We start from the raw sequence: 205,312 nt of genomic DNA, 5'->3' as shown, positions 1-205,312 counted from the left end.
TCGCGCTCCTATTCTACGTAAATAATTATTATTTAATAGTGAAAAGATACGCGTACTGAAAATTAACGTTCAAAATTAAATTAAATATTGACAAGAGTCGCACAGCAATTATTCATCTGTTAAAGAAAAACAAACGTTGATATCGGTAGCCTGTGATATATTCTGTTCTAACGCCGTTGACTCTAAACGGCACTTCTGTCGTCTGCGAGTTTCTCTGGTGTATGTTATTGTGTTCTGGTAAACTGAGGTTATGTTGTGACTTTAAATAAATACAGAAATGAAATATTAAACAAAAGATATCCCTTCTTTGTACTTACATTACTAGCGTTACTGAGTTAAGTCTAACATCTAAGCAAATTGTCTAGGGCGAGTCTCGAGTTAAGTTCTTTATCCAAGAAACTCCTAGGTTCTTCTAAATGAACTTTACATCATTTAATACAATTATCCTATCTCTGCGGTACTCTTCGTAGGCTTATTGTATTATATCTATTCCTCTCATTTAGCTTGAAAACCTTGCTGTAGCTTATAACCTAAGTTCACTTCAGAATATAATTTTAAGGATAGAAATGTAAGTTTATAATGCTTATAGGATGCAAAATATACATTTGCAAACTAGAAAAGGTAGTGAATGGTATGTGGGACCTATAGGCTTATCTAATTGTGCCACTATCACTAACCAAGATAACCTATTTACAACTCCTAACCTATATCCTTGTATCGAATAATTAACTTAGGAATGGGATAAAAAGCTTAAATAGGGCACAAACAAGGCAAAGTAAATTTACACACCATGCAAAAACCAAAGTATTTCTACACTGACATATTATAAAGTGCAGCTCCGGAAATTCTAATTCAAAATTGTTAGGTTAGCGAGACAACTTAGGCATACAACCTACTATAACAAAAACGTAATGTTGTCTAAATTTAGCAAATTATGAAAATTCCAAAATAAATTAGACAGTAAGAATTTTAACATTTAACCTTATAAACTTTTAGTTAGAATTCCATCAAATTCTGTTGATTATTATAAATCATAGGTAACTCACCAAGGGAGCATTGTACCGGCAGCATAACTCTCCAAGAATTGTCAGCGATGAAATTGTAAACCATACTTTGTCTCGTGTTGGGTCAGCTGTATAAGGCTGTAGCGGCCACATCGGTGCTCCAGCTAGCTGCACTGCTCCAAGCAGAGAAGTTTCCCAACCTCAACTAAACTCTTACTAATGGAATAACGACAACAACTGATGATAATAAACTAAAGCCTTTGGTTGTCGAAAAATGATGGTAACAAAATAAACAACAAACTCAAAATAATACATCTCATAAAATAAAACAATTATTCATGTAAAAAAAAATTGGGTTAAAATTTAACTTTTATAAATGTTGTATGTTTTATATATTTAGAGAAGTTAAAGTACTATGAATTTAACGTAAAGATTATTTTTCAAACCCAACATGTTTGTACCACCTTAAATCGAAACTGATAATATTAACTTGTTGTTTGTATACGTGAGTTGAAGAGGCAAGCTTTATCATGATTGACTGGATTTTGGTTAACCAATGACCAATTATGTCAATATCACTTTTTTCACAGGCTGTCATCTTTTAAACAGTTATCCACTTTAAAAAAAGTTAATTTCTTTCTTAATAATTTCCAAGGTTTATCTTATTATTAGGACTGGATAACGATATGGTCGGATAAATCTGTTTGCTCTAAAACTAGATCAAGTTTTGTGAACACTAAATTTATATATCTACATGAGCTAATAATTATAAAAGACATAATTTAATTTTTTTGATGTACTGTAGATGTTTTATAGATATGTATGTACTTTTATGTCTATAGAACACTCAGTTCATCTTACAATCACATGTAGGAAAAACATGAATAACCTGCAACTGTATTTGTAAAAACAACAAATGTCAACACACCGCAAAAACTATAGAGGAGCTAAAAAGAAAATTCAATACTTTACAAGAATCAAGCAAAAGAATTCATGTTGTAATAGGTCTGTTTGAGGCATAGTTTAGTTGAAACATCACCGTTGTTCCAGCTGATCACAACCAATTAAGAGTGAGGCTACTTTAATTGGAAATATTCACAACGCAAATACTTTTATTTTGTAAAATTCTATTGCATGTTTGGTTTTAAAACTGTTCTGCTATGGCCGATTTTTCTTTACTTTAAATTTTGTTTATCTAATGTGGTCACTCGTGTAGACATTAAACATTTGATCTTTCCGATGTGGAATGTAGACTCCTGGCGTACACAGTGATGTCCTTCATTAGTTTCAAACAATTCTTCAATTTTTGCTGTCTTGAATACAGTTTTGATATTGTCTCCTTAATATCCTCCCTAGTTTATCTGTCATTCTTCGAATGTAAGGATTTAACGTCAGATTTAGATTATTACATAAAGCTTTATCAGCTGTTTTATTGAAATTCCTCTTAATCTTATTGAAATAAAATCAAATTACCAATAGGAAATCATACAATTATTATTAGAAAATTTCCCCTGCAGGCACAGTCTGTTAGTACTTATCTTAGAAAAAAGTACTTATCTAATCAGAAACATAATAAAAAACACTTGATGGAGACAGGTAAAAAAAGATTCTGTAAGGATAAATATATTTTGTTTTAATTGCTGAAGGAAAAAAGAAATAATTAATAAACAAAGAAAATAATTATTAATTACTTTTTTAATAGTAAACAAATAATAAATAATAAAAAACTAACTTTTTTAATTATTTTACATATTTAATTAAACCACTTCAATACAAAACACAAAATTTGGAACTGAAATGGAGAATGGCCAACCTATTCTTACATTCATGCTGCATTTATAAATTTTTTCATTACATCTAGTACTACAAAATTGCTCCACAAATTGAAACTAAAATACATGCATTTTACACACAAGTTTCCAAAAAAAAAATTCTAAACTATATGGCAAGCCTTCCATTCTACTAGTTTAAAACAAAATGAGAGCGTTTCTTATATCAACTTTACTGATTGTGCTACACTAGAGACTAAATTATCCGGAATGTGGTTATTAGAAGTACATTATAAGTTTTTTTATTTATTTTTTTTGTAATCCAATTGTAATGAGTATAAGTTAATTTTAAAACAAAAAGTTTGTTACTAGAACTTTGTATGAATTGCTTTATACGGTCCATTTCAACAGCATGAAAATCATAGAACTGATTACAAAATGGTTTTCTTGAGTGTATTAGCATTAAAAAAGTCATGTGATTGCTGCTCAATGGTAGACTGTGTCGTCGGTCGTAATGATTTTTCTGTGCGATTGTTGGAATAATGTTATAATAAATAAATTTTGTTCTTACTTTTCATACATAACAAAGTTAAACTTAGTGCTGTATATATTATTATGCTATTACCTAGCTTTCCATTGGGAATTCATCACATTCTAAGGATATAAATAGCGAATGCGGACCCTTGCTGTGTAGACAAGTACGCATGTGGTGAAGCCATTATTAAGATTTTAGATATCTACAAACTACCAATTTGTGTGGGGGGACAAGTTTTTAATGGAAATCCGCTACATCCGAAGTTTTGATAATCCAAAATAGCATTTGTCTCATCAACTTAGGATAATCAAGGTCCTAGTATATATCCGTTCTATTATCCCTTTTTCTGATATTAAAAACAAATTGAACTATTAGGTTTAAGTTTTTAATTAACTTTATTTAAAAAAATGTTACATAGTTAAATTTTTACAGTAGATTATACCTATTTACCAACATTTTTGGAGTTATTTTCATTATAACATTTCCCTTAAGGTTGAACTTGCAACAGTATAGCAAACTCTGACTACTAGATTGCATGAGCATCTTCGCTTCCTGTTTTCTGCGATAAGCAGCCCGCTGGCCCATTCCACCTCCACTCCAAGTACCGGGAATCAGATATCTGTCCCATCTGTTATTATCTTCCTGAACCCTAGATCTGGCAGTTTCTAAAGTAGCAGTGTACTATTTGATGTTTAGCATTCTTTCTCTTAGAAATTTGTAACAAATATTTTTATACTCAAATAATCGCTATTGCTGACTTCATACAATTCTGAAGTTTACTAAAGCGTAAGAGTTGTCGAAAAGTGTAAGTAAAAAAAAACTTGTCAATTATTACGTAATATTAATGTGTTTAAAAAAAACTTTAATATTGTGCCTTTATCGGTCAATAATTGAATTAAAATGGTACAGTGTTAAATTATATACAGTACTATTGCAGAAATAGTGGTGAAATGTCATAATTTCTAGCCAATTCAAACTAAAATTTGAAGTAAGACAATACACATGGATAAGTTACAATATATTACTCTCATTAGTTCTCTACCAATAAAAGTCTCGTTACCAGTAGACAGTTTCAAAATGGTTTGTATCCACATTGTAAAAATTCACAACATAATGCAATTTTATGAACATGCATTCTATAAAACATTAAAAAAGTTTAAATTAGTGTCTAGACAAATGAATACTTAAACCATTGAAATCCTGTTGTACTTTCAAATCTTCCATCGACCATAGTCAATAATCAATATAAAACGAACAATTGATATGCTTATTTTAATCTTTGTATGTTTCAAGATCATTATGTAATAGCTGTGAATTATTTTACCAGATTAATCCAATATACTGGGAATTGTTATAACGACAGCCATAATAAAATCTACGTCAAGAGGTCAAATTGCCCTTCTGGCTTAGTTGGAAAAAAGATAGATTTCACATGTGCTGTTATCTCGAATTATAATAAAGACTTAATTTTGTTCTAAACTTCTAAAACTTTTGAATGACCGATTTATGAAAAAAATATGAAGAATAACATTAGCTTTAAATTACTTAAAAATGTTGTCTCAATTCTAATTTATGTTGTAAAATATCCCAGACCAAAATTTTGACCGCTATTCTGAAACTTTCTGTTGGTTGAGATTACCCAAACATTGTATAACTTTAGTTTGAAATGGCTATAAATTATGGTAATCATGTGTTTACTATTATTCCCTTAATGATACAGTATTGTATTCAAAGTTAAAGGTTTGTACTGCCATTGTCTGAAAAACTTTACAACAGAATTATCATGTAACAAACGTTGTGAGTGACCTCAGAATTCTAAGTCTTTTTTGTGTCTTTTTATGATGAAAAAAAACTGAAATATAACAATTCCTTTGGAAGCATACAAATTATTTATTTGATTGTTATAAGTAAATGTGTTAACAAGCATAATTTCTGGTTGATTGAAACAAAATTTAAAACATTAAGACATTAAAAAAAAAACAAATTTATGTTTTTAAGATTTTTGTTTCTAAGGTTTCAAGACAATAGAGTTCAGCATATATTTTAAGCAGATCGTACTCATAATGCAGATATGTCATACCCGTACTACTCTTTTTTTATGTAGTAAGGATAAATCGAAATAATTATAGAATGTGAGGTCCTGGTTCCCATTATAAATTATAAAAGGACTAGATAGGAATATAATTTGCCTTATACTAATACTATTCTAATAGACATGATAAAAATTGTGTATTAATGTATAGTTTTTAAATTTTTAACGACCGGACATGATGTTCGGATATCACGTAAGCTAGGAAGTACGTTCTTACTGATATTAGGCTAATCCATATTACTTTGTTACTTTCTGTCCGTGTTAATTATATTTATTTTGTTTAGATGAGCTTTGTGGGTTTACTCCCTCCAAGGGTGCACCGACAGGGGGGGGGGGATCAAACAGGACGAATAAAAGTTAAGATATTATTTTGATACAACTTTATTTCCATACTATTCTTATTTTCATATATATACAAAAGTTTTAATCTTATTTTCATATCGTATATATACAAAAATTATTTACAAAATAACAACTACTTTAAAATTCTGAGGATAAAAAGTCTTAAATTTTGTCTTCTATTATAAACAAGTATTATACCTTAAGGGAATTGATACTTTTACAATTATTTATGACTGGAGGAATCGTATTTTTTATAATCATAATTTTAGAAAACAAAATATTTGTTAATACAGTTATTCTTTAAGAAATTATTTTAAAATAAAACACATCCATTCCTTGTCTGAATCTGCATACACCGTGTAAAAATCTCATCCTTATCTTCAACCGTTTTACTTTGTACCAAATTATAAGATAATATTACATTCTGCATCAAATGCATAGCCTCGTCGATTGATCAATTTATAAAGTTTTTTTTTTCTAATTTTCCTAGCTATACATTTATAGATAGCTAATCTATTAATTATACGGTTAGACTATTTATTCAAACCTGACTAATTCCAATTGAGGTAGTGTATTTTTCTTTTATGTAGCCTAGGTCGCGTAAAGCATCCTTGTTGTCAAGCGTTTAAGTTCATTCAATCTACTGTAATTTTCCATCTAATGATGTTTTTAATGGTTGAGTTACTTGAAACGTACTAGTATAACATTATATACATATATCTTCCTTCAGAATGTAATTAAATAAGTGTGCTCAGCTTAACACAAGCAAGACTCGGTGAGATTACCCTTCTAAAACTATTTGTTTTAGAAACATGTTGTTATGACAGAGCTTAGAACGGAGACATCAAGAGCAGAGTGAAGGAAGAGAGGAACTAATTGAAGGGCTGGAGGTGTAAGACTGGGTAAGGGGACTGCTTTTGGGTGGGGGAAGTGCAAGTGCGCTTCTGCTCGTGCATCCACAAGCAGCGCGGCAGGAAGCAGACTGAAAATCCTAAGGCGCGCAGTGTCTTTTAAGAATCAACACAGATCCCATATGAATGTGTTTTTTTACAATTTAAAACTCAAAATTTTATACACCATTCTCCCAGAGGGAGTAACATATTTTTAATTTCAAAATATAATAAAATATACTTTTGCGTACAATTTTAAACATAACATAAAAATTAACTCATACTTTTTATTTTGAAAAACACTCCCTCCGATTATATTTCACATACTTACTGTAAAAATTTGAAATCCTTATCATGAGACGTTTTCCATTGGGCCTGATTATAAAAAGACCCAAAATCAGTACATCACATGTATAATTTCTTGTGAAGTGACCCAAAAATTTTGTTTTTCTTTTTCTGGTTTCAGGAAGATTATCTTGAAGTATTGTGACTATTATATTGAAAACATTTTACAAAATCGATTGCACCACCTTCACGTTATGTTGTTGAATTTTAGTGGAAAGTAATTGATTAGGAACTCCCAATTATTGAGTGGAATTACAAAAGTGCTAACATTTGTTGTATTGATTTTGATAAATCTAAACAATGTTGATAGTATTACTATATTGATAATAGGCAAAACACAAAGTATTTGACACATAACATAGTAATGGGTAGAATAAAAGGAAAATGACACAAATATAAATAAATGCATTTATTAAAACATGACTGTTTATTTACACAAAATATATTAACTTTCACAGTACCATAACATAATAGGTAGTTTATTTACACCTATGTACTTTAATCACAGTCTCAAAATACAATTTTAGAGTTTTTTTATAATAACAATTGACTTAACACTAGGAATCACATTGATATCTTTAGAATGATCACAGCTCACAATACGAGTTCTATACATCAATATTTTCTTGTCTATTTCCATTTCGTCTTTAATAAATGTGAAATAATAAGTACAATAACTAAGACGAGTCTCAACTATAAATTATGAGGTATTGGTACATATATTATAAAGTACTGATGGAGAAATGAACTGTAATAGTTAGGGAATACACACCTACATAAAACGGTAAAATAATAACAAAAAAATGGCTTTTCCATGAAGAATCTCAATTTTCAATTCTCTTAAAACTGCAATAAGAGTTTAAACAGGACTATGTTTTTCTGTATGTTTTAATCCACAGAAATATTATAATAATACTATAGTCACTGAGATACATTTACAAAAATGCATTTTATCAATAATAAAATATTGATTTTGTATGGAATGGAGACAAGTGAGCCAATATAAAGTTCTAAAAGTCAAATTGATATTTTATTTAAAATACTATATGTAAAAATGAAACTGATTTTAGTTTTTAGAAAACTATAATTCTCAATATTTAAACATTTTTATGGAATGTATGAAAGTCTTTTAAAGGGCAATTAATCCTGAAAGCCTGGCATATAGAAATATGTCTATTAATGGAATCACTCTAATCGTAACATATCCATATTTTATTTATTGTGTTCATTACAATTCATAAAAATGCAGCAAATGAGCAGGAATGCATATAGGTATTAATTTATGACTGTCAGTAAGCAAACTGGAATACGTGTCACACAGACAATAACTCAATAACCAGTGTTATATACAATTCGTAGTTTCGTCAATTGGTGAGTGTTGCGTTATGCAGATGTTTAACACGCCTACACTACCAGTTGGCAGTCATAGCTGAACATTTTTCAAAAAAATGTTTCTTTATTATTATAAATTAGATGATCCAAGAAAAAATTTAAATTCAACTTTGTCAAAAAATTAAAGAATAAAATGTAAATGCACATTAATTGTATCCCCACCAAATTGTTTTCAGTACTTTAAGGGTTGAAATACATCATATCTGATGACAAAATTAATTTAGTATTAATACTGTTATTTTAATGACATAATTTACAAAAAAAATGAGTTTTGTAACTAAATGTATATTGTTAGGCCGGTATTACACTATCATACGGACTACGTAACAAAGAACTTTGAAAAATATATTTAATTAAATTGGTTTTGTGTATGGTTCAACTTCTAAAACATATGGATAATACTGATAACTAAATCTGAACAAAATAAAATGAGGTCTTGAAACCATAACACTTTGGTACTTATTAATGTAAATTATTAACGAAATATAACATTAAAGTTTTTGATACTAATGTTCACAAAACAAATTTTATGCACACCTTATACTTTTTCTAAATGTAAATTATGTATCTCAAGTTTAAAATAAAAATTAAAACATAATTGATACGGTATGTGTTTATGGCTTAATAGTTTAGTTTATTGAGAAATGTTAAGTAAAAAACAAATAAAGTAGATATTCAGCCTTAAATTCATAACAATTTTGCTTGCTGAATGAATATTTTCTGTTTGGATTGGATAAAACTGCATTTAACGTTTTAGACATAATACAACAGTTTTATACTCATGTTATGTTTTCTAATTAGATAAGGAACCAAGCAGAGTAAATTAAAACAAACATTAAAAACTACATAAGTATACCTAGAAGTATTCTGATCAGTCTATAATAAATCAAGGATTTTGAGATTACTATGTTTCGTTGTGTTTATTTACTAGAAAATCTAAGTCATACATCTGATAAGACTTTAAGATCCTGGATCTTATGATTCACATTATTTCTATTTGTTTCTGAGTTATCTGGCTTACCTATATCAAATTATAAAAAATAAGGTAAAACAGTAACAATAATTTAATAACACATCCAAACAAAGCAGAAAAACACAGCACTGATATGTATGGAGATAAATACTATACAGTACCTGATACAGCAGTTCAGTTATAGGTTTTTACCTTATTTATGCACACATAGACTTTTTATCCCACTGCAAAGATCATATTTGTAGTTCCATTAGCTATATATTATTTTTCTAGGGAAGCTTTTTTGTGTTGAAAATTTGTAAGTGAAAAATCTTTACCTAATGAGAACAATAAAATTATATATGATTCAAGTAAATTTTATAAGTTTTGGAATTATTCAATATCTACTGATTGTACTCGTATAATATTGTTTGGAGATAGTCAGTAGCTATATTTTACATTATGGCACTTTAAATATTACATGAAACTTAGTTAGATTATTTAGATCTTTTCAAACCCGACTTGGTTGTCAATACATCATATCTGATAATTGGGACTTCATTGTACGAGAATGTAGTTTGTAAGAAGTCAGCATATATAAAACCTTGGTGCCAAAATTTGGAAGATTCTGGACAAATAATGTAACATCTCTGATTTATAATTAAACTTTAAGCTTGTAGCAACACGATAATGAAAGTAGTCTAATGATACTGTTCATATTTTACTGACAAAAAAATGTATTAAGCATAAGAAAACTTAACAATGTTCACTTGCAGGCAATCCTAAACCTTTTAGAGATGATGAGTGAAACTGTGAACATCACTAATTGTGCTCTTTGGTTTTCGGACTAAGCCTTCTGAGGTGTGCTCATAAAGCACTTCTGATTTTGTTGATCTAATTCCTTTCAATGCTGAACAGTGGTCCTAAAATGAAGATATTTGCTTCTAGTCACTATATGTAACTGCCTCTAGTCATTCCTGTCTTTAATATAGAAGGAGCTTCAATTTGCCTCTATGCCCAGATATATATACTTCAGATACTTTGCAAATTCAGTGAATAAAACTGTTCTAAATGTTGTTGATGGCCTAATGTGTGTTGGGAAACCAGTTTTTCATCCTGCTTTTTAGACATACAATGATGGTTATTCATTGTTATGTGCATTGGATTTTTTGTCAATCCAACATACTTCATATATATATATATATATATATATATATATATATATATATATATATATATATTTGACAGTTTGGTGTAGGTAGGTATGTGTTTCGGTTGTATTGTGATAAGCTCAAATTTAGAAAAACGTATCCTCATATTTTTAAATTGCAAATTTATGTTTTAATGTTAATAAATATAGTAACTCCAATTTGAAAAAAAAACAAAATAGACAACATTTATTTATTTATGATAGAAATATGGAAGATATAACCATAAGTGAATTAATGCACATTTATGGTCAGGTTTGGCCTGGCAGTCTTGGAACATACCATATGAAAATAGTGTAATAAGAAACATCATTTTCTGAAAATAATCAGCTAGTATTAAAATGCTTAATAAAGAAATTCATTTTCCTCAGTTCAGTTGTACCAAAACTTAAAGAAAAATTACAACTATTTGAATGCAACTGTTCCAATTTAATTCATATTCATAAAACCTATACATTATAAACAAAATGAACTATTTTTAGGACTATTTTAAAAATCCATTATTATTTATGTATACATACAGGAAAATTAAAGTACTTAATCTATGCAAATAGTAACCTGAGATAAGAACAAAAAATCAATGTTATAAAACTAAAATAGTAAAATTTCAAGTACAGAATGATGACATAAAACATTGCTTTTTAACTACACTAATGCACCTGAATTCTTATTTACATACTTTAGACATTATTTGAAGCAGTAGCTTTAAAATTGTTTTGATAGGATATGAAATTGATATGAAAATTAAAAAACTTTAACATTATATAGGACATTCTCTTACTGAAAAGTGAGCTCAGGAACTATTTAATTTATGAACCATATGAGGAAATATATAAATTTCTTTACGTCAGTACACATTTTAAACCACTGTTACTTTAAGGCTTTGAGGTATATTACATATCTTAATTCAACTAATTATATTAGCATTTTACAACACTTAATAAAAACCTATGAAGAACTTTAAACAAGTATAAAAAACACAAGAGAAATCAAAACTGAACACGTAACATAACATATGCTTAGAACAAATATAACACAAGAAAACAAGGGAGAACAGTAAAAAACAAACAATAACACATGATCCATTGGGTTGGGGAATCTGTAATTGCAGCATAAGCAACTACTTCTTCACTGGAGATTGTACTACATTGTCAGAGGTTTCGACGGGTTGCCCCTGTGGCCTCTTGAAAATAGTCATGTCGATCTCCGAGCGAGGAGGTGGTAGGTTGGTAGGAGTAGGAGTGGTGGAGGGAGTGAGCTGCACCTCCCCCACCTCATAGGCTGGTTCCACATCAAAACTTGAGGGAGAGGGTGAGGGGCTTGGTCGATGAGGGTCCAGAAGCGAACATAACTGCAAATATTTTTAATGATCAGATTGAACAACAAGTTTGCACATAATTTATTACACTATTAAAATAAGTTTCTCCAAATAATTCAACTAAAATAAAATTGTTATGAACTCAATTAGTAAAAATTTAACTGGAACAATTAAGATCCCACTATTTGCCACACTATGCCACAACCACATCTTGTCAGGTTCAAAGTGGATTAGAATCATACTGGCTTCACCAGTAACCATGTTTCACCAGTCTCAGCAGCACGGGATATACTAGCATAGTTTAAAGTTGTATTCCATCAGCCGTATCAGTGAAAACTTTGACACCTCAGTGTTATTATTTCATATATATATATATATATATATATATATATAAAACTCTGTTCGCTTACAGCACTGGTATTAGTGGGGTGGCACTCTCTCTCACACACTGCAGCAGGTTGGTCCACATCTAGCTGTGGCAGTTAGAAGGATGTACAAGTGCTCATCCATTTTCTATAGCTTTGTGAAATGTGTGCCGCAGTTGAGTTTCTCGCCAAATGCGAAGTGCACGCTGTAGTCTTTTTACAGCAAAACAATATTCAGCAGCAGCTATTCATAAAGAACTTTGTGCCGTTTATGAGCGAAACGTTATGGGTGAAGGGAGTGAACATGAATAGGTTCATTTGTTTAAAAATAGGCAAACTAACATACACGATGATGAAAGGATGCTAGGCTATCAGTGGTGAGTGATGAACTTGTAGACAAGATCAATTAAACAGTTAGAGAAGATCAACGTTTCAAAGTCTCTGAGCTTTCGTATAAATTACCACAAATGTCCAGGACTAGTTTGTTTGGTTCTCAACATTTTGATGATGAAAATGAACTCTAAGACAATATCACTAGCTGGCTAAAGATGTAAGCAGCAGAATGTTTTGAGCTACTGACAGTGAGAGGTATGTTTCTGTACATGGTATATTTCTGGTTATTATAACAACATGGTGTAGATACTAATCTGCAGTGCCCATGAAATGAGATATGGATTCTGTGCTGCATTTGAATTCCACATGTGATTGTAATGAATTACATATTTCCAAGTCTGATTAGAATAAGAGATATAATTTTTCAATGAGAACGAATTCACAATATGGATAAAGAAATATACAATTCAGAATCAAGCAATTACAATAGCTCTGTTAATGACAAAAAATAAAAAATTCTTACTTTTTATTATGATTATAATTTATTGTTTATTGGCTAACAGTGATTACTTAAAGTATTAACAAACTAGTATAATGATATTGTGTATGGGACACGGGGGATCGGTAATTGAAATGAAAGACTTTTCGGTCACATCATTGACTGTGCGTGGTTCACGGTTAGGGGGTAAGAAGGTAAGTGTCAAGGCTATTGCTGGATAGTGGACGTGGTGGTGGAATGAGGACAGTGGCGTGATGGAAGCAGCCAAAGCGGTTTATTGAACTCAAATCACCCCATATGACGTCACATCATCATACGTCATACATAGATGTATCCAGCGACCTTTGGTAAATCATTACAGAGCCAGTAAACATAATCATGTGTTACTATATAAAATAATGATAATTATAATATTTAATACGTTACAAATGTCTTGATTTTCATTTTTGGTGAAGGTTCACAAAACAATTTAAACTATGGCTAATGTACGACTAATTATGTATTTAGATTTATAAGATGAATTAAACAGTGTTAAAAAGTAAAATTAAACTAAGGAATTAGTAACGTTCTATGACTGTTTTCTATGCTTGGAGGGCCCTAATGAGTGGTCATGGCACTTTTTTAGTTGCAAAGAAGGATGTTTATTACGTCTGTTTTCTCAACTTGGCGGACTATACTTAGTGTTTGAAAAGTATTTTCATACCTACCATTTTGTGTGAAAAATCAGACAGTAAATGCACTTTTTGTAATTCCAAATAAAATAACACACCCGGTAGTGTATCTTACTTTATTTTTTATAATTGTAGTAGGACTCAGAATGCAGTATTTCATAAAATCTGTAAAAAAAATGTAAAATAAAATGGCCTTGACATATTACCTCAAAACTGTCCAACCCTTTGATTTAGATTACTCTGTCCAAAATGCAAATTAACACAATAAAAAACGTCCTGACTTTAAATTAGGCCCATAAGAATGCTGCAGACTAGAACCTAATCAAAATAGCCACTAGCTGCTTAATAACTCTGGATTATCTTCTAATGACTTCAGGTGTTGGGCAAGTGAGTTTGACGCAGCTGCTAACTTATTCAAACCTTTCAATAATATATCACAAGACAGAAGTTTTAGTCAAATATTACGTTAACCCAACTCTTAAGAATCTTAAAACAGGATAAAAGACACTGAAACCTTTTAATACATCATTTCAACACTCCTAAGCATACTTTGGAGTTCTCAATATTTTGAAGAATAAGGCCACACCAGTAAATTAGATGTTCTAGGACATTTTGGAATTTAATATAAAGTATATGAAGAAATAGCTGACCTACCTCATGTATACCGGTGAGGGCTTGCTGGGCAGCAATGTTGGTGTGAGGCACACACTGCTCCAGCACAGTGTGGTATTGCGCCAGCTTCAACTGCACCAGCGACATCACAGCGCGGCAATGTTTCAGCTCACCGCGCACTACGGCTGGGTCCTAAACACATTCCACCACACTAGGATTTAGGAGAGACTGACTTGCAAAGCTCAAACATTATTATTAATATATCTGCAGGTCATTTCTAAATTTACAGTTGGAAACAGCCCAAGTCCACGATGACAAAAGTTTTGTAGATGCAATTTTTTGTTATCTTTCACAATCGTGGGGTCACACAAGTATTCCTCTATCCAACACAGGTAGGGCATTTTGGTGAATTAAAAAAGGTTATTATTGTGGGTAACAGTGCCTTTATCATCATTCCATTCCTGTCATACTTCCATCAATCTCCCAACTCTGTCTTGGTTTGTGTTGTTGGCAATTTAAAACAAATTGTAACAGTACCTTCATGTACAACTTGCAGCAGCTTTCAAGTCAGGCATGGTTATGTACTTAATGATATAAAAGATTGAGTACTTTCAAATGTGATGCTAACTTGAAGTTTATTAGAATGGCAAAATTTGGAGTGCAAATAACAGGAAATATTTGAAATCTCAATGTTTAAAGTCTGGTTCATTTGGGTACAAAGTGCCCTAAATCTCTCATAATAAATAAATGAATGTTCAAACTGCTATAAAACCAATATATAAAACACAAAATATGATATATGTTTTATTTTGGTTTTCTAATGATACAAGTGATGGTTATTATTCTGAAACAAGACATCCGCTATGAAGGACATTCATGTTTGGACTTTACTGGGTCCGAAGTGGTTTCTCTGAATAATGGCACAATTCAATTCCTGCCTCTCGACTTTAATTTGCAAGATTCACTGACCACAGGACACACCAGTTTTGGAACTGTGGGATTTCCTTGATTACCAGTAGTCTGAATCTTTTTGTCCAATGCACTTCCTCTTTAACATCAAAGCGTTACAAAACCGCATAATAAATTCCAATGTAACCTAGACTACATCAGTGGTACCTCCCGTTGTTCCCAGGACAGCAAACATTTTGACATTAGAATGTCTTTTCTATCTCTGAAAACATTCCTACCCTAAGACAGGAATGACAGGATTGCATGGAGATAGCACAAGAAGCCCTCATTTCTTGCTATGAGATTGAGAGTGATATACTGATGATCAGAACCGATGTGGACTTCTATCATCCACTGGTTTGTCATAATGCAAGATAGATTTTGAGCTACAAAAATAGATATACGGAATTATCTGTGCATATCTTAAAGGTGAGGATATTCCTGACATTCATGACGTCTAGTCTCACTCTTGCTGAAATCTCCAGAATGTGACAACACCTTACATCCATCGTCTGCATTCTTTATTTGTTGCTTAGCATTTATATCATTGGTGATGACCAGATCTCCGTTATATACAAAATTAAATAGCAACCAATCAAGATTCCTTATTGGTGCACATATACAAAGCTTCTGCTGATACCAAGATTTTTGAAGAACATAATGTGTCTGAAAATCAATTTGTGTAGATCCCCAATCTGCCTGTGTGTTTTTAAAGAGCAATCTTGAACATTTACATAATCTTAATGACCCTATTTGACTGGCCTAATATAAAAGCTTTGTTGGCAGGTAGAGGCACATTTTGAAGATCAGGTTTATTGCTAAGCATAGAAACTGTCATTCAAATGTGTGAAACAAAAAATCTCCTAGAAGGTATGCCTCACATCAACAATGTGCAGTTGATTGTGCATTCCACCTACATCCTAAATTCAGTTTATAAAATAAACAAGAAAATTTCCTTTAATTTGTAAATTTTGTGTGTGAAAAGGTCAGATTTAATAGAAGTGAGACAGAAAATAGAAGAAAAGATTACATCAAAGAAGAAATATCTCTGGTAAAATATGCAGGTCAACAAAAGACAAAGTCTGGAGCCTCTTTAATATCGCTTCTTATACCAAACAGGGGTTTTATCGAAAGAACCTAAATATTCTGCTCCGCTCCTACAAATGAACCTGTATTTAACTGTTGTATAATTTAAAACACTCTAGTACATATTCAAATACTATAATTAAAAATAATTTATGTTAATTCAGAAAAATAATAAACTGTCAACCAAAGTTTATAGTAATTTTACTATAGTTTAATCTGATCTTCCTTCTTTTTTTCTACAAACCAGGCAATAAAATGATTTCCGCCTCTGACGCTTTGTTCGTTCATCATGACTATATATGACATAAATTTAAATTACTTTAAATTTGTATATTAACTTACATCAAGCATGAAACCTTCAATGATACTGGAAGAATTATCATTGTTGACACTTATGCTATCTGATTGACTGCTTCTTCTCAAAGACAATCTCTTAAATCTGCAAAACAAAAATAAAGCCTAAAATATCTTTTAAACAAAAAAATACAAATTTACAAACAAACTAAAAATAAAAACTCATTCCAGGATACACCATTTTAATACTACATGTACAATTGTAAAATGATTTTTAGGAGAGCTATTTTCCTAATATTACAATGTTAGTAAAAGATTTGTTTCAGGTAAGAAAAAGGTAATGCAATTGACAGCCTTGTTAAATTTGCGCTAAATGCTTTTAAAAACAAGGATTTTACTCAGGCCACTCTCTGTGACTTGAGCAAGGCATTTGATTATGTAAATCACAATGACATCACTATGAAATGAAAATATTATGGTTTAAGCAAGATTGTCATTTAGTTTTATAATCTTACTTAAGTTATTGTAGATAGAAAGTATTTGTCGAGAGAGAATGGTCAGGAGAACTCTTGGTTGAGTATGGCCTAGTTCCTCAAGGCTCTGTTCTCGCACCACTATTGTTTCTGGTAGCAACCAATGACTAACCTGTCTTAGTCAATTCCAAAACAATATTATATGCTGAAGACACAAGAATTTTAAATAGTAATAATTACCTGAATAAATTCAAACAAATTTAAATGGATACATTCATCAACAAGCATCATTGTGGTTTCATTCCAATGGATTTTTGTTGGATGAAGATAAGACACAGCCTGAGACCAGTAAATTACAATATTTAATCTGATATTGAGTTTTTGGGTGTTTGTGTGGATGATCATTTGACATGGGGGCTCCAGATTGATCACCTATCAACCAAACTCTCAACGATTGTTTATCGCCTAAGATGTCTCACTTGTTGTGTGGACACTGATTATCTCAGAACGGCCTATTTTACATTCTTTCAATCAGTGCTCAGATATGGCCTAATTCTATGGGGAAACTACAGCAGGTTAGCAGAAATTTGTAAAGCCATCAGAATGATAGCACGTGAACCATTAACTTACTACAGACCAATTATTATAGAAAAGAAAATTCAAAATACTTAATTGATATTATATTCTACATTCTAAACCTCTGAAGACATACAGTGACAGACATATGTATAACACTATAAATAGAGAAAATGTATTCATAGATTTTTTATAGACTTAGATTTTAATCGCTTTGAAGGACTATAACTTTTTAAGACCACTTATATCTAAATATAGTCATAATGAATGTAAACAAAAATTATACTCCTGACATTTAGTCAATCTATTTTATACTTTAAAAGAAATTTTTGACAGTGGAACTGTTAGGTTCTAGATATAACCTATTTAGTATAATGATTAGATTTTAAATGTTAATGTCATTTTTTTTATACAGACTATATTTTTAAATGTATCAATGTTATATAATTCTGTTATTGTAATTGTTGAGGCTGTTGTTGTTTATTTTATTTATAATTTAAAGTAATATTTAAATTGTGGTGTGACTGCTTGGCAACTTTATGTTTTGGGTACCAAATTTTTCTTATCTAGACTTCTGCTAGTTTTTATTATACAAGACTTGTGTTGATGGTTGTATGAGCTTCATGGCAATAAACTTATTCTTTTCTCAAAAACAATTAGCTGAATAATTTGTCTGTTTTTACTGTTCATGTTATGCCTTATTCTATAACTAGAAATCAAATGCTATCATATTATAACTTTTAAATTAATGGTATACTTTTTCAATAATATATTTTCAGTAAGACATTTTTATTTATTAATTTACATAGGTTTTATCGCAAAAAAACTTCAGTTCATAAATAAAAAGTTTAAAAAAATTGTTTAGTTATCTTTCCCTCTCCTAAAACTTACATAATGTGTTGTAAAGCCATACTTTCAATACACAGGAAATAATCTAAAATTATTCATTTGCGATTTGTCAAACTTGAGATAGAAACACAATTAAGCTTTTTAAAGTTTTTCTGAAAAGTTAACACCTTTAAAAAAAGAATTTAGCATTATTAATAAAATAAAATTAATTGAAGTAATAACATAAACTATATATTAATAATAATTTGTTTTATAAAATGTGATGAAGGTTTATACTGAAACATTGAGCAAAAAAGTTATTCTGGAATATGGAAATACTTAAGAACTAATCAAAACTTATAACCCAGTCTGGTTGTGAAGGAAACAGGATTTTTCCGGACATTTGCCATCGTTCAGTGAAACAAGAAAACAGTAACACTACGTTTCGAGATCTGCAATCTGGTTGTAAAAGATAATTCAAACCTAATCTCATATTTTGAATGTTAAAATTAAACTGTAATGTTTTTTAAACAATACAAATTTTAAACTACACTGAATAGAGTTTCAAATGTAGTTTATGGAAAATGAACAACATTTTATTGAATTTTACTTCTGGATTTGAGTAGAACATAGTAGTAGACTAATTAATCACTTTAAAAAATACTTAATGATAATGAGGGAACAATACAAGTGACAAAACACAATTTACATGACCAGCATCTCTCCCTCTTATTATATATAAATTTTACATAGTATAATTTATATAAAAAACTATGTAACTAAACAGTAAGGAGTGAAAGTTTTTTAAAATTAATGTACGGATTGCAAATTATACCTGTTAATACCTGGAAAAAACCACTCTGTACAAAAACATGAATCCTTATACTTGGACGTTGTTCGACATTGTGATTTTGCTGTTTCACTCATATGTCAGACAGCATATATGCACAGCACTTTTCCTTGCACACTATTAGGAATATGTGTTAGGTCATATAATTTTATTATTATTCATTCATAGGTCATTTTCCTTACACCTGACAATGTGTAAAGAAAATGAGGAAAATCAGATCTTAAACAGATCACTGTCTGTTACGTTTTCCAGTGTTGGAAGAACATCATCACCATCGCTTTGTATATTTTCATAAATACTAGAATTATTGTAACTTAGCAATAACTTTGAAATCAGAAATACAAGATGTACTCTGTAACGACATAGTGAGTAACTGATGTGAATGCACCTAAAAATAGGTTACAAAACTGGCTTCAACAACAAAAGAAACAAGAATTGGTCTCCAACTCATCACCACCTGTGACAGTTGCTAGTGTGTCAACTCGGACTGGGAGCAGTAACCCGCTGCTGCTGAGTCTGCAGTCCCACAACTGACCTCACACACTAGTCAACACTCCTGTATACTACCATCTCACTCTCACTGCTTGTCTAGATGATTCTACTTTGACACTTCTACTTTGAAGAAGCTGACTCTGTTATATGATATAATATAAGAGACTGAATCACTGTTAAATTATTTCCCTCACTCTAAATTTATATAAGATGACCAAAGACTAGCTTGCCCAATATCTCTCAACAGCACCGACACCATTCAAGAACTCCAGAATAGTCTTATTGAAAATAACTGTTTAGAGAACTCAGATAGTAAAGAGGAAAAATTGGAAATGGCTGCCAAGATAGAATCAGCACTAGTAGAAGAAGAAAACAGGTTTTTAAAAGAAGAAACACTCAGGCTAAAAACCAAAGATAGCATTATGGAGGAAAAATTGGAGGAAATGGAAAACTCAGAAAAGGCACACATCAACAAAATAGAAAACTTGCTACAGTTAAACTCAGATATTCAAGGTCAACTCACTAAAGAGAAGAAACTTTACTTAGAAGCACAAACTATTTATGGGGAAAATGACTCAAAACTCGGTCTACTCATTGATAGTTATGTAAAAAAGGTAGCAGAACTAGAAAAAAACTGTTTCAATGCTTAAAAGAAAAACTGAAAACCTTGGTCAAAAACAAGCATTCTGAAGCACACTATGACTTAAACTTCCTTCTCTACTCAAGATAATCAGGCAACTAGAGACAGTTCTATTTTTTCAAAGTTGAAATGTCTGATATAAAAACAAAACTTGAATTTATTGAGCTAGCTATTAATACTTTGGCCTCAAGATCAAGTCTAACATTTAGTGAAAAACTAGAAAACACCCTGACACTACTGATGACAAAGCCAATCCAAACATTGACTTCAGGTGAAAGTCAACCCAGTAATAAAAAACTGAACAATTTGACAGGGAGTAACGCATCCCCGACTTCAGGAACCAGCCTAACCTGTAAACAAAAACTGCAAAACACTTTGACAGATTGCAACCAACGCCCGAATTCAGGAACCAGCCAAACCTGTAAACAAAAACTGCAAACCACTTTGACAGATTGCAACCAACCCCTGACTTCAGGAACCAGCCAAACCTGTAAACAAAAACTGCAAACCACTTTGACAGATTGCAACAAAGTTAGAGATGGACAAATCAGTTATAAACTATATGACCACTCAGATCTTCAAAACCTGACAGCAGATAGAGACACAAACACTACCCCAGGAATCAGCCAAACCTGTAGACAAAAACTGAATACTTCTGTAACAAATACCATGGCAAAAATAACAGATCAACCCCAGGAAGCAGCTAAACCTGTAGACAAAAACTGAAGAAAACTAACACATCATTGGTTAGGAACAAAACCAATTACTTTAACATCTCTTTACAGGCTGCTAAATATGCTGCGGGTAATAATACCTCTCAAACTATGTCCAATCTAACACCGCTAATATTAGAAAAGAAACCACCAATGATTGTAATGATTCGCCCAGACAACGAAAATTTTGAGGAATTCTTCATGAAAATCATAGATTTCTATAAAATAGTCAATCAAAATTTCCTGAACAAGCCAACCACACTGCACAGTACACATGACATGGCCTCTGCTACTTCACCAGCTACATCAGTGAAGACTCCCCTTACCGTCCTTGAACACTACCAAACAATAGCTGAGGCAGAAATACATCAGTCTGACCCTTTTCTAGACCATGTAAGCTCAATAAACCACCATCCGTAACAACACTCAAACCAAAATCAGGACAACTTTTCTTTCACAAAATATGGATAGAATGACAAGAAAAATTGAGCAGCTAGAACACCTGCTGCACAATACAAATCCAGATTTTATAATACTGACAAAACATGGTCTAAAAAAAAGGCACAATAGATCAAGCCAGAATAGCTGACTCCACACTAACCAGTGCTTATGGCAGAAGTGAACACATTAAAGGAGAAGTTGCTTTATATAAACATAAACAAGTTTCCCATAAAACTGAAAGCTTAGGGTTAGAACAATATAGTATTGAAATGACTTGTGAAGTATCAGCTATAAAAATAAGAAAGACCAAGAAAAAGTGCTTATACTTACTTGGAGTGTACCGACCACCAGGATCAAATTTTGACAGTGTACTTCAAGTTATGTCTGAAGTTCTGGACAAACTACCGCTGTGTGCTAAAAAACTTATTATGGGGATGTAAATACTGATTGAGAACGCAGTGCATTAAACGAACTACTAAGGGGATATAACATCCAGATATTAGACCTCCCACCTACCAGAATCATCGAAATCTCTAAATCCTCAATAAACATAGTATGCTTAGATCTGGATCAATACATCATAAGCGTAGAAGTGACTAACACTGGGCTATCAGACCACATTGGACAATACTGTACACTTGATATGCCAAAAGAGACCATACGAAACATATATAATTCACAAAGAAGGCTTACACATAATAATCTCCTTAACTTAAAGAACCGACTGTCTATGGAAACTTAGGACTCCGTTATTAAGTCAAATGAGGTAGACGAAGCATATTTCCACTTTGGCGCATCTCTCCAGTTTGCACTTGACTGGACATGCCCCAAGGTAAGATCTCGTGCTAAGCAAAAAAAAGGGAAAAATGATTACTTATAGTAGAGAAAGTTTATCCTTCAAGAAGAATTCCTGAAAACACAAGATAAGTTTTTCTTAACTGGAAATGCAAATGACAAACGGGCTGCCAGCGAACTTAAAAAAACATATATGACCAAACACTTAAACAGTCAAGACAAGAGGCCAATGCTACATATATATATACCAATCAGATAATATATCCAAAGCTATCTGGAACACCACAAACAATGAGAGGCAAAAGAAAATAGGATATGAAACTACTAAAATAGAAATACATCATGAAGGAGAACTGTTCACAGATATTGGAAGAATAGATAATTGTTTTAACGAATATTTTGTAAACATAGCTGAAGAAACGCTTAAAATAAATAACATAAACAATGACTCAGCCCCAGCTACTCAACATGTCCAAGGAGTTCTAAGAGAAACTCTAACAACTTTGGAACCAACTACAGCTGATGAAAAGTACAAAATTGTAAGGTCTCCAAGAAGTTCAACTTTTTCTAGAGTAGATGAAATTTCATAAAAAATCCTCAAATGTTGTGCTCATAAACTCATAACACCCCTTGTAAAAATTAAAAATTTGCCCATTCAGAAAGGCATTTTTCCATCCAAATTTAAAATAGCCAAAATCTATCCAAAATTTAAACAAGGTGACCCTCAAAACATTGCTAATGACAGGCCAATCTCTCTTCTCCCATCAGTCTCGTCTCAAAACTTATTGAAAAAGTAATTCTTATTAGACTCTTACAGTATCTAAGACAGAACCAAATACTAACTGACAAGCAGCATGGACTCATCTCTGAAAAATCTACCACATCTGTAATTATCGACCTAGCTGAATATATAACTGACAATATCGAGATCAGCAACAAAATCACCAGCTTATACCTTGATCTCAGTGAAGCCTTTGATTGCCTTGGACATAAACTCATATTGACTAAACTTCAAAACGTTGGTATCCGACAAACAGCACTCAGTTGGTTCGAAAGCTATCTCAAAGGATGAAAGCAAATAGTGGAACTGAGAGAAACAACCAATTGACTCACACAATCAGTACAATCTCATCCCCTACCCGTAAGAAGAGGAGTTCCACAAGGCTCGGTCCTTGGACCAGTTTTGTTTATTTTATTTATAAATGCCTTTCCAGAACACTTGAGAGAAATTGTCAAATGATCATGTACGCAGATTACACAGTTCTGCTTGCAGGAAATAGAAATACTGAACAAATGGAATTTGACACATACATCGCTTTCAACATGGCTCAAGAATATACAATGAAAAACGACCTCATTCTCAATGAGAATAAAACAAAACAAATGACTCTAGACAGTAAAAAGGTACTTGTAACCGAAATACCCAATATCCAAGCAGCTGATGAAGTTAAACATCTTGGCATAATACTTGACAAGAAGATGTGCTGGAAAAACCATATAGATAGTCTCTGCCTGAAGCTTAACTGAGCGTTGTTTGCATTAAAGAGAACCAAGACAACTAGTAGTCATGAAGCCACGAGAATAGAGTATCACGCATTATTCAAAAGCCACCTCCGTAATGGAATAGCTGTCTGGGGTGCTTCTTCAGGTGGCAATCTCCTCAGAGTTCTGGAGACAAAGACAACCCAGGATCTATAAAGAGAAACCTACGGTGTTGGCTGCAAGACCATGCATACTACACACTCGATGAGTTCTTCTTATGGAATGATGAATATTAATTAGACCTGTCATTTAATAATGAAATTCACTTGTAAAAACCGTTTGACTCTGTAACATGTCTTGATGATATTGTTAATAAAGCATATTGTCTATTGTCAAAAAAACCTAATTTATGACAATGATTCTCCAGATGTCATTATTAGTTCCTGATACATCAGTCACAGCATCAATCAGAACATCGAAAACCGGCTGAAAAGAAAATAAAAATTACGTCATTGCAATGTCAGATGCCATCCAAACCAACACAATATTGAAATAGCAAAGTCACGATGTTGGTCAATCTTAAAAAATTGTCATGGGGAAAAATTGTACTACTGCAAAAACCTTCTGAAAAACCCTAGTTTTCAACGGGCAAAATGTTTTGCAAGATATCATACCATGTTAAAATACAAAACCTGTTAGTGTGTCATATTCTACAACAGATGCAAGAAATTAAAAATATAGTACACTGTTATAAAATACAATAATGCACATGCTTTTATAACAAATATTTTGCTAAAGATTAGGTTTTCACAGAAAATATGTTAAAATATGTATCCCTGTTAAAAATGAGTCCCTTCAGAAAACAGGTGAAAAAGTTAAAGTGAAAAGAGTTAATGTAATTATGATGCAACAATACATTATTATTTGATGATGATTTACCTGTTGCTAAGAAAGCTGGCCTCACTTTTTTCTTTCTTATCCAGTTTATGTGGCCTCTTTTTGTTGGCTATAGGATTCATATTTGATTGCACTCCTGCAGAAGCAGAGGGATGGAAGTAACTTACAGTCTGATAAGGTTGATGATAAGCCTGCCAACAAGTGCAATTCTCAATCTTAAATCATTAAAGTTACTATCATAACATTAATATTAGTACTCAATATGAATTGTTAATAGCAGATGCCTTAAACTTTTTACTTTAAACTTGTGCAAATTGGCTTAGTTCAGGAAAAACAAATCTTAATTTAATTAGCATTTAAAAGAGGTAAAACAGGACATTTCTATGTTTATTTCTATAAAAACATTAGATGTGATAAAATTATTTGGTTTGATAGATATAAATACTCACCATTGGATTCTTAAGGAACAAGGCATGGTCTATGATCTTGGATACTTCCATAGATGGATACCTCATTAAGATAGTAAGGCACGAAGTGTGGTCAGATGTGAGCACTGAAAAAATATTGAGTTCTACACTTAAGCAACTAAATAGGTACAATAATTGAAGGTAGTTCCAATGGAAAAGGAAATACACAAAAAAGTCCTTGAAATGCAATTCACTTGGACCATCTTTATAACTGACTGGACCAAGTCCTTGGATCATCTGTTGCTTTGGGTCATTCTTAATCAAATTAACTTGTGAGATAATTGGAAGTTGTCTCTATCATAATCTGGACAATTCTCTTGACATGATTCCAGGTGCCATAGTCCCTTTGTCTTTGTATGTACAACCATACAGCTAGTAGTGGTTAATTTTAGGTCAACTGATTGTCAAATTTTATTTCCCTTTCTTCCTATATACTAAAACAACAAAATGGTGTACTGTTATTGGAATTGTTTTACAGGAAAGTGTTAACTTCTTTTCGAGGGATCATGCAGATTTTGTTTTAGCTCAGTTATTTCTTTCATATCAATTCAAATCGAATCCACTTGTATTGACTCCTGAAAGTTCATCACAAAACATTATATAATAAAGATTATGTCATGTAATATTATACATTGAGAGGCATACCCAAGTTTACATGAAAATTTTTACCCATGAGTGCACCATTGTTTTAAACTTAGTAAATTTTTAGTTATGTTGTAATAATTTTGAAAAGCAAAGAAATCTTGTCTTTTATTAGAGTGGTTACACATGCCATTGTTAAAATCTGAAACAGCAAAAGGGGATCTTATAAGGATTCTTTAATAAGTCTGACAAATTTTTATGAATCTCCAAAAAGGACCACTTCCAATTGGTTTATATCTGGCAAAACCTATACTGTGTATAGCAAATATCAATGTGGAAAATTTTATCTGGGTAACCCAAAATGTAGCCACGGTGGCACATAAAAAACTACAATTTTGAGATATTGGGATATAGAATAACTTGATCGATTGATCTAGTTTACGATGGAGGAAGATTAATGGAGTGGGTAGAGCTCCCATAGTGTTAATGGTTTTACCAAGTCTAAACATGAGTGAAAACCCTTCACTGTCTGCTTTGACTGGTAGAGGATGAAACAAAGAAAGCCTTCCCTTCTTTAAGTGAGGTGAGATAGTACCCACCATACTTCCCCATGGTGACTGTAGCATAAAATCTTGACAGGAGGCATTCATAATTATCCATTCTTAACCATCCTAAGTAACCTGCCACTACAGAAATCCCATGAAAATTGTTATAGGTTTAAGTGTGGTTGAGGTTTCCTCAGCATGTTTTCCTAGTAAATAATACTAAATGCTGAATGAGTGGGAAATTTTTTACACTTGCAGTTGGTAAACATGATCCTTTTAAAGCAAGTCCTGAAAGTTTCAAACATTCCCCACTTTTAATTGATTATTGGCAGCAGCTTGCTATATTGTACAGAGTATTGGTAATAGAGATTCTTGTAGACCTTTATTTTATAAACCTGGGTATACTTACATCTTGCAAAGCTTAATTTTGTATCAAATTTTTAACCTTAATCGTTATAAATTTAGAAGCTGAGTTCATAATTACGACAAAGAATCTCAACAAACAATAGATCTCAAACGTCTTAGACTAAGCAAAACTCAGAACAGTTATACACACATAGGTGTAAAACTTTTTCAAAGACTATACCACCTGATACTGTTACCACTACCTTAAGTAGTCTAATTTAAAAAAAATGGTAACTGAAAGCATTTTATTCAGTGGGGAAATGCTCTTACATGATGTTAGTGACCTTGCATTTCAATAAGCCTGGGTAGAATATAGGCCTAGAATTTTGTTTTATGTAAGATGTGTATTGAATGTATTGTAAATGTATATTTTAATTATTATTTTCAATTAAGTATACTGTATATAAATGTAAAAAAGTAAATTATCTTAATTTTAATATTGTTTAAACCAGACTTTGTTAATGCACATCACGTGTGGGACGACAATAAAAGATTTTTTATTCTTGTTTCGTTATATGTGTAGTCAAGTTGTGAAAATGAAAGAAATGAATTTAATGCTAAACTACACATTTCCAATTGAAAGATTGAATAAGTGCACAGGAAGAAAACAAATTGGATTTAGTTTACTAGCACTCAAGACCACTTACTTCTTGACTTCTTGAATTAATGACAGTAAACGTTGTTATAAGGAACAGAGGATGAAACTCACTCAATTGAAATTATTTTAAGAAAACCATCGAAAAGATTCATGATACGATACTGGAAGAACACAGAGTAAAGACACACATACCCGCACCGCACCCGACACGTGAATCAGTCGAGTGTCGGTGCGGGCCCGTCTCAGTTACTGTGAGGCCACACATGTCCATATGCTGTCCGAGCGCAAAAATCTCACTGTTAGTACTAGAACATATTTCTTTTGGATTTAAAGTGACAGATAATTTTTTTTTAAATGTTCAGCAAGTAAAAAGTAGTGACTTATTAATTTTGCAAGTCTTTTATTACAACTGGTAAAACATAGTAAATATTTGTAAAATATATACTAGAGTGAAATTTTTTTTTCTTACTCTCAAACCTTATGACTTGCAAATAAAATATTTTTATTTTAAGACTGTACTGTAGTTGTATGAATACAATAAATATGAAACATCATAAATCTAAGCCCTACAAAATACAGGAAAGATTTTTGACAAGTAATTTCAATACATCCTAAATAAATATAGTTTTGTGCAAAATAAATAATTCTTGTTGTTTTTAAATAAAAAAAAAATGTTTTACATTACTTTAATTTAGTTGCTCTAAAATCACTAAATATACAACAATTTTATAATTTTTTACTAGTAAACAAATTTTAAATGCCACCTAATTTGTTCTATAGTGATTTTAGCACAGTAAGAAATCATTACTAGTTTACTGTAAAACCACCTCCTCATCACTTCTTCAATAAATGTCTCTACAAGTATATCCATGATAGATGCCGCTCTTAGACCGCACCGTGCCTGTCAAAATTCAAACTTCACTAATCAGTGATGGTGCGGCCACGACAGTCTGGTGTCGGTGCAGACATGTGTGGACTTGCAGGTTGATAACTGCGCTGCAATTCTTTCACCGTATGACGGCCAACACACGTGTCGGGCGCAGTGCGAGTATATGTGGCCCGGCCTTAAAAGTCTGTACAGTAATTGATGAATTAGGCAATTCAAAGAGTGCATTTCACCCTTCCCAAGAAAATTACTTGTGGTGAATGTTGCAATTATGATATTGGACCAAAAACAGATGGAAACAAATTTAAAAGCAAAATTTAGCATTGTTTAGGCACAACACACAAAACCTTTTGTGCAGGTTCAATGAAACTTGGATGAATCACTACACTCCACGCAACAAAGAATAATCATAAAAATGGACAAAGTTGATGGAGGTCATTCAAACAAGCGAAAACCGTTTTGTCAGCTACACAGTTGATAGCTACTGTCCTTTGTCTTTGTCAGTTGATGAATACTCAAGTAAAATATCCTGATAATTATTTTAATGTAGGCAGAATCATTACAGGACTCTACTATAATGATCTGTTAGATCAAGGGTCAGCAACCTTTTTGTACTTGTGGGAGGCATCTTCAACATGTCATGGCTAAAAGGGCCGCCAATATGCACGTTCGGGCCGCCAATATGCACGTTCGTCTGAAGGTGGGTGGGGAGGAAGGAGAAAGTTTAGCGAGCAGAGTAAAAGTCATGCTGTTTTAAGAACATAGGCAACTCAGCCTGTCTGCTACCTGCCCTCTGGACTAGTGCAAGTTGAGGAACTTAGGCTTGTAGCCTTGACTAATACAACTTTGACCACGAGCACAGCTACACGTCGCTTACTATATACACAAGTATCTTTTATTCGTTATTATTCTGCTATAGGGCTAAGCCTACTACTTTTTAATAAATAAAATTTAATTTGAAAAAGTATGAAATTCACAAAACCACACATGAAACTCGTTTTCTTCGCATTCAATTGCTTCAGCACATTTACGGTTAGGAGATTCTTCGCCCTTCTCTCTAAGTTCTTCCGTAAGACTCTTACAAGCTGGAAAGTGAGCAAAGTTTTTGCTCTTTACGTCCATTTTGAAGAGTTTTAATTTGTTTTCAAATGCTTTCACAAAGGAATACATATCACTTACAAATTTTCCTGCACCTTGTAGCTTTAAATTAAGATCGTTTAAATGACGATTCATGTTGAGAAAAAATGCATATACATTGTAAATTAGAAATTTCTTTCTATGTCTTACTTTTAATACCTAAAAATGTCTCAATTTCGGAAGGCAAGTAAAAAAAACCTTTCCAGGACTCTTTTTTGCTATTATTTCGGCAACACAGTAACTAACTCGCACAGCAGCATAGCTCTCACTTGCCTTCTTTTTAAAAATAGTGTATTGTAACGTCAAATTCTTCTTCAGTAACAACACCACTTTGGCCTCACGAGCTTCATCAGTTAGAAGAGAATACTCCTCCCGATGTTGACAATCATAATGTTTCTTTAAATACTGAGACACTTTCCCTACAAATCAAAGAGGTTTTCCTCAATCTCAATAAAAATATTTTGCAGTCCACTGTTGGTTTAAAACTATGCACTCGTCTTCTATTTTCATCTTTTTAATTAGTTTTGAAAACGACACAATGATAATAAATATGAAAATAAAAGAAATATCCTAATGTTGAACACAAATAAAAAAAACAACTGCAATTACACGACATGATGTGAACTCAAGCAAAGTAGATATCAGACTGGTGCTGACAGAGAGCTGAAACTGACCGACTGCAGTGCTGAAATGCATCCTAAGGAGATCCATATGTGCCATGTGTACAAGAGCCTTTTTAGACAGTGTGGGGGTACAGATGGTTCTCTAGACTTATGTGGGGCGCTGCACTAGTCCATGTCAAAGACTTGTCGAGCTGTATTGAGAGTGAGTCACCCTCACGTTGCTCTATTGCTAGATCAGGGCTCTTTGTTGTAATGTGCTGTAGCTGATTGGATAATAAATGTCTTAATGAGGTCCGCATGAACCTAGGAGTTTATACAAATTACTGTAAAAGTTTATATTTCACCAGTTGTGGTGCAGGCTGCATTACATTGGCTCTTTCTCGGGTCGCTGACCCTGTGTTAGATCATCTAGAATGGAAGCTGACTGAGAAACAAGCAAAATTGGCATGTAAGAAAAAAGTGTTTTTTCACAAGGACAGTTCTTCACCATACACAGCAGCAATCTCAGTGGCAAATTATCCCAGAACTTAAAATTTGGCTTGATGGAAAGAAATTTTTATTAAATGAGGTAGTCATTATGGCTAGATAGAGTATTTTACAGTTCATAAAAAAATGTTAAAGGGTAAAAAAACTGGAATATTGGTCTGCGCCAAGTATGTATAGCCATCGAAAGACACAATGTTGAGTGCTCTTTTGAAATATGAATGGCTACATTTGACCATTGCTAATGGATTCTCCATAACATGCCAACTTTTGTACACAAAAAGTTATAAAAATAAACATAATGTATAGACTAACTTATTACTGAGTTTGGAGGCTGTGATAGTGTTATTGTTGTTGATGATTAAGGTTGGGAAGGTCAAGGGATTATATGATTGTCTCTAATGGGCAAATTATATCCTTCTTAAATAGAAAGGGAGGGTACAGACTATTTAGTGATTGTAATAAAAGACACTATAGGTTTGAATTTGACACGTCAGCGATCAGTTCCCGTGGACACAATAGTTAGCTGGGTCAACCATTTAGTTGTGTTTTCATAAAAGGGAGCATGAAACAGCCTGGAATAAGCGGAGGTAAGGTTGTATACAGCAGTCTGAAGAGTGACAAGGTAATGGTGTGAATCATCTAGGCCTCAATTTGTATTGCTACAGAACCTTGCCATAGCACTATATCTATATTATTAATTAAAAATAACTCATCAAAGCTGTTTAGATTTCGATGGAGGAAATATAGTGGCAATCCACGTAATTAACTGACTGGAAACATCCCTTACTACAGTTGTGACACCACATGGTTTCATGGTTAAAACATTATCAATGTTTTGGTTGAGAAAAATATGGACAAAAACAGTTATCTAAGGATTTTGGACCATGCTGTGTTGTTTATGATAAGACATGCGTTTAAGAGAACTTAAAGGTTAGGTCTATGGATTGTGCAGGTTAATGCTAGCACTGTAACTGATAAATCGCATTGCATTGTCTTATGTTACTAAGGATTTACATGTATCCTGAATTGTAGAACAAGGTATTCTGTATTGTTACTATACATAATCAATATTATTTACTATAGTACTTGCTGGTTTGATTATTACATATTTCAACATTCAGTGAGTTAGATTTGATATGAGACAAATTACTACCAGTTAGTAAAACAAATAAAACCTTCAGTATTTATAATAACCCTTTCTCAGAAAAATTAGTGTGACAAGATAGTGGCACTACTGTGCTGAATTAACCCTTGGGATAGGCATTAGTTTTATATGATTGCCCTCTTATATCGCCTGGCCACAACAGCGGCTAAGGATGTTTTTTGCGTCAAGTCAGTCAGGTCATTGATTTATAACCACATCCGTCCCTCAGCATAGCGGCCAAACTTAGTGGTCCTCACTGTTTTGCTGTTCAGCTCATCAGGACACTATGTGTGGCCCATTTTATTGTGAAGTTATAGAATTCAATCCTTATCAGTTGTGGCTGGAAAGTGCTGCTATCTCTCGGCCAAATAAATAACTAAATTAATATTTCTCTGTTTGCAGTATTTACCTCAGTTAACATTGATCAGAATTGTTTTTTATCTAAGAGTCTATGTCACTGTAGCTGCTATAGTACATTTGTTGGAGACGAAACTGAAAATATGGCTGACTTTATATTCTGTTGATACTAGAGAGATACTTGGAACTGATTGTATTTTTATTCTGCACATAAAAATACTTTTAAAACAGATCAGCCTATAACTTAAATGCAAATAATAAATAACCAATCGATAAAATTTCACCCATAAAGCTAATAAACTTTGTAAAATATTTGAGTTTCATCAAAATCTCAGTAATTTAAAGAGCCGAAGGTCAAATAAAGTAATTTAAATCTGAGTGATATTGGCATATACGATGACAAAAGTGCTGAGTGTTGACGCAGAACGCAGCTGGTCACTATGCGTGGCCTGGCAAGCTGGGAGGACAACCAACTGAGACTCCAATCGAGCTGAGCGAGAGATAACTTTTGGCCACATTAGTGGCCTCCAAATTGCAAAAGGCTAATGCAGCCCTTCTTCAAATTTAAAATTTTAATATTCAATCAATTTAATTTATACATTTCATTTTCCCAAATATGCATATTTAAAAAATATATCAATCTAATAAAGTACACTTTTAATTGTTTGATTATATTTACTACCAAAAGAAACTATACATTTTATTCTGAACTCTCAGTATATTCTATGCTGTAGGGGTTTTGTTTCTGATAATACCTGCATTGGTATGACTGATGAAAAATGTGCTTAGCACAAATAAACAACATAACAAATTTAAGAGCAAAGCTACAACAATGGTTCAACTTACATTGATGCCTGATGGCCATGAGCATTGCAACTACAATATAATTGACAAGCTGGAACATATTGCCTTCTGCAAACACAGCGTCCCACAGCACAAGCAAGTCTTGCAGAGGAAACTCCCGCCCAAACAGTAGTCTCAACCATCGACTGTTGACAAAGTATGTCCATTTAGCTACATAAGTCCTAATCCTATTAATTGATATAATTGGTGTTTAAATTTAATCCTTCAATGCAGAAATTTTCATGAGCCTGCCTACTGCCAGGCGTGGGAGATATTCTGATTAACATTATTGGCATTGTGAGTCAACTACCCGGTCACTGTTATTTGCCATTTCCTTAGATAATTTTTTAAATACAGTAAAATCTATATGACATATTATGAAAACTTATTACATTATTATTGTATTAAAATTGTTGTAAATACTTAAAATAAAAACATAGTTTTTATAATTAGGATAGGTCTACAAAGCCCACCAAACTATGACACTTGGCTTGCTATTTTGCATTTCTTGTACATTAAAAAGAATGTAAAGCTAAGCCATTCTATATAGTAATGGACATCATGTTCTATAATGGTGAAACAATCAGCTGAAATAAACCATCTGTTTGGTTAAAAAAAAAACCAGCTGAATATAAAAAACAAAACATTGTAGTAAAAAAAAGAGAATGATTTGTCCTCTACATAGTGAGACAAATATTAGCTTGAAATAGTTCTGACTGTGTTGACAAATTGCATAGGAAAACTACTCTGCACAAAACATTTCACAAACACGTTCACGTGAAACCACTGAAGCATGGTAAGTTGCTGACCAAGACTGACATATGAAACTACGATGAAAAGTTAAATAGCATACAAGTTTAAAATACATGTCATGTATCAATGAGATATGAAATAATATAGTTGAGGCTAAATAAATAATTAATTATTTTGTTAAACTTAACCCATAATTATGAGTTATGACTTTAGACTTTCCTTAAATTCGATTTGAGTGCTCAAACAGCACATTAGATAGTGAAATTCAATAAGAGGTTCTACGAAAGCACTTGTAGATATTTAAATTTTAAGGTAAAAGAATAATCCTTAAATCCAAATTTGGAAAATCAAACAAAGACCAAACTAGCAACTTTATTTTTATTCATTTAAAACGTGAGTAGAATAATAATGGAAATATGGATAAGCCGCTGAATAAGCCATTTAATGGATTTAAACTTTAGGCTTAAAAATAATGTACTAATATATTAGAAAGAATGAAAACATCCTTTATTATCTGTGGCATGAAAGTACCATTTTAAATATTTGAAATAGTATTAATTGAAGGAGTTGATATTACATATTTATATAAAAAGTACATTTGGTTTATCTTGAACAGATTGAACATTATATGCTACATGATTATTTTTAAAAACCAAAAAGTCAGAACTTTTCCTACAGATAAATAATGAAAAAGCAATTATCATTTATAACTTAACACTACAACCATAATAAATATTTTTCTGATTTTTCTACATGAGCTACACACAGTTTGAAACTATTACTGTGTGACACATGTAGGAGAAGGTCGCCCAAAGTAAACTGCAAGAATAGAGCTCAAACAATTAAATGTGTTTACAGCTTAATCAGATACATTTTTTCATCTCCTTAATTACCACGAAAAAACAAAAAAAGTTTTAACTAAAAGAACATTAAACTCAGATAGTTTTTTACTGTATTGTATGTGAGAAACCTGCTTATCAAGAAGCAATTTATTTACATTGATACAGTTACAAAAGTATTGCAACCCGTAGGCACAGTTACAAAAGTATTGCAACCCGTAGGCACAGTTACAAAAGTATTGCAACCCGTAGGCACAGTTACAAAAGTATTGCAACCCGTAGGCACAGTTACAAAAGTATTGCAACCCGTAGGCACAGTTACAAAAGTATTGCAACCGTAGACACAGTTACAAAAGAATTACAACTGTAGGCACAGTTACAAAAATATTACAACTTGCAGGTGCAGTTAAAAGGCATACTTTAGACAAGAATAGCATATTAAATGATAAAATACATAACACAAACAGACATTCATAATAACAGAATAAACTGATAAAAATGCAAAGACAGACAAACACAGCACTCAGGCAATACAATTATTGGCTAAGCATCTCTAGCAGCCAGTGAAAGATGTAGCTCCAAAGTATAGTAACATTATCTTAGTGCCGTGGGACTGTAATTATAAATGTATTTTTGCATTTTATTCATATACGGAGAATAATTCTCAATATTACGTAAATCTCAAAGGGGATCTAAAACCGTACATAACAACTAGAACAGTAAATGCAACTGTAAAAAGTTAAGGTAATTATGAAAATGTGTAAAACACTCAATTGCTACATGAGTGTATTGAGGAATCAATTGCATTTGGTATCACATGTAAGTAATTTTAGCCAGGTGGACATTCCCTTACACTCAACTTGGAGATGAGCATCACATTGATGGTAACATTCAGAGATACATCAAGGCTACTTGTAAAGACAGTTATTAACACTCCAGTCGCCCATCTAGAGTAACTACACTTGTTACTTGACAGATGTTGCTTCAAGCACGGTAACAGGCTCCAACCACCTATACTACAGTAAAACAGGCAGTGTGTAGTACTCACATGCCGAACAAAGCCAGGGTGACATCCATCTGCTGAAGGTGCTGATGCAACTCAGGATCTAAAGGAGCCAAAAGATGTTCCTTGATCCAGTCTAGCTGATTCAACACCTCACTCACGGGACTCTGTCAATCACATTTACCCTTATTAAATCTTGATTAATATTATTCATTCTTTACGTACCTTTCCAAAACAGCTTTTGCCTTTCATAGGTTGATTCAATTAGAAAAAGTATGGGATTGCAGGCTTAAATAATAGTGATGTAAATGTTTGCAATAAAATGCAGGATTGTTTAATAACCCCAAATGAAGATCATTCTTAATCCTTCCCACGTGTGTTATGGGAAATCCCAATCAGTAAAAAACACCACACATGTATGATGGCAAATGTTGCAATCAAAGTTTTTTTGTCCTCTGTCATGAACTGATGTTATTAACTGTTATAGTATTAACTGAACTTCAGAAAACAGCTGCATTCTATTCATTGTTCTTGGTTGCATGTTATCTGATACGAAACTGGGTGTCACAGCAACCAAACATTATTTTTTGCTGTACGTTGACACGTGTTTGACGGCTTTATCCACAATGGGAGGATGACAGTATAAGTTCTTGAGATCTGTGCAAAGTAATATGTGGTCATGTAGTGGTTCAACATGTGGCAATTGTGTACAGTTATTTAATTTTGTAATAAGTTTTTTTAAATATTTTAATATGCTTAATGATACTCTACTCAAATTCAAGACTGACATGGTGGCGGAGTTCTCAGTAATCAGGTTTTAAGTTTTAGACTAACTAAATTTTATTAAACAGACTTTAATATTTTGCAACAAAAAGTAACCTATAAAAAAGGTTCAAGCACTGGTCTTGTTTTATAAAATATATTTAATAAATAGAACCACACTAAAACAATTGTTTTCAAAAAGAAGAAAGTTTGTAAACAGACATTAGACAGCTATCAGTGATGTTTTCCTTTTTGACATAGGGACTGGGCATAAATGAGGTTTTCCACTGATAACAGGTTTTTTTCACTAGCTAATCAATGGAATGAGGCAGTATGCAGTTTTACTGATCAATATAAACATAGCAAGATAGCTCAGCAGTAGAGCTCTGATTTGTCACCTGGAAGGTTCCTGGATCAAATCCAGTTGATGGCACAATATTTTTGCTTCATTCCAAAAATAGATTATAAAGCGGAAAATATTTAATTACTAAAATTACATGCTTAGGTTCTTTTTTCCTCCCACAACTTGACTGTGTCAAATAATGTCTCTATGTCTGTGTTTCAATACTATGCATTTAGGCAGTCAAGAACAACATTTACAAAACTGATCTATTGACAACCTGGCTAAGTTTTTCAATTGACCAGAGAAGTTTGAAAAATCCTTAAAATCACAGTGGACTACCAAGAAATCAAGTCCATTCCATAATTATATTAATTGAAACCAAACAAACTCAAAATTACTTCAGAAAATATCTCCTTATCAGGGGAAGTGGTCTCTGCCAAAGTAAAGGGTCATGTACACTGGCCGGCAGTCATGAAGTAAGTAGTCTTTAATGAAATGAAAAAACCTATAAAACACCACATCAAATTCTTCGGGAATAAAACAACAGCAAAAATTGCAGCAAAACACAATATACTCGTAATATATATATATATATATATATATATATATATATATATATATATATATATATATATATAAAACAATATAATAATAATAATAATATATAATATACTAATATATAATAAATCAATACATGTAGTACCAAAGACCAACAATATTAAAAACGAAAAATTCAACTCTGCCTTAAAAGAAACTGAAGAATTCATTAAGGAAAATATGACCGAAACCCCCACAGCTGATCCTTCTAAGAAAGAAACTTTCTTTTCAACTAGCAGAACCTGTTATAATAATAAAAAAAACCATTATCAGCACCTGATAATAAAGACATTGCTAAGCAGTCATCAACCCTACCGCCTAAAAGAAATGCTCACCAGAACTCTCCTAATCTAGAAGGAAATGCTGCTAGTAACAGTCCAAAAAACCAGGGCAACATTTATGGGACCCCACTAATATACAATCCTACAAAAAATGAAACCAACACGATCTTGATTTGAGATCAAATCATCTCAACTGGATCTTGAAGAACTAGTAAAAGAAAAACTTGGCAATTTGGAAACTGCAGAAAAACCCGACCCTGACATTTCTCTGACTTTTGAAGGGAACAGGATTTTTCCGGACATTTGCCATCGTTCAGTGAAACAAGAAATCAGTAATACTACGTTTCGAGATCTGCAATCTGATCTCTTCTTCAGGTAAAGAACTAACCTAATACATAATTAAAAACTAGGTTAAAATAAACAAATCTTACCAAAGCGTTGTGGCACGCCTAAGTCAGGAATCACAACCACCATGTTGTTTGTCAACTTCACTAACTCTATAAACATGCACTTAATAAAAACTATACACAACACTAATCATTAAAACTGAACTACGGAATACAGGTCACAATACGTCTTCATTCGTCTACTAACCACCTATGACTGACCAGAAGGCACTAACCAATGGTAATCGTCACGGCAGACAAAAACAAGATGGCGGAAATAAAAAGGAAGGGGGACAGAAATGGGCCCTTTCGTTATTATTGGTTCATGCGAGATGAACTTCTTAAAACCATATTGTGACTCCGCATTGGTTTATTACAAATATCTGATCCATTTGATACTTTTGGTTTTCTCTTTAGTTCACTTTTTAGAATTTGCAACCAATGCAGCCTAATCTCGACTGATGGTTGATTGATTGGTTGGTCTGCCAATTTAATGTATGTTGCCTCAATTAATTTCCTTTTGAAGAAATGTGGTTCCCGATGTATTATGTTGGCTTCATCCTAATTCATATGATGGTCTTCGGACCAACAATGTTGTGCAATTTTTGACTTTTCTGTAAGACCCTTTCTCGTGTTTTCTTTGTGCTCTTTTATCCTTACGTTTAGTGGTCTTTTTGTCTCACCTATGTATTCCCTACTGCAACTACATTTTATACTGTAAACACAGTTTTTGGAATCCTGTGTGCCATTTTTTGGTTTAGTTTTTACGAGACTTTGTCTTAGAGTGTTGTGTGTTTTAAACGCGGTTCTAATGTTGTACTTTCTACCTACTCTTCTAAGTTTCTCTGATAATCCCGGCACATAAGGGATTGACATAAACGCAAATTTATCACAATTCTGTTTTTCTGACTCAGGAATGATTCTTCTGGTTCGTTTGCACTTATTTATTACTAATTGAGGGTATCCATTGCTTCTAAGATCCGATTTTACTTTCTTATATTCCTCTTTATATCTGAGCACAAGCTCTTTGCTCTATCAAACAACGAGTAGGTTACTCCTTCTTTGACAGATTTTTTATGGTTGGATTGATAATTTAAATATTTTCTTGTGTGTGTTATCTTTCGAAAAACAGTTGTATTAAGGACATCCCTATCTCTTAATACACACACATCCAAAAAGGGAATCTTGTTTTGGACTTCCACTTCCATTGTGAGACGGATGGAAGGAGAAATACTATTAATGTGATTCAAAAATTTATTTAATTCAATGTCTCCATGAGAAAAAATAACAAAGGTATCATCCACATACCTCCACCAAATCTTCGGTTTGAACTGAGCTGAAGCCAAAGCTTTTCACTCAAATTCCTCCATAAAGATATTGGCGAAAATAGGAGACAGTGGAGAACCCATTGCCATCCCCTCATCTTAACGGTAAATTTTACCCTCTAACTCAAAATAATTACATTGAGTGCATAGTTCTAACAGTTCCATAATTACTGACACGGGAAGTTTAGTTCTATCCTTTAATGTTTGGTCTTCTTTGAGGCGTAATTTAATAATTCCGAGAGTTTCTGGAACTGGTACATTTGTCAATAGACTTTCAACATCAAAACTTACTAGTTTGTCAGTTTCAGTCAACTTTAGGGATTTTGACTTCTCTACAAAATCCCTGGAATTTTTGATGAGTCAGTTTTTCCTACCAATGGCGTTAAGATGTCCAAGAGGACTTAAGACAATTCCCTGCAAGGTGAATCACGAGAACTAATGATGGGCTGGAGAGGGATGGTAGGTTTGTGGATTTTGGGAAGGCCATACATATGGGGGATTTTGGAGTGGTAAGGAGTTAATTTAGATCTAAATTTATCTGAAAAAAATTCTTTGTGTTTTCTTAAAGTGTTTGCTACTTTGCATTCAAATGAATCACTCGGGTCTTCATTTAAAACTGTATATTTGCCAGTATTTAAAGTTTCTGCAATCTTTTCTTTATACGCTACTGAGCTTCTTTATACGCTCTCTGACTTTGGCAGCAGAGCTCGGTAATGCTGTATTGGTGGAAAATATCACTTTAAACCAGGAATTGCTTAAAATTAAAGTAATCAATTCTAAACTATTGAAGGAAGACGCAGATCTAAAAAATACTAATTCTACAAGTTATGAAGAGCAAACTGAAAATCTAGAGGCTAATAACGAAGAAATTCTTTATAAATATAACATTTTGGTAGGGCCAGATAAATGAAATGGAATACCAACTTAAAAAAGAAAAACAGTTAATAAATGAACTTGAAAAAACCTTTGAAAGATTTATGAAGAAAAAGAAGGAACCATAAAAAAATAAAATATAATTAAACACTTACAGAAAGAAAATAAACATCTTAAACAAAACTATTTTCACTCTCAAGCCAAAAAACAAAGAAAGATTAGTGAATAAAACCTATACAAAATTTGAATCAAAGGACACTTCAACTCAAACATCAATATGAAATCAAAGTTCTTTGAGTCCAATCACATTATCATAGATCCTACTTGAAATCTCTACATTTAAAACCAGACTGGACAATATAGAAAATGTAATGAAAAACCTTGTAACTAAATATTCATCAAATAAAAAATATAGGAAGACAGTTGTAAACCATTATCCCCTAAAGTACTTATTGCAACTGGAACTCAGACCAAGCACAAAGTAAACCCATTTCTCAGCACACCTGGGAAGAAATACTGGGAAAACTGCAAAGGCAGATGGAAAGACTCTGACCTCTGTGCACAAAGCTATCCCTGCCACCAGCCTAAACATCCCCATTCACAACATGCCTCGAAAAGGTAGCACAAGCCAGAACAAACAAAAAAGCACAGGTATAAAAAGAAAACGTTTTCAGCGTCTCTTTACAAGCAAAACATTTTTGAAACCTCTACTCAATCGTATTGAATTCATCATCCAAGAGCTCTGAAACCAACATAAATGCCTGATCTACAGGAAAAGAATCCAAACCTATCCCACAACCTGATCATCATCAACAGTGTAATAAAAGGTATCCACCAATAACTGCCAAGATAAGCAATCCGGAAGAAAGCATTGAGGCTTTTAATCAACAATCTCACAAAGTATCAAAAGATGATGCCTACCCACAACACAGTGCAGATCAACTTGTCTCATACACCACATTTTCCTCCTTCCCACACTAACTATCAAACCAGCACCAACATACCAAACTCATTTTTTAGATGTGGCAGAACCAAAATAATCAAAGTACAAAACAATAACAACAAGTCAAATGATTCTAAACCCAACCTTCAAAAAGATGAAATGAATATCAGCCCTAAAGCAAACACCAAAAACACATTAACACAACTAAAAATTGCTCATAAAAATATAAACACCCTGCAAAATAAAATAGAAATGCTCTTCCACTTTCTCTCTGAACAAAACCCAGACATAATAATTAGTTGTCACTGAACATGGACTGTCCAAAGAGAACCTAGAAAGTACCTGCATACCCGGCTACTCCCCCATTGGTGACTAATGTAGAAGAAAACCACAAAAAGGGAGGAGTGGCAGCCTATGTAAAACTAGGCCTACAAGATCTGGTAAGACTTCTACACATAAGTGGTGAGACCTCTGAGCTCCTCTGTGAAGTAATATTAGCTGAAATAAAACTGAAACCCTGCTGATACTAGGTGTTTACAGACCACCACATGCCAACCTAGACATCACAATTGACACTCTTACAGGTATTATTGACCAGCCTCTCCAAAAAAAACAAATCCATAGTACTCATGGGTGATATAAACATCAACAACCTCCTGGCAAATGACGAGAATACAAAATTGGAAAACTTTTTATCATACTACAACATATCAAGACAAAAGCTCATGCCAACCCGAATAACCCACTTAACCTCAACATCAATAGACTGGATTTGTACGAACATAGAACCCCCAACAGGATCCACACAACAGTTATAACGATAGGTCTCTCAGACCACACTGCACAACTAGCTGTATTGAACTTGACTAAAAACAAACAAACAAAATAAATAAAACAAAGATAACTTCATTAAAATGCTACTGAACTATTCAAATCATTGTTAAACAACCAAAACTGGGAAAAGGTCTTCTTAGCAGAGGATGTCAATCTAGCCTACAATGTATTTCACACTACAATACAAACTTGTCTTGACATTGCCTGTCCATTCACAAAATCATTACAGAAACGCTGTTCAACAAGACAGTGCTGGGATGGTGAATGTAGCAAACTGGAAGGTGTGTATCTAACAGCTCTGGAACACAAACTCTGCACAGGACGAGATGAAGATAAAAAAGCCACGGCGACAAAGAAAAGGATTACGATCTTAAACTAAAAACATAGCAAAATCAACAAAATTATAACCATATAAACACATCAGATAATAAATCAAAAGCACTTTGGCAAGTGATAAATGCTGCAAAGGGAGCTGCGGCTAAGTCAATTAACCAACTTAAACTGAAAGTCAATGGAAATACCGTAGAAGACCCAGTAGAAATAGCAAATTATTTTAACAATCACTTAACAACAAAAAAGCAAACATAGCAGAAAAGACACTTCAAAACAACAACATTAACCAAAGCAATAATACCAATTACATAGCACCAATAACAAATAGTAAATTTCAATTTCAACCAATAGCAGCAAACCGAGTCCAAAAAGTTATAGACAATTTGAAACCAAAAACCTCCTCAGGCATAGATGACATATCCGCCAATCTAACAAAAAACTGCAAAAAAGAACTAACTGTGCCACTGACAAACATTGTAAATAAATCACTTCAGCAAGGAATCTTCCCTGACCTACTTAAAATCTCAATGTTTATCGCAAATACAAGAAAGGACCAACAACAGAAATTAATAATTAAATAGCTATCGCCCCATCTCCCTCATACCAAATTTTTCAAAATAATTGAAAAAATTGTAATGGAACAACTCCTGCACTATCTCAACCGCAAGAAACTGCTTACACACCAACAGCACGGATTCCTTAAGAGCAAATCGACGACCACTGCCCTGATACAGCTTGTCGAGTACATCCTGGACAGGCTGGAGGAGGGCTGTGCAGTTACTAGTCTTTTTCTGAACTTCACCAAGGCTTTTGATTGCCTAAGTCATGACTGTCTAATCAGAATAATGAAAGCCCTGGGCATAGCTGGAAAATCAGCAAACTGGTTCATCTGCTATCTGAGTGACAGAAAACAACTCATTGAGCTGCGGCACACTGTTGGTGATACAACAGAAAGGGCCCACTCTAAACTAAAGTAAAGCAAGGGGTACCGCAAGACTCAGTCTTGGGACCAGTATTATTTCTTCTACTAACAAACTACCTGCCAACTCATCTGCAAGGACCCTGTAAAATAGAAAAGTTTTGAATTGAATTGAATCATAATTTATTTCCAAACAATATTTACATGCGTGCAAATTTACTATTAAATTTATATTGTCTTGTTACTATACTAGTTAAATGTTTACATAACAACATTATACATAAAAATATTATACACATCAAATTTAAAGTGGCCTAGGAAATGAACCTACATGGGCGGAAAAGCCTGTGTGTAGGCTCGAGTTGCTTCCCTGGAGATTTTGGACGAATTTAATCTGGTGATTAATTATCATATTATAACATCAATACACACACACACGTGCACGCTCGTGTATCTACATAATACGGCATTGAAATTTATCAGCGTAAGTACTACAAATAGTTTAAAGGAAATATTTAAAGAGAAGGAAAACAAAATTAAGGAGTGGTGTATTTTAAGGATCAAAAAGTCTACCTGCAGAGCAACCTAACACATTACTAGCAGATTTCTTTACGAACTGTTATGAAAAAAAAAAAAATAAAAGTATAAAATAGGAAAAGTCCATCTAAAGGCATCAGTGCTGTTGAAGGGACATCAAGAGGGGGGAAGGCAGGGTCAAAAGTCAGGTCCTTCTGTAGTCAGCAGTGATAACTGCCTCGGCCTCCTCCGCGCTGATAAGATACAGCCATTCATTCGAACGTTTCTTACATGTAAGTATTGAAGGTGAGGTGAATATTTGGTTGTCTGGAAAGTATTTACAGATATTTCTATACACAAGATGGGATATATAAAGAGAATTTGTAGATGAGAAGGATTTACTGATTTGCATTGATGCGACACCAATATTCCGTGAATATCGTGTGTTATGAGAATGTGAAGTTGTAGAGAAAATTGTATAAAAATGTTTATAAATGTGAACAAGAAGTGTTTTAATGAAGATTTTTTCGAATTGATAGAATGGCAGTTTCTTGATATAAAGTGTCAGTTGGGTATCTCCTAGATTTTTTGAAACCGGCTTTTAAGATTGCCTTCTGAACCACTTGCAGTGGCTATAAAAGAGTTTTATATGCTCCACCCCAGGCTATTATTCCAAACGAGAACAACGATTGGGCATAGGCAAAGTAAGCAAGTTTGATTTCTTTTTCATTTAAAATTTCACTTAAATGTTTAAACGCAAATATATATTTCCTTGCTCTCTTTTTTACATATTCAACATGTGCAGACCATTTTAAACGCTTGTCAAAGAATACACCCAAATATTTATAAGACGATACATTTTCAATAGTTTCACACGAACAAAGATCATTATTGTAACTGCCACAATTATGAACCACGAGGTCGCCGAGGGCATAGTCTGTGGTCTCTCGGAGAGAGATGGGCATAAACTTAATCTTTGATGTATTTAATGAAAGAATGTTTTGGTTAAACCATTTTTTTAAGACCATGAGGTCATGTAGAGCGTTAGAACGGGCATCACCCCAATCGCTACCTTTTATTAAAATTAAGCTATCATCAGCAAATAAAAAAGGATTGCCATATAAATTCAATTTAGAGATATTGTTAATATAAATCAAAAACAGAATTGGGCCGAGCGTACTGCCCTGAACCACCCCGTAGTCCACCGGAAGTACCCCGAACTCCAGTGGCCTCCAATTTAAGGAGCAGCCTATTTCTATCAATGCTGTCAAAGGCCTTCCTCAAATCAAGAAATATTAAAATAATGCACAAGTTGTCAGATATAGCATCATTGATTTGTCTGTTGACATCAAAAAGAGCATCAGAAATGTTCCTGTCCTCTCTGAACCCATACTGACACTCGCACAAGATTTGATTGCTAGAAAGATAGGAAACTAATTGTTCTTTAACTATACGCTCAAGGATCTTGGAGAATACACTCAAAAGGCTGATGGGGCGGAAATTATTTTTATCTAAGAAGCTATCTCCTTTATGCAAGGGAATGACCTTAGCGATTTTAAAGATATCCGGGAAAATGCCAGAAGAAATACTTAAATTTATTAAATGCAGAAGGGGCTTAGAGAAGATATAAATATTGTCTTTTAACATATCAGCCGAGACACCGTCACGTCCAGGGGCGGATCCCCCACGCAGTCCAGTCGCGTGCCGTATTACATCAAGTTCAGTAACAGTGGTCAATGTGAACACGGTGTTCTGTCTGTAATCCGCATCACTCAAAACCGGGTCCCCACTTGAATCGATGGCACTAGCCAGATTGTGTCCAACCACGGAGAAAAAGGAGTTAAAATCATTAGCTACTTCTTTACACAAACCATGAGATATATACGGAGTATCCGGTAAAACTTTATGGATCGGAAAAGAATCTCTCTTCTTAATTTTACCAGCAAGCTCATTTACGATAGACCAGAACATTTTGGGGTTGTTTTGATAATTTTCAGTTTAGTTTTGTAATATAGTTTTTTGGATTGTTTAAGAGATTTACTTAAATTGTGTCTGAATGTACGAAAAAAGTGATAGAGATCATTATTAAAGGGTTGTTTTTAAAATTTGTTACTTATTTTGTCTCTAATGCGAATCAATTTGACCAAATCGGGTGTAATCCATGGTTTTAATTTTTTTGAGCGTGTGGAATAGTTATTTAAAGGTTTTGAGGAAGTTTTAATAAGATCAGATATTGTATTTTCAAATTGTTTAGCGCATATTGTGATATCCTGGCAACTCAAAACAGGTTCCCAGTTCAAGTGAGCGAGATTACGGCCGAGCAGATGCTTATCAGTGTAGTATTGTGTAGTAGAGTCGTCAGTAAGGTTGTCATTGTGAGGCGATGTGGCAGTGGCAGTGATAGTCAGACCAGTACTGTAGTGGTCACTCACGCTAGTCTGGAGCACAGCTGATTGTACATGTCATAGTAACGTAGAAATATGTGATCCAGACATGATGAGCAGTTATTAATCACTCTAGTTGGTTTATCTATACATTGAACAAATCCCGATCCCAGTAAGCAGTTTAAGTATCTGTCGCATGTTGAAGTATTCTTAAGTAAATCGATGTTAATGTCACCCAAAATAATTCCCATCTTGCTCTTATCTAAACGATTACAATAATTTTCTAGTTCAGTTAAGAAACATTCCAAGTCACTGTCAAAGGTACGGTATAGGGCAAGTATGTAAAAGGTTTTGTTGCAGTAATTGAATTCTAAGTTAATGTCGTAGACGTCACCAAGTGTTACTTGTGAGGCAGTAGCTGATAAACGTTTATTGAAGTAAATGATAACACCATCATTTCTGTTACGTTGTTTGTTCGTCAGTACAATGTCAAACCCCTCCAAAACCTCTCCCTCCTCACCCTCTCTTAACCAACATTCAGTCAGAACAACTATGTCCAAGCGTGGAATATTATTCAGATATACTAAAAGTTCGTTAAAATTTTTACAATAACTTTGGATATTACCAAAAAATATTTTTAGGCTTTCATAGCATTCCTGACTAAGAAAAAAATTACTAATTTGTTGCATATTATATAATTCTAAACAATGGTTTACATTTGAACAGTCGTCATCTTCCCCATTCATGAGCAGGACCCTCGGCATAGACCACCCACCCAGTTGAGGACTCATTAACCTTTACAGAGTATTATACGTAATAAAAATTAAGAGATATAAAAAATAATAATAATAATAAACAGTTATGATATGAATGTGCGATCAATAAAATAGTAGTGAGGTTACAAATAGCACAAAATTCTAAAATTAAAAGTATAATTAAACTAACACCTTGTACATTAAATTCTTAGCGTGCTAACAAATCTATTTAGGTAGGCACATAATTTCATTTTACTAAAACTAGACAAAAATGATTATTTAACTGTATAGATATTTAAGGGCTAGAACAACATACAGGAATTCTTAAACAATGTTTATAATATTATTATCAAACTACTTCATGATAGATAATTACATTTATACTTAAATTAAATTAAGATAACTGATTTGATTACTTCTGTTGCGAAAAAACGATTTTATACAATGAAAGAAACAACACTAAATAACTGTGCAAACTTTATAATTTTCTGACAAAAGGAGAAATATGTAATACAAAACACACACACACACACACATTATAACAATTGATTGTCGTATGCATTATATAGACATGCATTAAGAACAAAAACAAAAATTATACTTATATCGATAAAATTATAAATTAAGCCTCCTTTACATATATGTAATTGACACACATATACGCATACACTCGTACACACATACATCCACATGCACACACATACGCGGACACACATACATCCACATGCACACACATACGCGGACACACATACATCCACATGCACACACATATGCCTACATACACATACATATACACCCACATTTTATAATGAGGTATAACTAAAACATAGATTATAACGAAAGTTGCTTGACTACTTTATCTGTAATAAACGTAAATGTACATTGGAAGAAAAAAATACTTATGAAATAATGTAATTGATTGCATTCAAGCTTTTGTAAAAAAAATCTGTAATATATATCGTTAAGACTAACGTATTAATGTGTATATTATGTAAACATGTATTATGTACAGTATTTCTGTCAATACACTTTATAAAAATAAAATTGAACATTGAGAATTCATTAAAATATTGGTATAATAGCTGTTCATAGTGGAAAACAATTCAAACTTCTGCTGATCTCGAAAAAATAAAAAACTAAAATAATATCCTATTTGTGTGCCATATTAATAAACATATTTAATAAACTAAAACGGTTGACTAAAATTTATATTAATACAATTTGTTACAGTGAGGCTTTTAAACAACAAGCTAGTAAACATAATTTGATTATTTGATGAATGTAACATATGAACAATATGAACATTATTTGATGAATATAATAAAGAATACGTTTTTAAATTAGGTAGACACGTATTATATGTAAGTAGTATAAGTGTTACTGTTGTACCCAAATAAATAATTTAAACATAACAAAAATTTTCTCTCAACGACTTATTTCAATAAACCATAGTAATACATTAAACAGTGTACCTTGTGCCTGAATAGTGTTCATTTATCAAATTTGTCTAGATCAGCAAGCGCAGTGATTCGTTTGGTCTCAGCACCCTCAGCCACCTTGACAAGGATCTTCCCGTTAAAGAAACCGGCAAAACTAATCTTCTTCTCTCGCTGTAGTCTCCGTGCTCGCCCGAGAATTGCCTTGTTATGCGCAGTTAAATGTTCGTTGATGAACACTGGGCTGTTGTTCAGCGCTGAGTCAATGTCAGAAGCGTTTAGATTTCTCGTTCTTTTTGCAGCCGTCAACCATTCTTCCCTCATCTTCCTAGAGACGAACTGCGCGATTATCGGCGGGTGGACATGCTTTTTAGAGTACAGGCGCAGCCGGTGGGCAATAGAGAAGTCTTCTCTCTTGAAGGGGACATTAATGGCGTGAGCGATCTTTTGTAGGCAATAATATATATCTTCCCCGTGTGTTCCTGGAAGCCCGATAATCTCTATGTTGGCTGAGCGTGAATGCTGCTCGATGTCTTGCAGCTGAAGGTGTAAATCTCGCACCTCCTCTTTCAATTTGTTGTTCGTTGTTTCGAGGTCGTCACAGCGATCTTCCATCTTCTGGTGAGAATTCTGTAACTCAGTAACACTACACTGCAAGTTTTTCAGCTCAGCCGATAAACAGTTAACGGATTCTAAAACAGTTTTGATTTTATCATCTGTGTTTTTATTAATGTCTTTTTTTAGAGACTGAAGGAGATCGGCCATGTATTTCTTAATATCCATTTATTCGTTGCTACGAATAGAAGACAAAGAGGCGTTTTCTTCAAAAAATGTGTCACACTTCCAAGACTTATGTTTGCCTTTCGTGAAATTTTGCGACGAACCAGCACGCGAACACGCGGGGTGAAATGAACGTTTGCACTCAACGCACTTGGCTATAACGTCATTAGCAAGAAAAACGGTTTCACACTTATCACACCTTTCCGACATTGTAATAAAAAAAAGGTTTATAAAGATAACAATATGAAAAATAAATTAACGACAGGTATAACCTCAACTAGGCAGGCTGAATCGTGTAATCAGATAAGACGGGATGTTGTAGATAAGCGGTCCGGACTCATCGGCGATTAGATAGCAACTATCAAGTACGCAGATGATACAGTTGTCACACTTGCAGAAAAAGAAAATGAGTTACTGACTACTAACACTGAAGCAGCTATCAATTTGAGGAAAGAATACTGTGCTCCCAATGACTTAATCCCCAATGACAATAATAGTTCAAATAGTCTTTAACACTAAAAATAAAAATACAACTGGAAGAATAAATGTACTGGAGTATAAAACTAACACCAAGCACCTTGGCATCATAATCGACTCCAGCATCTCATGGAAACCACACACAGACCAGCTGCAAGATCAGTGCAGGTGCTTACCTGATTCGCAGACTCAAGCAAATAAGCACCCCAGAGTCAACAAGAACTGCATAGTTTGCTTTTCTTGAATCCCACCTAAGATACAGCATAGCTACATGGGATGGAACCACCACAGCAAATCTTGAAATAGTCCTTACTCAACAAAAGAGAGTTATAGGGTGCCTTGCAGGGCTTGAGCAAAGAGAAAGCTGCCGAATAGCATTTGTCGAGTTAAAGATCCTCACAGTAGTGGCACTCTACATACAAGAGGTCATTATACACACAGTCTCCACACAACAACTGAGACATAGACACATCCATCAATACTACACTAGACATGCCTCAGACTTTGCCCTGCCTCCTCATCACCTCAGCATGTACAGCAAAAAACCATCATACATTGGAGCAAAAATTTTCAACCTGCTACCAGAGGGCCTGAAGAAAACCCCACCCCAGAAGCTGAAATATAAAAATCTTATGAAATTTGTATTTGTTTAATTCCAATAATAAATTCAGACATCTTAATTCAAATAGAATTTTAAGCAAGTTAACAATAATGTTTAAGCTAATTGCAACGCTAGGGAGAAATAAAGAAATACTTTTTTAGTTTTGCTGGAAACTGAATTTATTCTATTAACAAATCTTAAAGTGTTGATTGACCTTAAAAATGGAATGATGAAAACTGCTCAAAGCCTAAATTAAATTTGTCATGATGTCACAATTTTAAGAATTATTTTCTATGGAAATTTGGACATTTTATAATTTCTTTAAGAATAGAATTGTTGTGAATATTGTTTTTGTGAAGCTTTGACTGATTGCTTTGGTCTGTTGTTGAGATTTAAGTAAATTAAAAAATACACAGTTTATTCTAGCATTGCCTGATTAGTGTTGTCTTGATGGATAAAGTGGTATAAGAATTTTATTCTAGTTTTGCCTGATTGCTGTAGTCAGTGTAGATAAAAGCTGCTTCTTTATTTCAATGATGTTTACATGAGAATGATTATGAGAATTTATTTATTTGTCAATTTGTAATAAGTAGTAGCTAGAGTAATACAGTGTATGTCACAAGAGAAATAATATCAAATACACTAATAAACAGTACTGCTTTGAGTGACAGTGTCAAAGGTCAGTTCACTGTGTGTATGTCCACAGCTCTTGAGTCAACACTCCCAGACAATGACACACTTGTCTGCCTGGCTGCTGTGCTGTGCTGGAGTGATATAGGTGTAAACTGTGACTTGGTTCTGACTTCACTATCCAGGTTGTCAATGTATTAATTACTTTTATAAACTAAATATTACTTTTGAGAGTTTTGGGGCCTTCTAGGCAGTTATTCTTGAATAAATGAATATGTTGATGTATGTATTTGCTGGTTTAATAAACATCAATATTAATTGGATATACCGATGTCCTGGTGTTGTCTAGAATGAAGTCACCCAGTCAGTATCTTCTTTGTTGAATAATTTTAATCTTGGGATGTTTCTTGTATTATTTTATATTTAAATAGACTCAAGGTTGTTAGATAAAGATGGTATTTGTTGGTGATCTTCATCTTCGCTCTATACAGTGCAACCTCGTTAAGTCGGTCTAGCCGGGTCTGTAGCCGATCCGACATAACGAAAATCCCGGTTAAACGGAAAATGTTGAAATGGTAAAGCACAACATGTACAAACAATACAACAAGGCAACAAGATAAATTTCCAAATATTTTAAAAGTTGCAAAGGTGATTCTGTTCTTAAAAAAGGCAAAAAAGATCAACTTAACAACTATAACCTATTGTAATTGTTCCTGTTTTATCTAGGGTATTGGAAATTATAATCGTAAAAAGCTTATGCACTACATGGAGTCTAACAGTTGATCTGTTAGTCACAATTTGGTTTTAGAACAGGTATTTCTACAACCAATGCCTTAATAAAATTGGTTGAACAGATTCCAGGCTGCTTTGAGGAAAAGGAACTTGCTGCTGTCACTTTTTTCTACCTAAGCAATGCCTTTGACTGTGTCACATGATCTTTTAGTAGATAAACTTCAGCATTATAAAATTGAAGGACCTGCCATAAAAATATTCCAAAGTTACCTGAAAATTCACAAACTGTATGTGGTAAGTAACAATATAGAATCAAGCAGCCTAGATATAAATTGTTGTGTCTCTCAGGGCTCAGTACTTGGCCCTCTACTTTTATCTTCATGATAAATGATTTGAGTAAGTCTGTACCTGTGGATGTTGTCCTCTATGCCAATTACACTACAATCATTAATAGGCAACCCAATAGCAATCTAGCATTAGCACGTTAATGATCCTTCCTTAACTCATAATAGTGCATGCTGCAACATTGGCTACTAGAGCAAACAAGCTTCAATACAGCTACCTGCAGTTTAGTATTGACCCACAGGTGACAAAACACTCTCCGTAAATGAAGCCATCACCATTATTAATATTATTATTATAATTATTGGTCTTGCGGCTAGAGTAGTGTATACCTAGCTCCAATTCCTGTTGCCATAAATCCCATGCAATTGAATAACACATTCCAATACCTATATATTATTATGAAACAAGTGTTAATTCCACTAATATCTTTGACATTAATTTTGTTACTGCATACCACGCAGCCATGGAAATAAGTAGAACACGTGGTTTCGAATAGAATAGAATATTTATTCACCAAAGAGACATTTCATTACAAATATATAAGGCAAGTCACAAGAATAGGTAACATTGGGATTTATGACAAGACGTCTTCTTCAGTCCATTATTCAGATACAAACACACTAATTGAGTAAAATGCTTGTTTAAGACAAATTGACTAATCTTGTTCTTAAACTTAAAGTAGCTTAACTGCCTTACAGTGTTAGAGGAATTTTATTGAATAACTTGCAGGACATGATCAAATGACTTTTAACACTTTTGTTTGACCTATGGGATGGTACATTAACAAGACAACTAAACCTAGTTAATCTAGTATAGTACATAAGAATGTATTTTATTTCTTAATTAAACTTTCTCAAGGAACTTAAATATAACAAACATTCAATAATGTCGAGAGAAAACAAAGTATTAATTCTGAGGTTTCTAAATAATTCTCTACAATGTTCAAGTTTGGTACCTTCTGCTATGACTCTTACAGCTTTTTTTGTATTACAAATATTTCCTGTGATAGTGATGCACCACCCCAGACAATTAGACCATAATTAATATGGGTCTGAAACAGCCCAAATTAAGCCTGTCATAGACTGTCCTTATGTAATTCACCACTAAGGCGCTTCAGAGCAAAAATACTCTGACAGAGTTTCTTTATGAGGCCAATAATATGTTGATTCCAACAAAGACTTTGACCAAGGGTTAAACCCAGAAATGTTGGAAAATTGGTATTAGATTTGTTTTGTGCCAAATATAAAAGTACTTGTTTTTCTTCATTTAAGACCAATTGATTTGCAGCCAACCAATTTTATGCTAATTTTTTAAATTTAATTTTGAGTTTTCCAATGCTTGGCTGCAACTTAAATGCTTGTTTATGATAATGGTGTCATCAGCATACAAGTTTTGATGGCACATTCTCACCTAGGTCATTAATCATAACCAGGTCCAAGTCCAAGGACAGAACCCTGTGGCACACCACAAGAGACACCCAGACAAGTGGAATAAAGTTTGTTAAAAGTGGCATTCTGTTCACGATCATGTAGATAGGATTTGAAAATTTGCAAAGATTGCTTTTTTACATGATAGTACTACAACTTGTTTAGAAGTATCTCATGAGAAACACAACCATAGGCCTTGCTGAGATCACAGAAGTTGACCGCAGCAAGGTTCCTTCCTTCAAAGCAATCTAAAACCTCACCAATAAACTTAATCAACGCATGTGTGGTTTACAATCCTTTCCACATAGTTGTGGACGGGGCAGAATGCCCTTTAGTACAAATGTAAAATTTTAAAAAGGTTCAAATTTAAATCTATTCTGGTTTCCTGATACTAATACATTTATGTAATTTTAGATGCAAAGAGTATTGTTGACAGTACTCACAGTGGGTGTAGAGTTAGTAGGAAAGTAGCCAGTATTGGAAGGCTCTACATTTGAGATCTGGTATGATCCTTGAATAGCAAACATCACTTTTGCAAATACTGCACTGCAAATAAAAACAAATAGTATTTAAATAACATATGAGTGTGTATCATTACTTTATCTAGATTAATAAACCTAGAAAATAAATATTTATTAAGTTACACTTATTATAAACTAAACAATAATTTTTTCTTAAATTTGAAGGTTAGTCTAGGAACACATTTTTAGCATACATTTATTATATGTATATGTCTGGGCAAGTAATATAATTGATTTGGTGTCTGAACTTTGATCAAAAAATTGTAAATATTACTGTAAAACTTACTATTAGAATTTAATTAATAAGAATTATTGGAAATGTTTTGAAATTAAAGATTAGAAGTTCTATTTTCTATTTCTCTATTCTAGTGTACTAATAGGCTTTCTTTTATGGTTTATACGTTTTAATATAAATCAATCAATCTTACCCAAAAAGTATACACACACACATGTGTGTGCGCATGCATGTGAGTGTGCTTTATGTTTATAATTTAAATACAATTTGAAAATTAAAATAAAATTAAAAGAATGTTTTTTGCTAAACAAGGCCAGTTGGTAGCTTGTTGTATGTTGTATTGATGAATGTTTGTGAATCTCTGTACTCCTAGAGACTGCATAAAAATGACTTCTGAAATATACAATGGCACTACTGTCAAGATTTTTAATTCTCGGAATGCTGCATCAGTTAGCAAAATACCCCAGACTTTCCAACACTTGTTGTTTGCTGTACTAAGACTCGTCGAAAGGCTCTTTGTCTTTAATATATAGTTTGATGCTTCTAGTAACATGTATTGGTACTAAAGTGATTTTAATTTTAATTTTATTTGAGGTAATTGAAGAGGCTGGTATTTTAGCCCTCTTGTCTGAACTACCAAATTAATTCATTCTTAAAATAAACTCTTAGTCTAACATAACAATGACATGCACATTAATTTTGTTCAATAAGTTTTTGTATTCTTTTCTTTCAAGAAGAATTGAGAGTTTTAATTGTCTTTAAACACAAACAGAGTAATTGACAAAGTCGCAGGCTTATAATTAATTTTTCATATTTACTAACAATTATATATTGTTTAACAGACAATATAATCATAAATTAACAATAAAGTCAAATTAACAAATAAAAATGGCCTAATTAAAATATATTATGAACTTTGTTCTACAGATAACACATTTGGAAAAGACAACATTGTGATTTCAGATTAAAATACTAATACTACAATAAAATGTATGCCTACAATAAAAACATATAACAGTTATTAAAATGAGACAAACACATAATTGAAATTCAAACGTTAAAAACTTAATGTACTAATATCACAGGCCAAAAATTTGTCAATGGAGTAAAATATTATCATTGAACTATATAGCTATTACTCTTTGAACTGTTTCAAGGGCACACATCCCATGCATTCTTAGGCAGTTTATTGAATAATTCAATTTTCATATATATATATATATATATATATATATATATATATATATATATATATATATATATATATAAAAGTACCACCAATTAGTCATATATTATTAACAATTACTACCAATTACTACCAATTAGTCATATATATATGACTAATTCTGTTTTTTTTTCTAGTAAAATAATCATGAATTTGTTCTCTTATAGGAAGGGTATTTAAAGATTCCTTAACATCGATGAAACCTTAACCTCTATGAAAAGTGATAATATGCATCTTATAAAAACCTTGTTTACTTCATTGCTTTTGGGTTTGTATGTTTATACAGCAGTGTATAGACATAATTATCAACAGTGTAATTTTAAAGATCTTTTTATGCTCAGTGTAAAGGGAATATTTTTAATTCAACTTTTAAAAATATATTCAGCCAACAAGTAAAAACATATTATTTTAAGTTTTAGAAGATTTAACTAAATATCCTGAAACAAAATTTTTAAACCAAAATGTTTGGTTCCAACTCCTCTTTAAAATAATGTCAATCACCCTATACTGACTTTTAAATATTTGAAGGTACAGACCTCTGCTCCAAAATTGATCATTTAGGTGTGTCTCCAATCTTGAGCGTAAATGTGACTATGTAACTATTTCAAGGGAGACTTTAACAATATATAATAAAATATTTTCATTATGGTACGGAATTGATGAACTTTGACCTTATGTACTTAAACAGGTTTTCAACTGCCGGTGGTGCAGTCATCCTTGGGTAGCAGAGTGGTTATATATAATATATTAAAACTCAATAGTTCATTATTCACAAGCTTAGTGCTTGGAGCAGATCAGAAAATGGGTTTGATATAATTAGAGTGCTCAGAACTTATTTATTCTAATTGTAAAAAAAAACAATATATTCCTAGAGCACAAATTCATACTTACTAAGTATCTTCTTCAACATATGTAGGATCAAGTATTGTCTGCATAGGGTCACTACTGAAAACAAATTATATTTGACAGGTTTTACATTAATAAAACATAAACATAAACATGTGAGAGGATGTCCAAAGTCCCAAGAATAGTATGCTATGTAGAGTTTTTATTAGTACAAAGTTCTCTCACTAGGTCAATCGCCAGAGGAGGTTATGTCAGATCATAGTGTATCTTTTGGTAAAAAATATTACTTGCTCTTTTTTTGTCATGCTGGATGTATATATAGTTCTTTATTCTTAAATGGTATTAAAACATTACCCTTTCATGTTAATTTTCATTAACAGAAAAAAAAATCATATAGAGATTTGTTGAATATGGCTCATGAAGGGAGGGCGTAACTTTTTTTCTAAAAACTGACGCATTGACATGGTGGAAAATTTCAAGTCAAAATTTCAATGTGACTTACCCATCCCAAAATATTCAGACAAAATTAGATGAATCAAATTTCAAGTTATCAAAGTTTACTTTTAAATCCCTTCAATTGTCTACTGTTACTTTTCAATCACAAATGCAAAGGTGTACAACATAATAACAGTAAGTTGTTTTCAACATCAAAATTGTTTCTATTGCATACCTCCAAGCACGAAGAAAATTTTCAAATTGTTCATTTCACCTACTATACGATGTCACAATAATCTACAATTAATTTTTTCCTCTTAGCTATCTTAATGCGTTCGGTTGAAAACATGTTTCATTGACATAGGCAATGGCATGTTCAGGTCTTCCATCATTTAACACCTCATCATTGTGTTAAACACAGAACACAAAAAAAACTGTGTTAATTAATGAAATTAACGCTAAGAACATATTTACAGTTAAAAACTAGTGCACTAACAGTCTAAACTATTCTGGCCGAGACACACTAGTCAAAACTGATGTCACTGTTGTGTACTCTGCCCTGGATCAGGTGTATTCCTGGTATCTCCAATCATTACTGTTTTATACAGGGAGTTGGCCTCGCTATTTATTTAATTGTTCAAGATGTTGGGTTCCGTTTTTCTGCCTTGTAAATAATTTGTAGTAGAGATATGTCAATACTTGTTTATTCATTTACGTAACATATATACAACACCTTGATTTTGGTACAACTATGTCTGAACAGGATTAAATGTTAAGCATAGTTGGATTTTGCTGAGTTAAGCTTTTTGCAGATATCTTTATATGACAGTACAGACACCAGGAACAAACCTAATCCAGAATAGAGTCCACAGATAAAATGATGATGATTTATCCATCCTCCAGTACACTTGTTTTTAACTGAAAATATGTGTTTTGTCTCAATTTTATTAGTTGTTCTTACATGTTCTGTGATTTAATTTTAAGTGTTATAAATAAACAGAGGGTAAAAAACTCTTTTTAAAATTTTACAGCAGTATGCTTTTTACTTAAATTTATCATGACAAAACACTAGGAGTTTGCACAAAACTGCTTTAAAACAAGATTTATTATGATCCTACAAAACATTCTTAGCCAACGCCACTGTCTACACCAAACTTGGAAATATTGCATGATGCCTTCTTAGCAGAAGAAATGTGCAATACATAAGCTAGGTTCAGTGGAATGCTATTTCAGGAACTTATGATTACCACACATTACGAGGGCTATCCAGAGAGTGGCAAATGTTTCATCATATTGTGAGGAGAAGAGGGCTAGAGCTCGTAGAGCTTGGTGTCAAAACATTCCTACACTCAGTATTTATTCAATTATGGTAGCATTTGTACTTTGCTCTCTGTAACATACTAAAATGTGTACTGTAACAGAAAATTCTACCACTTGTTAGGTGCATTCTATGATTAATTAAAATTTACAGCTATTTTTGCTATGCATACAGAAAAGGAATAATAAGTGAAAGGTTAGTGAGATTATGGTGTACTGATTTCAAAAATGGCTCTACCAGTGTTCACGGAGATATCCACACAGATAGACCTAGAATTTTTACTGATGAACTGGAGATGAATATCAAAGAAAAAATATGTGAAAATTGTTTCACAATTACAAAACTTCAGAAAAATTTTCCCACGTTTCATGAAGTTGGGAGTACAAAATTGTGTTCCAAGTAGTTTGATTATTATAAATTTTGTGCTCGGTGGGCAGCACTAATCGATTTTCCAAGAAGATTACAACAAAAAAAGGTATAAAGATTATTGATCTTATTGTATTAGGTGAGATGAAGAAGCATGTCAAAAGTGGAGCAAAAAGGCAGTTGATGGAAAGGGAAGACACAAATTATCCAACTACTCTGTATCCTGGTGTAAACCAGTTGGTGGAAGTCACCAGCAGCAGATTTCTACAGAATTGGAATTGACAACTTGTGTCACCATATGATAAGTATCTTGACTTGAATGGTAACTATGTAGAAAAAGCGTGTAAGAATGTATTTTTTCATATGCATATAATAAAACTTGCTTTTTTAATTTTGTTAATTTTCATTTCAAAACATTTGTTACCTTCTAGACAGTCCTTTATATTGACTTCTGATAGTGATTTATTACTTGAGCCCCTACCAAGACCAAATACCAAGAGTAATAAGAAAATTCACAATGAACAATTTCATAACAATTAAATAACCATTACAGAATAAATTAAATATGAAATAAAGTACTGTTCAGCTCAACTTTCAGAAGACATTCAATGAGAAAGTTATGACTAACACATGCTAAATATTGTTTAGTTAGGTAGTGTAAAATATATAGAACTGTATTTTAAAATTGTATTAGTTATTAAAATTTCACCTGTTCACTTGAGGCTAATGCTACAAAATGTAAACCAACCTGTAAGCTACAGCTGGATAAATTAATAAGCTACTGTATTGCTTCCCTTTGAAAGATTTTTTGTATGCATTACTTATTACCTGTATTAAATCTCTTTTAGGCACCTCACCAGAACAGAACAACTTTCTAAATAAAATATAATGCGGCTTGATTATTAATGAGGCATTCTTTGTATTCAGCCCAGTCAATGAGTCACAACGCTCTTTTTCATAATTTATTACATATGCTTGAGTCGCACTTAACTATGACTGAACGCCTTGAGCAGAGAATTTGCATTCAGTTTTGCCAGAAACAAAGCCATTCTACTTCAGAGACAATCTCTTTGATACACAAAGCTTTTAGTGACGAGTCTACGGTGATACTCAGATAAAATAGTAGGTTATGTGATTCAAAGATGGCCATATTTCATAGGAGAGTAACCCGCGATCTGGTAGGCCAGCGACAGCCAGATATCCTGCAAACATTGGATGTGTTTAAGTGGTACAACTATTGTTTGACATTAAGGGAGTTCAGACAGTCAACAAGGAATATTATCTTTATGTCATAAGATGGCTACAAGATCTAGTGTAAGATACAGGAAATAATCTGTGGGAAGGTCGTAATTAGATTCTATACTACGACAATGTGCCAGCTCATTCATGAAATCTTATGCAGCACTTTTTAGTGAAACAGCTTTGAGAGCCCTCTTACAGTCCAGAAATCCATACGATTTCTGTCTCTCCCAAATTTTAAAACCCCTCTGAAAAGGTAAGGATTTGATAATGTAAAAAATTTAGTTTAAGGAATGAGCGTCCAAAAGTGGAAGGGGCCTTGGATAATGGTGGTGGCTTGTGGAGGGGAATAATTAGAAGGGGACCAGTCCACAGTTGCCGCAGAGTGATTCAAACTCTTACAAAACGTCAAGGTCGGATATTTTTCAGATAAACCTTGTATACAATTTAAAGAACAAGAAAAAGCGTATTTGGAAGCACCTATCTATATAGCCTACACCACTACTTTTTAGTCAAACTCATAATGGTATCAAATATTTGTCTGCAAAGCATGTTGATCGTACAAAATAGGTACTTTAAGATATAAGCTGAGCTGAAGTCAAGAGATAAGTAAACACTAATATAATGAACAATGCTAGAGTGTTATGAATATACTGTCATCAATCAGTATTGTAAAATACCAAGACCAGGGACTTCAACCAATTTTGTGAATCGATATGAACTCTTTTAGGGAAGAAAGTACCGTGATGAAGCAAAATACTTCAATGCCTTGATTGCACTCTTCGAGAGACCAAACAACTTCTGTAAAGAAAAACCTCATAGACCAAATTTAGGTCAATCTTCAGTTCAGCTACTACTGCAAAAATTTGCAAAATAATTTGAGACATGAACTAAATATTAATAAATCATATTGTATAAAAATACTTCCTCATTATATCAAACTTGTATATAATACATTTAATTAGAACGTTCTTCTAAGCTATATGTTTATAAAACACAGATGTGTTAAAACTAGGATCAATATCATTCATACTTTAATGCTTTCTTGACAGTATATAGTGAGTGTGTGACAATACCGGGAATAGTAACGGACAAAATGATGTATCTCTATAGGTATACACTATATAAAGATTTAAGAGATAAAATTACCTGGATTTGTTAACTCCTACTGTGTTAACATAGGTTTGGTAATCACAGTGGACTACAAACAACAGTGGAGCCAGAATCTCATGCATTCCCTGGAAAATTAAAAAAATCTAAATTGTATGTAAGGGAATGTGACTATAGTGATATTGTGGTAGTGACAGTGTTTAACCCTTTGAATGCCAAGAAATTTTGAGGGGTGGCTCTGTCAGTGCCAAGCATTTATGACACGGCACCTGTCTCAGTGCCAAGCACTCTTTGGTGTTTGTGTAGTTCAGCCAAATAATTCATGAATTTTTTAAAACAAACGTAATGAGATTATTTGTCTTTTATCGTGTAGGTGAAAGTAGGCTATAACTTTTAATATTTATTTTAATGAAAAAACATGTTAAAATTTTTTAACAAAAAAAATTACAAAAACAATTCAATTTTTAATTTTTTTAAACATTGAAATCCAGAAATTGTAATTTTAGGATATTTATTTAATTGTATGCATCTTTTTTATTGTTCCTTATGTACATAGGAAGAAACATATCAAATCAAAATTTAGGTAGATGTATAACTGAGTTTAGATTTGTTATATTAGGTATTTTTGTGGTGATCCACAAAATAATTCACAACTTTTCCAAGCATAAACATAATAGGATGATTTTTGTTTTATTGTGTTGAGGGAAGAGTAAGATATGACTTATAATACTTATTAAGATGATAACATCTGTTTAAATTTTTTAAAACTAAAATTTTATACAAACAATTTTAAATTTTTTTACATATTGATACAGAAAAATAAAATATTCTTTATCTTAATCCATTTGTATGCAACTTTCTTATTGTTTATATATAATTAACAACAAGTATAACTTGCCAAGTTTAAAAAGTAAGTATCTGTAATAATAAGTATGACTTTTCTTATACGGGTGTACATAAAGTCCTGCACGGGTATAATATTTTCTGAACGATAACAGATAAAGAAACAAGATTTGGTACATCAATACTACACCTAAAAATCTACTTTTTGAAGAAACTATCAGTTTTCTGTAATATCATGGGGACGTCCCGCAAGGAGTCAGAAGGAAATCTTAAATAGGAGCATAGGTCAATATGGACATCATTTTAAAGGGCTTATCTAGCAGAGTTTAATGCCGCAAACCGCACTCAAAAAGATTGATCCAGTACAAAATGGCGGCTGTTCAAAGATTTTACTTGGTTACATTTTATTAGTAGCCATAACCCCAGTAAAGCAAAACTGCAACCAAACGAATACTGCAGCTAACTACTACATTATGCTTGTCAGTTGTACAGAAGTGAATTATGACATTAGTTATCCTCAAGGGTTACAAATTTGGTCCTAATATATTGATAACGGGGAAAACCTGATAACAGTAACAATTAGAAATCTCTTATCTTTGGGTCGCAGTTAGGACTTTCCTATTAGCCAGTCTATTCATAGTAGGCTATTCTAGTTTTCTTGTTTTAGTAGTGCTGTCCATCCATTTTATCAGTGCGCTTTAGTACAAAAAAGTTTGTCGTATTGCTTGTAGTTTCTTCAACTACACTATGTCGCTTGACGAACGTGAACGTATAACACTTCTTATGATGGTTGGGGAAATAACAGACGATCACACGAGGAAGCATGCTATTTATTTAATGACTACTTTCACGAGAGGCAGCCAATTTCTAGAACAAATGTAGGGAGAACTGTTCAACACTTTATTAAAACAGGAAGTGTTTCCGATCGTCATAGTTCGCTGAGATTTCTAACTGTTACTGTTATCAGGTTTTCCCCGTTATCAATATATTAGGACCAAATTTTGTAACCCTTGAGGATAACTAATGTCATAATTCACTTCTGTACAACTGACAAGCATAATGTAGTAGTTAGCTGCAGTATTCGTTTGGTTGCAGTTTTGCTTTACTGGGGTTATGGCTACTAATAAAATGTAACCAAGTAAAATCTTTGAACAGCCGCCATTTTGTACTGGATCAATCTTTTTGAGTGCGGTTTGCGGCATTAAACTCTGCTAGATAAGCCCTTTAAAATGATGTCCATATTGACCTATGCTCCTATTTAAGATTTCCTTCTGACTCCTTGCGGGACGTCCCCATGATATTACAGAAAACTGATAGTTTCTTCTTCAAAAAGTAGATTTTTAGGTGTAGTATTGATGTACCAAATCTTGTTTCTTTATCTGTTATCGTTCAGAACATATTATACCCGTGCAGGACTTTATGTACACCCTGTATATTAGTGCCATATAATGAAAATCTGCATTTGCATAAAAGTTGTCCCTCATATTTGGCAAACAGCTTTTTACCAGCTGTAACAAATGAAATCAAGATAGATAATCTATGTTTATTTGATTTACTATGTATAAAATGAGACTAAGTGAAATGCCATATGTCAACATTTAGTAACAGAATAATAAATATGTGAAAAGCCGATCTAGTAGGCCCTCAGCACTTTACAGAAATACCTGAGGGCCGATCACATTGGCTCTTGGCACTCAAGGGGTTAAAACTATTTGTCCTAAAATTACAAAGTTGGATGGAATAATGTTCAAAGATTTACAGATAAAATTTTTATTTTTTTAGGATAAGATTAAACAGTTAATAAAGAAGAACTCAAATAAGTGACACCAAGTTCTATCTCAATAAGGTATGTATCAAAACTCAAACTTCACTGTTTAACTTGTATTTCCATGACACAAGTGTATAATTACTGAAAGTGCATTCCTTATGAAAGTCAATTTTAAGGAGAGTTATAATTTCTTTTTTACAATCTATTAGTTATTTAAATATACAATATAGACATTATAAATTCCCCAAGTTGTATAGAGGTTGTAAACTATAATATTTCAACTAGCAATTTTAAGAAATAAGACATTCCAAAGTATTACAAATAAGACTTGTAGTCAAAATACCTGTCTATAACACATGGACGGATGATCACGAGCATAACAAAACAAAATGTTAACCATCGCCTGCTGTATTTTCTCATCTCGAAAGAATTCCACTCCAGGAAACGTACGGACGACATCCATTTTGATAACGTTCTGCAGTTCTTGATCACAGAAATACTGATGCCATGGACTCTGATAACAATAAGTATTACTTGTGAATTGCAGAACATAAGAACAATTTTGAGCCTCATGCACTTTTACCTTCTTATTTTTTGAGTGAGGATTATGGAAGATGCCATTTTAAAGATGTAATTAATATGCATCCATTTTTTTTAAATTTTAGTTTTTTTTAAGTATATACTTTTTAAATACATCAAACATTAAGTGACAATGTCTCAAGCTACTTTATACTATGCACAGATGTTCTTCACAGTCTACAAGAGACTCTGGTATTGTAGGGTTAAACAATAAAGTAAAAACAGTTTGAGATATTTTCTGAATAATCTAAAAAAACTTTGAAAAAACCATAAGGCGTTTGAATGCGTATTAATTATATCTTAAAATAAGCAATCTCCCATAATACTCTATGATTAAAAATAAATTTTTAAGGTTTTCTATATAAATGTATGAGGTTTAATAGTGGTCCTTTTGAGGCTACAATGAAGATGGCTGGGTCATTCATTCAATGTCAAATCAAGAAATGGTCTGGACTTTGATCTCTCAGATTTTGATGATTTTTTATGGAAGTTTTATCTACCAAGAGTAGTTAAAATGCTAAATTTTAAAATTTTCTGCCTCTGGTTTTTTGAGTTACAGGCTTTTAAAAACCAATAAAAAGGCAGTTTTGGTCTTGTAGCAGCACTGCTAGAACAAGCTGCTCTTAACCATGAAGAATATTATATTCTAACAAATAAAAACCCAAAGAAGGATAAAAATGCTGAGTTACAGTTATTTAAGATAATATCAAGCTTGGGTTTGGATACCTAATAATTGGTACCATATAAAATATAGATCAAAACCTTTAAATCAAATGAATTAAATTTCCAATTTAGGACATTTTCATTTGATCCCATCACTTTTACTTGCCACAAAACTGTACATCATTGACAAAGTCATAAATACAGCTCATTATTACATCCATCTTAAAACTATCAATAATTAAGCTTATACAGCACAACAGTGATTGTAACTGAATACTAAAACACAATAATCATTAAAAATCTATATTTTTAATTTTTTTAAATTCATCTAAGCTATAAAATGGATTCTCAAACAGCCAGGAATAGACATTATTTTTAAATCTGTCAAAGGAATATGAGTTAATTTGTCTTTCAACAAAATTATAAACCTTCAACAATACCACAACAGTATTGTTAAGCGTTTTGCTTAACCGACATTGTTCAATTTCAGCATAATTTTTATTATGTGTGTTATGGCTATGAATTTCATGTTTAAATTTAAGTAAATTTGGATTTTTATGTATATAGATAACTAAATCATGTATATACACCTGTATAAATTTATAACAGTTTAGAATCAGAAGTTCTTGAAGCGTGTGAAATGCCATATGTCAACATTTAGTAACAGAATAATAAATATGTGAAAAGCCGATCTAGTAGGCCCTCGGCGCTTTACAGAAATACCTGAGGGCCGATCACATTGACTAAAAATAAACTTAAGTTGTAAGTATTTTTGGAGTGGTCTGAACATTAATTTTGAGAAATCAGAAATATTTTATTGTCATTAAGCTTAAGTACAGCGATAGACAAAGTCAACTTATTCATTTATGTACATACAGATAAATTAATAAATGAAACACATACAATATCACTAATAAATAAAACAAAAACAAACTATAAAAAAAAAACAATTACGGTTTATAATGTAACAAGTCAATGGGACACACAACGAAAATTAATTTTAAAAGCATAAACATGTAATATCGCTGCTTAAGAAATCTGAGACTGAGTAATAAACATTATTCTTGAACCAGTTCTCTAATACTCTCTTAAAATTGCTTAAAGGTACAATCCATGCATTTTGTGGTAATTTGTTAAACAGTTTAATTTTCATAAATATATGGCTACCTCTAGTTTTTTCTAATCTTACTTGAGGAAAATCTAAAAAATACTTCCTCCTCGTATCATACCCATGTACTTGTTCCCTAATTGTAAAGCTGCGGAGGACTTCTTTTACACTTACTAAACAACAGTAAATATAAAGATTTGGCAGTGTCATAATTTTATACTCTCTAAATAGAGGAACACAAGTTTCTCTGTCTGATACATTTTTTTATTGACCTAACCACTTTTTTTTGCCATATGAATGCTCTTTGTGCACTAGTACTGTTTCCCCATAAGGTTACACCATATCTTAATTGCGATTGAAAAAAGGCATTATAAACAATGTTGCAATAGATACATAATTTCTTAACTTTCTTAGAAGATAAACTATTCTAGATAGTTTTTTACAGAGATAATCAACATGATAGGCCCAATCCAACTTATTGTCCAAACAAATACCTTAATTTGTAGAACTGTTTATACTGAAAAATATTTCAAATATAAAAGAAATTAATTTAAGAACCTGTAAAAAACTAAGTAACAAGATGAGAATTATATTCTAAGCTTTTTGATTCTCTCTACACGTACATTTTTCATGAGTGTTTTACAGGATCATTTGATTTGTAATGAAATTTATAATCAATATGAATATTATAATTATAAACATTTTAGAACAAGCTGAGTTTTGAGTTTGGTGGAAAAATTGCAATATAGCATTCATAATGATAAACAGAAAGAATGGAAATGAAACACATAACCCTGATCTGCAGCAAGCTGCGTTCTAGTAACAAACTGAATAATTTCAAGACCATTCTTCACAGATAAGTGATAGCTCACTGGAAATTAATGCGTTGGATGAATCATATATTTGTACAGTCTGGCAATAATTTTTCTGTTTGTTACCATTGTTACCATTTAAAAAAATGTAACTCCTCATCTTTCATGAGGAGTGCCTAAAAAGTGCCTAGTTTAGATACTTTTCTAGTCAAGCAACATAAGTACAAAAGAACAACACAGGATAGTCCATTTATTACAATAATTTGTGAATGGTTCTTCTTATATTTGAGAGAATATCTGAGAATATTTGACAGTAATTAACACTTTAAAAATTGTAAATAATTTTTATGTGTACATGATAATTCCAACATTTTATTTTAATCAACAGCACCATCTAAATATTGTAATAAATTGAACCAATTGAACCTTGACCTCTTTATCACAGCTGTCATGTCAACAACTTCTCACTGTTATCTCTCACCCAACATGTTCTCAAAATATCATCAGAGTAAAACTTCCATCATAAAGAAAATTTTATCAAATATTGTGAAGCTATTTATATTTAATATTTTATATAGTTGATCAAGTAACCCTCATATAAGAAGTTAATAATGTTATTTTCAATTCTTGCATAATTGGTAGTTTTTTTCATTTACCAAACTAAACAGATACTAATTTCTTTAGTTAGTGACCTAAAAAGTGTATTTTTCTTCCCACAAAACACTGAAAAAGTAAATCCTTTTTTTTGTAAAGAGGTTCATTCTGGATAGCTTATACTTAGCAGTAGAACCTAAACTAGATATAGCAAATTTGAACTGAGCACACAAATGAATTTCAGAGTGGTGCTTATTGGCCTCAAATGTTGAGATCTGTTGGGGAATAACTTGATTGACAGAACTAGTTCACTATGGAGGGTGACAGTTTGAGTAGGAAGTGGGATTCCCTCAGTATCACTAAGTCTAGACCACTCTTCCCTGCATCCTTTGACCGGCAGAGCCTTGTCTCCGCTTCGTGGTGGCATGGCTATCCCACTACACATTCCTCTCCCTCTAGCTACTGTTTCATGGGATCTCTTTAAGGACAGCCTTCATCCTTCCTGAATATCCTGTCAATTCATCTGTAGATTTTTAAGCTTATATTCGGTGTAGGGTTTTTTACTTTCTTCAAACACAATTAATTTGACTACATAATACTAAAAGTATGTAACATTTCTGGGCCACAAAGGTTAAGAATACTGGACAGGAACTCAGGAAGACTTTGAAAACTTCACTGCTAACAGTCATAATGAATATCAGCACAAGGAAGGCAAACTAGGCTTAAAAAAAACAAACAGCAGCAGCATAAAACAGTATATGGCTCATAAACTGGAAGAACCTATATTGGAGAAAGCAACATATCTTGTTACCCCAGAAAAAAAACTACAGTATTCTACAAAACAGAAGAAACACGTAGTAATAATTCTACAAAAATGAATTGGGAACTGTTGAAAAGAAAGATACCATATATTTGTCTAAAGCGTTCTAATTGAACTTTATTTCCATGACTGTAATTTTAACAGCATATTAATAAGTAAAAATACTTTCAGTTGTTTATTTATATACGGGTGTACATAAAGTCCTGCACGGGTATAATATTTTCTGAACGATAACAGATAAATCAACAAGATTTGGTACATCAATACTACACCTAAAAATCTACTTTTTGAAGGAACTATCAGTTTTCTGTAATATCATGGGGACGTCCCGCAAGGAGTCAGAAGGAAATCTTAAATAGGTGCATAGGTCAATATGCACATCATTTTAAAGGGCTCATCTAGCAGAGTTTAATGCCGCAAACCGCACTCAAAAAGATTGATTCAGTACAAAATGGCGGCTGTTCAAAGGTTTTACTTGGTTACATTTTTATTAGTAGCCATAACCCCAGTAAAACAAAACTGCAACCAAACGAATACTGCAGCTAACTAATACATTATGCTTGTCAGTTTGTACAGAAGTGAATTATGACGTTGGTTATCCTCAAGGGTTACAAATTTTGGTCCTAATATATTATTGATAACGGGAAAAACCCTGATAACAGTAACAATTAGAAATCTCTTATCTTTGGGTCGCAGTTAGGACTTTCCTATTAGCCAGTCTATTCATAGTAGGCTATTCTAGTTTTCTTTTTTTAGTAGTGCTGTCCATCCCGCATAGGTCAATATGATTTTAAAGGGCTTATCTAGCAGAGTTTAATGCTGCAAAAACCGCACTCAAAAAGATTGATCCAGTACGAAATGGCGGCTGTTCAAATGTTTTATTTAAAAAAATATGTTTACTTACCAAATGTTTTCAGAGTAAATGTTCGAATTGTTCAACCTTCGGTTATTTGACAGTTGGAAAGACGCACATAAAAACTATTAACAGAATTTTGCAGATCAAATTGAGGAATCGTCTGACATTCTTGAAGTATTCTTTGTCTCAGTTCATTTAGATTTTGAGGCTTAGTTTTGTAGACGTTGTCCTTAAGGAAACCCCAAACAAAATAGTCTAATGGAGACAGATCTGGTGAACGTGCTGGCCATTCTACAGTCCCCCGCCGCCTTCCGATCCACCTGTGCCAAAAAACAGTGGTTAAATAGGCTCTTACGTCGATGCCGTAGTGTGTGGGGGTGCTCCGTCCTGTTGAAAACCAGATATTCTGGAAATGTTCTCCAAACATGTTTCAAAGTGCTGGTGTAATTTCATTTTCCAGCAAACGTTGGTATGATATTGCATTAAAATTTCCTTCAATAAAGAAAGGACCCAACAACTGGTTACCTATCACACCAAGCCAGACATTCACCTTTAGTGGATACTACGTATGTGCCTCCCGTATCCAGTGAGGATTTTCGCTACTCCAGTAACGGCAATTGTGCCTGTTTACGCTTCCATTCAGCATAAATGAACACTCGTCCGAAAACACAATATTGATTAGATCAATTTCGTTGCGATCTATTTTGGCCATCATAGTTTCACAAAATTTCTATACCTCGATCAAAAATCACCTTCGTTGAGTTCGTGCACCAAATGAACTTTATAAGGCTTAAAATTAGACCCTTTCAGTTTTTTAATAGACGTAACAGAGATGTCATGAGTTTGTGCCGCTGAGCGTAGGGACTCTTGCGGATTCTCAATAAATGACTGCAATACATCTAAACAGTTTGTCTTCGGTTGTCGCAGTAGCGGGCCTTCCTGACCTATGACGATCGGAAACACTTCCTGTTTCCATAAAGCTTTGAACAGTTCTCCCTACAGTTGTTCTAGAAATTGGCTGCCCTCGTAGTCATTAAATAAATTGGCATGCTTCCTCGTGTGATCGTCTGTTATTTCCCCAAAAAAACCATCATAAGAATTGTTATACGTTCACGTTCGTCAAGCGACATAGTGTAGTTGAAGAACTACAAGCAATACGACAAAACTCTTTTGTACTAAAGCGCACTGATAGAAAGGATGGACAGCACTACTAAAACAAGAAAACTAGAATAGCCTACTATGAATAGACTGGTTAATAGGAAAGTCCTAACTGCGACCCAAAGATAAAAAGATTTCTAATTGTTACTGTTATCAGGTTTTCGCCGTTATCAATATATTAGGACCAAATTTGTAACCCTTGAGGATAAACTAACGTTCATAATTCACTTCTGTACAACTGACAAGCATAATGTAGTAGTTAGCTGCAGTATTCGTTTGGTTGCAGTTTTGCTTTACTGGGGTTATGGCTACTAATAAAATGTAACCAAGTAAAACCTTTGAACAGCCGCCATTTTGTATTGGATCAATCTTTTTGAGTGCGGTTTGCGGCATTAAACTCTGCTAGATAAACCCTTTAAAATGATGTGCATATTGACCTATGCTCCTATTTAAGATTTCCTTCTGACTCCTTGCGGGACGTCCCCATGATATTACAGAAAACTGATAGTTCCTTCAAAAAGTAGATTTTTAGGTGTAGTATTGATGTACCAAATCTTTGTTGATTTATCTGTTATCGTTCAGAAAATATTATACCCGTGCAGGACTTTATGTACACCCTGTATATATACTTTTGAGGTTATTTATATTTAGTAAATTATAGCCTAGCAAAAATCAGAGGGGTACACCATTACATAACTATAGTGCATTTATACTTAAACATAACATACTATGAACAGAAATTGAACTATAAGGGTCAAAGATTGATGAAATTAAGACAAATATTGTGCTGTTCTCGTAATCCTGACCCTTTGCTATTTACTTGACACTCACTTACATAATTTTCAGGTAACTAAATGACCCCACATAGCCCCTGTAATTCTAGCGACCAACAGCTTATTCCTTATTTAGTTAATTATAGTTTCCCAAGGGAAATTTGGTACTGATTATAATAAACAGGTGTGTGAGATTCACAATTAAAATAACATATACACATCAAGTGATGACTAACACTCACATGAATTTGAAATGAAAACAAGTCTAAAATAGTAATTTTTTAGTTGCCTTATATACAATAAGCCACAATGTTAACTTTTTACTACCAACATGTCTGATATATTGGACCTCATCATTTGTGGAACAAATGTCAACATCACATAAATTAGATATCTGCCTTTTATATTGTTACTGACTACTATCACACCCAAATATTGAATATTCAGTATTTCTGGTCAAATTTGGGGTTTAAATTTGAGTATAATATTAAAAATATATTATCATGTGCTAAACACTTTTTATGTACATTGATATTTGCAATATCTGTTGTAGCATACAAAAAAACAGCCCTTGCATTATTGTTTAATTTTAATAAAAGATCTCCTGCAGAAAATCAGTTAAACATTGTACAATTTCAAATAGGCTGCTAAAAGAGGACAAATGAGTCGGATGGATTTACTTAGAAGAATTCTTACACATGGTTTAAATTGTTAACAAAGTTGAAAAACAATTTGTCAATTAAAGTTACCGTTTACAAATTTGTATAAAATTATTAATTATTTTAATGTATTCACTTATTTTTCTAACAGCTAAAACAAATTATTTCCTTAATTATTTAATTGATACCAGAATGTAAAGTATATAGTAAATAGATGCTCTGTAGAGTGTAAATCTCAAAAGTAAATGAAACTAAGGTGTTGAGCGGTGTAAAAGAAATCTAAGTATTAAACCTGAATTGATATGACAAGTTGACCTGTAATAATAGAATCATCATGAAAAATACCTCATGTCAATTTTAATATCATTATTACAGTAAAGATAAGTATACTGTACAAACTAAAGAAGAGCAGCCCTACCTCGGCATCTTGAGACAGAGGGTTATCCAAATCTGTATCCATATCCAACCAAGGGTTGATTTTGACTTTATCGAACAGGTCTACATAGTTGTTGCGTATCTGTTTTATCTGCTGGACCCACTGTTGTGGGTTTCCACCTGTCAGTATACCCAGTAGCAGCTTCCAGCACACACTTCGCAGCCGACAGCCACGCAAGCCACCACTCAATGCACGTTGCCTCAGTGTTGTCAGGGCCTCATCCTGGTTCTGAAGAAAGAGCCACTCTTCCCTAAAAAAATAGCAAATTTGTTAGATTTCTTTCCATTAAGAGACATTTCCAATATACCTCTGTTTTCCTACTACACTAATGGCTCTAATTCACCTTGCATTTTATTTTCACAACATTCCAAATTTTGAAGACACTGTCACAGACACACATAGGAAAATTATATACTACTATTGTGTGTAGTTTAAACTATTTTCTGAAACTTTTCTTTGTTTTAGATGGGTATTGTATTAGTTCATTTAGTGAATGCCATCGCCAGATTAGAAGAAAAATCAGCTCTGGCATATACAGAACACTGGTGCCTCCACCTTCCCTCCACACAACATTCCTTCTAATAATAATCTCTCGATTACCCCCAAAACATGCAAATCAGTTACTCATTTCCAATCTTGCTTTTTGACTTCTAAAAACTAAAAAAAAATAGGTAGAGTGTTTCATGTATTAAAGTATTATGAATCTAGTATCATTTTACTTCATACATTGTAAATACTGTCCAAAATGATCATTAACACTGAGTGTTTTAATGCCAATGTTCTAGATTCTTTTTAATTGCATTTAAAGTACATCTAAAACATGTTTCATCAACTTGCCCTTTATGGCCCCAAGTACCATGAAGTTAATTTAAAAAATTGAAATTCAATAATAATATCAAAATGTAAAAATATGCACTTGTCACAATAATAAGTGACACAACTGGTGTAACTTCATGGTCCAAAACGACACTTGTATAAGACCTCTTTCTTATTCATAACGCTCGTCACATACAAAAAATGGAATTCAAATACAATTGCAATACATTTTTAATTACTCATGAAAAACACTAAAAAGTACACAATTGTTATCTAATGAATTGCAAGATTCTTCCTGAGAGAGTGTTTATGAACGTCAACATTAGATAGCTCAGCTTAACCATCTGTAGGTTGGGTTAGGTCAAAATGAGGCCTTTCGAAAACAAAACTTAGCAGAGTAAACTCATCAAGACATAAAACTATTACTATGACTATTAGCCAACATCCTTATCAAAACCACATATCAAAATGAATATGGTATAGGAAAAAAGAAAAACTACAAATATCAATTTGCATATCAGTGAGCCAGTTGAGTGACACCGGGTCAGGTGAAGTATTATGTAACTCCAGCAATTCAACTTCTCTTTTAACTATTAGTGATCAACTTCTTGCTGAAAAGTTTCTTTAAGTTTTCTGCTTTACTTCATAAATATTTTTTAAATAGCACTTACTGAAACTTAAGGACAGAGAACCGCTGAGGACTCTCCTGACTGGAGGTGGATTCAGAGTTAGTCTCTGAGTCATCAGCAACCATCACCTCCTCCACTGATGAGTCACGATTAAGGACCAGATTTGCATCACCCCCAACTACAAAAATTGATTATGTGTGACAAAACTGTTACAAGATCGTTAACTACACTACCTAAATGCTATAAAGACTTGATATAACCATTATTGTTTACTCCTTGAATTAAGTAGGATGAAAAATCTTTAGAAAACTACAATTTATATTAGAAAACATATTGATAAAAAGAACTGGATATCAGCACAGTTAAAAAAGAAAAAGTGTACATTGCTTGCAGTTGCAAGAATTTAGAGTTAATGGTTGTTCTGAACAATGAAACATTTTGAAGGACAACATTTTAAATTATAAAAACAAGCGAAATAACTCAAAAAACTTATTTTGACAAAAAATTTAAAACTAAAAATATACACGATACATTCTGGGATTTAATTAATTTGGAAGTGGGAAATAAAATCAGTAACAGAATAAAAAATCAATTATATAATGAGGGTGGTACAGATTACTCTAACCCAAAAGAAGTGTCTTAATTTATTTAACTATTTTGTTGACATAGTAAAACATACACCTAGCAAATCAGTATATATAATAGTGTAGAAGACAATAGTATTTTATTACGTCCTTATACAAATCTCTAATACTAATATTTAGATTAAGGGATATTAATAGGATAGAAATAGTGAATATTATTAGTTTGTTTAAAAATAAGTATTCTAACAGATAAAGTTTAGTAAAAAATTTCTAAACTTATTCCCATAAATAAGAGAAACAATGAAACAAATTTTTTAAACTGTCTTCCTGTATCGTTAACAACTATCTCCAAAATTTATGGCAAGGCACATTACAATCAATCTATGATTTTTTAAAGAGGAATAATTTTATAGATAGCATTCAGCTCGGTTTCTGTACTGGAAAATCAGTAACGTCAGCAGGTGTCTATTTCATACAATACATAATTGATTTAATAGAACTAGAGCACCCTGTGTAGGAGTTTTTGTGGAAATTTGCAAGGCATTTGACAGTGTCAACCATACAACAGTTCTTCAAAAATTGAATTCATTCGTTATAAGAGAAGTTTCGTTGAATTGTTTAGATTATATTTATAAAACAGGTTAGTCTTTTGATGCAATTGATTTAAAAAGATGTAAATTCCTGAAAGAATTCAAAATTAAATTTGTCAATACATCCGTTCAATAGAAGATAAAAAGTGGAAATAATACCCGATTAACACAGACTTAAATTCTGTACAAAAAAACTGTTGTATGCAGATGCAAAATTTTATGAATTTCTCTCAACAGAAATAAAAAATTAAAATCACCTAAGTAAATGAAAAAAGAAACTAAAACATTATTTGATTTACAGAGTAATTTTCACCACAGAGGAATATTTTGATTGGAAATAACTGTATAAATAATGTATACAGTATAATATAATCAATGTTATAGTAATAAATAAAATGTAATAATATAATATATAAATAAGAAAAAAGTAGATTGAGGTAAACTTAGTATTTTATCAAATCTTGAAAATGTTCAGTATACATTGTACTTTTAAGAATAAGGAGAATTTTTACTTTATATGTAACTTCAATTTAGGCCTACATTACTTATTATTGTAATCCTATATAACTAGTATGAACATCACTTGGCATCCTGTTGGGCATATCCTAAAAGGTATGAAAATCCTTAAAAATTACCACAATGACTAAATAATAAAAAGGTTGTGTTTTATCTGTCAACATATGTTTGTATTCAAAATGCAATTATTGTACATAGAAATGTGTACGATATCTCAAACAATAGGGTGCAACAAGCTAACAGTTCTACAAGTTTTATATTTGGATATCCAAATGTACTGCCTGATGATTGAGTAAGGAGCCAAATACTATAATTCATAAATAGACTAATTTATGTCAAAGAATGATCTACTTATTAGAAAACATGGTGCTGATATATTATACTTACCACACTTAGTTTAAGTGTTTGTACAATGTAAAATGAGGAAAATTGTGTTTTCAGTATAAAATTAAAGAAACATATATACTGATATGATTAAACACAAAATAATAAACATTGTTTAATGACACAATTTCAAATTATTACCACATGTAATGATTCTCAGAACACAAAAAAATTAGCTACCAACGTTGGTTGTACTTTATGTAAGGTATGAAATTATAAGGAAGTTGTGGTTAGAGAGGTTTGTCTTAAGTTTACAATTATGTTTCTTTGAATGTATTTAGTACCCAAAATCCTAGAGGGTCTCATCATAAATACCTAGGAAAAATTATATATGCAGGCCTCGGAAAACCAACTTCAGAGAGTAAACAAATATTGTAAATACACCCAACCATAATTTCTACAATTGTAATAAATAATGTTTTAAACAAACGTAACTATAACTTTCATTAATGTTAATGTTAGAAATCAGCAAAACTAACCTTATTATAACTTTCAACTAATTTAATATCTACATGCCACATCTACAATGGGGTTGTTATAATATATAAATACTGCAAACACTCATGACAATTATGAATATGATATTGAAAGAAAAAAAAACATGACAACCTAAATTTTTAATATAATTTTAATGGATTCTATGTATGTTTCATCAACCCAGCAGGGATCACTTCTGGCTGGTTTATACCTTCCAGTCGAACCTACCACTGGGCACAGCAAAAACCGTATCCATCATCCCTGAGCCTGGCCACTTGTAGGTTAATTATCTCACTGTTATCTGTGGAAAACTATTTAACAGTTGAAATAAGATCTACTCCATGATATTCAGTTTATCTGAATTGTGGTGGAAGTCAAAAAGTATTTAATAAAAAGTACTTATGTTAAAACACTGTTATAGTCTCCAAATAGTCTGAAAATAAACACACTCTGATCATAAAATAAAACAAAAAATATACAACAAAAATTACTTAATGTTCAAAAGATTTTTCAAAAATTGTGAATAAACATATCTCAAAGGCGTTTAATAAATCAATACCTCTTCATTTAAATGGTTAGCTACTTCACACCTATGATTAGTATTTGCTTTGTGATATTTTTGAGAATGAACATCAGGACGAGTCAAGAAATTGTGAAGAGAGATGTGGAGTATTATGAATCAGCTGATGTGAATGTGATGTTTTGTCACCCTGAACTATTTGTTCATTGTGTATTGGCCACTCTAAAAACAAATCTGTGGTTATAGTCAACATAGAATAGTGATGGCCTACACAGCTTATATAAAAATATTAAAGCCTACATAATTTTAAAGGATAGTTTAAGAGTTCTCCGTTGATGAGTATTTCCAGTTTCTCTACTCAGTTTCCAAATATGAGTAAAGTATACTAATTTAAAAATTTTATCAGTAGTTTTATACTGTGAATGATTGTGTACGGAATAAGTATTCTATGAAACAATACAGAATTCTAACTGGAGATTATACTACATTTTTATTTTCTTCTTATTTATACCACGTATAAATTGTTTACTTGAAAAAATTATATATTCCTCAACAAATGGTGTAGTAATTTAAAGTTTAAATAACTGTTTTGTATGTACCTTTAACTGTGTCCTCATTATAAATATCCGAAATCCCAGTATCCTTTCAACCTCATAAGCTTCTCTCCTGTGCAAGGGTCACACAGAATAGAAGGGAAAGCCAGTACATGCGTGATTTGAACCTATGTTATCTCTTAACTCAGACCCAAGGTCCGATTAAAAACATCAAACTAAAAGTCGGAAACACAAAGAAAACCAAAATTGAGCATTGAGAGTGTTGTTACGTAGGGCATACTAGTTATGTGAGTTTGTGTTATTTTTTTGCTCTCACACATTAGGGTTCGTAACCAGACCCTCTAAAGTCTTGATATTTTTCTGATAGTTACTAACTATGCGCATTGTGGCAAGACAAAATTAGTTCAAAGCTAAAAGATAATACAATATCCTTTAAGAATATACATGAGATGAGTGTTTGAAATTAGCAGCACACAGACAAAATTATACTTTAAATAGAGATGGGTCGACGCTTATTTACAAAATTTTTATTCTAAATTCAATAATTATGTCTTAAGTCTTTATTATGAATTTTATTCAGATCCAGTTAGTACTAATGAATAGAAATTATAAGCTAACCAAACAAATTTTATATCCTGATTCCAAATGTTTGCCTATACTTGTGAGTACAGATCTATTACCACTTATTTGTTGGTAATAACCTGATTATAACCTAGCGATAAGACTTTTTATCATCGGTTAAGTTACGGTTAAATTTGTTTGCATGATTTTCAAATATTTTTATCCACACCAATAATGAGGTTGGTGATATTAAGCTATTGCAATCATTCTTCGGAGCAAAACAATTCTAGGTTCAATAGGGTGAATATAAACATTGTTTGGATCTCTTGGATAAATTAAACTAAATTCAAAAGAATAAACCCTTCCTATCATAGCTACGTTATGTGTAGCTTAGTACATCAAAAACAACCGTTCCATGTAATAGTGTCTTCACTGTCTTGTGGATAACCATGGTGTCCATTACTAAACCACTGCGGCAAACTCTAATATTGTCATTTAGTTTAGGATATTATGTACATCATCTTTTACAACGGATTACGTGACCAAATATTAAAAAGTTAAATGTTAAGAAATTAATTTATACCCTTTTAACTGGACATCTTGTTTCTTCAGAGTATGTATGTAATCATGTGTTATTTTTAAATCAAGAAATGCTATGTTTATGTCATTAAAAGTTACCAAGAGGTATGTAAGTACGTAGAACGTAAATACTAAGTTATGGTTACTTTAGTTTTCCTTATTTATCAAACTTATGTTTGTTTTTTACACTATTTAACTTATGGGTTTTTTCAAATTTTCAATCAGTTTGTATTTACTATTTTAAAATTATTTTGATCCACATTAAGAAAAACTTCTTTTATTTGGGTCAAATTTCCCTGATTTCAGCATTGTTATTTTATATATCCAAAGATCGCGTAATGGCTGACGTCAGCAGCAACCATCAGGAGGTTGACTTACGATCATAACAAGACTACGTTACGTCCGTAGAACAATGAAATATTATTCCGCATGAGAAAAATAATTCCACTTTTAGTGCTCTATAACTTCTTTATTTGTCATTCACATCCATTGAAACCTTATATTTTTTGGTCATGAAGTCGATATGAATAGGTTAATAATGTGAAACTTGTATTTTGTTACTCCGCCCATTAAGTTCACAATTACGTTGTTTCAATAAGTAGAACGCTAGCAATGGGTTAATAATTTGAAACACGTATTTTGCCACTCTGCCTGTTAATTTTGTATTTATCTAAACTATAAATGTGCAATTCACATACCAGGCTTAACTGGGATCCATCTTAACTACTTAGGCCTATACTTTAAATCGATTTAAAGTTAAGATATGGCTGGTATGTTAGGCTATATAAACTATATCAATCGGTTCACACAATTTCATATGAAAATCCTTGTTACAGTTTGTAAACAATAAGAACAACCTAATGATTACCTTACACTTGTCAATAGCTAAACATCAAGTCTTGTTTAAGTAACGACTGAATTTGAAAATTATTTATCCATAATCAAATGTCTCAGCATGCAATTCACATCGCATGTAGAAGTTAGCATTAATATTATCTAAGTAGACTACAAAAGCATCACTTACTAATAAGCTAAGATGTAGTAAAAATTTACGTACCAGGCAATCCTAACTGTGGTCTATCCATAATTATAACTACACTTTCATTCACGAGTTAAGATAAAAATAACAAGTTTATTTTATTTCAAGTGTATTGATCCTTTGAAATAAATTCATCTAAACATTCGCGTTACAGTTTAGTTTATAACCAATAATAATTTTACACAATTCCTACTCTACACTAGTTTCACAAAATATAAAAACTCTGAATATTACATAAATAACTAAATACTAGTGACTTATGGAAGCAATTTCTGCTACCCGTGCACTGTCCTTAAGTACACTTAACACGAACTCATTTCATTTAAGTTTACAACTCTGAATTTGAAGAGTATTCCTAATCAAATTTTCACACCTCTCACAGCTGATCTCCGGCACGCAATTCATTCATATCGAGTAGAATTAATTGGCATACGTGAAGTTAGCGTAAGTTCACAGTTTAAACCGTAAAGTATGCGACTTTTATACTCTACATGTAAAAATCATATTTCTTACTATATTGGTTCTTTTCATTAAAATTAAAGATGATCAGTTTTATAATTTACCATTGATAAATTACCAATGGAAAGTTTTCTGAATATTCTGAGGTTAAGTATGGGGTACCACAGGGGTCGGTGCTGGGTCCTTTTCTATTCATAGTTATGGTAAACGACTTGGTTTCTTGTGTAAGCTCGAAATCTGTAATGTTTGCTGATGATGCAACTTTTGCCACATCACGCTTATCAATCGCTTCCTTGCAGACAGAGACTGATAGTTTACTTATACAAGCGAATAACTGGTACAGAGCCAACATGTTTCTGATGAATGTTGAGAAAACAAAAAAAAATTATTTTTCTTTTAGTAACCATAGAAATAATGACAGTAGCCAAACGGTGAAGCTTTTGGGAATTATACTTGATCCAAAGCTATCCTGGAATCCTCATGTTGACTATGTGTGTAAAAAGTTGCATAGAGTGATTTACCTTCTAAGACACCTTAAACTATGCATACCAAATGATAGCTTAAGAATGGTTTATTTTGCATCTTTTCATAGCACGATAGCTTATGGTTTGCTTTTTTGGGGCAACTCCAGTGGCATAAACAGTGTTTTGATCACGCAGAAGAGGGCCATGAGAAATGGGAGTGATCCCAGAGCTCACTGCAGACCTATATTTGTAAAATTAAAAATATTAACAGTGGTAAATCTTTACATACTTTTTGCTTTGTTGCATGTTAAGAAACATTTTAGCAGCTTCACGCTTAACAAGCATGTACATAATTATATTACTAGAAATAGAGATTTAATTAATAGACCATACACAAGATTGAGTAAGGTCTTGTTTTCCTATGAGTTTGTTGGTATATCGCTTTTTAATAAATTACATTTAAGTGCTCAGAATGTCAGTGTAAAACGATTTAAGAAAGTCATGCATGACTGGCTTATTGAAAAACCTTTTTACAAACTTGATGAATTTTACAGTTCTGACATTAGCATGTTAATGTTTGAGTAGATATAAGTTACATGGGTATTTTAATTTTTACCTAAACTGTAGCTTATTTTGATTATCCTTTTGCCTATGTTACAATTTTAAAAGTATCATTTTTCCATGTTACGTTCACATGTTAAGTTAAATTAATTTCTTGCACTGGGTTGCACGTTTTGTTTGTTTTTTACATTGCTATTAGTCTACTTAACTTTTTAACTTAATATTATTAAAAACCACTTTTTAACTTATTAACTATTGCTTTTAGCTATCGCTTTGATTCAATGGTATTATGCCCGTGATTTAACTATGAATTTACTGCACGATTGATTACCATTGTTTATATGTAATGTATATTTATTTGAATGTAATTCTTGATCTGTTTTAACTTGCAAGTTGTAATTGCATCATATTGTGACGAGATCCATTGCATGTAAATGTTCAAAGATCAATAAAGATATCTATCTATCTATCTATCTATTATGTGTCTATTTCGTATTGTGACTACTAATTAAACGTACAGTGATTAAACATTATATGTTCCGTTTATTTCAATTCAATTATTAATTTACGTACGCTAGATCTTTATAATCGCCATTGATTAATATAAACTGATTATTATAAATGACATCTCAACAATTAATTTGCCATCATGTCTGCTAATTCTAAAATTTGTGTAAATTTGGTTCTGGATAAAGAGTAGGGTGTCCAGTGTGATGGAGCCTAGATCGTTCAGTAGGATCTACAATCAAGGGATATTGTTAGCCAATACCGGTTTCACAGAGTGTGTTAAAATTGCGAAGGCAAAATATTAACGTATTAGTGGAATTACAATCACAAATATAATCGTAGAAGAACTGAATGCCATGCTCCTAACTTACAGTCAATTCCATTGGTTTCTCTCTAGATTACGTCTGTGTTGTCAAAGCTTGATGAGTTGCTTGTCAAAATAATAAAATTGAGGGAACATATATACCGATCAAATAAAAGATAAAAAGATTGGAATATCTTATCGTTATACCTTACCGTGTGTTTTGAAACTGAAGATAAAATAAATGCGTTAGAAAACCAACGGTCTTTTCAATATATTGGATAAGCGCTTTTCAAATAATAAAACCTCAACAAACAGTATACCTAAGATTATAATTGGTAAGATAACTGGCCGTCCAAAGCGTACAACGAATATTATAATTTATAATCTTAATAAAAACCAAGTATAAGTGTAAGAAAAACAGGAGTACGACCCAAATCTGATAATAACCTATCCGTAGGTTATTTGCGAATAGGTTTTCTAAATAGTCGGTTGTCGAAATGGATACTACATTGTAAAATATCTCCATCTCACGATACAGGGCCCCTAAAGAAAGAAAATACCTATCTCAGGTCAGAAGCGAGCTAGAAGAGCGTGCTAAGAACGGCGAAAAGGGCTTGTATATAAAGTATGTAAATAGTGTTCTCTCCATTGTCAGGTCCAATCTAAAAAACGAGCTGTACAGAGGGGTTCCAAAAGGAAGCCGCACGTAATCAGAAACTCCCTCTCTCTACATAATTTTGATTCAGTTGTTCTGATGGACACTAACTTGATGGCGGACCATTTATGATGCGGAACTTGGATTTGATAATTACAAGGTATATTGCTGTGATCATTTTGAGCTATCATCTTCAAAATGGAGTGGTGGTGGTGTGATCGAAGTTATAAAATAAATAATAAACTCTCCTTGCAGCACAACATGATTACACTATCACATAATAGGGAGTTTATAATATGTAACTTCAGTGAAACAATCAATTTCTACACATTTTATGTGGTGTTTATTTGCCTTAAAACAAGCCTGTAAGCCAATAGTTGGATTTCTGTGAAGTTCAGGACGAATATTTAATGGCTAACGTAACTATGAATCCTATTTTGCTTTTGCAGAACTTTAATTTACATAACACAGACTAATCTGGTGATACTATTGGTAATGTTGCTTATCATGTCATAAGTGAGATTATACTTCAACTTCTATCTAACTCATCTCAGTAGTACAATATATTATCGTGGGGTTATACTCGAACTTGTATTCTCATCCGCCAACGTTACAAGCGCTGGTAAAGCAAATGGTTCTCTTCTGCCTATGAAAAATCACAACAGAGAACTGGGAATTGCCCCGAACTGTTTAATTGCTATGGCTTCCAGCGTTTCTCCCAATATAACTTTAGGTAAACTTTTTCTTGTTACCTTCAATACGAGGAAAAACGAAAATGAACCGGGTCTACTAGAAAACAATATCTTTGTCAGAATGTATAAGTTCCAAACATACTTAAAACTTAGGTCAGTTGGATGTTTGCTATATTGCATATTTTCGATTTTTAACGTTCCTAACTGAGAATCACACCACAATAGATATGTATTCTAAATTATTAACAAATTGAATATTGCATACAGTTCTGCTGTGAAGGTGGAAAATACATAGCGTAGTTTGAACATACGAGGCAAAGCTAACTTTGGGATTAAGAAGGCTGTGTCGGTCTTTTGACAGTTCTTGGAGAGAACAGTGTCAATACCAATATGGTTTTTGTAGGTTATGTTAATGTAATTATTGCATTAAAATTCAAATAATATTCCCTTTCTATTCATTACTATTATCCATGGCATTGCCAAATGAAGCTAATTTTCCTGATAATCTCCTAGGTTTAGGTATGTTATAAACAGTATTAACTTTTAAATATTAGATATAATATATATGGATTGCTACTTCTACCTTACTAATTCAGTCAAGACATATTGGTTTAAATTTCTTTATACCAATGCTCCAGATATGTAGTATTAAGGTTAAAATACAATAAAGTGTAGTAGGTTGGGATTACTTATGATCTTATACACTAACCTGTCATTGATCATTTCCTAAACCCTACAGCTGGCATGAAAAGAATATTCGTCAAAGTAGACATGGACAGTTATTTAAATTTTAGGCATTTAAGGTGATATAAATGATTTTTGTTTGATATATTCCAGAGCATTAACTGTAGTGTCGATTTATTGTTCTTACTCTGATAATCGTACAACATTGGACATCATTCTAAACGAACAACTGATGTGAACGTCAGTAGTGTTGAACCATAATAAATTTGGCTGGTAAACTTTTGATATGCATTTTGTTCATTAATAAAAGTATCTAACTTATCGTATGTTTTAACGATATCCAAAGTAACATAGAAATAATTCAATTGGCAAAGTCTTGCAATTACATGTTATAACTGTTGTTGGAGTTTGATAACAATAACCCATGTATAGGTTGTTTGGAGTTTGACTACTAAGCAAGCTTCTCGTTTAGAAAAGAAAATGTTCTTTGTTTTCCGTTTTTAAACAAGATTTTTACCATCTTATCTCCATTATATAATAATATTTTTAATGGGAAGAGACAACAATCTTTGTCCTATTCCTTCTACTTCTCTGACTAGCCCAGCTTCTACAACTCTTGCCAATGCTTTCACTGCCACAACTTCATTTCAGAAAAACAACTCAGCATAACAACATTGGATTAGCTCAGTTAAACTTGGCCTCAGCAAATAATATGATGGGTAGATTCAAAAGAAATATTACTTGATACAGTAATTCTTTGTTTATTCTCAGTTATTGCTATCTTGATTTTTGTCAATGGTGGTGACTAGGCTCCTGTAAACCACTACCATACAAAGGAAGGGGGCCAAATAGACTGCTCCAGATTGTTTCCTGACCGCCACAGACCATTAATAATCCTAAGAAGTGATTTAGCCACCTGCTTAAATGCAAGTCATTTAAAGTTGATTTTAGAATAATTAAACACAAGATTAAACGCTGAAATGAGCAATTTTTATGTTTTTTCATGCACAGATTTACAAAACACATTGTAAATATGGAAAAATATATCTGAATACAATGAGAATATGAGTGTCAATAATAGTGCATAATTAAAAAAACTTGGTCTACTCACAAATCTCTATTTGAATTCTGTTTTAAGCATTTGAAATAGCAAATCAAGTTTGTTCTTGATAGTAGTTATGTTTTTAGCAGCTTGAAATATACAAAAATGAAGAGATAGCATTTGTTACAGACTGTCTCAACAAGATGCTAGAAAATGTCTGTGCTGTACAGGAGCAGCACTCGCCAATCCTTCATAAATTATTGAATAGTTCAAAAACATCAATGGGTGCAATCTGCAGCATCGACAACTGCCCTGAGGCATGTCGAATCTGTCTCTCTCTTCGATGGAGGCCATGGAAATAGAAAGGCTGCTGCAGTATTGCAGAGAAATAGATGTGGCCCTCATCCTCAGCTACCCTCTGGGGTTCTGGGGCAGCACCAGTATAACTCAACTCTAGAGGTGAGGAGCTACTCCAATTTTTCTTTTGTAATTATTTCATACTAGAAAATAAGGGATCTGAACCCGTGTTTATTACAAATGTAAGGCAAGAGTTGTTGGACATCACCTTCTCTAAAGGTCTAAAAGGTGTCAACATAGGTGGTATATTTCACAGGAAGCCTTACTTTCGGACCATTGTTTCATTAGGTTCAACCTAAAGGTGGGATTAGACATGAACATGATATATAGTAGCCCTAAATCTATGGTGAGCACTAACTGGATGAGATTAGTGTCCCTAGCAGAAGAGTTGGTGGAAATAGAACCCTATCAGAAAAACGAGTTTGAACTGGAAAGGTCTGCCCAATTAGTAGAAACACTTAATAACAAAACTATAAAACTCTTTAAATGGGCAAGAATAGCGGATGAATGGTTCCTATATCATAATGCCTTAAATGAATATAAGAAAGAAATTGGACAAAAAAAAAACCGGAGAAACTTCTGATGAAACATTAACAGTTTATCAGAGGCTGCCAAGCTTAAAAAAACTCTCCAAACTGACCACCCTAACCCTCTAGGGTCTTTGCTAAAGACTAATGGCAGCCTAACGGTGAGCAAGAGGGAGACATTGGAATTGTTAATGGAGATGCACTTTCCGGGTGGACTCTCGACATGAGATAAGAATTTCTATTCTCTGGCGGGGGAGAGATCCGGTCATGAGGTTGCAAATCCAGACAACAATAAAAAAGAGTATTTACAGCAGAAAGGATTAAATGGGCAATAGCATCCTTCAAGCCCTTCAAATCACCAGGAACAGATGGTGTCTCTCTGGCCTTTCTACAAGAGGGGTGGGATATTCTCTTAAATAACTTTATAACCCTGTTCAGAAGCAGCTATGCCTTTGGATTTATTCCAATGAACTGGAGGACGGCACTTGTGTTTGTGCGGAAAAAAGGTCTGCACCTAATTCGTTTAGGGCAATTAGCTTAACTAATCTCTTTTATGGTGAAAACTATGGAAAAAATAATAAATAGACATACAAGGGATAAAAACTTACTAGCACACCCACTCAGCCTATATCACTATATCAACATGTATACGTTGAAGGAAAGTCAACTATACATATATATTTATATATATATATATATATATATATATATATACATTAAAGCTGGTTTGATATTTCATCTATTGAATATCTTTATTATTTGACCAGAAACTATTTTTATGTATAAAACTCAATGTTCAGAACTCACAATCTTCTAATTTTGTCTGTTGTAAGACTATAATGTTTAAAATTTGAAATACTAAATATAACTTGCTAATATTCTTAACTGCCTGTTTTAAATGTAATTGTATTGTAATAATATGGATCTGTATTAATGCATCATACTGAAGTAAAAATACATAATACATTATAATTATAATGTTTAAGTGTTACTTAAATTCCTGTGTATGTCAGGGTATGTATACGTAGTTAAAAAATATACTTTTTTTATATCAAATATATAAATAGTTGAGAATGATGACAACTCTTTGTTTTTCCACAAAGGTTGTTTAGAATTAAAATCATAGTTTGAATACAAAGATTTTTTCCGAAGTAATAATTCTGTTGATAAAACTTAAAATATTCCATTACAATATTAGAAGCATTTGAAAAATCTGATGAACTTTTGATTGATTTAAATGATTTTCCTTCGCTAGATATAATAATATTGACAGAGTGTTGGTTGGGGGGGGGGGGGTAGAGGGGTGGACCATTGACGGGTTTGACTTTGTACTTACTGATAAGCAGCGAACAAGGCTGATGGTGTTGTTGTTTACTACAATGACCAGTTGTCAGTTACTGCATCACAGATTTGTATGGGTCACACTTATGGCATAAAACTCTACTTTAATTTTTGTTATCAAACTTTTTGTCTCATGGCTCTCTACCATGACTGCGGCGTTCAACATTTTTTTAATTCTTTAGAACATTATCTTGACAGTTTGAATAAGGACAAAATAATAATTATCTTAGGTAGAGATTTCAACTTTGACTTGCTTGAAACAAGCTCCCCTTATACTAACAGATACTTGAACTGTATAGTAGGTGCTGGTCTCATTCATTCTATAGATAAACCAACAAGGGTACAACAAACTAAAAAAGTCATGCCTGGATAATTTTTTTATGTGATATAACAACATGAACAACTTACAGACATCTGTGTTACAGACTGAGATAACTGATCACTATAGCACTGGTCTTATCATTCCTTTTCCCGTTACAACACCATCGATAATGACAAATACAGCTTCACAAATTATAGACTCTGCACTCCTGTCCCATAATCTTGCTCATATTGACTGGAATGCGATTTTTCAGAACGAAAATGTAAACGATTCTGCATAAGACTTTTGTAAAATGCTAGGTGAAGCAATTGATAATTCTAGGAAAACAATTAAAAAGTCATCTTGATTCAAGAGCCTTGGATTACAAATGGTCTAATTAAATTAATTCGTAATAGAGATAAATTTAGCAAAAAAACAGCCTTTTAATGTAATTCTTAAAAATAATGATCGTACTTTAAGGCAATTTATTACCAATTCTATCAAAACTTCTAAGCGTATTTACTACAGGTCTAAATTAAATGAATACCAAAATAATCCTAAATTGTTTTGGGCTGTAATTAATGAATTGGCAGGTAAAAATAATAACAAGGGTTTGTTAGTGCTGGTCATAACTTGACAAGTTCAATTAACACCAGGGGTGCATTGATTATCGATGATGCACATTACTTGCGGGACTCACTGTTCACACTTCGGACTGTCACTGAACTGGATGTTTTCAGACATATTACTGCACTACGTGGCGGTCTGCTCCCGGTTATGACGGTGTCCCAGCTTCTGCACTCAAAGACAATATTCATATTTTCTCCAAACCTTTTCTACGTATTATAAACTTTATAGCTTGGCATATGGTATATTTCCTGATAGTTTTAATTTAGCTAAAGTATTCTCACTTCATAAAGCTAGCACATTTACAGAGAAAAATACTATTATCCCATTTCATTGTTAAGCATGTTTTCTAAGGTGCTAGGGAGAATTGTCAAAGAACAGCTTGTAAATTACTTTCAACACAACCATATTTTAGCGGAGTGTCCATAGATGTTTAGGACTGATAAAAACATTTCAGACATTCTTTATTTATGTAAACAAAGAAATTTATCACACTTTATCAGATGGTATGAGAACCTTTTTAATTTTGTTTGACCTAAAGAAAGCGTTTGATAGTATAGATAGAAATAAATATATTCATAAATTATCAGCTATACGGATAATGCTCTTGCATGGTCTAGGAGTTACTTTGTGGACAAACGGTAGATTGTGTCTGTCTGCGGTGTGAATGGCGATGAGCTTCCTGTGGAGTATGGTGTAGTTCAAGGAAGTACGCTGGGTCCTATATTATTTTTTACACACGTCAACAACATTTCAAAACTGCAGATTCATGGCAAACTATTTCTTTTTGCTGATGACATTATAATTGTTATCAAAGGTAAATCTTGGCAGGATGTTCAAAATAAATCTTTAAGTGATCTCATAACAATTAAAAAATGGATGAACCAGAATGTTTTATTTCTTAACGTTTAAAAACTAAATTTATGCCTATTTCTCTTACATTAAATTCAGATTACATCTTACACGATTTAATTATTCATAATTGTAATATCACTATAGCAATGTTTGTGCCTGTAATAAAATCGAGAAAGTGTCGCCATACAAATATTTGGGTATTTGGTTTCGAATGAAATGGATAGATCACATAATTTTTTTTTAATAAGGCAAGAAAATATATATATTTGCTTTTAGGTAGTTAAATTGCATTTTGAGTTTTTAAGAAACTAAAATCACTTATTATGTTTATATGCAATCCCTTTTTTGTTATGGCATTCTAGCTTGGGAGGGGAGAGGGAGGGTGCTTTTTCTTCACATATTAAAAGTTTAGTTATAGTTCAGAAATATATTCTAAAAAAGCAGGTTTTGCAAAGTGTAGAAGACACCCCTCTGATTTATGGTTTCACAAAAACTGGAATTCTGCCAATTAACAAATGTTTTTATTAAAGTCTTATTTATTCATATTTACAAACATTGTGGCTCAATGTTTTTATATAATCCTACATTTTTATAACACAAGATATGCAAATATAGTCGGAATTAACACTATTCACCAACAAAAATCATTTACGACAAACAGACAGTTTTTATCTAGCACATACGAGTATGTTATATAAAAATTATTCTAATCGTTTTAGAAATTTGAGCCGTTTTATTCTCCCTCTCTTGAGGTTTGATTCTCATCAGCAGTGAGGAGGCCGAGTCACTTATCTCTGTTGACTACAGACAGACATAGACTAACTGATAACTGACTGATGGATCGGTCCCTCTCCTCTCCTCTCCAAACTAAAAATAGAAAAATCCATTTCACTAATTATGCTATTTTTGTTCACTCATTATTTTTATTTGGTTTGTTTATTTTCTCTCCAATGTTGCTAATTATCATAATTCTTAAGTAATATCCATAAGTTATTCCACTTCAGAACTTCTTTCAATTAAAATTTCATAAAGTTAATATACACACTGCTCAAGATAAAAATCCTAATCCTAAAATTTTTAACTTGGGTCTACGCACAGGCCAATAAGGCTGATGTAGGCTCTTTTCCCATGCTGCTTTTTTTAATTATACAGAAATTAAGTAGCAAATTAATTCAATCATAAATGCTGTTTTCATTAGGTATTCATTTAATTTCTCTCTATATTTTGATATATGGGTTTATTTTCTTGTGATATAAGGTTTTTTAATATTATTTTGCATTAAATTATTTTATGTTAACCCTTTTACTGCCGGCCATTTTTTTATCGTACCAGTCAAAATTGCCAAGGGGGAAAATCGCTGTTGTGCATTCATTTACAAAAAATGCTGTATCTTTTTTATTTTTGATTAGATTTGCATTAATTTTTACTTTATTTACTCGTATTTAAATGCTGTTTTTCAAGTAATAAAAAGAAATTTTAATTTGAAACAAACTCATTATTTAATTTTAAAAATTATGTAAATAAAAAATAAATAAAAAAATAAAAATTGTGTTTGGCATCTGATAATTTATTTTAAAAATTATACTAAAATTTTGAGCATGATATCATTATAAACTAGAGCAATTGCTTAGAACATATACCAAATTTGAAGGTGCTACCTTGAAACATAGCTGCACTATGAGGATTTTCCCAAAACTGGTAGGCCTCCTCTAGGCCTACCAGTGGAAGTTGAAGGTAAACTTATCTGTGCCACATCCCCCTCACTATCTAATAACTCCTCATTATCTGATGGTAAGATAAAGTCAGGATCGTCATCAGTGTCATCCACATCACTTTGATTGTCATCAATAGCCCTAACACTAATATCAGAATCGTTCTCGGCATCTGAATCTGACAAATTCTGAAGGAAATTGTCACTCAGTTCGTCTTTGCACTTGTACACCACCATCGATTAGACTGTTAATTATTGTTCCCTCACTCACAGGAGAGTTAGATGTAACTCTTTTACTCATTTTATCCTTGATCAACAAAAGTAACACTTCAAAAAACTTTCGATAACATTGTAAACAACAACAATGAACGAAGATTTCAGTAATCTAACCCGATCATCTGGTTTTGACAGCTGTCTAGGTAGTTCGTCAATTCTAGTCAAAGACGACGAAAATAGAAAGCCAAAGTTCTTCAAATGGCTTCTTTCATTATCCTTTCCTCCTAAACAACCAAAATACCGAATATTTCGGCATTTGAACATAACAGTAGCCAGTAACAATAACAAAAACAGACGTCCGACATATCGGACGTTGGCGTTTTCGGCAAAAATGCCGACGTCCGAAATGTCGGACGTCGGCAGTAAAAGGGTTAACTATTTAGAATTGTATTACTTGAATATTATTGTTTATTGTATTACCATTTGATATATAAATGATACATTTTTTTCTTTTTTCGTTATAAAATATTTACTTCTGTTTTTTCAGTAATTCGTGGAAATAAATAAGATTTTGAATTTAAATCAGGAGTTAATAAAAACAATCCAAAATTTCCAGGAAACATGCAGCATTAAAAACCACTCTAACCTAGACGACAAAAATCAGTTACAAACAAAGCATTGTCACTTGATGTTTTAGTCTGTTGTAGAAGATCCTCATGCCTCAACAAGAAATGTTTCTCAAATACTAGGTATATCTCAAACATCAGTTTATAAAGCTTTACTTGACAGTGGTTATCGTACAAAATTCACTAGCTAAGTGAAGACAATTTTGATTGTCAAGTAAAATTTTGCGAAATAATGATTTGGAACATTGATAATAATACAATTAGATTAAACAACATTGCTTTCTCAGATGAAGTAACTTTCATGTAAAAACGATAACATTAACAGACACAATGCTCATAATTGGGCTGATCTAAGAGATAGAAAGCTCTGTTTCCACTGTTCCTCTTCTCTTATCAAGACCTTTCAAATGAGGTGTCACTTAATGGGTCTTTACATTTACAAATTTTGAATCCCCCCCAAATCGCATTTTGGGGAAATGGGCAAAGTTGTAATAGTGACTAAAAAGTTCTCTTCTGTTTTGTAGAAAGGTGTCCCAAGTTCGATCCCTTCATCTGTACCCATCAAAGAATGAAAAGACTTTATCCATACTTGTATCTCACACTGTATATTTTATATAATTTAAAAATATATTTTTTATTTTTATGTAAAAATGTTGAAACTTATTTAGTTATGCCCAACTTAAAAGTTTAAAGAAACAAATTGAATTAATAGTTTTGATTTAAACTTATGTGTTGATTTTAGAAATATATATATATATATATATATATATATATATATATATATATATATATATATATATATAAAACCTACTGTTCAATTACTAAAATCAATTTTGAAGTAGCATGTGCCACTTTGAAGTTTAAGATAACTTTATGATAATAGTTGTTTTAAAAGAGTTATTCAAGGTAAATCAACAGGCTTATCTTGAAAACTTCATTCTAGGGTCCACTGATTTGAAAGAAACACAATATAGACAGATAAACGTACACATTCAGAAATTGTTGATTGCACTGCAATATTTCTCAACCAATATACAGCATACCAGTTGTCTGTCTACTTTGGGTCGACATTGAGTCTGCAACCCAGTGCACAGACATTTGGATGGTCTTACTGGTTGAGTATCAAAAATTCCGAAGTATTTGTACTTATATGTGTGTTTGTGTTTCTCAATTTGATTTCTGATTGATATAAACTCCCACATGGCTCTCTTTTGATCTTTACTCTCTCCCCTCTCTGATCTTGTTTCATATGTCTTAGAGAGATGGGTAGAGAAATCAGAATGAGCAAAGATGGCTCTCAGGACATCCTGGAATGAAGAAGATGTAGTTTAAAGGATTGTCTGATCTCCATAAAGAACTCAGTGCCATCCTACTTTTATACCTGCACAAAACTACCAATATTACTACATGGCTATCCACTTCATGCAGTATACCTAAAAGAAATGTTGAAAATTCCTTTGCATGACCTATGTAGTTACTTCACAAAATAAAACTAATCACCTTATACCATATCTTTTCCCAATGGAGGCCTAAAATATTTAAAAAACACATGTTTGCATGGTCTACATCTAAAGCAGGGGGTATGTACATACTTCAGTAAAAGCATGTTCTTAGGTAACCTTCTCTTTGTACTTTTGTTTGTAATATTTGACTTGGCCTTATGAACTGTACACTGGATAACCAGTAATTGTAATCCTTAACCATACAATTACTTTCAGTTTTAATATTTACTTCATTGCACAATTAATTCTATACAATTACTTTCCATGTTATTTTTTGAAATAATATTATGGGAGAAGATTAATTTATTTGGCAATTCAATGCACCTACAGTGTGAGCTGCCAATACAGTATGTGAAATATTCTATAATATTGTAAATGTCCAGTGTAAACAAGCTAAACAGGACCTGGACTACTGTGTTACAGAGTAACGCAGATTGTACACTAATTTATAGAAAACCTCAATACTAGACAGTAAAAATGTTTAATTTTATCAATAAATGACATGACTTACTATGCAGCTGCAACCAATTGGCGCATTCTAACCCTGGACCGTTATTGATCGAATTAACAACGTTCAGAAGAGCCATGTAAACAGCATGATGTGTTGCCATCTGTGTTCCACACTCCCACACATCAAAATCAGATCTAGTATCTTCAGTATAATTTTGTATATGCCTTGTAAGGGGTTATTAATAAAAAATGACATCAACTGATCTGGCAGCTCAGATAATGGGAACTCGAATAATTTAACTTCTATTGTATGTCTTTAATTGCAAATACGTAGAAGAAAAACTGAACATGTAGGATATAATAATAGGAACTATTCTATAGTTTGTTAATAATCATTAGTTTTATTTCAAAGACTTTTATTTTAAATCCACTTCGGAACTTTTGTTGTTTTCTGTACCTGTAACAACATAATTGAAATTATATAAATGTGCATAGATGTAAATACATCTAAGAGATACTTTATAGTTAAAGAAACATTGAGTTCCTGATAAACAAGCACATGTACTGCCTCCTTGTGAAGTTTGTTTTAAATCCCAACTCCAAATTAAAATGAAAGAGAAATAAAAAATAAAATCTAGTCAATTAAAACAGAGTGGTACTGTACCAACTAAAAAATTAGGTTTTAACTTTTATATTTTGTGTGTGTGTGTGTGTTTTTTTTTTAATAAGTAGCTCTCATTTTAGAAAATAGACAATAATTAAAAACAAACATAATGAGCTTGGTGATCATTTCCAGAAGCGGTTAATTCAAATGCTATGAGTTACAGTTTGAAAAGGGAATGTTTATTTTTGACAGAGAAAATCGAAACATAACATTTTAAAGTATTTCTAACACATTATTAAAAAAACTGAAGAAGGTCATTATTACAAATTTACTTGGAAAAGTTTTTTAATACATTTTTAAATTTTTGTCTAAAATGATTAAAATGAGTAACACAGCTCAACAGCACAGTGAAAACATTCATGACGAATCCCACTGAGGTGAATCATGGATCTGTAATGAAAGATGATTAAGTTACTGCAATTGTTACAAAAAGTCAAGAAAATGTGTCACATTAACAAAGAGAAATCAATGAATAAAGATTCATGTCTCTAGGACCTTCCATCAAAAGTTATTGCAAAGACAAAACAGACAACAACCTGATTTTAAGTAGGCCCTATTGGGTCCTTAATAATGATACTGTCCAGAAAATCTGAGGAGGTCTCCTGCACAAAGGAACAAGTCAAGTGTTTCCGTTCAGAAATATTTGGTCATATTTAAAATAAGACAACTCTCTTAAATACATATATCTATCTGAACTAAATACAGGATTTTACGTTTTTTTTTGTAATGCTCGACTATTTACACAAGATAAATATCAATTGAATTTAATTGAGGAAACCTTTTTCATGATTAACCGAAATTGGGATCTGACAGGTATGTTTCTTTTTGTATGGGACCTCCCCATTTATTTAAGTGTCTAGGTAATCCATGGAAAGATTTCAAATCAAAGCATAAAATTTTGAAATCTACCTGGATCCTGAAACTCTTCAATGAGTGTTTTAACATTTTAAATATTCTGAATGTTAATGAGGAGGGAGATGATGTTTGAAGTGAAATCATAGAAATGAAACAGTGATACAAACCATAGAAATAGTTTAATTTTTATGAAATTAAGTATCAAAATCTACTTTATAAAATATATACTCCAGGGAGCTTTCCATAATAACAAATTTGTTCTAATATTTAAGATTTTAAAACACAAAACATAATGCTTTGAATCTAAAACAATTGTTTGGATCTAAAAGCAAAGGTATTTTAGGGAGGCTTTAGCTTTGATGTGATTAAATGTATACCATTCACAGTCTGTTTAATCAAGAATTAAGAAATCTTTATAGTCTTGAAGTATTTATGACAATGCAATCAAAAATGTAACTTTTTCTATTATTTAAAATGGCATACTCTTATCACACCTTTAATATCCCATAAAACAAGTGTAATAATTTAATAACCATAATAAATATGGTTTTAGCAGCATTTCAATTTATATATACCTAACACATTGTATACAACATAAATTAAATAGTAAATAAATAACAATAAATAGATAATATAACAACAAAAAATAAATGAAACATTTAAAACTGATTCAATTTTGATTTTGTATATATACAATTGAAACCATGTGAACCCTAACAATATCTCAACCTAGACCACCCTGAACTCTTCTATAATGTAAAAATGGCAAAATACCATGTTTAATATGAAAATTGTGACACTTATGAAAACTATTGATTTAAGGATAATTTTTTAGGTAAAATAATTTTTTCTGATTAAAGCAATAAAAGGAAATAATAGAAGTTTACAAGACTGAGGAAATATGTTGAAGCCAAAAACCAGATTGGTAAATTTTTAGTGTAGATAATTAATGAAAGTACCCAGGTGAAGGAAAATGTCATGGAGTTGGTGCTGCGAGGAGGCCATCCTGATTCCATTGCAAGTTGTAACAATTGACTTGGCCACTTCAGTATCTGCATTGAGGAGGATGAGAAGTAGTCCTTGATTCCTCACATCCTCCCACAGAGCTTGCACACCCTGCACACAGCACAACAAATGTCTTATATCAAATTAAAAGCAAATCATTATTAAAAATAGTAAAAGGTAACTTGTTCCTTGAATATAAATCTTAATTTTAAATCAGCAATCAAAAAAGCAACACTAGCTCACGTTTATACTGGTAGTTTCATAAACATCGGTTGGGTCAAAAAAAGAACATCCTATGTAATAGTAGTGTTCTTCTTTTAAAGAATGTGTTAACAATTCGTAATTTAGTTCATAAGGAATTTTTATTTTTCACAGTAACAGCCTATATTACATTCCCACACATCTTTTTTGGTATAGACATATATATCACCTGGTGTGGAGTTCGTCAACAGCCATTTAGTCCAATCTATAGAGGGAAATATTTTCATTGTCTATTACTTTATCCAGAAACAAAACCACACTGGTACAAAAACAACATCCAAGTAGGCTAGGCATCTTGACCATTTAAATTCCCTGTGTGAAACAGTTTACCCTGAAATGTATCTCAACTATTTTAGGATGGATTGAAAAGAGACATTATTTTGTGTAATTCTAGAAGCAATGTTATTGAGACCCTAATAATAGAATGTTTTACCTGCACAGCACTGAAGTCACAGCGGGTGATCAAAGAACAGTCCAGCACAATACCTCTAGCTCTGACTCCTTCCTCTGGGTAATCTAAAGTTTTGGCAGTGATAGTCTGCCGTACGTAGTCTACTGCTGGGAATAGTAGACTGCCTCGAGGCAGAACGAGCCAATAGCTTATGTCTTGGTGTGTCTAAAATCAAATCATAAAACTGTATTTCACGGTGGCAAATAAATTTGGTTCTATCAATATTTAGCTTAAAGTACAGTCAGATAAAAAAATAAGAGTACAATACCTGACTTGAACAAAAAGTTTAGTTGCACTCGTTGTATTAAAAATTACAGGAAATTTGCAACACATCTGATGTAACAAATACAGGGTGACTGCCGGGAACCGGACGTTTTTGGAATTGCTAGTACACGCTCAGCCAAGATGGGAGAGGGGGGAGAGTGTGGTGAATGACCTCGCTATACAATGCCATTTCAGTAGCCATGGAGCAGTGGACAGTGGAGCATCGCATGTTTGCATACGACGCGTATGTGCATAATGGCGAGTCTGTTACAACAGCTTTTTCGCACTCATTTCAACCTTGGACGCCATGGTACGGTTCCTACCCGCAATACTATTCTCAGGTGGGTTCAAAATCGGAGAACGACAGGAGTTATTTTAAAGAAAAAATCTCCTGGCCCAAGGAAGACCGTAAGGACGCCGGAAAACGTCGAGAGGGTGAGACTAGCCCTCATTCGGAGCCCAAGTCGTTCAGCAAGAAGACATGCAAGTGAACTAAGGTTAAAGCGTGAATCAGTGCGGAAAATTTTGCAAAGTGATTTAAAATTTCATCCCCATAAAATGTGTGTTGTTCAGAAGCTAAAGGAAAGAGATTACACTCAGCGAGAGGACTTCGCCGTTCACATGCAAGTGTTGCTCGAAGATAATGACAGCACAATAATCATTATGAATGATGAGGCACATTTTAATTTAAATGGAGAAGTTAACAAGCAAAATCTACGTTACTGGGCAACCGAGAATCCTCGCATAATTCACCAAAAACCTCTCCATTCAGAACGTGTAACTGTGTGGTGTGCAGTTGCCACTTTTGGAATTATTGGTCCATATTTTTTTGAAGGTGAAAATGGAGCCTCAATAACAGTCAACTCCGAACGTTACACTCACATGCTGAACGCTTTCTTACGCCCACAACTGAGAAGACGAGGTCTAGACAGAAATGAACACATTTATTTTCAACAAGATGGTGCCACACCGCATACTGCTCGCTTGTCAATGGCTGTGGTCCGTTGAATGTTTCCAGGAAGGCTCATTTCCTGTTTCGGCGACATCCAGTGGCCCCCAAGGTCACCAGACTTGACGACTTGTGACTTTTTTTTGTGGGGGTACCTCAAATCACGAGTCTTGCAACAACAAACCTCGCACCTTGGCAGAACTAAAGGATGCAATCAAGACCGAAGTGGCAGCAATTGATCAAGAGCTTCTCGAACGTGTACATGCGGATTTTCTTAAAAGGTTAGAAACCTGCATTCAAGAAAATGGACACCATCTATTTGACGTTATATTCCATAAGTAACATTGTTCTTAAATGGCATGTAAGTACAAACATTTCTATGTAATAAAATAAGTTTTATGTTAAAAAATAAGTGGTTTATGTTTATTTAAAAAACGTCCGGTTCCCGGTGGTCACCCTGTACTACAGGTGTTAATTTTAAGGTATGGATGCTGTAATGCATGTATAAGGTCAAGCCACTAGAAACATAATTATTGTTTGTTTTTAAGTACTGTGTGTAATTGGGAATCAAATACAAATGACAGTCCGAATTTTTAATCTATATCTCAGTCAGGACTAATATTTTTATGACAATTCATGTCCTGCTGCCAGCTCAACAAAGGTGAATGAAAATTCGCTCTCATACTAATGTTTTGGTGTATAATATAAATATATTTGTACTAATTATTCTTCGAATCCAATCACTTTAAATATTTTTGTCTTTTTAACCACCTGTGCTTGATTCCGCTATTCGGATGTCAGCGACTCGTTGATAAATAGTGGAATAAATATCACTTGAATATCCAACGTGCAATAATTTATTCACAGACGGTTGTCAGTCTGCTGACGAATTTAACAATAATTCCAGAAGAGCCCCTAACGTTCTCTCTCTTCTTCAATCTATGGCAAGCATTAACTATACAGCCCGTGATTTGTATATCAAGTGTTTTTCCAATGGATCTGGGAGTTTCCCAAACATTATCATCTGATCATTCAGTTATTGATTTCCACAAAGTTTTTTCTTGAATATTGTTCCATGTGTTCGATTTTTCTTCTAAATATGTTACTCTTCCCTTTAAAACTTTATTCCCTACATCAGCTGCTGTATTTTCTTTAGATAAAGAACAATTTTTTGTGTTTGTTCTCTTAATGCTTGAGTATTTGCTTCAATTTTTCAGTTTAACATGTCATTTGCCGTATTAACCTCTTTACAGTTTTCTTTTGCTCCTAAAACATTTTGTATTGTCTCATAATATCTCAAGTGTTTCCTTTCAGAGTTTCCATTCTCATGCTACAACGTCTATTTGAAGCACACGGGGCTCATTTTCATACATGTCCCATAAAAGTGTTTTTGCGTGTCATTCAGTCAGAATTACAACTTATTGTATTTCAGTTGTATTACCTTTAGGCACACACCACATGAAGCCATAATTAGCACTGACGTAAAGAAAGTGTTACACTTTTGCAAATAAATACTATTGTGAAAATAAAATACCTAAAAATCTGGTCACTTGAATGCACACACAGACACAGTGAATATTAAACTCTACGCTGGGAGCTAAATTAACGCACCCTCAATGCACCTGCAAGGCGTCCGCTCTATCTGATCGCTGTTTTATTACTGAATACGCAGAGTAGCTTCTGTCCAGACCTGATCTTTTAAACAGGTACAATATACACAAAACACAACTCATCCTTGGAGTTAGTTGGCAGTGCCTATCTTTTGTGTTCCCTGTCTTGTTATGCGTCACTCTCTCCCTCTCTCTGTCGAGCACCTATTCAGTTGTAGGGATAACTGTTTTTATAATCAATTGTTGAAAATCTGTTATAGTTAGAGAAAACGAAATGTGAGGTACAATATTGTGATATTGTTTTAAAAAGTGTATATATTAATATTGCATACTTTTCTTTCAAAACTTATTTCTTTTTCACTAAAATATACAAGGGTGTTCCGGAAAATAAGGTCCAATTTCTTATAACAATTGCATAACAATAGATATTCTTAAAATTTATTTGACTTCTGACATTTTTCTTTATTATTCAACATATTTTTCATTTTTGTTTAAACATTTGTCATAAAGTTTTAAGAGCTTTTAAATGCTGATATCATAGACGTATGCTGCCTGTGAGGATAACTAATCTTTAACTGCTTCTTTCACCTAGTCATCAATGTTCAAGCGCTTGCCACAGAGAGAAGTAGTTGTGGGGGCTATAAAGACATTTATGGGTTATTTGACTCATATATACTACAGTCGATATTATATTTGTGAAATGTTCTTAATATTTTTTAGTATTAAGTTGAATTTTTATTCTTGTTCCTGTTCTAATTTGACGATGCCATGCTTGTGAAACTTGTATAAAGGCAATAAAGAATTTGATTTGATTTGATTAAATTTCATAAACTACGAAAACAAAATTCGATTCGATTCGATTTGATTGGGTTTTGCGAATTTGTCACAAAAACTCATACAAATTAGGTTGATTCTTTACAGCTGATGGTGCAACTTTTTAAAAATTATTGGTTTTGTGTGAATTGTGTATTCAAGATTTAATCTGTGTATATTCAATCAGATGAATGAGTAAAGTCAAATATAATAAAATATGACATTTATAACGCTCCACACAACACAAATGGTAAAAACCTGGGATATTGGGTGTATAGTTTACCTTTTCAACATCTTATGCAACCATAGGTGAACTTCTTACTAAGCTATCATTTAACTGAAATTTGATGTGCTTTTTTGCTTTGTTAAAACTAGTAGTTGTTTTGCTTAGAAAGTTGTAGAAAACAAACTAGGTAAGTAAGTTTTTAGTTTTTAAAGGTTATATGGAACAAAAATTTAAGGAACCTCAAAATAGTTACGATTAAAGAGCCTACAATGGTGTAAGGTAACTTGGTTTTAATTGTGAAAAGTTAGGTCCAAACCTCTGATGGTTAAATATGAATTACTTTAAAAATTAAATCCTTCCTGTTACCAAGACCTGAAATTTCATCACATTTAGCAACAAGTATCATGGTTCTCACAGTAGATCAATACCTCAAAAAAGGTCACCTACGATTACTGGCTTCTGACTCGACTGTTCATATGACCATCAGATGGACAGTTTATCTTAGGCCCAGAAGATAGGCTGAAACTTCTTCTTGAAACTCATTTCCCGAACTGTAACTTTTCAGACAAAGAGTTAGGCTTGTCAGGCGGAAATGATATAAGCTTATGACTGAGAGCTAATCGTGAAAGCTGGATACTGGCCAGACGCATTATACCTGAATCAAATTTTAAATGGATTATCAGTAAATTTAGCCCCTTTAAATCACCAGGAGGGTTGGAATTTTCCTGGTTATGCTCCAAAAGGGCCCAAAATCTCTTCTTATCCTATTATGTGAACTTTTCAGAGCTAGCATAGACGTATTACAATCTTTTAACATTTAACATGAATGGAATTTTAAAACTTTTAATATTTAAATAATAACATGTTTTACAAATTAATAGTAAGTACGGAAAATAGAGAAACTAACAGCACTATGAATTGTTTCCAGATGAATGGTGATATCAGGCCTTGCGTTGAAGTAAAGCAAGAAACAGAGGTCGACAAGCACCCCTACTCCCAACCCCAACTCCACTCCAAGCGCCAAGCAGGCCAAGAATGTTCCCATGGCTGGTACCACATCCCTTTCTGTTAACAGACGTTAGGTTGTGAATTCAATCTGTGTAAAAGCAGTGTTAATTGGTGTAAAAAGTTTAAATGCAACTACAGTCATGCTGTTAAGTAAAACAAGTGAGTAAAAGTGTTCATCAACACTTGGGAGATGAGTGAACATCAAGGAAGAAGCACTTGTGCTTGGGTACAAATTGGCAATCTGCGGTGTTTTCTGGTCTAAGAACCAATTGCATTTATTCTTAAATTTTCTTTAGAAAATTGCTAAAATTTAAGTTAGCATGCATGTTAGAAAACCTAATAAAATAAATCAAATTTAAATTACTCATAATATACTGTTATTGTTGGAAAGCCTATTTAACAGTCTATAATAAAAACACAACCATTTTCATTTACTTGATATGTGCTAATTTATGTGAAACTTTGCATTTTTTATAAAATATGCCATGACAATTTTAGGTAACCAACAAAAATGGCTTAAAAAAGATTAAAATATAAGTTCAATTACACAAAAATCAAGTAAAAGTTCAATACGATTTTGTATGAAAGTACTATGTTCTCTACCAAGTTCTATGAAGTTGTAACTCAACCTATATTGGGATATAATATTTGCTAAATACATTAGCCACACAAAACACAGCCATAGCAGAACAGTAACAAAACCAAACATGCAATAGAGCTAATAAAGGTGCTTGCAAAGATGTCATACTCTTATTAAAGGATAGTGATGGAAAACGTAGAAATGATTAAGGCAGTCTGTGCTATTGAAGTCATACTGATCACTGATTGGTAGATCTCTAGCCAGTCATAATAAAGCTTTACCCACTTCCCTCCTCAAACTTGTCTTAATAAGTGGATGCGAGTCACTAACTCAGTCAATTTCAGTCTCATACCTCCTGACTAAACATGGCTCTTTAGCAAAATAACTAGGGTTGTAATTTGTTTCTTTTTGGATAAGCAACAGACTTAAAAGGATTGTAGGGAGGAAAGTACTGGGAGAAATTAGAAGTTTCAAGCCCTGATATCCAATAACTTTCAGCTTACCTATCTGCTCTATAGGTCAACTTCAGTGAAAGAATGTAATGACAATACTATAATTAAATATGAGAGTCGTTCAGAAAGTAAGTTGTTGTAATGAATTAAATATACAGGTTACTTTCAAGGCTTTTTATTTGGTCATTGCTTTTAATGATAGTATAACTTAATTAACGTGCATTTTATGCCTGTCACTTGGTAGTTGGTGGGCCCATGTTTCCACCCTTCCCCTTGAATTGGTAATTGAATCATACTTTTTATCATTAATACTATACCTGTTGTTTAATTTCCACAATATAATTTAGAAAATTAAATTACTTTAATTACAAAATTATAATATTAACTGTTACAAATTGGACTTTGACTGTTGGGGTGGCTGGTTTCGGTGTCACTTATAGTGTTACATTCTTTTACTATTTTTTGAACGGTATTGTTAAAGTTTTGAATATGTTTTAATTTGTTATTGTAAGTTATTGTATTGTTAGTAGTTATTATTTGTTTTATAAAATATTACAGATATACATCATTATATTATTTCTCACTCGGATGTTTTTTTTTCCTGGAAGAGCATAGTATTCTCTGTAAGGAACAGTTTAGTTTCCGAAAAGGAATATCAACAATTGATGCAGTCACCCAATTGATTGACATTGCGGTAGAGGGCCTTGACAGGAGAATGCGTACGCTAAGCGTCTTTCTTGACCTGTCTAAGGCATTTGACTGCGTAGATCACCAGATCCTTATTTCCAAATTACACAAATGTGGCATACGAGGCATACCACTGATGTGGCTTGAGTCGTACCTCAGCAACCGTTACTATCAAGTTTATTTAAATGGCGTCTCATCAAAATATGCCTCGGACGTAAAATATGGCGTCCCACAGGGATCTATTCTTGGCCCTGTGCTTTTTTTAGTTTATATAAATGACCTTAGGTCATCTATATCATTTGGTCAAATGATTCAGTACGCAGACGATACTATCCTCTGTTTCCAGGGAAAAAGCAAAGAGTCTTTGGAAATTGATTGCTTTGTAAATTAAAATTCATGTCTTCAATTTTTATCAAATGTGAATCTACAAACAAATGATTCCAAATCAAACTTCATCTATTTTTCAGGGCGCAGGGTGCCCCATGAACCCGGTCCATCAGTTGTACTGAATGATATGGTCATTGATGAAGTTTTAAGCACCAAGTTTATAGGAATTCACATTGATAAAGGTTTGTCCTGGGAAAAACATGTGGACGTTGTCTGTGCTAGAATGTCCTCAGGCATCTATGCTTTAAGGAAATTGGCAGAATTTTGTGGAATACACCTACTGAAAGTGGCCTATTATGGCCTAGTGTACCCACATATGTCATATGGCATAACATTGTGGGGAGGGTGTGCAAATGTCCATTTTCAGAAGTGTTTCGTCCTTCAGAAAAAAGCAGTACGAATCATGGCAAAAATAGGAACTAGAGAATCCTGTAGGGATTATTTTAGAGAACTTGATTTGCTAATCTTCCCATCCCTCTACATGTACAAAACCGTCTTATAACGTCGTTACAAAATGTGAGGTAATGCGGGGCAGGGACGTTCATGAGTACAACACCAGAGGGCGGGATGCATTTACATCTGCGCAGCACAGGCTCCAGGCTTACACTAGAGTTCTTGATATCTGCAGAACATGTGAAAGATCTCTGATTACGTTACATTTCCCTAACCTTATGATAGATTGGTTTTAATTAAATGTCATATAATAAAATTATGTATAAGTCAAGTTTTTATTTTTTATTTTCTATTTGAAGCTTTTTAGTTCTTTATGTTTTTATTTGTTTTATTTTTATCTTACAAAACCATTGTGATTATTGTGATTATTATTACTTGGTACAAATCTAGATTAGAACTGGACAGCACGCACAGACGTTGCTCTATGTGCAGTCAACTTTCATACGGTTGACAAGTATAACTGTTGAAAATAAATTGATTTGAATTGAGTTGGCTTGACAAGGTCATCTGTAACCACAGACAGTTTGGCTATTTTGCTTATTGTCATGAATAGTAGTTCGTTCTTCACCAAACAATTGACACAATTTTTAACTTCAATATAGCTCAAAATGTCTTCTCCATATACAAAAGACCGTTAACAATGAATTTCCACTAGTTGTATTTTCTTTGCTAATAGAAAATCTAATGCCATTACGTATTTTACAGTCGGCGGGACAGATGATTGCAGCGGCCATTTTGAACACTAGTTTAAAGTACTCAGAATAGTGACCTTACTGTGACACTGCCACATGTGCATGAAGCTACACAGATCACACCGCTACCCTTATCCATGCAACTCATTTTCTGAATGACCCTTTCTCTACATTCAGTTTTAAATTCCTAATGATTAATAACTAGCGTGGGTTACCACATTTAAATGCAAATATCACAAAAACTATGCAAATTAATGTCCAACAGAACAACAGAGAATACCACACTACGCAATGGTATTGCACAGAATCATCATTCAAGCCGATGTTTGTACTGAACAGATAATTAAACTTAGGGACAAAAGTCAACTCACTGTTGGTCGCCCACATTGGCCTGAGCAGATTGACCTCCACCATGAAGAGCACAGCGCACATGACCACGGCTGCTAGGGTGGTGCGAGGGATATAGTGGAAATACGGGGTGATGTACTCTAGTGCCAACACCACCACCCCACCTAGCAATAATTCAATTTAAACAAACTTACAATTAAACAAAAGTGCAGTAAAGTACCTTTAACCATCATTCGCTATGAATATTGTAACTTTTTGTTAGTCTTTTCTGCATGATTGTAAGGGTAACAGAAATGTGTATCAACTTTTGATATCCCCATTATGGAGTAAGCATTCTTAATGAAGGTTTAACCTGTATTATTATCTTAAACGAGCTTGAAAATCTGAACATATTTTACTCTTAGTTTACCTCTTTGATTATGCTCAAGTAGGATTTATACATTTTTAAATATGTCAAACTGAAATTTTGAACTTTAATATTTATATAACAGATGCTATTAAAGACTGAAATTCATGGCTATTTTGCATGTATCTTCAATAATCAAAAAAGTGGAAGGTTGAAATTTAAAAATGTTTAGCTATGAACACACTTTCTTCAAGATACCTCCCAAAAAATGTCCTAATTGACAAAAAAGTGCCTAATTTGTATTGTACCGATTCAGAGTGAAAATAGCCAATGGATACTGTAAAGTTCTTGCTTTTACCTTCATATTCTAAATTTAATAGATATAGTGATGAAGAAACACAATTAAATATCCAACTAGATTAACTTTAAACAAATATGTTATCTACCAGTTATGTTTTATTGGACAACATTTTCATGAATTGGATCATTAAAATTTGATGATAGAAAGGTACATTAAACCAATTTAAAATAGTTTATGGATTTAGTATGTTGGTTTTTAGTGCCAAAATGCAACAAAACAAAATTCGTAATTAATTTTCATCAGTAAACAAATGATAAAAATATAAAACTTTTCTAATTCATTAGTTATTGGGAAGTTATAAACATTAAATATTTCTATGCACCACAAGAAAAATTATTTTGACTGTCAGTATTACTGTAATGTGAATTCTTGGTACAGTGTAAAACGGCTGAATTACAACCACTAACTTTTTGAGATTGCTCTCAAAAAAGGGAACTATCAGCTGAGCTAAACATACTTACTGGTGACGACTCCTCTCATCTGGGTGCGTACACCACTGGCAGCATTAACAGCTGATCTAGTGAATGATCCAGCAACTGGGAGTGAATGCACAAATGCTCCGAAGATGTTACACACGCCTAGAGTCATAATCTCCTGTGTGGCATCCACTGTCTGGCCATTGGCTGAAAATAACTTGGGACATGAGAAATTGAAGAGTCATGACAGTAAATACTTGTCATATTCACAATACATACGTTTCAAGAATACTCTTCCTTTCATGAAGTGAATGTTTATGCTCTTAATGAAACTTGAACATGCTGAAGATAATATATAATTATTATTGTACATTTACTACAAGCTTTAATCGTATTAGTTACACAAGATATAAATCATCATTCATACGGATGAGGTATACTGAGGTCCGGGGATTATTTAAGTTAGTTCTGAGGTCTGATGCTAGGGCTGCATCACATAGCTATGATTGTATCATTCAAATATTTGCTAACTGACCTTTCACTCTACAGAAGGTAGTCCGAGCACTCACTTTTACCATGTGTTTCAATTGACTTCTAAAGTTCAAAGTAAAGTAAAGTAAAGATGTCTTATTTTCCAGCGAAGTTAGGACTAAGAAGCCCTCTCTAACACTTAACCTGGTGACCTATGGCTTAAAGGTGACTTCTGAACCACCACCAATGGCCGGGCAGGCGGGCTGCTTGCAAAGACAGGATCGCTCGGCGGGCACCCATCCAAGCAGCAGCCACACCCGACGTTGCTTGATCTGGTTATCAAATTCAAAATCAAATTGCTCGCAGTGCGTTTAGTCAAAAAAGCAGAGGAGAAATATCTTGTGGTCACTTGATCACTTACAGGATCCCAAAACCTTACTGCAATATCCATTTGTTGTTTCTGGCTAACTTTATTCATGCTTTTGTCGAACATAGAAACAAAGGTCTCGAAAATACTCAACAATAACAAAGTTCACCAAATAACTAATTTTAGTACGCTCAAGTGAAATTTTTCCTGCGATTTGACTGTCCAGAAACATCAACTTAAGCTCTTTGGATGCAGCTTCTGCTGACGTCATTGATAAATGATGCTCTACTGTGAACAAGACCCAAAGTATCTCTGCCACTGTGACATCGTTGGCCTGCAAGTACCAGAAGAGCAGCTCAGGTGTCACTATCCTCGTATTGGTAGCTGTGGCCGCAGCGGTTGTCGGAGGACCTCCAGCAGTAGTCGGAGTAGCTGTAGCTGAGGCGGGAGGGACTGCGGTGGTGGCTGGAGGTGTAGGTGGCACGGTTGGCTCGGGGGTGCAGAAGTCGGACCTATCTGCACTGGGGTTCATGGGCTCAGGATCGTCTGGATTGTCTGTCTCTGCTACGCCCTCATGCTGAATAATGGATTGTTTACATCTCAAGAAGATATTGCAAGAATGGTCGAAAGGCAGAGCTACGGAAGAGTTAACACATTTGGCTATGTGAGGGCTAATACAATCTTACTTCAAGTTCTTGAGTCAACTGATATAGAGGACAAAACGCCAACTGATGTCATTGGGGGGGACGAACGACAGTCTGAATGGTAACATGAAAAATCTTTACAATCATCTAGAGGAAAAACTTAAACTAAAGAGTAAAGATAGAAGAATATTCATTACAACAATACCTAAAAGATATGACCAGCCTCTAAATCATTATGTAAATATTGAAATAAATTCCTTGAATAACTACATAGAAGAATTAACAGTAAGAATGGATAATGTCTTTTTAATAAACTTGAATCAACTTGAACGGGGGCACTATACAAAGCATGGGCTGCATTTGAGTAGAACTGGGAAACAGAAGGTAGCTTCTAAGATCATCGAAGCAATATCACAGCTAAGCTGGGCCAAACAAATCACTTTTAATCAAGATGTTAAGGTGATGGAGTCGCATATGAATGAAGTTATCAATCAATACCATCTTAACCCTGAGGTGGCCTTTGCACACTGCATCTCTGCAGATTTTAATCATTACAAACAGATGAGCCAGGGCGTTGCTGCAGTTTTTAAAGATAACTTTGGGAAACCAAGACGCATGGACTATTGTGCTCAAAACTTAACCTGTCAGAAGTACAACAAGGGAGCTGCAGTATATAGTTTGGTAACTAAACCTAAATATTCCCTTAACTCAGAAAATTATGATAAGTATATGGAGCTTTATGATGGAGCATTTCAACAGCTGGGAAATGACTTCAAAAGAAGAAATTTAAAAACATTAATCTGTTCCCCCATGAGATGTGTGCAGGACCGTGTACCACCTTATCACTTCATCAAAAACATTAAACAATTCAGAGAAGTAACAGGTGCTAACATACTTATTGTAACCTTCAATGAAACCTCCAGAAGGAAGAAACAAAATGAACTATCTCACTCAGATTTGGTCAAATGCCTCCGGGAGATGACAGCTGAGCCATCAGATTTGCTGCAGCCTTCAGCGAGTTCCATTCCATCCACAGAACCAACACCAGCCACAGATGTACATCAGCCAATGATGACACCTGCAGTCCACTTACCCTCCGAGTCTACAGTAGTGACAAGTGTTGAGGGGGGTAAAAGTCAATATGGGGATATGAGTGCCAGTGTGACAGGTGAAACCAACAGTGAAGCTTCCCTCAGCAGTGGTATTTGTAATGATAGTGTGTCCAAAATTTTTTTAGACCTAAGCAAAAAAATGTTACCAGCAATATAAATATAAAAATATTTAGTCTTTCTCATCAAAACTTTAGAGGGTTTGAATCAAAAGTAAAACACAAAGTAGGTTTGAGCCTGTTTCACATTAATATTCAGCATCTGCCATCATGAATAGAGTCATCATGAAATCACAATCAATGAGTTAAACCCTGATATAATAGTCCTAAATGAACATAAAATGATGAATTCTGAAATTGAAAGGTTCAATTTAAAAGATTACATTGTTAATGCATCCTTTTCAAGAGTGTTTTCAGTTGGAGGAGCAGTTATGGTTCTATGTAAAGATAAAATAAAGTATAAAAATGTAAATTTAAATTGTATTCAAAACTTAATTTTAGAAAAAGAATTTGAATGCTGTGTGGTTAAGTATACAATGGTTGGTTTACATTTTGTTTTAATGGCAGTTTATCGATCTCCTAATTTAAATGTGTCAACATTTTTAGAAAAATTGTGTTTTTGTTTAAGAGTATTAGTTAAGAGGTTCAAAAATGTTTTAGTTGTGGGAGACGTTAATATTGATGTTCTAGATGGCTCGAACCAACAAAAGCTTAATGATGTATTGCAATTATTTAATATGAGATTTTTAGTTAATTTTCCAACCCGAATAACTTGTACTACAGAATCTGCATTGGATAATGTTTTAACTAATTTTGATGAGTATTCAATAAGAGTTGAGGGAATTGACACACAGTTATCTGACCATTATGGTGTGATGGTGTTTTTTGATGTTAATGATGGAGAGGGTTTGGAAAGATTCAAACCTAAGCTTGAAAATAAATCTGTAACAAAAGAAACTAGGGTTTTTGATTATAGCTATTTGGCATTATTTGTTAAGGCTTTAGATAAAGAAAATTGGTTTAATGTCTATAATGCTTGTGTTGATGTAAAATTTGATGTTTTTCATGACATTTTTATGTACTGCTTTAACTTGTTTTTTCCTAAAGTTAAAAAGCGTTCAAGGAAGTGTAGAGATAATTGGATAACACCTGATGTAAAACAAGATAGTTAAAAAATTTTAGAATTGAGTCAATCAGCTAGAGTTATTAAAGATCAAGAATTGTTTAATAGGATTAAAACCCTAAGGAAAAATTACAAGAATACTTTAATTAATAAGAAAAAGGATTTTTATCAAAGTAAAATAGAAAAATCCAGTAATGTTAGCAAAACAACCTGGCAGATCCTGAACAAAGAGATTGGAAATAAGAAAAAACACTGTAGTAACATTGAAATCGTAACTAATGGCTGAACTTTGGTAGAACCACAAGAAATTAGTAGACATTTCAATGATTTTTTTACCAATTATGTTGAATTGTCGATAATTCCACAGTTAACTCCAATCATTCAGAATGACAATGATTCTCTGCTTTGTTTTAATAATTTGACAAACAAAAATTTTAAATTCAGACCAGTAACAGAACGTGAAATTCTAAAAATTTTGAGATCTTTTCCCAATAAGTTTTCAACTGGTTATGATGAGGTTCCAATGACGGTGATAAAGTTAGCCGGCAATCAACTAATTAAACCCTTAGTCCACTTAATCAATTCTTCCTTTATTAGTGGAATCTTTCCGTCAAAACTCAAAATAGCCAAAGTAATCCCTATTTTGAAAAAAGGAGATTCAAAAAACCCATCACACTACAGACCATTATCGTTACTACCTACTTTTTCAAAAATTTTTGAAAGAGCAACCTATAATCAATTAGTAAATTTTCTTGAAACCCATTGTTTGCATGATAAGGAACAACATGGCTTTAGACCCAAATCGATCTGTGGTTACTGCTGGCATAGATTTCATTAATTCCGTCATTGACTCTGTAGATAAAGGAGAGAAAACAATAGGTATTTTCTTGGACCTAAGCAGAGCTTTTGATAGCGTTTCACACAAAATTCTATTAAACACGATTGAAGGCCTGGGAATCAATGGCATTACCCTAAATTGGTTCAGTTCATACTTAATCAATAGAAAACAATTTGTTGAAATAAAAAGTAGCATTAAGAATCAAATAGTCACCAATAATTCTTCACTAGCACAGATTCAACATGGTGTTCCGCAAGGATCAATCCTTGGCCCACTGCTGTTTCTCTGTTATGTAAAAGGTACAGTAGAGTCCCGTTAATCCGACCTAATTGGGACCGAGCCCTATTCGGATTATGTGATTGTTCGGATTAGCCAGAATTACAGAAAAATATGGTTTTAAACTTGAGAATGGGTCTATTTTGTTATAGAATTATCAACATTGTTTATTAAAACATGTTTTCTGACTGTTGCATTGTATTTCTTGACAAATAAACGTGTTTGCGAATACTAAGCACATTTACCGTATTTAGTGTGAGAGTTCTATTGTTAAGCAATGTGAGCGTACTGGATATTGTACGGGTCCACGCGTTCAATAGTTGTACGAAACTACGCGTCATCCAATAGACTCTCTTTAATGCGACAGAAGACAATAACTGAATTTATGTCTTTTAACAATTAATATTGTACTCAATAATAATATCAGTACTGTACGTCCAATTTTTGTTTGATTTCACTTCTTAATACAGTAATTTAACTCATACTTAACCTATAAGTTTCAATTTGGTACTGTATTTAACTTCATTATTTATGTACTGTACCGTACACAATTTGTCTTAATAAAATACTGTATGTCTATTTCATTAAAGTTTTCTTTGTTTATGTACGAAATGATGCACCCATTTTCATTTTTTATGTAATTAGTTCCTATAACTGTTCATTATCGTTATAAATAATTCCTCCTGGACCTGTTCGGATTAACCGACGATTAACCGACGTTCGGATTAACCGACGTTCGGATTAACCGACGTTCGGATTAACCGACGTTCGGATTAACCGACGTTCGGATTAACCGACGTTCGGATTAACCGACGTTCGGATTAACCGACGTTCGGATTACACGTTCGGATTAACCGACGTTCGGATTACACGTGTTCGGATTAGCGGGACTCCACTGTATTTAATAATAGTTTATGATTATTAAAGAAATTATTTATGTCCAATAAACTAGAAGAAGCATTATTTTCCAAATTATTTAATGTACTGCTACTAATTTTTAAAACTTGCATCGTCAGCATACAGACAAAGTGTTTTTGTTGGACTGTTTTGAAAAGAGATCGGAATACAGTGTCTGGATTGTATGCTTTGTATAGGATGTCTAAATTTTGCTCATTAAATACTTTAAAAATAATTTATTTCTCTCTTATAGAATCATCAATAAGTTTTGGTATTGAAATATATGGGGGTACGTCAAAACAGAATTTGGATAAAATTCTCCTTCTCCAAAAGAGGGCAATACAAACCATGTTGAATCTAAAATTTGATGACCCTGTTCGTTAACATTTTACTGATTTAAGAATAATGACTGTTTATAGTTTATATGTTTTCCGATCAATACTCCATGTAAAAAAACTAAGAATAAATAAATTGGTTCCGAAACTAGGTGACAGTCATTCATATTTCACAAGAAATCGAAATCAAATTGCTATTAATTCCCATAGGCTAGAATTTTATACAAAAAAAACATTGTATGCACGTGCAAAGTTTTTACTAAGACTACCTGTGGAATTAAGAAGTATAAACAATATTAAATTATTTAAGAAAAAATTAAAAAGTTATTTGATAAACAACCCATTATATAAATTTGATGAACTTTGACAACCATCCTTAATTTATGTTCAATCTGGTAGTAGGTGTAGTTTGATTTGTTATAGAGAAAACTGTAAATACTGTTACTTAGATGCAGCTAGTTTAATTTAACATAACGACGCCATTCAATGTATACCACTGTATATTATATGAATAAAGATGTTTTCAATTCAATTCAGTTTATTTGCTACAACCCAAATGTGCAATGTTATTTCCCGTACTATAAGGTAATATATTAAATTTATTGGAAGTTTACTGACATAAACAATTAACTAAGCTAAACTTACAGAAAGCTTTAGCAATAGCGATGTTACTGATTACAGACACAAGAGGAATGACAGCCAGGCCTGAACCAAGGTGAGAAGTCATCTGTAACCAGTCGAGGGTGCGGTTCTGGATGGTGGTTGAGAAGGGGGGCAGGCTAACATCAGGCAACCCTGCGTCTATGCGGGCTGCACAGAGTTTAACAAAATTAAAACATTGACTAACATCATATCACTTCATATTTCCTGAAAAACTAAAAATTGAGCCTTTGTTTAGGAAAGGACAAAGTACGTCCGTCGAAAACTACAGACCAATTACTTTCAGTTTTCTCAAAATGATTAGAAAAAAATGGTTAAAACTAGACGTGTGCAAATTTTAGACCATTATAACTTTATAGCTTCAACACAATTTGGTTTTAGGGAGGGAATGAACACGGAAATGGCTCTACAACATTTTATATCACAACTTCAATTAAATTTGAATAATCCAAAAAGTTCCAAAGCATCAGGATTGTTTTTGTACATCAGTAAGGCCTTTGACACGGTCAGCCATAAACTGTTACTAAAAAAGCAGGATAGGGCGGAAGTGCGTGGTATAGTTCATGAGTGATTCAGTTCATATCTCCCTGAGCGAAAACAGTTTGATTGTATTGGTGGCTATGAAAGCTCGACTAGCACAATTCTGTGTGGTGTGCCGCAAGGATCTGTTTTGGGCCCCATATTGTTTTTAATTTTTATTAATGATCTTTATAGAGCATCACACAATATTTTGATTAATGATCTTTTACAGTAAACTAACTGGGTTCGCTGATGATACAGCTTTATCTTATGACACCCCAACTAAACGACTTCTATGGAATTGTATACAAGATCTATACTATCTTTGATTATAGAAGACCTTATTCAGGGCAACACTGTAAAGTAATTGGGACTCTACATTTATGAAAACCTTCTTTGAAAAGTAAATGTTAAATAATTAGACATATTTACTTGCATTTCTTAAAATATTTTATTTTATTAGGCAACTTTGTCATGACAATGTATTAATAAAAATTCATCATGCATTTGTTCATTCTAAATTAAACTATGGTCTGTCATGCTAGAGCAGTAAATTTCCATCACATTTAAAGAAAATTACTATTCAAAAATCATTCATCAGAATTATTTTTCGGAAAAATATACGTGAACATGTTTTTCCATTGTTTTTTAAGCTAAAAAAACGTCCACTACAGTGTTTATGTTTTTAAAGTGCTATGGTTATTTTCCCAAATTACTGGTAATATAGGAGTCACTGTTCATCTGCAAACAAAACATGGAGGATATATTACCAGACAAATGGGTATGATCAGACCACCGAGAGTAAATAGCTCTTTGCTGCAAAAGTCTTCTATATACCTCGCACCCAAGTTTTATAGTAGTTTACCTGTTTACATTAAAATATTTCATTCACCCACAATGAAAACCTTAAAAATCCGTGTCAAGGATTGGCTCTTGAATCATGATACTAATCAATTACAATAATTGTTTGATGTATTAAACTAGTTACTAACTACATTTTTCTTAAACAGTAATAATAACAACCAAACAAGTAAGATAATATATTCCTCTAAAGAAACCCTAAAAAATCTATTTAAAACAGTTTTTTGCCTCAAAAGTACTTGCCTCACAAGAGACATGATCAAATAGTTACAGCAAAAAATAAGATAGTGTGAGGGAGACAGGTTACGAGTTGATCAGAGATGTTACATGCAATAATATTACATGTGATAGTATATACATGTGATAGCATATTTTCATATCGGATGAGTGGTTGTGAGGCTTCATGGGTGTCTGTGTGTGTGAGTGTGTGTCTGTGTGTGTGTGTGTGTGTGTGTGTGTGTGTGTGTGTGTGTGTGTGTGTGTGTGTGTGTGTGTGTGTGTGTGTGTGTGTCTAGGTTAATAGGGGACAACAGTAAAAATCCAAATTGAAAATATAAAATACTGGTGACTTCTACATAAAAACAGAAGAATTTATCTTCTCTTGCGTGTGTAATTTATTCTCTCAGCAGTTCTGCAACAACTTAATTTCTGTTTCGATTTATAAATTATATTATAACATTAGTTTTTTTCAAGAATAGAAAAATATATCCCAATTGATTAATGCTTTATTTGATAAAAACTAGGTATAGAATATATTATGGTTCTTTTGTTACAATTCATTGATTGTGAAGAGAGAACAAACGTTACATTTCATATTTAAGTATCTGTGAAGGGCTGTTGAGGGTTGTCATTATTGTGATGTCCTTGTTTTTGTTGTTGTAAACAATTCAATTAGTGAAATATCTATGAAAAACACTTTATCAAGTTTTTTTTAACTCTGAACGAAATTCCACAATATGAACACGTTTAAGACTGTCAGGGAAAGAAAATTTTCAATAAACTTACTCATGTTTTCAGCTTTTCTCCAGCTGATATATAGTCCCATTTAATGGAATGGGACTATCCAGTTTCTGTCCCTGTGATAACTTCAGCTCAATTTTGGTACATTTTAAATCCAAGATGTTCAATTAGGTAAGTTTCTATAGATGATTTCTTTAAACTAAATGGATCAGTTAATATTATATCATTATCAACCAATTGAAAAGGACAAGGGGTGAGAAATTATAAATGTTTTCACCAATGTAAGAGGTCAAAGGGTATACAAATGTTGCAACATTTCTGCAATGTTTTCGGTTGTCATGAAATTAACATATTTGTCTACTTCAGTGTATTACCAGTCAGAACAGCCCCAACATGATGGTTAGAAAAACAACAAAGTGGAAACATAATAACTATTAAAAAACCTGCACGTGTGGACAGTCTGGCGAATACAAGGAAGATATTGGTTGTCAGGCAATATGGGAACCAAAGAGCATGGGTATATATTGCTGCTGTACCAATATAAGTCAATTCAAATAAGCGTATCTATTTACTAGTTGGATCTACCACATCCATAAATATTTTGAAGTAGTTATTCACTGATCATTTGTTAAAAAAACCCTGTATTGTCTTAGCAAACAATAAAAATCTGATTAAAATCAAATTTAAAACAATTAAATGCCTATATAGACTAGTTTTCCCATAATAGTTGTTGCATATATTGCATAGTTGTTTTCAGCTGACAATTTTGAAGATACTTGCATGCTACAAAAGAAAAGCATTTGATTGTATGATGTCCATTGATTGGAAAGGGATTAATTAATAATTTGGCTGAAATTGTAGACTACTTGATAATGTCAATTTAACAATTTGATAGATATACTCACTTCATATAGTTTAGTTGTCTGGGGCTTAATTACAATAATGGCAAAAAGTAAACAATCCATGGATAAATCAATTTCTAATTTGGAATCCATTCTATGGTACAAATTGCCCTTATAGCTTAAATTATATCAAATAGAAACAGGATCCATATTACCTGTTAAAGTGAAAGGTGTGATTCCTCGGTTTTCCTCCAAGTAGCAACAAAGAGCTATACAAGCGAGCACCACTAACGCATTACGACCTGTTGTGATGAACCAAAGGCACCTTGACATCCAACTGTGGGAGGATATAGAAGGTTTCCCTGTTCCAGGCAGATCTATATCCTTTATTTTCTGAAACAACAAATAAAAGTAGGATACTTTGTTCTACATTTCCTGAAACAAAATGGTAGCACCTGGTAGGACAATGATACATTTTAATCTAATTTGATAAATTGTTAAGCTTACAAAGTAAAGCACTAAGCATAAGTTAACATCTATTACACAGATGACCCGGTCCAATTGCAAAATGTCGTATTATTACATATAATGTTTGAAAATGTTATGCTTTACAGTTTGATAAGAATCTTTAACTTTATCATTTTTGGTAAAGTGCAAATTTTAACCCTTTCCACGCTGTAGACGGATATATTAGAATGGCAGAATTGACCAAAACGCCAACTACAGTTATATCAGATATTATAGATTATGTCTCTTGGAGAGTTTTTTGTTCACAAAAGGTCTTCAAAATTCCGGGTGTACGCTCCGTGCTTATCGCGGTTGCCAAGGAAGTATTTATAAACGACCTTCACTCAGGGGAATGGGAATGCCCTTTGTCAAACTCCGACCGTCTGCTTGTCAGTTCTGCGTCTCCGACAGCCATGACTAAATATATCCGTGGCGTGTATTACTGCTTTCTCGGTTCTCACGAGTGCATCTATTAAGTATCTCATTATTATTCTTCATTGTGTGGTAGTGTTGTGATTGGAATATAAACTAATAATTAGTAGTTTATCAAACTTTCAGTTTAATTACATTTTACAATGAACTTTAAATTTATTTCAAATAAAAAGTTTTGTAAATAGTTCTTTTTAATTTTTATCAGTAAATACGCTAATTTTAAGTAAGCCTGATTTATACTTTTTTGCATTAACCATTTATAATTTAATTATTATAAAAATTAGCTTGAACAACATTTTTTTACTTGTCTTAGTGTTATAGGAAAGTGAATGGACTTATTAATGGCGTGCAAAGGGTTAATTTTTTGTGTGGATTGATATTCATCATTCAATTACCACTCATTCTGTGTTTTTTACACAAGAATGAAAGCATCGAGCATTGAATCAGAGTCAAAACAAGTGAGTAAGGAGTAAAAAGATTAAGAGACACTTACCCTCAAGAGCAGTAAAGTAATGATGCACATCGACCCAAGAGTCAGGTCAGTCAGGAGTGTAGATTGTACGTGCTGGTAGAACTGGACCCAAGTTGATACAAAATTGTCACTCTTGAAGTGCAGACCGAAAAGAGCCTTGACCTGTGATGAAGCGATGATGATAGCTGCTGCAGAAGTGAACCCTGACACAACCGGCACCGACACAAAATCTACAAGGAAACCTGGAAGTGACCAATAAAATATCTCAATGTGATTATGTTACAAGTGATATTCAACAACAGCCGACCCCCAATTATGAGGAGGATTAGCCATGTTACTTTTTATCTGAAGTGATTTTATAAATAAAAATACAGAGAATTAGACACGGAACATGAGAATTGTACACGGAATTAGGGACATGAGATAAATATCAAACCCAGCTGTCTGAAGAACGACCAAACGACTGCATAGTGTGTAAAGAAACAAAACAACACAGGACAAAAAAATGTGTAAAATTGTAATAAACCAAGCGTGATAAAACAGGAGCACAATATGCTCAGCGGAGAGTAGTATTACATTTTGTCTGCAGAGCAGAAAAATAGTTATAACTTGGCTTGAATATCACTGTTTTTTTTTTTTTCTTGGGGGAGGATAGCTAATGAAGACAATAATCATGAATCTACATTGTTGCCATTGACATTGGCATACTAATCAGATTGATTGAAAAAAATATGTTTATACAAAAATACTAAAAGTAATGTAATAAGTAGTTAAAGTAAAACAACTGCTTTTTCACTTAACTAGGTTTCAGAATCTTAAATAATAAATAAAACCAACACTAATCAAATAAATAACAGTACATAAAAGTAATATAATTTATGATTTTAATACATTAATGATAAATAAAATAATCACATTCAAAACAAATAATACATAATGTTGATAACAACACATTTAAAACAGTATTCAGTATTCTTAACCTGTAAAGATAATTAAAAGAATAATACAATTATGGACATTTTCTATTGTTAGGTGTTATAACTGTTTCAAACACATATATTTGTTGAACATAATTGTCTCAAGAATTTTCAAATACAATTGTCTCACTATGTTTAAAAAAACAACAATTAAATTACTAAGACTATGTTGGTTAACTATTCATGCATATACAAATACTCTTTCCCAAATACAGATGTGGGGGTTGTTTTCTCCAATCTACTTGAAATAAATCTAATCTAAAATTCCTTCTTGTGCTATGGCTATGAATTTCCTGTATGCTTCAACATACATTTATCATTATTGTACCGATTGTATTAAATTGTAATTCTGGGGTAACTGATTACCGGTGGAAGGAATAGGCCCAGAAGAATGATAAGGACTGGACAGTACAAAAGAGGCTTCTGTCAGCGAGGCGCGCATTGCAGATGGGAGTGTTTGATAACGAATATATAAGTACCTCCCGTCTCAGTTGATCAGTAGTAGTAGCAACGAGTAGTCTTTGAAAGTGCTTAGAGTTATTCTTGCTAATCGTCATCGAACCTGCGGATACTTTCAGCAATTTAATTCTCTAACACTGAAGAATTCTTCAATTCTCTAACACTGAAGAATTCTTTATTTATCTAAAACTGAAAAGAAGTAATATTTAAAGTAAAGTAAAGAAAATTAGTAAAAAAATAAAATTGAATTTTGAAGATAAAATTAAAGTGAAGAATTGCCAGATCAGATTAGAGTGTGAAAGTTTTGATTTTTGAAAATTGAATAAAAGACAAGCTGTAAGAACTTTGTACAATTTGAGTGACGAATATATTACAAGTCTGAACTTAAAAGTCATCAAGAAGTTTTTATTTTAATTTTAAATCCAGTGATTATTTTCAAGAAGAAGTTTTATTTTAGTTTGAACTTTATTTATTTCAGAAAATTTTCTTTTTCTTTTTGAACCTTCACAAAAAATTTAAATTTCAAAGCTAACCCCTCATGTGCCAGTAAAACTAGGGAAAATACCTTACCAATAGAGGGTATCTATAGATGAGCCGTATTGAAAGCGACCTCCGCAAAGATTTATTGCGCATAGGGGTGAGGGGAGGGGCAGGAGCTTGACCACGCCTACCGCCACGCCCTATTTTACTGCTTGATCTTATTTCTTGCTGGTGCTCTGCTTCCCTGCGTTGGTATTATGGAGCATCACGCTTTGTTTTGTTATTCTCATTGTTACGTAATAACAAATATTATTATTTATGTTGAGTCCATTGCATCTATTTAATATGTTAGCATAATTAAGCAGTATTTAAACAAATGTTTTTTGTTAACAGCTGTTGTTATTACTACTGGATTTGTAAAACAGCTGTTATGTAACACATACCCTACGAGTGGTACAGTGGCGACTAATGATTGGTTGGTAAGAAATGTGGAGGGGGAAGTGAGTCCGCGCTTCTTCTCCCTCTCCACATCTCTCTCTCACTCCCCTGTCAATGTAACAGTTGTGATTGATTTATTTAAAATCTCTCTTAATAACTGTCCTGATAAGCTTTATTTTAATACAACACAGCATTAACCCTTTAACAGTCTCCGGTAGAAAAAATCAACCACCTAATTTGCCTTTGTACGGGCAAGGAAATTTTATTACTTTTGCGGGAACAGTCTCCGGTTAAAAATTCAACCATTTACAATATGGTTCATAATTCGGTGACAGAGCATGCAGTTGTCGTTCTTGTTGTTTCCTGTAGCTTGGTAGGTTGTATGGAAGCTTACTAATTTTGTTCAGCTTGCCTGTTGCTTCCTGTTGTCAGTTTTAAGTGACAGAGTGGCAAATGGTTGATTTATCAACCAGAGACCTTTCCAGCTCGTGAACCAAGCAGCAGTTGGCGTGATAGCGTGTTAATATCAAATTTATCTCCTGACAGGTAAATATGAAGTTCTTTGTAATAACTTAATTTTATTTACAATGTTTTAGGTATTTGATTTATCAGTCATTTATCGTTGTCACCGTCACTTGAAATTATTTAACTACAATTTTGTCTTTGCTTCTACACTGAACCTAAAAATCATGACATTGGAAAATATTTATAAAAAATATATATAGTCCTCAGAGTTTTAAATACATTAGTATAACACTTTAAAATTATGACAAAAGATAAATTAGGGCGTTTTAAGATATAAATAATCAGTGCAGGCAAGATATTAGGCCAAAAGTACAATAATATGGTATTTACATGATAGCACAATTTTAAAAACTGTTATAATTTTCCACCATTAATTTTTCTGTTTGGAAACGTATTTTATGCTAATAGCTACCAAAACAAATAGACCTATGAAATAGTAGATATTTCTGTAAGAAATAAAATTATTTTGTCTAAAAAATGAATAATTTATAGAATACTTCACTGTTAGCTGACTTTATACATGTTTGAAATATTTGGAGGACTTTTTAATTTTTTACTAAGTGTCATTTATACTCGTATTTTATTATCTAACTAAATGTTATATTTGTTTTTTCCTTTTTTACATAGGTACATTCATATATAAATATGGCCAATTTTATAAATATGTTTTAAAGGTGTAAATATGTACCACTGACAAGATTTTGTATAAAAATATTGTGCAATTTTCAATTCTGTATAAATAAAAGGCATTTTTTTTATGTTTTGCTAAATCTATTGTTTTAATTTTTCCTTCAATTTCGTAAGTTTTCTAAGTGGTTGATTTTTAAACCGGCAAACACATACATAGTTCATTTTGCGGGAACGCTCTCCGGTTGAAAATTCAACCGCCCTCTAAAAAATTAAATAAACATAAAAAAAATTATTTAGTGATCTGTAATGTCTAGTGTTAGCATTTACAATGAAACAAAATCGTTAAAAATGCAAAACATGGTAAAAAAGTTGTTGGTCATTTCAAGATTTTCAGGGTGGTTGATTTTTCGACCGGAGAGCTTTCCCGCGCAAAATGGCAAAAATATTGTTTGCCCTATAAAGGGTTAAACCAAACTGTTCTTTATATAACAAGTCATTCTTAGTAAAAAGATGTAGTTACTGTTGTTTTGACAAAATTGTAAAACTTTATCAAATATTAGCACTAATACAACTGATTAAAATCTGGGTAGGAAGAGTAGCCACCTCTCTTGCATATGAGAGTGAGGTTTGTGATTCTGTGTTTAAAAATGTACCTTCTTCCAAAATAATCACAAGTAACTCCTTTCAAATTTTTATTTAAGAACTATAAAAAGCTTCTTCACTTAGTGATGCACTTAGTCTTGCGCACGCACACACACACACACGCACACAAACACAATATAAAATCATGCCTGGGAGTCTTAAAATGTATTAACTCATTTTTAAAACCACGAAAAACAAAATTAAATATTGCCAATATTTTCAATCATTAAAACTGGAATAGTTGGTGCAGACAGATTTTTAAGATTTTTATATTTTATGTAAGGTAACTATCTCTTGAAATACTCCAATAACTTTAAAAGATTATTTTATCTTTTGATTTGTTGTTAATTATGTTGTCTACACATAAACTTATTCTAGCGCTTTCTTCCTTTAGATAATAAAGATCAAACATTTTAGGCAAAGATTTATTGGTAGTTACGGTTTTTGTAATAACATTCTCATGAAATTATAAAATTGCAATAATAATGTCTGTTAAAACCTTAAGAAAGATTTCAAGCAAATAAAGAAAATAACCAATACCTGAATTTGGATTGCAATAAATAGTAATTTCAATAACATTTAAATGTTTAATAGTACTATTACCTCTTCAAAATTCTCATAAAATTAATAATTATTAACCAATGAAATAATACGCTTGATATCATACTTAACCTTACAAAATATTTTTATGATTAGAATTGACAATAGAAAAGTACTATTAACTCTCTTACCATCATTGCTGACCTATATAAGACTGACAATACCATTTTTATTACATTGTCAATGCAGCTGTTGAGTGTGAATGTTTCGATGAAAAAACATATAACTAATGGTAAATAAAAGTGTTTTGAATTCTAAATAGCACAGAATACATTAATTATCTGTTCTAAATATAGTAAAACTTATTAACACTAATATAGGACACATTACTATATCTAGTCTCCCCTCTTTATGTACAGTAATTTAGAAGAGAACATACCCAGTTGGAAAATCCCACAAAGCAGTTCGATGCAGCCAGAGAGGAATGTCAAGAGGACAACCATGTCGACGTTTGTATCTTGTGTGTAGGTGAATGTGAGCAGGCACACAAGAGCTGTAGGACCAACACACAATTGTCGAGTGGAACCCATCACACAATAGACCAGTCCTCCCATCAGGCTAGAGTATAGTCCATACTGTAAAATAGTTCTAACGTTAGGTCAATTGATTTTCTAATAATTGTTCCAAAAATCTTTGCTTGGAATAGTAGTTTGTTTCTTTAGAATATTTTTTATGCCAGTATTGCTATATTTTATCATGGGCTTTATCTAAATTTATTTAATAAATTTGATGATTAGAATTTTAAAGTATCAAACATTTTTTTGGTGTGCTTGTGGTGGTTGAGGGTCAGACAGGCTTGAACACTAACAACACAGCAATCTACTGCATTGCTTCACATTTGGCAGTACACAATACTACATTCTCGCTTTGGTGACATCCCAAAGATATGAACCATTTTAGAATACTAAGTTACTAAGACATTAGACATTACATGTTATGGATTTGTACTATTTTTACTAGTGTTACCCTAAACACTTGTAACATAAACACCACATCATACACTGCTCCAGTGAGGTCTTGGCTGGTTTGTACCTGTCTGGATATAGTAACAGTTTGACTGTCGTCTAATGGCCCATTGGTTCTCTCGGAACTAAGTTTTGGCATGAGGTAAAAGTAAAGCAAAGAAGTCCTATTTTACCAGGCGAAGTTAGGGCTAAGAAGCCCTCTCTAACACTTAACCTGGAGACCAACGGCTTAAAGGTGATTTACAAACCACCACCAACGCCCGAGCAGGCGGGCTGCTTGTAAGGTCAGGATCGCTCAGTGGTCACCCATGCAAGCAGCAGCTACGCTTGATGTTGCTTCATCCGGTTATCACAAGATAACCGTTGTACCCGCTACACTACGCCAGTGGAGGTTGGTGGAGAGGAGGAGCTGGAAGGATTGCCATCCTCTTACCAGACATCAGAGGTTGTTACTCTGAGAAGAACCTTAGTACTTACCATAAAGGTGAAAATGGCCAGAAGGAGTAAGTGGAACCAGAAGGGCTACTAGAAAAAATTATGATCTCTCAAACAAGCAACTGTGAGGTTCTTAATCTCACAGCTTTTAGTGCCACACATTTTTCCTGTTTTATGTCTGTTGTAATTTGCTTTCATCAGCAATATATAGGGAGTGTAATCAGTCGGGCCTTCTCTTTACCCTCACATCAAGATTACGTACATTTGGCAAAATTATACACTAAAAATACTGAAACACAACTCTTGAGGAATTGGTTGATTCAACAATCAGACTCTTTCTTCAGGTATTATCAGGCAAGGTTAAGCTTGCAACATAAACAAATCAAAACACATAATTGACAAACTTGTTACAGTCATACTTAACAACAAGAAAGTTTAATGTCACAAACAAATACCTCAAACCTAATACCAAGTAGAGAGGAAACAAACAAAATCACCATACAGCACAGATGCACCACATGGTACACACCATCGCAGCAAATGTGTGATGTGACTGGTCTTTAAAAACAGTACTGATAAGTTTGAACAGTTTTGAGATTTGTTGATATTTAAATAATTAATTAAGAATTTTGAAAACAATGTATAGTTTAATAACCCGATATAACATTTTATTCTTCTTAAGAAATTGTACAACGACAATGAAATTGAAACTTTACAAAACATTCTTGATTCAATATACAGAGAAATTTGGAGGATGTAAAATCAGGTCAGTGACTTGACATCCATCCATACTTTCAAATTTTCAAGTTTTAATTAAGTTAATTTTACAAATGATTTAAGGAATATTATGAAATGCAGAAAAATGATTGTAAAAAGTACTATTTAAAATAAAATCAATAAATAATGAATACAAAAGTTCTCTCAATTAGTTTTTGTTTTGGCCATGTTCAGATATGCACATTCTTTACTTAAAGCTTCTTTAGTTACCTGTGGTCCTAACCCAGCAAGGGCTGAGTATGCAATGACTTGTGGAATAAGGGTCAGGCCCACAGTTATTCCTGCCACCAGGTCGGAGATAGCATCACTAGTGGAATAGGTTGGTAGCCATGATAGCACGGGAAGTCTACGTCGCCATACTGCTACCCGGGCTGGCATAGCTACTCACCATGTAACACAAACACATAAATAAACCAGAGTAGTATATTTTAAACAATCCCTTTTACCTACTCGAGGAACCTTGATAACTAATCTTAAATTTTTTAAAGTGACATGTGATGAGTAGCAATAAAGTAAGTAATACAATATAAAGTTTCAACATATCAAATACAAAGTATACTACTAAGTACTACTCAATTTAAATGTGAGTAGTACGTTAATACTTTACAACTCAGATTAAGTGAATCCGCTCAGCTTTGTTTTATCAGTTTTATGAATCTTGTGACACAAATGCAATAGTGTGATGGTGTTGCTTTTAAGAAAGTGTAAGGTGATTATCCATTGTGTGTTGAATGATATTCCTGCAGATGTCCCTCAATCTGTTAAGATTATTTACCTTTCATCTTGTTGTTTAAAATTTTCATACATGATATTTCTCATAACTTTCAAAAACTAAATTTTGAAAATTAAGTCAAAATTGGAGGAGATGATGCTTTAACACTTTGGGTGCGAGTTCTGCAATATTATAAATTACAAAAATCTAACTTGTAAAAAATATCTAATTAAAATATTTGCTAAAAGTCTTAAATTTGTTCTGAGCGTGTCAAACATGTTTTGAAAGGTTTAAAATATATTTTTGTGAATAGAACCTGTTTAAAAATTATTTTATATCTTCGATTGTTCTTCAGTCAGGATTTATGTACTTAATTTTTTTTAAATCGAAACCATCCCCGAACAATTCCTACACTAATTACTTTCGGTCCAAACACAGTGTAAAGTTACTCAACTTTCCTGACTATTAAAACTTTTTGTTGACTATTCACAAAATATAATTAGGTCTATGTCTTGATAACAACATAATTATATTATAATAAAACATCCATTTTCCTGTGTTTTAAACACGTCAAAAAAACACAAACTAACTTCATGTGGTTGTATATAAACAGGATGGCAGTATTTGATACTGAACATCCGCTCAGTGTTGCCACCTGTAAGGAAAACTACCATAGAAAATTACCTGACAAAGACGAAAACTTAAAATCTGTCTAAATATGTTTGACTGTCAACAAAAAGGCCCCCTTAATCTTAATTTTTCTTCTCTCGTCCCTTATATGGAAACATATTGATGGAACAACTTTTACTCAGTTTTGGCAAGATGTTTTATACAGAGATTACATTGAATAAATAAAATCTTAAGTGGAAAGTTATCCTGAAAGAACAGTTAGGTTATCTGTGTCATATTTATACAGATATAAAAACTAGGCATTTACTTAATATTAAAATGAAAACATTAAACAAATACTAGAGGAGCACCATAATCAAATATATTACACAAGTTGCTAAAAGGACGAAAAATAAGTTACTTCAAAATAATCAAACATTCTAAGTTTTAAGTGTAAAAATATAAAATAAATATATCCATTAAAAACTTTAAAAGTGCAGTTTTGATCCACATTGTAGGCTTAATGAACATATAAAAATATGATCTTTAACTTTACTATCTATGTATAACAATTTAAAAATTAATACAGTGTATACAAATAATATTAAAATGTTACTGTAATTTATGTTGCACGTATAACGTAAATAAACTGTCTTACTGTTGTAAAAATTACATTTATAATGATCTAATTTGTAACATAAATACTTTATGTATGAATCAAAACAACTAAGTAACATTACCTTTAAGACTTCTAACAGCTTCTCAAATTCCCTCCATGCTGTTTGTTAAGTTATCAAGAAGCGTGTGAGTCCCAGGAGTTCAGTTCAAAAGGCAGAATTAAATTGTCTGATTCTTTCCACATTGTTACAAAAATAGAACATTTTAATAGTTATCATGGTGTTATTAGGTTGTCTTCCAAAGGCTAACTGACCGTTGAATACGCTGATATAAAGCCTGAAAATATGGAATAAGTAGTTAAAATATAAAAATACGTGTTAATGTATTATAATTTATGTAATATAAGTGGTGTGCATCAAATTAAGTTGGGAACATCACACAGATCAATTGTGTAAAACTTATCTAGAGTAGTCTATCTCTTGAGTAAATTGAAACATTGCATAGCTATGGATGTGCTTCTATAGCCTCCTATTATGCATTTTTCCATTCACACTTGTTATGGTATAACTCTATGGGGGAACAGTAGTAGTGCAGTAAGAGTATTGAAATGGCAAAAAAATGCATTACGTATTATGAAAAATGTTTCAAAAAGAGAGACCTGTGTTCCAATTTTTAAGGAACTAAAAATAATGACTATTCCTAATATGTATATATTCTACTGTCTTATAAGTGTAAAGGAACAATTTGAAACATTTACAACTAGACAGGATATTCATGATTACCCTACTAGAACAAAGCATTTGTTCCAACTCTACCGGTTAAATTAACCAAAACAAAATGCAGTCATCTTTTTATGAAAATTAAATTGTTTAATAAGTTACCATTAAATGCTAGATCTGTATCTTTAGTCAAATTTAAAACAATTTTGAAGTGCTGGATAAAAGTTAATATATTCTATTGTGTTGATGAATTCTTAAATTGTGATACCACAACAATATTTTTTTTAAAATTTTGTCTCTCAATGTATTTATTCGGTTTTAATATTGTTGAGTTTTAAAATTTTATCCATGTTAAATATCTTAATAGTTATTTATTTATTATTGTTAATTTATATAGATCTGTTGGTTATTGTTGTTATTAATTATATAGATCTATATATTTACTGGTAGGCTGGATTGAGTAGGTAGAATCTGAATTGTTTGTTTTAGTTTTAGTTTAGAATATTTTAGTAACTTGATGAAGTCTATTGCACTGTTGAATGTGTTTAAAGAGCAATAAAGATGTTGAATGTTGTACTGCCTGTGTTTAAATTTATTGATAGCATTTATTGTATTAATTCAAGGATAATAAAAGCACAATATACAGTAAAACGCATAACTAATTAATGAATCATGTTTCATTTTAGCTCTTAAATACTGAGCATTTATTGTTATAAATTCATCTATTCAAATGAATAAAATAAACACAAGAAAATTTTAACATTTCTTAAATATAACTATTTTACATTTTACTTTTTATTGCGGTTAAGTATGTGATAAACACCAAAGATGATTTTTATCTATTAATAAATAGATTAATTAATAGTTTTGTGTAGGTGAGAATTGTTAAAAAGAATGATTAATAAAAAGGAATATTAGGCTTAGAGGTTTTAATTATTACATAAACTTAACAAAATATGACAAGGTAGAAATACGCTACACCTTGTGTGATAACAAGCTTCGCTGCTGAGGTTACATGAAGTATTTCACATCTATAGTTAATTTCATTCTCAAGATATATTTGGACCGATAGACAGGCAGACACTTCAAAGTTTCTTGCTAAATTTATAGTCTAGATATTAAACCTTTCTCGACACATCTTTCCACATGATACATTCAGATTTTTGTTCATTAAATCAGGTTTCATATCAGTATTTAAAATAGCAAAGTCTACACTCTAAATTACTATAAAATGATGTTGTTTGTGTTGGGATAGTTAGGCTACATGTGTTAATATGTTTGAATCTCTTACAAGTGTATTGAGTTTGTTTATAAATTTATTTATTATGTATTTTCTCATTGCCATATTTTTATATGGTTATAAGACCAACGTAAAATTATTCGCTAACCCTCAGTCAAATCCAATGGAATGACATGTACGTGCCATCGCCAAACTCAATGTGTCTCGTACACAGGGTGAGGCAGACCACACTTACACAATTTATAGCGGCTGAACCGAAAACCCTACATTCTTCATTTTAACTAAACCCCCATATTTTGACCCTAAAGAATTTGGGGAAAAAAGTATAAGAAAATCTCCACTGTACTTAAATCAAAAAGATCTTCTGTATAATTTCAAGAGTGTAGGATATTTAGAGGAGATTGAGACTATCTTATACGAGATCTCTTTAAATATTCATCATGAGAAGGAGGATAATAAAATGAAATGAAAATGAAAATTCGTTTATTTAAACATGCAAAGTTAGGGCCTCATGGCCCTTTCTTACACTTAACCTGTCTGAACAATAATTATTACAGTAACAAATATTAACCAAATTAATATTAACACTAATCTACCTTACTAAATACATTAAATTAAACATTAATCTAAACATTAAAAAATTATAAATATGATACTTCTAAAAAAAATAAAATAAAAATATAATTATACAATCATAACACAAAATAATATTACAACTTCCATTTTTAATAAGAACAAAAAACTATAATTAATACCTAATAACAAAAATTTATAAATATATAATAAGAATATTTTAGAAATAAATAATATATATGGTGTTTTATCTCACTCACACTCCTCACACACAATGCCAGCACCACACCCACAGACCCCTAGGACGGACCCGCCCCGACCAACCGTTCATGGTACAAACGTCTCAGTGCCGCCACAAACCGCCGATCTCCCTCAATAGGAGTGATTTCTGGGGGGAGGGAGTTCCACAGACGACAACCCATCACTTGAAAAGATCTATCAAATATTACAGTCTTGTGTTGGGGCATTCTTAAGGTACGAGAACCAGAGCGAGTGCTTCTTACACTATCATGAGATATAAATTGGAAATAGTTTGAAAACTATTTTGGAAATCCAGATTGTAAAATTAAATGAACTAAATTTAGTATTTTGATTGATCGTTGTTCTAATGGATAATGGAGTACTCTTGGTGTAAGCTATAGCATCTTTAAAGAAGGGCTTCTTTTGTAATAACAAAATACATAAAAAGAGAAAAAGAAGAGTTTCCTCCTCATATTTGTAAGTCATTTTTAGGACCTGCGAGGCCTAGAGGATGTGCCATTCATGACCAGATGATTCCCAAGAGCCATGGGGTATTTTAGCTCCCAAGGTCTCGTGTGGCCTTTTTTTCACCAAAATAATTGGCGTAATGGAGCCCTAGACTGTGCTTCAGGACATGTAGTAGCCCTGCTTTACAAAGCGGCTTGATCTAGGCTGATACTCTGAAAGCACTCATTGGTGGGTATCAATTTCATCTCAGGATTCACCAGATACTGTATTTATAGGTGTGGGCCAAATGGTTTATGACAACTTAGGCACTTTTACTGTCTGAATGCCAAACTCAAACATTCTAATCAAACATCATTGGTATAAGCAGAGATTTTATCAATGTGAACTCTACCGAAGCTACTTCAATTAATGTAAAATGAATGCATGGCCGATTTTCAAGAGAAACTGGATGACATTGCACTCTGCAGATAATGCAAAGATGGGCTGATCATTAATATTGCTTAATTGGGTGACCAGGGTTTGCTCAGACATTCTGGATAACAACTCTACTAAAACCTTGCTCAAAGATTTCTAGACTGGAAGATGATTAAGGATTATACCCAACTTCAAGCTCGTGTCTAAAAATTGAGAAATACATTCTGTGTACCCCACTCGATATCAAGGATGGAACATCTCCAGGCTCAGTGAAGATAAGGTTGGAGTAGACATACATTTAAACACAATGCTAAAAGACTAAAAGTTGATACTAAAATTTAACTAATGTAATTCATAATATAGCTTAGTAACTAATACTAGAAACTATGTAAAAGAAAGGCTGGATATAGTTTAGACTAAACTTATTAAATTCTAATAATTGGAGATTTTTGTCTCAGTCCTAGTTCCAGCTCCCATTTCCTTGGTCTGATAATTTAATGCAATTTATATGCATATTGATAAAGTAATTAAAACACTAAGCAGTAGTTTAATCATCCTACGCAATTTGAATTCATTTTCTGGTAAAGACATCTTACTGACAGCTTAATCTAAATGTTTCTATCCCTATATGAGCTATGGTTTAATCATATGGGGTCATGAGTCCACCAGAATCATTCAGAAGCTGGCAAGTGATATGTGGACTCAATCATGTAGAGGTTTCTTTAGGCAATTTAACTTGTTGACTTTTCCAAACTTTCATTTGTTGGAATGAATTTGTTGCATGTCATTGGCTTCAAAAACAAAAACCAATTCTCAGTAAAACACGTACAATCTTCACAGCACTAACTCATTCATTCTCGCAAACTAATCAACACCTTTTTCTGAAAAACAAACTTTTTATTCCAGTATAATATTGTACAAATTCTCATCTGGGTTCAAGGAGGCCAATACTCTAGTGTGCTTTCAAAATAAGCTCAAGTTTTGGTCAATTCAAATAGAATATTATAGTACTCACTGCTTTTTAATTTATAAGGATTTGTAGTTCTCTTTATATGGTAGACATTAGCTCATTCTTAAATGCTATATTTTGATGATTGTTATGCAAGTTCATGTCTTGAACACTAAACATTTGAATTATGAAAAAATATGTTTGTAAATTGTAAATATTAAATAAGGTTTAATAAAAAAGAATAGTGAAATCACTTAAAGTATTAGGGATATATGGTATGACTGAGTTTGGGTATCAACTACATTGTCTTTATTAATACTAACAGTAAAATTTATTAGCTATGGCTCATTAACCCTTTGAGTCCCATCATCCAATCCATCCACACAAATGTTTAAATTATCTGCATGAGTCCCAGCATTCTTTTATAAGGATGTCTGCAGTACCTGGTTAAAATTCCAGGATTTATTTGGACACTCACTAATTAATTGTTTTTAATTATAAAGTATAACAAAACCTTTACTTGAGCTATACCTAGGACTTATGCTAGCTATTTCACTCCCCAATGCAAAACAATCTTTTACCACCTCTCAACCTTTTGTAAGATGAAAGTGTAATAGCTATAGACATTTCAAGTATTACGAGTGAGAGCAAAGAGTGTAATCAATTTAGAAACATCCGGCTTGGCCTCCTGTAACCCATGGACTATTGTAGTATCCTCTCAGGTTTGACAAATACATTTTGTTTGTTTGAAGTTCATTATTAGCGAATTCTGAAAATGTCCTGGACTCTCTCAAGCATAGCTTGAAATATGTGCTGAACTTCCTCGTGTATTGCTTGCTTCAGATCTTGCAGGTTCCTGGGGCGATGTTTGAACACCTCGGCCTTTAAGTAACTCCACAAAAAAATGTCACCTGGGGTTAAATCGGGTGATTGTACTGGTCACACAATGTCCCCTCCCTGAGAAATCAATCGGCCAGGAAACATTTGCCTCTAAACGTTCATTGCTATTCGGGCAGTATGGACTGTAGCACCATCCTGTTGGAACCACACATTCTCGAAAGCCCTCTGTTGTAGCGCAGGTTCAAAAATTCTGCTATCATATTGGCGTACCTGTTTGAGTTCATAGTAACAACATTGCCATCCCCTTCAAAAAAATGAGGGCCAATGATTCCATATCGTGATAACGCGCACCAAACAGTCACACGTTGACGATGATGAGGCCTCTCATCAGTGATTTCCTGATGATGAGTGATTTCCTGCGGGTTATTTTCACTCCAATAGCGAAAATTCTGTTTACTCACACTTCCAGACAGATAGAAATGCGTTTCGCCACTGAAAAAACAACAGTGTCTGGTGAGAGACTTTCCAAGATTATTTGACACGCTTCTTTACGACTCTGCCAATCACGTTGTGACAGCTACCATCTTGTAAGGATGGAAATGAAGGTCCATGTGTAGGATTCAACGAACACTACGGTCGGACATTCAAAGGGTGGCTGCATGTTTGCGAGATGATCGTTGAGGAGACTGTAAAACTGATTGCCTAACCGCATTAATGTTTTCAGGTGTATGGGCACTACAAGGTCTCCACCTGGTTTTTTCACAACAGAACCAGTTTCTCTGAAGTTTTTCACCCACAGAATAATAGATTTGCGGTCCGGTACTGAATCACGAGGAGGAATTTTAAACCGCATTCAGAATTCGAGTTGAGTCATGATAACTGATTCATTGCTACGAATGAACGCTTCGACTGCAAAAGCTCTCTATGTTGGCAACTGACGACTAGTGCCTACAGGCCAAGCGTCACGTAAACTTTCCCCTCTCCGTCGATTGCGGCTATCCCCACCGTTCTGAGTGCCTCCTTCTACTCGCTATGAAGCAATGAAAATAGGGAGTTTATTTTGCCGCACCCTGTACAACTCTATTGTATCACTTCACATGTTTTAATACTACACTGTCACCTGGACGATTTCCCCAAGACACCAACAAATCAAATTACAAAATTGGTGACATTCGACTTTATACTCTATTAATTAAATAAGTAACTGTGAAGATAGCACATATTTATATTCAACTAAAGTTTAAACAACAGAAAATATTGTTTTAATTATAAGTAAAACTAAATTATAATTATTTTCCCCATTACATTTTTCTGCTCCTCCTTATCTACGTGCTTGCCAAAATCACTGCTATCCTGTATACTTGCAAGATTTGCAATTCCGGTCATGCCACCTCTGGCTATTATACTAATAATTTGTTAAATGATCAATCTTTCTAAAACAATTGGGAGCTGAAGCTTAACTATATACAGTTCTTTCCTAACAATATAAATAGTACAATCAGTTGTGTTGTAACTTGCATTAGTTCTTTGTTCCAGTCAGATCTGAATGACAATAGACAATCTAACTACACAGTTTATTGCTGAATGCATATTCAGTTGTTGTTTTACTATACTACTTGTAGTTAATTAATATTTTTTTTCATCACTCTCTACAGTAATGGGGTACTTTCCAACACAGCTGAGATCTGCGAAAGATATCATTCCCCTCATAGCTAAGTACACTGATTTTCCCTCTCCAAAACATTACTTCCCCTATGTAAAGAATTCTTTCCCAATGTAAACAACTCTTTCCCTATATGAAGAATTAAAATTCGTGGTATGACCAATAGGAGTGTAATTTTGTTATTTGTTTTGACAGTTTTATGTTGAAACTGCTGATTTTAACACCAAAATGAATAATGAAATAGTGTTACATCCCCTTATGGAAGGATAATTACTAGCCTATTAAATTTTGAATAATCTTTCAAAGGATTTTGTTTTTTTCATTGTGATGAAAGTTTCTTGCAGTATTCTCTCACAGGTTCTCAAAAGTTCTTTCACAGGCTCGATAGCATTTTCTACACTTGGCTTCGCCTTGTGCGTAAATGCAATCTTGCCCCGCAATAGGTCACTTTAGAAACTAATAATTAAATATACTATTTACATTATTCTTAACATATATTAATATTTCTTTCACATCAGTAGCCTAATTTTTTATTGCTAGGTCTATTTAGTTTGACTTTTTCTAACTAGGTAATGCTCAGCTAACTTGCAATTTCCGTCAATGTATTAATTTATAAATGAAACTGTATTTGATTTGTTACGATGAATTCATATAGTTTGGTATAGTTTACATTTAAGTAAGCTTTCATACAACATGATCTGATATGTGTTATTTGTTTATAAAGCCAATAATGTTTACTTTAGCCATGTTATCAATAACGATCTAAAATCGCTTTTTACAACTTCTTAAATTAGTACTTTCATTTCCAGAAAGAATTTGAGGCAGTCACAAACCATATATTGTACAAAAATTATTAATGTGTTTTAATTTTAAGGAGAGTACAACACATTAAGAAGCCACAGGAGGGAATATCAAGGTTGTCAACATTCACATGATAATTTGCACTGGATGAATAGGTCTAACGGCTGCATTTGAAGGTAATTTGAGTTTTCGGGACTTTTTTCGTCATTTTTCCGGGTCATTTTTGTTAGTTACTTCCATGGAGAAGATTACTTATTGTTTTTTCTTTGTTATTTCAGTTCTGTTGGGTATTGTGCAACTTCTTTGGGCATTTCGACATTGCATTTCCTGATTGATTAGATTTAGTTGTGTAGTCATTTACAGAAATAGTCATTGTTATTCTCCTTCGTGGAGCTAGTGAGTGATATTTTTCTGCAATTCAATGTAAAAGTTAATGTCAAGAGTGCACTTTAAAGTATATTGCTTATTACAGTGTAACAATGTATAGAAAAGACGTTGTGTGTTTTATTATACTTTGTAATGTGAATTAAAATTTGTGTGTACTTTTACAGTAGTGGTTAGCAGCCATCGCACTACTATGTTAAATAATATGCTTTTTGGAATGTTATATTATACTGATTGGTATGTTGTTTGTATGTACTGAGGGATGTTTTTCATCTCTCAATCACCGTGGGGGAGTAACTTCAGGCTTTGAGGGCCAAAGGCATTCCTGTTCATCAGATCATTCAACTACTAGCTCCTTTTATTACATTTTTAAAAAGTCCGGCCTTTTATAAATTTAATTGTTTTTAATTTACTTTTAAGCATTATCCTCCTACCTATAGCCTACCTCCCATGTATACAAAGTAAAAGCATTAGTAGAAAAATGGTTAACCTTTTTGGGTACCTAAATAATATTTTGTACCATGTAGTTTAGTCAATAAATAAATACCTTCAATATTTATTATAAATTGGTAAATTACATTTAATACTAATTCTTGAAAAGTCTTTACAAAATAAGCAGGCAAAACCACTTTTTTGCAAAGTTCTGGAAAAATATAAAATAATCCTCGGGTGTTTAGTAGATCCTTTAGAATATTGCTGGAATTATCGGTAGCCTAGATATTAAAATATGGCTTCGATGGAACAAATTATAAGAACTAAAGTAATAAATACCAGACTGTTAAAAACGTAATAAATCAACAAACACTCACATACGTGCTTCCGTTTTGCATAATAAATGAACCTTCACACCATACCGATGGATTAAAAATTCACAATGGATCACTGATAAATGTATCAATCACAATGAATATTAACGAAATCATTCATATAATAAATTTAAATTGTATATTAAATGTTAGGGGTAGATAGGCTCAATTCAAAAGCAACTCTTCCATTTTGTTGTTGATGTATGAACAGCTGATTTCAATCAGGTCTCATCTGGTGCTCAGATGATTAACTACCAACAGACTTTAGGAGCAGTGGCTGTTGAAAGTTCTATCTTAAAATAATCTACTGCTGGGAGCAGAAAAAATGTGTGACAACAAGTACTCCCAATTCTATAATATCGGTTATACGATGTCAAAATAGGAATGTACGGCATTACTTTCGGTTTAGAACTTGGACATGTTTGTACGAGATTTGTCCCTCCTAAAACAACTGTACTTTATTTCAATGTTGCTTAAAGTCTTGTGTTTATTCTAATAATTTACATGTTTAATCATTCTTTCCATTCTCTTTAGAACTCTAGAAAGGTCATTGGAAGCAATAATTTAATTTAACTCTTTACGTAAAAATACGTTCTTATTATTTTTTTAAATAGGTATTATAAATGTATGCAGTAAATGTATGTTATGTTTTATTATATTTAAACTATAAATACGCATCTCGTTATAGACATAATGACATAACTTCCTCGCTAAACTTATATGTTGTATTTTTCAGTTTCTATAACCTGTTGGAAGTAGTTCTCAACGTTCGCGTTTGACAATCTAATAAATTCTTCATTTTCACGCATAAGCAACATTAAGCCACTCCCAAAAAGCAACAGTGGCATTAAGTGATTATGGGCATAATTGAAGAATCCTGGACAGTAATAAATGTTTAATTGTTCATTTTTCCTGATGGTGTGTAGTTTGTCCGTAACAATTCGTAGAATTGAACAGTATCTTGTAATAAAAAGGGCTATCTATCTTTGTTTTTCCACTCACATGTTCACTATCTATGTCGTTGATATTTTAATGTTGAGGAATATCTGATTTTGATATAACTAGGTCTTTATTTTAAAATATCTGATCACTTTATCTATTTCATGTTTTGTAATAGAGTATTTCTTTTCATTGAGTGATATATTTGCAAGCATTGTGTAGATCTCATCAGTCTCACTCATTGAATTGCATATTGCCAGCAGACCCATCACTTTCAGTATTATTTCCTTCATTCTCTTGTTTAAAATATTTTTCCTTTGGGAGCCTGTCACTAACCATTTTCATGAAATGCACCCTATACTGCTGCGGCCACTCCTGCCCGTAACGATGTTGTAGCACATACGGAGATATTGCAACAAATCCATCGAGTTCCGATATAACAATTCCTATCATCATAGCCCAACTCCAATCACAAACAATACGTTTAATAAGTGGCCAATGTTGTTTACTTGATTTTAAGCAGAAATACTTGTAAGTTGTAAATAAATCAGCTAGGGCGCTTATACCATGTACCTCAGACAACATTTCTAGGACAGGTAAAATTTCACCATTAACATTAGAAACCAATGCAGAATACAGAATAGGTTTGTTATTAGATAAGACCACTTGTCTTAAAACCAAGCCTGTTGCATCAAAATAACCAGCTGGCACGTTTTTACTTGCGATTATTTTTCTTTGCTGAACTTTAAACACATATCTGAAAGATTGAGGCTACTATCTTTCTTATATACTTTTCCTCCTCAGTGGATGAAACTGATTCGGTTTTTGTCATTATAAATAGGTCTAATAAATAATTTGAGTGTAAGTCATATTCTTTGAACGCTTCTGATCGACATTTTCTAAGCGTCATTAATGTTCTGACAGAATGTATATTAAGATGAATAGCAGCATTTATACTTATATGTTTCATATATTCATTTTGTACTGTTTTTGCTTGATCTAGTAACAACTTCTTTTTGTAAATTTTACGTTCTACTCCCCTCAGTTGGTAAGACCTTTTCTTTCCAGTATGCATCGGAACAGATGTACCGCTGCTTGTTATTCTTACATCAACAATTTCAGTTATTTCTAATTCACATTTTAAACTCTTTGCATTTGCCAACTGCGTTTGAGCCACACCTGGCATACGAATTTGATTCAAGAACGATTTAAATCGAGAACGCATGTTTAACGTGCATTTACTTTAATCGATACATCCCTTACTGTCAAGTTCTTAAATTTGGGACTTTGTTTTATTATACAACTAAGAGTACACCTTTGTGCAAAATTTAAATTCGAAAAACCGTGTAGATTTGGAGAACGATTGCATTTGAATAATTAGTTTTATTCATTTTATCGTAGTTTTTAAATTATTGTAAGCGCCTTCATATTTTGAGAACTGCCACATTTACGCACAGACTACAAAGGGACGATAACTTCACGGTCTGGACGACCAAGTGACGCTAACCTGACGGTAGTAAGTTCAAATCAAATACGAGGGAGTAGTTCAGACATAGATATATGATACGGCGTCGGCGAGTGGAAGGATTGAATAAAATAAAATAAGACTGAAGATTGACGATTAATTGGCAATATTTTTTATGATTAACATAAGTAACGAAGTATTTGGTTTCTACATTAAATTGATATACAACACTTGGGTGTTTGAAGTTATTTACCATCCTTAGTAAATAGCAAGTTTAACCAAAGCAAAATCAAGCATTCATCAACACCCCATACTGTTTCTAAAGTCTACACACGTTTGTGTTCATCAGTTTGACATATAATGACGATTTTCAACACATGGATGATTTTTCTTTTCATATTGGCTAACCTGCTTTGCTTGAATGCTTTTTAATATCATCTGCATATGAACACATGATTCTTATAACAGTTATAACCTTATTGTGTTTGTGTTTTTTGGTTCTTTGAAGTTGTGATTGTTTTAGTGATTGAATTCATTTATCTTGCCTAGATCTACTAAATTATGGAGGAAGAGGTGTTTCCGAGGTAACCAGCATAGAAAAGTTCAACCACAAGATGTTGAGAACATTTTGGACAATAGTGTACGTAACTGATTGTGAAAGTGTTGAGCGTAGACCTATCCCAGACCAGTGTGATAATCTACCTAAAATTACATTACTCCTCCATCAGCCTCAAGAACAAAGATTGTCGATGCATCAGTAGGATATGAAGAAAATGGTTCATCTATTTACAATAATATCATTGTTAGTATAGATATAATTACAGAAGCATTATTGCAAACAGTGTAAAAGTGAAAATACTTTAGGCCTACTGGAAGAAACTGAATAGAGACAAGGGCTTGCTTGTAAACTATCAATTATTTGTGACAGTAAAAACTCTTTTTGGACTTCAAACAGAGTAATTCTTGTAAAATGTGTCTACGGGCTTTGGTCAATAGGAAAAGGATCTGTGGCTGGGAGGACGCTATTTGCGATGCTTGATCTGCCCACACCTCCTGCACGGTTTGAGCGTTACAATCCATTGTTTGTAAGATGCTTAGAAAAGGTTGCCACTAAGTCAATAGAGGAGGCAACAGAAGAAGCAGTTAGACATAACGTGTCTGATGATGGTGAAATAACCAAAGATATAAGCATCGGACTAGATGGTACATGGCAGAGACGAGGCTTCTCATCACTAAACAGTGTTGTGACTGTTTCAAGTTTTGACACGAGCAAAGTATTAGATGTGGAGGCACACTAAGTAAATACTGCCACATTTGCAGTATAAGTAAAGGTAAGGCCAAGCCCCATTTTTGTAAAAAGATCTTTGAAGGATCCAGTGGTGCGATGGAGGTGGAGAGTGCCAAAAATGTATTAGCTCGATCTGTTGCTACTCGGAATGTACGATATAAGAATTATCTGGGAGATGGGGTCAGTAAAGGGTCTCAGTCAGTAGTGAATTCTCAACCATATGGAAAAGATTTCAAAATTGAGAAGTTGGAGTGCGTCGGCCATGTACAGAAGCGTGTTTGGGGAAGGTTACGAAAGAGCATGAAAGGGCAAAAGTTGAGCGATGGCCTGAAAATTGGTGGGAAATCAGGGAGGCTGACTGACAGTGCAATAGATTCATTGCAAAATTATTATGGTCCTGCCATCAGACGCAACACAAATGATTTAGAAAAAATGAAAAAAGAAATATGGGCAACATTCTTCCACAAGCTTTCGACAGACGACAATCCCCAACACGAGCTGTGCGATGTGGCATGGTGCAAATATAAGCAAGCTGAAAAAGAAAGACAAGCTTATAAACATAAACACTCATTAGACAAAGCTGTATGTGAAATCATAAAACCAACGTATAAAGATTTGGCAAACCCTGATCTTCTGCGCAAGTGTTCACATGGTAAAACACAAAATGTAAACGAAAGTTTCAATTCAGTCCTATGGACAAGAATACCCTAAATCAACTTTGTAGGGACCTCTACTTTGAAGTTTGGCAATTATGATACTATAATAACATTTAATAATGGAAACGGGTAGAATTAAAGTGCTCAATGAACTATGTGTAAAAGTTGGAAGTAACTGTGTAAAGACCTTCCAAAACATCGACAACATGCGTGTGGAGAAAGCAGACTATGCAGCTTTACCGGAGACTAAGGAGAGAAGAAAAAGGTTAAGGATGGCAAAGAAGAAGCTTCTGGATACAGAAAAGGAACAGGAAAATAGTTATCGACCTGGAATGTTTTGATTATGAATAAAAGTATCTAACAGTTTTATTCCTACACAGATTACCGAAAACAAATTGGCCCACATTAACACGTTCAATGCTGATGACGCCAGTTGGCGTCACACGGAACGTGCCTTGTATGCTGATGACGCCAGTTGGCGTCACTCCCACCTTTTTGCAAGCCAAAACTTGTAGCCATATTATCCTGTCTTATCAGTCAGTAAGTGGTTGTTTTTCAGAGTGATTACTCGTGTAATAAGTTATACTTATTAGTTTAAGTGTTCGTTTTGAGTTTAAATTATCAGTGCGTAAATAAATATATGTTATAATGAGTTATAATATGCCGAGTACCTCTCGTGAAACCCAAGATATGACAATAAGTGAAATTGACCGCGAGTTGAATTCTGACACGGAATCTGAAGCACTGAGTAGTGGTGACACTTATATTCCCGGGGAAAGTGATTGGGATTTAGATAGCTGTGGTAATGACACCCAGGAAGATGAACAGGATGGATCAGTTCAGACGCTTCCATCACCTACTGTTCCAGCTACGGTTGCTCCCATTGCCATTGCCAGTGCAGTCCAAACTACACAAGGTAGGAGAAGAGCTGATTTACCTCAGTTAGTATGGAATGACAATCCTGCTTTGAAAACTTTTATATTTAACCAACCTACTGGTCTTAAGGTTCCAATACCGGGTAATAATAAGCCTATGGATTATTTGACATTAATTTTAGATGACGTTATGCTGCAATCAATTATTAGGGAAACTAATATATACGCAGAAGAAGTATTTCTTTCTAGTTCCCATGCACAACACTCACGCATGAGTTACTGGCGAGACCTAAATATCCAAGAGCTAAAGGTATTTTTGGGCCTCTTTCTACATACAGGAATAGTAAAAATGCCAAGACTAGAGAGTTATTGGAAAAGAGATGAACTGTTCCAAACTTGTTTTGGGAAACACATGTCACGTGATCGGTTTATGGGTATTTTACGTTGCCTTCACTTTGCCAAAGTAGATCAAGATAGTACTGATCGACTACAGAAAGTTAGGCTCCTGATAGACCATTTCAATAACAAAATGCTTAACATTTATACATCAAAAAGAGAACTGTCCATTGATGAGTCGATGATCCTGTGGCATGGTCGCCTAGTCTTTAGACAATATATAAAAAACAAAAAACACAAATACGGTATAAAGTTTTATCTTCTTTGTGAACCTAATGGACTTACAATGAAGTTCTGTATATATTCTGGAGCTTTGGATGAGTTAGGTGGTGTGGGACACACTGAAAAAGTAGTACTGCATCTACTAAGAGAACGTCTGAACGCAGGCCATTCAGTTTATGCAGATAATTTTTATAACAGTGTCAATTTGACTAAACAGTTGTTACAACAAAGAACGTACATAACAGGGACTCTGCGTGTAGATAGGCAACAAAATCCAGTAGAAGTTGTCCAAGCTAAACTCAAGAAGGGTGAAACATGTGCAAAATATCATGAAGGAGTTGTAGTTGGAAAATGGAAGGATAAGAGAAACGTTCTATATATATCCAGCCAATTTGAAAATGAGATGAACGTGTCAGTAAATAAACGAGGAGTAGAAAAACAAAAGCCTCTTCCAATAATAGAATACAACAAGTATATGAGCGGCATAGATAGGTAGGATCAGATGCTTAGTTATTATCCAGCAGAAAGAAAAACAATCCGCTGGTACAAAAAGGTATTTGTGCACATTTTACAAATGGCAGTTTTGAATGCTTTTTTACTGTTTCGTCAAAACAATATTGGAGATAAAATGACATTGTTGACATTCAGACTTGACATAATAAGGAATCTTTTGAATGCCGCAGACAACCAGCCGTTGCCCCGTAATATGCCAAATATTTCCGAACACCAACCGACAAAGCTCCCAATGGGATATAAAGGAAGAAGGCTACGAAAACGTTGTGTAATGTGTTACAGTAAAGGTATTCGTAAAGACACAATATACCAATGTGAGGTGTGCGACAGTAAACCTGGCCTATGTCTGGGTGACTGTTTTATAAATCACCACAAGTAAAAGTATAAAAGTGTCAATGTATATAGTGTAAATATAAACTTGTTGTGAATATTATATTTTGTAAAGAATAAAAACTATGGATACAAGGTAAGTACCCAATACATTTATCAATACTTATATTATAATTCGAGTTAGTTTCGTAAAAACAAGAACGACGCCACTTGGCGTCATCAGCATATCCCATCAAAACCAGATGCCATATGCTGATGACGCCAAGTGGCGTCATTTATTATTTTTTACATTATATTGCTAATTTTTGAATAAAACATTTCGTGAACATGTACATAATAAATCAAGAAATAATAAACATCCAAAAATAAAATAAAATATTTCAGCATTTGCACAATAATGGATTTCCATGTCAGCAGTGAACGTGTTAAAAAAACATAAAAAAAGTTTTTACAAAAATATCAAGAAAAGTATATTTTTATTCAAAAACGTTTCAGACCATTTCAATTGAATTAGTTGTAGATGGTCGTGGATATAGCATATGTTGATCATGTATATGATACAATGGTTTAATTCAAGCAATATGTTTCTGCTATTACTTTATCTGTGGTCTGGTTGTGCATTCCATTGGTAATGGCTGAAAGCACCGACGCCAAAAGCGTGTTTCAACGTTTTTCTTTTTGTTAATTAGAGTACATTTATATTAGGATGTTGTGTATAGTAAAGATGGGAACCCAACGATAAATTATCTGTAATTTGTTGGGACCCAAGATTGTAAAGGTTTATTACAAATAAATTTCTTGATTTCTTCAAATTATACTTTACCTCAACTATTATTCACCTAATTTTTAATACTTTTGAATGTTTCAGGAGAGTGATGATATGTCGGCTTTCCATGTTAAGAACAAAACCACTTTATTAATCTTGAAAAAGTATCCTGAACTTGACACTGTGCTGCCTATAAATTCTGACAAAGCAACTGAGAAGGTATATATTTCAAAAGTATAATTTTGGTAATTTTTAGTATATAGTAGATATTAAAAGAAAGGAGCTTTTGTAAAAGGGACCAGTTGATTAGTTCCTATTTTTGAATAAATTACCCGGCAATTAAATGCACTGGCTTTGCAAACACTTTTAACAATGAAAAATTTTGTATTGAGCATTTTGGGAACCGAGTTTTCTACATATACCATAGAGCAATGGTGGTAAGGGTTAAGTCAATACAAATTTACTTGATACAGATACAGATCTATGATTAAATTCCAATTTGGAAACAAAATATTGTAACAAAATTACAAAAAAGTTTGCTTTAAAATAACTAAGAAGTCTAAATAAGATTTTTGTACTCACTCACTTATGAATTCTGATAGTATTGTAAAATGCATGGAAAATAATTATTTATGAAATGAAAAAGAAAATATGAAATGAAATGAAATGAAATATGCCTTTATTTAAGAGGTGGAGTTAGGGCTATTTAGCCCTCTCTACCACTCAACCTCACATAATTACAGATATATGTACAGTGAATGATCTTAACTAATAACAAATTTTAAATTAAAATAAATGCTTAAAAATTAACCAAAATATATACATACTATTTAATAATTAAAAATAAAATTTATCAGCTTAATATGTAGAAAAATTCAAACAAAGTTAAATTAAAACTTAAATTAACAGATTACTTTTTAAAGAGAATTTCTCGTTATTACTACATTCATTCTCTCAAACACACAGCCCGACCACAAGCACGCCACGAGCACCGCCACCCGTCACCCCCACAGACCGGCCAGCAACAAGTCCTTGACCTTTGCCCCAAAACGAGCTCGGCCCTCTATAATACGTATATCATCAGGAAGAGAGTTCCAGAGGCGACATGCCTGAACAGTGAACGACTTACTGAAGAAGTTCGATCGATGAACAGGAATTGACAGTAAGGTGGATCCCCTTCTCGTAGGTCGCTCACTTATATCGGAAATAAATTTGAAATGTTCGGACAGACAGGTAAACAGGTGACTTGTTTTTGATAACTGAATGTAGAGTTGAAAGAATGTGAAGTTGGCGAAGTTGTTGAAGTTTCAGAAGCGATAGCTGTTTGAAAAATGGAGTCACATGCTCATAACGTCATATATATTCTAGAGGTGAAGATAACATGTTTAATTGAACTTCAATGAACGCTCAGTAAATGGTGGACAAGCATAATTAACCCAATAGTCATTCTGTGGGTACACGTGTCAAACTCAAGTACAGAACAGAAATAGGGCCTCAATTATTACTTCTTTTTATCAACCTGAGACCCAAGTCTATGCACATGGTTACAAACAATAAAGGTATCTGTGGAAAATGTTCTCTAAAACAAGTGTTTAACAGGTTTAGATAGAAGTTCTGTTTTAGATATTGAAGTCTTGCATCGAGTTAAATGAGCAATTACCAGATATAATGTATTTATTCCTTCAGCGGTCAGAATTGAAAAAGACAGTAGTGACACATTTGTTTTAGGGTGGGGAGGGATGCTCAGTTAAATGTCTAGCCAATTTCTAGAGTTTGTAGTGTTAGTAAACTTTTTGAACTGATATTTTAAAATTAATCATTTAATTGTTGGAGAAAAACTGTACTGTTTGACTCACTTAGAAGCCATGGTCTCAGTGATAAGACTTGTTGTTGGCTTACAACTTCCTTAGCTGGACGACATCAGTCCAAGTGACACTGATCAGCTCAAGTGTCCTATGGTGTTTATCAGGATAACATAATATATACAGTTTATAGCATAATAGCATCCTGTGTGTTAAAATATAAAAAACAATATTTACTGATGATTTGGTGCTTAGTTTTCAGGATGAAATCTATATAAGATTTCATAAATTTCTAATACATAAATAACATTAAATTATATATAAACATTTGAAAAACAGTTTTTGTCAGAATGTCCAAATAAATGAAATTGGTAATCCTATGTTGTCTACTGAATAAATTAACTATTTGGATTATATTACAAAATTGTGTGTCCACATTGATATATAGTTAAGCTGGTAAAAACACATGGCAGCCAGAAGATGTCTGTAAATCTACATTATTTCTATGATGACCCTTTGTGAGTTTTTGTAATGCAGGATTAATCAAGGATTAATGCAGGATAAAAACACTGTTTGAATCTTGGCTTGGATATGGTTTTTGCTTGTTTGGAGATTGGCTGCGGGGTATCTTTTGAAGGATACTCAAAAATTTGTTTATAAACCAAAAAAGCAAGCTGTCCGCATATTGTGAAGGTGCAATTCTCGTTGGTGCAATTCTCGTTGAACCATGTTTAAAGGACATAACATGTTTACATTTCCATCACTTTACATTTAATTAAAGGTTATGTATGCTCAGTTCAACAGTGGAGGTGCATCGAATGGAGTCACTGTACATGAACAAAATATGCAATCGAGGGTTGATCTAAGACAGACATGTTATTGCATCGCTCTTGGCAGTAACTTTCTCAAAAAATAGGGGCAAAACTATTTTAGAGACATCTGTCTCAGTTGATGGTAATGGAGTAAATTATGGTCTTAATAAAATCACTGAACATTCGGCTGAAGGGAGTACATTACTTGATCAGGGGAGTTTTTGGCGTAAGTTGAGCCGCCCTTTTATGTGATGCTTCTGCCAAATGTGTGATATATAGTTTTAATTATGTTACGAGGGCTATCCAGAAAGTAACAGACGTTTTGAAATAAAAAATTAACCAACTGAAAGAGGAAAATTTAATGATATAAATTTAAAAGCTACACTCGTAGGCTATTTTTCAATGTAATCCCTGTTCAAATTTAGACATTTATCATAACGTAGCACAAGTTTTCTGATTCCAGCTTTGTAGAAATCTGCTGCCTGAGATCTTAACCACTGATTAACACCAGTGTGAAGTTCAGCGTCACTATCGAAGCGCTGCGTTGTGATCCAGGTCTTCATCGCTGGAAAGAGGTAGTAGTCGCTTGGTGCCAGATCTACACCCAATCCAAGCGATTTGGGTAGTGTTTGGTACTATCAAACACTTCCCAATCTAAATCATCCAAGACTGATGAATGTATGGGGACGTGCATTGTCGTGGAAAAACAAGATTTTTGAGCTCTATTTTCCCCTACACTTGTTTTATATCGCTCGCCATAGCTTCTGCAATGTTTCACCGTACCTCTCTGTGATGATTGTTGGTCCTTGTTCAAGGAAATCAACCAAAATCACATCCTTAGCATCCAAAAAAACAGTTGCCATAATCTTTCGCGCTGACAGAGTTTGGAGACATTTTATTGGTTTTTTTGGAGAATGTGTGTGTCCCCATTCCATAGACTGCATTTTGTTTCACAATTGACATGCATGTGGTAGGCCTGGACCTACTTCGATGAAGACTTTTTGCTGTGTCTGATTAATTAAATTATTTTTCTTATTTTTATGCATGGATTTAATGTTGGTGTATATATACAACGAACGGCAGAGTTATCAATCAATCAATCAATCAATATTTCTTTATTACATGAACATTAAGTACAGTAATATAGTCAAACATAGTATAATGTAATAAGAAAAGTCGCTTAGGTGTTTGTTGCATCCAGGAACTCCTCCAGGGTGTAGAGTGGAGTCTTGACAAGGAATTCTTGAAGTGCTTTCTTCAGTGCGTTTCCAGTTAGCAATTGGAAGTCTTCTGGCAGTTGATTTCTGAGTTTTCGTCCTATGTAGGACGGTTTTCTTTCAAAGAGGGCTGTTCGATGGCGGGGTAGAACATATCTGGAGGCATGTCGTGTGTTGTAGTCATGGAAATCGATGTAAGTGTCAAAATTGAGTCTGTCAACATGTAGAATTGTTTCGTATACATACAAGGCTGGTACAGTTAGAATGCCTAAATTTGGATACGCTTCCCTGCAGCTTTGTCGAGATTCAAGATTAGCGAGGGATCTAATTGCCTTTTTTTGAAGGGTAAGTATCCTTTTCAGGTTTTCAGTAGAGCTGCCCCAGATGATAAGACCATATCTAATGTGGGACTCTACCAGTGCGTAATAAGCAGCTTTGACGGATCCCTGAGTACCCACTGATTTGAGTCGCCTCATAACGTATATGCCTGCGCATATTTTATTGGAAATGGTGCTCACATGATGACTCCATGAAAGTGTACTATCGATAGTCAGGCCCAGAAATTGTGTTTTATCAACTACTGATATGTCTGGAATATTTGTTGGTATTTCCTTTTTCCTACTGAAATGCACTTGCGTTGTTTTATTAGGATTTATTGCCAGATCATTCAGTGCACTGTATTTGATGGCTTGTTGGAGAGAAGTCAAGGAGTTAAGGGATAGTTCATCTGCTGTGTCATTTTTTATAAGAAGGGTAGTGTCGTCTGCATACATTATGCAGTCAGTACTGGAGCTGGCGATGAAAGTAGGGAAGTCATTAGTTAGAAGAATAAAAAGAACTGGGCCAAGTACCGATCCTTGAGGCACACCTCGTGCCAGTGGTTTTGGAGTTGATGTGTACGATCTGGTGATGGAAGATTCAGTATGCTGTACCTCCACAAGTTGTGACCTTCCTCGGAGGTAGCTGGAGAACCATTTGTTCTCTATGCCTCTTACTCCCAGATTTTCCAGCTTTTTTAAGATTAGGTCATGTCCCAGACAGTCAAAAGCCTTGCTGTAGTCTAGAAATAGGGCTGTTACGTACTTTTCGTCATCTATGCTGTCAATGATTGATTCTACTAGGCTAATAATTGCTGATATGGTTGATTTTCCTTTTTGAAATCCATGTTGGTTGACTGTGATTAGGTCATGTTGTTTAAGGTAGGCCATCAATCGCTTCAGAACAAGTTTCTCTATGATTTTTGCAAATGTAGATATTAGCGAGATGGGTCTATAGTTCTGAGGGTCTGATTTCTTCCCTTTCTTGTGTTTTGCATAGACCTTTGACACTTTAAGCCTTGAGGGAAAGTGACCGTCGGCAAAAGATTTGTTAATGATTGCTACAAGGGGTTGGGTTAATTCATTTGCACAGAACTTCACACTCTTTGAAGAAAACTCATCTATGCCACTGGACGATTTGTTTTTCAGGCTGCAAATTGTTTGATTCACCTCGGTCCAAGTTGTTGGTGTCATGCAAAATGACTGTGGCAAGGGAATGTGCAATAAGGTCGGGTTTTTTCCTGTCCACCCAGGTGCTAGGGTATGTATTTGGTTTTGAATTGTCATGCCAGCCATCTGAGTAAAGTAAGTGTTAAGGCTTTCGGCTACTTCTGTAGGATTATGTAGGGTGGTGTTGTTGATGTTAAGTTTAGGGCACTCCTGGTTGCACTGTTTCCCACGCCTCTCATTATTAATCAAACTCCATAGAGCCTTGGTCTTGTTGTCAGATTCTTCTATGTGCTTTGAGTTTGCTTGCCGATGCAGTGTTCTTAGTTTTTGGTCATATATCCTCTTACTGTTTCTCATTATTTCTTTGTCTCGAATATCTCCTGTTGTTTCATAGGTGTTGAGGGCTCGTAGGTAGGAGGCTTTCATATCGGCAGATTCCAGGTCATAGTAATGAGATGGTTTGGTAGGGCCTCTGTTCTTGTGTTTCCTTTGTGGGCAGCAGATATCTAGGGCAGTACAAAGGGTGTCATGGAATATATTATATGCAGTTTCTGTGTCTTCAGCAGTTTCAACAGCATTCCAGTTTTTGTTGTAGAAGATGGATTTGAGATTTTCAAGGTTCTTTTTCCCCATTTGTCACTTTAGTTTTGATGTTGAGTTGGTCTCTTGATTTAGGTTAAGGCTGCTCAATTCAATCAATCAATCAATCAATCATTTTCTTTATTTGGAATTTCGTAGAGAAATACAAAGGCGTCAATATGTTATAAAATTACTAAAAGTAACAGTAAACAATATGTCAACATTAATTTTAAAGTCATATGGATAACAGTACAGTGAAGTGTCCGTATCAGTTATTGGGTTTTAGAAACTCTGCTAGACTGTAGAAGGGTCGGTCTGTAAGCCATCTGCTCAGCTCCCTCCTCAAGTCCTGCCCTTTAAGTCCTTCTAATGTTGTCGGGAAGGTGATTATGAAGCTTGCAGCCAATGTAGAGTGGTTGTGTGTCTTTCATACAAGGTGAGTCTATGTTGAGGTGTCAACGAAGAAGGATGCATGCCTGGTATTGTAGTTATGTATTTTGGTCATTACGTAGAGGTTCATGTTTGTCAGCATACATAATTGCCTCTTGTATATATAGATTGACTACTGTCTTGATCTTGAGATCTTTGAAAGAGTTACGGCAGGTTTCCAAATGGTTGTAGATCCGCAAGAATCCGTATGGCTCGTTTCTGTAAGATCAATACTCTTTCCATGTTGCCGTGAGAGGTTCCGCCCCAGACAATTAGTCCATACCTTATGTGTGGTTCACATAGGCCAAAATATGCTGTTCTTGCAGTATTGATGTCGGCAACTTGTTTAAGTCTTCTCATAGCATAAAGGCCTGATGACAGTGTTTTGCATAAGTTATCTACATGAGGGGTCCACGTAAGTTTTCTGTCAATGGTCATACCAAGCAAGTTTCACCTTATCTTCAAGAACTATGTTTTCGAGTCCCACTGTTTCAGCGTTGCTCTTCCAAAAACAGATCTGGCTTTGTTTTTGTTGTGTTTGCGACTAGGTCATTGTCTTTACAATATTTATAGGCCTTATGAAGGCTCTGAGCAGAGCGTTCTTTTAAGTTGGCAGTTGTGTCTCCACTTATTATCAGTGTGGGTATCATCTGCAAACATTAAACATGTGCTCAAGTCACCAAGTTGTTGTGGCATGTCGTTGGTAAAAAGAATAAATAGGATTGGTCCTAAAAACCGAGCCTTGTGGCACTCCCCGGGTTATTTCCTTTGGACTAGATTTCACAAACTGAACCATGTTGTTTGCTGTGTATTTTATCTCAACCACTTGGCTACGTCCAGTTAAGTAGGATTGGAACCATTGATTTAGCTGATTCCTTTTATACCAAGTGCATCAAGTTTTGAAAGAAATGAGGTCGTGTCCCAAGGAGTCAATGGCCTTGCTGAAGTCCAGTAGAAGTCCAGTAACTATCTTTCCATCTTCAAGTAGATCAATTACATTTTGTATAAGGCTAGTTATTGCAGTTGTGGTAGATTTTCCTTTGACAATCCATGCTGCTTGTCGGTTAACAGATTGTTGTCTTGTAAGTGTTTTAATAATCTTGCAAGGACACTTTCTCTATTAATTTAGAGAAATTTGAAACCAATGATATTGGTCTGTAATTTGAGGGATCTGTGGGAGCACCTTTCTTGTATTTGGGGTAGACCTTTGAGCATTTTTAAAGTGCCAGGGAATAGTCCTTCTTTAAATGATTTATTAATTATACTTGCTAATGGAGAAATCAATTCATAGGCGCAGACTTTGATTATTTTGGAGGGAATTTCATCCAGTCTGCTGACCATTTAGGTTTAAAAGAGGCAGTTATTCTTTGTAGCTCTTCTGGGTTGGTAGGAGTTAGTTCAGAGAGGTATATGTTGCACCCAGCGATGTTGTTATGTGTAAGTGGGGTTCTTGATATTATTGTTTTTTTCCAGCGCCTCATCAGCAGCACTAACGAAAATATCCATTAAGTTGTTCTGCTATTTCAAGGGGCTTTTTCTTAGTACTTTTCCCATCCACTCTTAGTTGAATTTGACCGTCTTCTTGTCCTTGCTTTTTCCCGCTCTTTATTTATAATGTTCAGATTGCTTTTGATTTATTATGTGCTTTGTCAATGTATTCCTTTGATATCTGATTTCTCAGTGATTTTAATTTAAGGTCATAAATTTTCTTTGTGGCTGCACAGGTTTCTTTGTCTTCTTCAGCTCCTGTTTGTTCATTATCTTGAAAAGGCTTGCAAATAGTCTTGCTTTAGCATAAGCGCGTCTTTGTTTTCGTAGATTTTTGTGTTTTTCTTCCTTCTTGGTCTTTTTTTCTTTTTTGGACAGGCTGTCTCTATATTAGCAGTCAATGGATGTAAGGAATTTTGTTGTAGGCTTCCTCAGAGTTTTCAGCATTATGGACCTCGAGCCAGTGGTTTTCTGATAGGAGGTATTTCAAGTGTAGCAAGTTTTCTTCATGGAAAACCGTGTGATTTGACCTGGTTGAGTTGTTGAGCTTGACCTAGAGGACTTGAAACTACATTTTTGGGCCCTGTGGTCAGAAATTCCGGTTTGTATCACCTCTCAATTTTGAAATTTGTAATATACTGATTAGTACACACACAGTCAATGGATGTTGCAGTTGTGCCAGTCACTCTGGTAGGAGGTAGGTGAAGTCTTTCAATGTCAAATGAAGCAAGCATTTCATTTAATTTGGTTGTATATTATTGTCAGATTTTAGAGTGTCAACGTTAATATCACCCATGATGATCAGGGGGTTTTTATGAGCTTTAGTTTCTTCTATGATTGCGGAGAGTCGGACCAGGACCTCATCCAAATTAGCCTTCGGTTGTCTATACAGTCCGAGCAGATACAGTGCACTGTCTGCTTGGCATATTTTGATCATTGAAGCCTCTAGATTTAGCTCCTTGCATTCCTTTAGTACCTCAATGGGAACTATGGATTTCACTAGGCAGTCTTTCGAGTAGTAGATTGCGACGCCACCCATTTTTGTGGTCAGTTCTGCTGAAGTGAGAAAGAAGTGTATAATTAATTAGGTTAGTGATGGTAATTTCATTTTCGTTTAGGCCATGTTCTGTCAAGATGATGATATCAGGCTCTGTAGATTGTATTAGGTGGTTTATGCGGTCAACTTTGCTTGCTAGTCCCCTTACGTTCTGGTGTATAATTGTAAAATCAGCTAATTTGCTTTTATTTTGCTGTTTATAAGGTTGTTGTGGCCTAAAAAATTTGTTTGGTGATCTTCGGATGGTTGGGTTGCTTGATTTAAAATTGGTTTGAGCTTGGTTGGGGACGGTGGCTGTAAAGAGTGGTTGGGATTGGATGTCTTCAGGGCCACTTTATCTGAATCCTGTCTCAGTGTTTTCAAATGGGCTGGTGAGAGCTGATTTAGCGTATCAGAAGAAGGAGGGTTATTTGGGGTCACGTTTTTTAGTGGCTGTAGAATTTTTTTGAGTCATAATCTGACGATAATATTCAATATTCTTCGTAAAAAATTCATCTACACTTTGTTTTTTCAGGCTTCACCTTTGCATACATTGGTGGTGTTTTTGTAAGTTGCGCTTTTGCCTTGTCTGGCTTACATAGTGATGAATTTAAAGTGTGGTGAGGTGTAGCCATGGTTTCAGGTAGAGGTGATTGATCTCTCTGTTGCCGTGGTTGACTATCTGTTATTTCACATTTTCTCTCTGTACCTTTTTGCCTGCAGTGAGATGCTGAAGTAGTTCTTCCCATGTTTCACTTGTCTGTGTTTGTTTTCAGGTGTTGAAGAGAAGGCGGTATAGGGATTTAAGACAGATTTATTAGACTTTTTTATTTCTTGTTTGGGGGTAACAGGAGGATGAGTTTGATCCTTCATGTCTTTAATCAGGCTTTCTAATTTGCCTTGCCTAATTTTTATCTGGTCTATGTTCCAAATTACAGAGGAGTTTGATAGCTGTATGATATTTTCTATATTGTCTTGTCCTAATTTTAGTTTGGCTAGTTCTGTCAGTAGGAATGTATTTGAGGCTAATTGCAGAGTATTTTGAGTCGAGCTGGTAGGTGACTCTGAGTTGCAGGTCTGCGTTTCTATGTTCTTGAAATTTTTTTGGCTGTCCAAATTATCCGTTACCATACACTTGTTAGTCTTAAGTTGTGTAATTTCCCCCTGTAGATGCTTTATTTTTCCTTCATGTTTATGGATTATTTCTCCATTTATTTTATCATGTTCTTCAAAAGTCCTTATTAGTTCTTCTCGCAGTTTAAGCTCTTTTTCCAACTGTCGGTCCGTTTCATTCACGGTTTCTAGAAGGCACAGGTTTCGTTTGCAGTACAGTTTCCTTTTCTTCTTCCAATTTTTTCAATTTGGACTTCATAGTGCATGTTGTTTATATTTTTTATTTGGTTTAATTTCTGTAGTTAGTTTTAGGTTTTCCATTTTCATCTGTTCCAGGTCTTGTTTAAGTTTCTCATTTTCCACCAGTAGAGCATTCCCCACTTCTGCTGCAAGAGTAAGAGAGGTTTCAAGATCCGGTTCTTGTTGATTTTTTAGATTTCTAATTTTTTCTTCAACATGTTGCATGCTCTGGCTTTGTGGAGTGGTTGTACAAGTGGGGCATTTCCATTTCTCTATTTCTTCAGTTTCAGTTGTTTATAACATCTTGTCTGCTATATTCAGGCATTTGAGTGGAACCATTTCTTACAGTGACCTGTGCAGAGGAGTGCTTTGTATTCTTACATTGGTAGCACAGACTCCACAGGGGTATTTATTAGACATAGCCCTTGGAATAATTTTGTTTTATCATTAATTAGCAGATAATAGTATAAAAAAGTTCCCCTTTATGAGATTTTTGCGGTAAGTAAAAAATAAATATAAGTGAATATATATTGAGTAGTATATTTCCTTTTGCTATAACAGTAGTTTCTATGGTCCAGGTGGTTTTATATTGGGGATTCTGATGCTAGTAGGCAGCGATTTTGGTGTGGTTATCAGTCGCTGATAGCATGTCTTAGGAAAAATGCTTTTGTTTACTTAGTTAGAATGAGGTTGTTCTTAAAAAGCAGTCAACTGCCAGTGCAAACAGACAGACAGTTTATTGCAAATGTCTGATTATAAGAAGGTGTGCAGTGTATTTATTTAATTATTCATAATAAATAATTATTCTAATTGTACATTGAATATTTTTCTAAACAGCTGAGAAAACAGCTGTAGAATTAGAATATTAGTCTGACAGTCTTATCAGTCAGATAGCAGACTGAGGTCAGTCAAGGCCATGTTGATTGTCAGATTGTTGGATGTAATCTTAATAGACTGGTTTGCACAGGTGTTCCAGTACGTCACCATCTGATATCAGACTGACTAACGTAGTACTTCATTTCTTGTCCAGTTGTATTCTATTTAATTATGGCAGATAATTGTTTTTGAAAGTCATTTATTTAAAAGTGAGCTCCATTAATTTTGAAGATTGAAATGATATTTTGATTTTATTGCAATCAGTTGAAAGTGTGTTAATTCTTCTTCATCTAGTTAGTCAAAAAAACTATCACAAAACATGTGGATTTTATGTTGTATGGAGACTGCTTCATTAAAGTGAGTTTAGATGGAAATTGTAAGTATAGTTAAGCAAAATTAATTGCTAGAAGTCTACTTTCTTACTTAAAATTATAATATTTACTGTCTGATCGATGTTTATTTTCATTATTCTTTATAAAATTCACCAGACATGAGGAGACCACTAAAGCACTGTATTGACACCACACTCTATTCAACTCTTCGCTAGTGGTCTGTAATCATGGAAGTGTATATGAACTAAAAATACTGTGTTACGGCTTGTCAGAACCTACTATCAGAATTGGGCTGTATGGTCGGAGAGGCCAGTTTGTAAAATAGTTACAGTGACCTCTGCTTCTGGGATGTTGGTGCATACACAGTCTATCGAGGATCTCGTCTCGGCTGTTACCCGTGTCGCAGGAAGGGGAAGCCTTCTTATGTTGTGTGTGGTTAGTTCGTCTTGTAGCATCAAATTGTCAGGGTTGTTTTCTTTTAGGCTATCAATGTTTATATCCCCTAGTAATAAAAATAACTTATTGTGTGCTTGGCTGTGGTCTATGATGTGTGTTAAGAAGTTTAGGCCACTTCTTGTGTTTCCACCAGGAGGGCGATATACACCAAGAAGATATATTTGCTTTTCTTTAATTTTGATCTGTGCCATTGCTGCCTCAAAGAGGAGCTCTTCACAAAAGTGTGTGATTTCAATGGCCTCTACACTGGTTGTCAGGTTGTCCTTACAGTATATAGCGGCACCTCCTAGCTTGTGATCTGTTCTGCTAAATTCAGTTACCAGATTGTAGCCTTGTATTTTGGTGTTTAAAATTTCACTTTGACTCAAGCCGTGTTCTGTCAGTATTAAAAGGCTAGGGGATGTTTCATTGAGCAAATGGTTTAGTCTGTCAACTTTGTTTGGTAGCCCCCTGATGTTTTGATGAAGGATTGTCAGATGTTCGTTTCGTTTCGTTGTTTGTGGCCTAAAAAAAATTCTCCATTTTCTGGCGTTGGGGTATTCAGTGAGCAATCAGAGACAGCGGAGGTTTCTGTAGATGTATTGTGACTTGTGGATATTAAATTTGTCAATTTAGCATATTCTGAGCTGTTATTGGGCCAGTAATTATTTATCAGCTCTCTATAGAAGTCAATGTTTTTCTTAAAGAAGGTTTCATAGTCCTCATTGATGTCTTTTATTTTTGCATGTTGGGGATGAGCCTTTTTGCCGTCTGACTGAGGATTCACAGGTTGTGTTCTATTGAGTTCCAGTGTTGGAGGGAGTGACACTTCCGCTGTGTAAATCTGTGCTTTGCTTCTTGCAACTTGCAGTGACACGCTAAACATGTTATCCCTTCTCTTTATAGTAGGATTGTTATTCTTGGTCAAAGTGGCAGTGTTTGTCAACAAGCTTACAGAGTTTTTCAGTTTTTTGGAAGGAGTTTGTCTGGCTCTCCATGTTAAACTTTCGTTCAGTTTTTTAGTCGGAGTTTGTCTGGCTCTCCCGCTTATTTGTGATGAGCTCAGTTTTTCTGTAGGAGTTTGTCTGGCTCTCCCGGTTAAGTTCTCGTTGGGATCCTTGGTACAGTGTTGTACTGGGAAGTGTGATATTATTTCCCCAGTACTTTGGTAGCTGTGAAGGTCAGATGTAGGCAGAGATAGTGGATAAAGGTGATCTTTATTCTGTAACTGGTCTAGTAGTAGCTTCATCTGTTGTTCCACTTTGTCTTGTCGGGTGCTTAACTGTCCAACTTGTATGAGGAGAGATGGAGAGCTGTTTGGTGGGGCAGAGGGAAAGTGATCAGTTTGGGTTTCCGTGTCTTTACTAGTTATATCGTCTTGGCTTTTTTTATAGCCGTTATTTTGAATTTTTGTGCCAAGGTGTACTATTGTTTTCTTTAGTTGTAGTATTTCATTTGTATGTTTGCAGATAGCTTTTTCTTTTTCCTGGTCCTGTTCTTCAAAGACTGTTTGTAATTGTATCCGCAAGTCAATCTCTTTTGACAACTTTTTTTCCAGTTGTTGTATGGTATCTGTAAGGGATGCTGATCTACTCAGTAGTTTTTTATTCTCATTTTCCAGTTCCTCAATTTGTGTTTCATATTTCGTGTGGCCCAGTTGGTCGGAGTCCATTATTTGTTTAGCCAGATGGGAGTTTTTTAGAGTCAATTCATGTAGGTCTTGCTTTAATTTATAGTTTTCTGAAAGAAGTATGTTGCCAGCTTCAGCGGCAAGAGAAAGGGATGTTTCTAGATCTGAGTCGTTACTATTCTGTATTTTAGTTTGAATGTCATTTATGGTTAGCTCACATTCTTGTGCCTCCACCTGCTGTGTGTCCTCAAGATCCTGTTTGGAGTCATGGAGAACACTATTTGGGTCATCACATTTACAGCTATTGTAAGATTGCTCTGCTTCTAGTAATGCCTGATTTATTAGTTTATTTTTAAAGTTGTCTGTTTTTAGTTGGCCAAAGGTTGTCTTATATTCTATATAGGGGAGCAGATCAGCGTGTTTGATTTCTGCAGTTTTATTGTCACCAAAAAAGGTAACTCTGTATTTGTTTTCATTTTTGCCAAGATTTGTGTCAGTAATAACAGCTGGCCATTGTGGACAACCTTTTAGTTTTGCAAACACATGTTCACCTACAGAAAAAGTTGTCTTATTCTGCTTGTCCATATTATACAGGCCTGTATAAATTTTGTGATGTAATATCTAGTAGATTTTGTCAAGTTGTTAAAAATAGCAGAAAGGAAAAAAATTAAATAGCTATATAGTAATAGAGTTGAGGTAGGCTCTGTAGAAATGTGTGCCAATGCTGAGTTGTTGTTGTTATGTCAGCTTGTTGATGCTAGGCTGTGCAAAATATTGCCAGTTGGCGGCCTTCATCACTTCTGTGTGTAAGTAGGTCACCATATGGTACCAGATTATTCCTATAAATGTTATTTTAAATTAAACAGAGCTTCTCCTTTGTAAATCAGTAATAGTGCTGTTTAATATGTAAAATATACATATATTTTTGTATTGTTAAGCTTGGTAATGGTTACTTGAGTGTTCTTTTGTTGATGTCATATGCTTAGGATTCTTGCAGTAAGTAAAGTTGTTGTTAGACGTTTAAACTTATTACATAACCACTCCGCTACATAAACCGTGAGTCCTATATGTTAGCTGTCCACTGTCAGTTCACAAGAATTAGGTTAGCTATCTAAGAAGACAGCATGAGGGCCCTGTCGTTGCTCTCAGGATTGGCGCATGCTTACTTCAGTCCCAGATTAACCAACTGCTCTCAGAAACTGAAAGCACTTCCCTCATCATGGGGAGTTTCCCTCACCGCCTGCCGCTACTACTCTTACAGTGAGGAATCTGAAGGCGCAACACAGCCGAGTCCGACAACTGCATTTATAGTTCCACGGGGGTGACTTCCAGTAATTGACTTCCAGTAATTTATTCTCAAGCCATTATGTCCATTCAATTAAATGAAAAAAAGGCAAACCTTGCATTATTTTGGACAAATATAAATACAGATTGGATAGAACACTAGTAAGTGGAGAAACTACTTGGAGATGCTTGGGCAAAGACTGCTCGGCATCAATACGTACAAATTCAGACTATACGGAGCTGATAAGCCGCAAGAACTCCCATTCAGGGAAACACCCGGTTACTAAAGATCGCTCACTCCTGTCTCATCATCCCCTAATATAATTATGCCAAGCAACAGCCTCCCGACAACTCCATTAGTATCCCAACTTCTTTTTAAACCAAAAACGACAGACTGCTCTACTCAAACAGATGATTTAAGTATAAAGTCCAAGGATGAACTCATTGCCAGAATTGATGAGCTTATACGCCAGAGGAACAGTTTAATTAGTAAAGTTCAAGAACTTAACTTACAAGAGGAAAAGTTTAATACTAACAAATGCCATTCAGACTCCTGCCTCAAAGAGAAAATTCTGTTAATAAAGGAAAATAATAGTTTAAAACTAGAGATAGACGAAATAGATCCAAAGTCTTTAGTTTAGTTAAAGATAATAAAACAAAACAAAAAATTATTGAATCTTTAAATGATAACATAAATTGTCTAAATGTAAAACTAGAAGAAGTAAAACAAGGAAATAAAGAGCTTCTGGAGTCAACATCTTGTAAGGCTAATACACTGATTGCACCGGCACTTCCAATACCCATATCTAACAGGTTTCTGCCTCTTGATAACAAAATGGACTACTTTGATCTAATAACAAGTTGTTCATCTTCGTCTTCAAAAGCAGAGTCATTGAAATCATTCCAAAGTATGGCCAAGAAGAATCGAAGGCAGTTCAACATTTCAGTTACTCTATACAGTGACAGTCATGGACGTGGAATGAATAATCTCTTAGAGAAAAAATTTAATTCCAAAACCACATTGTTAAAACCAAGCACAGTAATTCCAGGGGCTCCCATAGAAGAGGTGGTCAGAACTATTAAAAATGACTAGTACAACTTCACGAAAAATGATTATTTAGTATAAATAGCTGGGTCTAACAGTATAAACAAAGATATTTGGACATCATGAAAACTATACAATCTTACAGAAGCTTGGCAGAATCTTCTCCAGATTCAAGATTTGTTATCGCAAAAGTGCCCACAAGATTTGATTTCAGTCCTTACTAATGTGAAAACATAAATATAAGAAACCTCAACGCTAATTTGAAGGATTTGGAAAAAAACATAGACAACATAAGAATACTACATCTAGGTTCTAAACAGCGCTTCCAGGCAAAAGGAATGTCACCAATGATCTGTTTCATATTATTGAAAACTGGACAATGCAGTCACAACCTCTGCCTTCCAACTCCAAGACGCCCGGCAACATTCGATTGTCCGTGGCTGGTCCGTCTGGTATTCAGGCCGTGGAGTTGTCTCAGACTATGGACGTTATGGTGGACTCACCGCTGGCACTGTCTCGCCCAACTACACCCGCCTCACTCGCATCAAGCCCCTGCCCGCCCAGTACTGAGTGTTTGCCTTCTCGCTCTCATGTTTCATCAACCCGAACTACACCAACATCAACACCAAATGAATCTTTTTTAGCCACACCAGCAATAGCTTGTATGACCAGATAAACTCAGTTTATGATGTCAACATTGTAAATTCCCCCTGGCTCCCTGGCTCACAAATTCCCCTCCCCAGAGAAATTTTATTAGCATTCTCCATTGCAACATTCAAGGCCTTACTTCTACGACAAAAATCGAAGTAAAACTTTTATTAGAGGAGGTTTGCATGATGATCTGTTTGTGGCATTAGCAATTACACGAATTATTCTTTTTTGAACTTTAAAAATTGTTTGACTATGGTGTGAAGATCCCCAAAACATAATACCATAGAGAAGATGGGAATATACATAGGCATGATAAACCATAAAAATTACGTCCAGGTCTACGATTTTTGTAAAACAGAACCCTCTCAGTTTCCCCTAAAGCCTTCACACTCAATCTTCCTATCTTACAAGACATAGAAATAATATGATCCTTCCACTTCATAATACATCTTCTTACGAAAAAACACCTGGCTATATGGGAAGAAAACTTTTCAATAAACTCCCAATATTCCTTAAAAACGAACCATCAATAACAATCTTCAGAAAGAGGCTCTGTGAGCTCCTCATGGATGGCATGTTCTACTCAGTAGACGAATTTCTTCGATGATGCTGGTTGGGCTTTCCGTTACATCAAATGCCATGCCTGAAGTTTTTATAAATTTGGAAAATATGTACAGTTTGTTAAATTTATTGTTAAGTTTATCTGAATTTTATATTTATTATTTAATACTGTAATATTCCATTACTTTTACCTGTTGCAGGCAAATATGAATAATTTGTTAAGTTTATTGTTAAATTAATTGTTATTGTTAAGTTTATTAAGTATGTCTGAATTTTATATTTATTATTTAATTCCATAATATCCAATTACTTTGATCTGTTCCATATTTATTTATTCAGTATGACTAATAATAATGCACTTTTTGTACTAGCATTTAAATTTAATAATATTTATATTGACGAATACTACTTGTATGATTAATACAGTTTAAAATAGTAGACAATATCACCTGTTACTATAGCACTGCTATAATATGTAACTTTTTGTGAAATAAAGATTTGAATTGAATTGAATTAACACATGTTTCATTACCACTTATAATACAATCGAGAAGTTCGTTACCACGTTTGTCGTATTCATCAAGGAAAGTTAACAATGCAGCAAGTCTTTATTTTTTTGTGATCTTCTGTAAGGGTTTTTTGAAACCAACCTGGCACAAAATTTGTGGTATCCAAGCTTCCCTACAACAATTTCATGAAGTAATCTTCGTTACATTTGTGAGAAATGTTCCGAGGATTCAGTCATTGTTAAACTGCGATTTTCACAAACTTTGTCATTGATTTTCATCAAATCTTCAGTCACTAGGCTAGGCCGACTGTTACGACTATCGTCATGAACATTGGTATGGCCATTTTTAAAGTTAATACACCACTGCCTTACTCTGCTTTCACTCATTATTCCATAAACTTCACACAGTTGGCAATAGATTTCAATCGGTTTATAGTTTTTTGCCAACAAGAAAACCATAAACCGCACACATTTTAATTAATCACAGTGACAAAAGTTAAAGAATATTGACCGTGCGCGACTACAGCTCGATACGTACTAAACGCCATTTTTTTGGCACCAAGATGGCGGCTGTAGCCACCTCGCCCACTGCCGCACCATCTGTTACTTTCTGGATAGCCTTCATATATTCTCATATAAGTCTTAAATAATTTATATGTTATACAAGTTCATGTTTTAATTATCCAAACATGAAAGACTGTAACACCTGGTTCTGGAATAGATGGATTACATTACTACCAAGAATATCATACACAACGGTTTTTCAATTCTATAACTTTTGTAAAACTTATCATTATTTAATAAGAGTCAAAGTATGCTGTAATGTCTTCAGTAGTAATTTTTAAAAGTGCTTCTTGTGAAAACTGATTTATAATTTGTAATGTTTTTTATAATACATTGTTGTGTAATATTTTTGTTGCATTTCCAGGATTTAAGCTAGAGAACACATAACTAAGTGTATAATCACTAATTTGTTTCTAGGAAATTGAACTCGTACCAAAATCTCCAAATTCAAGTGAATTAGAAGTCTCTGGAACTAAATATGATCTTCCTGATGATTTGGAATGCAACATCCATGAATTTTCACATCTTGTTATAATTCTGGTTTCAGTCTTAATATTATAATTGTTCCAAAATATTATTACTTCGCTATTGTCGACAATGGAAATTACCAATTAATAACCAATTATTTGTTTTTGCCTGTTCCAGTTGTAATGTTGATGTCATTGTAGATATATATATCATGCATGAAGTATCTTATATTTACACTTTTCATGGATTGTTCTATCAGGAACTATTTGCACATACTGATAAAGGAGAGTAAATGTTACTAAATCGATGAAACGATGTTGCATTGATGGTGCTAATACTTAAATACTGTATTGTTTCCAGGAAAATATTGAAGTTGATGAGTCAGTTGCGGGAACAAAATCAGTCTCCACAGACTCTGAAATTGTCGAGTTAAAGCAACCACTCATTCCTCAAGATGTAATGCTTAATACGAGTAATTTTGAAGAGGTAATTGTGCTTTATTTTTATCTAACTCACAGTTTTGTTTACATATTTATGTATAAATATAAATATGTATAAATAACTATGTCGGCTACGATTATGACATAATTGCCGAAACGTGTTAGGAAATAAAAAGCTATGAAAGGTTACTATGTTGCTTAGTAATATATATATATATATATATATATATATATATATATATATATTAGAGATGGCTTCAAGTAGCTGGAACCGCTACTTTGTAACCGCTACTCGACTGGTGCGAAAGTAGCCGCTTCGGATCGGGCCATGAAGCGGTTACAGCTACTAGCGCGCTCCCTGCTACTGCTGCAGTGGTGACATGTGACAAAGCAGTACGACACTGGCGCGCATGGTGGCAAACGCTACAAACTCAGTAGTAAACAAACCAAATCGGCTTCATATTGAAGTTTTGTTGTTGATCTGTGTTTGTGGACTGACTAAAGTTATTTCAATTGCGTAAGTCGCTAAGTAGCTATCGGTTTTCGGTAATTCATTTAGTAGTTTTGGATTTTAAGATTTAGTTTTAGTTAGTTTAGTTTTCATCTAGATAATTTTTAGCGGTAGTTTTAATGGCATTGTTTTGTAGGTTATGTTGCTTCTAATTTTCATTGCTTTGTAGTGTGTACTGTATTGCTTTTTAATTTTTTTTTTTCAAGCTGGTTCGTGGTAGTTAGTTTAGTAATCATGGAAAGTAAAAGAAAGAAAACCAGTGAGCTTTGGAGTTTTTTTATATAATTTCTAAGGACACTGCAATTTGCAAAATGTGTAAAAACAAGTTTTCTACGAAAGGATCCATAACAAATCTAAAAAAACACATTCAAAGGAAACATCCTACTGTAGACCTAGGCTATTCTAGTGTACAGAACGTTGAAGTTGTAGGCATAAGTCTCCAATCAAACCCCGAAACTCAAGTCACTGAAGAAACCCCTGTGATAGTCGTGCAAGCAGGCCCGTCATCTGCGAGTTCTGTAAGCACTATGGAAACTACCAACTCTGAACAAAATGTCCCCATCGCAAATAGCCTAAGCAGCTCTTGCTTCAAAACTGGAACAAAAAGACAGGCCTCAATGACATCCTTTGTGCCCAAAAAAATGACCCTAGGTGAAAAAAATAAAATTGACGATGCCATAATGAAAGTAATCGCTTGGGATTTTCAACCTTTTACAATCGTTGAAGATAAAGGATTTCAAAACTTAATGAGAGTTTGTGCTCCAACGTATAAAATGCCATTCCGAAAGTTTTTTTCCAACAATTTATTGCCGTCACTTTACGAACAGAAAAAGTCTAATCTTAAGATCAAGCTGAAAGAAGAAGCACTATCTGTGACCTTAACCACAGACTCATGGACCTCCCCTGTGAATGACAATTTCACAGCGGTTACGGTTCATTACATAAATGAAAATTTCGAAATGAAAGCGTTTTTATTAGAATGTGCAGAAGCCAATGAATCGCACACATCTCAGTATTTGGCCTCAGAGATTCTAAGAGTTGTGGAAGATTGGGAGTTGTCTGAACTTAGTGATTACTGACAACGCCTCTAACATTACGTCTGCGATCACAAATGTGCTAAAATGGAAGCATTTCGGGTGTTATGCCCACAAAATCAACCTGATCGTGCAAGACAGCCTCTTGTTGCTCGAAAGTTTGACAAGAAAGGTTAAAACAATTGTAACCTTCTTCAAAAGAAGTAATGCTGCAGTTCAAAAGCTTATCAAATACCAGGAGCAAACTGGTATTAAGCAGCCAAAAAAGTTGCTCCAAGATGTTGCCACGAGGTGGAATTCCACTTTTTTTATGATTGAGCGTTTTGTTTTATTACAAGATGCCGTAAAGCACACTTTGGCTTTGACCGACACAGACTTACCAACACTGACACCTGAAGAATGGGAAATTTGCAAACAGTCGTGTGCAGTTCTTGAGCCCTTTTCAGAAGTCACCAAGGTTATGAGTGCCGAAAACTGTTTCTGCTAGTAAGGTAATTCCTGTGACCCGAGGCCTCAAATCAACTGTAAAAAAAGGTGGCTGCAGATGTAACCAACGCAAGAGTACACACTCTAATTGACAGCCTCTTAAACGGTATTGACAAAAGATTTCCAAATCTGGAAAAAAGCAAAAGTTTCTCTCTTTGCTCTTTTCTAGATCCCCGATACAAACATCTCATGTTTGAGGAGGCTAGTACAGTGGAAGCTACAAAAAAACACGCCATTCAACTGGTTGCTAGTTTGATTAGTAAAAACACTCCGTTAACTGAGCCTATGTCAGTTGAACCGATCACACCAGAAGTTCAACAAAAAAAGTTTTCAATCTGGGATGATGTTGACGAAACTATTAGCAAAGCTAGGCCAGTAGGAACAGCCTACTCTCAAGCTGTCCAGGGAGTTCAACGCTTCTTTGATGACAAGCCGATACATCGGAAAGAAGATCCTCTTGCCTGGTGGAGAGACCACAGAAAAATTTATCCCAACCTGGCCAAACTAGCTCAAACCCACTTAGGCATGGTAGCTACAAGTGTACCATGTGAACGCATGTTCTCCAAAGCAGGCCAAATTATTAGTGAGAGAAGAACCCGCCTTCAAACTAGAAAAGTAAAAGAACTCATGTTTTTGAACGCGAATTCAAGTGTATAATAGTTTTTTTTTGACACTGTGTGTTCGAGTAAAGTGAACAATTTGCCATTCACGAGTAATTTTTGTAACAATAAAACACATTATGTATCATAACTTTTTCATTGAATTTTTTTCACCAAAACTAAGTTTGGCAAAATTAAATAATGAATTTAAGTTTTACAATCAAAGAGTACACTATTTTTAAGTTATGTGTTAGGCCTTTCAGTAGCTAATGAGTAGTGGTTCTGTAGACAGTACACCTCACGTTTGAAAAAAAGAACGTTTAATTGAGGGACGACAAGCGCTTCAAAGTGTTGTGCAACTGAAGTAGAAAAGGACTATACGGTCAATTGAAATATTATATTGACGCTATCCTTACGGCCGATTCCTAACTTTAGTTAATACTGAGGTAGGTTAGTATGTAATATTTAAGCTTCTGAAAAACCTAACACATAATTTAAAAATAGTGTACTGTTTGAGTGTAAAAGTTAAATTTATTATTTAATTAATAGTACAATAGCTCAACGCCAAGATTTTAAGTTTGGCGAGCTAACCATAAACTCAACTTGAACGTTACAAAAAATTAAATTTCAAGCAATATTTGTTAATGTAGTTATTCCATTAACAAAAACCAAACTGAACATAGTTACAGTTACTGCTACTGCTACATGGCTACAAGTAATCGCTACAATAAACAAGGATTTCAGCTCCGAAATCTAGAGTAGCCGAAAGTAGCCGAAGCGGCTACTTGTAACCGCTACTTCAAAGTAGCCGGAGCCGATGTAGCGGTTACAGCCAAGTAGCCGTTTGGCCCACCTCTAATATATATATATATATATATATATTATAATAATAATTGTGGACTGTAGTTTTAGGGTTTTTAATAGGCTATGTTCTAATTTTCTGATTGAAATGCTTTATTTCTCTATAATATGACAATAAATAATTTTACAAAACCAAAAATACTGATTTTTAAAGTTTACATAAATATGTAAGTATATTTTTTATACGGTGTGTGTCCACAATTATTCAAACCATAATCCATCCACAGGGACTCACTAATAACAGTGCTTAACAAATGAATTGTAAGCTCTTACAAAGAAATTCTGCGGTATCCGGAGAACTTCCTTTTCAATTGATTGTTTTAATTCCTCATCATTATTGAAGCTATGAGTATAAACTTGTTTTCTTAAGTAACCCCATAGAAAGAAATCACACAGAGTTAAATCTGGGGATCGGGGTGGCCAATCTAAAAAATCACTTCCACAACCAATTCAACGAACATGAAGGATGTCATTTAGTAATCGCTTGACAGGATGTGCGAAATGAGGAGGATCACCATCTTATTGAAAGATTGCTTGATCCATTTCTGGAACTGCAAAATGAGACAAGACTTGTTCATTTACCTGTTCATACCGGTGGCGTAACTAACGCCAATGCAACCAATGCGGTGCATTGGGGCGCAGGCCTTCAGGGGGCGCAGGCCCTAGAAGGGCGCAAAAGTGTTTTTTTTTAATTGAAGCTAAATTTGTGGGTAACAAAACATTTGACCACCGAGTTGTATTTGTTATTCTAACAGTACAATAGTATGAACTATTAATACACTATTTAAAAATATTCTCATGATGAGTATATTTGAAATGAAATATGATAACTAGTCCACTCAAGTCTAGGTTATCTGCGATGTTACTATGCCGGACTGATACGTTCAGTTTGAATGTTGGGACACTACTGAGCCGCGCGCTGTCCCCACAACTCAGTTTTACTCCGTAACTGCTGCGCATCTCAAGGTCATGCGGCATGTAGTAGGCCGCCGCCCCTCCCCTCTCGTGTGCCGGGTGCCTGGGCGAGTCCAAGTCTCGGCGGGGGAGGGGTGGCCGCTGCGCACTCACAGACTAGTCACCCTGTCCTGTCAGTCGGTCCTTGTTAGTACGATTGTGCGGTTCAGTAGTGTGAGTTTTATTACAAAACAATTTTGTCTGTGTATTTGTTATACAATTTAAATCAGTGGACCGTTTTTACCGTATAAATTTGTGCGTTTTTAATGGATTTCGTTATGATTGTTTGTGATTGAACGAAATGGACGGAAACAAAAGACCTAGTGGTGCCGAGTTCCGAAAAAGGAAAAAACAAGAAGAAGAAAAAGTGAAGAAACTACCAAAGATTGACACGTTTTTTAAAAAACGGGATTTTGCTGATACCTCTCAAAGTCAATCAGGTGACGATGGTGTTGGTGAGAATGAATGTGGGCTTGGGGGTAAAATATCCACGTCAGAAGATATCGTCGAATTGAATGTTCTTGCCGATAACCAAACTTCAGAAGTCCACCAAAATGTGAGTAAGTCTGCTGATTTAAATATTACATATACTGCTCCTTCTACATCAGCAACTGGCGGAAGTATTTCAGTACAAGAAAATACTGATGTCTTTGGTATAATCTGCAATGATGGTGGAGTAGAGAGTACAGACATAGCTCTTTTCTCAGAAGATATTAACAATGATGAATTGAAATCTCGGATTTTGAACTCCGAACCGTGTAGACCTCAAGGGCCATTCCCTAAAGACATTAAAACAAATAGATCCTTTTCGAAAGATTATTATTTTTCCGAAACGAAAACTGGTCAAAAAATTGAGTGCTTTTGGCTTTGTTACTCTCCGTCTTTAAATGGCGTGTATTGTGAACCATGTTGGCTGTTTGCTAACAGACTTGATAAAAACTTTAACAATGCATGGTCTACTGGGAAAATTAATGATTGGAGAAATCTGTCAACAAAAATTAAAGACCACGAATTGAGTAAGTGCCATATTAATGCATGTATCGCATATGGAATAAGAAAAAATAATAGAGATATCAAAACTCTTTTCTATGACAAAGAAGATAAACTGGTTGAAGTAATAAAGAGAATTTTGGATGTTATCATAACAATGTCAACCTGTAATCTAGCTCTTAGAGGTCATCGATCTGAGAGCATAAAAAATGTTAAGAGTGAGTCAGGAAATTTTCTGAATATTATTGATCTCCTTTCTAGATACGACCCTATTTTAAAGAATCACGTGGAAAACGAAGATAGTAGGGTAAAATACATAAGCCCTTCAATTCAAAACGAGCTTATTCATTTGACATCTCATCAGATTTTGAGTGAAATATTGACTGATGTTCAACAGTCTCCATTTTTTTCTCTCATTTTAGATACTACACAAGACATTTCGAAAATTGATCAGTTATCAATAATCTTAAGATATGTTTTATACAAACCAGACCTAAATCAGCTTGAGATAATGGAATCCTTTTTAGGCTTTGTGCAAGTACTAGACCAGTCAGCCGAAGGACTAGAGGATCTTGTAGTTAAATTTATAGAAGAAAAGAAAATATCTTTTGATAAGTGCCGAGGTCAAGGATATGATGGCGCTTCTGTCATGAATGGAATTTACACAGGACTGCAGACCAGAATAAAATCAAAGTCTCCTAACGCTGAGTATGTCCATTGTGCTAGTCACAATTTAAATTTAGTTTTAAACGACAGTGTGAAATCGATTTCAGAGATTTCATCATTCTATGATACAATAAACAGTATTTATGTATTTTTCGGCCAAAGCCTACCAAGATGGCAATGTTTAAAAGAGTTGACCGACTCCTGTGTTATCAAGTTAACCTTGAAAAAACTCTGTCCTACTAGGTGGTCGTCAAGGTACGACGCTTTACTATCAATCAATGTAAATTTTGTCGCTGTGCTGAAGTGTCTATCGAAAATAATTTTGACTTCAAGCAAGAACAATGAAGTCGCAGAAGCAACTGGTCTTATAAAGGAAATGTCTTCTTTTGAGTTTGTTTTGATGTTAGTGTTTCAAAGTCGAATTTTAGAAAGAATCCAGATCACGTCGAAAACCCTACAGAGGTCCGACGTTAATCTAGACGATGCAAAGAATCTCCTTCAGAAGTGTTTAAATACTGTGAGCCAACTGCGAGGAGAATTCGACGATGTCCTAGATCAAGCCAGGAGGTTAGCTGCTAAGTGGAATATTGATTCGTCAATGACCTCCAAACGTAAAAGAAAAGTAAAGAATTTTTTTGACGAACTTTCTAGTGACTATGAGTTTAGTGATCCTGTGCATTGCTTTAAAGTTAGGGTATTTGTGAGAGCTGTTGATATTTTAATTTCACAGTTAAACGAAAGGTTTAAATCTATGTTATGTATAACTGAAACGTTCAGTTTTTTAAACCCAGATAATTTGTTACGGTTTTCTGACGAACAACTCGTACAGTCAGCCTCTGACTTTTGTAAAATATATGAATCTGATGTGACTCATGCTTTAGTTAACGAAGTCATTTGCTTTTTAATATAGTCAAAGACGACATCAGAAGTAATAAAATAAGCAAAATCAGCCAGCTGGCTGATTATCTATTTATTGAAAATAAGTTTATTTCATCAAGTGTGCCAAACGTATGTACTGCATTCATAATGTTTCTTACATTACCCGTGACTGTGGCAAGTAGTGAAAGGTCTTTTTCCAAACTAAAAATAATTAAGAACTACTTAAGAAATTCTATGTCCAATACTAGACTGTGTGACCTTAGTGTAATTAGTATTGAACATGAGAGAGCTCGGTCTTTAGATGTAAAAAGGTTAGCTAGACGGTTCCTAGAAACAAAGAGCCGTAGGGGCTTTGTCAGGGAGTGGGAGTAGGAATTAAAACCCTCAATTAAAATGTCTATGTTTCATGTTTAGCATAAAATTAACATTAAGATAATGTTGGAGCTTCTTACATCATTTATATGTCACTGAATAAATGTAAAATAAATGTAAAAAGTAAAAAGAAGTAGTCTTATTTTATCGTCCTAAAAAGTACAATAATTAATTGAAAGTATGTAATGTGATCCTAGTCTTGTAGTTAGCCCTAATTGAAATGTTTGTACATAATCTTTGACAATCAAAACATGTAAATGTAAACAAAAGATTCATCATTGGTGTTAACATTTACCAGGTGTTTTGCCAAATTTAACATTAGTGTTTACGTTTACCAATTACCAGGTGATTGAATGATTGATTTAAATTTTACTAAGTTTGAAACTAATATGACCAAGAAATACAAACAGTAAAAAGTCATAACATCATAAGTTTTAATAATCCATTGATTATAAAACATTAAAAAATTAGAAATACCGTCATTTTTGACAGGATGATAACCTAAATAACCTAGTATATCATATATCTTTCTCTAATTGGATAGAGATTGTACAATGCCGTATGTAGCGAAGCAGTATCCAGGAAGACTTGCATTGGGGCGCAATCAAACTAGTTACGCCATTGGTTCATACCTATTTCCAGTCATTGTACTGTCTGAAATGTCCTAAGATAGCACCCCATTACAACTGCTCAAACAGTAATTCCTTTTGATTTGAGTAGAGTCTGTTCAAGAATGTGTGGATGTGGTGTTGTAATAATTAAAATTATACCTATTTACAGCACCATTGCGATAGAAAGTGGACTCACATGAAAAAACAATTTGAGTATGCCAATTAGCATTTAGCTCATGAAAATTAATGATACGAGAACAAAATTCCACTCATCTGTCCGTATTGTCTTCAAGAAGATTATGGACTAGGTGATTTTTGTAAAATTTAATTTTGTTTTTCTTAATTATTCTGCGTACTAAAGACTTTGGAACACCAGTTTCAAGTTCAACCTACCCTAGTAATTTTGGTTTACCTGGAGAGCGGAGCATTGATGCGCATACTTGTACTTCTCTTTCCTCATTTGATCCTCTAGGGTACTTTTTACGACCTTCCAGTTTCTAAAAAAAATTTTCCAACTTAGTTATTGTTGGATTGCTAGGTGGTTCAACTCCTGGGTAGGCAACCTGAAATTGTTTAATTGCTTCTGTAATGTTGCCAAAAGCAATAGCCCACGCACATTACTTTACTTTTTGTTCAACATTAAAAGCCATTTCTCGAACTTCAATATCAGTAAAACTGTAATAGAGGAGGTTAGGTTATGTTTTTATTGCACAAGCAATATTCTTTAATCAAACAGCTGTTTTGAACAATTAGCGTTATTAAACAGCTGTTCTTTAAAGCTACAACACAGTAATAAAATCAGGTAATTCAAGAAATGAACTTTTATAGGAAGCAAACTGGTAAAATTTTCAATATGTCACCATTTTGTTTCTACAATTGTCAGGGAGCTTTAATATTGACAGAAAATTTTTAAAACCTACTTTATTAATTGTTTAGAGTTTGAAAATATTTGGTGCATAAATGGGCAAGTAATATAAACTGAAACGTTTTAACCTCTTTGTGGGACACTCTATATACACTGTGTTTACTAAAGGTGTTTCAATATTGTAGTATTTTGTTCTAGACATGAAAATTAGCAAAAAACTTCATATAGAGGTATGTCCTAAAACCTTTTCCGTCTATCTGTCTGTATGTGATTTTTACCAAAAATGTTATATCTTTTATACCAGTAAAGATAAAGTTATGCAACTTTACAGTTGTGTTGACCTTTTGTATACCCATTTAAGAAAAAAATATGAACAAATTATCTTTACCCGTTTCAAAATGGCAGCCAATCATAAATTTTGATGTTAAATTCCGCAAAATCTGTACCCGTATGAAAATTTTACAAGAATAATCAAATGTTGTATACTTTATTCTAAATCCAACAGTGGTTGTTTCATTAAAATCGAATAAAAAAAAACCGATTAGTACTACCAAACATAATACCATGTTTTACAACATTACACAATAGGAAGTATAGTTTTCTAAACTGTTTTACTCTGAACAGCTGATTTAAAGTCAATGAGCTGATTAATGTGAACAGCTGTTTATTTAAGCTATTAAAAGTTGTTTATGTTTCTGGCATTGTTTGCATTTTATTCATAACTAACTTAATCTATTTCTTCTGTAATGTAAAAGTTGTTTTGTGTCCATTCCAATTACTTTAGTATAAAGTATTGTTTTTTTTAATTAGTAAGTGTTTATGATTTAGTTTCTTTTCATTAGCAACAGGAATGGCAAATAATGATATTACAAATTTTACCAACTCAGAATTGGCAGACATGCATCTAATGTATGGCCTTGCTAATTGTAGTGGTACTGCAGCGAGAAGACTGTATCAGGAACGTTTCCTAAATCGTGTGTTACCTTGTAATAAAACTTTTTCAACAATTCATCGACGACTTGCAGAGACAGGAAGCTTTTCACACCAAAAAACCAGGTAACTCAGGCCGTCAGGTTTCAGTAAGTACTCCTGAATTGGAAGAATCCATATTGGATGTCATATCAGACCACCCAACAAAAGTACTAGAGAAATTGGTTTGCAGTTCAATGTTAGCAATAAAACAGTCTGTACTATACTACGTAAACAACAACTTTATCCTTATCACGTACAGTGAGTTCACTCACTGTTACCTTGGATTACCATCCTCGAATCCAGCTTTGTCAGTGGTTTATACAAAAATGTGTGAATCAAAATTTCTTGAGTAAGGTGTTTTTCACAGATGAGGCCAAGTTTTCAAGAACCATGATTGTTAATTCCAAACAACTCACACATTTGGTCCATTGATAACCCACATGAAGTTTTTTACCAAATATTCTTAACGGCCAGACATATTTACAGTTTTTGACTGATGACCTTCCAACTGTTCTTGAAGATTTGCCATTGAACACCCGCAATAATATGTGGTTTTTGCAAGATGGGGCTCCAGCCCATTTCAGTTTAAATGTTAGAAACTATTTGGATAGAGCATACAACAACAAATGGATCGGTCGTGGAGGCCCAGTTCCTTGGCCTGCTAGGTCCCCCGACATTAATCCCTTAGACTTTTTCCTATGGGGCCACCTCAAGTCACTGGTTTATTCTACTCCCGTAGATAACATCGAAGAGTTGCAAGCAAGGGTATTAAATGGCATTGGTACAATCCAGCAGACACCTGGAATTTTTGAAAGAGTTCGCTAGTCAATGAGGAGGCGCTTTGATGCCTGCATTTTTAACGGAGGACGCCACTTTAAGCAATTCTTATAAGTTGTTGTGTCAAAGTGAGAACTACCCGATTTTGTTAGTGTTTTACTTCTACTGTACATCTAATACTTAAATTTAATTTATCATTTATAAATGTTATTTGTTTTTTTTAATTTGACTTCATATTCCATGAATATGAAATGTTGTATAACATGTTCTACTGTACATCTAATACTTAAATTTAATTTATCATTAATAAATGTTATTTGTTTTTTAAATTTGACTTTCATATTCCCTGAGTAAGTAATGTTGTAAAACGGTATTATGTTTGGTAGTACTAATCAGTTTTTTTTTATTCGATTTTAATGAAACAACCACTGTTAGATTTAGAATAAAGTATACAACATTTGATTATTCTTGTAAAATTTTCATACAGGGTATCGATTTTGCAGAAATTAACATCAAAATTTATGATTGGCTGCCATTTTGAAACGGGTAAAGATAATTTGTTCATATTTTTCTCAAATGGGCATACAAAAGGTCAACACAATTGCAAAGTTTCATAACTTTATCTTTACTGGTATAAAAGATATAACTTTTTTGGTAAAAATCACATACAGACAGATAAACGGAAAACTAAAGATTTTAGGACATACCTCCATATGAAGTTTTTTGCTAATTTTCATGTCTAGAACAAAATACTACAATATTGGAACACCTTTAGTAAACACCCTGTATATAGACTAATTATAGTTTCGCCTCAGCCATGAAATGCTTATTTCAACAACACACACATGCTTCCATATCTTTTCCTCACACTGTGTTCAAGTCCAAGTCATCATGTGTTTGTAGTTTGGTGTCAAGCACAGGTCATTTTCCTGATATCACTTCTATGTTAACAGCTTGTATTTCTTCCATTAAGGATTTTCCTATAACTAAGTGCAATTCTGTATCAATGGTCACTTTTTTATCAGTTACAAGTTAAAAGGTCAATAGGTAGAGTTTGGACATCAAACGCGATTATATTATATATTATAAAAAAGCTAATTTATTAAAAGAAATAGAACTTTATTTTTTGAGGACTGAAATCTGTGCTCCTTCTTAGATGTCCAAAAAAACCCTAATACATAAGGTTATTCACAACTAATTTAAAACTAAAAAGTTTGGCAATGAACTTGCAACAGACTAAACTAAATTTGACAACATAAAAAAACATTCAAATCAAATGAAAATATTTATTGTTCAAAGACATATACATGCATAGAACATAGTCATTAAATAGTTTTTATTATATAATATCAGAACTACGTATTATATAGTAGTAGTAGTAGTGTATGTTATAAATACCATAACTTAAAATATGAATTGCTATTATACAAACATTGTCATTAAAACTAAAAATGATAGACAATCACGCATCTGCTAATGGTCCAGGTCCCGTCCAACAGCTCGTCCACAGAGTAAAAGGCATGTTTTAACAAGTATTGCTTTAAATTATTTTTAAATGATGTCTCAGTTGAAGAAGTTTTCACCCTATGCGGCAGAGCATTGAATATTTTGGGACCAGCATATGACATGGATCTTTTGAAGATGATGCTGTGGTGGTGTGGAGTGTATCTCTGTTTCTGGTGGAATACAGATGATTGATTATATGTAGGGAAATTTTGCTGGTTTTTGAATGTATACATTGAGACATAAAATATAAACAGTGAAGGCAAAGTCAAAAGGTTTTCATTACTGAACACTGCCCGACAACTGTCACGACTACCCAGGCCACACATCACTCTAACAGCTTTTTTTTGCAATTTAAAAACCCTCCCAACAGAGTTAACTGGAACCGTTCCCTAAAAACTCAGCCCATACGTCAGAATAGAAACAAAATAAACTAAGCATCTTCCTACATAAAAATGTGGACAAATATCTCAATGAATATATACATGCACTTAGTTTTTGACATACATGATTAATATGTTTTGACCAATCCAAATTAGAGTCCATGTAAAGTCCTAAAAACACACAGATGTGGATTCCTGAATAGGATTACTATCCACAAAAATCGTCTTACCATTCCTATTACTTTTGGTATGAAATGTATGATTCTGGTTTTTTCGGTGTTTAAAAATAAATAATTCGAAGAAAACCATGAGCGGAGACTTTTTAAAGTTAAAGACAGATCGGTTACAAGGGTGTTATGTGATTCCGCTTGAATAATGACACTAGTGTCGTCAGCGTATTGAACTACGTGGCCCTTGATCGATTTGTTCAGGTCATTTACGTACACAGTAACTAAGAGAGGGCCAAGTATATAACCTTGGGGAACATCTACCGTTACAGGCAAACAGCTAGATTTATCCTTACCGATTTTATTGGCAATTTCAACACATTGAGAATGACCTGAAAGATAAGAACGAAACCACTCAAGAGGCATACCTCTGACACCATGAAGCTATATATTCTGCAAAAGACGCTGATGATTGACAGTATCAAAAGCACAAGCAAGATCACAAAAAATGCCAGCAGTGCTTCTGCCTGCATCAAGAATGAGAGTGCAGTACTTAGAAATTCATCGATCGCATGAGTGGTTGAACTGTTTTTAAGACTGAACTGCATTACCTGACTGGTTCAACAACAGAATAAAATCCAGACCAAGAAAGAACCCAAGCACAGAATCAAGAGCACCACATAAAGCATGTCTGTATGTATAAGGGAAGGTTCAGTTCAAATTCTTCAATCAAATTTTCTTTGGAATAAATCCTTTAGTAGTAGTGGAAGTAGCACTCTCTCTCACACACTGGCATGTCAGCTGGCATGTAGCCGTGGCAATTAGAAGGTTGTACGAGCTGTCGTCCATTTTCTATAGCTTTGCAAAGTGTGTACTCAATTGAGTTTCCTACCTAATGCAAAATGTATGCTGTAATTAAGTTTTTTACAGCAAAGCTATATTCAGCAGCAGCTATTCATAGAAAACTTTATGCTATATATGGGCCCAATGTTATTGGTGAAGGGAGTGTACGTAAATGGGTTCATTTGTTTAAAAGTAGACAAACATCCATGACTAAGAAGGGAGTGAAAGGTCATGAGTTGTGAGTGATGAACTTGTTGACAAGATCAACGAAACAGTTAGAGAAGATCGACATTTCACAGTCTCTGAGCTTTTGGATAAATTTCCACAAATTTTAAAAAGTGGCCTGACACTCATTGTTTTGATGATGACGATGAACGTAAAGACACTGTTTCTGGCTGGCTTGAGGAATTTGTTTCAAGAAGGCACTTGTAAGTTAGTCAAAAGATATGCTAAGTGCTTAAATCTTAATGGCAATTATGTAGAAAAACAGAGAAAATACTTAGTTTTCAAATTTATATAATAAAATATATTTATCTGGTATTTTTTTAATAACCAAACGGCAGTTACTTTTGAAATTTCCTTTATTTTTCACAAATGTGTTGTTGATACTGTTGGTAAGTGCTACTAATACGGACTATAATTGATAAACATATACAGCTAGTTGCTGGTATTATGCGACACAAAGCATGGCTCTCTACTTAGGTAGATGTCACAATGGAGGAAATTCAATGTTTGGACTCTCTTAATAAACATGGGAATTGTGTGTGTGAAGAATGTTATGTAATTGCTTCTGGATTACACTTGCTGGTTCACTCTTCTCTCCTCACTCCAAGCAACAGTTTGAGATTCTTCCCAACAAATATGCCGAAGTTTGCTGTATCAGATTTTTCATCTAGTAAGAGATTCCTATGTTGCTCCAGGTATAATAGTTGAGTGATGATGATGGAACCACAGGCAGCAGCATTCAACTCCTCATAATATAATTAGAATCGGTTTTTGTTTGAATTAGCCAAAATTGACTTGTCTGTGAGTAACATTTTGTCAAAGCTATGAACATTTTTGCAGTTTATTTTAAGTGTATTAGTTATTGTTATTTCACATTTATTAATGCTCTTTAAAACATTACTTTCTGTAAATACTTGTTAAACCATTATCTGCCGGCATTAACATAGTAACATAAACAAAATTGATTTGTCCATAAACAAAATTAGGCTACTGTCATTATTGTGTAATTTATTTTAATATTTTTAAATTTCTGTTGATATCAATTCTATCTTCAATTACGTAGTAGCATAACCAGAATTTACTTGTCTGCAACTATTAACCGGAGGGGGTTAATGCTAAAACCGTTATGTACAATAATTATCAAGAAATTAAATTTTGGTTACCATCATTGGTATTAGTCATATTTTTAAATGAATTGTAATAATTGTAATTGTTTGTTTTTCTACATACAGCTTATCCTAGTTCGTGTTTTTGAACGTAAAGAATTGTAATTAATTTTCTGTGTAAACAATCTCTGTATATTCAACATTCATACCAAACGTAACAGTCCACGTATCAGAATAGACAATAGACAATAGACAATAGACAATAGACAAACTCTTTATTCACAAGTCATCAAGAAATGCAATGGTTTCAAGTTTTACATAGTTAGTTTTTATTAAAAGTTCTGTTCTTCTCTTTTCCAATTCAGGAACTCATCCATGGAGTAGAAGGGCCGGTGGGAGAGCCACCTGGTCAGCGCAGTCTTCAGTCTCTTTCCTTGAAGCTTTCGTAAGTCATCTGGAAGATGATTGAAGAGTTTTCTACCTATGTAGGATGGTTTCCTCTCGAACAGGGCGGAGTGGTTTAGGGGCAGGTGGAAATTGGAAGCGTGGCGGGTGTTGTAAGTGTGGAGATCGTGGCCTCGTTGCAATTGCTCCCTATCAGCGTGGACTATAACTTCTATGATATATAAGCCGATAATCGTTATCACGCCATGGTGGGGGAAGGCTTCCCTACAGCTTTCACTTGGACCAAGGCTGGACATGATCCTGACTGCTCTTTTCTGTAGTATCAGGATTTTTTTCAAGTTACTTGCACTTGTGCCTCCCCAAACTGTAAGGCCATACCTTATGTGGGACTCAAATAACGCATGGTAGGCGATTTTTGTAGTTGCACATTAATGGCATGCTTTATTCTTTTCAAGACGTATAAGCAAGAATTCAGCTTTTTGGAAAGTGTGTCAACGTGATTGTCCCATGATAAGTTGCTATCAATTGTCATGCCAAGGAATTTAGTGTGACTTTCTATTGACACATCAGGCAGTGCAGGAATGTCTTCATGCCTCCTTCCAAAAGCTAGTTGTTTTGTTTTTCCTGTGTTGACTACTAAATCGTTTTCATGACAGTATTGATAAGCCATGTTGAGTGCAGTGTAGGAGTTGATTGCCAAGTTGTTAGGTGATGATTCGGCCACTAAAAGTGTTGTGTCGTCCGCATACATCAGAGGGGCACAATGTGTGCCCAAGTATTGTGGCATGTCGTTGGTCATGAGAATGAACAGGACTGGTCCCAGCACCGATCCCTGGGGTACTCCTCTGTTGATAGGCAGGGGCTCTGATCTTACTGTATGTAAGTATGTTTTTTGAGTGTATTGAATTTCAACTGTCTGGCTTCTTCCCGCTAGATAGCTCTTAAACCACTCTTTAGCATGCCCTTTGACTCCAAGTTGTTAAAGTTTGTGTGTTATCAATTCATGTCCTAGGCAGTCGAAGGCTTTGCTAAAATCTAGCATAATGCCAGTGACCATGTTTTTTCTTTCCAGGTTATCAACAATGAATTCTGCAAGTTGGATAATGGCAGATGTTGTGGATTTTCCCTTGATAAAACCGTGTTGTTTGTCTGTCAAAAGATGGTGCCGTTCACAGTGGTCCATTAATCTTTTCAAAACTACTTTCTCGATTACCTTTGAGCAAGTTGGGATCAACGATATGGGCCTGTAGTTAGTAGCTTCTAAAAGGCTGCCGCTTTTTAGCTTTGGACTATACCTTACTTTGTTTAAGAGCTGATGGAAAATGCCCTTGAGCAAGTGATAGGTTTATTATTTTGGTGAGGGGTGAAATCAGGGCTTTGCTGCAGTGTTTCAGAATTTTTGCTGAGGATTTCATCAAGCCCTGCTGAGGTTGAAGGCTTAGGCTGTTAATTGTAGCCTCAACCTCATGATTATTAGTGAGAGGCAGTTGGGTTAAATCATGATTTGTACTTAGGAGTTGAGTTGCGATCTGTTTTTTTTGTTCTTGGCTGTTTATTTAGGGTGTGATCTGCTATATTTGTGAAGAACTCGTTGAGGTGATTAGCTATTAGAAGGGGGTTGGGTCGTGATTTCTCCTTGTATGTTGAGTTGTGGTTGAGAAGATTTTTGATATTTTTTTTCTCTCTCATTGTTTATAACTTGCCATAAGGCTTTAGATTTGTTTTCCAGCAGTAGCTTTGTGATCTGCAGCTGCTTGCTTTTTTACTGTTCTTAGCCTGATGTCGTAGTCTTTCTTGGCCTTGCACATTTGATTTTTATCCGTCTGTGCTCCTGTCAGCTCGTATCTTCGGAGGCAATCCAGATATATTATTTTGAGACGTTTAGTTTCTTCATCTGAATATATTTGTGCTTTCCTCTTCCTTTGTCGCACGATCTTCCTTGGACACACTGTGTTCATGGCTGCAACAATGGTTGATAAAAAGTTGTTGTAAGCTGTTTCTGCTGAGTCTGCGTTTTGTACGTTTTTCCCAGTTTTCTTGTTCCAACTGTGCCTTAAGAAAATTTAAATTTTCTTGGTTTTAAAACTCTGCGTATCATGTTCGTCTGGGATGACGATTTTATATTGTGTTTTATTTCACAGAGTTGGGCAGTATGGTCTGAGATTCCAGCGTGAATTACGGTTAAAGTTAGTTGTTCTCTATCCAGATTTGTGCAGATAAAATCTATTGATGACATGGATGTGGGGGTGACTCGTGTTGGAGGGGAGTGGTAGTAGCCTTGTGATGTTGTGGCTGCTTAAGGTGTTATTTAGCATTAGGTTGTCCCTATCTGTTTTTCATCCCATCCACATTAATGTCCCCCATTATTATAATTGGGTGATTTTCTGCTTTTGTATCTTCAATCGTTGCTGAAAGTAGGCTTAATGCTTCCTCAAGCTGTCCTGCAGGAGTTCTGTAGACGCCAAGAATGTACAATTGTCTTTTCCCGATGTTAATTTAATCATTCCCATTTCACATAATAGTTCTTGGTTATTTTCTATGTCAACAGGCTGTACCAATGTTTCCAGTTCATCTTTGACAAATATGGCAACACCTCCTTTTTTGTGGTTTGTACGGCTGAAATGTGTTATTAGACAGTAGTTTGGTATTCTAGTGTTTTTCAAGTTGGTCTTTCTTTAGCCCATGTTCACTTAGGATGATAACATCTGGGTTTATTTCTTCAAGAAAGTGATTTAATCTGTTTGTTTTGTTACTAATTTCTTGCATGTTTTTTGGTGTAGGATGTAAAGTTTATTTAGAGGATTTTGCTGAACTTGAGGTAGCTGTTCGTCTTGCTGCATTGAGATGGGAAAACTGTCATTTTTTTGTTTAGGCCTCTTTGCTCGATTTCTCCTTGAAACTTTTTCACATGGCAGGCCTCTAAAAAATGTGCAACATGGCCAATTCGATAGTGTTCATTAATTTTTCTTATAGATGTCTACATGATTAGTAAAGAAGTCTTCAAGGTTCTCTGTGTCCAACCGAATTTAATGCTGTTATTGGCGGTTTCTTCACTGATGGTTCCGGTTTACTGATATATCCTAGTCCAGCCTCATCAACTGTTCCTCTTTGATGAGAAATTGCATCTTGGGGGGCATTTGTAGCAGCCGGTGGTACTGCAGAATTGCTGGCTGAATTTAATTCTGCGTTACTATGTTCTGTTGTGTTGTGCAGTCCACTGCAATATTTGTATTATACTTTTACTAGTATTCATTTACTAAGTTTAACTTTCACAACTTGAGCCAAGACAAGAATATTAAACCATCTAGAACAGGATCTACATTGTAAATTTTTCAGCATAATATTTTAAAGAGTGAACCCTTTGAGGTTAGATATGTGGCATTGTACTCCTTAAACAAAGACCTTTAATTTGATGTACTACTCAACCTATGCCCTAATTTAAGATTCACCTCTGACTCCATGTGGGCCATCCCCTGATGTGACAGAAATATGGTAGTTACTTCAAAAAGTACATTTATAGGTGCAGTAATGATGAACCAAGTTTTATTGCTGTACCTGTAATCTGTCGGAAATTATCAAGCCCGTGCGGGACTTTTTTTACACGCTGTATCTACTACATTGTTTGAATTTTGATCAATAGTAAAAGATAATTTATATATGATACAATGTTTCATGCTCACATATAGCAGGTCTAACTTATCTCTATACCAAGTCTACTATTATATTACTATGTAAAATTATGTTTTACGTATATTTTTAATCATGCACTAATTTAATTTTATTCCATTATTTTGATTTTTTAAAGTAACGATAAGATTACTTCAATAGTTTAATTCTTAAGGCTAAACTTACTAGAAATTGTTACAAAATTTATCCGAGGGTTGGCAATACCTCTGTGGCCAAATTTATTTTTCTCTCTTCTTTCATAATTTTCAACCAATTTTCATTTTGAAAACTAATTGGCAATCTAGATAATCATAAAATTTGAAGATTAGACACAGAAAAATTACTTTATTTATGATAATAAAATTACTATACAGAATTTGTATTTTAAATTTGAAAATTAAAACTTGTAATTTTACAAACAGTCAATTTTTATGAAATTTGAAATTTTTACTCTTAAAATCAGGTGAATAGTTCCATCAGAATCCTTGTTTTTTTGTTATTTTTGTTTTATATCTTTTACCAACTATGTGTCGTCACCGCACCCGCATCGTACCTCCCTTGTAATTGTCGAATTCTCGCATAGCACAAATTTAATAACTGCAACACATAGATATTTTTACTGGTAGATTAAGCATCATGTTTACCACTGCAATTAATTGCATCTCCATTAACTCTGTACAAGATTGCAAGCTAAGGGCCAAAAATAAGTCTGCTGCTTTCCATTTACATAACAAAATATTACGCAGGAAGATTAAGTGATTAACAGTAAAGAGTTACCATAACTAATATTTTGAATTCTGTTTAATTTTTGGTCTAGGGAATTGACATGTACTAGGGTGTATGTTCTTGGGAGAGTGAATAGGGGCCCAGTTTATATAAGGGATATTACTTTGTAGAATGTGAAATAATACAGAGGTATGTTGATTACAAATAATAAAGGTGTAGGTATTAGCTTTAACAAAAATGCTATTTGTAGTTAATTAAGGTCAGGAGGAGTCAATGTAATAGTATATAGATAGATATATTAATTGCAGACAGAACTTACCAGTGAGCAGCACTTGACATTAGAAATTAGCTTCTGATGACAAAGTAAACTTGTTAAACAAAATATTTCAAAATCTTCTGGAGAAAATTTTGAGTATATAACTCCAAGTTCTACTATAACTGTAACTGTAAGTATTTATTTTGTTTTTTAAATGAATGATACAATCTTTTACAGAATCCTGGTGATAAGAAACTGATTTGGAATACTCTAACTCCACAAGATGGCATCAGGAGATTCACTTGTGAAATGTGTAGTAAGAGCTTTATTAACAAGAAGAACCTAGTTGACCATCAGCCCATTCACTCTGGTGTTCGGCCCTTCGTCTGCGATATCTGTGACAAATCATTCACATTCAAGAGCAGTTACATGGACCACAAGGAAAAGACACGACGAAGTAAAGCCCTTTCCCTGTCAGAAGTGCAGTAACAGTTTCTTCCCTGCACCGACTGTGACAAAATATTCTACTAACAGATTGATCAAGCTAAGCATAAAATTGTTCATTTAGGCATTCGACCCTTTAAATCCACTATTAGTGAAAAGTCATTCCTTGGAAAGCACTCTCTAGTTGCCCACAAAAAGACACAAATAGGTGTGAAACCCTATGTTTGTGATGTGTGTGGAAAATGTTTACCACAAAAAGTGATTTTGTTGCTCATAAATATCCTAAATTGTAAAATATCATAATTTGATTCATTCACTTATGAAGTATTTTACATAACTCAGTAAGATAATTTTTATTCAAGGATGTTGGAGTTCTGTGTATTTAATACCCAAACTTGTGTTAAGCATAACTTTGTGTTACCCAAACTATTTGTGTTAAGTAAATGGAATCAAAAATGTACTTTTGAATGTTAACAAATTTACTACTTAAATAAAATATTGAATTTTAAAATTGGGATGAGGAAGTTGTTAACACCCCCTATAATTTACTTTACCTGACTTTTCAAAATATTCTGTAGCATTATGAAGACATATATTATACTGATAAAGAAATATTTATATACAGGGTGTTTGAAAAGTATGGGTACGGCTTAATATTTTAAAAACCATAGGAGATAACATCTATAAACTTTGCACAGTGTCGTATGGCTATGTAAACTATTTTCCCTTGCTATTACCATGACATGCCAACCATGGGGGGACGGCCCACAGAGGAAAACATGGAAATCTTAAATTGAAGCATGGGTCGAGTGATACCTCATTTGAAAGAGCTCACAATAAATACCGATGTTTTTTAGTTTTATTTATTGTGTTATAAATTTATGACATAATTTTCTAATTAAAAAAAGTCAGTGAAAAACACATTGGTTAGTAGAGTGAAACGCCGCCTACCGCATCAGAATACGACGATCCAGTCAGAAATGGCAGCGCATAATGTACTTCACAATGTGTACCTAAAACAACCCGCCATTTCTGATTGGATAAACCTTTTGAGATGCGGTTTGCGGAATTCAACTCTACTAAGTGAGCTCTTTCAAATGAGGTATCACTCGACCCATGCTTCAATTTAAGATTTCCATGTTTTCCTTTGTGGGCCGTCCCCCCATGGTTGGCATGTCATGGTAATAGGAAGGGAAAATAGTTTACATAGCCATACGACACTGTGCAAAGTTTATAGATGTTATCTCCTATGGTTTTTAAAATATTAAGCCGTACCCATACTTTTCAAACACCCTGTATATATATATATATATATATATATATATGTAAACACACACACTCCTGGACAAAAGTTTTTGCACCACCATAGATTTTATTTATAAGGTTTATCATACATTTATTAAGTAACGTTAATATGAATTTTTCCTTTTATTTTGTAAAACGAAATAACAATGTACCAAAATAAATGACAAAAAATGTTTTATTTCAAACACTTGAAGAAAATCATTACAGCAAATAAAGTAATTAAGATCAGATTTTATTATTTAAATTAAGTATTCAGATTTAACCGATTGGCCACTCAATATGTAAATATGCATATTTAGAAGTTAGCCAAACTCACCCTAAATTCAATTTTATTACCATTTGGTTCAATGAGCTTTCGTTTTCTAGTTAATGAAACAAGCTATAATATAATGTAATTTATAACCATCTGAAGTATATAAGATTTTTAAATTTCTGGAATAATTTTTAAAATTTGTTTTTTTTCAAAATTTTGAAAGCTGAGTTCTATTTGTACAAAACACTGTTATAATCTATGATATTTGGAGTAGATTTATAACTAAATTAATTCTTTATGTAGAACATTTGTTTTCATTCATTTATCTTAATTTTTTTAATTTTACATAGATTTTCGTAAAACGTTCTTACACAAATCCAAGCTAACAAAAAAGTGCAAGGGTTTGGTAAAACTCATAAAAAATATGTTTTTATTGTGGTACAAAAACATAACACACATTAATTTTTTCATACATTTGTTTAATTTACAAAATTCATTGCTTATAATTAAGAGTAAAATTTATAAATAAGAAGTAAACAGAGTTACTGGAGAAAATTAATGAATTATTTTGTTGCAGAAAATTTATACAATTATCCTTTTTCTGATTCAGCTTCGGGTTTCAAGCAGTCTTCAAAAACAGTTTCATGTGCTTTATTTTATACAAATTGTTTTACTACATTTTGCACCGGAAGTATATTTTTAGGTACCTGTTCCTTGGGCACATTCTGCATTCAACTTTCCTTCTTTCCATTTATGCTCTGTTGGTGTCTCCTTCCTCCAAAAGAACTTGTTCAATCTTTGCAGACTACCGGATATTTTACAGGATGTGAATAACGGCAGGTTGCCTTACAGATTATGTATGGTTTTACCATTGCAAACCTATTTTCCTTCCATAATTGTCATCTGCAGCAGTATTAGTGTTGCACTGATATGGTCCTATTCATCATGATTGATTCCGGCTCAATAAGAAAGTTAATTTCACTTCACATCTTTAGAGATATTGCCTAATTCTGCCTTAATTTCTTCTCTTCTGAATCCATTATCAAAACTATAAACTCAAAATAAAATATAAAATAAAACAAGAAAATCACTCTACAATGATAATTAATTACATGGAGAAGATTAAAAATACTGTACAAGGAATTACATATAGCTTTTTCCAAAATAAAAACTTGCTAAACTAAGCCGTAGAATAAAATCCCTAGCTAGATTGAGAAACCAGAAGCAACATAAAACAGATTACTAGATTGTGGCTGAAGGGACATAGAACATTGTAGCACCAACATCAAACTTCAGAAACAAATATTCAATTTCAATAATGAAGCTAGAATATGCGTACTGTATGAAATGTTCGCCATTTGTGCTCTTGTGACGGTTGAATGTGATTTCTTGTGATCTTGTATAAAAATTCTCAGCATATCTTTCTGAGTATAATGATATGTAGATTCCATCATAAGCTGTATTCGGATACTAATAAATACAATATTTATAAAACCTTGGTCAAAAGACTCGCAGCGAGTCTTGGGGGAACATATACAAAGGACCCAAAATGAGTCTTTAGCCAGTTCTAGGGTTAAATGCATATAAAATTGTTACATAAAATATATAGTGTGTACCTGGAATTTATTTGTTCATCAGCAATCTCAATGACAGGGTTACGTTCATTATCATTAATATCATCAGCTCTTTAGTTATCTTTGTTCTGAATATATCAGGCACTCCATTCTATAAAGAAAGAAAAAAATAACAATAAAATCATCCAAACCATATTCTAAACATCATAATTCGTCACAAGGATAAATTTATGTGAAAATTATAATTTTAAAAACTATTTGTCTACTATACAATTTCTGTATTTCCAATGTTACTAATAAAAATTGATTGTAATTAAAAACACATGTATAAATATAATTTTCAATAACAGACAGTAAGATTTTATTTATTAAATATAAATTTAGAAATTTTACCTCAGGATGGGTCGGGAATACATTAATATATTAGTAATGTGGCCTCCAAAAGTGGTTACCATTACACCAACAACCACCATTAACGCTTTTAATACTAATTTGAATATTCACTATGTACATTTTGGACTAAGAGGGACATTTATTAGGCACAGTAGTAAGTTAAGATAAATATAAACTAAAAGAAATAACCCAATTAACTTGACATGTATCGAAAACTACCTTTGTGTCTAGATTTTATATTTGACTTATACTGATTAAAATTATATTAATAATAAATGTATTATCAACAAATCTTTGTCATTTAATAGCAGCATGTCAGAATCAATTTTGGCACATTTTGAAACAAGCTAATAAGATGATTTTAAGAGGTTTCTACATACATATTTGTTAACCACATATCCAAAGTTTTATGCTTCTATGTTTAGCTATGTCATAATGTGAACTGTCATATAAAAAGACATACAAAACTTTTACTACAATTCTGTTAGGGATAGGTTGATTAAGTTGGTGCAATCTAGTTACACCTTGGGGTGAGTTATGGATATATGATGTAGTGTGGGCAATACATGAATATTCGTTTTACATGTATGCTTTTATTTGACAGAAGACCAATTTTATTGGATGTTTTCTATACTCAACTGAATTATTAAAAACTTTTTTCCTCAGGAGTAGCCTTGACAACTCTTGATTTTAAACCATAAAAATATTTAGAGTCATTCATAGAGGATTTTAAAAAAATATAAAGAACAGAATAAGTGAAATAGCACCATTTATTTAACTTGGAGGAATATTTTAATACCAGTTACTGAGACATACTGGTATGTAGACTTATATTGGCAATTTGTGCATAATGTTCCTCCCCACCAAAAATATTGCACTCCCTATTGTCATGCAATATGGGTCATAACTACCCAAAAATACTCTTGATCTTGTGCCAATATGATCCTGCCAGACACCCGTCTTTGATCTCTTCAAATACTTGGCTAATACAGCCCAATTGTTTTTAGTCTACTGCGTGTTTGTTTATGTGCAGTCTTTGCATGTAAATACTCTAGCCATCAGTTGCTTATAGGACCACATTCTATTTGACACTAGTTGATTTTCGTTACAATGACATTTTTGTCAATTTAGTGGAATCATGTCTAGTTTTTATCTTTGCAAGTGAAAAAAACTGGGTTCACTATATAGATAAACTAGAACAGGGTAGATTTGTTGTTGCGCAGAGTTAACACTATCGATTGCACATGACATTTGTATAGAATGATATAAAAGTAACCATAAACTGGTGCATTGTCAATGTATTTTATTATATCATAATATAATATGAGATAAATAAAACGTAATAAAACAATTAAAATGATTATTACTTTAAAACAGACATAAAATAATTATTACATTAATGACATAAAACACTGAAAACATTATAAAATATTAATAAACAGAAATGGTACTACTTAGTCACTAGTTAAAAGACTTATTAATTAATTGAATCTATCATTTAACATTTCATCAATACTATAATCAGTGTTTTTCAGTAATAACCTCCTAACAGTTTTATGATATAAGGATTTAGAGAGATTTTTCAAAGAATTTGCAATCTTATTATAATTTCTTATTTTCATATACATATAACTTTTTAAACAAGGTTAGATTATGATTAGGTAAAGTAAGTACATTTTTATGATGAGTGATTGTGTGAATGTTCAAAATTAAATCTTTCAAAGTAAAGTGGTTGTTGTTATGTACAGATCCCAAAATTTCATATATAGCTTTTGAAATAACGGTCGGCATTTTGTCCTGTAATCAACTCCAGTAACTCTTAATAAACATTGTTGAGTAATAACAAATTTTAAAATCAGGTGAGGTTTCACAAGTAGTAATGCCTTACTTCAAAACTGATAGGCATAATAGACAACTTTCTGTGTTTCAGTTGAGACTCTGTATGAAACGAAACCTTGAATGCAAATCTAATAGTGGAAAATTAATTTATATATCATTTCCAATATAAGTTTTGATCAATAATTACTCCCTAAAGGTTTACAATTAGTCTCAGTAAATTCGTTGTAAGCATGATTTCTTGCCTTAAAATGTATAGTGTTTGTTTTTTGATGGCTAAAGACAAGTCCAGCCAGTTTAATGAAATTAGACAGATCCTTTAGTTTCATTTATGGGTGGACTCAGATTTCTTAACGTGTTTTGTGTTATGAAAACATTTGTGTCATCTGCAAAAAGCATAATAAGGAAAAGAGCTAACCCTAGAATAGAGCCTTGAGGAACCAAAAAAGAAAAGAAAAAATCACCCTTGCCTTTTTGATTAAAATGTGTTTAATTTTTCAGTAACAATTACTCTCTGGTACCTGTCAGAAAGATATGATTCAATGAATGTTAGTGCCATGTTGGAAATAATATGGGACTAAGAATCTATCCCTGAGGGACACCAAATTCTAGTTTAATTGGAAGTGATCACTTTCCATAATTTACCAGTTGTTTAATTCTATTTGCTATATATGATTCTAGTCACTTTATGGTACTCCATATACCTGTGTTGCTATCATATATGGCTATGAAGAATGATCAAATAGTCCTTAATGATTTACACAATCAAACGCTCTTGATATATCTAGGAAGATGCCAATTGTATGTTGTTGTTTTGCCAATCCTTTAAATATAAATTGACTCCATTAAGAGTGATTCAGCATCAATGGTTGACTTTCCTTTTCTGAACGCAAATTAAAGCTTTGATAAGATTTTATATTTTTCTAGATATCCTCACAATCGATTATAAAATAATTGTTCAACAAGTTGCTAAATACAGTTAAAATAGAAACAGAAAAATATGTTATAGCCTTATCAGATCTCCCTTTTTAAATACTGGGATAACTTTTGAGTATTTTAGGGATCCAAGGAAAACTCCTGTTTGAAAGGAAATATTTATTAATTTAGATAAGGGTTCAATTATATGACTCAAGCATTCCTTACCTTAACCAGTCATTCCTTAACATTGAAATCCCATCAATACCTATTGATATTTTTGAATATAAGCTTTGAATAGTTGATGACAATTCTGATGGTGTCACTGGTATTAGTAACATTGATGAAACTGGATTAGTATTTGTTATAGTCACATTATAATTAGACAATTTTTTCCTATGATATTAAAAAAAGATATTTAAAGTATTTGCTAAAGACTCATTCACTGTTAAAAATCCCTATATAAAGTTCCCTGTATGCTGAAATTTTTTAAATCTATTTTTACTTATTTTTTGATGAAATATGATAGAAATATATGAAAGTTACTCATAAGTCACAAAAATTACCACTCTACCATTTTAGGAATGCGGTATCTGTGGTTACCGCTTGCTCCTGAAGACAATATTCCTTGCCAGCTGATAACTCTAGTTACCACTCGCACTAGAGGACGCCCTTTTATGGCAGTGGGAATATTCCAAATGAATACATTGTAGCTAAATAAATGGTATTTTATTTGTTTTAGACACATATAAACAATATTTATACGTAAATGTGAAAACCAAAATGAATGTAAAAGTTTATAAATATGTGAAAAGTTTATATGAATCCCCGCTAACTCACTCAAATTCAGTTATTGTTTACAAATATGTGGTGAGTAATTATAACAAAATATATTTAAAGGTTTACTTGAAATGATACAAAAAATAATGTATTACACAAGTTTATAAAAATGTATTCCAATTCAGTTGTGAGCGCTCCATTGGCGTGTGTTGGTCTCGTAATCAGGATCCTCAACTTCCGAGTCAGTCTGGTACTCCACATCGTCCATGTTGTCATCTCGTTTGAACTCAATACTGGGCTCTGTTGTACGCTTTGAACTTGGTTATTGTACACCACTTGGTTCCGGGAGTAGATGCATTGTGTTGCACAACCAATTACTACTATAAACACTTTAAAAATTATTAAAAATAATGAAAAAGTCTAATGTGAAAACGAAGTACATAAAAATGCGGGTAAAGTACCTCCTGAGGAGCGAGAAATACAGCGTTGTGATAGCTCGAGTGCTGGCCGCACACTGACCTCATTTCAGAACAAAGGCTCTGTGGTAATTGTAGTTACCGCCCGCAGCGAACGTGTTAATATCAGTTCCATTAGCTGTAAGTTGCATAGACAAAGAATGTTAAAAATATGTAATATATTTTTCAAATGTAAAAGTAATATAGTGATGTAATTTTTTTGAAGTAGTACAGCGGTTTTACAATTTTTCAATTTTCAATTAAGTATCAATTAAGTTAATTAAGTATTTATTAATAAATAATTAATTAACTGAGCTTTATCAAAGCCTATTACTCTTAAAACCGGAAACATTTCATTTCTGTTTGTCCAGAAATACAGTATATATCTGGAAAACGAAATCACCTATAGGCTTGATATTGTGCATGATGCTTTATTTCTATATAAGGAACACTGAATTCGATGTTGGTCTATATTACTCTATGGGATTTGGCTGGGTGTTAGTGAACATTTTTACATTGGTGTTATAGTTAACCATGGTGGTAACAAGAAAATAGCAGAATAAGTAAATTTGTAAACAAACACAATATACCCATCAGAGAATCAAACATGTGATATATAACAACATGTAGCTTAACTATCTAAACTCATTCAACACCATTTTATGGAGAAGAAACGAAATTCATAATTCATGGGATCAACCCCCAGGATTGCAACACCGCTGTGTATGTGCAATATCAATCCCAACTGAGTAAAAGGCACAAAACACTAGGTAGTGTTTTAATTGGGTTTTTAATTTTTTTAAAATTTGTTTCTAAATTTAGTGTTTCAGGGAGATTGTTAATGAATTTGATCCCAGCTTGAGAAGGGAGGTGTTCAAATGCTGCTGTTCTATGCTGTCAGGCTCGAAAGCGCTCCCGAGCTCTTGTCTCATATCTGTTTATCACTGCCCTGTGTCAATATACACTGAAATCGACAGTAAAATGAAGTCTCTAAAATATACAAGCTGGGTAGAGTTAGCAAGTTGAGGTCCCTGAAGGCATTTCAACATGACTCTCTGTTGTTCAATTTTGCAATGATTCGAACAGCTTTTTTTGCAGTCTAAATACTCTTTCCAAGTTTGATATGGCACAACTGCCCCACAGAGAAATTCCGTATGACAGGTATGGAAATATTAATCCATTGTAAACCATCATTAAGACATCAGATGTACAAAGCTTTGATAAATTTCGTAGGACAAAAATTTCAGTTGCCAATTGAGCGCATACACTTTCAATGTGAACTTTCCAGGTTAACCTTTTATCTAGGTGTATTCCTAGAAATTTCCCAGAATCAGTTTCTTCCAGAACAATGTTATTCACCATTACTGTTGGGGTTTCATAAGTATTCAACACACGTAAACAGCAGTTAATGTAATTTGTCTTTTCATGATTAGTTTTGAGATTATTTACCAGAAAATTTTGAATGCAGGAATTAAGATCAATGAAGGTTTGAATCTCCAAAGAAGTCAGAGAATCAGCCCAGAAACAGAGTCGTGTCATCTGCATATTGAATGATTTTCACATATAAGGCTGACGCATAGATTTTATTTACATAAATCAAGAAAAGGAGAGGACCCAAGATTGATCCCTGTGGGACTCCTTGGTATATTCTAATACTACTTGATACTGCATTCTGGACCTGAACACATTGACTTCTGCTGCTCAAGTATGAGTGGAGCCACTGGTGTGCTGTCCCCCGTACACTACAGACTTCCAGCTTGTGTAGCAATATACCATGATTAACAGTATCAAATGCTTTTGAGAGATCAAGAAAGACACTGAGTGTTCTTTGATGTGTCTCAAAGCCTTCCACAATAAAATCTACAAGTTGTGTTATTGCTCCAAAAGTTGATTTTCCTGGTCTGAAACTAAATTGTTGATCAGACAAAATTTTGTGTTTGTCAAGAAAATTAAGAAGTCGGTCCAGGAACAGTTTTTAAACAATTTTGCTAAAAACGGGTAAAATTGAAATTGGTCGAAAGTTATCCGCTATCTTTGGATCGCCTTTTTTGAAAACAGGTAAGACTTTTGCCAATTGGAGTGCGGATGGGAATGTGCCAGTTAAGAAAGAAACATTTATGATTTTTGTTTATGGGCTTAAAATGCTGATAACATTGTTTTATAAGCCACATTGATATGCCATTTATGTCATTGGAAGTTTTAGCTGAGAAACTACTTACAATATGTCCCACTTCGTCCTCACACACAGGAGCTAGAACCATAGATGAAGCAGGGGTATGTGTGGTGATAGTATCCAGTTCCAATTCACAGTCAGCATCAAGAGAACTAGCCACTGAGGAGAAAAATTTTATTAAATGCCAAAGCTATTGCATTTAGATCCGTTAATTTTATCCCATCAGCATCAAGCTAAATGGATTTTGAAGAAGCTTTATTTGTAGAATTTTTTATAATGTTCCAGGCTGTCTTAGAAAAGTTTGATGACTGTTTTAGTTTATTGTTTATTTTATATGATCTTGCAGCAGTTATTACTTTTTTATAATTTTTTTTGTAATTTATATAGAAGGATTTGGATCTATAATCATTAATGTTCCTGAATATTTAATTATAGAATTTTAGTTTATATCTAGATATCAGAATTCTAGGTGTTATCCAAGAGTTATTCTGAACTTTACCTTTTGTTTTTATTTTCTTACGGAGACAGCAAACATTTAAGTGGAACATGACACAACTGTTGAAGGAGTCGAATATTGTGTCTGCAGAATTAAAAGAATCTAAAAAATTCCAATTTTCATTTGCCAGACATTTATTTAAAAGATTTATATTATGTGGGTGGACAGTTCTCCTTAAAACAATATTGTGAGATTCTTGGCTCACTGAACATCCACGGATCACCACCTCCTGTGCGCAATGGTCGGATATAGCATGTGTTCAGCACTGACACAGAACTATTGAGTACGTTTGTTATGACATTAACAATGGCAGTACTCGATGTCACTGTTACACAAGTTGGCGAGTTCACAGACCAGCTAAGACTAAAAGATTTGAGCAAATCTCTAAGCTGTTGAGTTTGCTTATCATTCATATTTAAAACATTAATGCTGATATCCCCCATTATAACAAAATATTTAAAATTATTGAGGAGATAGTAGAAGCCGCTCAAGCCTCTCCAAAAAAACCAAATTGGCCATTTGGTGATCCGTACAAACCAACCACAGCAATTTTCTCGAGAGAACTCAAGCAACTAACTTCAACTCTAGCCATCTCAAAATCTCATTAAATACCTACATTAAACCTCAGTGGCTCAGACTTGATTCGATCTCGAACTAAAACTGCTACTCCACCTCCCTTATAAAATTGATACTGAGAGGATTGGGCCAGATCAAAGCTAATAATTTTGAAAAAAATTATTGTTTCGTTTGTAAATCCGTGTTCTGAAATATGGAGATGTCTGGTTTTAGTTTCTCACATAGAAGAGCAAGTTTATCATACAACCTATTTCTTTGCAGTTTGAGCATTTTGGTGGCCTATGCTGAATGTAGAATTTGTTGACAAAGTTTTATGTCTGTGTTTTACTTTTTGGAAGAGGTTTAAGTTCTGTGTTGCAACTCTGGGGGTGGAACCTGTGTCCCTAAAGAATCTGTACAAGTTTTTGTCAAGTTTTGTTATAATTGTGGTGGACACTGGCACTGGACTGTCTCTTTCCTTATGTGACTGCAGCACCTCTGATGTAGTTGGGATGAGCTCTGCTTCTCCTTCTGGTGTATCAGTGATCCCTTTTCACAGCATCCATGTACGTCTCATGGGGAAGTGTAATTAGTTCACTCTCAGTAGCTTGTGGAATGACCTCTCGAGAGGGCATTGTTGAAAGAAAAAGGCTATGATCTGTGTAGCCAAATCGTATATTTTTGGATATATGATTCTTAATTCCAATACAAATTTGGTTTGAAAGTTTAATTTTACCACTTGCATTAAAGTGCAGGCCACGTTTGGTATGATCATGCAATGTATATTTAGTATTTGGTACAATGACAAAGTTGAGGCTATCAAGTTTTGAGACTCTTATGTATTTGATCAGTTTGATATTGGATCTTTTAATAGCATCATTGGTATTGAACCCTAACTTATCAAATATATGTGGAATTCCAGGTATAACTACTTTGGTTTTACGGGCTACTTGTTTTATTAAATCAAACTGAAAATCTAAATCTGGTGTTCTATTGTTGAGTTTTCAATGACATGATTAAAATTTGCATTGGGTTTGATTATTGAAGTAACCACAAACATTCTACCAAGCCGGTCCTTGATGTGTTCACCACAGCCTCTCCCATGACTATCTGCCAGAATAAGGATGTTATTTTTCCAGACTCTATTGAAGGTGGTGACACATACATATTTTGTTTAACAGCATGTGTAGCAGTATGACATTGATTTTTATTTTTACTTTTTGTTTTATTATGACTTGTAGATAAAAAAAAAATATTTTTGTTAATTTGTTTAATGCCTTCCTCTTTTGATTTTGTAGCTACTACTTTATCATCTCAAAATTCGTCCTCATCAGTCTTCTCTCCTGACAATACTTCAAAGAGATTGTTCATATCAATCTAACTAATAGTGGTTTGTAATTTTGGAGTTACAGATTTTCATGTGCAACAGGAACTTTTTGCCACTTATTTTGGTCAACAACTATGTTTTGCATAGTCCCTGTGTTCAGTTTTAAAGGTGGAAAACACTGAATACATTGAGATTTGTTTACAACCTTCAGTTCACTTTGTAGAACTAGATTTTCATTTTTTATATCTTCTGCAGCAAGTTCTAGAGATCTTATAGAGGATATAATGTTTTTAGTTTAATTTTTTAGTATTTCACATTTTATACAGGGCAATTCTTTTCGTTTTTCAACTATTCCACAGTTCCCTTGTTCTGCTTGTAATATGAGCTCTATATTTAGTTTTTTCTTTTCTTCCAGCTTGCTTCTTAGAGTAGTTATAACTAAAAGTAATTCTTTTTCTTTACATTTTTCCAACATGATGGTACATGTCCAACCATGAAATTTGGCTGAGTGTCATTGAAGCTATCTTGAGAATGAAATGATCTATATATTTGAAATTTTTATTCATTATGTCATATTCTAGTCGTGAAAAAGATGATAACTTTTTATTTGAAAGTAGCTAACAGAGATTGGGACGAAATTGCACACACTGTGTTGTATCAGGTATACAGATGTTCACACTTTCTAACAACAGATACCAAGGGTACAGGAAACTGGGTGATTCGTGAAACTACTGTTTACTGTATGCATTTTTAAAAATGTTTATGCTTTTATCGTATGCAAGCTACAATTTAGAATTATGTTAAAATGTTACATGAACACTGAAATAATTCTCACTGGACAAAAATACTTGTGGTTCAAGTATTACTGAATTCGTTGGATCTATCCAATCACGTAACATTAATTTTTGTTGATGCTTACAAAAACTTTGTCCTTGTCCGACTTCAAGGCCTCGACACACTTTAAAGTGTTACAATCAATTTTGTGCTAAGAAAATAGCATTTTAAAATAACTTCCCTGAATAGTGTAAAAAACAAATTTATTTTGATTGCTCCACATAAATCACAGGTATTTAAAGTACAGAAATTTAAAGTATGAAGTTTAGTCATATAATCAGGAACAATTAAAAACTTGTATAACTATATAAAACTGTATATATGAAGATTGTATTGTATTGTTTGTATGAGTTACAGCTCCAGAGAACATGTTTTTTAATATTTGTTTTCTTAACAAAATTAAATTTGTTTGACTAAAAATGTCACTCTGTGAAGCTATAACTCATGTACACACTGTAACATTTTCACATTTTAATTTTCAGTCGAATTTATTTGAGCCTGATTCCAGAATTGGCAAAACCTTACTGTGACTCCACATTGGTTTATGCGAAACATGTGTTTAAATTTCATTGTTTAAATTAAATGCATTCTCGTCATTGTAACACTTATTTGTGCAAAACAACCTATATATATATATATACTTTAGTGGTTTAGATCACAAATTAAACTGCAAATCTCTTCTTATATTTGTGACGATTAAACAATGAATTAATTTAGCCAACATTCATTCATGTTTATAAGCATATACTTATTATGAACTATAAATCAGGAGTGGGGGATGGTGTTTTTTAATTTCATTTGCCTTATGTAGTTGTGCTGTTTTTGAACAGTCTGTGTTAAAGTGTCTTGGTGGGAAATCTGCAAAAAGCAAGATCCTATTACTTTCTTAAATAGAAATTCTGTGTCCATTTAATTATTTAAATAAAATCATATTATTACATGAAGTATATTAGGTTTATATTATTACTTTGTTTCCTGAAATAGCTCAAAATAACAGTAGCTTAATATATAGCTAAAAGGCTAATTGCGTACCAATACAAACAAAAAAAAGAAAAAACTATTTATAAAATTTGTTTCTTTACACACTTTTAAGATGGACATGAAGCAGAATTCATAAATATATAAGTTTCAACATTTTTTAATAAAAATAAAAAAAAATATTTTTAAGTCATATAAATTATATAGTGTGAGTTAAAAAGTATGGATATACTCTGTTTAGTATTTGGTGGATAAAGATGGAGGAATGGAACTCAGGACACCTTTCTAGGAAATAGAAGAGGACTTTTTAATCACTGTTACAACTTTGCCCATTTCCCCAAAATGGGTTTTTGGGGGCAACTCGGCATTTTAAATGTAAAGATCCATTAAGTGATACCTCATTTGAAAGGTCTTGATAAAAGAAGAAGAACATTGGAAACTAGAGCTTCCTATCGCAAGTCAGTACAAAATGATTTAGAAAAATTACAGGAATTACAGAAAAAGATTTTAACGCTGAAAAGAAAAAAATTGAGTCTTTTCAATGATGAAAAATACAATCAATTGCTGGTAAATTACAGCGGGTGTCTTAACAGTTCCCCTATTAACTTTCTTATGAATAGAGATGAAGAGATTTACTTTGGAGGATGTTTATATGACCAACTGGGGAATTTTTATATATAAACATTTTTTACTCCTCCTCAAAATGGAGTATTTTTGGGGTAAGTCAACATTTTTAAATAAGGACCCCTAGCAAAAGACCTCTGATATTAAAGGTATAAAAAGAAGAAGAGTGGCGTAAACTAGATGTTTCTAACTACTCTATCAAATTTGGTGTCCAAAGTTTAAATTGTTTTATAAAACCCCTACAGTTAAAGTTATTCTAAGGCAGATAAAACATTCACTCACTAGTTATTTTGAGAACTTACGACACAAAATCATAAAACAAGTTGTTACAAGAATCAACAAACATCAACAAGCATGATTAACATAGCATTTATTAGGTTTTGTTTTGTTTGTTTTATCTGACCAAAGCCCAGTAGGAAGTCCTGGGAATAACAATAGCTGGTTTTGCCCTGTTATCTCTCATTGGTTACCAGTTAGTATGCAAGAAACATTCAGTTTACTTTGACACAGTAACTGGTCTAAATGACCAAAGTCCAAGAACTCAACAAATTGTCAAAATATATAACAAAAAATTCAATTCTAGAAACAAAAAGCCTATTAAATTTACTGAAGAAGAAGACATTTTATAACAAAAATCAAATCTTTGTCATATTTGCAAACTCATTTCAAGAGACAGAAAATGTATTAGGTGTTATGCCAGATGATTGGAAATATGACACATTTAAAAAAGTTAGAAATCATTGTCATTTAACCTGAAAATTTGAGGTCCTGGAATGTTTGTAATTTAAGCCTGAAATTCCATAAAGGTATTTCTGTCATTTGTTATAATATGTCTGGATATTACACTCATTTACATATTAAAAAAGTAGTAAAACAGTATGGAAACGTTGATCTTATCACAAAAATGCATGACAAATATATAAATTACTCTGTAAATTTGATTATCATTATGAGTTTAAAAATAATAATGAACCAAGAAAGCTACTAAACTATTTTCATAGATTTATTAAGGTTCATGGCAACATATATTGAAAAACTTGCAAAAAATTTGAAACATGAAGACTTTAAACACACTAATAATTTTATACAAAATGGTAAAATCCTCAATGAAGTTTTAAATGATGAAGAAGACATTTTTAAACTATCAGGTAAAGAGATATTTCCTTAAGAATTTAAAGACAATATTGTATGACTTGTTCATACACAAAAACTAAAAATTAAATATTTATATTCAACTTTAACAGATAAAATCATATCTGAAAAAGATTGTGAACATTATTTACGTATGAAACAAATTAAAAGTGAAAAATCTAGAAAATTACTGTGATTTATACAATATTCACAACGGTTACCAGATTTAAGGCTGCTGCTTGGATGGGTAACCACTGAGCGAGCCTGTCCTTGCAAGCAGCCTGCCTGCCCGGCCATTGGTGGTAGTTCGAAAGTCACCTTTAAGCCATTTTTCCCCAGGTTGTGTTTGAGAGGGCTTATTAGCCCTAACTTCGCCTGGCAAAATAAGGCATCTTTACTTTTATTCAAGATGTATTATTATTTGTAGATATTTTTGAAAATTTTAGATCAAATTGATTTAATTGAAATGTTAAAATTAACCAAAATAGAGTTACAACTGATACATGATTATCAAATGTATTTGATGATTAAAAAAGGACTTGGAGGAGGTGGAATTTATCATTGTATTAAGAAATATGCCAAAGAGAATAACAAATATCTGAAAGATTTTGAGCAAGCAAAACCTGAGAATTATCTCTTATATGTTGATGTAAATAATCTTTATGGTTGGGCACTTTCGAAAGATTTACCATATGATGAAATCACTGTATTTGGACCTCCATTACAGGTATACCTAACAAACCCTGACCTGTTAAATAAATGTCTTTAGACCAATACACAACATTGCAGGGAAGGAATACAATTCGAATTCTTGCGGGACTGACTCCTCAAGACTCATGCCGTCAGGCATTTGGAGAACTAGCGATCTTGACAGCTGTCTCACTCTACATCTGCGAGACCATCTGCTTCACAATAGCTCAGAAACCTGACCAGCTAGGTGACACACACAGCTATGACACCAGAAACGCCTGTGACTATGCCCTCCCCACACACCACCTGACCCTATTTGAAAAGAAACCTACATACATGGGGAGAAAAACTTTTCAATCATCTTCCAGAGGACCTCAAGAGACGCAGAGATGAGAAGTACTTCAAGACAGCACTCAAGGCCTGGCTGCTGCAGAAACCATATTACACCCTAGAAGAATTTTTAAATACCTGATTGTACAACTAAATTATGTTGACACAATTCTGCACTCCATGTATACAAATAAAGATTTCTGTATTCTGTATTCTAATAAAAATAATATTTCTAGGCCACAATAAATTATTTCAGTTCACAACTTTGGAGCTAAGTGATACAGATCTCCGTAAGTTCATGAAAGAGAATTGGCAATTATAATATTCCCAAATATAATGTCTACAAATAAAACACTAGAAAATTTAAAGGAAAAATGTAATGGCTTACAAAATATAAAAATGGGGTTAGAAAAGATATTAATAAGATTCAGGCTAAAGAAAACCGAAGTTAATGTATAACGTTACACATGTTAAAATACACTTTTAGTAAGTCTTTCAATCAGTTCAAGAAACCTGGAGAGCTGTTGTCACGCACGCTCAGGTATAAGGTGTCAGATTTTGAGTATGAGTTAAGAGATATCACAAGGTTCAAGTTCTGTTTGGGATAATAATAATAATCTCTTTATTGCATTCTTTTAACAATTTTTACATCGCATCGGAATCGTCAATAGTTTAAGTCAATTTACATGGTTTAATTTACACATTCACACTGTCATAATCACAATTCATACAATAATTCAAGACACAATCGCATTGAACTGAGATCCAGCACTCTCAAATATCCCTGCGGCTTATCATGAATTCATCAACAGAGTAGAAAGCCTTGGACACCAAAAAGGAGTTTGAGACGCGTTTTAAGTTTATTTTGATTATTGGAAATTTTGGTTTCTTCAAGGGAGTCTGTTGACTAATCCGACACCAACTTCTTGCGGTAGATGTTGCGCTAATTTCAGTCTGCGTTGATGAGTTCGAAAGTTGTCCCTGCCTCTAGTTTCGTATTGATGAATGTTCCTGACACGAATCAAGGCGCACCTTGATCTGCAGTACATGATCACTTCAAAAGGTTATAGAGTCAGGGCAAATTCAGCAATCTCAACTCCCTGAAAGATTCCCTACATGATTCTCTGTAATTCAAATTTTCAATGATTCTGATAGCCTTTTTTAGGAATCCATAAAGCCTAAAGACGCGCTCCATTTTGTTTTTTGCACAACTTCCCCAAAGTCTTATTCCATACGCAAAATGAGGATGGATTAGACCATAGTAGGCCATTCTTAAAACTTCTAGGGAACAAAATTTGGCTAGATTGCGCAGAGCATAGATACCTGGGGTAGGCCTAACTCTAGCACATACCCTGTCAACGTGATCGCTCCAAGTCAGTCCTTCGTCCAGAATCATTCCTAAAAACTTTGTGGAATTATTTTCTTCTAGAAGGTCGTCATCCAAAAATACGGCCGGACGCACCACTCGATCATGCTGACGAAAGCCGAAATTTACTACAATTGTTTTGACTGATTTGTTTTCAGATTCATTTCAGTGAAATACTGAATGCATGTGTTCAATTCCATGAAAGAGGGGTGGAATACTGTTAACCTCATGTTGTACCGACTGTCCCCCCTTGCTGATCTATCCTTTTTGGGCAATAGGCAGTAGAAGGCTGGAAGAGGAGGCCGGCCTTTTCTATAAAAATTATTAGTATAAGCACGTAAATTCCCCAATATAGTAAATTTTCATATTTGCGTACAAATTTTGTGGAGGGGAAGGTTCATTTTTGCTAATTCTCGTTTGCATTAATAGTAATAATACACAGTAGTAATTTTGAAAAGTGTTAAGAATAATTAAAATTAAATTTAAAAAATTAAAATTAAATTAATTAAATATAAATTTACAGTTTTCAGGGAATATTTTTATACATTTTATGATAAAAACGTTCGTTCTATTTATTGAAACAGACAAAATTTAGTTGTTTTACCAAACGTTATGAAAAGTTACTTTGAAAATTACATTTAAAAATTCTTAAGTTACTGGTACCGGTTCGTTAATTTACGTCCGATTTAAAGCTGTATTAGATCTATAAATGTATATTTTATTGCCTTCAGGCTCTGGGTTCTGAGTATTTTTATTTCAATAAAATTTTTCTTGTACACTTAAACAGCTAAAATGGTTTAACTCCTTATTCGTATTTAAGAGACTTTTGGCGTTTTCTTGTTGATTATTTTTATTTGAGTCCTTTCTTTCCAGTATTTTTGTTTTCTTGGTTGGATATCCTGTATACCGTTTCACTTCCATTCACCAACTCTTCCTATTATGCCTGAAGGGAAAATCTCAGAATCCTCAAACCCAATCGTTTCCCGGAGGGTATATTATTATTATTGGTAGGCTTGGCTACATCTATTTTGATGTATACTAGTGCAATTAAACGTACAGATATCCTCGTACTAATATTGTGTAATCGATAATACGTACTTACTCTTTGTTGTAAAGTAATGTGTGAAGATCACGTGACACTAGACTCAGCATATTTACCTAATAACGTTAGTTCAGTGTCAGCCAGTAACCGAGTGATGTTAATACCCTTGATTGCACGATTATAATCAAGGATAATAACCAGTAACAGAACGGTATGTAGGAGTGGGGATACATGGGGAAATCATTATTACAGCGTAGTCGGGTAGGTTTCAGGGCACTCGAACCTTATACCAATGTGATATTACTAGACACCGACCACGCTAAGGCTGCTTTCGTTCAAATAATACTCGAGATAGAATCATTTCAACAAGCAATATCCTGTTTATTGAAATGTTCCTATGCCTGTGCAAGTATAAGAATGACTATATGCATGAAAGTACAAGTTGTTCTGAAACGACGGTAATATAAACTAACTACTGACTTCATCCAACTTAGCCAAACCTAATACGTATTTGTACATTATTATTAGTCGCTCAAATATAATTAATTTAAATGTAACTAATATTGGGGATTGGAGCTGTAGCGGCAAAGAATGGAACCATAGAGCAACACCACTAGAGGTGAGATGATATTTCAGTTATTTAGTACTTTGTAACGGTTACTTTTCTCCAGTATCTATAACGGTTACTGAGAACCAAAAATACTGATAACAGATACTTTGTACCTAGTTCTCCAAATGGTCATAAGATACAGATATTTTCTCGTACTGATTATTTTAATAGTCCTGAAGTACCCATATCCTCACTGATACCGAGTACTGAAATAATGATCTGAGGCTGACAAATACAAAATAAATACCGCGATCGTAACGCTCCAACTGCAAAATATCGCTACTTCACAATGTAAATTACTTACCAACCCCGGTGTCAGTGTGATATTCTTGAATTAGTTATTGAGTAATAAATATATTGTTTTAATGAAAACTCAACAGTTTATATAATACATTGAGTTAAAAGTGTTTAATTAATTATGTTAACTAGATATTTTATGTTTTTACTTCAAATGAGACCTTATTTAATTTTTTCATAATACAAAACTGTTTTAATGTTCAAAAATGCACCAAAGAAAAATAAAATTACTGATATAAAATACAAATTTATTTTTATAACCTTAGAGAATAACCAGTGCAACAGTACACTAGACTCTATACAAAGAAGCAGAGGTTCAATTTATCGTACAATTCATTAATTACATCTCAACAAGTATAAACGTTTTAATAATAATAAATTATGAATCATGCATTTTTACATAATTGCGTTGTACTTTTGAATACTATTAATTACATCAAAGCATTTACAAAACTGTGTGTTTTTTTTAGGGAAAATGCTCAGTATTTTAAGCGTTACAAGTACGGAAATGCTGATTTCAAGCATCCAGTATTTAAAGCATTACAAATACTGAAATGCAGATTTAGAGTATCTAGTATTTAAAACGTTACTAATACTGAAATACTGATTTCAAACATCCAGTATTTGTAACAAGTATTTGTACTCAGTATCGCCGAGTAACGGTATCAGAAGTAACGGTAACAGGTACGTACTGATTTAGTCCATCTCTAAACATCACCTAGTGGCCCTTGATAAACTATCGGTTCTGTAAGTCTCGGGCATACTATACATTTTGTTGATTGTTATTAAATAAATAAATAAATATATATATATATATATATATATATATATATATATATATACAGTAGAACACTTGCTAGTGCTTATAAAAACTGTAACTGTATTATCAAAACCGTTAAGATTAAATTAAATTTTAAATCAGGTTTGGATCTTTATTTTGAATCCATAACATTTTAATAAAAACCTGGTATTTATATGGTAAAAACCTGGTATACTAAAAAAGGTAATTAAAACAAGGTAAGAAGGTAATTAAAATTTCAATTGATCATTGCCAAGGATTGCCACCAAATACTAAATTGGGCCGTATTCCAGGTTTTATCTGATTTTGAATATTAATACAATCTTATTTTCAGAGTATTTCAAAACACATCTGTATACTCAAATGTCAGTAATAAACAAACTCATCGGTTCAACAATATTCTTAGGATTTCTTAGGACAATAGGCCCACTCATAAATTTGAGAAATATTGAGTTCTTGGTCGCTTCACATCAGTAGTTTATTTACGGAATCTCTAATGTGATTAATACTTGGGTAAGAGAAATGCTTATTCATCATAAGTGGTCAGCTCACTAATATTTGAGCCTTCTGTGACATTTAATGCTAATAAATATGTTTCTATAACTTTTGGTAGCTTATAGATTAAAATTTAAAAGAATGTTTGCTGCAATGTAAGCTTTATTTACATTAAACAGACACACCAAACACACAACACAATTAAACACACACAATACAATTACAAGCAAAAAGGTACAATTAATGTAGCTTACTGTATATATAACCTCGGGTAAAAATTATTGACACCCTAGTTTGAAAGTTAACCACAAACTAACCAGTAGAGAGATACAATGACGGGAGTTATTATACAATTTAGCTTGTTTAATTCTGCGTCTAGATTATAAAGCAAATTATTTGAAAATAACCTGCAATTTTTATGGAAATAACAACGATAACGGTAGCTGTTTTTGAACTTTTTAAAACAACTTTTTTAAACTGATACTTTCAAAATAAAACGGCGATAATAAATTACAAAATTTTACATACTATATGTACACTAGTTCTGTATGTGCATAATTTGATAAAATTAAACTTTATACAAATAATAAAAAAAAATACTTCCTCAGTAAATTTTATGTTCCTATAGTAAAAAGTGCATATTATCATTATAAACGATTTTTCTTTCTTTGATTACAAGGCGTCCCAAAATTCAGTTTTGAACGGCCCACCAGTCCACGTCGAAAATCAGCAAAATTGTTCCTGCCTTAGAAGTATTATTTTTAATATTATTTTATCTTTAGGGCTGATGACTATTTCCCCCTAGTTGTAATTTACTAATGTATGTATTTAGTATGCGAGAAAACACACACAAACACGCGCGCGCGCATGCACGCACGCACAGAAAAAGTATTTTCTGAGTCAAAACAAAGGATTCAGCCAATTTATCTGGCACGTTACCTTTGCTCATTACCTTGAGTTTGCATTTGTTAAATAAGCACCGCTAGATGACAGCACCGACAATCGACGGTTATCAATCAGTCTAATCTAATGCGTCATACACTTAGTCATTGACATGTACTCACACTGTCTCGCATAGATGGTAGCACATTAGTATTTTTAACCTTAAATATAACCAAATGATCGATTATTAAATATGCGTCAATTTTTTTTATAATCTGAAACACTAATATACTATTTGTAACGTCTTATTTAGTATTGACTGCTTTATAAGACCGATTTACTACTTCATTATGCTCAAATTCTACAAGATTCCAGTTCTATCTCGCTTCGGTTTATAAATGTAGGATCAGTTGGGTCGGAACCGATGCAGTGCATGGTCATAGGGTAAGGTAGGTACTTAACTAGTCACCGTAACTCAGGACACCTGAGAATTTTTAGAAGCCCTCTTGGGCTCAATATCCAGTAAGACTGAACTTTGCGGAAAATGGCGTTGACGTCAACTCTATTACAGTTAGTTTGTAAAACCCATACTTAATCGCAATCTTCAACAAAATATAAGTAACTAATCTGGGATGAAACAATATTGAAATACAGAATCCATAAAATAAAGATCTTATTATTGCGATGTAGATATAGAATGTTCATTTAAAATTGGATTTTTTTCTTATCTAAGTTAATCTGTAGTACATAGTCATATTATACATATTGTATTTAAATAAAGTTTACTAATTTTTGTTTATAAACTCCAAATTCAAAACGCTTAACAAGGAAAAACTTGTATTATAGATGTATACAAAAGGGTTTTCTTTTCATTTTAGCAGGCCATACCTGACTTCTGCGAAACACAAGATTGCAACAACAGCTCTACTATGTGTTACAATCTTGCAAACAGTTATTTAATGTCTTTAGACCTATTAGAAACTGTATAAGGCAAATCATGTAATATAGGACGGCATTAATGGCATAATTTGATTCGATAGTACATTAAATCAAATTATACAGGTGTTTCGCACCTCTTACTAGATATTAGGACATTGTTATTTTGGTAAAAACGAACTAAAACAACACTCAAGCTTTTTGTCTGTTTGTCTGTATTAATTTTTGACTTAAAAAATCAGCCACTCGGATATGGTAAAAACTTGTGTTTTTTATGCGTGGAGGATTGCCTTAATCAGTTATGTTTATGGTTATTTCAAGATTCTATTCTTGAGAACTTGTATTGTATCGTACACGAGAACGCCTCTTTAAGAGAATTTGAAGGACCAGGTTTTCCTTTTGGTTTGTTGCTGAATTGAAGATAATGGTAGTAAAAAAAGGAAACCATTCACAAAAATACGAGTCCCTCTCTAATTCTAACGATTGATTAAACTTAAGTTGTCTAGACTAGAGCGTTCTTCATGGATCTGAAATTACAGCTCTGTTCAAACTACACCAACAGAGTTAATGAGAATTTATCATGGATACAATACCATGTCACACTTTTAGGGTTTTGTGAATATCAAAAGCACTTATTGACTTTTATTTCGTAAATGTCAAGTTCTTCCTCTGTCCTCTTATTAACACAGATCACTCCTCTT

At 33.4% G+C, this 205,312-nt stretch overlaps 3 protein-coding genes and 1 long non-coding RNA gene across 8 annotated transcripts; 2 read left to right on the top strand and 2 right to left on the bottom strand.

Moving 5' to 3' along the window:
* Positions 1-10,937: 10,937 nt before the first annotated feature.
* Positions 10,938-79,181, bottom strand: LOC124369836 (TBC1 domain family member 5). Its single transcript, XM_046827965.1, has 14 exons — positions 78,821-79,181; positions 73,041-73,176; positions 71,536-71,803; positions 63,439-63,609; positions 60,524-60,612; positions 56,062-56,115; positions 53,633-53,735; positions 35,556-35,677; positions 32,919-33,061; positions 25,292-25,395; positions 24,885-25,033; positions 16,704-16,800; positions 14,370-14,519; positions 10,938-11,880 (listed from the first exon to the last, which is right to left on the bottom strand). The coding sequence occupies exons 1-14, from the start codon at positions 78,846-78,848 to the stop codon at positions 11,650-11,652; spliced, it is 1,845 nt and encodes a 614-aa protein (XP_046683921.1). The 5' UTR covers positions 78,849-79,181; the 3' UTR covers positions 10,938-11,649.
* Positions 79,182-82,775: 3,594 nt separating this feature from the next.
* On the top strand, positions 82,776-104,418 carry LOC124369835. The gene is made up of 4 exons (XR_006923102.1): positions 82,776-82,963; positions 84,360-84,629; positions 100,710-103,025; positions 103,060-104,418. It is a non-coding gene; the product is annotated as an uncharacterized LOC124369835 (long non-coding RNA).
* Positions 93,062-134,991, bottom strand: LOC124369834 (sodium-independent sulfate anion transporter-like). Its single transcript, XM_046827964.1, has 13 exons — positions 134,791-134,991; positions 125,813-126,026; positions 123,962-124,131; positions 121,954-122,149; positions 116,845-117,065; positions 115,628-115,805; positions 112,216-112,380; positions 105,557-105,718; positions 104,412-104,552; positions 100,689-100,846; positions 95,902-96,084; positions 95,162-95,318; positions 93,062-93,140 (listed from the first exon to the last, which is right to left on the bottom strand). The coding sequence occupies exons 3-13, from the start codon at positions 124,127-124,129 to the stop codon at positions 93,100-93,102; spliced, it is 1,770 nt and encodes a 589-aa protein (XP_046683920.1). The 5' UTR covers positions 124,130-124,131; positions 125,813-126,026; positions 134,791-134,991; the 3' UTR covers positions 93,062-93,099.
* Positions 134,992-137,648: 2,657 nt separating this feature from the next.
* Positions 137,649-182,046, top strand: LOC124369833 (zinc finger and SCAN domain-containing protein 31-like). Of its 5 annotated transcripts, none has more exons than XM_046827963.1 (4): positions 137,649-137,831; positions 142,340-142,456; positions 161,155-161,280; positions 181,329-182,046. In XM_046827963.1, exons 2-4 carry the CDS (start codon positions 142,352-142,354, stop codon positions 181,578-181,580), a joined length of 483 nt encoding a protein of 160 aa, XP_046683919.1. In that variant the 5' UTR covers positions 137,649-137,831; positions 142,340-142,351; the 3' UTR covers positions 181,581-182,046. The 5 variants fall into 5 exon arrangements, 4 of the variants coding, with proteins under 4 accessions (XP_046683919.1, XP_046683918.1, XP_046683917.1 ...); XM_046827962.1 differs by having other exon boundaries at positions 137,649-138,522; XM_046827961.1 differs by lacking the exon at positions 137,649-137,831 and adding an exon at positions 138,532-141,607.
* The last annotated feature ends 23,266 nt before the right edge of the window (positions 182,047-205,312 follow it).

This window comes from Homalodisca vitripennis, chromosome X (assembly GCF_021130785.1).
Source record: "Homalodisca vitripennis isolate AUS2020 chromosome X, UT_GWSS_2.1, whole genome shotgun sequence".
NCBI lineage: Eukaryota > Metazoa > Arthropoda > Insecta > Hemiptera > Cicadellidae > Homalodisca > Homalodisca vitripennis.
This window is presented reverse-complemented; position numbering and strand designations above follow the sequence as displayed.

Bases quoted from the DNA above. Each gene is read 5' to 3' on its own strand.
- LOC124369836 (XM_046827965.1), bottom strand. From the start codon at position 78,848: ATGGATAGACCACAGTTAGGATTGCCTG. The intron at 71,804-73,040 runs GTAAGTGCTATT...CTATTTTTTTAG, and splicing joins TTCTCTGTCCTTAAGTTTCA to GGAAGAGTGGCTCTTTCTTC. The intron at 25,396-32,918 runs GTAAGTTGAACC...ATATTTTTTCAG, and splicing joins CATGGCCATCAGGCATCAAT to TGCTCACATCTGACCACACT.
- LOC124369834 (XM_046827964.1), bottom strand. From the start codon at position 124,129: ATGCCAGCCCGGGTAGCAGTATGGCGACGTAGACTTCCCGTGCTATCA. The intron at 100,847-104,411 runs GTGAGTTGACTT...GTCTGTTAACAG, and splicing joins GCCAATGTGGGCGACCAACA to AAAGGGATGTGGTACCAGCC. The intron at 96,085-100,688 runs GTTAGTTTCTCT...ATTTGATTTTAG, and splicing joins TGGAAACAATTCATAGTGCT to ACACACCAAGACATAAGCTA.
- LOC124369833 (XM_046827960.1), top strand. From the start codon at position 142,331: ATGTTTCAGGAGAGTGATGATATGTCGGCTTTCCATGTTAAGAACAAA. The intron at 142,457-161,154 runs GTATATATTTCA...TATTGTTTCCAG, and splicing joins CTGACAAAGCAACTGAGAAG to GAAAATATTGAAGTTGATGA. The intron at 161,281-181,328 runs GTAATTGTGCTT...AATCTTTTACAG, and splicing joins ATACGAGTAATTTTGAAGAG to AATCCTGGTGATAAGAAACT.